General features: G+C 36.3%; 1 protein-coding gene across 7 annotated transcripts; it reads right to left on the minus strand.

Annotated features, from left to right (window-relative positions):
- Positions 1-9,139: 9,139 nt before the first annotated feature.
- LOC134137921 (regulating synaptic membrane exocytosis protein 1) lies at positions 9,140-201,383 on the minus strand. Of its 7 annotated transcripts, XM_062571073.1 has the most exons (33): positions 201,043-201,383; positions 197,775-198,637; positions 165,071-165,138; positions 164,194-164,304; positions 160,924-161,023; positions 158,554-158,677; positions 152,189-152,245; positions 151,737-151,783; positions 150,752-150,864; positions 149,614-149,744; positions 149,114-149,285; positions 148,781-148,937; positions 147,515-147,586; positions 141,341-141,497; positions 140,124-140,249; positions 135,834-135,896; positions 131,329-131,406; positions 130,872-130,985; positions 130,320-130,409; positions 123,857-123,940; positions 117,460-117,537; positions 115,158-115,229; positions 109,535-109,717; positions 108,009-108,121; positions 102,330-102,359; positions 93,625-93,737; positions 83,904-84,070; positions 52,605-52,837; positions 18,331-18,472; positions 13,866-13,978; positions 10,965-11,066; positions 9,716-9,855; positions 9,140-9,358 (listed from the first exon to the last, which is right to left on the minus strand). In XM_062571073.1, exons 1-33 carry the CDS (start codon positions 201,381-201,383, stop codon positions 9,140-9,142), a joined length of 4,773 nt encoding a protein of 1,590 aa, XP_062427057.1. The 7 variants fall into 7 exon arrangements, with proteins under 7 accessions (XP_062427057.1, XP_062427058.1, XP_062427059.1 ...); XM_062571074.1 differs by lacking the exons at positions 102,330-102,359; positions 109,535-109,717; positions 115,158-115,229; ... (7 more) ...; positions 197,775-198,637; positions 201,043-201,383 and adding an exon at positions 173,864-173,915; XM_062571075.1 differs by lacking the exons at positions 52,605-52,837; positions 83,904-84,070; positions 93,625-93,737; ... (7 more) ...; positions 197,775-198,637; positions 201,043-201,383 and adding an exon at positions 173,864-173,915.
- Between the last annotated feature and the right edge of the window lie 25,295 nt (positions 201,384-226,678).

Genomic DNA, 226,678 nt, shown 5'->3' on the forward strand with positions numbered 1-226,678 from the left:
AACATACTTAGTGCAATATATTGATTTACGTGAGTTCATAATCAACTGCTGAATCAGAGGTAAGAGCAGACTGCTAAATATAAACGATCTAATTTTTGCATTATGAATTTTCCTTCCTAACTTTTCATCTCGGAATGAGTTTTGACTGTTTGGCGAGCTGTTACATGCACACACAGCCAGCAAGCGGGCAGCATTGCTACATCTGCAGACACACATTCAACACATGCAAACCCCCCCCCCCCACACACACCAAACACTGCTCCGTTTTTCCACAGAAGAGTGCTTAACACGGTTTTTTTTTCCCCCACACACAAACATTAAAGCTGAAAACTTTGCGATCGGAAAGAGGCCAAGCCCAGGGAGCCCGAGCTGGGCCCAGAGGCAGCGGCGGCTGCTGTAGGCGGCTCCCCGCAGCCCGCGGTGCGGGGGCGCCCTCCGCCGCCGGCCCCGAGCGGCGGCCCCGGGCGGCGGCGGCGGCCCCGGGCGGTGGCGGCGGCGGCCCCGGGCGGTGGCGGCGGCGGCCCCGGGCGGCGGCGGCGGCCCCCGGCGGCGGCAGCGGCGGCCCCGGGCGGCGGCGGCGGTCCTTGGCGCCCCGCAGCGGGGGCCGGGCGAATTGCTCTCCCCGAGTCACTTATTTCAAGGGTTTTCGCCCTTTTTCGCTGTCTGCAGAGCGCATGAGAGCAGCCCCGCGCGCAGCCAGAGGTTTCCAGCGGGGGCGCTGGGTGCCGCGGCAGAAATGCGTGTGCACGGCGCACGTCGGGGCCAAAGAAGAGCCCTCCCGGCACCGCGGTCCCTCATGGCAGTCAGGTCCCTGGCGACACGCAGGTCCCTGGCAGCACCAGCACACAGTGCAGCACGGGCACGGCCCATGGTTTTGAACCTAGCTGCCACTCGAACACAGCTTCCTTCCCCATCTGAACCATCACCGAGCTTCGGGTCCAAGCTGCTCTCTGACCGCTTTTTGGGAATTCCCAGCTTTTCAGAAAACATACCCCCCCGGTCTTATTTGTTAGGATATGCACTCTTAAAAATAAATAAAGAAAAATAAGCGCCAGGCAGAATACATGATTCCTCTGTTCATTGGTATGCCACCTCAAGCAGATGTGCCACCAGTGACTGTCGCCTCTGCCGTGGCCACGCTCATCACTGCCTCCGTAGAAAATGTGGCAATGTGGCTCTTTGCCTTTGTGCAACTGCAGCTATTGGCTGGCCTGCTGTTCTGTTTGGGGTTTCTTTTCACTGAAGGAGACTCTCTATACTGCACGTATCATTCACCTTTTGTCACAAAGTCACCCTCAGTTTGGTGTCACTGAAATCAGGGGCAGAATCTCCACATCGCTCAGTGCAGAAGGATCACATCCCAAGCCTGTAAGAGATGCACAGTGTGCATGAGATCTGCAAAGAGAGGGGAAAAGGGTGGTCTTAAAAGCATCGTGTACACATTAAAGAGCAGCCCGAGAGAGGTAAGGTATTGAAAAACTCTTCTCAGCTTTTTTTCTATTCACTGTCAATCACTGGAGGAATGTAAATGTTATCAAATCCAACAGGTACTCCCTGGAGACCAAAGATACAGCTCTGAGCTGGTATCAGGCAAATAAGTGGTGGAAGAACAAGGCAAAGATTAGTGCTGCAGAGAGATATGGCCTAAAGAATAAAAGAAGGTTAAGCCCTGAAGAGTCCCTCACTACCATGGAAACACCTCTCTCCTCCTCACTTACATTTTGGGATTTGTTTTATGGAATATTTGAATGACATAACAGAAACTTAACAAAGAAGCCTGCATATATAGAGAAGCTGAAGGATTATATAGATAGTACAGCAGAGACTTCGCATGTGGCTGTAACTGAATTATGTTTCAAGCTTTTTAATAAAAGAAAACACAACTGCTTTCTTGCCTTATTTTTCTGTGCACACAATGAATGAAAAAAAGCCTGAAGTTTTGTTTTTTTAACATTAATTATTTAGGAGTTCTTGTCTTTCCCACCAAAGGACTTTGGAGTCAAATGAGCTGCTGGCATAACTAGAGCAGAGAGTTCAAGCTGGGCAACTCAGACTTGAGTCTAGGTACCAAACTACACAAAACTTTGTGTTTCACAGTTTGCAGAAACTATGACTAGGTAATGGCAAGAGCAAGAAATCACAGTGTTTCTTAAATTTGGTGGGAGACCAGATATTTCAACTCCTTTTCAAATCTTCAGGCCTTTTCCATACATGATAAAAAGAAGCAGACGTCATCAAGCTAGTCTTAAGCTACTATGAGAAGCTTGTTGATACAGTTCCCAGTAATGGTAGTCAGTGTGTGCCATCTGAGGCTAGGTACAGAGCAGCTCTAAAGTTATTTGTGCCATCAACTTCGTTTTCCACTGCCTGTTAACTCCTAGAGAGCCACCCATCAGGAAGGAAAACTGTCCATCTTGTTACCTTTTTAAAAAGCCTTGTTTATATTTTGGCACCAGACATTCCATTTCCAGTACTAAATTAATAGAGATGGGCCAGATCTTCAGACCTTTCCTTCAGGAAGAAATTCACTGGCATCTATGAGGCTTTAAGGAGCTGACTAAATTCCCACCGCCACTATGCTTCTTTTTTTCCAGTCAAAAATGTAGGAGCTAAGGAACTATGCTTTGTTTTTTTTCTCCCATCTCTCACCCTTTTCTCCCTGAAGTGAACTGCCATTTCCTTCCATTTCCCATCCTGTGCTCCCAAGGCTCTTGCCCTGCCCTCTGTGAGTGCCTGCATTTTTGACTCATTGATTTGCCCATGACAGAGCACCTGACTTTCCCATCCTAGCTGATGCTTCATGGTGCAATGTCCCCTTTTTCACAACATGCTTTTTTTGAGCTTACAGTTAAATATACACTCTAAGTCCCTTTGGAGTTAAGCTGCCACTTCGTGCATATGACCATCTCCAAGAAGAAAAGCATGGATGATCTATATGTACAAACTGCTCCACTAAAAAAAAAAAAAAAAAAAAAAGAAAAAAGCTTACAAATGTTCAAAAGCTCTGCAGCATTGACTGCTATGGAATCCAATCCATCTAAGCTGTAGCATATGAAGGACATTTGTTGACTCTTGCTAAATCCAGACTTCCTCTCTTCCAGTGGCAGCTATATTCTCAGTCCTTCAAAATTGTAAGAGTCTTCCACAAGTCATAAGAATGGTTTTGAAGTACTGCCTTTTATTTCACTCACCATCATCAGCTTCTTTTGGGTTGCCTGTTCATTGCCGAGCATTCAGGATTTGCTCGCTTAGTCTCAGACTATCTCTCTCTGAAAGAAATAGAGTACTTTCTAAAATTGGCAAGTCAATTCTTACACCATCTCTTGATTCCTTTTTGCTGAACCTTTAACAAACACCAGCTCAAAGAATAGATAATGCTGCTGCCAGCTTCTAACAGACTTCACTTGGTAGCTAAATTTTTAGGAAAGATTTCTCTCCTGACAATTCCCCCTCCAACACACACACATTATTAAACTAACAATTTGTCTATTTTGTCTTTACACGTTAGTGTAATAGTGCTGTATTTGCATTGCAGGCACTGTTTCTGCAGTATGAAAATGTAGATATTAAAACTGATTTCCTTTCTTTTTTAAGACTATACCATAACATTTTATTAAAGTTCTGATTTACAATACTTGCTGCATTTACAAATCTTAATATTTGAGGGTTAAATTATTTGACAAGATTTCTTTAAATACCTAGGACAGTCTTACTAACCCTTGTGTGAGTATGTGGGCTTGTTCTAAATGGGATTATTCTGTCTTCTGTAATTAGTACTGTAGCATGTACATGAGCAGCTATAATCTGTGGAGATCTGCTGTAAAGAAACAGTCTAGGCAAGTCAGAGCAGGCAACACTGACTAGGGACAACATGGGGATATTAGAAATACAGAGGTGATAGTGTTGCTATACTTACTGGTGAGCATAAGCCTGGGACAAAACACATATTTTCTGTTTAAAACACTCTTTTATGTGGGGATTTTACAAACAGAAGAAGACCACAGTGTTCTGCTTAGGTGTGTGGCTGCAGTTGAAATTTAGTGACAAGTTTCTGCATGGAAAACATTGTTTTCTGATACTTTGCAGTGTAAGAAAGACCTTAGTGTGCAGGACAAGATGCAATATTGCTATGCCTGTCTAGTATTTGAAGTCTTCACAGATGCTTTTCCCACATTTATGCTCTGCCCTTTCCACCTTTATGTCTGAAATAGGGGATTGCACCTATCTGCATTTTATTCATCAGAAAATGCAGGTACAAAGAGAATGATACCTAGGTTCTCAAAGTCAGTCTGAAGCGTACGACCATAGATGAGGAGGAAATGGGAAAAAAAAAGACTCTAAATCTTGACCTAAATGAATTTCTGCAGACAGAAAAAATACATGGCAGATGTGGATATCACACAGCCTTTCACTACGTACCCAGTGTTTTACAAAGTGAACTCTTACTGATTTGTAACTACATTTTGTCAGGGCTCTGAAACTGTAGACTTGTTAAAGAAAGGCAATCAGAATGAATAATTCTGAGCTGTCTTAAGGAACATTATAATAGTAACTGCTGTTCATCGCTTTCTAAAAGTAAGTTGTTCAGAGTCTGCTAAGCCCTCAGTGGGCTCCCTTCTAGCATGCTAATAGCTGAACCCTCCTGGACACTCAGCTCTTGAGCATGCTTTTCTTGTACTAGAAAAAGACATAACTACAGGTATATAAAATTTGACTCACCTGAATTGCTGCATCACACTGCAGTCTACAGATTGTTACTTTTCACATTTTTCCCTTAGTTACTCCCAGTGCTGAATGTTAGACATTTTGACTGAACAAGGCAGATGTCTAAGATTTAATGTTCTGATGAGTGACTATGGCTGGAAATTATACCACCTGATAGGAAGTACCTAACTTAGGGGCGTTCAGTGCACCAGGCTGTGCATTCAGGAGCCAAACCCTAGAAAGCGTCAAAGCTGTTCCCCTCCTATCTCTGGCACTGCAGGTAGGAAGAATGTGGATCACAAAACACAGAAAAACATTTGATTGATATGATATTTCTGCCACACTGACATCTTTCATAGCCAGAGCAATTAACTACCAGCATATGTGGTCATCCACTGGGAAAATACAAACACAACCTATGTATTATTTCCTTTTTTTCTTTTTGTCTTCTAGAGAGAAGTGGTAGGGCTGGGAGGGAGGTTTTGACTGAGAATGTTGTTAGGCTTCATATATGTTACTGGAGCTTTAATCACTCAAGACAGCTGGAATACACATTGCTTGAGTTGAGAAACCACATCCTTTAACAACGATCTACTTTGCTGCCAGTTGCTTTCTACTATGTTTGCAGAATTACAGTAGGGTAACGTGGGATGAGTGGTTGGAGCCTTTTAACAGGAAACGCTGCATAGCTTTCTGGCCTGACTTGCTTCACTTAAGGCAAGACAAAAGTATTGAGGTCCATAACCCTTTTCGCCAGAGTTAAACACGCTGTAGATGATAGAGTAGTGACTACACAGGAGTGGGCAGAAAACAGCCGCAGGTACAGCAGAAGACTTCGTAAAAGGAAGTTATAGGCTATTAGTAAAATGTTGGTGTATGCAGAACATTTCTCAGCAGCTGCTGAAGAACAGAGCCACTCTGAACTTTTCTTCATCTTGGTTAGCATGCATATATAGTATATGATATCTGAGCTGAATGTGACTTTCAGGACAGTAAATGGCCAGTGAAAACAGGCAAGGACAGAGCATGTATAATTTATCTGGGAATTATAAAGGACGGAGGTCATGTAGGTCTTGTTGTTCTACATACTCTCAGCAATTCTAATACATCTGTACTACAGTGGTCTAGGCCAAAAGCTTTTTCTCCTCCCACAAGAGAGACACTAAGTTTGCATTTCAATATAAAATTTAGTGCATTTACTCATCACAAGGAAAAGAAATGCCTGTTTACATCTCAGGAGTTATGAGTTTAGTATCTTTCCTTCTTCCTTTGCATATTATTTATAATGCAAGTACAGAGTTCTCAAGGGAAAACCACAAGGGAAGTAAAAGTTGATTTATCTTTGTATTATAATCCCAACACTCAGCAATGAGCTCTTAAAAGGCAACAGTCCCTGGAAAAGCAGAGCAGCACACACAGCTTATCTGTCCTAGCACAATCTACTGCTTCTTTCCTGAAGTCTTTGCATATGTGATCCCTGTTGATCAGAAACACCATAAATAAAATAGTTCAACATTGATGATACATCTCCTGTGGCCTATGGGGGATTGGAAATGCTAAACTGTATTTATTGCTCAGGATCAGAAAGGAAAAGATATCGCAGTTTTGGACACAATATCCAAACCTATGAGATTTATGAAATTGAGGGCTTTTGCAACACTATGATGAATTCTATATTTGAACAGAGCACTCCCATCACACAGAAGCAGAAATGTAACATGCCTTTTGTTCAGAGATTTACCATTTTTAATTATTCATTTTTTTTTCAATAGCTTAACCATGTATTCGGTTAAATAAAGTAATTAACAAAAGTGTTCAAAGTGAGGCAATATTGTCTTTAGGTTATTTTTAAATTGTGTTCAGGTATCTGTGGGACATGGAAAACTAAAATTGAACAAAGTACATAATCTTTGTTTCTCTAATAATAAAATTTAGTGCCAAATTCTGCTCTCGGGTTAATTGTTATAAAGCATTATCCATAATGACATTATACAGCATTGGCATATTTCTAGATTTAAACAAGTGCAAAAGATCAGAAAATGTTCTTATGTCTTGCAAGCTCAGCACACACCAAATACAGACCCGGTGCCTAGTTCCAACTCATACTGCTCAGCTGACCTACAGTAAGCAGATGCAGCATCACTCAAACCAAAATTTGCTGGTTTGATTTCCCCAGCATGTAATTTGGCTAGCTGACTTCAGTTTGTCTGATTCAATGAATGAGAGCACAATTTGGCTTCTTTCTCGGTGCAAAGGAAACCAACCAAACATGGCTTTCACCAGGCCTTAGTTTTTGGCCCCAGACTTCAACATACACTATTACATCAATCAAAAGAACCACAGAAATCACTTATCATTTTACTGTTCCTTAACACATTTCACACAGTCCTGCAGTGAGCAGAATCACAGATGAACCTCAGAACATACAGAGAGCACAACTACTACACTGGACATGAAAAGGAAATTTTATTAAACATGTTTACATAACATGAGTTGGAAGTTCATTTAAAAGCACAGGGGAGTGTTAAGACAAGTGGTCAAAATAGAAAGATACTATCGAATTATAACTAGTGGGGTTTTGGCCACTAAGACAGAACGGAATCTAGTAGTAGTGCACCAATGCTTGAGTTCTTCCTGCTCAGCAGGTCGAGCAGTAATCAATCTGCGCCCTATGGAAAGATGGGCAGAGTAATTCCAACGTGTTGAATAATAATAAATAGTTCACTTGGTGCAGGCAGTATGTCTATCAATTAAAATCTAGTGTGTACACAATTTCTACGTGTGTTACAGCCCCACAGTAGGAATCTACACCAAAATATTTATTAGAAGGAATTTGGTCCGTACTACATCACGTTTTCCATAGGGTAAAAAATAAAGTCCATCTATAGACATTTAGCACCAGACTCACAGATCTAGCCTGGCTAAAACCTGCAAAATGTCTATAAGAAAAATGGATGGCTTAGATTTCTTGGTTACTTCAGTATAGTAATTACGAGCAAACTGTACAAGTACATGCAACATACAAGCTGGTCTATGTGGAACTAACATACATTATTAAATAACCTTTTTCATTTCTTTTTACAAAACGTGCATGCAGCTTTGAACAGTTCCAAGTCATGCTGCTCTATTTGTGTGATCACAAAATTGAATGGCCTGTAAAAGGAGGGGAAACATATCAATGCACCTGCAGAGTCTGCAGTTTTTAGCACATTTACAGAAAATCACAAGGGATTTCAAGGCCAAGAACTCAAATGAATAAAAAGCAAATTGAAATTTGACTTTTTTTTTCTCCAAAAAGTAAGATATCTTGCGTTAAAAAATCAAGCCTTGTGCTTGCATCAATCTCAAAGAAATGTAAACTAAAATTTGATAAAAACATCAGTAAGTGCAGAATATTTCAACTGGAATTTCCAGTGAAACATTGAACAACTCATACCATGCTCTATCCAGGGCAGACAAGTGTGTCTGAAGTGACACACCTCAGAGAAGCCTGGGTACAGCTGAAAGTGTCATATGCTCGATCCATTCCTGGTCAACCTTTTGGGAAGTCAAATATACATTTATACACAGAAATGTAAATATTTCCTCTCCATTTCTAGGAGGAAAATTTCATTACCAGTAACATATTCAATGTCAAAATTATGACTAAAGCTGTTTTTTACCAGTCCCCAGCATTAGTTGCAGAATTCTTCAAAATTCTTCCATGCAAAACATCATAAACATAAAAGTTATTATACATAATGCAAACATATCTGCTTTTTACAAAGAAAAAGTGGCACTGTGATGATTATTTATTTTTAAGAATGTAACTTTGATTAGTCATTTGCTCTGGGTTTCCACATGAAAGACTTTGAAGTACCAGAACTGAGAAAAAAATTTGAACTTGCTGGAATAAAATTGTGGCTGCTGAACACTTTAAGCAATGCTTACAGAGATATACTTCAGCCCTTTTTTTTTGGTTTAGAAAAAGAAAGGAAGGGTTTCTGTTAACATTGTGATGACTTCTACAAAACTAACAATCACATGGCAAAAAAACTAGTGGAAGTAACAAGTACAGAAAAACTGCTGAAACACCAGGAAGATAACACTGCTTGAGGGCTCTGTCAGAATGTGAAAAATACAACATTGTTAACAGAGTGAGAGCTTCCAGTTTGACTAATTTTTGACTTGATTTGAATCCAAAGGTCCCTCTCTCTTTTTTGGGGATCATTATAAGCATCAGTGACAGTTGCTGATAGATTGACTGTATGTATGTGATACACCTTTGTTCTGTCAATTTAAGCCATCTTTTAACAAACAACTCGGACACATTTTTTGATAACTACTACAAGCGGAAACAGAAGTGGTTGTCTCTCTCCAACAGTGTTTTTGATCATGTGAATATCTGGTTCCAATTGTCATCCTGGGTGATGTTTTCCTTAGACAGCACCTGCTACTATGATCTAATGCAGGGAGGCCCAGTTGAACTCTCCAGAGATGACTGGGAAGCCCTGCGTGTCAGGGGAGTCAGGGTTGGATCCACTAGCGATGAAGGCGGAAATAATTTGTACCAGCCTATTACCACGCTGGACAGATCAAGTTCCTCCAGAAGGATCTGAGCAACTCCCATGAAGCATTTGTGATCCATTCGGCCATAATCTCCCCAAACTATTACCTGTAAAAACAGAAACGCAGGTTCAGAACTGTCCCCAAACCTCCGCTCTTATGTTCACTCCTGCTGTGTATTATGTGTATTGTAAGGAAAATATTATTCTTAAGAGTGAATGATTGCTCCTTCCTGTGGGAAAACCTAATGGCAGGACTGGAGCAAGAGTCAACAAAAGAGAAATGTTTAATATAGCCAGACATTTCACAGGTCTGAAACCACAAGCCACAAGGATGTGTTTGCTGGAATTCACAAAATTAAATGCTAAGTGAGCTGGAATGGCGTTACTCTTATTGCTTAAACTTAAGTAAACATGTACATGCTTTACCAAATGATAGCCTAAAATGGGATTAAGAAGCAACTGACCTGAAGGACTTTACCCTGTGGACTTTCATCAAAAACCAGTGTCTGTTGGTACAAAGGATCAAGGGTCTTCCGTGCAATTCTTGTCTTCTTCTTAGCTATGCATGCTCCATTTTCCAATAAATACACTTTGACATACGGAGCTGCAAACAGAACATCATGAATTTTATGTTTGGACATAAAAACTTCTACATTGCACTTCTGAGCTGGAGGACAAATGCCATAAAAGGAAGTTGAGTGGAAAGAAAATGACACACACTATCTTCACTATATAATCTGAATGCAATTACATTCATTAAATAAATGACACAGAACATAAAAAATCAGCTTGATTTTTATAAACTTTGAATTTAATGATCCAAGATGTTACTAATAACAATTCTGTTTCATGTCTGTCAATTTAAAAACACTTTCCTCTGCCAGGAATTAGTTGTCACTGTTAGTTACTCTGAAATCTCTATGCATGTCTAGGGGTCAGAAATATATCAAAAAACCCCAGGAAACTCTGATATTTCATTGAAAGAAATGTTAAAACTAAGGCATTCAGGTAACAAGGACATTTATTGCTCTTTCATTTTCAGCTCCTAAGGAGGTTATAAAGTACCATTTTAGCAAAATGCACTCTGAAAACAATTGTTCCAAATGTTTTGGTAAGCAGTGGCTGTGGTGGAAATTAGAAATCTCTTCCAATAAAGATTTTTGTAAAGAACTACAGTTTCAAAATAATTTGCTTATAAAATGATACAATATGAAATCTGATTCATTATAAAAGTTATTGGCATGGGCACTGGCACAACCTGCTATCTTGAAGCACTATTGTACCACAGAAGAGCATGGCATGTGGCTCTATCACCTTGTTTGCTCAAACTGCTTTCATCTGTTTCCATCTTTTATTTCAACATGGAAAAAATGCAAAGGATTTCATCAGCAAAGCCTCTCTGAGAGATAAGATTTGCCTAGGATATGCAGAAATACTTCTACAAACATTGCTTCCAGAAAGCATATTAAGTTGAGGAAAATCACTCCTTGAAATGTTGCATGTAATTAATAGATACAAGTCGTTAGAAGTGAACATAGATATAAAGGATATATCCATGCATGCCCCTATTGCTGAAAAACAAACCAAACAAATGCCAATGTAGTGATAGCTAATGAAGAGCTCAGGGGTCTCCAATCACCAGTTCATCAGCATATTTCATATTCTTGTTTTTACAGTCATATATTGTCTGGGGTTTGCAGTCATTTCTCTTACCTGGGGTTGACTTGGAGCCAGGTTTTTGTGTGAGGCCCCGGGCTCTAATGACTTCTACTTCTAATTGGCCCTTTTTATCCACCATTCCAATCTGAATATCACCTGAGAGGGAGAAGAAAGAAACTCACATTTAGAGAAAAAGTATGGTCTGGGGGATCAGGTATAAGAAACAGAAAGACTAGTTGGCTGTTCATCTGCTAGGTGATGCTGTGCTTATCACTTCTCCTCCTTATTCCTTATGTTTCTCCATCTTTAAAACAGGAATAAAAGATGCATACTTAGGAAGCACTGTGCGTTCTTGGTGAACAGCTTATACCATAGCTCTGTATTGATTTTCTGATCCAGGGAGGGAAGGAAGCTTTACAGCAGTGCTATGGTATCACCATCAACCTTCTAATTTTGCATAGGTGAATTATCTAGCAACTTCCTACCTAGGACTGCCATCCTTGTGGGCCAGTCCCTGACAGGCCCTGCCCTGAGAGGGGTCCCACTCTCAGGGAGCCTAAAAGCCCAAGTTTAGATTCAGAAATCCCCATAGCTGGAAGTTTCTGCCTCCAAGCTGAGATGCAGGAGCTGACAGTGTGAATGCTCCTCATCTGATGCAACAGGAGAGACAACAGGAGAAACAGGCCAACTTTGTAAACCTCAGTAGTTACAGCTGTCTGATGAGATCCCCAGTGTAAGGCAGACAGATCAAACAGACAAGGCACATGGTCATAGCCCAGCTTCACAGAACGACATGCTGCCCTCCAGGAGCTCATAAGGAGGTCTTTACCTCCAAAGGTCTCTTAACAAGTGTAGGGGTGATGATTTTTCCTGTTTTTATCAATATTTCACATCCATTCTAGTGGCAATAAAGTCACCCAATATGTTCAAAAAATCAGCTGCTTTCTCACACAGACTATTGAGCAGCCAAGCGGCTATCTGAGTTCTGACAAGTGACATTTCCAGTTACAGCTGCAGGAAAGGAAAACTTAATCTGGGAGCAAGCACTCTTCTGATCTAGGCTAATAAAATGCAAATGAAGAGAGAATGCCTTAATGATGGGCTGATGCTCAAAACATCAGATCTCTTTAGCTTCATATATAATGGAATCAGCTGGATAGGTATCTAATAGGCCACTGAGACGCAAAAATGCACAGCATGACATGTACAGCTGTATGACACTTGTGCAAATATATCCATGACACACCTGACTTTGATTTTTTATATTATATATTTTATATGCCAACCCTGAATTGCAATAAAAGTGCAGTAATAGGCAGTCCTGAACTGCAGAATTTAGGGCATCCAGATTTATAAACACCACCTTTTGACATTAACTGGTGATGAGATTTTCATGTGCTTGTCCAACAGTATATTGTAGCAATATTTATACCTTGGTACTTGAGGTGTGACAGAGCAGCAAGGAAGATTATTTTATCTAGCAAACTTTGCTTGAATAAACAGAGTTCTGTGTGGCACTAAAAATAGTTCCCAGGAAAATTCCAACGAGCCATTTTAAGAGCCTGTCTCAATGTTGCATATCCGAATAAAACCCTGCTACAGGCAGCCAGCAGGGGGAGCAATAATACAAACATTTTCAGATCATCCCCGACTAAAGGATGCCACGCGGAAGAGAGGAAAACTGTGAAGAAGCACTACTGAGTGCTTTTGGGGGGGCCAAAACCTTGCTTGAGCCTTTAGTAAGAAAACAGCTCTAAGAAGTGGAACTAAATATATTACTCAAGTAATCTGCAGGAAAATATTTACACAAGAAATAAGATTAAAGTAAGAAAATAGATGGAAAAAATCTAGATCCTTGTATGTGTGGATAATCCATACTGAATGAGACATTTAATTTTTATTGGGTGAATAATGTCATAAATATCTTATCTTTCAAAACAAAACATGGTATGCATTTATAAAATTTGGTGCTTAATAATGTCATGTAGCAGCTATTTGTGCTTTATGGAGTACTCAAATCATTCTCAAGAAAATTTCCTTTTCATTCTGCTCATGAGTTGAGAGGGAAACACTCTTTTCTGTGATTTTTATTTCTATCTTTCTTTCCTTCCTCAGAAGCATCTCAGTGGCCCTTTTTTCATCTGATCTGAGACAACTTTACTGAAGCACTGGCCATTTACGATTTCCAACACGGTTATGGTTAACCATGGTATGGTTAAAGTAGCAAAAAATGACATGAGCTCCACACTTGGCACCCTACACATGTACCATTTGAAGCATATCTATGAATTGCTTACATATTTATCAGACTTTTCCAAAAATACTTACACAGTGCTATGCCGCTGCACAGCTTATACCCTATTCGAAGCCGGTGTACAGTTAATGCTACTATAAGGAAATCCAGACTGGTTTGGAATACAGAAGAAATCACAGATCACCCCAGGCAGCTGCTGTGGGGAAGGATTTTCTCTCTTTCCTTATAAACACTGGCTTTATCACAACTGATTTTGAGGCACTGCAAATGTGGGCTGAAATTTCAAATTCTAGGGTTACTTTGGGATGAACTAAGCTTGGGCAAATACAGCATTTGGCAAGAAACTGTCACATCCAATATAATCTGTGGCAAATAAGTATAAACTTTGAACTGCTGAGATTTGGCAGTATGCTAAGATTGGAGAAACCACAATAATTGTGAGTAGAAGGGAAAGTGTAACCCCGATTTCAAAATGCAAGTGAGATTAGCAGGCCCCTCACATATGGATCAAATACTGTTTTTCACCTCAGTTTGGATGCCAGTGTGCCAGGAATATTAGCGATTGGGGAGAGGACATTCATGTTTCAGGTGAAGGAAGCCACTGTGTAAAAGTCTTTTGGCTGCCTGGCCAGTTTGGCAGTGTGTATTATGCTTTAGTTAATGACTATTACTCATCTAACAGGGGAATGTATTATTCTTACCCATGGCAGGGGTTGCTAGTGTTTGTCGGCCTACTAACTGTGCGGGTCCAAGTCCATCGAGGAAATCACTAAATTGACTGTCAGCGCCCAGCCGTACTCCAGGGAATATTAAGCTGAAGCAAAATAAAAGCTGGTTAAGCATAAGTACAGTAATAATTCCTTTTGTCCTGCAGTATTTTCTCTAAAGTTACTTCTTATACAGTACAAGCAGCTCAGGATATGTAACCATAAACAAGCTATCTCCTGTGGACCCCAAAGAAGTATAGTGAAATTTCCACATATGGAACCAAAGTACTGCATGCAAACACTTCTTGCCAAGGAGTTCTGCAAGAAGTGCTGAAGAGGCTGACAGGTGAATAAACTGTGAGTGGCCTTATGAGAAAACAGGAAAAACTCACAAGATTTAATAAACTTACTGAGCTCAAAACACAAGACTATATTCTGCTTGAATACGCAGGCCATGCAAACATTTTATGAGATGCTTTTGGTATTTTATGTTGGTTCTTCAATTCAGCCGATTCAAAAAATATCAGTTTTAGAATTGTTATGTATTTGTTATGATTTCTGCATATTTTCCTCACTGCAGTTTTATATGGATAGCCAATTGTGACTTCCTGAAATTACACACACAAATAGACAATTTATCTCGGTTAGGATTTTCTGATGATCTTCACTATGGGAACACTATGAAACATATTTGAAATTCTAGCAGACAATTGAAAAAGGTAGTATGCTGCGTATTTATGTACGATAACTTGATTTTTGTCTTCTACTAGGTTTTCCAGTTATTGTTCTTCATTTAGTCCAAGTTTAGCCAAAATAGGATTTCAGTATTTCAGTATCTTTGTATGTTTGAAGAGCTCTGTTTCAACTGGTATTCATCTCAAAGAGGTAAGCTGGAATCCAGAAATGATTCCAGATCCTCAGCAATCAATGGAGGATCAAATTGAGCCCCTCCAATATTTATTCACATTAACAGGCAGGTTTATTTATAGTAACTTTACTTTTGACTATGAAATATGGGCCCATCAAAAATGACAATGAGATCTCTTTGCCTGTTCATTTTCTTCACCTTTCTTCCAGATTCTTCCTTTACTCTCACCAAGCAGATTTGTCCACATCCTCTTCCTTTTCTAAGTTCTTAGTCCCTATTTCTTTTTAAAAGTATTTCTGTTTGCTTTTGTCCATTCAGGGCTCTGCATTTTCGCTTTCCCTTTCTGCCTATGCTCAGGACAGCAGGACAGTGCTGCTGTCAGCCATTCCACTAGAAGAAACAGCAAAGGTCTGCAACATGATTCAAAAGATTCCAGCCTTTCTGGCAAAGTAAATATGTCACAAGAAAGAGTATCTTTTTCTTTCTCTCCATTTCATTTATAAGGATGAATGTTATAAAAGACCAAATCCAAATTCCCAATATCCCATTATTGGAGAAATGCTGACTGCGCCTCACTCTTAACACTGACATTTCTTCATTCTTGAATGCTTGATTTGCCTTGTAATACTGTCTTCTCTTCTATGTGTACATCCAAACCTCATCTTCATCAGTTAGGATATACATGGAAAACTCATGTATACATTAAATCTGATTGTTGTAGCTATTTAATAAAGCAGTAAACAGGCAAACAGTGCTACTGTCGATTAAATCTAAGGGTAATGCCCTACGGGTAATGTCGCTAGGCAAAATATTCTGGTAGACAGATCTTGACGCCAATCAAGTCTCACCAAACAAGTAGAGGCCAGTTTGTCTTTCAGGACACAAACTGAACTGTAATACATTAGCAGAACAAACATATGCTTCTTCAAGCTGCTTTCTTCATGTCAATGTTACCTGTCTACCATAATGTCAGGAGTGAACAGCCCATGAAATACTACTCAGCCAGCTCAAATGAAGTTCTCACTGATTTTGTTGGGAACCTCACAGGATACAGGAGTAACCAGGCAAATAGCTTTGCTATTCGAATGTAGGGTAAGTGTGGATACAAGGTGCTATTAAAAGCAGATTCATGGTCACATTAAAAGTAACATCTAAAATTAAATTACTACATTTCTAAAGTTTCTAAATAGGCCCAGAGGATGGAGGGAGGGAAGGAGAAGATTTTAGGACCAGTTGCTGCAGTGTTTGTACCTCTGATTATGTAGTAATGTAGCTGTGCATCTTTACCTCCACCTTGCAGTTGCATCCAGCTCTCATCCTAAGTATAAGCCAGTGAAGCACTTGGAGGAAGTGATTATATATTAGCAGCTTGTTTTATTGGTTGTCTTTCTTACAAGCATCTATGCTTTATACATCCTTCATTCACTATGGACTAAATCCAGAGCTGCTGTAAATGTACACTGATCTACCGAACTGCAAGCTTGCCAAGCACCTGACATTAAATCTTGAGCAAAATCTTAGAATCATAGGCAAATGAAAGCCCTCAGAAAACTCTTCTAAAACACAAAGTACACTACCATGATGAACATATTCCTCTTGCTTGAGTTGTTACCTTTCTAACTGTGGCTTTCTATCCCATTCAAGGAATGTTCTTCTTCAGTGCAGAAAGATACATAAACTGTTTACTCTTTAACCCAGGAAGTTTTGTTACATGCTATCTGCTTTCTTAGGCCCATCCTCTTGGGGTTCCCATCATATTCGCTGTTAGACAGTGGTCTGCTTTTCATATCACTGGCCTTACTGTTTCTTTGCTCTTGCCAGGAACTGAAAGAGGGATGTGGAGCTCAGGGACAGTGATTAATTGGATTTGGAGCCAGAAACTACGTGAGGTATACTGAAGGCCAGGGATTAACCAGAAGAGATGGGAACTCTATCAGACCAAAAGTCTGGGACAGAAACATAATCAAAAGTTAGGGAATGTGTGCCAAAAGTATGGATTTGAAAGGCAAGACAAATGTGGTCAGTTGATAAGAAATCTGTCATATGAAAGAACTGAGAGAGGAATGGCGGCTTGTCAGAGGTAGAACAGGCACTGGGACAGTGGAGACGGGAAGTAGGCATAGGAGTTAAGAGGCAGAAACAAGGTGTAAGATACAGGAGCCACTAGCTTATGACAGTTCATTTTAACTTGAATGTGGATCCTCTTTCTAAGGATTCTTTCCAAACTAAGTCCCACTGTACATGCCCAGCCTGCTACAGGCGGTGATAAGAAACAAGCACCTTGTTTACCTCCAGGCTTGCTCTCTTCATTGCCTTGCCCAGAGGCTGGTTCTCAAGTCAACAATTTAAGTCTCTGCTTTGCAGTTCCTGCCCTCCAGATTCCTGCTAGGACCTGGCTGGTCTGGCCTTGCCAAATGTGCTCGCATGCTCTGAGGGTGGAGCATGGGATTAGGTTGTTCCCCAGAAAGGGCCTTCATCTTCAGTGCCGGGCTCCCACTTCTCCAGTATTGCTGACTGGGGAAACGGGCCAGTCTCCAGCAAGATCCAGTTTATTGGGGCCCCACCATGGTGACACAGAGACCAGCGTAGAAAGAGGAAGGATGCCAGGGTGTGGTGCAGAAAATGCCCTATTGTCTGATGATGGAGAAACTGCACCACTATAGAGGTCCTTGCCATCATCATGGCTGCTCCGGCTCTGCATGCCTCATAGCCCTTACAATCCAAAATCCACTAACAATCGTGGCAACAAGGTGGGCATACAGAAAGATGATGCCAGGTAAATCTCAATCTCTCTTTTTTTTCTGGTCTACAGAGTAATTTGCCTGTCTCCTGTTTCCACTTTTGTAGGTAGCAATCTTCTCACTTCTAAGAATTCTCTAGTGACCACAATACATTTGCAAACAAGGCAGAGTCCCACTAAGATCTGTGAGGAGGCTGGAATATTCATGCACATTTTGGTGCCAAATCTGCTTTTGCTCGCCTTTCCTACATACTTAGTCATGTCAGCAGTGAATTAAAACAGCTGCCCCATTACCCACAGTTGTGTGTCTGATTTTAGCTGATGGTGCAGTTGGATGCTGGTTTAAGAATTCTCAGTAAGAGAACTGGACTAACTCCAAGCTAAACTTTCTTTATATACAGTATTACTGAACAGAGTTTCATATCACTGGGGTTTACATACAACATCTGAAGTTTAACTCTGAATTAATCCAAACATAATCCAAAGGGAAACTACCCCTATGTTTTCCTCTGAATAATGTGTTCTGAATTTACTTCTTTCTCGGTGAACAAAATAGCTCAGTGGATGGCAGGCAAAATATGAATCTCTAAGAAGTGTTCTCTCAATTTCAAATTTCAATAAATTATCTACATGCCTAATAGTCTAATGCCTAATAGTCTACATGTCTAATAGATTAGTTTTGTAAATGTTTTGTCAAAAGGAAGAACTTGTACACAGAGCTATCCCCTTGTTCAAAGCAACCAAGTCTGGGACTTCTATTCACAGACCAAGTTTTCTTACTAATATTTCAGCAGATTTCTTACAAAGACAAGAAACTTTTCCAATATTATTCATATTTTTAAGACACTTACTTGCCCTCAGAGCTATAACTGTTTATGCTGCCATCAGTGGATTCCCGACTTGGCTGTCGAACCATACGACTTCTCATCTCTGCTGCCATTCCTGTCTCTGTGCTTCTCTGTATCGTGCTCTTTAGCTTTTTGTTGCCAGCCTCTGAAAGGAGAGAAAGAGAAGTGGTGGTTATAATGACAGTCTAGCACAAAACCTTTCCTTATAGCTGGAATATAGCTGTATATTCTGGTCAAAGAATGAATGCCTCTTCTTCATCTGCAAACTTGGTGGTGGTTTCTCTTTAAAAGAAGACTTCAGCTGGAAGATCTTTGCGTAAACTGTTAGAAATTAGGTATGTTATTATTATCGTTTATACAGTCAGAATATAGACAGGATAGCTGTGATAGTGTTTGTTAACCACATACTTGATGTCTCTAGCCATCTTGTTAACTCAGCTGGGTGACCACAAATACAGTTAACTTACAACTCTCCCAGGAAAAAAGAGAAAAAACTCCCTTCATGCATTCAACAGAAAAATATTAAGTACTAAAATACTCAGCATCAAAAATAAAAGATGTGTTTTGATCTAGCAAAACATTACTTTTCACCTCTTAAATTCTCTGAAGTAAACTGTGAACTTTATGTAACTTCTGATTTTAGCATTTTCTAAGCTGACTTAACTCTCTGAGGATCCATTTAGAAGATAATGGCCTTCACCAAATCTAGGCTTGCAACTGAATGTTATAAAGTAGTGTAATTCTTGTGAGGTTATTTAACGACTTGATCCATTTGGAAAAGTTTCCATCACACATTCTTTAAAATGAAAGTTGAGTTCCACTTGGAAAATTTCAAGTTACATTTGAGCAAGGAGAGGTTCCAGCTCCTTCCAGGTATAGTTCTGAGCTCAAGGTGCAGTGGCTGATTTAAAAAGGATTTGGTTGTAGCACTGGAGAAAAGCTCTTTGCTTCTAAATGATACTGATCACTCTGAAAAATGTTTAACTGAAATATTTCTAGCATAGTGTAATGTAATCATGTGTGTTGACTTCAAACTCAGTGTCCTGTTTGTTTTCATTCAACTGATAACATTATTCTTTTTCAGGAAGTATCAGATTTGACAAAGTTTCACATAAATGCATGCAAAACCATTCTTCGGTGTTTCTCCCACTCATTTAGATGCTCTTTCATTCACTGTCACCAAAGTCTCTACCTCCCTTTCACAGCTGGCTTAGGGAAATACCCCCCAAAATAAATGCCTCCTCCACCTCCACCTGCTGTGGAGGCTGAATTGCTCTGAAAACTTTTCTACTTTTCTGTTTTACACAGATATACTTGAGGCTATGACAAATCTTGATCTCTCTTCATATTAAAGCCAGGGATTTGGTAGCGCGTGTTGGCTGCCCATGGCCGATGATATTTAAAATTGCTGTGGAGAAGAGCTGGCCTGCCCTCTTTGGGTCTGCACAGCTGGAAGAGAGCAGGAAGAAATCGCACAGGAGAAATCAGCTCTCCTTCTCCATGGGTTATCACAATAATGTCTTTGGAGCTATCAGAGAGAGAGAAAACATTACCAAAACCAAAAAAGAAATAATTTGTATATTGGGCTAAGAAGAGACACAGCCACCGCGAAAGCAGCTGTGGTTTTCCTTTTAGGCCTTCTGGAATGAGAATTATATATCCAGCAGCGGAGACTCAAATTTCTCTAAATGGAAGAAATCAGCTAGGTCCAGGCTGTCCTGGACATAGCTGTTTTCTTCCATTCAGAGACAGTAGTAGTTTCTTCACTCTCTCCTGAGGCCAGCAGCCCTGAGTTTTTGCTGTGGGCAACTGAAACTCATCCAAATTCCTGGTTTTACAGTTAGTAGAAACATACTATTCAAGATTTCTAAGTATGTAGCAGACTAAGCTACACTCCTAGACAGCGTAGATGGTTGTGGAAGGTATTTGCTGCAACTTAGGTGACTGTAATGCAGAAATCAGAGCATTATATTTTGAAACTCTTAACTTTTAGAATAGATGATGTGTCCAGCACATCAACCTTGAAATGTTCGCTGAGCATCAAAAATGAATGATAAGGCAGACCAAGAAGTATAACCCACATGCGGAGCCCTGTGACAACACGCAGGTCTCATACATTTGGTAGCTACACATTGGATACTCATGTTCATTTGTGCCTCTCTCTGTCTTGCTGGGACCTGTCCGAAAATGCCTGCTTGTTTCTATCTGTTCACAAAAAGGGTTAGATTATGTATTTCACCTCCTTCATCCTTTTCTGGAGCCAGTCAGATCAGGCAGCATGACCAGAAAGCTAAAATACAGTAGAGCCTGAAATGTAGCAGCTGAACAGGGTTGCCTTGAGGACTGTGAGTGTTCCCGCATCAGGAAACAGGAGAGAAGAGACACCGAAGGTGGCTACAAGCCCATTACGAGCTTGGCATAAACTGGGGAAAGGGAATCTGTCCCGGGCCACCTGGACAATGCTCGTGGGAGTGGAGACTTAGTGATCAGAGCCAGGTTGTTGGGAAAGCATAATTTAAAAATATATTCAGAAAAAAAAATCACTGTAAAAAATATCCACTGACTAAATTACAGAAGTGAATATTTCAGGTTTGAGACAAAGTTGGGATTACAAATTACGAGTACATTGTTATGACAGAGTAAGTTAATATTACTGTGGGTAGCATTAGTGTTGCTGCTTGAACATACTTCTCTTCACCAAAGATTTTAAATGTACAGACAGTGAAGTAGGAAACCAGGTGCATAGCCATGTGCAAGTCTAAAATCTTATTATTTTATAAATACCAAATTTTCTTGTTCAGGATACTTTACAAGTCACTGTTCTCTGTCTTACTGTACTGGATTCCACTCCTTTTTTTTTTTCTCTTTATTTTTTTTTCAGGTTGAAGATAAAAAGAATTCTTTTGCTTCCTCTTGTAACTGTTAACAATATTCACAATATTTCCTGGAAATATCCACAATGTTCACTGGGAAAACTACACAGCCTCCTTGCATATTTTATTTTATAACGACAGTCTTAACATCCTTAATAAAATCAGAAATATAACATAAAAGTAACCCAAGACAGAATGGCAAAATGTAGAATGAGTTTTATGGCATAAATAGAATTGCCTTTACCCATGACTAAGAAACACACATTTCACAGGTTTTTCAAGTGTTACATTGGTCACTTATGCACATCATATTTTTTAAATCCACTTATAGCACAAAAAGGAAAGAGAACAGTTTATCTTATTGGTATATTCTTAAATGCTTCTCAGCAAAATCTAGTTCTGCAAGAGGGGTGGTTAGGTTACAGCTAAGTTAGAAACTGGTCTTTGTTACTTCTTAAGCCCCTCTGGTACTGGTACAAGTAGTTCTGGTGTACAACTTCCAGTCATACCTTGACTGCACAGTGAAATGAGGGATCTAGATGATTCCCAGTCTTTCTCCAGTTCTTTATAATGCCTGTCTGCTTAACACTTTCATTTTCATCTTAAATTATTTTAAATCTAGTACTTGTTTTTGTACCTTTGAAACCCTGCCCCTATACAAACACAGATTCATAAAAATATTGAAGTTCAATAACTATGCTATGATATACGGAGAAGATTTTCATCTGTTGTCTGGATATGTACTGGAGACTGCTTGCTCCAGCTGCTGATTTTTATTAGTGTTTGATATGTACAATTAAATTTTATAATACATTACAGATATTTGCCTACACTATGTAAATTACACTATACTCATCATGCAGACTGAAGATAAACTGGCTCTGTAATGAATACCATTTAGGGGCAAAATTTACTCCAGAATGGCCTGTACGCTTCTTATTGTCTAAAGTTTTCTGTGTGCAGAAATGCAGATGTGCATAAATTGCATCTAAACACAGTTTAACAGCTACAATCTAAAGAAAAGCTATTACAGAGCGATTGTGATAGAACATTTTGGCAGGTTTAGTAACATGCAAAAGGATCATAAAGTAACCATCTGCAGCTATAAAATATGCTTAGCTTGTATGCTTTTTGCAGTTCATCAATAGCCTTATTGTAACACCCATACTACAACACACCAATGAATATACGTATTTTCCTCTTTCACTCCACCTGTTATAAAAATAACCTATCTAGTGATTCCTCTGTTGATCTGACAAGAAATTTGTTCCTGTCCCTGGTTTTCTCAGACAAGAATAAATTAATGAAAATCCTGATCTAAGTAACGATGAAAAGCAAAAAGTAAGTTTCTTAGTACATTCGCTATCTGAAATTTGCACAAAATATCAACACAATTGATATGTCACAATTTCTGTATTTTCAAATCACCTCAAAGTATATTAACAGGAGCAAAACACTGCTGTTGGAAGCAGCATTATACTGGTGAGAACAAATCAGTCATGGTATCTATAGAATTACGATGAGCTATTAGAAATACAATACATCAAGGCTAACATTATCTTGTTAAAGGCATCCAGTCCAGAGAGCAATCTCTGGGTTCCAGCACAAAGAGCCCCAAACGACTCATATGCACATTGCTCTGGGTCCATGACTGCCCCCAAAGAAGGCATCGCCATTGGTCTGGGCTTCCTCTGGGCCCCCAGACATAACCACTATATTTTGCAGTTGTTTCAGTTCAGAGAGTGTGAAATAACAGGAGGGGCTGTGTCACAGCCTGGTGGAGTAAAGCTTTTGTCGTGTGATGCCAATGCTATGTATTTCATGGGACAGGGCTGCAGGCATGAGGGCATATGCCAGGACCCAAGCTTGGTGGCTTAGTCAATAGGACTATGTTAGTGAACTGCGTAGGGCAGAAAAAGCCAAACCTGTTACGGCCTTATGCATACTGAGTGAGCCATAACCAGAATCATACCTGAGGGCAAGTAGTTGGTTCACATTAAAAAAAGATCTGGGGAGCAAATTTACACACATGCAGCACCTGTGCCTGACTTGGGTATAAGGCATGGAGAATTCATGAATGGTTCAAAAGAACGCCAAGGAAGACAAAGCACAGACCATTGCTAAATCCATGAAAAAAAAAGGCGATAATAAGGTACTAATGCTTGTGTCCTTGCATGACTATAATTGATCCACTTTATCTAGTGTGCTCATGCATGCAGAGAAGCAAGCTGGGAAACAAGGACTACAGCTCCCAGCCAGCTCTGACTGAAATCTGGCAGCACTGTGACCATGCTGTCGCTTCACACACTGACTGTGTGAGACATCAGCAAGACTATGCCAACTGGTATATGAAGAGTCACCCTCAATTCAAAGAAGAGCGAAGCGGCGCACTCCCTTGGGGCCATTTCTGCTGTGTTACTACTGACTTTGCAGCCTCTGATCTGGCTGGCTGGAGAGCTGCTGAGTTAGAAGTTCTGCAGCATCCTCCTCACTCTGCATGTCACACATCTGAATAACAACAGATCGTACTTGCACATGAATCAACAAAGCGCCCCTTGGCTTGTAGTTCTAAACAGAGAGCGAAAGAAGTGAAGAAATAGTTTAAATGACATTTGTTCCTTTTATATGTGTACACCTTTCAGTTAGGCACAGCTGAAGGTTGATCTCAAAGCTTGAAACTACATAGTGACTACGTACAGAAGATAAACAGTAAAAAAAGATGACATTTAAATATAAATGATCCCTAAACATTTTTTCCTACAACAGTCTAGAGTATTTTCTATTTTGCCTATTGTGGCATTCTTTCTTGATTCATATAATATTGTTTATAGAGAGACAGCTGAAATATTCCAGTAAATGGCTTTCACATGTTTCCTCCAATAGTATGTATCTCACAATATATTCAAAGAAAGCAGAATACCGTTTATATTCTGTAGAGTTTGATCCTGAGGCTTAAAATCCAAATATAAAGCAGCATGTCTTTTTCCTATTTCTGTTTACTGAAACATATACACGAGCAAAATTTATACTATTATACAAAACCAATAAATTAATAAAGTTTTAAAGAAACCTTCTGGAAAGAATGCTAACCTTTCTTAGGTGGGATAAATTATCAGGAGTTTGAAAAAAAATTACATTTCATAACAATATTAGCAAATTCACACTTTCAGCTGGCAAACAAGTTTCATTCCCAACAAATATCTTCAAGAAATACAGAAAAGACAATGCAATTAATCCATTAATATACACAATATTTTATCTTAGGTATTTGTATACAAACGAAGGAATAAAACCCACCAAACCTAACAAAAGGAGGTTTGACTGAAATGCTGTTAACAGTTATATCAGTGCTTAGATTTTCTTTACTGAGCTGTTTGCAAAACGTATGGCATTTTAGTCAGTGCATTGCAGAATCTCAGCCTTTGGTTGCATTATTTTCGCAAAGGCAAACTTGCAAACTCAAACTCTTAACAGTTTAAACTTAGATTTCAAAGTGAAGTAACTTTAGTTACCCAGCAGCTCTTACTGACTTCCACCATGCTGAAGTAGTACTTGGTGAACAGATGACAAAAACTGTTCAAGCTCCATGTTTAAAATAGAAAAGTAAATAAGTACTGAAAATAAGGCCACTATTTAATACCTGATAATGCACTTGTGGTCTCAAAACAGTAGGCAATTACCTTTCCAGATCTTGTGTCCTTAACAAAACATGATCTTGGTCATACTTGACTGGAAAAAAAATTGTAAAAACAAGCATGTGGTTTAATTTGATTTTCCTGACATATACAGTTTTCTCATGTCAGAGAAAAGAGCTGTGTCTATCAGATACATGTATCTTAATGAAAAGCACGGAAACCTGCTCAGAAGTTCACTTAGGGCTTCTTAAAATACTAATACTTTTTGTCTCAAGGTTTTTAAATTAATAGTTTTGGCCACGTACTTGTTATGAGGTGAAATGAGCCACTGTCTGTCAGGCAAAATGAGGCAATCAGTGATGATATATGGTAATGAGTTTTTACTGCTGGGATTGCACTAAACAGTCTTTATAAACATACAGAAATAACACCACCCTAATTTTCTTATTCACACACATGGAACGAGCTGTATAAATTTAGAATATGCAAATGAAACTGGTAATAATCCTACATGCCCAGTTCTTCAACTCTTAAAGCCTATTTCCACGAAATTCAATTAGGAACACAACAAAGTCATGTTTTCCACAAATTATTTCCTACATAAACAGTTTATAAAATTTCAAGCACTCATTTTCTCATATACTCATTGGGTTTGTTAGAATGGGGGAAAAAGTGACACAGAATGAAATGAGAAGCTCATGAAAGCTATTTGCACTTCAACATTAACATTTTTTAGGGCAAAACAGTGTTACAATATTACATTGCTTATTGCTGGCTAACTCTTAAAAGAAAACTGGCATGTGGCCTAGAGATAACGTTCGTCCGCTTAAAGGGTGCTGGGACACAGCTGTTGGATGGGGGGGGGGGCAGAAAACTGGAATACAGAGGAAAGTAGAAGAGATTCTTCAGATAAGCCAAAAACAAGTTTTATTTCTTTAAGGATATAAATATATTTAAATAACCGTCTGAAGTCCTGAAGTCGTTTTTGTATATGGAGAGTCATAACAATTATAGTAGATTTCTTTCAGACTGTTTTTTAAATAAGGATAGAAGCAAGAATGTAAAACATACAATGATTTCAAATCAAAATTAGTACCAAGTCACTCAGTAAAAAGCTCAAACAAGCCTTCAGGAAAGTGCTCTATCTTCCTTAGCTCCCAGGACTGCAAAAACTGCTGAACATACTTTAGATATACATAATTCACAGTTACAAAGCAGCATTTGTAATCAGAAATGTAAAATAACAGTATGATTACTAAAGGAGGATGTTTTAAGAAATCACCAATAAGACTATTTTTAATACATCGCTAATAAGACAATTTATTGTTTCTCTGTTTTTTCAAAATTTCCTGAAAACTATGTGATGTACATATTGGAAACCAAAAGTCTAAATCTTTTAATAATATATATACATATATATATATACACATATATATATATATACACACACAAACTGTATGTTGAAAAACTGGCAAAAATACTGCGTGCCAAAGTATCTTCTAGGAAAAAAATACTATGTTACCTTTGTACATTTGTAAAGTTTTTGAGTAATAATTCAGTGCTAATTTAACAGAATAGAACAGGAATCAGAATGTGTTACAGCTTAAACAACATTTCTGTTCTTACTCAGAACTTCCATTCTGCTAATTGCTTGGAATATTGTGTAGCTCTTCCATAGTTTGATTTGTTTAAACTGCAACTTTAAGCTTTTCTAGTCATATTTAATCACTACCAACATCTCCAGTTTGCTAAGACATTTCCCTTTAAAAATGTTTCTGATCTGCCTTTAGAAATCATTTCTAGTATATCAGATCAAGAGTATCAAATTGTTAAAGTTTTTTTTTTCTCAGTGGCTGCAGGTTTGCAAAGTTAAAACTACAGATTAACACACACTGCTAAAGCAAACTAATACAAAGGCTCAGCACGCTAACACACAGAAAATACAGGCTTACCTCTTTGGTTTAAGCAAAATTAAACATCGGCTATGATATAATCCTTAGCAAGCAGTCAGCGCCTAACGAAGCTTCACCTTTGCTTAAACGTCTTGAGCTGTTTCTGGGTAGAATAATCTCAGGCTTCCTCCTTTGCCTCCCTCTCTTTCTCTTTTAACCGCTTGGCACCGTAGCTCTGGGAGGAATGATCAAGTTGCTTCAGCCACCAGTTCCTTTTACAACCGTGATTACATTATAGGGCCTTGGAGTGAGAAAGTACTGAACTACCTGCCAGCTAATATTTCATAGTGCATTGCTGAAAGGTTCAAAAATTCAGTCAGCAGTGTATTTTCTCGGGATGTGTAAGAACAGAAGAGCACAAAACATTCTTGGCAACTTTGCTCGATGCATTTTTTCTAATATAGTTGTTCAGAACTAGATGAGTAGAGGCAGATAAACCCAGAAACATATTTCTCTATCATGTTGAATTTGACTCATTCTGCAGGAATTTGAGTATAAATCCACCCGAGAGATTGCAAAACTGAGAAAGCATCATCAATACTCATTTACAGTTACATTGCAAGAAGTCTTGATGATGTTATTGTCTTAAAATGCCTGTGTGTATTTCAAGAATAGACTTTAAGTATGGAAATACTCCTTCCATCTTTAAACTTAATTTTGAGGACTTTGTTCTAGGATTGTTTCCCTGTCAAGTTACTCAGTTTCCCTCACTAAATTCTACACGTGCAGTATGTTTTCCTCTGGCAATTGGTTCTTTTTAAGAACCAAATAATCTAACCCACTTCAGAAAAGCTTGGTGAAGCATTATAAGGTTCCTCTCACTCCCTTTTACAAAGTAAAAGGACATAGCCAACTTAATGTCTTCTTAAAGGAAGAATTTGTCTTTGATTTCATCACTGGTTATATGTACTGAATTAGGATATTAGGCCGATTAAAGACAGCAGAGGGAAAGGAAGTGAGTCAGCATTTGTCAAGCGAAAGGAAGACAAATTAGTTCAACACAAATTATAATGGGAAATAAACGAAAAAGAAACACATATGCAATAGATTTCTCTCTTATGGATGTTCAGTTCGGAATGTAGTACAGTTCTGAAGATTTAAAATATTGTAAAATTATTACTGAGAAAAATGCCATAAATTATACTGTGACCTTCACTTAATACACATATAACAAGACTTTTGATTTCAAATGATCTGTAGGTGACTAAGAGATTTAGAATCCTCTGCAATAGGGATGTGGTACATCTCAAGTCATGCCTATGCAGAAACTCCTAGGTATTTTCATTGAATAGGCACAAAAGTTTCCTATAAATTGCAATGGTTAAAGTAGTTTTTATTTTCTTGCTCTGGAGTACACATACAAAAATGATATTCCGAACACCATAGAGAAAGGGTTTTTCACCAGCTTTGTTAAAAATACACAGTCACATCATTCATAATTGAGGTATTAAAAAAAATAGGAAAATACAATTAAATGGACAGAAGTCATCTTCCAAAAACTAGTCCTATTTCTGGGAGTGAAATGTTATATTGCTAGCAGCCAATGCACACACATCACCTTTGCAAGAGACATGCCGTCAGCATGTGTATGGAAAGCACCCGGGCAAGGCTGCTGCCTGGCAGCAGTTTAATATGAAGCCAGCTACTTCTGCCAAGGGTGCAGCGGGTTCCCCCCACTCAGGTGCTTTCTCTAAGCTGCACACCTAGTGAAAACTTAACAAAGGTTCACTAAAACCCACGAAGGGAAGGCTTTCATGCCAGATGCCCCCGCTCTCATCACAGCCTTTCCTCCTTTATGTTCCTGCTCCTTGTCCCAGGAAAAATCACTCCCTATATTTCTTACTGGCATTACCATGAAAGTTTTCCAGGATTACAGCTGTTTGACCTGTTCTTCTGGATCAGTAACCGAAAGGCTCACCAAAGGCTTGGCTTGTTCCTTCACCACTACAGGAAGAGGGAATTCAAGCTCATCTGCTTCTTGAAATATTAGACTCAGACTCTCAATATGCTAAATTTTTGAGGGCAGTCTCCAAAGTATTGAACCTGAAAAGTACTTCCTTTAAACTTTCTACGTTCCTAAACACAAGTCTACATACTGTTTTTGCAATGTTGTCTGCACAGCTATCCTATCGTATCACCAATGATCACATGGAAGTTTCACCTATAGTAAAATATAGCAATGCTCTTCTTCATCCGAAGTATCTACTTTCAGGTTTATTCTGCTTTTGAATTTCTATTGCATTACCTCTGAGTGCTGTTTGAAATATAAATATATAAATTCCCAAGCAAACTCTGTTGTGATGATAGGAAGAAATAACCCCTCACTTTTAAGGTAAGCTGAGGTAGTAGATGCCAGAAGAAGGGCTGAAAAGCCAGAGAGGCTCCTATTTGGTTGGCTAGAGCTCCAATCTGTTCAGTGTCAGAGTTTGTGCAAAGTTTATCTTTTAATCAGGATTTATCTTAGCAGTAGTTAAGACAGGCAAGTAGTGAGAGAGACTGTTACTGAATATTTCACTTTTAAGACAGCTGCTTCTGGCATTATGTTCAAACCGCTTAACATGAGTTACAATAGTCAGTACGTAAAAACACCTACAGACTTGGGCAATGGGTCTGTGCTAGATAAACACTGCATAACTGGAAGATATAATTGTTCCCTTTGTGTTTATATTATTGAAAGTGGACGACTGTACACAAAGACTCAGCTTAGAGACAGACCGTTCAGCCAAAGTTCTCAAACAGATGCTCCAGAGTAACTCTGCTAAGAAATTGTAATCTTTACCTCCAGTACTGCTGGTTTATGTCAGTTATCAAGTATGCACTGAAAAAAACTCTACTGACAAGATGCTGCATTCAGAAATCAGCACGCAGAATTACCACAGCAACAGTACTGCTTGGATTGCAATGAAAGGTAGCGCAAAATCCGCCAGAAGGATTTTTTTTTTAACACCGTTCCTTTTGCCATTAAAACAGATTTCAGGTTATTTTTATAGTTTCATATGGCTGCCCATTTCTCATTCTTCTCAGTTCTACTTTCTGGGTTGCAAACCTTGTTTACTAGGAAGCACTGCCTTTATTTAAGGCAAAGGAGAAGAGACAACAGCCAATAAAAAGAGAAAACTTACACAAACAGAAGAGAAGCTCCATGTCTTCTCCGGTAAATTATGCTAAATTTTCATTATAATGCAAGATTTCTTTATTGAGACCATTGGCTTGTGTGATAATACATTTCTATGTATAATTCATCTGTTACAAATATGATAAAATCTAAGAAAAACGTAAGGATGAGAATTAGCAATACACTATAAATGAATACTTGAGAGTATCTGAATTACAGCCAACAAATTTAAGCAGACTGTTTACCAAATTTTAAAGTCCTTTCAAAAACAGGCAGAATGAGTTGGAAAAAGAAAACGAAATGGTGCTTATATTGCCTATTTTTATAGAAAAATAACCATCCTCAACAATCTCCAGCTATTTATGAAATGAAAATGCTTCCAAAGCTCTATACCAATAAAAAAGACAGGTTTACTTGAACTGCAATTTTTCAATGCGATGGTGCAGGCATATTAGTAAGTTCAATGATTAAATATACATTTGTTGGACTACTGTGACATTTGCAAATGTTGCTCTACATATGCTAATACATACCTGACATTACAGTACAAAATGAAGCCATTTCCGATACTTTCTAACTATTTATCAGGCCATTTTCATCTTTCTATGTTATGTAAAAGCAGAAGCTGAGATTCAGGACTAATTTTTATTGCTATTTGGACATACAGGGCACTGACAAACATATCACAAAGGAAGAGATGGAAAATCAGTAAACTGGAAATCAAAGCTGCGTATGAATATCAGTACCAAGGAAAATGAGAAGAGGTAGCAGAAAATCAAACAGCTGCACATGGGTGGAAACTTGCAAATCAGTATCATCCAAAAAACCAAAAAAGAATCTATTCAGCTTGAACTACAGATTTCAAAGCCTGAATTTACTTCTCTGTAGCATACAGAAAGATGGTTCCCAAATGTTCATTGCACAAAATGAAAATATAATAAGTCAACCTTATTTTCTTGGTGCTAGGCTTATTATTGATTAAACAGAACCTTTTCTTTACAACAATTTTTGTCTATATCCTGTCTTAGAGTAACTCAAACCAAGTAGTTCTACATCCTTCCAGGGATTTCAATATATATTGGCTTGTGGATGAAGATCATAAAATACAAAAGTAAAACAAACTTGCCTTTCATAGCAGGATTACACCATGGTGCTTGAGTCTTGCAGAGTTAATGGTCTGAAGGTCAGGGTCATTGGAGCAGATGCGCTAATCTCTTATTATCTGTATATTATACAAATTATTTCAAATAGCTTTTATTTTTTCTTGGAAATGACAGATGAAGCTCTATTTGCTGCTCAGGATTACTATCGTCATTAATGAGAGTGCTTCTTTTGGGGTGTTTTCATACTCTGAGAGGTTAGCCAGTATTGAACATCAGACAGTTATAAATATAGCAATGTCCAGCAAACCACTAGGCAAAAATATGATCTATAAATTCTATGAAGATAACACATCATCAGAATAAGCATTAAACGTAACTGATGAACAGGAAACAAAGCTTGAGATTGCTATATACTATATGAATCAAAATCATGTAAGGTAGAATATTAGACTAGAACAAGATCTTGCTCTGTCATTAACAGATACTGTTTAAGGAAACATTCACATTTTTTATTATAGTTTCTACGATATATTACATTTTAGAACTCTGTGAGTACAAAAGAATCTAATGTGATGGAAATTTGTAGAGGAAACAACAAACAATTAAATATGTATAAACCCTAGCTCATTTACATAAAAATGACATTACTATAAACAAAGAATAAATAAAGATAGGATGAACATAATAACATTAACTAGCTGGCAGGTAGCTTCTAAAAAAACAAAAGATCAACAGCTTGCAGATAAGGTCAGGAATCACAAAAGAGAAAGTCTGGGAAGTCCTTAGTAGGTTAAATGACATAGTTACTGCAGACTAAGAAATAATAGAAGAGCTATTTTGAAAAAGCTTAACTAACATACATAGTTAAATAGCCTTCTGAATAATAATGATTACACTCAATTAAATACACCATGTTTAGAGTCAGAACAATATCAAAACCAGCATGTTAGGTACTAAAAAGGGGGAATATTTTTAAAAAGGATAATCTAGTTACAGGATTTAACCTGTGCATTAGTGCTACAACTGAATAGTGTGCTGACTTCCATTTTGAAGAAATACGCATGAACATAATCTCCAGTTTCTACCAAAGTGAGTTTTGTGGATTTCATTGGGGAGCCAATGGCACTATACAATGACTCATATCTAAAGATTATTTTACTTTAAAATTCTTTCATAAAAGTACCTGATTGATACAGTTTCCAAGAGAAGGTATAGTCACAATATCTCTGTATTCCCAGCTTTAAATATGTGTATTTAATATTTTAACTAAAATAACATTTTAGTGAAGTCAGAAACTTCAATTTCAAATATGGGCACAAGTAAAATCATGTTTTCTTTGGCAGGAATTTTTAAGCCAATGCAATCACTCTAACCCTTGACGTGACAGCACTAGCTCCTTCTCTCAAGATTCCAGTATGTGTGAGCCAAGCTGAGAACACAGGAAGATGCACAGCAAAGAACAAAGCTTTTTCAAGCACTTGAACTTTTCTATCTGTTTTCTGTCATTTTTAGAGGAACTTAGGGCTTCGCAGGTTCATTGACTGCATCAAACTGAACAAGAAAGCATGGGTAATTTGAAACAAATATGAAGTGCACGGTCCTACTAAAACCTTTCCTTCCCTTTAAATCCAGAAGAAAAAAGTATTTTTTATGTCTTACATAAGGATTCATAAAAGCATGCAGAACTTTCTTCAAAGCCCCAGTTCATCTTGTATGGATCTCCATGGCACTATTCCCTGAGGAATATATATGTGTGTGTGTGTGTGTGTGTGTGTGTGTGTGTGTGTGTGTGTGTGAGTGTGAGAGAGAGAGAGAGAGAGAGATAAATCCACAGTCAGCGTGAAATTCTAGTCTGATTTTCTCCAGAATTTACAGAAGGAAAAGAAAACGTTAGGCATCTTCCTATTCAGCAAGGTAGGTTATCATAGTATATTCAGGTATTTCTCAAAGATAACTTCTGACAGCAGTAAAGTATTGTGGGAAATACTGGCAATCTAAATACAAAGATCTTGTTACAGATAGTTCACCACCGTACTATCAAGTACAATGACAGACGTCACCATGCTACTTTCTGAAGTATAAAACATTAACGGCAGGAATGATCTAGAGAATGTAAATAAGAATATTTAAACTTCCAGGGCCACCCAGTGATGGTTGAATCTATTTCTAATTAATTTAGAACTAATGAGCTCCTATGCTCTTCTTCACAGTTCAGTTGAGTTCACCAGATCAAAAGATATTAGGGATCTTTCTACAGTTAAGTCCTGACTCAAATTGGTAGTGAACATATCTCGTATATCACTAAAATATGGCAAGTAATCAGATATGAATACAGTTACTTGCTCATTAACAGTAATTTACTACTGTGGATAATAGTTCATTCTTTTATTCTATTCTATTATTGATTCTATAACTTATTCTATATTACTTCTATCAATATAATCTATTATATTAAAGTATGCTCTTCCTGACAGAGTAAGTCCTTCCTGGTAAATAGACACATTCTCACGAGGAGGATACAAGAAATTAAAACACTAGAAGCAGCCAAGGATGTGCACAAGTCACATTACATATCCGCAGCACAGTTAAGTTCTATGATAACATATTGCAGGTGTTAAGCATTGTATTGTTTTTAGCCATAGAGTCCCATTTCAATAAGGTTGACACTGTCCTAGTTTGAGTTATAAACATGTTTAATACATACGTGATATTCAGATAAATTCTAAGGTATGGACATTTAAGGTCTTATGGCATCTTTACTTTGAACAATATCTCTAAATAAAGATTACGTGCACACACACCACATGCTCACACACATACATGCACACTGTGCGCACTCTGGGTTATTTTCAGGCACATGATAACATTTCAGTAAGATTACTGTATCTCTTATAATGTGCTCTTGAGTCCTTTAGAATAAAACAATTCCAAATATTTTTTAACCACAGGTATTTAGGAAGTTGGCTCTTCTGCTGAACTTCTGTGAACTGCAGAAGGACTGCAAGACCTTCAGTAGGTCACTTCCAGCACAGGAGTTAGCACCCCAGTAAAATGGGGCAATGCCACTTACCATTCCTTCGTGAAATGCTGTGAAGTCTATGATTGCCATCACTATAAAGAACAAAGAATCATGACTACTAGTAAAGGGTTCTGAGAGGAACGATAAAAACTGGTATACAAAATAAGCACATATAAAATATATTGCAGTAGAAAGTGAAATTCAAAAGTATGTTTACAGTGTCCATGGCAGTCTTTGCTCCAGTTCGAACTCTCAGAGCAATTTATTCCTTAAAAATAAACATATCCCACCAAACAGGAGAACTTCTTATGCATAACCAGAAACTGCCTGTGCATGTAACATTCTAAATAGCTTAAGTATGGCAAGAAGCTTCCTGTAATTAATAAAGGCATGCTGAGATGCATACCATCACAATCTCATCAGTCTCATTTTTCAGTTTTACTAATTCATTCCATTCTCAGTTCCTTTAAAAAACGCTGATTATCCTACTTTTTTATTATTCTCTACTCTATATTCTTAAGTATTGCTGACATTGTAGTGATATGTACTACATGAACACATAAAAAGATGAAAGAAAGCCATGAGATGTCAAGTCTGTCACTCCACATTGACATCATTCAGACGTGCTTTTGGGACAAATCATTGATCCAGTTGGAGATATGGGTTGCATCACTGTTTCTCTCATTCACTTTCAATTCATCAAAGATTCCTGTTGTCCAAATATTTTTGCTCTTTTAGCAATAGATTATTAGCAATTATACATGGAAAGCAATATTAATACAATACTAAAAAAGGATAGTTCAAATATAAGCATTAAAACATGGAAAAGTTAGCCCCTCTCCAGCAAAACTATGATAACCATATTTACTACTTCTTATATGCAGCACCAAACACACAGCAGCACTAGATGAATAACAGCACAGTGGTGGCTGTAATTATCTCAGATTGCCCTTCAGATTGCCCTAGATGAAAAGCATCATCAAATTCCCAGCCTGTAGAAACAGGCAGTATTGTTGCTTAGTGTCACATAATAGAGAAAACCTCATATTTTTGTTAGTGGTACTCTACAAAAAAAAGCGTTATTGGTGAAATTACCTAAATTTTCATCAGAAACAAAATATCACAGGAAAATGCTATTATTATATATTCCACTTGATGAATGATAATGTATGAAAGTGTTGGATCATGACAGTTCTGCTGATAACATTTCCTAGTGAAAGCTACAACAGAATTGCATTTCACCCATTACTTCCATCCACACAATTATTCAATTTAGTCTGAGTGGCAAGATTTATACCAAGCACAATACAAAGACATTTGCTCATCAGAATAAATAAGATACTTGAGATGATCAGCAGATGAAAAAACATCTCCAGTTGTTTCTTCTGATTTAATCACATTTAAAATAATTAAGCAACTGTCTTCTTAAAGGCTTCTCATGGTAATACTTCTCATCTGAAGCTAATCGTTTCACTAGCCTGTACTGAAATATATTAATGGCTCCCTTCATGCAAACAATCATGCAAACAAGGTATAAAATAGACACTGTGCACATATGTGATTCTTGATTAGTATTCATGCAGAGGCCTAGAAAAGTTTGACTTTATGAGTCTACAGACCCTGTATCCAAGCTAGTTATTCCAGACTCCTTCTGGAGCTGATGAGGAGAAGCAGACTTTTAAAGATGTGGTTCATTTTTAGTATTTTAGACATTTATTTGATGATGAATGAGCCACAGTCAAAAGGGCTCATTTCTCACTGCTGGCTAGAAAGCAAGCTCACAGTGATGGAAGGACAGCTACTTCACACACTATACTTGCTTAGATTAATCCCATGTTTTGGTATTACTGCTCCTGGTTTGCACCTGTGAAGAATGAAACCTCTCTAGTTGTCATTAGCAGTGTTCCTGCTCTCTATTCCACAATCTGTCTCCAGCTCAAGAAGAAAAGGCTGCACCAGGTAAGTGTATTGTAAAGGCATTATCTGCGAGACATGGACACATGGGACTGGCCACAGAGGGAAATAGTGTCTGGAAGTTAGAACTCAATCCTTTCTAGATACAGCCTCAGATTTTACCCCAGAGAATAGTAAAACCCATAAAAATACAGTCTCTTATCTTGGTTCAATACTAGTTTAATAATTGTTTTAAAATGTAGTACAGTGGTAAAATATATTGTTTTAAAAGCAACTGTTTCTTTCAAAAATGGATGAACAAATATGACTCAACTTTGGCAACAGGTTTCAGCACTCTTCAATGAATGTCTGTTACTTCCAGTGCCGCAAACAATGTGGCTTAACAAAGGTCAGCAAGAGTGGGAATTTGTATCTAAAATAATTAGACTTGAATTTAAGCTGTGCATAAGTAGTTTTGTTCAGCTCAGTTGAGCAGGTCATTTACATTTGGTAAAATTTCCTAAGTGACCTTTCATATTTCGAGGTAAAATCTGTGGGAGCTATATTATTAACAACTTCAGTCTATGCATTATTCACTGCATTCAGGAACATGTCCTTATAAAAATGTCACTAGTTAATATTCAGGAAAAAGGCTATCTGGGCCCAAAGAAAAGGAAGGGCCATAAGGCCATCTCAGATGAGCGTGACTGGCTCACTAGTGCCACCTAAAGGATATTCAATACACAGTTACTAATGCACACATTCCATTTTTCCTGGAAACATAGCAAGTAAAGAAATGAAGGCAGCTGGCACACTCAACTGAGTGACACTGTGTGAGTGAAACAATCTACACCATTAAATCTTCAGTCACCAGTATCTGCAGAGGAAGATTTTCTCTGGGCCACAATGAAATTGTATCCCCCCTAAATTCAGTAAGCTTTAAGGGACATTGCTATAGTCTGTTCCAATCTGGAGGTGGTCACTGGGAAAAGGTCATTCTTCTGAATATTGGGGAAATGCAGTCAGATGTTTAAAAACATATGCTCCAGAATAAGCACAAGGCAGTTCAATGGGCCTGGGGTTTTGGCCACTGGCAAGCTTTGGCACAGCAAATGGTGGGAGGCCCACTAGATGAGCCTGAACCTTGGATAAGAATGAGACTTTGGGAACCTAACAAAACTCTTGCTGTCCTACCTGCTGAGACATAAACCTTTCTGTCCCTTGGAATAGAGAACAGAATAAAGGTATGGAAAATATGAATATTGCCTGAAGAAAAATAGGTAAAACTGTATTTAAAACTATTTAAGTGCAATCAAAGTGTGGACTGTCACTCAATTTTGCCTCAATGTCTTATGTCACCTTCTCTGTCACTTCTTCTCCTGGATCTTCCAGTCAATGACAGTGGCTCATTTATTAAGAACTGAGTATAGACCTAGCCCTATAATGAGTGCATAAATATATTAAGGTTGCCAATTCCAACTGATACTAGAGATGATTGTTCTCTTGCTGTAATGAGGCTGTTGCCAGAGCTGTAAATTTTTTGACATCAAGGGAGAGGTAAGTGCAATACAAATGCAACTCAGTTCTGTCACTTCCAGCTCTGGGAATGGCTGTGACATGGAAGGCCATTATCTAAGTCCTTAGCAGACCATATTTCTTCTGTCTTCCACATCATTCTCTGTGTAAGTCTGTTTTCTGGTCAGCTTATGCATTTTTGAACCCCACAGGGCTTAAAACTGCACCTATTTTTTATGTATATGTGTTGTGTCTCACTTTCCACTGAAGAGATACGGGGCATTGCTACATCTATCATTTTTCAGCACTTCTTTCCTGATGTGTCTTGTTCTTCTGTTTCATTCTGTGCTGAAAAATTAGCACTAATAGCACACAAGTTTTTGACCAAAAAAAAAAAAAAAAAAAAAAAAAAACAAAAACAAAGCACCCTGAGACTCCAGAGAAAGAATTTGGTTCCTAGATTAATCAGATCCTCTGGGCAACCTTTGTTAAGTCACCCTTTCATAGCACTGTGGAGCATGTGGAATACATCTACCTAGGCACAAGAACCAAACTCTTAATATGGCTGGCAAATTTCCTGGCAAAATATTTTCCTTTAAATTACTCTTTTCCACTAAATTTTAACAGAAGTTTCTGTTATTACAAATAGTCCTGCCCCACTATGCATACCCATCAGTTTGTTTTCATTGTCCCTTGAACATCTTCCCTCCTTAAAATTTCAGTCACTCTAGAGTCTGAATTGAAGAAACCAAATGAGTCTTGTCAAAGAAATCCCTCCCCATAACCATGATCTCTTGAAGAGAGCTGCACAGGAGAGAAGATGGATAGTAGGATAATTTTCAAAGGGAAAGTGATAGGTAAAATTGATTTACTTTCATATATAAATCCTAGGTCACTGTATCACATTAGTTATAGATATCTAATTCAGTGTCTCAGTCTGGCCACGCTCTGAGACAGAACACTTTGCACCATCAAATCTAATCAAACAGTGGAGCTATAAATAAACTCACAAGCCATCAACAGCAATGTGAAAGCAAAACCAATCAAAACAGTGGCACTGAGATTCCTCCCTGGAGGAGATCTTCTTATATTTTAACTTGCTTTATAAAAGGAAGTCTATCTTTATAAAAGGAACCTGCATTAAGATAATTTGACAATCTGGCAAGTTCTGTCCTGAGACCAGATAAAATATTCAAAATAAATGGATTCCCAAGACACTGACTTTTACTCCAAAGACACAAAAGCTTCCATAAAACATCTTCCAATACTGTTTCACACAGTATTTGTTTAAAAACAAAACAAGTTACCTGTTTATCCCAACTTCCAAAAACAGAAGTTGGGCTTCTGTTTTGGGTACCCAGCCTATCTTGTCCACCCATATCTTTCATAATTCACAAATCACAAAAACAACGTAAAGTAGAAAGACTTCTAGCCTTGGCATTTACCTGCCCTGGGTGCTTATGTTTGACCACACTTGGGAGTTTTACGTCATGAGGAAACTGGAGTGGAGGCGGTAGTGCTGCTCAGAGGAGAGGAAAGGTGGTTTCTCTTCTTTCCTGACAATGTGAAGAGGCATTATTTCACATTGCCCTCTCATTCAGATCATTCTGCCTTGGTTTCTTTCCCTAGTAATATCAAATCTTGCATTTTTCTTAACTTAGAATGCTGCAAAAATGGCAGGGTAATTCTAACTTGTCAAAATTTCATCATACGTGGAATTTCTACTGGAATTGCCAGATATTTACAGCTTCCCAAAAGAAAACCACCTCATTTCTAAGGTTTCATTTCTTCTATAACAATGATGTTAAGGGTATCAGACATCAGAAACTCAGTATTTTTGTAATATGAAAAAATGACTGTGCATTTGTAAATAAAATAAATCATGTATGAGTGTCTGTCAATGAGTATCAAGGACTCTTATAGCTACTGAGTGATTTCAGAGCAATCCTCAGATTACTCAGAAAAACTTAGGAGGACAAATACAAAACAGATCATTGAAAAAAATTGCTGTAGTTTACTTTTTCTATTCTTTGAATGTCTCATTATAGGTCTATTGCACTGCACTTCTTAAATATTTGTAGACTCCAGGCTGAAAATCTAAATAGATTGTTACACTTTAGCTAAATGAACCACAAGTTAATATAAAGATGAACCTGTCTTTCAATAGAGGTCTGAAGAAATAAAGAGAGGCAACATGTACTCTATACTGAGGTCTAAGCAAGTAATTCTACTCAGGTCTGTTCAACAGGAAGCAGTAATTCAACTTCAATACTGCATAGTATTTTCATTGCTTACTTAGAGCAAGCTAGACAAATAATCCATATATGTAGCATCTATCACTGCAAGAGAAATCAATACAAATTTAAAGAAAGTTAATATTGAACTATTGGTGTCCCCTAGAAGTAGCATGACCACTACATTCCAAAACTGACACATCTATCAAACTAAAGAGAAGCTGGCACCACATTCAAAACCCTGATGAAAATGTGAATATATCTCACAGTTGACAAAAATATTTGCATTTTGACAATGTGCTAACAACTGAGTCATAGATACCAAGATTTCTAAGTTCCAGGGCTTTATGTTTTCTTTGCCTTCTCTTGGCAATCTGAAGAAAATTTACCAGGTGCCACAAACTGGCTAATTTAATGGGGTAGCTAAAAATTACTGAAAGTGTAATTTAAGCACTTCTTGAAATATTCATACATACACAGAGGAAAAGAGAAAAATGTGAGTATAAAAATAATAAAGCCTATTCAAATATAATCCTCTGTTAAATTCTTACCAGAAAATCTGATGATTTTCTTAAAAAGAAATCACACCTGCTATTTTATAATGGAAAAGGCATTCATATGCATAGAAAGCAGTCATTTCCATAGGATAATCCCCATTGCTCACAACCAGGGTTTACACATAAAAGCGCAAGTGTACTCCAGCGGATGGGGCGGTGAATGACAGTGAAAATCTGAGCTTTGTTCTGAAGTAACACAGTTTCACTGACTGCCTCAACTCTTTTTTTCACCTTTGTATATCACACTGGTTGGTACAAAGAAAGTTTGCATGTAAATGAGTTCTGGACTAGCAAGTTTTATGATGTGCTCATTTTCATCTCTTCTCTCTTTGTTCTATTTTAAGACTTGCCAAACTAGTTATTACTGATGCTGGTTTAATTTATGTGCTATCTAAAGCACAGAGGATACTCTGGGCAATAACTGTCCCAGGACACAATCAGAGATCAAATTCCTTTGTCACACATAGTTTATATTAGACTGTTTCTCCTTTTCTTCTCGGCAGCAAAGTCAACAGCATATTTGGCTGGCCAGTAGCCCTGGCTAGGGGATACACCGAGAGCCCAACGCATGCGGGCATGAGGCTGGTTCTCTCAGGTCTCTGACTGCCTCTCTTCATCACCTGTCCTTTACCATCTTGCTGAGGTGCTGTTATCTGGGTCTCAGCCAGCTGAACCCAAACTCCTTTCCTAATCTGTGAAAACCAACGGAGGAGGGTACAGGCTTTTAGCACTGCACCTTGGGTGTGCTCAGAGACAGACTGCGCAGGGTGGCTGCTGCCCAGAGGCTTCGCTGTTTGTACGCAGAGCTCCTGCGTGGAGAGACAACGCTGCTATATTGCTCTTCCCCTGTACCAGCTTGGCTCCCCAGAGCTGGGTGAAAATTGTCAACTAAAATTTTTTTTCCAGCAAAACAACAGGAAAGACAGGAAAAAGAAGGAGATTCAGCAACAGCACAATGTTTTGTGAATGAACATCTGTTCTATCTGCTGGTGCCAGATTTTTGTTTTAAAAATTCACTTATATTTATTCATATTTATTTAAGGAAATAATCAATTCGAATTGTGTCCTTTCAAGTTGAACATCAGAAGCTCTCAGACTTAATGATTTGCTGAAAATCTTAAAAATTATTTTAAAAAGATCCTATGAAAATGATTTTTGTAATAATCTTACCGAGTTCCAAGTATTTCATTATTTATGATTTGAAATTCATAGTATCTCAGAGCTGTTATCTGTGATTACTCTGTTGCATAGAATTCTATTAATTACTTTACAGATATGTAGATTATGTATAAATACATTAACATTATTAGCAGCAATAAAAGCAGCAAATAATATGATACTTGAACATCCTTTAGAAAACATCTGCTGATGTTTTGCTTTGTCCTAGATTATGCTTATTGATTTTGATGTGGGTTCTGTTGCTGCTATTCCTACTTCTAGACAAAAAAAAAAAAAAAAAAAAAAAATTAAAATTGCCTCAAAGGTCTCTTCATATTCACAGTTTTAAAAGTCTTTGAATAAGAGATTAAAATATACAGAGTCTTTGAATCTAATACTTCTTTCCTTTCAGCCCAATGCACTTTTTTTGAAGTGCATCTTAGCATCAAATGTACAATTAACTCTTCCTATATCAAATGTTTAAGATTTTTAAAAGTCACTTCTATTTTCTAAAAAATCCAGAACTAAATTATTTCTTAGCCTACATGGTTGCAGAGATATGAACACATATTTGTATTTAAATCTTAGCACTCTCAGAGTTTTGGTCACAGACCACAGAAAAGTGTTTCACTTTTTTTTACAGCTATAGTACATTATTGTACAATTTGTAAAATGATGCCTTAATTATTCACAGAATCACAGAATGATTGAGGTTGCCAGGAACCGCTGAGACTGTTGAGTCCAATCTCCCACTCAAAGCAGGGTCACCGAGAGCAGGTTGCCCAGGACGATGTCCAGACAAGTTTTGATTATCTCTAAGGATGGAGATAAAACGTCTCTGGGTAAGCTGTTTTAGTGTTTGACCACTCTTAGAGTAAAAATGTTTTTTCTTATGCTTAAATGAAAATTTCTGTATTTCAGTTTGTGCCCACTGTGTCTTGTCCACTGAGAATAGTCTGGCTCTGCCTTCTTCACTCTCCCCCACCAGGCAGTTATACACACTGGTAAGACTGATAAGATAACTGAACCTTCCCTTCTGCAGGCTAAACAGTCCCAGGGTCCCAGCTCTCTCAGGCTCTCTTCGTATGTGAGATGCTCCAATCCCTTCACTATCTTTGTGGCCTTTTGCTGGACTTGCTCCAGTATGTCCATGTCTTTTACTGGGGAGCTCACCATGGGACCAGCAATCCAGATGAAGCCTCACCAGTGCTGAGTAGAGGAGAAGGATCAGGTCCTCCTCCTGTAGACGGTAAGTTAAAAAAGAAAAAGAAAGTATCTCTTTGTATTCATAATAACTTATTAAAAAGTAGGTTAGGGTAAAGGTATCTGAACTAGTATGCTGCAATCAGAGAATAAGCTATGCCCATATTTAGATGCAGAGTCCCACTTTGCCCTTGACTGAAGCAAGTAAGCAAAATGTTAAAGAGGATATGTAAAAGAAAAGACTGCAAAGAAAATTTCAGTTGTGTGTTTGCAAGGAGGAATTAAGAATATTTTTAAAACATTTTAAAAAATTATTGCAAATTCAGTTACATGAGAAAAATAATACCATAAATGGTCTGTAAGAAATACCATACTATATTGGACAGATTTCAAAATTGCTCTTTCTCCCAAATATTTTGATCTATTTTCTACAACTCTGGCTTATATTTAGTAAGAGTAGCAGGGAAATGGCCATCATTGAGAGTCTGCAAAATTCAACAAAATGTAGTGACTTTAAGAGAGTCTTGAGCACCCGTTTGAGTGGAGGATCCTACGTGACTGTACCAGCCACTTCTTCCCAATCTCCACTTAGACAGTAGGAACATTCTTGTGAAGGAAATACTGCAGATCTATCCACTTCTATTCCTCCTGGTTTTAAACTAGACAGCCTTAGCTCTCAGATGAATGCCTTCAAACTGAATGAGTTGTTTCATGCTGGACAAGGCATTTCATTCAAACCAAAATCAAACTTTATTCTAGTTGATAGAAGGACTATTTTGGAAAGAAAGAAAAAGATTAATTTCAGGTCTATCACTACTGATCCAGATCATATGATTTTATGTAGGAGTGGTTTATTTTCCTGTGAGACAGGAATTTATCCCTGTGCCACAGAGCATGAGTACGTTTCCTCTGGAGGACTGCAGGTACTCTAAACCTTTTTACAAAATCCCACAGTTCCAGAAAGTTACATATTGCAAACATGATAGAGTAAAAATTAGGTGAGGAGTGATAAAATTCAAGTTTAAGGATGACATTCTGTTATAGATACACATTTACATATAAATGTCTAATCCGAAGAGAGATTTTTTCCCCCTATTGACTGTACTTTGGAATTGCTTTATTTCCTTTTTTCTGACATAATTTTGATAATGTTTTAACTTAGTGTTTATACTTGCACTAAAATTTGTGAACTAAGTGGGAATCTGATGAAAAAGCAAACGATAATTCTCTTTAAACAAAGCTAAGAATTATCATAGGCCTTTCGATAAAATATTTAATAAATACCATTTTAAAGACTGATTCACCATTTTAATATAGAATAGAAACATACCTGCACTTTTATTAAATACATTTGATACATTATGAAATTATATTTCTGCAACACGTGTATCACAGATTAGCTAAAATCAAGATCACACTTTCCTGAAGCCCATACTACTTATGTGCTGGAAACAGCCAAAAGCACAGTTAATAGAGTTCAATTACTGTAGTAATATCTCTTCTAAAAATCTAGGGAGAAAGTGCAAATAAACAGAACAGCAAATGAATACTTCTGATTACAAGTTAACCAACTGCATACAGGAGCCAAAGCCAAAATTTATATTTCAGGAAAAAGGAAAAGAACCACATGTAACACTAATTCAACAGAGCGGCTGGACTTTGTTTGAAAATACTAGCCCTTATTAGGAAATCTTTTGGAAGATGAGTAACTGGAACTGAATTATGTTTCTATTAAGGGTAGTGAATTCCTCAGCTAGACGGCAACAGTAAATAAAAGAGAACATGCTTACATTCACTCAATAGTTTCAAAGAAGTAAGTATCACTACTAGAACAAAGAGTTCCTCTGACAAAAACATTCAGGTCTTTTTTCTTTGTTTTTAGTATTATTCTTCATCTGTTGTTTCCCTCTTCCTGTCGCAGAAACATTTGGGTGCACAAAGGATCAGAATGAAATGTTTGCTACTTCCAAAGGGCTGTTGGGTGCTACCGGGTTGTTGTGTTTCGAGCCCAGCTTTTGTCACTGTCCCTAAGGCACCAGCACCAGCATTGCTAGAAACTTTTTTTTTAAGATTGGCTGAAAAGAAAAATCCATGTCAGTGTTGGTCTCCCCTCACTCTTCCTTTCTGTGGAACAGAGTAAACATCTTCACAGATCATCGCAATTATTCTAAGCAAATTTTAATGGCCTGTTCTGAGAAAATTAGCAACCATGACAGAAAGACTCTGAATGAGACAATATTAAACAGCAAGAAAAATCTGGGCTGACGGCTAAGGTGCAGACAAGAGGAACACTACACTTCTGTCAGGTAGCTGAGAGTTACTTTACAAGTACAAACAGTCTAACGTTGAGGAAAAGAAAGGCAAAGTGTGTCATCTTAGATAATTAAATGGAGATATCTGTAGGTAAGGAAGCTTGTATGTAAATGCTAAGCATTCTTGCAGAGATAAACAGCCAGGGCAAACAAATACTTTGGAAATGCTCCTCCAAAACACAACGAATAAACAAGTGAATTACAAAAGAAAAACTAACCCTGTGGAGTAACTGCATAGCCGTAAGACCCATACTAATTCTGATTTCTAAGAAGATTTTCTGGATCTACTTCACTGTCAGAAAAATTGAGATCCTGTAGCATTTTATCTAGATGAACCAGATAGTAATAAAAAATCAAATACAACATAAGAAAATAAATCCTTTTAAAACTTAGACAGGATATTTTGCTAGCTAGCAGTACAAAAAAAATGGCCTATTTCATCCTTAGCATGCTAAATGCCTTGGGAAGCTTAAGATACCTTTCTATTCTGTTAGAAACTTTATTCTAATTTCTAGACAAAGCCAAAAGTTATTCACGATCAATTTGTACCCATTTGTTCTTATACCACAGATACTGACAACGTTGCCCTTCAGATTCAAACACTCTCCTTTTTGATGTTTACGCTCATTGAATTTTTACAGAACAAGCATATCCCTGTTCAACCTTCATTTTTATAGGCTGAACAAATCAAGCAATAAATAATCCTTCAAGGTCTCTATTCCCACAGTCAGCCAGCATTCATTTTCTTGAATACGAGTGACCAGTATTCCAGATGAGCTGTCAACTGTGCTCCATACAATGATGCTAAAATTTCCTTAGCTCTCTGCAAAATACTTTGCCTGATTCATCTAGGATAGTATTTGCTTTTTTTCATGGCCATATCTTACTGCTAGCTTATATTCATCCTGTGATTTTTATTATATCCATGTTTTCCTCTGATCCTTCCAGATGACACGCTCCCAAATTACACCTGGAAATCCTCATTAGTCATGCTGAAAGGAATGATCTTGCGATCTATATTACTACAATTTATCCTAGTTCTATTATTCTGATCCTCAGGTTCATCAACCCTTCCTTTACATCTCCTGGGAGTGATATACTTTCCAACTCAGTGTCAGCAGCACATTCTAGCAGCATGCCTACTGCCTCTCATTAAAATACTAACAAGATCTGCCTACAATTTTTGTTTTAGGAACTCAACCTGTAAACATTATATTTTGTTTTACTACAACCAGCTTCTGCCTCCCTTTTAACCAACATCTTCCATGATATACAGCTTTCCTTATTAATCTGCATATTCTCCATCCAATCTAATAATAATACATGATTTACTGAAGTCCAGGTAAAGTATATCAATTGAACTTTTTTGTGTACCGATTAGATTTCTTATAAAATAAATGTATTTTTATAATAAGCACAATTTATTTCACTACAATGATGAAAAAGTAAACTCAGACGTTGTGAGGTCAAAAGAAGTAAATTCTCAGAACTGTATTCTGGTCATTTTTTACAGTTGAGACTTGATCAATCAGAAAGAAATGTGAAAAAAAAAAAAAGACGACTGACCACTAAAAGAAAAGGTCATTGTGACCCTTCTAAAAAAGTAGCAAAATTATTTCCCTGAGCTGATGAAAAGAAGCAATAACTTTTTGGAGGAAGACAACAAACAAACTACCCCTCTTTCTCCACAAAGCTCCCACCCTCAGCATATTTTACTTCTGACACATCATCTGCCTTATCTTTCTCTACTGATATCTAGACCTGTAGGAAATCTCTTGTTATCTTATAAAACCACTACAAAGATGGACAGAATATTATCCTTGCTGGCATGACTGAACAAATATTGCAAAAATGAAAGACTGGGATTTTTTTCTTTCAGCATATACTCTGTAGTTGAGACAGGAAGACTGCTATGCTCTGCTTAATTTCCATGTTTCTGAGACAGTGTTATTTTTATCACAGCATAACGTTGCTTGTTAACAGACAGTAAATAGTCTGTCAGTGAGCCATCATATTCTGCATCGCTAGAGGACGCTTTCTTTGTGTAATGGATGGGGCTGTCTTTCCAAAATGTTGCCTAAGCTACAATCATCCAACAAAGTCACGAGACAAGGAATTCTTAAGATTGTTCTCAAAAAATGAAATGTGAGACAGTCAACCAGCCTAAGCAAAAGTTTTCTTAAAGCTATAATGAGAACACAAAAATATCACTGCTATAATCTACTATACTGAGGAGAACATGATTATTAGGATTTGACTACTTGCTGACAATTTCCTCATTTAGATAATAGTTTCTTTTCTAAAATTGGGAATTTTGATTTAATTCAAGAGAACACACAGAAAGCCAGTGTTTTACTGTCTGTTTTCAGTTTGTGAAAATACTTGATTTCAGCTCCACCTTGTAGTACACAGTCTCTGTCTGAAACATTTATGACTATGGCTTGATTTCTGGTTGCTGAAGTTAAAACTCACAAATAGGAGAGAGCCAATTAATAACTTTGATTCTTATGTAGAAATAGCTCATCGTGGTTCATATCATATATAGAGCAAGGTATTTCCATTTGAAAAAAAAAAAACACTCAGTATCAACTCAACATAAGACTGGAGAGGGTGACCAGGTCGTTGAGTACAGTGTCTTGACTTTGCATTCCCTGTATCACCCAAACCCTTTCACAATGGCCATCTTAAAACCAGTTTAGGTGCCTACTTCAACTATGCTCATGTAAAGGCTGTTTGGAAACCTCACTTCTTTAATGGTTAAGGACATCTGGTATTTAGCGTATATGAGCTCTGTTCTTCTGTTACAGTCAAAATGCCTCTTCTCCCTCTCTAGTCCCATGGAGAGAAGAGTAATTCCTTGTAGTCTCCCCTCTCTTGTTCCTTGCCCCAGTATAGAGAAAAAATAGATATCATTTGTTAGACTAAACAAATATTAAGAGCTTCCTCCCATATGAGACGTTTCCCATTCTTTTAACCTCCGTATTCTCCTTCTCTGCATTTCTGTCACCTTCACCTGTTTGCAACTGGAGTAATGGGACCAGGACACAATGTCCCAGGCAAAGTCTCACCACAGCGTCTTGCATGTTATCATTAATGCTTATCAAGCAATGCAAGTGGAAAGCTAGCCAGAACACTGATGTTAACGGTGTTCAGCACCTTGGAAAATAAAATCAATCTCAAAGGGCTCATATTTTGAAGAAACAGAGCCCATGTCTCAGAAAGCTCACCAGTCACATCGCTGGCAGTTTTATTCTTATTTCTCTCAGAACTGCCATTTTCAGTCTTTCTATCTATACTGGTTATCATGTTCTGATGCCTTAACTAAGCAAACACTCCTAAACTGTTTTGTAATTCCTTTTGAATTCCTTTCTCACTATTTTTGACTCAAACTTGATCTCTATTACAAGTGACTGAAGAGTCAAAAACCTCTAAAACCCTCAACAAAGCAACGAACACAGGCATCCATCCTCCCAATTTGCCTTAGAGAGAAAAACCTGTCTTCCTTCCCCAGTAGGCAACTATTTCAGGTTGAATATGTCGCAGAAATGTGACAGTATGTTAATCCACGGTGCAAGATGGGCAGTTACGGTGGCAAAATGTTTGCAAAATACTTTAAGTATTTAAAAAGGAAAAAGGGTGCTCTTAACAGCAGATGACCTTTCTGAGCCCCTTTCTGGTGATCTTCATACCAGTAGGGCCCTGCACGATTACTTCTTCATTTACGGTATAAATTCTGTAATACTCATCTGTGAGATTCTTCTAAAAGTAGTAGTTTCTATCTATTGCAAAACACACCAAGAACCCCAAACCAAAATGCAGTATGATCAACATGCCCCTAAGTCACTGTTTGGAAAGAAAATTATAATATAAAATGTCCATAGGAAAAGAGAGAACTGTGTCACAAATCAAGACAATAGATGTGGATGTCATTTTTAATTTCTCAATGCACTGTGAATTCTATCCAGAATTAGTGAATATAAATAAAATTCTTATAATTTAGTTGCTGTAATTATTTGAAAAATCTGCAGTTAAAGGTTTATAAAAATTCAACAAGCAAAGACATAAAGCTGGGCAAGCTGTATTATAAATAAAGTATTACAAAATACAGCAGGGCCTGTTTTTATGGTATTTTGTTTGTTTGTTTAGCTATGATAGCATAAGCAGATCTGGAATACGGCCAGCAGATTGCAAGTTTTTTTCAACAAACTAAAAAATGTACCCTATTTGTGGGCATGGTGAGCAAACCATATGAAGTAAAAATTTCATTATTTTAATGTACCATTACAAAAAGCGTTATGAAATCTGTAGGAATTGAAAGGAAGGTGAAATAGAAGTATATACTTTTCTTTGCAGATTTATGGAAAATTGAAGAATGATCTTTCACTAACAATCCTATAAGGTATAAACTTTGCAAATAATGTTTTCCAACAGCATGGAACAAGAAGGGATACTTGCATAAAATAAGATGATCATGGATCCATCTAAATCTAATATGCAAGTGTATCTGCCACGTTTATGCACAGAGGTTCATGTGTGTATATCTGCATATACATGCATGCACAGGCTCACACACACACACACACACACACACACGCTTCTCTTTCCATTTAAAGAAAAAAGATTCCTGACCAATAACTACCTAGCAGCTATTTCATACAAACCATTTCTATACTTACATAAGATTAAATATACAATACACTATAAGCAAGAATTTTCTGTAAAAAGTGGCATTCAGCCCTTACTGATCATTTTTTTCAAATGAAAAATGGAATGAAAAGTTTGAAAGATGAAAGTTGATTTACCAGTTTGGAGTTTACTAGTAAACTGCAATATTCAATTTATGTGTTCCTCCAAAACATGAAACCACAGATTTTCAACAAATATCAAACCTTTTATTTCTAGTCTTCTGTTTTAACTGAGTTCTCAGAAACAAATGTGTATGTAAATCATGAATATTTTTTTCAGATATGAAAGTCTCAAAAAATATTGTTTCTTTTTAAGTTGCCTGAGCAATTCAGGAAAAGTAATGGAGCCTACTCATACATTTCTGCATTTTTTTTATACTTCTTTAAAACGCATGCTCCATGTCAACAGCATACCTTCAGCTACTGAAGATCTGTAGTAGAAAAATATCTGACACCACTTTTGTGGAGGTCTGTACACTCGCCTACCAGTTTTAGTACTTCAATATGTGGTTATTAGAACTGATTTTCATATCATTAATCTTAAGGGTCTACTTTATAGCATATCGGGAAAACACTTTTTTTTTATTGTGAACACTGGCGGTAGTATTCAGTTAGCTAGGCACCGCACATTAAAATAAATCAGAATCGTTTTTAGATTCCTCTTCCCCTCATGTACCCTCTAACCTCTAGCCCAGTAGCAGCTTTTTAAATCTAAGTCATGATCCTGAGTTTGTTTCAAGTGCTATTTAAACCACCTGAAAACAAAATTCCCACGGAAGTAAAGATCTGTGCCTTGAACAATATTTCATACATTAGCCTTACAATCCAGGACAGATGGGTAAAGCATTTAGACAGAAGCAAAACTATGTTACTCTGGAGTTATTTACCTCACAAGGCCTCTCTGGCCAAAAAGCCTTTTACCTTTCATCTTTGAAGGAAAGTGTTTCCCAGATTTAGGATATGATTATTTTGTCTCCAACACTGAGTTTTCTTTGGAAAAAAAACAATTATCAAGTCTTATGTATATGTTAACCTAAAAAATGCATTAATTTGACCCACTGATCTCTGACATATAATTAAATGCAAAAATATTGGCTGGTAAAATATGCCACATCCTATTTGCTTTCATTATACCACATTTAGTACTGTTTGCCTGAGCCAATGGAAGGCAAACTAAAAATCACTCTCAACTCTGTTTTACAAAATTGAATAATACGTAATCATACTTCTTGTATTTGATTTGGTGTTTGCACTACATTATTACTTTAGGGTAAGGTGCTCCATTCTTTCCAAAATTCCTATTGCTTTGAAAATTGAACCCAGTAAAATTGAGAAGCAGTGTTATCTTTATGTGAAAAATGGGACATCCGAACTTTAAATAGATAATGTCAAGATATGTTCAGAAGTCATAGTTTAGATTTTAAGTTAATTACTATCTTCTCTGAGGAGTAAAACCAAAGGTTCATGAAATGCAAGTTATCCTAAATCGAGTAGTTTCCTGCGCCTTCCCCTTAATCATACAGCCCTAATTCCTGGTCAGAGCTCAACTACTGAGTAGGATGGAGCAGAGATTTGTTCTGGTACAATGATTCGTATTTCAATGTGATTTAGGAGCTAAAAGGAATGCCAGATCAAATCATAAGAATGTTCTGTAAAATAGTTAAAATATTTTGTTCTATACTCAGTGGAGTAAAATGTCAATCTAAAATACTTGCTCTACTATAACATCACTTTTTAGTAGTTAAGAATCTGTTACTGATTCTGATGCATCTGAGATAAAAACTTACTGTATATAACTTTCTATATTCTTGTTTCTACATTCAGGCAGAATCTAACGATCCTACTGCATTACTGAGCAACAAAATATTAGTTTCAGTTCTGGGCTTCCAATAGGCCTACTACTTATCTCATTCAGGCCAGCTGCATGATTAAGTGCTTTCTCGCTTAAAATTCATAACTGATTAGTGTAGAAAAGTATCAAAATCTATTTACCAAACCCGACTGAACTTTACATTTTGAAAGAACCACTCCTATAGCTCATCTGGCAAAAAAAGAAAAACAAGAAAAAAGGGTGAGATATTTTATGATACGAATAAACAATATCATTACTTACCTCAGTTTAGATTATCCTTACTATGAGAATGGAGTGCTGCAATATGATTGCACTCGATGCTAGGCTGAAGCTTTTTTTTTCTTTTCTTTTCTTTTTTCCCCATCTCTTTCTTTTAGTAAGAAAGAACCCTTACGGTCAGATCCTGCTCCAACTGAAGATGAGAACAAAAGTCTTCACTGGAGTTCAGTAGGAGGAGGATACACACTTTAAAACATATTTTCTTTTGTGTCTGTCTGTATGAGCTTTTTTTTCCTTCAGGCCACTAAGATATGATGCTTTTAAGATTTCTGAAGTAGTAATAAAGAGCCGGAACTCTTATGCTCCTCATGAAACATCATGCTGTAGTCTAACTTAGCTGAATTCATTGATCCTATTTTGCCAGTGCTGTTTTCAAATAAAATATTGGGCTTACTCAACTAAAAAATCAAAAATAGTTTCTTAAAATATAGTTTTTGGTATTGCAGGTATAATACTTTATATAAATTACATAACTGACATTCATTTGCTCAGATTTCAAATCCCCTATTTGCACTCAACTATCCTGCTAAAAGAAATTTCATATAAATAAAAGACTACTCTTAGCCAAACCATTAGCCACTGTTGATACCCACATGTACCTCCTCGTGTTTCTTTGCCTACTATAAAACAAAACTTTTAAGAGAGAAACACATTTTTTTATTGTTCAGAACCAGGAAGTTGTGACGGTACATATTGTAAAAGATGTTTGTATATGATTTGTTGTAGATAGCTAATGATCAGACAAAATTAGTATCTCAAAAATCCTTTCAGAGCTGGAAAAGCTTCTCCTGAGAAGACTATATCCAGATCATGTAACACAGATGCCACAGATGAAATAATGATAAACCGTGCTTGGCGAGTCCTGTTTCCAATCAGCACGTGCCTCACTCACCTGTCTGGCTAAGCTGAGATGTGCTCCTGCTCCTGCGAGACACTATGGCAACCACTTTGGCACTAAGGCTGGAACGTCTCTTCTTCCCACCTGTTCCCACTGTACCGACAGCCGTGTCCGACTGACTCCCGTCATTGTGCTCCAGCTTGTACATCTCGCCGCTCACGCTTGTGCTCTTAGTGATCCTCCCGGATGTCCCCATCCGTCTGCCTTGCATTTTAGGGGTAAACGTACTACAGCCACAAAGTAAAAATAAACGTGTTAATTTGCTTGTGTAATAGTTTCCAAAACAAAAAGCTTCTCATTAGTAAATTAATTTTAAGTCTTGACACATTTTCATTTATTTGATTCACAAATATATGGTTAATTTGATGTTCCTCAGACCATACCTTCCCACCATCACAATTTATTCTTCATTTTCTTCGGGGGGAGAAGGAGAGGAGAGGGGAGAGAAAAGAACACTTCCCTGAAATTTTTTTAAGTTACTGAAACAAAGAAACATGACATTTAAAGCCACCTGGAACCCTCCTGCATGTATCTATTGACTATAGACAGCAATAGAACAGTAATTGTATTGCCAGAGAAAATGAATATGGGTCAACCACATCTAGGTTAATATATGTATCTTGTAGTTGTTGTTCATAAAAGCCTTAAGACCCAACAGATAAGAAATTATCATCTTCTATGTTTTCATACTTCACAGGAAGAAGAGAGAAAATAATCAGTAGTATTTTCTACACTTTTGCTCTCTCACTTTTTTAAAAGTAAATGTAACAGTCCTAGTATGCAAGAAAAGTAATTTTCAGGAAAAAACAATTAACAACCCAAGCGAACTTCCATTAACTGACAGGGAGACAAACTGCTCTGTCAGTTCTCTTTCATTTTCCTTAGCTATCTCATTGCATTTGAATGTTTCTATATGAATTGCATTTCTGGTCCTGCACGTTGCACTGAATGAAATATTCAGAAACACCTTCTAGAGAACAATCTCATATAGGCGCAGGACACGCTAATATACAGTCCTGAGAGCACTAAGACCAAGTGGTACCATAGCTCTTATGGCGATACTAAGTTAGCTATCACTCTGCAGAGACCTAGAAATTTAAAATGTAGCCTGACTCACTTCAGATGTAGTCATTAAATCAGTTTCAGGGATTTTAAAAAGTAACTCTATATTTTGAAGTCAAATGTAAAGTCTATTTGTTGGAGGACAGTCATTTTAGAAACCTCAATTCTCTTCCCAGTAGATGTCATGACCTCACCTCCCATCACCCTAAAAAAAAGAAAGAGTGTGTAGGCCTGGGCTACAGTTTCAGAGAGCCAGGAAATTTTGCCAGTGAGGAAGGAAGGATTCTACAGAAAGAGGAACTGGCGTGTGGTGAGGACCTTACGTTCTATGGATCTGGACCCTGTTACAGCTTAAATCAGCCCTGTCCAAAGACAGATCCTAGGGAAGCATGAAATGTTATATATCTAAATTGTATTTTACTTACAGTTACCAAGATTTAGTAATGTGCAACTATATGTAAGAGAAATAATAGCCAATATTCTTACAAGAAGCAGTAGGAAAAGTAACATCTTTGAATTAATGACACTCAAAAGAAAGATAATTATCTTTCTCTGTACAGGTATTTATCTGTGTTCAGCACTTAGTATCTCCTCCTATTAACTCCAGATAAAAAATACTGTTTTGCAAACACAACAACATGCTGTGCTGCATTGCAGTACTCACAGATACATTTTAGAGGACCACCTGAGGCACACTGAGCTTAAAATGGGCTTGTTATTTGTTGTACATCTCGGCCAACACACACTCCCTCACATGCAGATGTGTGCGCGCACGCACACACACACACACACACATCACACACACACACACACACATATTCAAGGTAAAAATGCGTTAGAATATTTTCCACTTTCAAAATAAGAGAGATTTCTTCCTGAAAGCCTGTAAGAAGTTATAAAACTCAACAGATCAGATATGAATGGAAAGAATAACACCACATTTTAGGCAAATATTAAAATGAATGTGTGTTATTAAAAAGGACATTTTTGCCTGCAAACTCTTCTCTCATGGGTAGTTCCTTGGCCTGTACTAGTAAGAGTTTGTAGAGCTCCAATGTTCTTGACTTAATGAAAAATACATTTTCTAAAATACTTTAATTCTGTGCCCACAATTTTAAATTCAGAGGGTGCAAACAGAAGAATTAAATACTTTAGCACATGAGGGTTCCTAACACTCCTATTTTGCCTCAATTCTACGTATAATATCTGCATTATATGAAATTTTCTCATTAGTGACTGCATATTCGCAAAAGCTAAGTCATAGCTTTCTTCCTTTCCAGTCCATAGCTTGTATTGAAGTAACAAATAAAATAAAAACACTGCTTTATATATCTGAAAGTAGACTTCTCCATGGCAAACTTCAGTCTGACTGGCTGAAAAAATGTGCGATGCAGAAACAAAAGGTTTGGACATGCAACGTTTCTGAAAAGAGCGTCTGTCAGAAGCATATCTGCTATGGTTGAAAACACTGTGCATTGCAAAAACCACAGCCCGAGGTTACTAGATCATTATTAGATGACTGATGGGAACACATAAATTGCTCAGATGTGGATCAAACACTTAACTCATTTCCTTCAAGATATTGGTGATGCAATATATAATAGAAACACTTCTCATGAATCTCTTTCTTGTATGTTATTTTATATAAAATCTGTTTATTAACATTTGTTATTAGTGAAATTTACTGTATATAAATTATTTACTGTATCTATTATTATTTACTGTATATGGGTAGGAATCCTACCCATCCATGGTGTTCAGCTTCTCATACACCTCAAACAGCACCTGGGGAGGAAGACAGCACATGCTAATGCTGATATCGAGGTGTGCGAAGGAGGCATGGCTAACCAGCATGCCAAATGAAGCAGGTAACTGGAGTTCCTGTTTCAGGCTTTCATTCACTGGGCACTAACATTGTTTCTCTCCCCAGTCCAGCTACTAATTTTGACAAAATCTTAGGAAGATCTCTGTGGTCTCTACATTTCTTCACAATGGACAGCTAATGAAAAGCTATCAAACAAGATTTTCTTGGGGGAAATAAATAATCTTTTCTTGACTTTAATAAAAATTGTCTGTAATACAGTACACATGCTTACTTCACAGGCTTCATATACTACTGCCTTTTAAAGTAGTAATGGTCACTAAATAATAAGGTTTTTGTTGTTTATAGAATGACATAAACTCAACTTTACAAAATACCTAAACTAGCAGTTGCTTTTGTTTCAAGTATACACATATTTCTTTTTTTCCCTTTCCACAAACATTGTACATGAAGGAAATATGAGTCATGACTGCACAACATCTAAGAACAAAGTAGTCATTATTCCTCAAATAGCAAATTGATTTAAAAGCAGTGATGAATGTCACAAAATTTTCGCTGAAGTGCCTGCTAAAAATGATGAATAAAATAATTTTTCTGCGATTTAAGAAGAGTTAGGGAAATTCAGCTTTTCAAAGTTCATTGGAAAGATGAGAATTCTTAAGTTAAATCTCATCCATTAAATATTTTAATACTGCGTGGGGCCATTTTGAAACACTTCAATCACCTTTTTAAAGTAAGTGAATATTAGTCCAGCTGCTGTAGCCAGGTAGCATATTCACAGAATGAAGGCTCAGGATAAGCATCTGAGCACTGCATAAGTTGTTCTTTACCTGGGCTCTGACTTGACAGAAAGGCTCTCTCCTATTCTAGCTAGAAAATACTAGACAAGCTTAAACAAATATTGTTCAGCTTGTTCCCAGACTGAACAGGCTGAAAAATTACTGCAGGCGGTGTTCACTCCAATTCTTTTCTAAATAACAGCAGATGCAACTCTTCCTGGATATTTAACCTATTAGAAAACAAAAATCTCCTTAGTAATGGATTTCAGGAGATTTGGGGCTATCAGTGGGACAATTACTGTTTTCGAGCATCTCCTACCCATGCTGCAGTGACAGTTGTTCACATTAACACTTGGTTCAAATCCTCTAAAACAGGTTCTCAGAGTATTTGTAACCTGTCTGGAGCACATATTTATATGTCAGCAGCAGACACTGAAGCAGAGCGTGAAGAAACTTGGTTCTCTGAACAGAAAATATCTTTAATCCAGACTTGCAAGGTTTGCTTTTTCTAGTTCTTCTTCACTTCTCTAATAAGGTCATCAACTACCTCTTAAGAACTTAACTGAAATGAGTAATATGTTACTAACATACCATCACTGTTTATTGAAAAAGTATACATAATATATATTTTTATATATACATATGTTTAAACATACTGTCCTACATGGTGTCAGATACTGGTCTATAATTCTACCACAGGATTCTGACTACAGTCAGAAAATCATAGAACATTTTCTCTTTAAAGAGAAGTGATGTAACTACCTTTTATACTTATCCAGAATGAAAATACAGATAAAATATACAATGTTATAATACTGCCTGAATAAGCGATCAACCGGCAGCAATGGTTCAAAGTGGTATGAACCAATCCAGGTATTCAAATGGAGTTTTAGCTTCATAATTCAATACACTAGAGCTTGCCAATGGCACTCCTACACCCTTCAGGTTCTGAATGACAGGTCCCTTCGCCTCCCCCGGTGAGAGGACGAGACCCCACCATACCCATGCTCATAGGCATGGGCATTCATTGCTTTGCTTCCCTGGAGGAGGTGGCATTTTGCTATTCCCAGCAGAATAGCCAGTGGTGAAAACTGGAGGGGAAAGAATCACAGAGGCCTCATTTTGTGGGGGCCTACTTCCTACTTTGATTAGACATGGGTAAGTCCTTTCCACTAGGGCTCAGACTAAATTTCAGTGACTATTTCTGTGGTGCAGATGATGCCTCATGTTCAAAGCATTTGGTAGTCATTTTGTTCCCATTTTGACCCATGGAGTTCTTATCAGTTCTGTAACTCTGAATTTATGAATCACTACCTTTCCAATAAAGAGGGAGAAAATTGCAAATACTTCTGTTGACCTGTATTTTGTTGGCATACGAATTTATAGAACATTATTATTTACAGCAATAAAGATTAAGGGACAGCAAAATCTGGCATGGAATTAAAGAAATATTTGTTCATTACACTACTGACTATACTGAATTTCAAGTGTTTGTAAATATAATAGAGACTAATGCTAAGCTATTTTTATGACAAACCTTGCTTTTCTGTGCAATGAAGCTCCTATTGTTGATGCGCTAATCTTACATTTATTAATCTTGCATTTTCTAATGAGAGTTTAGGAGTTGAGTGATATCCACCATATGAGAAATAAGAGCTGATAATTCAATAAACAGGAAGAAAATCCTATTTTTTCATGTATTAAGTTCCTAATTCAAGGGTTGTAAATACTTTCTGATTAATTGGTAAATGATTTTTTTGAAGAACTACATTCATCTAAGTTTTTCATTCTTTGTGAAAAATAGAGGGACTTAGAAATTCACCTAAAAAAAAGGGGGGGGGGGGGATTGGGGAATGTGGAATTCAGATTAACCTTGTGCTTGTTCTTACCATACAAATATCAAGTGCTGCTTTCCTTGACTTAATTAAATAAGTTCTAGTACGAACAAAACAGCTATTAGTTTTCTAGACCAGAGCTTAAAGGGATAGGACTAGAATTCTGAATGTCAAATCCTTCAGCTATCCACTTCTCATAACTAAGTAAACAGGGGAAAAGATTAAGCTTCCTTTGCATCCATCTAATCTCTGAGCTAGTTTATACTTTGTCATTAATTCTGACAGTTCCAAAAGATCTGGCATTTAAAATTCAGTTGCCTTACACCATCTGATTGGATATATTTAGAACACAACATTTTTCCATTGCATTACTGGCTACCACTTGGAGAAATAGCTCTTTGCTCAAACTGTTACCTTTGTCAATACATTTAGAGTTTAATTTATGAAGCAAAAGACCTGCATGAATTCATATATTTCCTTTTGCATTTAACTTTTCTGATAATGGTATACCTAAAATCTTATTCTATTCTACAGGATTTGCTGGCATTATTGATGCATTAATTTATATATAGACATAGATTTTTGCAGGCCTCTGGCCAAAATTGATATATTGTTATGTTATGAATTCAATTCAAATCAAGTTATCACTATATGATATATAAATAAATTGAGTTTTCAATAACAGGGCAACTGAGACTATCATCTCTATTAATATTCTCTATTTCTAAATCAACTACTTCATCTACATTTTTCTTTAAAATTATTGCAGCATCTTTAGCAAGCCTTTCAATGACTTTTTCAGCAAAAATATTTGATGTTATTTTTAATTATTGGCACAGTAACATCATTAATGTGTATATTAACAACGGTTATACACAACCATTTGTGTATATTAACAATGGTTATACACAACCATTTGTATATATTTTGTACATCTTTTTTATGGACAGAACTTGTATTTCAAAAATACTAGAATGAGAGCATGTATTTGTATTTAAATGTTAGCTCATCCTAAACAGATTATGTTCACTGACAGCTCCCTCTTTTTTACCAGGGGTCATTTTCAGTTTTCAAACTGCTGATTCTGTGTACTTCTGGGCCATGCACGATATGTTAAGACAAATGAATCAAGTCACCAGCAGTTGTTTCTCAGTGCAAATGTTCTAACTTTGTTCCAAATGTTTTACTGGCATCTTACAAATTCTTTGCTTATTAGTAGAATTAAAAAGGCTTACATGAAAATTATATGTATGTAGAGGATATTATATATCAATTTTATCTTTTCCTGCTAAAGCAAATATTTTTATCTGGATCTGCTATACATGTTGCAACAAGCTTAACATTTCAAAGTAGTCAAGCTTCAAAAATATTTAATACTAAAAAAGAATTTTCTTTCATCGAAGTAAACCACTAGAGCAAACCTCCCTCTGACCTGGCAGGAGAGGAACTGGAGCTGTCCTTCAGCACCGCGCTCAGGTTCTGCCCCCCATCACAGTGCATCCCCTGGGACTAAACTGCTTGTTTGACCAAGGTGGGGGGAGACGGAAGCTATTTTTTTCTGCATTAATCTATGCAGTTGAAATGGAGCTTCTCTAAAATGATATCAGTACTACACAAGGCAAAATGAAAGCTATATTTATATTTCAGCAGTCAGTGCTGTGTAAGAAAAGAGCACTTTTAGTTTTGTCAGTTATTGCATATACCTGAAAGTTTACTTCACTGTGGGAATGAACTATTATGATAAAAACACTTACTGAAAGAGTAGTAAGAGCTAGAAGCTTCCATAATTAACCCTGAGGTAAATTCCATAAAATAAACACAGTAAAAGAACAGTATGGGTTATACTTGCTTAAAATATGCACTGTAGTGTACACAACTATATAAAACAGAAACAAAGCCAGTCAATTATACATATTAAATCAATGTATAGCTGTCTGAATATAAATACCTATCATATATATTCAGAATGCACAAAAAGATACTGCAAAAATAATATGAATTAAAAATATAGTATATAGTTATTAGTTTAGCATTTCTCACTATATCAGTACATAGTATATATCACCTGAAAAACAAAGGTAGCACGACACAGGAAGTTAGAACAAACTTTATCCATAAACTCACCTATATAATATCTGGAGTATATCCTTTTAGAGAAAAAAATCTTAAATGATTAACCATTGCTAAAATTATAATATTTCCTTCATTCTCTTAGACTCACTGATGAATTATAAAGAAATACTTTAGGTGTTTATGCTCATGATCACTCATTTTTACTCCATCCGTTCTTCCAATAAAGCAAGCCATGAGTAAATAAATAATCCCTTGTATTCCTTGCAGTACAGATGATATTTTAACATAAGTTCTTTTCACACAGCTGCAGTTACTTGAATCTTTAGACAGAATCTCTGGCCTCGCCAGCATGAGCCAGTAAGCTTCCTGTCTCTTCTGCTGAATGCAGACTCACGAACTACTTCATAGCCCCTTTGGCACCCTTTTGCAATGAGGCAACTCATGAATACTAATAACCTTCTAAACATTTAATAGTTGTGGACCAAAGGGAAGATGAGCACTCCTTTATAATGAGGAACATTACAGTTCTAAAAATAAACTAAATCTTGTTATTAGTAGCATATCATGTTTAAATAATAAATCCAAACTTTAAATTACCTATCGACAAATTGGTCTGTCAGTCGCAGAATATTTAGCTACATTGCATTTGCTGTAAGATTAATGACAGTACAATTTATGATATTTCATAAATTAATTGAAACATGGTACTTTACAAACCAAAGGACAAACACACCTTATTAAAATTCTCTCTAGCAAGTCAAGGGATTTTTTTATGCCACAAGGAGGTTAGTTCAATGAAATAATAATTTTGTACAGTCTGAACAGTCTGCACTTTGTACAATTGCAGTTACATATTGAACTAGCATGCACATTGATTACGCATCAAATCCATGATATAGCTATTAGAATCTGAAAGTACTTGCTTCTCCTGGAAAGTCACCAAATACAGTCCTAAATACAGCCACTCTTGTAGATCGTACCTGTTTACAATTTCTGTATATTGTCAAGAAGTGCCTTCCAGGAACACAGATATTTCACCTGGATTTTCGAAATCCCTGCCCCATTGTGTTCAATGGGAAAACTCTCACTTATGTTAGGACTATGGAAACTTTCCCCACAGATGTATCCTATGGGAGTGTAACTGGTTAACAGTTAACTGGTTAATAAGATCAGCTTATTTCTAGGTTAGAATGCAGCATCAGAATCAGTTGTTTGAAAATGCCTTTCTCGGTAATACACTAACCAGTGAACTGTGCAAATTTCACAGCTCTGATAGACTTGTTAAAACTAATGTTTCTCAATGAAATGGAGGAATAATAATTCAGAAAGTAATTCCAAAATTAACAAAAATGAGCAAATTGTAGCTATTTTGCAAGACTATTTTTGCAAGTTATTTTTTATTCTTTGAAACAAGCATTGAAATTGTCTGTTCATGTAGGAGTGTCTTAACCATGGCTGTGAGGGTGTGCACACCCATGGTACCACTGACCTTAGGCCAACTAAGCATACAAATAATAAATGGAAACCAACAGAAAAGCAGCAGAAAAGCAGGGATTCTACACAGGGTTAAGTACTGCTAATGCTGACACTAACAGGCCAATGAAATCAAGGTGCAAACAGATCAATTGACTCAAACTAGACTGCAGATAGCCATATACATATTTTTATATCTATATGAAGAATGTATGTATTGTGGTGTGTGGGATGCATGTGTGCGCCTAATACAAAAATGTGTTGGTTTTCAGTCAATTAGCAAACATATAATGCAATTTATTAGAACATTAATAATAGCTATCAGAAGCTAGAATTCAGATTCTAGTTGCTGATCCCACAGATAAATTATTTGGTAAGAAAAATGTGCTGTTTTGCTGTTTCCATATTGCCTACATAAAGGAACCCTCAATGAATGTTCTGGCACTAAACTGAAATCCCAACTAGAGAGTTCAGGAGTTCCTGAGAGGAAAGTTAGGTCTTGGAAGAAAGGCCAATAAGCCGGCTCTCGCTGCCAGGTAATATTAAAAGATATCTCGAAAGACAAGCTGAATGCCATTTAGTTATCTATGCAATTTAGTTATCTATCCAAATACTTCACATATACATAACTGATGACGTAACTCAACTAATGAATTACACTGATCAAAACTAACAAAGCAATAGCCATAATAAATTACCTGAAAACAAATCAGGGGCAGAAATATGCTCAGATCAACAATTTCCTGAATAATTGGTTACCAAATAAAATCGCACTCAGAAAGCATTCTCTCTGTGGACAGTGAGTGAACAAAAATAAAATTCACTAAATCAGGACACTGGCTGGTAAGACATTTCAGAGAAAAATGTTTGAAACTTTTATTGCAATGTTCAGAATAAATTTATGCTCACTATTAAAATGGAGGAAAGTTTCTTCAGTATCAAGAGATCCGAAATAATCAGTTTTTCTTTCTTTTTAAAACTTTAAGCAACAGCATATTATTCTCCCTGTTATAATATGCTATACCACTTTTCCCTCTCTAACGCATGAGGTATTGAAGTACCTGTGACCTCACTGCTCTTCTTTTAAGAAGGCTATGCCTTTGCTATCACGTATATTATTCTCTGTTCCTTAACAAAAAGCAAACTGTAGCAATAACTGTGCAGAAAATAATAACAAAATAAGGAATGCGGTAGGACAATTGGAAAGGCAAAAGGAAACAGTAGAAGGACAAGACTAATGGACAACAAATAAAGGATATTTTAATAAGATAAACAGAACCAAGATGAAGGTAAAGCAGGTGAGAATACTTTGATGTCACAAGCCATGGCAAAAGCTGGTTTCCCATATTTCCTCATTCTAAAAATGACACGAACTGCCTTTAAAAAATGTTCTTATACTGAAAGGCTATGCATTATATTTTATCATAATCAACTGCAATAATTAAATGAAAAACCAATTAAAATAAAAAATATTTTTCAGTCTTTCCAATGATTAAGAAAGGCAGCTGGTAATGTGACAGTTTCTTTGAAAGAGGAAGCATAATTAGATAATTAAAAATACACAAGCAGCGCCTCATACTAGATTTTCCATGTGCAGATGTTCTGAAGGGATTAAAGGCTTCCTCTCCCTCTTTCCCTCCCTGACAGACACATAAAGCAGTTTATAATAATGAGAGATTTTAAAAAATCATTATCTTTAGATAATGAATATTTAGAACATTAATTGCTCTGGCTTCACCTTGGTTTTATGCATAAATGACCTTCGAACCAGATGTTTCCAACTGTAATTAACTGTTTAGGGGGTAGAAAGGATACATTACTATACTTTTAGATAGTTTAGCTTAACTATTTTTATGTGACTTACCTCCATGTCCATCATTTGGAATAATTAATCTCCATACACGTTGAACATTTTTGTCTCTTTAATGAAATTGAGAAATATGGTAGCTAATGAAACAATTTTGATGTCTGTTTTTGAGCTGCAGTGATTTGTGGATAATCATAAACAAAACAGGATTGCTGATTTACTTCAGATAATACGGTGGATCCTTACATTGTACAGATATTAGAGATCGTAGAGATTTTAAGTCCAAAATACAGGTGAATTATCCTGTTGCTTGCTTAGCTGATAGCAACATCTATCATTCAAGTTTATCCGAAAATATGGTCAATTAATTATAACTTTGACAAATATCAACAATTTGGGCAGGATCTTTTTGTGCTTGGTTTCATCTATTTATTCTAGCTGAAATATAGTGAAAAAAATGTCTGGTCATTTTGAAGCAGCTAAGAACCACCCCCTGCTACTGTACAGCAGCATAATAAACAAATAAAGTACTTGTGGCAGTGCATGACTGAAAGATGCCGGGGAGGTGGCCCTTCTATCAGGAACACATTGACAGTTCTTTTGAATAACTACGGAAACTTATTAAATTAACATACTTCAAAACAAAACAAAACAAAATAAAACAAAACAAAAACCTCTCAGATGTTCAGACACTTGGAAGAGATTAACAGTTAAAATATCAGAAGAGTTTTTATTACATACCCATATCGCACTCACTCACAGTTCCTATTGCTAATCAGATTGTACATTCCCTGAACATTACAATTTCAGCTCAAGGATAGAGATAGAAAGTCAATATTTTCCAGTAATTGCTTCTCTTGACTACTGTGCATTTGGGAAACTTGGCAGAAGCTGGCCTATCAAAGATGCAAAAAAAAATTTGCATCTTCTTTGATGGAAATCAGACAAAACTCAAGACAAAGTCACCTGATTAGAGTGCAAAAGAGAATGGAGTTGGACAATAACCTCTGGAAGGAAGGAAACTGATACATGGTGAGACCGAAGTAAGGGAGGAATAAGAAAAATTGGTAATACATTTTTTTCACAGCTTCTTTTAGAGACAAAAGAAGAATCTTTGAGACTGAATACGAGCCTTTCCTCTATATCATCACGTATTTTTATTATTTTATGACCCTGTCACGAGATGATTAAAGTATCTTTTGTAGATAGAAGAGAGACACTGAGGGATCAGTACTAAAAGGGCTCCTAATTCTAGATGCTCAGTTTAAGTTAACTGAATTTCCAGTGAGCGTATTATACAGTATCTAGCCCTCTGTATGTGCCAACCAGTTGCATGACTTCAGCTTCAACAGTGACTGACTACAAACTGGATGTCAAAGTCTCTGGTAGGACACTTGGGGGAACAAAACAACCTATGCAAGCATGTAGCAGCAGCCTCCAAGAGGACAAACCTGAGACAACATCAGCTACCCCAAGGGTATTAACAGAACTGTTCAGTTCTCGGTCGCTAAATAACACAGCCTTGAGAGCGGACTGGAGCCAGTTTCTGGGTATAACAACGAGAACTGAGAACATATATGTAAAATTATATACGATGAAAACTCAGAGGAGGTAATAAGAAACTACAAAAAACAGTGCCAGCTCCTGCAAGTACAGAACTACAGAGGAACAGAAGGAGAGGAATTGGTCTAGTGTGACCGGACCCCACGCAAGGCACTGTACCTGCCCAGTGCTGCTGCTTATCTGCAGCAAGGCCCCTCACCTCTGTACCAAAAGCATGCTGCTTTTTTCACATGCTCTTGCTGGCTTAAGTAAACTAGAATCTTAAAGAACCAGGTGTGTATATGTGTTTTCTGCTGCAAATTTCCACATGATGAGGGGTTTGAATGCACAGCATGAAGCCAGTGATCACTGATGAATACTTGTTTGAAGTGACATGTCCATCATCACATAAAAGCTCTGGGACAAAAGCCTGGAGAGATTCTAGTTTCCCAGAGCAAAAATTAGCTAGCTGAGTCAACAATTCCCCCCTCTTTCACTAAACATGTTCTAGCTTCTGTAACAAAGAGAATTAGAGCTTTAAACATGACAATCTCCTCACATGCACAGTCTTCATTCATCCCTGGGATAGACCCATACTGTGCACTGATGGATAAAATGTCTGCAGAGAAATGTGACAAGATAATTAATTATGTCTACACACAAAAAGGCCAGCTTTGCACATACATTTGAATTCAATGCTTTATGTCATTAAAACAGTCACATGAAAACAGAATGGACACGTAAGCACTGATGGAATATTTTAGTCATGTATTCAAGCAACAATCCTGCTGTCTTCCAGTCACTTTCTCATTATATATTTTTTTAAAAAAATGTATGCCAGTCTAATAGCCATAGGATGCTTCTTAAAGAGTGATCAACTGTAAAAACTTATCAATTAAAAAATACAGTTTTTCGTTCTGTTTCCAGGTGAAGTATTGCAGACTCAGGGGTTTTGGTGATTTTACATTTATCCTGACAGCTCTTTAAGTCAATTTGCTGGTTATTCTTCTGTTTCTGGTCATTATTGGTTTCAGTCAGTGCACTGAATTGCTTAGTCAATCAAACTTTGTTACAGTTATAATTTTCAGTTATAATTTCCATGAGCCAGCAATGTGCCCTTGTGGCCAAGAAAGCCAATGGTCTCCTGGGGTGCATTAGGAAGAGTGTTGCCAGCAGGTCGAGGGAGGTGATCCTGCCCCTCTACTCAGCCCTGGGGAGGCCTCATCTCGAGTCCTGTGTCCAATTCTGGGCTCCTCAGTACGAGAGAGACATGGAGCTAAAGGAGAGAGGCCAGCGTAGGGCTATAAGGATGGTCAGAGTGCTGGAGCATCTGCCCTATGAGGAACGGCTGTGAGAGCTGGGCCTCTTCAGCCTGGGGAAGAGAAGACTGAGGGGGGATCTTCTCAATGTGTACACGTACCTTAAGAAGCGGGGCGGAATCAGAACACTGGGATCATAAGTTTCCTATAAATAAAGTACCTCTGAAGTCCAAAGCCATACAGCTGCCCTTACTAGCACCGTGCCCAACCGCAGGAGCCGTGAAAGGCAGGATGCCTGGCCTGGGCATGGCAAGTTGCTGACACAAATTCATATATTGGGGTAAGGCTGTTACATAGGAGCAGCTGCGGGTACACTATGTTATTATACCATGCAGGCACCCTAAAAAAGGAAGCAATCTGCAAACTACAGAGACCTACTTAAGGCCACTATGACAGCAAACCCAGGGGAATATCCGGATGCTGGGATATGTACAGGCAATACGCAGCACGATGGTACCCCAGTGTCAGAGTGGGAAAAATCCCTTCCTTCTGCTCCATCTATTTCTGTTTTTCATTTCTTATGTTCTGCTGAGGGAAGCTGTCCTTCTGCAGTTCAGACATCATACTCCCCTCAGCTATATTCTTTTAATTTTCTTAACAAATTCTGACCAGTTTGCAATGTGATAGCTTCTTTCCTGCTAACAGAAGGCAGGAAGAATTTTACATAGTTTTACCTAAATATAACCCTATCAAAAATATACATCCTTTAAACTGATAGCCAGAAAGTAGAAGAGTTTACTGCATATATATCTATGTACGCATACATAAAGTCATTCACACAGACAATATTCCAGACATGCTTCTATACAAAAACTGGGAAAGAAGTACATGTACAATCCTTCTCAGACAGTCAGGGATGCAGATGAGACAAACACTGACCATTGCTGGAAAGAACGCTAGAGAGCTTTTATCCTTATGATTTTATCTAAAGGTCTTAACCAGGCTTCCTACTGCATAAATGTTCTTTCGTTTGAAGAATGAACACTATTATTATCCCGGAGCTTTGACAAGTAGACACGCCTCCATTTCTCAGATATGATCACAGCTAAAATGCACAGTTGTCCACATCTGGAAGCTCTAGTCATGCTAAAACCCTACTAGGAAATCTGCATTAGTTAGAAGCTGCGTTTTGTACTATATTAAAATTGTGTGTATTTTTCAACATGATTTGGCTCAGACTGAATGAACTTACATTTATATTTCTCTGTTTTAAACCACTCCATTTTAAGCAAAATAGCAGCATTCCACTGCTACTCAACATTCAGTTTCACTGAAGACTGATAACTTTTCCATCAGCTTGACTTTTTGATGTGTGTAAAAAATTGAAGAGCATTTTGATTGTTAAAAAGATTTCTGTTCTGACAGGTTATACCACTAGAAATGTCAAGTAAAGGTCTCTCACTATCAGTTTCTGAGCCACAGAAACTAGTCAAACTCAGCTTTAAAATGAAAAGATGAACTGGTGTGCTTTTGAAATTCAGATTCACAACACTACCCCTATACTCTTGTTTTCCAGAGCATAATCTTCCAAATAATCATTAAAAGTGTATTAATACTTGTAAATTTTGCCTACAGCAAATAGATCACTATCTTAAGCACAGTCTGGTTTTAGAGAGTTTCAAATGCTATTTATCACATTCTCCTCTGAAGGTCAAATTATTTTTTTGGCTCATAAACTTCCAACTCAGAAAGATTTAAAAAATTACAGTGAACTGTATTTTTAACTCATAATGAATTTTCTGAATTTTTAACCTTATTTCCTGTGCTTATGCAATCTTTCATTTCTGCCACTTGTTCCCCAGGTGACTCATGGAGGTGAGTTTCAACCAGAATGGTTACAGAGGAAAGGAGTTAAAGATAAAAAGTTTTTACAAGTTTTATGAAGTTTGATAAGTACTTCAAGAGATAAGAGATACCTAAAAAAGGTCCCTTTCTGAAGAAAGGTTGCTACAGTTATAGCAGCAATAGTTATCTATTCTTTTTGGTCTGCCAGCTGGCCAGTCAGCACAAGCATAGTTCAAAACCCCCCACAACGGATATTACTCCTTATCTTGTTTTAAGAGACATGGAAAACTACCAGGGACACACTGGGTAGGGGAGGAATCACGGGAGGTCCAGTGGAGGAGTGAGGTGGTTGCAGAGAAGGCTGCTCCAGGACGCAACACTTCGTCAATTAACCTGTTCAAAACTTCTTATATACATGGTCTTTTCATTAGGATAAATATAAAGGTGAACTGAATTTATTTTTTCAGTCAGTCCTCCATGTTTTGGTTAACACATGTACATGTTTGGTGAGTACAGCACTAACACAAATGTACCAGGGACACAAACACCTACTTATGTATATAACATCCTCTGCAAATGGGGGTACTAAATGTGGAAAGCCTACATCAAAAAAATGAATCTAGTATCCACTATTGATGGTCCTGATGTCACTTCATTTTATTTTTGCAATATGAGTTTTATCAGCAACTGTGGACTGGGTAAGTGCAGTCAATGACTTTAAAGTATACTACACTTACAAAACAGTGATTCTTACAGTGCTGCCCCACATGCCACCCTTTGTTTCATTAATACTGAGAGACTCTTTGGATGGAATAAATGCTAACACCAGTCACATAGTAAAATGTTAATTTAAACATCCTACTTTTAAATAAAGATTTTGTAATGGAAAATTCCAAGGTGAAAAGGAATCTTCTGAAAATGTGGCAGACATATGGCACGAATCTCATGAGGCCTTTTATTATTTTATTTTTAATGGCAGGAGGCATGGAAAGTCTTCAGTCTGTCAGCTGCACTGGCTAGATTCAGGATGCTATGGCATGCCATTTGAGCTATGAGACTATGTTCATAGTAATATCAACTAATTCATCTCACTCAGTATTAAACACAAAACTATAAATCACTGAAGTAACTGCTCCATAAATGTTGCTTATTACATTAAATAAAAAATGAGTCTCTACTCAGTGATCCTAAATGTCTTGTTTACAGTAGAAACCTTGACTACAAAGAAACAGTCCTACACAGGCAAATTGTCAGCAATATAATTAGTATTGTAAATACAACAGTCATGCTGGTATCTATAACAGTCTTTCTCACACTGAACTGGAATTCTATTACTCTTTTAGGCATGCTTTACAGAAGTTAAAACAGTTAATATTTTAGTTCTAATACTGACTTCAATAGTTTGTATTTATAAATGACAAATAAAGATTTAGTTAAAAATATATTTGGGAAATGAGAACAGATAGTCAGTACTGACTTGTGCTCAATTAATTTCTTATTACAAGTGCTGAAAGAATCTTAACTCCCGAAGTTAATGGAAATGGAAAGCTCCCGACAATTCAACACAAGCATTCAACACAATGCAGAAGTCCCACCAGCCAGAATTGAAAGTACAAACAAACGTTAAACATCCTGATTCAGCAGAACAGTTGCCATGTGCTTCAGTTTATCCCATTCCAGCAAAGCATGAATGGCAAAGCATAGGATATGCACTTTGCTGAACCTCTGTCCCAGTCACTAACCATAACCCTTCCTTGGTTATGTGGGAGTTCTCACACATCCTTCAAAGCAACACCTTGGTCTTTCTTGCACATGTAAGCTGTGTCTCGTTAGCCTTCCCCAAATTATTAGTGGTCACTCATTGTTGCTTGTTGCTATTGTGCAACAACAAAAAGCTGTTAACCACCTTCCTATTTATTCTCCGCTCCCCCCAAAACTGTGAAGCTTGTTGGCATTAAGATATGTTTAAAGATTCAACTTGCTGAAAACTCTAAACCTCAAATAGTTATCTTAGTACAAATGTCAGCCTGACAAACGCACCAAAGAGAACTTCCAAGGAAGAATTAGATCACTATGTTTGGCTGGCTACCGCCACATGATGTTCGTCTTCAATATTCAGAGTGACTATTTAAACACTCTGAGATCCGAGGTCACCAGGGCAGCACAATTCAAGGGAAAGCAATCTGAGCTCTGTAATACTCTCCTGAGCTAAAAATTCCTTTCCTCCCATGAAGGAAGAGGTGGTCTCAATACGAGGTAACGCTGGGCTGTTCTGACAGAGCTGGTCCAAACGTCCCCACTCGTACAGTATCATGGTTTTGATGACTCCTTGAGCTAGAGCTCCAGATGTCTGAGCTCTCTCTGCAAAACTCTTTCCTTCTTTACTTTAAACTCCAAGGGCCTACGAAGTTAAACAAGAATCTCTAAGAAAAAGAATTATTTTTTCCGCTCTATTAGAATCTATGGGTCATAAACAGAGTATGACCTTGCACTTGTGTGGGAGTTAGCTGAGTAAAGGCGATAAGCTATAATGAATTCTCTCTTAAATTGCTTTTATTTTTTTTTATATGAAAAAAAAATGGGGGAGGGAATCTCCTGCTCAACATTTCCAAAGAAGAAGGAATATTAGCAATAGAATTTTCTTAAAGACAAAGCACTTTAAGGTAATTCTTTCTCTCTCTCTCTTGTAAAAACACATGAAAATACTCCACTGGTCAAAGCTGAAAAAATGGACAACAGGAGGTTCCAGCAACAGAAATCTATTCAGCAAATTTGATCAAATAGGCACTGAACATTGTCCTCACCAGCAGGACATATGGGGGGAGGGTCAACAGGACATAACAGGGGTCAACAAAAGAAACATATAAGTTTTATCTGGCTTTGAAGAATTCAGTTCTGTTCACTATATTATTTAGTGCGAAATTACACACAATTTAAAACTTTGGCCTTTGAAAGCCATCTAGTACTAGGAGACTAACAGATAATAGCATAATAAAATGCAGTTGCTAAACATTTAAGTTAGCAAACAGATATTAATTCCTTAGAAGCTTAGAGATTTTATGTCCTCACAAATGATGTATGCTATCCCACTTTCAGCTTACTGAGCTGTAACTCAGAACCTAAAGGTTAATCTTGTAGGTGTATGAAGTATGACATTTGAAAGTTAATTTTGAACTTTAATACCTATTAAAATCTATAAGATTTAAATATTTAAATCAGAAGGAAAGGCCACTTATTTCTGATTATTTTTGTTATTTGTGCATTTAAGTAGGAAATAAATATATTACTACATCATAAATATATGAATTACTTTAACCAGTATAATTCAGTTCTAATGAATCATATTTTTCTCTTAGAAGGGAGGGATTCCTGTTTTCATAAAAGATGATGAAGTGTTCAATATATATGTGAAGTGCAGTTTAGTCATCTAAAAGTTGCATCTGAAAATTATAGGATCTACAAATTGTCATGAAGAAGAATACTCAGGTCTTCAGTCAAGGTAAATTTACAGAGATATAGTTTTAGAAATAAATTAGGAAAAATCATCATTTTGAACATTAAAAATCAAGCAGAATAAAAAAAGTCAGAAGAGAGGATAACTTCATTATAAACTCTACAAATCCGTATCAGTTTGTATCATGAACAGAAATGAGCATTGTTTCAATGAGAGTGCCTTTGCACAGGGGCTTTCAAAGTTGGTAAAAAGTCATACTAATGTATGAATTCTGATCCATGATTCTGACAGATTACAACTGCAGCCATCTGTAAAAATGCAAGTACTTAGCTATGCAGGCTTTAAAGCACATATAATATGAAAATGCTTTAGAAATGTGACTATATATGATAATGATGACTTAAAATTTCCAAGCAGAAAGGCTGATTTGATATATATGTGAACATAGATGCAGCATAATGCATTATTTCTATTACTGCTGTGGTTCTAGAAGTGTGGCTTCAGAAGTCTGGGACACTGTTTTCCACAATCATATTTTGAAATGCTGTGCATGGTTGAATTCCACCACAAAAGCAAGAAACTCACTTCTGAAAATGTAGATTTAAGGACCAGATTTTCTATTTGTTACAGACTGGTATTGCCACACCACAGTTTGCGAAGTTGTGGAGATCTGTAATAACTGAGATGTTGCAACATCTAAATACAAGATGAATTTTTTATGTTTCCAACTATGACATTCTGCAGGCTCTCAAAAACCTCAAAAGAGGAACCTCCACACTTCCACATGCATGAGAACCTGGTCCTTTGCCAGACAAGGAAATAGGGTTGAGAGCATTTTGCATAACTAGAAGGATATTCTCTTTTATACAGAATACCAGTATAGAGAGCTATAGAAATCGGGACCACCCAATTTCGTTTGGTATATCCATTCTAAGATCCATCCCTCTCATGCTAAACTACAGAAGCTGCAGTATTTCACTGAAAATTTATATAGTTCAGTCCTTCTTTCTGCAAGTAACATGAACTCCCCTTGAAACAGGTTTGTACAAGGAAGATGGTATCAAGCCTATGTAAGGTACAAAAGATTCTGCAATATCGAACACATTTTCAGAATCCTGTCTAAGGCTTAGATGCTTAGTATGGTACAGTGAACATCCCATACAAAACTAGTTTGAATGTGCCTGTGAGTTTTTTTTTCTTTTCCCAGATGATTTGCTTTTGTTGATGAATAAATAGCAGTGTTCTTTTGCTGTAGCTTCTGCTGATTCTGTCTCTAAGTATTTATAATAAACATTAAAAGATTTTACCTTTCAATATTTTCTATATCAGTGAAAAATATTAACTACACTGTACACTGCAACACAAATTCAATATTCATATTTTTAATTACTTTTGTGATTAACATTAAACAAATGAGTGAGTCTCTTTTTTTCAATACAGTACAGCAACTCATTGACTGAAATACATTAAAAGCCTTTGGTAGATTATGTTTTCCTTGACTGTCATGACATGAAGTTAAATTTTACTGAGCTGGCCATGTGATGCAGTACTGCTGCATATCAACTGAATTACTGAACCAACAAGGATGGATGCAGCCCCAATCTAAATGGAGGGTGCGGGAAGGAAGGAACAGCTTTACTGCACAGCTCATATGAAATATGCTCATGGTGGTACAAGTTTGCACTACAGGGAAGGCAGACAGGAGGTCAGAAGACCCTTCAGACTCTCTCCACTTCATTCTCCCTCATCACTGTAAATTATGTCAAACTAGCTCCAATGTGGGAGGATCAAAAATCAATAGGAGAAAATCTGTTTCCAAACCAGGGAGTTCTTTGTGGCTACATCTCCTTGAGATATCTTTTGCAAAACAACACTGCTGTCTCGTCCTCAATGAGATGGCAAACCTCTAGTTCCTCCATCTGGCTCCAGGTTCAAGACTCTGAGCATTTTGTGTAAAAGAATAGCATAAAAAGGAGTGTAAAATGAAACTCTGAACAGAAACAAGCATCTACATGTACAAACGTTAAAAATAAGAGGGGGCTACAAGCACACAGAAGCTAGTCAGCACTCACTACGTCCTAAGGGAATTCAAGCAGAACATCCCTGTGTCAGTCTAGAAGAGGGGAAAGGAGAGGTCTCAATTTGAATCACTGGGCAAAACAGATATTTTGTCTGTCTTTGATTTTACAAGCTCTTCTCTCTACAAGTTTGAAGAAACTGGCTGCACAGTAACTGACAGAAGGTACAACAGGATGAAAGGGACAGGTGATCCTACTCAATGCTAAGGAGTCTCCTGCAATTACACAAAGCCAGAGACTGTTGACTCAAAAAGTGGGAGTCTCCAGAACTGTCACAGTAAACAGGAAAGTCCTCAAAAGCATTGAAAAGAAAATTCCACTTAAATTGCCTCATTTCCAGTCAATTCCTGTCATAAGAGTACCATCAGCAGAAGTAACATTAGATTAGTTTCTTAGAGACTAACACAGATACAGCAGTGGTTATTTCTAACGCCTGCTGACAAGCTGGAAGAATTGCTGGAGTTGGACCAGAAGTGTGAGTCCATCAGTTTCATAGCCACATTCACAAGGCATCAATTTCTGTGCATCCTCAGCATGGTCAGACTGAAATTTAGTAAGTTCATTCCTTTTGAAAGAAAAGAATGAACAGGAGATTCATTAAGCATGGGACATTTCATTTTCAGTACAAAAATTTTAGGATCTTTGGAAACTACAATTATAATCGCCAACTAATTGGATTCCATTTTAATAACATTAAGAGACTATAGAGAAAGGGCCTTGAAGGGACCACGAAGTGGTCCATGTTGGTAATGGCTAATTCTTCAAAGATGCTCAGTATCTGTGGAGAATGTACACTGAAGGAGATGCTAGGAAATGAGGAATCCATCCAGGTGTAGCTATGGCTCCAAAGGCATGGCTTCTGACATGATGGTAGTGACCATTTTTGGTCATGACCATTTCTGCCAGTTGCTAAGCAACTGCTACAACCAAATGTTATAACTATGAAAAAAGTAAATGGAATCGTTTATATGTTGATTAGGGCACAATTAACAACACTGTATAAGATACTGGTGAGACTTCATCTATACTTCTTCTGGTAACAAAAACTCAAAGGAGGTTTAATTCCAGTTAGAACCTGCCAGAGAAGGGTTGCTAGGATGACCAGTAAAATGGGAAGTATATAATATTCAACTGACTAAAAGAACATTTAGTTTAATCAATAAGCTACAACTGCTTGCTATGATACATCAGGGAATAAATAGCAGGGAGCAAAAAAACCTATTTAAATAAGACACCAATATTGGCAGAAGGGCAAATGTGAACAAAACATAACTCTTTGGGAATAAATTCAGGCAGTAATTAAAATAAATTTTCAGAGCATCAAAGGAATAGAGATCTGGAAAAACCTAAGAGAAGCAGGAAAGATCAAAAACAATTAATTAAGTTCAAGATGGAGCTGGAAAATATATTAATGTGCAATACTTCTTTGTGACAGGATGGGTTATATTCAATGGCCCTAGAGAGGTCCCTTCCAGTCCAAAGGATTATTTGTATTTTCAAAGTAAATGTATGCATAAATGTGCTCATGCACACTTAGAGAAGTAAAGCAAAAAGCACAGGGTTCAAGATCAGCCTCCTAAACTGGTTATGAATCAACAGTTTCTCTCTCTCTCTCTCTCTCTCTCTCTGTATGTGTGTTTGTGTGCGTGTGCCACCTGTGCGCATGCATGCGTGAAGGTCTGAACGTGAAACAAGCCATAAAGAAACCCCAAGGAAGAGGTGAATCATAGAATCATATCATAGAATCATCAGTAAGGTTGGAAGGGACCTCTGGAGATCATCTAGTCCAACCTCCCTGCTCAAGCAGGGTCACCTAGAGCATGTTAGACAGGGTTGCATCTAGGCAGGCCTTGAAGATCTCCAGAGAAGGAGACTCCACCACCTCTCTGGGCAACCTGTGCTAGTTCTCTGTCACTCTCACAGGGAAGAAATTCCCCTTCACGGTCAGGAGGAACTTCGTGTGCTTCAGTTTCTGCCCATTGCCTCTTGTCCTGTCACACGGGACAACTGAAAAGAGTTTGTCCCCATCCCCTTGACACCCTCCCTTCAGGTACTTATACACGTTGATAAGATCCCCCCTCAGTCTTCTCTTCCCCAGGCTGAAGAGGCCCAGCTCTCGCAGCAGTTCCTCATAGGGCAGGTGCTCCAGCCCTCTGATCATCCTCGTAGCCCCATGCTGGACTCTCTCCAGTAGCTCCATGTCTCTCTTGTCCTGAGGAACCCAGAACTGGACACAGGACTCCAGATGAGGCCTCCCCAGGGCTGAGGAGAGGGGCAGGATCACCTCCCTCAGCCTACTGGCAACACTCTTCCTAATGTACCCCAGGAGACCACTGACTTTCTTGGCCACAAGGGCACATTGCTGGCTCATAGTCAACTTGTCATCCACGAGCACTCCCAGGTCCTTCTCTGAGGAATGCTAAAAGCTAGCATGCCATGATAACAGAGGATTATTTTGATGAATGCAAACTGAGTTGCAAAGTATGCATGACTGATATAAAGGGTCAGCATCTACAAGAAATGATACGCAAATGAGAGAAAGACCTCTGGCTTTGAACACAGATGAAATAATTTTTCATTCGTGTCATGTGTTATTTCATACTTTTAAACTGTCACCTATTTTTAATTCTAAATCTAAATATTTTCCTTCCATTTAGCTTCCATTTCAAGATGCAGAATATCCACCTACTCAACATATTGTTCATAAGAACAGACTTGCTGAGGCTGAAAGGGACCTCTGAAGATTGTTTAGTCCAAACCCTCCTCCTCAGAGCAAGGCCAGTTAGAATAGAGAGGTTGTGGAGTCTCCATCCTTGTCCCTGACCATGTCCACTCAGGTTTTGACTATCTCCAAGGACAGAGACTGCCAACCCTTCCAGGCAAACTGTTCCAGTGCTCAGTCAGTAAAAACGCTTTTTCTTAAATACAGAAATTTCCACTTGAATGTAATTTGTGCCCACTGTGTCCTGCCACAGGGCACCTCTGAGAAGAGTCTGGCTCTGTCTTTTTTACTCCTCTACACCAGGTCCAGCTCTAATAGCCTTTCCAATATGAAAGATGCTCCAGTCCTTTAATCATCTTAGTAGCCTTTCACTGGACTCACTCTAGTAGCTCTATGTCTCTCTTGTACTGGAGGGCCCAGCATTGAACACAGTATTTCAGATATAGCCCCACCAGGGCTGAGTAGAGGGGGAAGGATCACCTCCCTTGATATGCTGGCAAAACTCTTCCTAATGCAGCTTAGGATGCCTTAGGAAAGCTTGGCTTTCTTTTCCATAAGAGCATATTGCTGGCTCATGGTCAACTTGTCCACCAGGACATCAGGGCCTTTCCTGCAAAGCTGATCACTATGAGCCTAGTCCCCAGCCAGTACTAGTGCACGAGCCCTCTGCAGCGGCAGGATTTTGCATATTCCTTTGCTGACCTCCTTCATGAGGTCCCTGTTTGCCCATTGCTCCAGCCTGTTGCGATCCCTCTGAGTGGCAGCACAAGTCTGACCTACCAACCATTCTCAGTTTTATATTGTCTGTAAACTTGCTGAGGCTGCATTCTGTCCTATTGTTCAGGTATTAATGAAGATGTTAAACAGTATTGGCTGTAGTAAAGATCCCTGGTTAGTCTACTGGTGACTGGCCTCCAGCTGGACTTTGTGCACTGATCACAACCCTCTTAGCCAGGCAGTTCAGTTAGTTTTCATTCCACCTCACTGTCAACTTATCTAGCCTGTACTTCTTCATTTTGTCTATGAGAAAGTTACAGTGTTGAAATCAGTATGTCCACTGTCCTCCTCTCACCAACCAAACCAGTCATCTCATAGATAGCTATTGGGTTGCGCAGGCACGATCTCTTTCATAGATCCATTCTGATTACTCTCAGTCACCCTATTTTCTTTAGGATGTTTGGAAATGGTTTCCAAGAGGATTTGCTCCATCTGTTTCTCAGGGATCAAGGTGAAGCTGACCAGCTGGTAGTTCCCTTGATAGTCCTTTTGTTCTTCTTGAAGACAGGGGTGACATTTGCTTTCTTCCAAGTTTCAAGAACCTCTGCCGAATACCATGACCTCTCAAAGACTGTTGAGTAGCCTCACAATGACATTGGCCAGCACCAGCTCCCTCACTACTCATGGATGCATCCTGTCAGATCCCATGGATTTGTGTATTTCCGATTTGTTTACACATTTCCTAACCTGATTGTCCTTTGCTAAGAGCAAATAATCCTTGCTCCAGACCTTCCCACTGGTCTCAGGGGCCTGGCATTCCTGAGAAAAAATCTTGTCAGCAGAGACAGAGGCCAAGGCACTGAGTACTTCAACATTCTCTACACCCTTTGTCACCAGGTCCCCCGCCCCATTCAGCAATGGGCCCACTTTTCCATCATTTTCCTTTTGCTGCTGACAGAAGCCTTTCCTGTAGTCTTTGACATCCCTTGTCATATTCAATTTCAGGTTGGCTTCAGCTTTCCTAACTCCATCTCTTCACACTCAGACAGTGTCTCTAGGTTCCTTTTGACTGACTGACCTGGCTTCCATCTCTTTTATGCTTCCTTTTTGTATTTGAGATTATTCAGGAGCAACTTGTTATCTGCCCTAGCCTTCAAATTCTCAATCGTTTCTTTCCTGTTCGTAAGTATGAAGCTCAGAAGAGTGTCTCCCCTTGCCAACTTCTTAACCACCTTTGTGAGGAAGTTGTCATCAATGCACTACAGAAACTTCCCGCATTGCTTGTGCCCTTCTGTGCTGCCCTATGCAGTAGATAAAGGTTTGTTCAAGTTCACCATGAACAACAGAGCCTGTGAACATTCTTGCATTTGCCTGAAGAAGGCCTCATCTACTTTTTGGTCAGATGGTCTGTAGCAGATACGCACACTGTTGTGGGTCTGCCCTCTAATCCTGATTCACAAGCTCTCAACTGGCTCATCATCCCTCTCTAGATGTAGAGCTCCAAGCAGTGCCCCTGCTCTCATATAAAGGGCAGATTCTCCCTGCTCTCCTGGTCTGTTCTTCCTTCCATTGCAGCACTTCAATTACGTGAGCTATCCCACCATGTCTCTGTGATTCTGATGAGACTGTAGCCCCACAACTGCACACAGAATTCCTCCTGTTTGTTCCTCGTGTTGTATGCATTAGTGCACAGGCATTTCAGAGAGCTACCGGGCTGTGCTTATGTCTCAGAAAAGGTCTGAGAGCTTTCTCCATCTTGCTGTGCAATTGGCACTTCATTATTTGTGTGCATGCTCTTGGAGAAGACCTCTTTTGTTGATTATGAGGTCCCTCCTGTCCATATCACCTGGCACTCTTTGCCTATCAACCCAATCTCCCCCTTCCTCACTTGATTTTGTGTACTCATCTCCCTCCCTCATTATTCCTGGTTTAACATTGTAATGTACTACAGCTAAAGTTCAAGTGTACTGAAGGAATAACAGCTACACATAAGCTACAAAGCCTGCTCTGAAATTGATGATAAACAGGTTTGTCAGGGGGCATCTCATAGTATGAACCAAAATAGCTCTTTTCCTTTCAGTAATATACTGGGAACATACCCGAATCCCAAGAAGCATACATACCTTTGTGCTACAAGCCATTCAATGGCATGGCTGTATATGAAATAAATCAGGATTTAAGTCCACTGTTAGAATTTACTGTATTATTCTCTTTTCTTAATAAACCCCTTTAAAATATTCTTATTACATTTAAACATTCAATTAAGCAATGCATGTACAATAAGATCAAAACACGGTACATACATAATTATATTATTGTGTATCACACATTGGTTAAGATACCAAACAATGTTTACTGAAGTGCTTTTCAATTGTAAAATGAGGAATAACAGTGACAGTTCTAATACAGGGATAATTTGTTCCAAATTCCGATACACTGAGAGAAATTTGCCTTAAAAGTATTTATCTAGCCTTTCACATACTTGGCAGATTTTGTTTAATCAGATTTAAGCAAAACATCTTATGGAAGCCAAATGGCTAACTCCTCAAAAAATGGAGACCTTGGACTCAGTTCCTGCAAGTCTCCACCATAAACGACAGTTGCCTACTTGGCATCACTGAGAAGTCCATCTTCAAGGTATTTTTGCATAAACAGGCCCCTATTGAAAAATGTTGCAATGAGAGCAGGCATAATTTTAATTGAGGTCAGCAAAAGTTCTTTCTCTGATCAAGGCTATATGGTGTTGATTAATTATCACCTGTTTAACATGAATTCTTACTTATCAATTATCTTATTTACATTAAACCTTGAAAAATTCCTTTCTGTTTCACCTAGGATGAGAGAAATGTTCTTGAGTCATACAAAGGAGAGTCTGTGAATTATTAAAGATTATGACTGATGAAAGCAAAATTCTGTAAGAAAGACCGTTAACCTGACTTCAATGATGAAACACAAACTGACTCCAAATACTACAACATGCCAAAAATAGAAATCTGGGTCTGATTTAAGTGAATATTCTCAGAACATCTGATATTTGCCTGGACTTCCACCAGAAAGCATGACAGTTAAGCAAAATTCCCAGTACAGTAACAAGAATGATGTTCAAAATAATTTTGTAACTAGACAAATTTACTCATGCATAGCTGTTTGTTAAAACACCCACCTGAAAATGCTAATCAAATTAGAAATGAAGAAGCTATTTTATATACCTATATGTAGAACTTTCATCAATCATAATTCCCTCTTGTAACCTATTAGAAATGTTAATCAACAAAATCTCCAGACTGAAGATTAACTAATGGAATTTGCCATGCATGCTATGTCACAGCTTTCTGACAGGTAATTCAATTACAAATATACTGTGGAAATTAGATTATCCTGATTGCTTAGAAGGTTTAGACAGAGTCTTGCAGTTGATTAAAGGAAAGGGAAGATTTGCTTTCATTCTCCCAGTGTTACTAACTTGTTCAGCATATTCAAGTTTCCTAATGCTACAAAACTTTACATTTAGACTTTGAACCAAAGAATGGATAGCATGTTATCTATCTATTCAAATAAGATGCACAGTATTTTTGTGTTGTTATGCTTCAATTTGTTTTATCTTTATTATATAGACAATATTTTGTTCTGTAAATAATGCATATTGTGAAATACACAATGTAATTTGAATGTAGTGTAACTTAGGAAGTTATACTTGAAAATTAAATATTTCTGAACCAATGCAAATTATTGCACATTTACAGTTAATGCATATACTTTAAAGCCATAAGATAAAGATGTGGTTCTAGGCTTTAAAATCTTTACGGATTTCAAAAAGAAATAACTATTTATAAATATAGGATAATATAGAATACATTGCCTGAAATGAAAGAATACAAAACCTTCAAAATTAAAGAGAGAGATATTGATTCTGCCTGGATTCATCAGTCCATGAAAAAAGGATTAGCAACCTTTCTTAAGGATATTTCCTCCCCTAGGATTTGGGAGGAAAGGTTAGGCAGCTGTTTATCCTGGCAGGACTGGCAGTGAAGTCAGTGGATATAAATTGCATTCACTAAGACCAGCAACCGCCGCCCTTCTGACATCCAGGATTAATGATACCTTGCACAGAATTACAAGAAAACTGTTGCTGTTTTGTTAGTGACAGCCTAAACAAGACAGTATGTTGTACTTCTATATGCCCAGAATCTCAACTTATATCCCTTTTGCAGGATGCATTAATTTGAGGGATAAACAGGTTACATTAACTAAGAACAAATAAAACTACTGCCTTAAAATCAGCTAGCCCACTTCATGTTCAGAAATTGACACCACAACCCTTTACAGCGGTATGTAACCAATATTTTTCAGTTCACATAGCGATGTTAAAGGGCTGCAGTTTACTTCAGGTTACTAATCTGATGGCTGGAGTAATTAATCTCCAACCACATTTCTCCATTTAAACTAGTTAACTCAACTTGCTGGTGATTATCCCTAGGCTTCATTCTCCTCTACTCAGTGTCAAGAGAGGGTGATACAGAGCAGGATCCTTGTGTATTCTGAATTTGTGTATTTTTCTCTTGACTACAGAGGGCACCAAAGGATACTAGCTGAATGAGTTAGCTAAGGGAAATGGCTAAAACTGGGCCACCTGCTTTAAGTTTCTACATGCTTACAAGTTCTTCATAGTTCTCATCTCCAAAAGATACAAAAGTAGGTGCATGAAAAAAGGCAGTTTAAGTAAGTTTCTGTGTTTAAACTTAACATTACACTCAAACACTTGCCATGGCCATTGGGCTGATGCACTTGCATATGAAGATGATTGTGGAAATGTGGTTTCAGTAAGGTAGAAGACAGGAAGTATAAAAATGCTTTTTTCCTTGCTTCTCCTGCTCTAACCTTAACATGTGGCATGACTGATCTATGTTAACATCAGGTTATTTGGAGACAAAAATAAAATTAAGCTTCAAATTACTCAAACTTTTAACTTCAAATCAGTATTTACTTGAACTTGAGGAAACATTAGTAACTAAAAGAAAGAATCAATTTCACTTTATTTCTGATGTCTAAAATTAAAGTAACCTATCTTAGGTTACTTAGGGTTCCTTCAAAAATTAATGTAAAAAGAGAACAATTTTGCCAATTTTTGACATCTATCTGAAAAGATCAGATTCATTAATGGGATAAATTTATCAAAGTGATTAAATCCAGTCCATCCCTATAATTTTCATGACCTTAAAGTTTTGCTCCATTGCATTTAATCATTGAAACAAGCTAACTGTAAAGACAGTATACTAGGCATCTTCCACTGATTTTAACAGAACTTTTGGGGGAGAATAAACATGCCCAGCATAGAAGAAAAACAATCACAATCATGACTGACTTTCAAAAACTATTATTTTCTTCCTCATATTTGTTCATCTGTTCCCAAGGTGCTCTCTCTGCAAGAGATTGGATCAGAACAGGGATTTGACTCTAGGTTTCCCTGCTTCCAGCCTAGCATGACATTATTGATTCTCCTGTGGTTAAGACCCTTCTGATATTTGTGATCAGACATTCTGAACCCAGTGAACCTTCCTGATAAAGTTTTCTCAACAGAGACATATTTATGGGAAAAAAATGCTCTTTTGTTCAATATAAGAAGATACTGCAACAGTGTCTAGTTGAGGAAATTCAGTGTCTCAAAAATATGGCCAGTTTTGGAATTATTAAAGTTCTCTGTAAGAGACAAGCACTAAGAAGTTATATTCCAATGAAATATAGCATTAAAATTATTTTAAATCATGTGTTTAAAACTTTAACATATATAACTTTAAACAAATTTATAGTTCTACCGCAATGTTTTGCTGGATTATAGATTACATTATTAATGCAAGTCTCATGTTATGATTTCATCCATTTGAAAAGTGATTTTGAACATATTTGTGACTTTAACAACAAAATGAGATGGGGCTAGATCACATATAGAGGCTACTTTCTGAGTCCCCCTAACATCCCTTCCTACAGAGGAAGTAGACCAAACTGTACCTTGCAGTTGAACTTCTCTGTTGGCAAGTCTGTTCAGAAATGATATGAAGTACCAAATCCAGACTTTATCGTACTCAATTTCTACATCAAGATAATATTTTTTAGAGTTCTTAATCCATCCCCTGTCTTGTAACACTTACTTAAAATCAAATTTGCGAGAGCTCAGATGCCAGTGGATGTGTTCATAAACTACTAACTCAATCCTACATCTATTCAAGCTGGTGGGAGTTTTGACACTGACTTAAATCAAGACAGAACTCCATCTGTATATCTCAGGAAGGACTAAACTGAGAAGTATATTATTATCAAGGAAGAAGGAGATATTCGACCATTGATAATATAAACTTCTTCAATTCAACTACTTTCGAAGCAGAGATATTAAAGATTACTATATAAATATTTGTTTCAATGCTAGTGAATTATGATGTGTGTAGGTAGACAGATAGATACACAGACAGAAAGAACAACAGAGTTGTCTTACAACAGAAAATTCTTAGAGGGCAAATACAGTAAGATTTCTGCTCTACTACTTTTTTGGCATATAGTTTACATTGATTCATGGCTAGTGATGAGATGATAGTGTGTTCACAAATTCCACTTGCCATAAACATATTAATTTGCTCTCTCTTTATGGCAATTTTTGCTTTCTGTTTTAGAAGCACAGGCACAAAAAGTACTGTCATCTTATGTTAGCAACAGATACATTTCATAAGCTCTTATGTTGCTGCAGTCATCTAATTTCCATCATTTCTAGTTGTATTTTGGCACTTAAACAAGAAAAAGGTGTGTGATATAATTCAAACTGTTTTGAGAACTCACCTGATCCTGCCCCGAGGGTGTTCAGATTGCTCTGACATAAAACTTGTGCTGCTGAGGCGTGAGGCACTGCTGGTTCGGGAAATGGCTGACACATCACTGACATCGCTATCTGATGATTTGGCAGAGACGTTATCACAACTTCTGTACTGATCTGTTTGTATGTTATACTAAAGATCAAGAAAAGAAAGGGTGAGGAGTCTCATCATGATATAAAGTATAAATTGAGACAACAAGTGACCTAAGTATGACAAATCTCTCTAACTGCTTTTAGATCCAACAAAATTTTATGAAATTCAAAGAAACACTTATATTACTATCTTTGTCTACTGAAGAAATGAGAAATGGTATTTTTGGAACAAAACAGATGATACCTGAAATAAACCACAGTATTCGAATGCACTGCTGGTTCTTCAGTACATTGTAATTATAATAATGATACATTCATGAGGTGGATGCACACCTTCTCAAGCACATGCTTACTATCTACCTGATTATACATTTTTCCCTATTTCTTCAAATATTAAAAATATACTATGAAATACCTGTACACAGTCAGGATGGAATAAAAACTGCATATGGGTCTGAATGAAATCTACTGCTATGTGAGTTTGGCATTTAGGGTTGATTCCAAAACCTAAGTTCTATCAGGAGAAAAAAAAAAAAAAAAAAAAAAAAAAGTACATTTTCTATTTCCAGACATCTTTTGTAACATGATACTACAGAACTAGTCTGGTAGAAAGCCAAATCAGCAAAAATAGTATTTGTTTTCAGGGAGAGCAAATCTTGCTGGGTTTATATGTGAACGAGCAGAAGACCAGCAGTAGGAATAGGTGGTTGGGCTGGACATCACTACCTTTTTGTTAGCAGCAGAAGCTTTGATTGGTTAAACTGATTGCAACTGCACACCATCTATCACATACTACTCACACAGTTGTGTTAGCTACATTAGCAGTAAGAATATGTATAAAAAGGGACTTCAGCCCTAGTAATGTCACACTTACCTAAATCTTCAATCATACAGATAAGGATCAAATCATAGTCAGGTTTCCCAAAATAAAATCACTATCATTAAAGAGAAAGGGACCTATAACTAAAAAGTGACTTAAATAGTGGTATGCTTTTCCAGTGCATATTATGTGAAAACTACTAACAAGTGCTAACATTAGTCAGTTTTGGACACAACAACTCTAGGGAGTCCATTTTCCAGATCTGTGCTCTGTAAAACTGCAAGTCATAAAAGCTTATTTATGAATTATACACAAAGGTGTGACAGTTCATGAAATAGCCCCAGCTGAACTGGGTTGCAGGCTCAGTCAGTCAGCAAGTGTCATGATTTAACTTTAAAAGCCTGGTAAACATGAGCTGAGGTTTGTGCAGATGAATGCATCAGAGCTCCTGTCCTCAAGTCATGTTTATCTTCCTTTGCCTCAGCAGCTCCTCACAGCTTTCCACAACACACTTGCGAACCTCTTGCTAAACCACCCAAAGCAAGATGAGGAAGCTAATTGGAATAAGGAAGTGGAGCAAATAAAGAAGATCCTAAGGACTGATTTTACATATGGGATTCCTTGCGAAAAATCAAAACACTTGTAATGTTTAGCTTCTCAGTATGTGTTTCAGTGTCACTCTCAGCTTCTGCACAGCCAAGATTCAGAACACAAATCAACTTATGAATAAAACCTGTGGGTTTGGCCTGAAGAGTGTGTCCTGCAGAAACTCTTAGCAATACTACGTGAGGGGTTTGCATAGGCTGACTGAATAACAACCGCTGAGAAGAAAAAAAAAAAAAAAAAAAAAAAAAAAAAAAAAAAAAAAGCCTCTGGCTCACTAAAGGTAGATTTTCAACCTCAAATAGTAACTGAAACTCAGCAGCATGATTCCAGAATACCACACCACGTTGGAACTCAAATAAAATATCTAAGATGCATTGACAAGGATATATATGCAGTAGAAATCTGATTTAATAAAGTAGGCGACACAGAGGATTCAGGAATGCCAATATTTAAAAATAGTTTCAACTCCAGTGAGGATTTATTTGAAGATTCTCTTTCCAAGTGACTCTGTGTGACTTAGCTGAATATAAATTACCAATAGGGTTAAGGTGAAATTATGCTGACCATCTTTTGAAAATAACTCATAGGATCTTTTAAATATTTTCACTGCTTGCCCTCTTCCAGACTGCAAAATGCCTCTCTCCAAAACTAAAATACAAAACACATCAATTCTTATCAGCTCTATTTCATCATAATGTAACATTTTCATCTCTATAGATATCACGTTTTCCTTCCAAAGTGTATACTTAAAAAAAATTCTGAGTAAAAGTTATAAAAACTTCTTTTATGGCTTAACATACATGTTCAGAGTCTTGAAAACCAAATGGTTAGTCTTTTCTAGTTTACATTAAAGAGTTCCAATTCTGAGCCAGCATTGCTATTTTATGCAAAATTCTCATGGACTTCCTAAAGGAATCCGTAAAATCTTCCTAAAATGAAACATTTAAAAATCTGAAAAGCCTGTAAAAACAGGAGTGTTCTAGTTTTCCATTACTTTAAACAGAACTTGATCAATCTGCAAAGGAAATCTTGACTGTATTAAAATAAATAGGAAAAATTCTATTGATTTCAGTGGAAAGGCATGTTACTCTATGTATTTATTTAAACTGCATTTAGAAATGATTTCTCTATAGTAAAGTTTTAAAAATATTGCAAATATAAAAATGAAGTCTCTCTGAAATACATGGCTTGTTATACATGGTAACAGAATAAGTGTTCCAGAAATGTCTCCATGCCTTATTTGCATTTGCTGGAGACAATCCGACTTCCCCTCTCCATCATGATGACGTCTATTTACTTTTCTTCCTCACCAGAAAGTTTACATTCTCATTGTGGCCTTAATAAGTCTGTATATAGCTGTTAGGTGGCGATGTATCATCTGTGCAAGCTGAAACCTTGCCCCCTATTCAGCAGAGAGCGGGGGCACAGTGCATACAGTGAATCTGAAGCGCTAACAGAAGATTCACACAGTCCCTGGGCAGAAATGACCTCCTAGCTCAGAAGACTGGTCTCTGCTCCATCAGTGAGCGACCATAACCAGCTGCACTTCACTCCTTCCTCTCTTCTTAGTGTTGAGGGACGTACAGGCTGCTGGCCTTTCTCCCATGCAAATCTGAATTTGGCCTTTTGTTTAACATTTAATATTCAAACACAAGAATAACACAAGTTGAACACAACGGATTATACATACATATGTATACATGTCACTTGGGGAATGGGAGAACCTCCTGGTTCACTCTTGCTATACCTGATCCATTTGTCCTGGGCCACTTACATGGGCTGGGAAGCACGAGGAAGAGAAATAAAAAGCAATAAATAAAAAAAGGGGAAAAAAAAAAAAAAAAAAAGCAAGCTTACTGGTTAAGAGACTTGCCTGGGAGCGATAAGGTCCCAGCTTGTGTGTCAGTGATTATTTAGGAACTCAGCCTCATAGAATGACTGTTTAGTATTAAATATGTAACCATTTGCTGCAATGGGGTTTGAGCCCAGGTGTCCTCTCTCTTAATTGAGCACCTAATCGCTAGGCTATGTAGTTGTCATCCTACCTAGTCAAACACAGTCTACACAAGGTGTTGGTAGACAGAATATTTTATAGTGAGTTGGGAGATGAAAAATGAACTAAATACAAGTCTTCTACTTCTTGCCTTGCAATTTCAACCACAGAGTTATTGTAAAAAACATACAGTTTCCCCTCTTACTGAGATTTGCATAAAATGGTTGAGCTTTTATTATCCCCTTACATCCTATTCTCAGGACTGTGATTCCTGAGAGAGACCCTTTCCCTTCAGAGAAATTGGGATTAACACAGAAAGTGGTGCTGATGGCAGATAATGCTGAGTGCTATAACATTTACATTTTAGTTGTTACTGTTATGGATTTTGCCCTTTCTTCTCAAAGCAGATGTTTCTACTGAATTTCTCATCCGCTATAGGAAGCGCACAACTTTTATGAACCTCTGCCTCTTCTCACTACAATCTGATAATCAAACAATACCCTCAGCTAACAGTCTCTTCCTCAGCACATTACCCCAAGACTTACAGGAAGACTGTGAGAAGGAAGAAAAAAAACTAGACTTTTTCTGTATCTTTCTCTCTCTCTTTCTTACAGATTCTCCCATGGAAGAGTAGAGACTATGTGAGAATTTTGAAGTCAGCTGAGATAGCCAGTTTGCTCTGTTCCTAGTGAACTTTTCTTCATAGAAAATTCATACAAGTCACCTGCGTGACTGCCAATCAAATATCTTTTAAAAATTCCTTTGAAAGATTATTTTATTTTCCTTACTGAAATTCTAATAACATGGTCGGGAGGTGGGGGGGGGGGGGGGGAAGATGAACAAAATGAAAGTAATTTTGAAATTTACTTTTTTTTTTCCTTCAGTAGAGACAGAAGTAAATAGTACTCTTCCCCACACCACTGCTCATTACAAAAAGAATATTTTACTGTTGTAATACACCTGAACTTATAATTCAGAAAAAGATTGTTATAGTCTAAAAGAGATCCACTTATTTGATATGTGCATTAAAGTAATACCTAATGGTTTCCAATTGGGATCAAAGGTAATATGATACAGTCCCACTCATCTGGAATCCTACTACTCTTCAGTATAACACCACATGTTTTAAAAATATAAACATATAGTAACAGTTTTTCATATCTTTTTACACTTGCATATAACACAAAAATAATTTTGAAGCTTCAAGATCGAGCAAATTTTCAGAGCAATCACTTCTCTCAACGCTATGTCTAAAGCAGTTAAAGCTTATATAGCATTTCCATTCCAAAGTGTACTATTTTTCATATGAAGAGAGCTTCTAAGGTTTACTAGAGAGTTCTGTTTTTCAAACATTATTAGTAGCTAGCTTGAAAAGCCCAAACAGTCTGCATTGTCTGTCTGCTTCCGTATTGCAGACATTTTTTCAATATAACTATCTCAAATGTAAACAGTTAAAATGCAGTTCTTCCATTCACTTTACCACCTATGGAGCCTCTTACTCTTCCTCCATGCCAACAAAAGGAGAAAAATGGGCTATGATGAACTCCAGACATGTTAATGTCAATGGAAAGAGCATAGATGCAAATAAAAAGACTCTGTGTCATGGACACTCTTACAGTTCTTCAATAACTAACAAAGTTAGAAATTTAGTGATTATAAGGCACGTTTTAGTAGTCATTTAATAAACTACTATAATTATGTTATATATTAATAAGCATTTACACTTCTGCATTTCTCTTTCCACCCCTGTGGAGGATACAATAGTTCAGAGCTTTGAAAACTGAAGGAATGTCTCCCTCTTCGACTACAGAAAAAGCCTCAGGCAACTAATCTCTAGTAAGTGTATGCCTCATTATGTGCTTAAAATGAGGAAAAGTAAATCCAGACCAGAAGCATTAAGGGCTAACAGAGGGATTTAAGCAAGACTTGAGATCATACCTATCTTTTGAGGCACCTTACTCTAAAAAGGAATTTTGCCAAAACATGCTGAACCATCCATGAAGCACCTTGAGTTTCATAACTTTTCAATGACTCTAGCAGAGGGTTCCCCTGAAGGCTGCATGGATTCATGGCCCCGCTGTCAGCATCCTGCTGCTTCCACACCCCCATCCATGACACCTGCCAGCATTAGGGGCTGTGTCTTAGGAGCAGCTCATGTGATGGTCCAGAGAACTGTAAGTAGCAGTGCTTCTAGGTAACTCTTCCCAGGACTGTATCCAGTCCAAGTACTGTGATCACTCAGCCTCCAGGTAGCTAACGGCTAACAGTAAGAATAAGCAAGTCAAACCACAGAAAGGCTGTAAGCAAAGCCCAGCCCAGGAATCAAATGAATGGATCTTACTGAATTTTGTGAAACTGTATCAGTACGAGACAGACTGTAATATTGACACGCTACTTATTAACTATTTTCTCTTGAAGGCAGAGGAAAGGGGATGAAAAGAAAATATCTGAGAGCTCTCCTAGAAAATCCCTTTCTGTACACAGTCCTAAGTATCACAAAAGCCCAGCATCACATAAAACTGTGATAATCAAAGCTTCCTATCATCTTCAGTCTCCTATCCAGCCTACCCCTGTAGGCTTTAACTATCAAATTAAACTTGCATAGAATGCCATTAAATTAATGCCATCATTGTACTTCACTTCCTTTTAAGCTAAATACTTTCAAACCATACACAGTTAACTGCTAGTGCATTCAACTGTAGAGTGATGCCATTTTAAGTACTACAGTGCTCTGATCAAGAAGTCTCTTAAATAAACAGTCCTAAAAGACAGGTGTTGCGCATTCTCTGGAAAACTGGACCAATTGTATCATTGTGTTTGTGCTCATGGTATCTGTAACAAAAGCCTACTGAATTTTGAATTACAATCCTAACTAAGATATTCTTTCACCTATATCTCTGCAAATCCAGAATCATGCTACCAAAGTGTTTTGATTCTCCCAGACACAGAAGCAGCACATACATGTGTCATGGATACTATCCACTATAGCCTTACCAATATAAAGAAAGGAGAAGAGAAAGTTACTTTAAGTTCTTTAAACACTTTCAGCAAAACCACATAGAGCTTTTTTAATTTTGCTTTTTAGAACTGAACTGTTTCATATAAATTATGGAGCTCTTCCAGTGGAACTGAAGGAAGTAAGTATTTGAGGTCATATCTGCAAGGATCTCAAAACATTTAGCAGAAGAGTCATCAAGACCTATACCAATGCTCTACAGCAGACAGTTACCCAGTCTGTTCATGGAGAAACAACCAAGAACTATTTAAAAATGTTTACACGCTAATCTGCACAGTGTATGCTTGAAAAACATGCATACACCATCCATGTCAGCTGACTGACATGAGAGGCAAAAGGAGTATTGTCTTTATGCATGGCATAGTTTCTCAAATACACTGAAGCACTAAGCAAGCATTGCTACTTGAGGAAGGAAGTGTTTCAGTTAAAAAGTGACAACCTATGCTTGCAACCATGATGAACAATTTCTTAATAGTTACCGGTTTTTTCACTACTCTAAAATGTCCATTAAACCACCATATATTTTGTCTTTTTCGTTAAAAAAAAAAGTCTTGCTCCTGACACTTTCAAAGATTTTTCACATATTTTGGGACCAGAAGTTAGGCATAGTCCTTAAAAGTCAGACTCATTGGCTCTACTGCATCACCTAATATGACTTACTAGATTTTCCTCAGAACTGCTTAATCTGAATGTCTGCTCTATTTTCTTGATGCTTTCAGCATTTTCTGAATTTAAAGAAAGGCAGTAGCACTAAGAAGCTGATTGCTTGGTTTAACAATATAGTCATCATAGTGATATGAAGCAAAAAGTTACATCACTGAATATTGGACAGAGTGCTAGTATGTGCTAATTTGTTCTTATTACCTAAAAATTATTATAGATAGATATAAAATAGATATATCTAATCATATAGATATAAAATTTATTATAGATTGGATTATCCTATCCAGACAAAAAGTAATAAAACCCAAGAACTCCACTTGGAGTAAGGACCACACTATTATCATGTACAAAAATACCTGAAAAGTTAGGGTTTAAAATCCAGTACAAGTAATTCATTCTCCTTAATATTATTTTATCATGGAAAGCAGTACACATCAGTCGGAACACCGAGTACCCAGAATGTGTTTTCCTCACTACAATGGACAGAGAATTTGCTTCCTTAAAGTTGTGGTGACACATTTTTTAAAATTTCTGAATCAACAATACTTTCAGACTTCTTTACATTTGGAAAAGACTTCTTTACATTTAGTACTGAGATTTCAAGCCGAATTTCATTTCCACATACGGCTAGAACCTAAAGACAGTGCTAGAAAATTCCAGACACTAGAGGATAAGGAAAACTGGTAGCATTGCAGATTGATGTTTTCCAACAACCACCTTACTGTATATCAGATTCATAATAGCTCTAGTTTAAAAAAATCCTTGAGGAGAAGCAATCACGCTTACAACAAATATTAAAGATAATCAGAATTAAAAATATGTTTCATAATGGAAAGTATAGTTTATGAACTTTTGAATCAACATTTAAACATGGTTAATTCAAATAAATCTGGCCTTAAACCATGGATCTGGCCTCAAACTATCAGGTTGATTTTTGTTCATCCTGGCCAAAGTCCTCATATTACACACTACTTTTCTCACTAGCAAACTTTATCAAACTCATTCTTACAGTGTTTTTAAAATGTTAACTGGTTGGGAGCGCGGCACAGACACATTGCATAAAGCCACCCTCATGTCTTGAGTTGACAGAGTGAATGCCGTAGGAAATCCCATATCAAATGAGCTATTTTAATTGTACAAATTCTGACTTCTTATAGATTACCCCATTGCAAATTTCCATTCCATCCTTTCTTTTATAGCACTGATATCTGGCAGTTTGGCAACTGAGAGCCTAAAGCATGGTTTCCATTATTCCTCTTCCCTCTAAGCACTGTTTTATTCAAGTTCTACACTCACAGAAGTGGTTTCAGAAAGAGACATCCTTATTAAAGTTCCATCAAAGGCAAAATTAATCAAAGCTGTAATTTTCTCTCAACAACGGCTATTCTGAGACCTTATTTTTAAGGCATACTGTTGTTAAACGTGTCCTTCCTTTTTTTATGGTACACTTTTACATTTATACTGCCATCCCGTGGTCCCTTGTTGTAAACATGCTACTATGCTGCAATTCTCAATGGCAGTGAAGGAACAGAACAGCAGCAACGTTGCCAGCGGCCCAGAATTATGGATGGTTTCATCTTTGCCCTTTATTTAGATTGCACAAACAGCGCTGCATCTCTAAGAAGGAAACAAAAAGCATAGCTAAACGTCTTCCCTTGTGAGTTCTGCAAGCAATCCCCCTCAGCTGGGCCTCAATTACCCCCAGTTTTGCTAAAGTCAAAATGTCTTTAGCAGCTACACAGAAGATACAGCTCTAGCCCATCACAGGCACACTTGTAGGAGGCAATCCACATCCATGAGATATTTTCAACAATTTTCTCAGAAGCCTGGACAATTTTAAAGATACAAAGATGTGGAATAGCATTTTAGCATTTCATAGAACAAACATACGGTTGCTTTATATAACTTCATTAACGCGGTTTCATATACACATAATTATTAGAGGAAAACTTCGTATTTTCTTTAGAAACTTGAGTAGTTAGTATATGTTTCCAGAAAGGAAGTATTTCATCTGTGACAATATTGCATGCAAAAATACTATACAAATATGAGAACAGGCCCATGATATCAGCTCTAACTCTGTGCAGGTGTCTATACTGCAGGCAAAAGTGAAGATCTAGAGAAAAATAAAAGAGTAGGGCCAACATACAACAATACTTCCATGGTTCACTTTTCCAGCCTCCAGTGATTTGCAGGCCATAAACTTACAAAGCTAGACATGATATGAATTTGTTTAACTACTGTTGATGGATTTTTCTTCCCTGAGATAGGTTTGAAGTGTTCTGCTTTTTGCAGATTCATTTTAGATAACATCAAAGACTAAGTCTACTGTACTTCATATGGGGCTAAAAAGGACTTTGAAAAGCTATTACTCAAAGATACTTCTGTCAGGTTTTATACACAGCATTCTTAAGGGTTATGTGTAATATTTTAAAGAATCATGTTTATTCCTTCAATTTCCAAAACAAAATATCATTTTCATACTACTAACTTTACCTTGGTATATTGCTCACGCTCATGTTCTTGACTAGAACCAGACCCTGATGTCTGATTATAGCGGTGCACTTTCATTTTCATCTGTCTCGTGCGCTCCTCCACTACTAAGCTTGCTGCAAAAACACATAATGAAAATCAATTAAAAGTAGTGAAAATTTTTTTGAAAAATAAATGATTTAGCAACATTTTTTTAGCAACTTATTTCCATCTCAACAAAACAAAGAAATGTACAAACATGTAGAACAAGCAGGGTGTAAACACACAACGAAGGAATACTAATGTCAAGAAATAAACCATTTTCATTGTCAAGAGTCTTTACCTGAAAATGGGCAGACATCTCAATTTCCTATACATAATCAGGCTGGTGCAATAGACATGAAAAGAGCAAAAGAATTTAGGTGATAAGCTGAATTATAAACCCATTAAGCCCTCTGGATGCAGGGGACGTAAATCCATGGTCACCTAACCATGCATTTGCTTAACTGTAGAAAACATTACAGTAGCATTCTAAGGGTTAATACATTAAACATGTAGAAAATTTTCCTTTTAAAATAATTAACTCCTACTGCTATCTTAAAACATGAATGCTTACCAAAGCTAAAATTATTTTAAAGAGGAATAACTTCTCCATTTAATTAGATAGTAAAAAATGTAAAAAAATAGAAGAAAGTCTCTAATAATTTTGATTACAAAAAGTCCTTTAAAAACACTTCTTTGCTCTCTAACATTCACTCATATTCTAAAGAAATTGTATGTTCCTGTATTTCCAGTTTCCCTATTATAATGTTTGCTTAAAAATTTCTAATTCTAAACTTTCAAGAATGGTGCCATAAAGAGCATCTTCTTTACTTTGAATAAATTATGACAATTATTATGACAATTAAAACTGGCTGTGCTTGCCACAGGAAGATAACCTTAAATTAAAGGAAAGATATATGAAAGACCCTGCACATATGTGAAAGTATTTCCTCATTTATTCCTTTACTTTTGTTCAATATTTGCTGGGTTCTTTTCTGAAAAGCTTTCCTAAAACAAGTTAATCTTTGTAGTAGTACATAATTCTCAGAGAGAACTGTATATTGTGCCTGTATATTTTTAAACTTGAGAACTGTATATTTTTAAACTTGGTAGTACTATAAACGTAAAGCAACTCCAGTAAAATCAAAACTTTGAAAACTGGTACTCTGTAACATGTATAGAACTTGACCCAAATATACATCAGCCAGTAACAACTCTAAATTACAGGAATACTCATTGTGTGAAGCAGTTTTTACAGGTTATAACATTCTAAAAGAACAACTTCTTTCACTTAGATTTTTTTGTGTGGTTACAAATTCAAAGCTGATATTTATGTTATTTTATGCTATTCCCTTTAAACCTTTGCAAAATATTTTTCTGCTTTTGGGTCAACCATGGATTTAGATGACTCTCTCCAAAATGATTAATTTTAGAAGTCAATAGTTTTATAGTCATTCCCCCGATCAGTGACAAGAGAAAGACATTAATTAAAAAAAACGCTAGGATCAATTTGCAATCAAAACCAGAAAATTTCAAATACCGGAAAAATAAATACTCTATCATGTGTTTATAGATCTGTACTGGGGATTAAGAGGTACTAAAGTTATCGTGTATGGGTTTTATGCTGCTAGTTAACTGTAGGATTCTTTATTTACTTTTTGTTTCTACTTTGCAAGTACAAAGATACACAAAGAAAGCAGTACACATAGGGTCAGATATTTTAAACTCTGTGATACTGCCCAAACCATGATTGTGCACACATCTCCTGTAATGTGTTCATGAAAATCACAGAATGTCTGTGCACTGGTTGAGTATGAAAAAATATATCAGGACATCACTTTGAAATATATGTTGTTTTCATGTCCTACTTACACATTTCTTGTTTAAAATAGGAAAATTAAATATAGCAAATTACATTAAAATTCTGCTACAGGTACAAATTTAAGGCAAGAAATAAAGGTATCATAGTAATCTTTACTCTCCCACACTGCAGAGGGTATTCTGCACATGCAGAATGCCATACTGGGCCCAGTGACTATTCCAGATGACCAATTATGTCGGTAAACGTGTACCTTAATTGCAATGAGTCCAGTTCCACCATCAGATATGCAGGCACAGCTCCAATTACTTCAATGGAAGTTGCATGGAGGTATCTGAAGGCAAAATTGATCACTTTAGGTGAAATTTTTAAAGATGGCCTCTTATTTTATGGACAGATATGAAAGGATTAAGATATGTCAATTAGTGACTGAAATCAAAAATTTAGATATCTTAATCCTATCATATATGCGTGGAATAGACAGAGGATGTAAGATAAGAGGGAATATTGAGACCCCTTTAAAAATTTGGCCCTATATGTGTACTGTGCACATGTTATAATTACCCTGAAAATAACCCTTTCATTGTGTGACTTTTAGGTGTTATACTCTATAAATCGTCCATTATACTAAATAATTTGTATGAAAGAATGCTACTCTAATACTTATGATAGTTGATAAAGAATATTCTATTATATAATAGAAGACATTATTTCAGTGATTATGCAAAAAACCTGTTGCAGTCAAGGTTGGGTAAATATTCAACCTTAACTCAGTAATTTTGATTTTGTTGTGTTTTAATCTTTAACCTGAACTCCACACTTATGTCCTGTTTCACATTATTAAATATTGTTATATAAAGTAACATGAGAATAACTAATGAGGACTGTAAAGAAAATCTAAATCCCCTAATGGAGAAATTTGGTTTTTATGCATGGAGTAAAATGTATTTAGCTCACCAATTAGCTCTTAATGTATTTCTAAGAAAGCAATTATCTGAAATGTAAGTCTGTTCTCTTAGAAAATACAACCGTGTTCTTTTTTACTTTGTTTACCATGCACATCTGAGCATCTGCTACATCTAACCGAATTCTACGATGGAAAATCTAGTCAGCTTGAAAAGCAGCCTGGTCTGCTCTCTACATGTTAATCACAAGAAGCAGAAACAATCTAAGACAGGAGCAAATGCACATTACCAGAAGCTCTAACAACCATAGGCAACATCACCATGCAATCACATTCATTTCTTCGAACACAGCTAGTTACTACAGGTAATGCAAATTTGACATAAACAATACTTCAAGAACATAAACTGCCTCTGAGAAAAATGTGGGTCTGCCTTCTAAGACATGAGTATTTAAAGAGTGTTTTTCCTGGGGCTCTTGAGAGGTAGGACTACACAGTAATTTACATACTGAAGCACTGGAATCCCAAGACCTCTGAACTCCACACTGGTACTGGTATGAGTAAAAGAATAATTTGACATGTACATAAAGGAAGAGGGTGTTTTTACTCATAAAATAATCTCAAAAACTTGAAAGTATTTCTTGTTAAAAACTAAGGACAGTGCTTGATGCATGTTTTTGCTCTATGGAAAGCACTTCTCATGTTTTATTATCAGTCTATGAAATATATGACCTCCTTTGACTTGCAAATCCATAATAGATTACTAATAGGAGGCAGGGAATAAACTAAAAAAAAATGGTTACATCTCTCTCGTTTGCAGCCTACAACCTCAGAGAAAATGAGGTCAAGACAATAGCTACATTTTCTTAAAGGAGATGGCCATTTCTTAGTTTTTCTAAAAGATTATCTTTTTAGTAAAATTTTATATCCTTTTTAATATGTCAGTGCTATGATAAGGATTTTAGAGTTACACGTGATAGCATTAGCTAGTTCAAACTAGAAATGAAACTGTAGTAATTATGAGTTTTTAAGTCTTCTAAGGTCTGAAAGATGGAGTACACAATACATTATTTGCAAATTTTTTTAAATTGTATGGTGCTATAAACACCTAGACATTATACTATCAGCTTAATGTATAAAATATTTATATGTGGGTTCATCTAAATAAGACTGTATTACAGGCTGAACTATTAAAGAACAGCAAATACGCTACAACTGCCTTTCTAGCTCTAATTTTTAAATCCAAAGTTACTTGCCTAGACATCTCTTTCACATTACAACATTCATGAAAGACAGTGACAGTCTACATTCTGTAGACTTCAGTACACATCGAATCTTGACAATAAATAACATTTAAAAAGAACTCACGTAAACATTTGAAAGAAGAGATTTAAATTATTTGAGCACTAAAACTACTTCCTGTATAGCAATGTGACCATCTTGATTCTTGACCACCCCCAAATTCAAAGTCAAACAACCCAACACTGAACTGCTGGACATACTACACATGTACCACCAGTGAAATGTAATTATATCTGAAATGGAGATTTGCTGCTATCGAGCAAACAACAAAGCAAGAGATCAGAAGTGAAATTTTGGCAAAGCATATCAAGATAAGCCTTTATACTTAAGAAAAATAAATTCTTAAATGTCATATAAAGGAAACAGATAGGGAGTTGTAGGCCATTAAAAAACTCCTAGAAACTCAAAGATACTCAGTTTATCTAAGTCAAAAAGATTCAGTTATTTTAGGAAGACTATCATTCCAAGCATACAGCTGTTGAAAAAGATCTGGGGAGATGTCATGAGAATTATATGAGCTCCAGAGAGCTGTCTTGCAGAAACATTTAGAAGGCGATTAAAAAGAGAACAGATATGTGACTTGATTGTGGTCCATAATCATTTATATTTGGGAAGATTTCTGAGAGTAAAAGGCTCTGTAATCTAGCAGATACAGATACAATAATATCCAACAGCTAGAAAGAAGTTAGAGAGAAGTCAGACAAATAATATGATCTATGTTTAAGAAGTCAGGTAGTTAAGCACTGCAACAATTTTCCATCACTTGCAGCCATTACATTAAGTGAAAATACATTTCTAGAAAGGCAGTCTTGCTCAAACACAAGTATCAGTTTAATGCTACAACCACAAGTGACAATACTTGGGCAGTGATTAAAACAGATAATCTCAGTCTTCTTTTCTAACCTATACAAAATCTACGAACATTTTAGTACTGGTTATATCATTTCCTGTAAAGGCAATGTCTGCAACAAAGACAGATTTTGCTCTTGAGCATATTTCTGCACAAGGTGGAGAAAACAGAAAGGAGGTGTGGGCAAACTGTACAGTTTGGAAGTCCTCCAAGTCTTACCTGCACTATTAACTGCTGGAGTAGCTAGGTAAAAAGAAGAAATTGGCACCAAGATTTCAGAGGGCTGTAACCCTTACTGGTAGATATCACGCATTCTTTATGCTGCAAACTAAGTGAAAAAGTCTGAAAGTCAAAAATGACAGAAAGATTTGCAAACACATGGAAGCTACTGAAAAGTAAGTTGAAATGAAATTTTATTTCACAGTAACAACATATCAGGGCATTCCTATACTGCCCTGGCTGTTTTTATGATGGCTTAATTCACTACCTAAGAACACTGCTAACTCCATTGCATCTTTAAAGACCCATGCTTTAACAGTGAAATGGATTTCATTTGATCTTCCAGGATATACTTGGAAATTCAGGACTTTCACAGGTGCTATAACAAATACGGGATTACTGGCAACAGTTAATGAAATTTACTGCCAGGACTGTGAGGCTACAGATACGTCAATTAGCAAGAGACCGTGACTCTACTCTGTGCGCTTTCCTCCCCGTTTGTGCACAGCCACGGGAACAGCAGGTTCTGCAAGTTCTTCCTCATCACAGAAGCCGGTACACAGAGATCTGACCTGCTCTTCACTCTGCATTCACACCAAGAAGAAAAGGTGAACCAATAACAAACAGCTTCAACGAGGTGCAGAAGCACGTGCAGCTAGCCTTTCCGCACTGCACACGCCAGGAGCGGTATCTCTCTACACTGCTTAGACGTTCTGTGGGTTGAAATCAGGAAAAAAAGCGGTATTTGTTTTTAAGAAAGGTGAGAAGTGGAAACTGTAGAAGAAACTAGGCAGAACCAACGTCCAGAACAAAAGCAGGGGAACAAAACAGCAGTGAGAGCTGGATGGGAGAAATACCCACTGCAGTGGGTAAGGGAAGTGAGTGAGAGAGAAGGGGAGTATTCATGGAAGAACTGACTGTGTAACAGAGAGGAGAAAACAAAGAATGGTTTGGGACCCAGACAAAGTGTTTAGAAATAATACAGGAGAGTCTCCAAGTTACTTCTTTGCAGCCTTCAGGCTAAATTTTGCAATGTGCACACAAAAAGCATCCTTGTGGTATGTTTCATTACTTTAAAAATTCACAACGAACTAAAACGTGAAATTTAAAAAACACCCCAAAATTTGAAATAATGAGCAGATTTGAGATCATGAGCAGATGAGTTTTCTCTCAATCTAGGGTCAGTAATACTGAAAAAAAAAATCAATCTATTCCTAACACACAGACTGTGTTAATCACTTCTCTGCATATGTAACTTTTAAAAGTACGTATCAGCTGGATTTGGATGTGAGGTTGACGTGCTCTGAAGCTGACCCTGTAGCCTGGATTCCTGGACCTCATCAGAATGTGTTGTGGCTCCCTTTATGCTTATGCGCATCGGTTTCATTTCCATGGGAGTTGATATGACTCTAGGTGTCCTCTCAGAATAGAACTGAGGCATGACCAAAACACAGGTTCAATCTGTCAAGCTGGGAAATAAGTTTGGGTCCCCGAGTATACACAGAGGCATAGCGTCCACTTCGAGTTTAACAACTTACTCCTGAAGGAAGATATGCTAATATATATATATGTATATATATATATATATTTATATATATGAACTAGCAGCTGCTGCACTCAGTTTGCACTTTTTCCTCTAGCAGTTCCAGGGAACAACCAAACAGAAGCTTCTATTTAAAAGAAAACATCAAGAAAGCACATACTTTTTAGAATCTGAAAGATTTAACCTACTAACTTTGGCAGCAGTCCAAGTCAGTTTGGCACTTCAGTAATCTGAAGATCTTACAGTGACCCTTCCCACTGATTAAGTGGAACAGATACTTAACTCACGTATTTGTCTGGTTGGAATGTTCTTCACATCTGTGGCATACTATCTCCCGCATAGTTATTTCTGTTCTCATAAAATGTCCAGTGACATCCCCCATACCCTCTGTCTCCCGCTTATCCATTCTTTCTATCTGGTGAAATCAAGAGGTGACTGTGGGTTACTAGTGTCAATCAGTTGAGCTGCAAGTTATTCCTGGTCCCCCAGAACTGCCAATGCTTCACCATCTCCTTCTTCTGCTCAATTCTTCTGCCTCCAAGCTACAGCTGCATTCAGCCCTAATCCTGCCTGGGAAATCCCATGAGCCACAGGAATCTATGTGCAGAAAGATCCCATCACCTTCCATCAACTTCCAGAATCTGTTCAAGTCCCCCTAGATGTGGTGGAAACAAGCTCTTTTACAAAGCTAGAGTAATATAGGTATGTTCTCTGCCTAAAATCAATTGTTTTTAACAAAGAAACATCCACTGCTGTCTAAATCACAGAGTGAGGTCTCAGAACTTGAACCCCCCCCAGTAAACTGGAATGATTGTTTGTACTGTTCTGTTTGAGAGAAATATAAAGACAGAAGCAAAGAGATAGTCTCTAAAATAATTTGTAAAATCAATCATTCTTAGTGCTAATAATGTAAAATAATCCATAACAGTGAATATCTGATTTCAATACTATTTTTTTCATTTAATATTTTTCAGATCGTGATGAAAACACTGTTGACAGGGATGTTGGTGTTCTTAGCTAATAAAACAGCTATGCATTTTAGCTAAGAAATTATGAACGAATCAGTGAGATCCACCCTTTCACAAAGAAGCTGTAGCAGATATTCTGATTCAAATCCATGATACAAATTGGCTTTGGTCCACCAAGGCTTGGATTCAGACCAGAATTTCCCCAGATTGGAATGATTCAAAACTGACATTCAGTAAAGGTTCATCTGCACTATTAATGTTTATGTGGTACAGTATTTTGTTATTAACATTAAATAGGATTGTTTTTCTTTCCCACCTCAAGTTTCATCCTGACTTTGGGATAACTCTAAATTCCAGAAAAAAATAAAATAAAAACAGGACTTATCTGCAATGTTGCCTTGATAGGGACAAGACAGACTGTACTATTCACTTCCTGGAACAGACTTAAAGAGATATCATCAGAGCTCACTGATTGACAGGTATCAGCACAGACCATGGAGAATTCACAGGAGATCAGATCTATACCTATGAGAATTTTATGCCTATCTGCAGAAACCTGCCTTAGATCATGCTTAGCTTTCTGAGTGGATTAAGGGTTTGTCATGAAAATAAAACACAGGTCATGTTGAACTAACTTTTCTTCAGAACGTCACTGCATATAATGGATAGTGTCTGGCCAGCATCACTTTTAACCCCAGGTGTCAACCTATGAAACAGCCTTCACAGAGGTCTGGTTGCATTATTACCGTTATTTTAGAAGCAGATATGCAGACCTCAAGAAGAGCTTAGGTAAACTCTCAGTCTTTGAATAAACTTTAACCCAAACTAGCAGGTTCTGAGCCGTGTAAAATTCCATGACTACTCCTGTTAAATCCATCAGATAGCATTTCCATAGGAAAATTAGACGTCATAAGAGAAACCACTTTCTGATTCTGAAGCGGGATATCAGATAGTACATAGATAATTGAGAAAGAACCTTATCAGGTTAACACTGTTAACTAAATATAACATACTGACATGGAATATATTGAGCCCATATTAACAGTTGCCAAATATTTGTAAAAAATTACATAAATATTTACCTTTTGTGGAAGAGTTAAAATTCTCTTGTTCTTCAATGAATTAAATGCACGGAATGATGGAAACAGAAAAAGAAATCAGCAAATTTAAAGTTAGATAAAGAAATGTGTTACATGTGACAATGGCATGTACAGTAGGCATACTACAGCATATGTAAAAGTAATGCAGAAAATTAAAATGATAAACCATGACAAATAATAAAGCCTATGACTTCTTCTTTAAAATTAACAGGTACAATGAAGTCACTAAGATCCAGATTGTGGATTCTTTAAGTATTCTGCTACAGCAGTATTGTCAAACCCAAATTTATGAATGAAATAAAATCATAAAATTAAGTATCTTTCTAATTTCTGAATCATATAGCCCTATTTTATGTTTTGAAGCCTTTTTCTGCAACAACGTGTTTTACATATTTACTTTCTGATTTACTACTAACTGATAATTAAATTACTTGACTACTGAAAATGTCTTTAAGAAAAACATAAAACATTATAAGACTTGAATTAATTTGCAAGAGTTTGCAGTGTTGAGAGAAAAATACTCTTCAGTGTGAGCAAAGATTCCACAAGCTGCCTCAGAATATGTAGTGCCACCTAATAATTTCAAAATAAAACCAGAAATATGAAGACAAAATAAAAACAATACTAAAAGACTAAAATCTAAAATTGAAAGGACTTATTCTTTTCCTTTGGCACCTCAAATTTTATACTGGTTGATTTGTGAAAAGGCTTTAAATGAAAGGGTCTGATCTTTTACCATTACTCAAGCAAAATTCACACTGGCTGCAATGAGACTTCAATGATCAAAAACATATACATAAAACTGTTTTTCTCTAACTATTCATATTTTAGGTTCTTAAGTTGGTCAATGATGAAAAGATATTTGCAGCTCAATTTAAGAACACAGTTTTTCATAGGAAATTTCTGATTCTGGTTTGTTAAAAGGAAACTGAACATCACCACACTTCATTCCTCTATGTTGTGACTGCCTTTAGAGATTTGTATATATATTTTCATACATACATATTATATATGCAAACTTTACAAAAGTAATCATCATTCAGTATTAGCAGTCTTAAGAGCAGCTTTCCCTCACGAAACAGCAACACAGACATACACACACACACGCACTTCAACCTGGATACCAGTTATGTACAAGGCTTGTGCACTTTTTTCTAACACGAGTTAAGATACTGCAACACTTAATGCAGGTATAATTCTCTCTTTCTCTGGTCACACTTCCACTTCTTTAAAGGCCACTGCATAAGGCTTATTGCTACTTATGTCAGCGTAAACAGATACAAAAACTCTACTTCAGTCATGTTTACAGATACTCTTTAGATGTAAATAGGCTGCTGATTATCACAATCCTTATTGCCATTACAGGACTTCTGAAACATGCAAACACAATCTTGAGCCTATGAAATACAACTGTCCTGCAAAGAGTCAAATAAAAGTCAACACAAAGAGAATGATGTTTGGCCCGGATTCACTCTGAAAGGTCATTTCTAGAAGAACCACCATCATACATTTATCCCACTGGTTCATAAATTTCAATAGCACATAATATAACTTTTCTTATTCACTTGCCTGACATCTGTCCTAATATTACCTACAGCAACCAACAAGTAGTGTATAAAATGCTACAGATCTTCAGTCTGTATTCATTTGCTTGATCAGTAAGATGATTAATTCCTATACAGAAAGTGCATAGACCCACCCTAAAATTCTATTCAAGGAAGAATTCCTGTGAAGCTCCGTAGTTGCTATGACAGAGAATGAACTGTGTAAAGATTGCAGAAATATGCTTTATGCAAAAGTACCATTGAAAAAAATGCATGCAGCTACACAACAAAGTTGTTAGATAAACGGCACAAAAACCAAAGCTAATGCAGAATTCCTGTCTTAACTTTCATACATGATTTGCAAACTTCCATTCAAACGTTATGGAAATAATAAACACTGATGTAAATCTCTTACAATTTGGCACAAAATGACAGATTGAGAACATGGCATTATCCTTACCATGGCTAAGAATTTCACTGCTTTAGTCACTGAGTGAAAACATCTTATTATTATGTCCTTTTATAAAATTGTCAGGGAAAAAAAAAGAAATAAAAAATGCTTCTTAAGTAGAAAAGGTACAGTAATGACTACTGAATTGTGACTTACTGAAAGCAAAGGCACGCAGTCACGTCTATATAGACCAATTTTCATAATCAAGCATCTCATGACCTTATCCTGATATAAGATCTCTCTCTTGGAGTCTGGGGAATACTGCTGACGAGGTTGCACTGGAAACAGGTACAGCCATATCTTGCTTGAATATCATTATAATTAAAATAAAAATCCCATTGCTTAAAATAAGCTTACAGTCTTAACTCTAACTACTTTAAAAAGTCTTTAGGTATTGGCCTTACTAAAAATATTATCTAATTTTTTACAACTCTTCCAAGTGAAAATACCTAGCATTTATTTTTTTCTTCCAAACTAGCCCAGGCAACTATCCCCTTTAGAGCACAGTCTCCAATAACTTTTTTGTTTATTTTTTAATTATGCTATTCTGAGGTTTAGTATAAAGGTTAAAATGGACTTTCTCCTATGCATTTATGGTTCTTCTCAGTTCCTGACCAGTAGTACCTTCCCACTCTCTGTGATGGAATGGGGACCAATACTTTGCTTTTCTCCGTAAGATTTTCCCCTATGATATATATATTTTTTTTTTTATAAAATATGTCTACTGATAATGATTTCTTAAAACTACCTTGTTTTCTCACAAGTTAAGTTTACATCAGCCTCAAACTGTTGACTATAGCAGCAACTAATCAGACATGACTCGATACAGAGAACAGAGAATGAAACAAACTTTTTTTTTTTTTTTTTTTTGGTTAGTTCTAAACTTGACAATGACAACATGGAACATCTAAGATACAAAGTCAGTCCTAGAAGAAGCCTTATATTAGCATGGATATTATCATTTATAAGAGAAGATTTGAGTGTTACAGTATCACCCTTTCTCGAGATAAAACTACTACCAGCCTCTTGCTCCTTCATTAACTCTCATTCTTTCATAAAGAGTTAATTTCGTTAATAAATTTCATTAATAGATTCTTCTATGCCTCCTATATATGCAAACAACACAGGAAAAAGACATTCTTGCTTTAAAGAAATTCAATCTTTTTACAACAATTACTGTGATCTGTAAAACAGATTTAGATTCACAGATGTATATATTCAGATGTGTATTGGTCCCTTTTGACACAACAGAATTTGTATAGAGCATAAAACCTAAAGAATTATTCTAATATCAAAATGATAACTCACAGTATATTACACAGAATTTCCTCAAAAAACAGGATGTGCCTTGAAACACAGGATATGTCATAAACATTTTTTTTGTTTTTTTACATGAGGGAAATGAAAAGAATTTTGAAATGCTACTCCCTATAACGTCTGTAGGTTGCACTAGATTTTAGCATTATGTATATCCACAGTCTGTGAATTTCAATCATTAAGAATTCCAAACACAGTTAATGGAAAATTATCCACTGACTTCAACATTCTTTGGATTCAATCCCACGTTAGGGTCAAATGTCTTCTAGTCACTCCATTTGACCATGATATTCAGTTGCCAAGGATTAAAGAGATGAAATAAATGTCAAAATTTGATACATTAATTCAGAGCAAATATTACCATTTTACAGCCTCACTGAATTTACTTTCTTACAGAAGCTTGAGGTTTATTCATACTATCATAGGTATTTCAGTATTTACAACAACAATTAAATAGTATCGTTTTATGAAATTCTATTAAATTTAGTCCTTATTTGCAAATACAGTCTCAGCTTGGAAAAAAAAAAAAAAAGTTAAACATGGATAAAATCAGAAAATCTCTCTTTCAAAAGGACAAGTCATTCACCTAGACAAAACCAAAGAAGTAGAGAAGAAAATCTCTTTAGCCTTGGATTGCATTTGCAGTAATCCAGCGATATTGACATAGGGGGTATAACACATAACAGTGAAATAAAGGGTATGCAGCATCCTCCTTGCACATTTTATACATGTCACAAGCATATCAATTGTAGATGTAAATACGTATTCAATGAAAACAGCATTACTTCAGGGATGTTCATGGTATTAACAACATTCTAAAACTTACAACAGTTTTAGCCTTCTATTTCTTTCTTTTTTCTTTTTTTTTTTTTTTGTTATTTTTATAATTATAACCCACCTCCACTCATTTTCATGGCACTTTATTTGCAGTACACTGGTTACCAAAAACAGGAGAAAGAGGATAGATGAATACCCAAAGCAAAGCCAAATTAAAATTAAATTAAAAGCTAATTCATCACGATATATATTCTACCAAGTTCTGGAATTGCAAAAGAAATATGAAATAAACATGAAATTCATCTCTCATGTTTCCCCGAAAAACTCCTAACTTACTAATCTGTAAAAATAGAAGCTGTAAATATAGTCTGTTATTAGTTTATAACCCACGGAGTTCTTCATTCATTAGGAAACAAAACTAGAACACTCAAATACAAAGTTGAAACTGAGTAAGAGTCACTTGTATTTGTATAGCAATCATTCCCAATAAACATGTATTAAACAAGAAACCATTTTAGATATAATATTAATTGAAAGTGTAGTGTGCCATCACAGCTCAAAGCCACAAAACTGATGTTAGTTGATTGTACGTCAATGTAAACCATTGCTCATCATATAAAAAAGTTATGGTAATCTAACTTTATAAAAAGGTCACGATCAGGAACATTATGTATTCAAGAAAGGGGTCCATCAACTGTTGTAGAAGCACTACTATATATTAACATTAGAAACATTCCTTTCATTTCCATGTCGAAGAAAACCTTGTAGTATACGGCAGTCTGAGTTGTTGCTTGTAGTCAACGAGAAAGCATTGAAGACAGAAAAAAAACCTAAATGTACACTTATTACCCACGGCAAATTAAAATTAATTTTACAGCCAGTTCATGTTACCATAATAGCTCATACTCTACATGGAGTTTATTGCTAGAAAAGGAAAGAGCAATATTCATACTCATTAGATATTTGTATGCAAAAAAACATCTTCCACAACCACTAGGCCTATGTTGTGCTTTCCAAAAAACACTAGCTCTCTTTTCACGACTAGTTTGTTTTTGCGAATGTAATAGCAGATAACCTGTGCTTTTACATTTCTCCTGCTGACTGTTTTCATTCTTTACTCACTGTACCAATGTCTCACTCCAGAGGGGGAAAAAAAAGATATTTATTTATTATTTATTTATGTTAGCAATGCACAGCAATTAATATAAATCACAAAATAAGAAATGCATAACACCTTTGTTGTCCAAATTTTGTCTTGATTTCTTCAGCTGAACACAAATTAAACGTGTTCATGGAAAAACGTGAACGGAAACTATAATGACTTCAATAGAAATTTTAAAGTAGACAGACAAAAAAGGGTACTAGAAAACTAAGGCAATTATATCATGTGTAATAATCTGCTAGTCAACTCTGTAGGACTTTCCAGATTAGAAATATGCTTTCATTCTCTTCTATTGCTTTATAGGTAGAAATAGAGCACTGAATACGTAGTTACAAAAGCAGACTTTAAGTAAAGCAAAGAAAGGTAAGAAATCAAAGAGTTTGAGCTGTGATAAGCTCATTATTTGATACCTTGCTCTATACTGCCACTTCTTACTGGAACTTGGGGTAGCTGCCTTCCCCTGCGACTGCTGAAGGATGTGTCTGCAGGAGGAGACTGTGTGGGACTTCCTTGTTGATGTATTCTGCAGATGAAATGAAGATAAAAAATAAAATAACCCAAATGAAGACAGTTTATACGTTCCAAACACATATTCAATTGCATATATAGAAGATGCATATATAGGAGATGAGTTTTAAGTAGTAAGTTTCTGGTGTGTGCCATATGCACATACTCAGGTCTGGATACCTAGAGAATTTATATGGCTTTATCTTTAGTTTCTCTAACTACCTTCAACTCAGGAGAAACAGTTTCAGTCTTTCTTTTTCTTTCTCTATTTTTTTTCTTTGAGAAAGTACTAGTCAAAACCCACTGAACTGTAAGTAGTTTTCTAAGAATCATTTGTGTTTATAACCCACGATTCTAAGAGTATGATTGTTTTGCTCCACTGGTATAAGGACAGCATGAAATGACACTGTTCTGTTATTAACATTTGTATTTCCTTTGTGCTGATGCAATAGTTGTATGTGGCTACAGAGAATTGTACTGCAAGCATCTAATGCCATGGGATAACACATTTTCCTCCAAATTAAAACAAAAAAAGAAAATCTTTATTAACGTTGGTATTGTTTGTGTGCGAGTGTGTGTTTGTGTGTGAGTGTGTGTGTGTGTGCATACGCAGTATAAAATGTAAAGTGCGAAGAGCAATGTATAAGATTTTTAATATTCCCACCTAAATAAATAATTTAAACACATTAACTTTGGCAGAATTTTAGCTACTATTATTTCAGAGCCCCTTGGTTTCTTACAGATACCTGGAGTATCTGAGTTTAATGCATCACACGTCCTTGGAACGCTCCTAAGTTGGCAAGGCAGAGGCCACTTCTAACAACTAGGGAAAAGGCAGGCGAGAAGCTCACAGGCAGAGCTTACCTTTAAACTTCCTTGCCAGTTACAGTAATGTCACACTCATCACAGCAGATAGGCACTGTTTGGCTACTACACTAAAGCTCCAAGTGGATAATTTGCCATCCATTTGCAATTTTAAGCAAAACATTTGCACGAGTTCAAAATACCGTTAGTGTTCATAATATGTAGATCTTTGACTTTATCTATGACTTTGACTATGACTTTCACTCAGCCTGTGGGATGAGAGTTAGCTGTGTGAACAGCATGTTATTTCCTGCACAGTGTTTAAGCAAAATGCATTGATAATTTTCATATGGATACAAAACAAAACACCACAATGGAAGGACAAAACACAGCCAAATTTTTACTCTTACACTGCATAACTATTTAAATTCAGCAGTAAAAAGTACCGTCTGGATGGTGAAGCTAGGTGGAGTAAAGGATGTGGGAGAAGTGTAGATACCATGAAGAGAGGATAATCTATAGTGCCAGAATGAGTGAACGCGCCATGTATGCTCAGGAAAGTACAACACCACACTGACACCTGGGAGGCAGGACACGAAAGCTGGGCTGTACATGTAATAGCAACCTTGTCAGAAGTGGAGAAGGTGGCGCCGACCCTCCGGGCGCTAGGTGATGTACAGAGCATAATGGTCTGATACTAGAGTGCTCACTCGACCTCGAGCGAGTGTGATGTTTTCCCCTAATGACTGGCTGTTCAGTCGTTCGTGGGGTTGGAAGTCCCCTTCTAGAAAGACATGCTTGCAGACCCCTAAAACATCAGGGCCAAAAAGAAACTGTTCAGTTGTTAGCTCCAGGCACACTTCCCCACGCTCCCCTCCACCAAAGGACAGACCACGATCCCAGCTGCAGGACCAGAGCTCACATTTCAGACTAAAGTTATTAATTTAGACTAAATATCTGTTTTCAAAATGACAAACTGCAGAACACTCACAACTGCACATACACATGACCCTAATTGTGGAGTTGATACACTGCACTGAGTACTGCAGTCAGCCAAAAACTCCAGCTGCATCTTGAACACAGCAAACATGGGCTAACACACATCACAGAAAAGTTCTACCAGAGTAGGCTATGAATATCTAGTTTTAATACAACATATTTCTGTTTTCAAGGTACATATTTTATTTTTATTAAGAAAAATAACTAGCTTCCAATTAATGTCCTAAAAAAGGACAATGTACGCATTCCCTTGGTTTCCTTAGGAGCTTGAAATAAGGTATGTATTTCAGTATCTTTCTGCAGTGATCCCTAAAATTGAAGAGTTTTGAAGGATCACTAACGAAAAGATCATTAGCATATGCAGTAAAATGACTTTGTTAGGATAATAAATTATAATTATTAGTAGCTTAATAATCACACATATTGCACGTATAAGATAACCTGAAACATTACAGGTTTAGAGAGTGATAAGGTAAATCTAGCACTCAGTGTTAGAGCTTTGGTTTCCTTCCAGGTATAGCAAAGAGCAATGCACTTCCCAGATTTTCTAGGTGTGAGCTTCCTTTGGTGTTTTTTGAAACATACCGAAAAGATTTTCCATTTATTTTTTCATAATTGAAAACTTCCTCACTTCTTTGAATTCTTAATTCTCTACTTCATAGAATTTAAATAAGAATTAGCTGAAACAGGTGCTCTCTCTTTTGTACTTAGTCATACAGTTGGTTCAGTTAAGATGTCATTCTCAAAATAGCTGTCTTCTCACTTTGCCCTCAACGGAACGGAAACTACAAGCAAGACTGCCACACTTCAGTAATTTTATTCATTGTAGATCAGGCCTCATTTCTTTAGACAAGGACTAAGCCAGTGCCAAATTTGAAAATAACATCTTTTGAGAAGGTGACGAGTGACACAAGATGCCTGTCATCTTGAACTTTGGCCTTTGGTGGTATTCTAGACAGGAAACCACTCTAATCATAACCACAATCGGACTGTTTTTATGACATTCTTAAAGGATTGCAATAAATTGCTTGGATGCTCTAGTTACATATTTCCATCCTCTGGATTTCTTTTAAGCTTAGCATTAATTCCAGGCTGGCCCTGAGGACACCTGGAACATTCTTGCAGAGATTGATTCACCTGGTTGCAAGAGAAACCAAAGGTAAGGAAGATAAACTGAGTTCTGAAAATGCCTGTTTCTCTGCATTGACTTAAAGGGAATCCACGCTATTGCACACAATCTGCCTTTAAACATCTAATGTAATGCAATATAGACCCCACTCTGTTTGTTTTCACAGTGGAAATATGCCCAAATTTAACATGGTCGCCATGGGCTCAGTTCCAATCTGTTTCATTTTAGAGGCTCCCCATCCTGGAACTTATGTAGGAGCCCAATAAAGCATTAGGAGAACTTGTGCTTCTGTTACAGAACAGGCACCCGACCTGAGACTCAGAAACTTGCTTCTGTTCTTTCAATGATACCGTCTTTACAGATCTGTCTCCTTCTATTGGAGGAAAATAGAGGATCTGCCTAATTAAAATGAAAATAAATCAGACTCAAGACTCGCATTAGCTGGGGGTTTAGATGGATACAAAAACGCTTGGACTGAAAATGATGACTAGCGCTAAAAGGAAAGCGCAAAAAAAAATAGAATGCAATTAAGGATTTACTGGGTTAGAAGAAAGATCAGTCGCTGAAAAGGAAAATCCTGCAAACAGCTGGTCAGGAGAATAAGACAAAAAGGAACAAGTATCAGAGACAAAAAGCTGGTATATGACCAGGGAACTGAGACAGAAGTGCGGTATATTAGGAGAGGAATGAGACGTGATGAGCAATGAGACTGCAACCAGCATGTATGTGTGTATGCTATCTCCAGGCACGGCTGGTCCTCATGGAGGAAGATAACTCTGCAAGCAGCTACTCTATTACCCCAACTGGCAACCATCTGTTAGGGAATCTAAATGTTCCAATCCCGCCTTCCCACAAGAAAACAAATTCCCTTCTCTTCAGACTCATGTCTAACTGCCATGTATTAAATGAAACATGCTGCTGCATATGGTACTATGAGAAAAACTAGAACTAAGCGATCACCATTGACCCAGCACACATTTGGCAGAGCGTCCTAAGGAAAATATAGCAGGTACTGCACAGTTAAATGCTGTATCATAATGCTGTGATAAAACCTGACACACAGTCTCAACTCTGGCATTTCTGGAATGAGCAGTTAGGGATAAAAGAAAAAAAAAAAATCAAGAGTGGTATGAACGCATTTTTCACCACAGCTTTGTAGTCTCATTCATACAAACACAAAAAAGTCAGATGTTCTTGTAAGCAGTTCTACCACTCCAGAAAAGGTTACAGTCCCATTTTGAAGGCTTTCCGTGTAATTATTAAGAGAACTCTTAACCTCTGTAAACTACTCTGAAAGGATTTGCTTTCTTCCATTTAGGTAAATTTCCTAAGATATCACAATACCTACAAACTTAACCTTACATATCATGCTGAAGGGCTTTATAAAGAAGCTGGTAGTATGCTGGTTCTTATTCTCAAGAATCAGCTTAACTTGACAAGATCCATGAACTGGAAAATAGGGGCCAAATCTAAGACAAAAATGGGTATCTGGGGAAGAACTAGTATTGAGTTTTATTTGCCCTTTGACTGGCCTGTTAACAAAACCGCTTGGTATTAATGCAATATTAACTTGATTAAATACTGAACTAGAGCACTTGGATTTGTTTAGACGTTTTTTTTGTCTAACATCCATCAGTGAATCATTTATGAATTTATAGAAAGCAGAAGCCTACACCACACGCTACAAAGGAGTAAAAGGAAAAAGCACAATTCACTCTCTCCGATGCTGCTGTTGCACTGGGTCCATCGCTTTTAAAATCATTAGAAATCAGAGAGTTCTCTCTTCTGCTGTCAGTCTGCTGACTGACTATTTTTTTCTAGTTTTCCTAAACACCTGTCAAAAGACTTCTCACTGTGTAAAAAATAACACACTTAGTGCTAAGTAGTGACTACTAGTCACTATCTGGTGACTAATCAATGAAAAAAGGGAAGAGTTTATCAAAGCACAGCACATGAAGTCCAGTCCATTCCTTAGTCCAATTGAAGACTTCTTTAGTACCAGCTTTCAAACCCTTAAATTCCACAGAAATTCTGCATATAAGACACCATATGCAGTATTTCACAGTTGCCTCCATAGTCACTTTTTCTCACATACATGAAGAAATGCTCAAACGTATGTTATATTTTGAGTTAAAATTGTAAGAAGCTTGGAAATGTCCAGAAAAAAAAAAAGAAAAGAAAAGAAACAAACAGATCTAGGGTGGCCATTTCAAGCAGAGAAACACATTGCCTAAGCCTCAAATAGCCCATTTTTCCTAAATATAACTACGCGCTTATCCTTAGAGGTAGCGCCCATGTGCTGCTAATGTATTCAGCATAACACTTCACAATCACAGTCCCTGAAAATCAGTCCCTAACCATCTGCAATATTTGAAATTCCAAGTATCGCAAAATTATGATTCACACTCCCCATATAAGATTAATATAAAACCACAAGATTCAGTGAAGTACATGGTTTTTGATTTAGGCATGGATGACAATTTTAGAAGATACCCTCAGGTTGTACAACGCCATTTCAGTTTGAAATGTAAGCATACATACAGATATACCAACTTCTCCAGATGAAGGTCTTGTGGGATTTTCTTTTGGACTCTGTTAGTCTCTCTCATTCTCTTCTCTTTGTCTTTTTGCCACCATTTTCTCTTTTAAACTTTCTTACTTATCTTTTATAATCCCATATTTTCTATTTATGGCCTCCTTATTTTTTCTTCCCCATTTACTTTCTATCCTCCTCTCATATTATCTTCCTTCTCAGCTTCTTTCCAGCTTTTTTGTCATTCAGCACGAATGATTATCAACAACTGTGAGACTCCTGTAGCCTCAATTCCACTGGAAGTCAGGGAAGCAGTAGCTCCCTTTACTGTTCAGAAATTAGGGGAAAAAATGGGGGGAAAAAAACCTAGCTTTAATGAACTCAATGGCTAAACTCCTCTTGCTTTAAAAGCAGCAAGGATTTAATCCATAATTTAGGTAATGTCTCTGGTCTAACTTGAAATAGTAACTCTGCTGTTGTGACAACAAATTCTTCGAAAATAAGAAAAATATAACCATCGACTTTAGGTTAGGAACTGACAATCTGGAACGTGAAGCAGAAAAATGAAATAAAAGATCTAGAGTTTTGCTGCATTCTGTGCATTTTCTCTGAAAATAAAATGTTGTTCATGGAAGCTTTTCAAACTCACAAGGTAAACAGATGTGCACTTCTGTTACTCAAAACCCACATAAATCTGTTTCTGGCAAGAGCAGAATCTCACCCCTTACCACTCTTCACATTTAAGCTGACACAAACTTTAGAACATAACTAGATCTAATCATGATTCAGTACCTCTCTCTCCTCTGTTTTTTCCACTTTTTCTATAGAATTTGAGTATGTGACCCTAAAATACTGTAGAATCAAAGCCGAAAATTACAATCATAATAAATGTACAGAAAGATTCAATGAAAACAGAAATTAAGTCCCAGCATTGATTTTAACTTTATGTAGCAACAGATTACAAGATTTTCTATAGTTACTGAAATGTAGATCTTACAATTTATATACTATAAAGTGAAATTAGTATCTTTGGAAAAAAAAAGTCTTTCCCCAGGTAAAATGCGTATTTGAAACTGTCATTTTTGTGCAAGTATGAGATCAGTCATTCTGTAGCTTTTACATTATGTTAGTACACTATGCCATGCCATTTGTTTGTAATTTAATCACAGACCTCTTGAATTATTAGTCTGTTTAAATCTGTTACTTTTCTTATCCTCGACGTTGTTATAAAAGACAAAGATTCTATAAAGAAATTTAATAGCAAAGCACAAGAAATGTTTAATTCCATATCAATGAAATATACTACATATTCTGCTCCAAATTTCATCTTACAGAGATCAAATAGTGGCAATGGGTCTTCGATTATATGCAACAAGGGAGAAAGCCGTAAAATTTTGTATGTATGGCAACATAGCAAGCAGTGGTAATAATACAGATACAGACTACATAATATTGTAAGTTAGGACAATATAGCTTTTGGAAGTTACACATGTTCTGCTTTAACAGTGCTAATAGATGTATACTCAAAACACTGGAATCAGTTTGATTATGAGAGACGTTTACTGCGTATTATACCATCAGTCCTACCTTTCTGTTTCAGTTGCGGAGCCTTTCCTAGTTTGTTTTTGGCTGCTATATCTTTCCACTTTTCTGGACAGCCTGTGAAATGAGATGTCAGAAAAGAAATAAACAAAGAGGAAAAAGAATACAAAAGACATGAAGATTATATGAAGATTACATATTTAATAATGTATTGTAAAGGTAATGACAGAGATGGCTGACGGATGACAAAGTGACAACTGTCCTCCTGAACGGGCTGGTGAACTGGGGGTTTAAAGTGCCTTGATCAGCTTTGAGCCTGATGGTGTGAAGGCTGCGAGGTACCAAAACAGGGAACATAACATTAACCCTGACTGAACATGCAACTAGTTCCCATTTAAAAATCTGCATTTGGTTAGAAAGAGTGCCTTTCTCACAGGCCTTTTAGCCCTGTTGACAGCACCAAAACCAAATGCAGAGTAGGCAGGAAGAAAAAACTGTTGCAGCAAGGATCAACAAATAATATAATTAAAAATTTTCTTTTTTCGTTAATCTAGATGAGAGGTCAGTCAATCACCTCTCAAATAGCAGGTTTTCCTTTCAAGGGCCACATTTTGATAAGGCATTAGTTACCTTTGTGATATAAGTATTTACTTTGGGAGTAAATACTAACAACAAACAATAATACAAGTCAATGAGTTTGAGAAGGACAGTAACGCTTGCTTCGTCTTTATGATCCAGGACTATACATATATTATGAGAAATCTCTGCAACAGTCTTCTGTATTATAAAATTCATCTTACTATTCATGGTAATGTGGGTATTTACAAATTTGGACTTACAAGTTGAAACCTCTGATAATCATCAACATACATCAGTCTTTTAGAATAAAAAGTGCATAAGTTATTTCAAGAGCAGACAAAAATGGGAATGACAATTATTCGCAGCTAAACCAGAAATGCTGACAAACCTTAACTTGCATGTAACACAGAAAGGATGACAAAAAAAATATATAAGAATCTTGCACTGATATAATCAATGTCATATACTAAGATAGAAAAGAATTATTGAGGGTAAAACAAATAGATAAAAAAATAAAAAGAACATTTTAAGACTACATTTTAAAACTTGGTGGTTATGAGGAGAAACCCAGTGTCTGAGCTGGAAGATACCTAAACAGCTGTTATACCAAATTATGCCCAAGGAATACAATCACAGTGGATTTTCATGATTCATTTTCATGATTTTGTACAGTACTTGAGCAGCATTATATTGTAACACAGTATGCCTCACAAAAAAGAAAAAAATACAAAATAGTAAAGAAAAATAAAAAAAGATCGCAGGAATAGAGTTCACTATTACAGGGTTTCCAGTTCTTAAAAGAATACATTTTATTACAATAAAGATTATCTCAGATTACAAATTAAAACTTCCTTGGTTCTCCTCAGACTCTTTTCTCCAGTAGCTTTTGTGTTTATTGTCATGGTCTTTTTTTTCTTCACCAGGACATATACAAGGTGCATACATAAGGAAATTCACACTAAATGCTGCCACTTTTACTTAAACCCTAAAGTCAGCAAATCATTCAAACTCATGCACAGATGCACTGAATGCAGCACGATCACTAAAATGATACTCTGTCAACATTTTCACCTTCTATTTGCTTTGTTAGGGGACTTATTTTCCCCTTATGTCTTTATATCACTTGCTTAGACTGTGGCATTGACAGCAATGGAAAAACAGAGCGCAGAGTGACAGCTTTCCTGCGTTCTGTTCCCTCGAAAGGACTGGGCAGAGAAAAGCTGAGGGTAAGAAACGCTGCTCTGTGAAAAGTGGTAAAGTAATACATAGCCCTGGTGAGCGGAACATAGTTAGTTCTCTGCTCTCTGCCCCGCCACTGACAGCAGCACATCTCAGAAATATGTTTAAAGTCACTATTTCCTTCCTGCTTCCTCCTTCTTGCTCAGATGATGCTGTAACTCATGCTATATATCTCCACAGCATACTACAGCACACTCAGTCCTGGCTCAGCACTAGCACACTCTGGGCCCCAGTGTGTATATATTCCCAAGCAGGCATTCTTTCTTGTCCATACAAAATGTACAAAGTGTGCACCGGGGATAAGGAGGACTCTCATGGCGTATGAAAATTTAGCTTTTAAATGTACTTAATAGAGGATTCAATATTATGTATGAACAATACATGCATACCAGGTACTTATACATAAAGAAAACAAAAAGCCAAATATGTAAAAAATATTAGGCAGAACATATCAAGCAGCTACTCATAGCATTTAAGTATAACCAATACCTCATTTACTTGGAACCAAAATTTGAGTAAATAAGGATACCTCTGTGCTGCTCCAGGTTTAGCACTTAGGTGGTCTACACTGTCCTGTTTTGGAATGCAAGACTCCAGCGTCCTTGTTCTTCACAAAATTTGGAAACATGGATGTGAATTTGGACAAAATGAGCAGAAACAGAGAGATGGTCACATGCAGTGAAGGTGGAGACATGCAGTCAAATATATTAAACAGAAGCATAGGGCACTATCTGCTGAGCAAGACTATGATCCTCATTTCCCCTTTTGTTGATTTAATTGATACACTTTAAGGGAATTTGAAATTCTGAGGTATCACTTTAACAATATATGGTGCAATAAAGTAAAAAATGAAAGGCACGAGACATTAAAAAAAAAACCCTTGTATATTCTATATGTTGAATGGCAGCACTGTAGCCTACAATTATCCCTCCCAAAATTAATCCAGAATGTTTGTTCATTAGCCTAATATATTAACCTATATCCAACATCTTCCCCTTAAGGTTTCAAAAATATGTATTTTGCCATTGTATTGTCAAATTCTCCCCAAAACTCAATCAAATTTCACACATAGATGAAAATTCTATATTCTATTGCAAACTGTTCTGCTACACTGATAAATAAGATAACAATCCATATCAATACATAACAATCCAATATCAAAAGCAGAAAAAAAATTGTCAGTACTATTAATTTTTAAAACATTAAAATGATATTCAGTATATTTCTTAACTTCTATAGTATTATTAATTATGTTGAAGCAGTTTACGAACTTCAGAACTTGTTCATAGCTTCCAATTTGCCACAAATATTATTAGCTTGTTGGTTACCAAGTGGAGCATCTGGTACAAAATAAAACCTTTACATTAATGTAAGATTTTTTAAAACACACCGGTTACTAAGCAAATTCATAGTTTACTAACAACCTAGAGTATATAGCAAATTTGCATCTATAATTTTAGTATGGTGAGCAAATGTCAACATTTCTTTTAAGGTCATAAACGTAAAAGCTAAACAACCACTGAAAAAGGTGAACAGTACGAGTCATAATACAATAGAAAGTGCTGATTCTGCCCTACAGCCATATTCTTAACATTTGACAATGTCTCACAAAAATAATTTTCTTGACATGAATGCTTGGAATTTATTATCATTGGAATACCTCTTACGAAACTGGGAAAAGTATTTCTCGTTTTGGACATAATCCTACAGATGGATAACTTCCCCATCTGAGTAACTTCATGAAACACTGCAGGAGCTGTAGCATTTGTGAAAGCTACTGTCCCACTTACTCCATCTCACATGTGGGCGGGATTGGTATTTGGGGTAAAAGGAATTAGAGATAAACACAAGAGGTCTCTGCAAGAAACTCTTTGAAATAGATAAGCTTACCTAGTAAGTACAGCATTTAGAATAAATACTGTATCTATTCTGAGGCCAACAAGATGGCTGGGCAAAGTAAAATTTAGCAGGCATGCTTTCAGAAATTTCAGAAATTAAGCAGAATCACAGAGCACAGAAAAAACAAACCTGTGTTTTGTGAAATGAATGCTATAGTATTTAGAGATTTCATCAAGAGATGAAAAATAATCAAAGCTGTATTCTATTTCTTGCTACATTTACATTTCCAAAGCAAGCCTTCCTTCAAAAAATCTATAATATACCACTATATATACACCACTATTTTTTTCAGAAAGAGATTATCAAATGTTTCTTTACGGCAATAAAAGAACGGGGACAAAGAGAGTCTTTACATTTATATTGATTTTCTCTTTCTAATGTAGGGGGATATGGCTGCATAGTGGGATCTTCCCACATTTGTATGTAGAAGCATAACTTGCAAGTGTCAGCCACCCAGGGGATTTTGTGGGACTGCTCAAGCCACTGAAGCTTTTTTTTTTTTTTTTTTTTTTTTTTTTTTTTTCCTTCTCTAAATCTGGTGAAGGCTGCGTCTCTGTATAGCTTGCACAGAGAATTTGATACCATGGAATGTGTTGGAGAGAAAACTTCAGTCTATATACCGATGCTCACTTATGTCTCCTGCCACTTCTAGACAAGACCTTGTACTCCACAGTGAGAGGGTACAGTAAACATGTGGTCTCCTACCCTCTCCTAACTTCTTCATTCCTGAAAACTCCCCCACTAGGCTTTCTTCCTAAGCACAAAGTAAAGAAGGTCAAGAATTCCTACACCCATAAATTTGCATCTAGTGGGGAAACAAGCACACTGAATTCTGCAACAAAAAGGGATAATACAGTCCATATATTCAAAAATGGGTGTAAAATATTCTTTGCTAGTGAAAAAATGTTCCAACTGACACTCAGGGTACCTATAGGCTTTGATGCCACTACAGCCTCGCACATTACATTGATATGTTTGTAAAGGATGATGACCCCATCATTTCCTATCTTTTTAAAAAGTAGACATCACAAAGGCCATAAATTTCCTGGAAAACTGCAGCTGCAGTTTGTCTTGTCATACTTCTACACATCTTATCACATTTGGGTAGTCTTTAATCTGAGCATGGATATTTTTAATTTCTGATCTTTTCATAAAACTTACTAACTTGTTTTTGATTTAAGTAATGGAGAAAAAAATCAACTCATCTTGATGTATTTTGTAACAGTGAGTTATATTTGTAGCATGTTCCTGGTAAGTGTGTCTCGCTTATCTGTGACCTTAGTGTATTTCCTACGGATGCATTTTGTACTAAATCAGAGATCAAGAAGGCGTTCCAATATTCAGACAGGCTATTCACACTCGGTGAAGACTCATGTGCTTCAAAACAGTTACTACTGTTGAGTGAAAACAAAAATCTATAAGCAGAAATGTGTTAATATTTCCATCAAAGTTAAAAATTAATATTCATAAGCGTTCTGTAAAACTGAATCCAAAATTTTAATTACCTATTATTGACTATTATTGACTCCTGTAAAAGAGACTTCAGTGGTTTTTAGTGGGTTTGTTTACTTATTTAGTCTTAGGATACCACAAATATCACGTTCAATATTCCCCGACTTTTCGTGAAGATTTCTGAAAGGCTGTATTCGTGCGGCACGTGAGCTGAGTGGTCACAACTACTCTGAAACCTTGCTCACTCCTCATAGTCACATGAAGCAACTCTGTCTCCCTAACACAAATCTCACAGTGTTGCTGGGAAGACAGGAAAGACAGAATCTACCAGCTAAATTAGTCTGCCATTCGCCTGTACGTGGCACTCCTCCAGTTCTCTTCAAGAAAGTATCGGTCGGCTACTCGCTCCACAGCTGGCTTCAAAATCATTCTTACACAAGCATGTGACCATGGAAAGCTACTTCTCCTTAACTGAAAGTACATACATACAATAGCCAATTTTAAAACAGCTTATTTCATCTAGTCTTGATTGTATGCTGAAATTGCATAAAGAATTCTCAAAAAGCACAGTCTGAATACAATTCCAACCTACCACTAAGTGCTCAACTTTCATTCTCATTATGATTTCTCCATTTCACAGTTCTTCAGCTACCAGTAAGTCTTACACTTTAGACAGGCTTTGTAATTCTAATTTCTAGTATTAAAAAAAAAAAAAAAAACCCCAAAAAACAAAGTGGTAAAATAAAACCAAAAACTATTCTTTAAAATATCTGAAAGAAATAAATGATACTAATCAAACATTTGTCAATCCTTAAACACTGAAATATAACCCATTTCTTCATTTTGTCAAGGTATACTGAGTCACTTTTTCTGATATGGCAGGTGAGTGATTTCCAGAATAACAATAATCTTGTGAAGATTTTTAGTACAAATTATGCTACGATTATGAAAAAATAGAATACTGCAAATATTTAATTTAAATGATCAAAATTAAAAATAATGCACAAGTAAATGTACTCAGGGACACTTCTTCTCGATTCCACCCTGTATACAAATCGGGCCAATTTGTAAGATAATTCTGGAATGTATCCAAATGAGGAGTGAGATGACATCTGTCAAAGTCAATTAATCTGTGAAAATATGATTTAAAAGTGGTGACCAGAAGTTAGCTAGTTGTCCCAATCTATCCTTCAGATATGCATTCCCTGCCACCCACTACATCAGTTGTTAATTTGATAAAAATATATCTTAAAAGCATAAATGTCAGAACTGAGTTGTTCTTACCAACTGTCAGCATTGCCTGTCAAATAAAGGTATGGGGAATAATCAGAATGAATGTAAACTAAAAAATAAATAAATAAATAAAATAAAGAGTAAGTTTTAGAAAGGTAAAGCACCTTTGATGCCCTTGCTGATATTCTATACACCAGGCGGGCAATCTAGCTTTCAAAGTGAGTTGTGCTAATTCATCTGCTAATGGGCCGTATAGAAGAACCACACTTTCTCAGGAGCTGTACTGGAACAGTGCGTGCTGGGAACGCCCAGTCCCACCACCCTGTACCATGTGACCCATCCTAGTGATAGAAGAAAACATGTAAAATTGAAATCCTCCTCAGAGGAAGGTCAACTTGCAGAGGAGGTTCAAAGTCTAAGTCATTAGTCAAGCTCTACAATGCTCACCTTCCTTTAATTAATTCTTTTCTCTCTGGAAGAAGAAAGTCAAACTGCTCCAGGGTAGCTACACAAAACTGCACGTTTTACACTTCTCTTTTTTTTTTCTATTGGACACACAATGTGAAGAACCCCACGTTCCTGTAGCTCCCTTTAATCAGGCAAAAGGAGCATGAAACAAGGAAATTGCAAATAGCCAGCACAATGAGGGGAGCCTCAGCTGCTTCAAGCTTCTTCACTGTGTCACTGCTTTCAGCAACTAGATTACCCACCAGACTTCCAAACACAGCATCCCTTCTAATCCTTTGGATTTTTGCAAGAGCTGCAGAGGTACAGATTTCGCTAAGAAAGTCAGACTGCCATTCTTCTTTGGCTCAAAATCTTACTCATAACAGTTACTAACCCTACAGATGCTTTACAGTCATGGGTGTGCTAACATGTATTAGATTTTTTCAATCTTTGATACTCTCACCAAACTTCAACTGACAGTGAAAGAATTACAGCTCTACCAGAATTATAGCATTCAGATGAAATCCTCATTTCACTGATATATATGGTATAAATACCAATCACTTCAAAGACAACAACATTTTAACATCAGGTCTGATCCACTGAAGTCAAAGACAGTCTTTCCACAGATTTCAAAAATGGGAAGCAAAGCTACTGAAAAATCTCTACATTTTCCAAAGTACATTTCTGAACAGTAAACAGCTGTCCTATCAAAGGGCTCAGGATCAGTGATGGTAAAATGCAGCATCTGTAAGAATTATCTGCAAAAGCCTGTAAGATTTTTGAAATAATGTTTCACAAACTTAATTTTTTAATTTATAATGCTGGCTTACACCTGGAAAAAGAGAAATGATATCTAACTACAGTTATAGGTTACATACACTCTCCACCTTATATTAGTGGAAAATAGCCAGCATCGAGCAAGCAAGACAGATTGCAGTATAAATGTAACTACTGTGGGTAGTCTTAAGGAAAAATAAAGACCAGCATTACAGTAACCGAAAAAAAATTATCCATATACATGTCCTACTGTTTTAAGACCAACTTCATAAGAGTTTCATGTAAATAATCCATACTTCTATAATCACCTTTATCCTGTCATTTATTATAACAAAAAATACTTGAAGGGCAAATTTTGAATTTAAATAGAATTATCACCTATCTGCTTTGATTTAAAAAATGGATATAGCTATAAAGAAAGACATAGAAAATTGCTACTACCAACTGGCCACCAAAATTGATCTGAGTAGGAAGTTCATGACAAAAAGATTAAAAAAAGATGGCTGCTTCTATTCATTGTAGTTGGTAATTCAGCATAAAAATATATTTAAGGCACTGGCTTTTTAAAGCAAAACCTACCTTGTTAGGAAAACCTGTTCCATGAAGACCATCCTAATTTAGGACAGAACTCAATAACAGTATTGATTTTTACATACACCAATTAATGCGTATTACAGATAGTTCTAACATATCAGATAATTTTCTCTAGAAACAATGTGTTAAAAAAGAACAACAACTAAAATAAAAATCTAGACAAAAAGAGGCTCTACAACAGATATTTATCATATTATAAAGCACCACAGTGAAAATGCCACGAACATTTACAGAAGCAGGTAAAAACAGACTGAAGAACACTGACATAGATGTTGCTCTGTTGTACTAGACATCTTATTTCATGGCTTGTCACTGTTTAGACAAACAGAATATTTGAACAGACATTAATTTCTAGGTGCTTTATAACAGTCCAACAAAATGCAGAGATGATTTCTAAGCTGCTGTTTTATTTTGGGCTTCTGGAAGTTAGAAGTCTCTCTATGTTTTTAAATTTCAGTATACTCCTCTGAGAGTGCAAGATGCAGTAAGCCACTTTTCAGCTGGGAGGAGTTGACCAGTACCTGTCATCCTCCGGAGATGCATGCTGGATATGAATCCTGGGACTAGTAGGTCGTCTCCTCTCTAGGGAGGGGGACCATCTACCCCTGTTTGCCCGTTCAATAAAACAGGAAAAAAATAGGATATTTAGTTTGCGATAAAATTAAAATATATGGGATTTGGGACTGGAAAAATACCCCCAAAAGTAAGGAAATGAATAACATGTCATTTAATAATTTTTCTTTCTAACAGTTTTCTAATTCCCAGGTGTACTGTTCTTATGTCTGCTTACTGCAGAAACATTACAGATGAAAGAAATAGAATGTGCGCCCAAATAAGCAGAATTTAGACTGATTTACATCTGTCTCATAATGTACCATAAGTTTTCCAATATTCTCAAATGACAGATTTAGAAGTCTGTCGCTCACAAAGAAAGTTGTAATTCCAAACTAGAGGAGCTTTTCAGAGACTGCGTGATGATCGCTTTCTGGCGACTACTGGCTGACATCCTAGTTTTTCCTAGCTTTTTACATTGAAAAAAAATTTTCAGTAAAAATGTCGGAGTACAAGAATTAGGAGGAAAATTGTAAAGCATGAAGTGACCCTTTTTTCCCTAATACCATGACAAGAGTCATCTTCCGCTCTCTCCATCAGTTTCTAACGCTCCCTTACTCCGACTGTAATACGTGGGCCTGAACAGCCTCTCAAGCACTGCAGAGCTGCTAATATGAAGAAGCTTTGTACATTTTAAAAGCTATACTTCTGATTATATGCTATATCACGAAACAGCCTGTCTCCAGCTTTTCTATCTTCATGTACTGCTCCCTTGGAAGTTTGTCTAGCAGTAGACCCTTTGCGTCCATTCAAGTATTCTCTTAACCGAATACTCCGGTAGAAACTGGAGCTCAAACTTTAAAGACACAATATGACAGTCCTGATTACTTCCTTAAAAAAAAATTCTTTCACAGGACCAGGAAGATTAAAAGATCAAGGTGGAGATTTTTCACAGGAATATTACTCAATAAGCATTGCTACTCTCTTAAATAACTTGAAATGCTAATGCTAATGTTTAATTTGCTGTGTTAATTTAATGAAGTGAGCAATACTGTATTCACTTTTTATTAAACACTATCATTTTTACAGACTGCAGAAGTAAATTAATTAGCCACAACTAAGCTACCCCTGTTTCTGTACAAGAATTGATTTTTTTTTTTCATTTTAAAATATATACTGAAGGTGCATGTAGCCAAATTTTGTTCATTTCTGTGTATCCTTGAAGTGCATGCCATTAGGTTACATGTTATATAAGTAAATTAAATGAAAAAGATCTGAACTGGGAAGGAACATTGGTGTATTACACATTTTTCTCTTTAAAAAGCTCATTTAATTTAGAATGATAAATAATATATTACAGTCAAGCATTGCTTGTTTTGTGGTGATGTTATATGATTGTAAAGTGTGACTGTAAGTACAACAATTTATAACTCCAAAATATACTATTTAATTGACAAAATCAGCAAAACAAACTACATAAACTCTGTATCTAACTTAATATTAACTATCTAATATTTCACTTTTTGAGGAATTTTTTCCAGTCCACGTAAAAAGGAAAAAGGGGTTCATTTACGGAACATGCAAATAACAAAGGTTTCAAGGAGATTAGCGTCACTTGAACATTTAGGACTATATTTCAGAAGATTTGAAACGAAACATGTTGTTAGTAGTTAGTTTCTTTTTCTCTCCAAAGCAAGAGTTAAAGAAAATGTTAATGCATCAGTGCACTCAGTCAAAGCCCTTAATATGCTGATATCTACTATAAATATTAAATAGTATTTGATAGAATTAACTAGGTCATGCAGTATGAACATTGAGAACATGCTCTCTTTCACTGAATTTTGAATGATCATGAACCACGTTACAATGCAGACAAACATGCAACAACCTATCCTTTTACGTGGTTGGACAGAAAAGAAAAACACAACACATTGCACATCTAACACAAACAGATATTTTCCTGTGCATTATTTTAAATATAAATAGTGAGAATCAGCAGAACCTTTAAAAGCATGCAGTATAAACAGCTAATGTTTCATAGTCGCTAGAAAACGTTAAAAATCATACTGAAACAATAAAAGCCTGGAGCAGGATAGGACTTAACAGGATAGGACTCAGCTGGATCAAATGACTGCTTCAGATTCTCTATCATCTAGTTATGAATGGGTAATAGGTAACTTTTTGGCTTCGTCTATTTGTTAGGTGGCAGTGACTGGCTGGCAGAAAAAGTCCTGAATGATTTTTGCAACATTTTGATTCCTATTGCAGCCAATCAGCTCAGAATAAATCTAACATAGTGGGGCTGCGTTTTGCCGGTGTACTGAGTGTGCTCTATATACACTGATTTCTCTGACGTGCTCTTCAGTTTCCTCTGCTCATAACTCCACTAATTAAAACTCTGAAGACCAAAGCTTATAAATATGACTAATTTGCACTATCCATTTTGTGCTGCTACGACACACCATATTTGCTTGCAGTACAAGAAACTTAAAGTAAATAAAAATAACATCACGTATTATTAAATAACTGTCATTGGTTAACATCTTGACTATTACCAGCTCATCTAGGGAAGATGATACCATGAGGAGAAATCACTGAATATCCTGAATTTGTTCAGGATAATGCACTTAAATCCCATACCTGTGTGAGCTCCTGAGCTGAAGCTGCTGACTGCGCACAAATTTCTCTATTCTACAGACATGACACTCAACTTACAAGGAAGAAAAGTGGAAATTTTGAGGCACAGTGAAGAGGACAGATCAAGAATGAAAATGTGTGGCAGCACAAAAGCATTTTCAATGGCATTAGGGGTATTTTAGACTATTTTATAACCTATGTTTTGCACATTATCACAGAAACTTCAACAAGACTTTTTTCTTTTTTTTTTCTTTTTCTTTTTTCTTTTTTTTTTTTCTTTTCTTTTTTTTTTTTTTTTTGACCAAAGCACCTAGGAATAAATAGGAGGGGAAAAAAAAAAGAAAAAAAAAAAAAGACAGGCACAGTGTAAACATATATACCCATATTAAATAAAGGCTAGATCTTTCTGGATATCCTAGCACACTGTGCCAAATACATGAAGAATTAACTTCTGTAGCAAACTATTCCACCTACCAAAGTACTTAGGCCTGCATCAGGGCAAGGTCAGTTTGCCAGTCCAGTTATACTAGCAGACTTTCCTTTTTCACACGATGTAGCTTACAACAGGCGAAAAAGAATTTCTTTTCTAATTTGTTTTTAGTGCAAGTAAAAAGGCTTATACATTCCAAGCTAATACATATACTGCTAAAAGCATTTTTCTGCTGGTAATACAATGACTTTTACTGGCACAGCAGTGTCTTAAAAATAACAATTGCTCCAATCATTCCAAATGACAAGAAAAATGTTATACAGAATTCAAAGATCAGAAGACTTTTTTCTAATAAAGCATTAATGCAGAGAAATGGTGTTGTAGTATCAGTCGGTTACACAGAGCTAATACAATTTATTAAAGAAGTAGACTGCTCTAACCTGTGGTGTCACTTACAATCTATTTTGTACTTTCTGAGACAGAAGGTTGCGGGGGACGGAGTAGAATGAACTTCCACAGGTATGAGTATACTGATCTTTTCATGTACTACTTACGTCTTCATTTTGTTGAAGAAAATATGTAATGTCACATTGGAATTCTATTTTTTATATTTTAAGGCCTAAAAGCCCACATTTTTAAATAAAATTTACAATTCTATTCTAGGGAAAAAAAAATCATCTTAATGAAAAGACCCTAAACCTTCAACATATGTGTCTTACCTATACTGATAAAAAAGTGGTGCTGTACACATTGTACTTCACAAACCCACGTATGATGTCTCCTTGCTACAAGCATGATCAACGACAGAACTTTGTCTAATCTCTTCCTACAGCATTTCCAGTAACAAAGTCTAGGCAACCTTCCCGTATCACCTATTCCAGTTTTGAATTATACTCGCTTTCAGAAGTATTTTCTGATGTTTAACAGGAACTTATCTTACTCAAATTTAAGTCCATTATTCCTGTCTTGTCCAGCACAGGCAAAAAATACTTTTTGCATGTCTTGGACTTAATTCTTTGTTCTTCAAACTAAAAGACACTTTTCTGTCTTTTAGGGACTGTTTAAGTCATTATACAAGTCATATTTTACAATTACAAACTATCATTTCATTGAATACTCAGCTTGACAGATGACATCTTGAAATGAAACTACAAAGCATGTACTACTTACGTCCATACACTATTAAACAGCTGCTTGTATATGAGTGCAGCTGTATACATCTACACACACAGTTACTAATCTGCTGCTAAATCTAGAACAGTATTTTGGATTTCATTGTGACTTGCCTTACTTGCATCAGATTTTTTGGTTCACTTATCTCTTGTTAAAGTATTCAACAGTAGAGGATGAAACCTTCTAAAAGTATTTCTCCCCCCAAAAAAAATTTTGATATTTTTTGTGTGTTTAACATCTTGATCCAAAAATTGGGTGCATTGCAATAATGACATCTGTGTCCAAAGGAAAGAAATGCATGTCACTATTCCCCTAGCAGAACCACACAGGTACACATTATTTGCAACAAAATCATCACGGAAATTTTGAACATAAATATCATAAAAAAGAACTTTTTGTTACCCTCATAAAGGGCTCAAAGCCAAAAGCAACCATTCAATCACCCTCTGGGAGTTCTCAAAGCACAGACAGAAAAATTTCATAGTGACACACTATTTTTCTGGATCATGCTCACAGATGTTTCAGCAAAACCTAATGTTTAGTGGTGTTAGAAACCACTAACAGACTTTTTTTTTTTTTTTTTAATGAGATGCTCACAAAAAATGCTGCCGATTCTATTCGGTGCCTAGTAGATAAAAGTTGTTGGAGATGAATCATAAAAATGTGGTAGATCTAGTTAGCAACAATGACAAATTTAGTTTCAATTATAATATTTTAAAGAAATATTTTACAATTACAAACTATCATTTCATTGAATACTCAGCTTGACAGATGACATCTTGAAATGAAACTACAAAGCATGTACTACTTACGTCCATACACTATTAAACAGCTGCTTGTATATGAGTGCTGCTGTATACATCTACACACACAGTTACTAATCTGCTGCTAAATCTAGAGCAGTATTTTGGATTTCATTGTGACTTGCCTTACTTGCATCAGATTTTTTGGTAACTACCTATATGTTAGTTATGATATCTCAGGATAGATCTTAAAAAGGAATAAATTAGTGTAGATCTAGTTGAAATACTATCAGTAGAAGACGTAGTCACTCCTGTATAACTGCACAATTTTGAGAATACTAAAACTCCAAATCAGGGAGCAGTGGGAAAGGGGACAGAAGAAAAGGGAAATTCCACATACCATCAAAAGAAGAGAAAATTTATCTAAAAGGCAAAAGTAATTTCTTGCTGCTTTTATTTATAGGACCTCTTCCCGACAATTGAAGTGAGGCAACTGATTAACAACTAGATTGTGGGTTGACTGATAAAATCATCTTCATATTATTAGCTGCCATACTAATGAAATATAAATTGTACAGATGAAATTAAACTTCCACCACAGTCAATAGGAATCTGTTATTGCCTTTGGTGAAGCCAGAATTTCACCTTAAAATGGAATAATTCTTAGCCAAAAATGCTGAAGGCACTGAAAAATTCCTTTGTGGAACAATCTCACCTATCCAAGACACCATTAGTATTTAGTTCACTTAAGATTTTGAACCAAGCTATTATAAATATGAAAAATTAATGAAGTATCCACAATACACCTGCAGAACTTAAGGAATTAATCATTATTTAATTTAAATTATAGAACATGTCTTCCTAAGACTTAGGTGAACCTCAATATCATGTCACAGAGTGAAAAATTTAAAGCACTGATCACCTTGTTACTTAAATAGATGCAAAAGCAGATGCTACAGATTAGATAAAGAAGGCAATGAAGTTTGGTTGGCTGATTTGTAGAAAATACATCGCTATACATCTACAGTTCTGTTTTGAAATACGAGAATCTTGTCGTATAATTTGTAGATTATGTCACTGCCTTATGAGCAGTCCACAAAACAGGCAAGAAATAAATGTTATACTTCTTAGCAATGATGAAGAAGATTAACAATCAAGTGGTGCTTCTTCAGAATACTGCACTTAACACTGCAATGCTATTATCAGCATACTGAGGACTTTTGTAAGCAATGACACCAGCTTGAACTAAAACAAGGAAAGAAGCCAGAAGCAGTTATAAACTCCAACACACAACTTACATGACATACATGAATATAGGAGAAAAAACATCTACAAATACCAAAGCAGACATGAACGTACAGATATGTACAGTACTCATGTGAAGAAAAACAAAACTGATAGAGATCACCAGCACAGATGACAAGAAATCCATAAGTCTTTATTTTATACCTTTCTCGTTCTGGTGAATGCAAACTAGTATCTGGTCTCAAGCAGTTGGTACTAGCACTCCTAGCCCTGTCAAGGGAGGGCTGCAGTTCACTAGTGCCAGTGCATTGCATCCAATGGTAGAAGAGAAAGAAAAAGAAAACAAAGAAGGGAATACAATGTTAGATATTAACTCATAAAATAATGCTCTCTTTACAGAAAATGTAGAATCACAATGATTTAATTAAGAAAAACATAAAAAGAGCTGACTGGATGACAGTGCAAAGATTTGCTTAGAAAGTAAAGCCAAACAAAAGACTGCTAGAAACTATTTGTTAAAAATTCTTGAAATGTTTAAAACTAAAAGAATCGAAACAATACCCACTAGTAAGAAAGCGGAATGAGAAATACCAAACAATAACTCTAAACCCTTAAAACAGTAGCAAACTTTAAGCCAACATAAAAGGATGTGAAACACTATATATTACGTAAGAGCAGTTTACAGTGAAACTATTTTATTCTGCAAAGTCATATTAGATACTAAACAGGAGGGGGAATTAACCCTCAGTTTCTTACCTAACCAGTAGGTCATCTCCAAATTTCAGTATTCGTGAATTAAGGCAATCACGAAGAAGTGAGATATCCTGTCTAATCACTGACTTGGTCTTAGCACATGCAGGCAGAGTTGAGCTTTGTAAATTAAAACCATTTAAACAAAATGAAAATAAATCTGACATATAACCAAAATCATATACATAAAGAAAAGAATGTAACAAAGAAAAGTCTAACCTATAATGTTAATAGTGATATTTTAGTATACTTAATGATGAAGAAAATTCTACCTAATATAAAGTGTTTGTCTTTTATATGTAAAGGTTAATTTAGACATTTACAGCAAGTTATTTTAGAATTATATCCTTATCTCTCCATTATCAAAACTATAAGAAACATGAATTTTTATAAGGCATTTACATCTATTTACTTTTTTTAAAAGTCAACTAACTACTTAAAGGGGACTCTAAGTACTTCTTACCTGTATATGTTCCAATGAATACCATTTTCTAGTAAAGGCATCTTGGGTGGTAGTGTTTTATAGTGCCTAACAGAATTTCTTGAATGTGGCAGAATAGAAAACAAAACAGAACAGAACAAAAACATACCAAAAATAAAAATACAGATAAAGGTAAGGCAAGACTGATCAGAAATTAAAATAAATGCATGATATTCTACCAAGCTGAAGAGCTTGATGAGCAGATTTCTCAATATATGATTTTCTCAGTTCAGCTATGGTGACAGCCATTTGGGGGGCATATTTATGTATTTACGTTTTTTTTTAAGTATAGAAAATCAATGACATTATTAGCACAGATCAGGTTTTTTCCTTGTAATAAAAGTAATTAAATTCCTTTAACAGAGATTTTTAATTACAATATACAAGTTGTTGTGAAATATTAGGTTGATATTAAACTTACTGTTTATTTCTGTCAGTAATGCTTTATTTAGACTTACTGACACATTAACTTCTCCAGTTGCTAAGCATGAAAAGCTTGTTAAAACATCTATATGTACATATATATATATATATATATATATATATATATATATATATATAGTGTCCCAAAGTCAATTATAGATGCATTAGCAGCTGGCACTTTAGAATGCTAAAATCATTTGGAAATGATATATCAGCTTCAAAAACCTCACAGTAATTAAATGCTATTAGTAATCACAAACTAATTTAAAACAACTCTTATGTCAGCCATCACAGCAGAGCTCAAGGGTGTTATATGACAACTCTCTAACATTATATGATTACCTAGAGTACATATTATTTTAGAACAGGGGATATAGATTGCTTTATCCAGTTCTGCCCAAGTGAATAAAGGAGAAAGGTAGACTGCCACCATCTGCCTTTATATTATAACCAGGAGCATTTCATCACTTAAGGGTTAATAACCAAGTTCCAGCAATTTTCCACATACCCTACCTGGACAGAACTGTGGTGGTCTTAGAAAAAGGACTAGCAGTTTTGAGGGTTTTGCCAGCTTCAAAAACAGTCCTTCTCAATAGGATTGATTCCTACTGACACTTAGACCTAGGTAGAGCAGACCAACACTATAAACCTGGCCATGTCATCCAGAGATGAAACAATCCCCTTTCTAGAAACCCTAATATTTGAAAAACCTTAAGGGATTTAACTGAGGAGCTTTGACCACTTGTAGTATGGTCATTACTGCTAAAGTCATTGAAGTTGGGGAAAAAAGGACTGAATGTTCGTGAGATGATTGAGTTCATCCTGGCTTACTGCAGATATTACCAACATCAAGCTCGGGTGTGACTGGAAGCTGCATGTGTACAGCACAAGTATGCATTCCTTTCCACCGTCTCTGCTACAAGGCAATACCCGCCAGCAGATGGACACGATAGACAACTAGGAACAGTGTTATTTAAAACTGGTGAAGCAAATTAACCACATGACTTGACTTGCAGCATCTCAGGTTAATGTGACAGAACCTCAACTTCTCTTTCCCATTTTAAGCTGAAGTTGTCAACTATCCATAAAAAGATTATCCAGGAAGTTGTCTAGAAAACAAGAATAATGCCATATAACGCTATTTCTAACATGAATAAATGTTTGTCAGGCCATTATAAATGAGAAAGCAGAAGAGAGATGCAAAACCAGTATGCAGACCCATTTTTTTGTGAAACGGTTCATGAAACTGTATAGTAAAGGATGGATATTGGTAATTTTGTGGACGCTATTCAAACTTGGATTAGGCTGTGTAAGCTTCACAGACAAGTTTAGAAATTAACCTAGTGTTTTCTGAATACTCACATTCAATATAGTATTGAAAGTATTATTCTATTTTATAGTATCCCATAGTTGTTACTTTTAAGGGAGTGGACCTGGTACTTATTTGAATATAAGAAAATAACAGTAATAATTCAAATGGCAAACTAGAAAGGTAAGCAAGGGCTGCATTGTCTGAATTTAGTGTTTCTCTTGTTCCTCTTACCTAATCTGCCTATGTTCCTCTTACCTATGGCTGCCTATGGCAAATTTTTAGTAGAAATTGGTTAGCAGAACAGACAGGGTAGGAGATTTGTAATGCAATTGGAAATCTACAGTGGGTGAGCAAAGTTCACCAAAAGTTCATCATACAATGTTTAATTCACAGATTAAGTGACAGTTTAAATGATGTCACTGAAGAAGAGGAAAAGGACTGAGCCCATAGCTGGGAGGCGAGGAAACTGTAGAAAATGCATCTGGGAGAAAAAGGCTGTACAAAGGAGGCTGGAAAAATTGCCATTATATGACAGTAAACTGACTGAAAACAACAGGGAGTGAAATAAATGATTAATCATTAATAAAAATGTTGAGGCAAAAGCTTTTTTTTTTAGCTGCAATATGGGAGTGAAACTCTATTGAAATTTAAAATGTAAATTTTAATGCAACAACTGCACTGGTACTCAGCTTCTTTTGGAAGTATTTGTATTTGCAATTTTACTATTATACAGTATAACAGAATTCAACCATAACATCTTCAGTTCTAATTCAGTCAAGAGAATTAAAATAACACAGGGCAAATCAATAGAAACTATTATGTAGGAGAAAATCCTACCAGAGGGAACTGAAAAAAAGTGCATTATATAACATGGTTTTAAGAGTTCTGTGGCTTCAAATATATAACAGTGACCTAAATACCCTTAATAGCACACAGTTCCTGAACCAGAAAAATGGTTAGCTACTTCATTTATACCACTTGCAGATGACATAACATACAAAATCTACTGATTCCAACTGAAAGATCTTTTCTACAAGCTGACACATCTTCCTAGTAAAGTTACCAGATGTGTTAAAAAAAAAAAAAGGCAGGAGAGGGAGGACAGATTAGATTTATTAGACAAGGATATTTCAGTTCCATTTACTTTTACAAAACTGGTAACAGGGAGCTTCAAGCATTGGGGAAGATAATGTAAAAGATTAAAGATAAGCCAAAACTGCAAACATTTTTTTTGCTTGGATCTCATTTTTAGCAGAATTCCAAAATGAAAGAACAAGTAATATGAGACCCCCTCAGATGTGGGGTTCACAAGCAGCCTTTATAAAGCCCTCATAAATCACTGTACTTTCCTCTACAAATGACAAAAGCTAGCATAATATTACGTGTAACAAACAGTAAAGATCTTTGGCCTGTTCTCAGCTGTCCTATGGACATTTTGAGCTAGTGTAGACTTCCTCCATGGCTATACTACACTTTATAGGATTTAAGTTAAATATTTGGAAAGGTCAAGTTTTTTATTATGGCAATAAAGAAGCCCTCAATCTATAAAGATGAGCAGGCAAACACTTTATTTATTATTAATTACTATGATTTCATGCTGATATAATTCCCTAATATCAGACACATGAAATGGGATAAGATGTGTATACTCTATTGAAGAATCAATCCACAAATAGTTATGTAATGCTTTTCAAGTTAAGAAGAGATAAAATATGAGTGTCAGCAGCAATTGTAAGCAGCTCTTTCAAAAGCTTGTTATTTATTTGTTTACTAAGTAGAAATGAATGACTTCATGAGGTCAGGCCTATCAGCTTGATAATTCTGATTCAGAATAAATTACTTTCCATTTAAATTATGAAGTTTCAGGAAGTTCTAATTCTAACTTGTTCTCTGCTTAGATTAGCACAGTTTATTTTGGTCTTAAAAGTTTAATTATTTGACTACAATTAAAAAAAATCTTCTTAAAAATCTGCAAAATAATGCAAGGAGAGAGACCAAAATTAGGTTGTACTACTACAAGGTAGTAAATTGCTCATATTGTACAACACCTACAAACGCATCCAAACATTTTAGACTCTCATTGTAAACCTACGCACAAGCTTAATTTCAGACATAAAGGCTAAACGAAAAGCATAATTTCCACTTTATCTTTTTCTTCAGAGTAAAGTAATAGCCTAGTTGAACTATGCTCTGTCTCTGAATTTTAGGTGCTTGGAGGAGTCTGAGATGTTTTGCACATCAGCCCTGCAGACTGGGATTTGGCAGGTTAATGTACAGAACCTGCAACCAGCTCATCGTTCTTCTGAAACTGTATCTTCAACAACTTGCTGTCAAAGCTCTAAGAAAAGGGGTCTTTGTACATACGCTCTCAGCACTGTGCAAGAAATAAAAATGGAAACAAACATAAAAAACAACAAAATAGGAATGTATAAAACTATAATATAACGGGCATGCACTGGGAGAGCAGGACTTCTGTGACTAGATAGACAATCTACCACAAAACGTAGCTGCAAAATCAGCAGTTCAACTATTTTATTCTTACTATGGAAGTTAACAAAAACATATACTTATTTCAATCTGAATAAAAACTTAAAGAGAAAAAAATGGAAAAGAATAATTGACACCCAAATTACAACACATTAGAAAATTCTTTACTTACTAGGACATAAATACAGCCATGAAAAACAGCTGGGCACGCAAAGTATACAAAACTAACCAGATGTGTTCATGATTACCAAATTCCTGTATTTACCTGATGGTATGTAGGCACTCTGCACTTCTTCCTCGTTTTGCTCTGGGCAGCATAAGAAGCTCACTGCACAGACAGGATGGGTGTGAGTGAAACAGATATAATTATGAAGCATTAGATGACATGAGTTATGCCAATGATATGCAAATGAAAACATAAAAAGAAGCAAGAAGCTTGCACCCAGATAGATAGCCAGATAATGTTCAAACCCAGGCACCACTTCTCAAAGAATGTTAACTAAAAAAAAGCCTGTGACAACTGCATTTGCAGCAAATTCCTTTTGCTTTGGCACCTAATTTTGTGAGTTTTCTCCTTTCAAAATTCAGAAGTACTGTTTCAAAGTTCTTCACGATAAAAGCTCACAGAAATCCACAAACCAGTCACATTTCACTAGTAATCTCCTTTTTCAAGAAGTAATCGCTTATTGGAGAAATGGAGAAATATTTTAGAAAAAGGAAAGCCAGTGTCTTCTGGATTTTTTTTAAGTCATAAAAGCTTACATGAAAATGCAGAGAGGGCTAGTTACTGATTTACTGCAAGCTTGTTTATGTTGTAGCAACTGCAATGCGAAGAGTAAGCAGTTACCCTTTGGGGAAAAAGGAAAATATATGTTCACTGAAAATATTACGTTTAGACAAACATAACTTCTGACTCAAGTCTCTTCACAGTATTACGCAATGCAATATCTAAGGAAACAGAAAATTTGCTAATCGGTTATCAGATTTTTTTTTCTAATTATTTCCGTTTCACAGATCAGCCATCTATTATAATATTACTTTACTGTGACCCAAACACATGCTACAGCCAGCAAGATGGGTAAAATTAATATATAATTTATGTCTATGGTAAATATGACTATGATATGACATATCATTTGAATTTATCTTATAGTTTTATGCACTTTAGCACAACCGCAAAGACAAAATCCTAAAATTCCTAATTATCATAAGAAAGTAAAGCTAAACTTCATGGAAACATGTTATTTTAAAAGCTGGGAATCATATGAAGTACTATGGCGACAGAGAGAAAAAATACAAATATATAAAGGAGCAGTTGTTCTATGTGTTTTAGACCTTAGAACATTATAAAATGACCAACTTAACTGATGCAGCATAGGTAAAATTTATGTAAAGTTCTAAACTTGGAACATTGAAATAATCACTTGTAAGTCACACGTGAGATTTAAGTTTGCATCTGGAACCACTAGCCTTATTTTGATGCAACAAAATTATTAAAGGTGAACTGAATTGTTTTTCTTAAAGTGAAAAATAATAAATCCATTCAAGCTCTCAGAGGACTAACAGAATTTATCTTCAAGTTTCCAAATTACAAATAAATATAATTCATTTTAAGACAAAGTTACCATTTTCTGTAGGTACCTAGAATTTTCTTGCAAGGGCTGAGGAAATTAGCATCAGCACTAAAAACATGCAGTTTCATGGACTACTTCCTTATTAGAGACATTAGCTGCTATGGGAGAAGGAAGATAAAAATCCCAGCAGTCTAAAAGATGGTGGATACAAAGTCCAAGTTAAATCTCAGGATACTTTGTTAATATTCACTCTATCTTTGCTAAACTGAAAAGTATCTACTATAACTGGCCCATGGTAAGCGGTGATGTAAAATACATCCATGAAAGGGATATAAAATAGAAAATCCAGCATGAAAGCACCTAGTTAAAAAATAAAGCAAAAGAACTGACAACTGTAGGGCACTGACAGTATCCATAATAAACTAAGACTATTTTGCATTAAAGATTATTCTTCTAAAAAAAAGTGTTTTGTAACGGGAATGTTTAAGTACTCAGATTAACAGATTTTATTTAGGAATAAAAAGAACAGAAAAGCTTGAAAGAGCTATCTCTTTGAGAATAAGATAATGATACTAAATTCAGAGCAAAGATATACTGCTTTAGCTAGATTTCCTAGTAAAAAGCTTTTCTAGCAGATATATATATATTATTTTCTATAAATATACATACTATATTTTATGTATATGATTTAAGCATATATAAAAAAGGCGAAGTGGACAAATCAGTTTCCCCTGGAAATGTATTATACCAGATGCTTTAGTAAGAGGCTATAATAATTACTTTTATGACAAATTATTCAGAATATTCAGTATTAATTTGGGACCAATAGCAGATCACTGAGAAAATGACCAGAAGTAAGCAGCAACCGCAATTTCTATTCTGGAACTATCATAAAAATCCTATGGGCCTATTCTCATTTTTTAACTAAGTATATGTTAAGTATGTTCAAGAAGGCATTTGTTTATATGAGAGATTCAGTAAATGAATAGCAGACAATGCTGATACTAATACATGATACTGATGGTAATACTGAATAAAGATTTTAAAAAATCCTTGGATGTGAAAGACAATCTTTCTCAACAAGAACTGCTTTGGCCTTCCCTACGAGGCCTTTCCAACGATGCTGGGTTTATTTATTGATAGACAGGCAGTGGAAGCTGTAAGAGCTAAACAGCTTCCACAACTGAAGAAATCTGGGAGAAAGAGAAAAAGCAAAATGGGAAAAATGAGACCACTGCAAAGGAGGGTAACTGGAGCTGGATTTAGATCCTGCAGAGAAGCCACGTATATTCTTCATATCTGAGCTTTAACTTCCGAAAAGTGTTTTCTGAGCAATGAAAAGAAATGAAGATCATTTCTTACTCCACTCTTAACACATTCAAAGCTCATTGCTGCTGAGCTCTGTTCTGATGACTTATCTCCATGACAGCCTCAATGCAAGCCCTGTTCTCCATGCATAATTCATGCACATATCATTTATACATTCTGAGACATTACTGTAAGATAATTTTACATACAGCTCTCTATATTTATTCCTGGTGAGAAAAGTTGCTTTTTAATGTCTCCTCCTCTTCAAGTCTGCTCAATAAACAAACTCTTCGACAAATATTTTCAGGAATACTTTGAATATATTACTACTTACAGATGATAACATGAAACATTCGCAACAAGTGGAAATTACTTGAATTAGCTTAACTATAAATCTGATTTTACTACAGGTAAAAAGCATTTCAATTCACCTCTAAAAGTAAATTCAGTACTACAATCCAACTCAGACAATTCTGTACATACTTCTTGCCTATAAAATAGACACAGAAATTTTAAATAGATCTGAATAACTCATTCATCTCCATATGTGTGTTATCATATTAAAAAACAAAGTAGGCAAGATCATATACAAAACTGAACTAGTTTAACTGTAAAAGCCATCTGCTATTCATTTTCTATGTTGCTTCAAAACTGGTCAAAGAGTTCCAGAGATTTATTTCTTCAACGTGTCTTCACATTACTACAGAAAGCATTTTCTGTATTCAGTTTACTCAATTATTTTTCATTCTTACTCACAACAAATGTTAACTTACTGTATAAAAATCCAAAGTTTTCACTAGGACAACTGATAGTTTATGAATGGTAAAACTGCCATTACAGCATAGCTATTTGATATTTTTGTAAGTAAACAAATGCCCCACATACATTGATAATCTATATGACTGTCACCATTATGTTTCCCACGTATTGAACTGAAATACCTTTTTAACATTTTCTAGGTATAAATTCAAAAGAAATTTTCTTTTGTTCTTCCATTTTATTAAAAGATATTTCTATATAACTGAAAACATGTCTGCTGCTAGAGAACCAATGTTCTTTGAGGAGTGTAGTCACTGCATGTATTCCTGGAAGAAATGCATGTATGCTAAGCATCGAAGACTACAGATTTTTGCTAATTATGAGCACTGTAACTCTCCTTGGGTACTGTACCAAATTCAGCAAAATGTTATATAAGATGTCGTAAGACTGCATATGTAGATGTCCAAAACATATTAGTGTAAGAATACAAACTATGGCACATGCAACTCCCAAGCAGTAGGAAGGCATGCCTGGTATTTTGTTGACCACCAAAACAGACAAGCATGTGTCTGTGTTTTCGTCGCTACCAGGATAGCTATGGCATGTATGTAGATTAATGGATTTCTAGCAAAAACCTCTGGGCTTTCATTCATGAAACAAACAATGGAATATACCCAAGGACAAACACTCAAGAACCATTACTCTAGACACGTGCCATTACCGCCAGCCTAGTGCAAATTTTTACCATGAAGGAGCCACAGATAATTTAATCATGATCATTTTTGACCATTAGGATGATTTCTCTCTCCTTTCCCATTATTATCAGACCGTAGTTTTCTACTGAACATTTGAAAATTAGGCAAAGCGACACAGACACTTCTAAACTTGTTCCCAGATTCAGGCTGACAATGTACCTTTCTTGATCTGACAAATACTGACTATCCATGTCTCTGGATCTGTAATCAACTGGACTTCTGGAGGCATCATGGTGTCTAGTTGGAGAGCGTGATCGTCTCATCTGATGAATTTCATCTAAACTCCTGAAAGGCACACATACATACAAAAATTTCATTTGTCCTGTAAAAAATACACCCTAATGGATTACAGCACAAGTCAGTTGGAGGAAATCTTTAATCAGTAAATTGTTAACATAAGACTTTTTTAAAACAAATCTGGTTCCTGACAAAATTTCCTGCTTAAAGTATAGGGAGCAGTCGCTTCTGCCTTTATCAGAAGTATGTGTGTATTCCAATGCACTGAGGGACTCGGCAAAAGTATTTTTAATGCTTATACTTAAAGAATAACTGAGAAAACATAAAAATTGATAATACTTCACACAAAATCAAACGAAAATTTTATTAATCCCAAGCTAAGTGTCATAGAGAAGAGGAAGAATTCTGTACAACCTTAGGCACCTCTGAGCTCCTTGACAGGAATTTAAAGCTCTCTCCATAAGGAACAAAACAAGAGAAGAAACTACTCATTTCTGACAGGTAGATTCTGCCTTCAGTGTAATAGCTGGCATTGCACGAAGATGCATTAGTTTTACAAAGTGTCAGACTAAGGGATGGTGGAGCTGATTATCAAATATTTCGTGTATTGCACTTACAGAGAGAAAGATACAGACTTTTTTCAGCAAGAGCACATAAATCTGTTTGCAAAAGAAGAGAAATTGCCTCATTCTTTTGACTATAGGAAGAGGAGTAAGTGCCATAGCCTGTTTTATGTACAGCCACAACCCTCTATCTATTGAGGATGCATAACTGAAAAGTGCAACTGCTAGTGATATACAAAAATGCTCAAGTGCCTTCATAGAAGATTAAGCCACTGACTGAAAACATTTCTGAACTTACATTTTTGTCATGGTGCAACAAAGAATGATGAATTACAAGGCAAATACCAGTAAGGAGTTTTTTATAAGGTTATGATGAAGATTTTGTTTCACGGGTGCTCTTGAGTGATTAATGAGAGCATGCTTCAGGTTCAAATACTACATTCTTAAGATACAAAAAAAAAGAAAGCATCATGAAAAAAAAAACAGATAATTGTTGAACATAAGAAAAATCAACAGGAACCAGTGACATATTACACAAACTTCAAACATCAACATTCAATCTTTCATGATGCTTACCTCTGTAATGGCACATTTGGTAAACGTGAACGGGTCCTGCCCTGATCGTTGCCACGGTGAGGAGATACAGATCGTGAACGATGATGTGTTGTTCTTTGCTGTTCTGGCACAGTTAGCGTTGTAGATTTAGTTTCTCTAGAACTAGATCTATAACCTACTGATAAGAGGGCAACAAGAGGAAATTAGAGAATAAAAGTCTGGGTTTGCAAATTCAAATGGTTAGTTCTTCCAGGAATGTTCTGTGAATCTAAATGTTCACATAACTTTCCAATAGTCATTCAGCCATCAAACATCCTGACATATCATGCATGGAGGACAAATTACTAGCACTACCTTTAAATGTCTACCTGTACAGAAGCAAAGAAACTGAGATGACTTTCAGTAGGTACTAGAAGAGTGGGGGAGAAGACTGAACTAGTTTTCTGGCTTGGGAAATAGTACCCAGTGTTGATATTCCTGTGCCTTTTCCATTTAGCATATTGTTTGCCTTGATACACATTTTGAATCGCGTCCTAAACTAGATAATGAACATACAAAAGATGAACTGCTTTCAAACAGGTGCCCATCATCTTTCAGACTTCAATTGCTAACTTCCTGACATCTGACAAGAATCCTATCCTCACTGGCAGAAAATTTGTCACTTCCCAAATTGTTTAGGTTCCAAAATAAGCATTTTGCTACTTCTCTGAATTTGTCTAACTTCAGTTTCCTATATCTGTCCCTGTAACATTTATTCTCTTCAGCTAAAAAAACAGCCTGTATCAGAAATCTTCTCTCTATGCAGGAAAGGACCATGATGGAGTCATTTCTTTATCTTCAATCAGATAAATTAAGTAAGTTGCTCTTTTTAAGCCTCTTGCTATGATGAGCCAAGCTTTTTTTTGGTCTGTATTTTGTACGATTTGTATAATTCTTGTAGTTCTTTTCTGACCTTTTAAGAAATTTGTTACAGCCATCTTAAAAGTATAGACTGGACAGAATCAGTATTGGGCTCGGTCATGTTTACAGTGAAACTCAATAACCCATTTCACTGCAAGTCTGAAGCCTGATCATAAACATCAGAGGCATCCAGGCTTTTTTTTTCCCCAAACTAGGCATCAGTTTACTGATCTATTCTAATAAACATCTAACCTATCTGAACGCATTATCTTAACACTAAACCTGAAGGAAGATATTTTTAAAAAGTGGTAAGTAATCCTAGGATCAGAACATATTCCACCACAGAACAGACTCATCTAAATAATATATAAATGAGAAAGGAGACGTATTAAATTATGCATTTCATAATGCTAGGAACTCTAAGACTGTTTTCTCTGATTATATAACTTACAAAATCACAGGCTGAAGAACTATGGTTATCTTTTCCAGTACTGAGCAAAGGTGAAAATTATCCAAATATAACTGAAAAGCATTTAGGTGTTGCAGTGTCCTACACCAGCCTCCAGTCTTATGCCAATTTTCCAGCAACTTTAGTCTCTAAAAAATAGATCGGCTTCAATAATTTCTTCCTAGCATTTATCGTTACAAGTATGAGATAAAAAAGACAGGTGGGATGTAGACAGTGCTGACGAAAAGGATGACTAGACAGTTTTACTATGGACTTTTTGGTAACCATCAGAACTAGAAAGCATGTGCAGACAGGCCTTTGCAAACGCAGCTATCATTTTGTCTAATTCTTGCTTCTTATACTTGGTACTAGCCAGGGTTGGTGTGAGAGCATGGGACATACCTTTTTTCTTCCATTTGTTGAATCAGGGGGAGGGGGAGGTCAAAAAATCAGGGAACCAGGAAGCATTATGACTTTTGATGGAACATTGAGGGTTGAATCGGGCCCAGAGAAAACTGCTCTTAATAAAAAAACATATCACATAGCTCAGAAACAAACAACATCAGTTACCGTTATGCTGTGTGCACATGTATACTGTTCTCAGACTACACTGCTTTTGACATCAGAAATAATGAATGTGCTTTCATAGTTAAATAAGTGACACTACCCAAGCTTGGGGGGGGCTGGTGTTATCTGAAAAACAGAAGAGGGATGGACAAAAATGCCCTTCTCAGAGAGCTCACCCATAGCTATATACTCAGCAAATGCTTGCCACATGGGTGTTTTTAGTAGCAAAGGCTAGTGAGTGCTGAGTGCAAGACAGGCCTGTGAAAGTTGATGGCATGCATTGAAGTATCTACACAGGGGACTAGCAAAATAAAGGACACCAATGTTTCACAGGTTTTGATGTACTGTGATGCTGAAATATTCTTCTCTCCTGAAAAAGAGTAAAATTAGAAAAAAATAGGAAGCTCTTGCTGACATCAGGACAAGGACTGGGTACAAATTTTGAGGGAAGATTGGGTTTCCCTCAGAAAGATTGCAATGGATATTCTCTCATCTTGAACACTAAGGTTGCTGCTGAAGATGGACCTGTTTTTTTGTTAGAAGAAGACAAAAGACTACAGCAGACAGGAACTGGAAGTGTTCTCTCTCCCAGGATGACTAAATCTGAGCTATATCTGCTAAAAGATACTTCATTTTCTGAACAAGCTTGCTTGAGAGAAAATCCCATCTCTTTGATCAAAAAGAACACTAGTTTACACTTATTTGAAAACCAAAATCAAAACAATCTAAAACGTCTTTCCAAGATTTAAGCAACAAAATACATTTTAGGTTTTTTGAATATAAATTTCATTTTAAAGTATAATTATAGAATATCTCTAATCCATCTAAAGAACTATACTGAGAGTAAACCTATACACCCATACATCTGGTATCCAAAGATAATTTTTTGCTATGTATTTTTCATAGTTAAGTTGTCTGGGAGACAATATCGGACATCTGTGCATCCTGTGTACACAAGACTTACAGAACAGAGAGCAATAGCAAACATCTTTCAGTTTAAATATTAGTTGAAGTATTGTCATTTGGTCAAATTGTATCCATACTTCTACAGTGACTCACAGTGACAGAACAGTAACATTTCCTAATATACTCAAATAAAAAGGCTCTCCAGGGTGAGCAGAGAATTTTTTGCATGGCCAGCGTGATAGCAGCAATAAAGCTTATGGCAGTTTATGCAGAAGTTTCTCAGTTGCTCATGGGAAACTCTCAGGTGTGATATGGAATGGAAGCTGCATGGAGGATGAAAACAGTTCTAGCAAATGCTCTGATAAAGTCTCTGTTATTTCTCAAAAATGGACAATACAGAAAATGACAAGGCATTACTGTCACCCTGCTGCTACAGGAGGAAGGTAAGTACAATACAATCATTTATACAATTATATATTTTATATATTATTGCAATATACAAGATGATAAATGTGGGCAGTAGAATTATATAAATATAAAGAATGTATGTGTGATAGGACAGAAGAAAAATATTTTTTTAAAAATATTCTGTAAAACTGCCATTATTTTTTATGCAGCTGTCTTTGCTTCTGTCTACAAACAGCGATTCTTTGCAGCTGCTGAAAGCTCCATGAAAACAGTCCTCCCTAATACTACTAAATGCTAATGCTGCATTTGCTTTAGTGATTGGTATCAAATTTGAAATTATAGTTAAGAATTTCCAATAAATATGTGAAATTAACCACAAAATTTTCATCATTACTTGTGCACTTACAGTGATGATGAAGCTCAGCTTTTGCATTTGTACACTTTGCAGTTATACATTTGTTTCTTTAGAAAATAATCTCTGTGAAAATTTTGAGATATTAAGAAGGCAAAAAACAGTCTGTTCTGAAAATCTATTCTTCTCTTAAAATAGTCTAACTGTAAGAACATACCTTTGATAAAGGTAGAGCTTCTTATCGTATACAAGCAGCAAGATTGGTAATGTAAGCAAATAAACAGTAAAGAAAGGAGGGGGGCTTTTTAAAAAAAATGCTTTATATTTTTGATTATATACTGGGAACTGAATTTTGATATTCTTATTTCTGATGAGAAGGAATATCTTAATCCTAGACCTATTCTAGTTGAAGTCAACAGAGACTCCGCCAAAATGGTCCAAGTGTGCATGCGGGCTGCGCTGAGATCCGACGTTACGGAGGGACGTGGCTGTGCACCGCTCCCTGATGACGCATGGGAAATCTGGACCTGAGAGCAGCAGTGCACTCTGGTGATGTCCGTGACTTTCAGAGGGATGGGGAGGAGGAGAAGTTTAGATCCTGCAGCACAAGGAACCTCCATACAACTTAGTTGTAACAGAAAAGACTGTTTGGTGGAGAAAATACTAAGAGTACCACTTTGTGCAAATAAAGCTAGCAGGTCACAGTCTTAAAAGATTTAGCAATGTGGTAACTAAGGAAAGATGTTGGATAGAAAGGCAGAAACACAAATCTGATCTTGGTGCCCATGCACGTTTGTGAATCTGTGCCTGAGTCTTGCGCAATGCAGCAGACAATGGGACCAGCAATGTTTTCCAGCTCTAGCTGCAAAATACATTTTCCTATGCTTTCTAGTTTGTCACACATCAGTGATTTATGACCGAAATTTTCTTTGCCCACAGTGTCTAAAGTCCACCTCATTATAGGGATTCAGGCTGCGCAGATAAAGAAGGCACGTACTTGTAAGTGTATCCACTTATCTCATAGGAATCACAAACAGATGGACTCCACCCACATCTGACAAAAAATGTACCCATTAAGCTCCAAAAATACACATTTGTATTTTGTCAGATCAGCTGCCAGAATGCCTCTGACTAAGGTGACTTTAGAAAAAAAAGTTTCCTCAGCAGGCCCTTCTTATTTCTGTTTAGAGACTCTTACATTATAAATTCTTTTGTGACAGATGAAATCAAAGACATACTTGAGCATGCACAATCCTAAGAAATTTCCATAATAATCATAGTTACTTGATATGTATAATAATGAATATAATCGAATGTATTCAGTAGTCATTTTAATTTTGAATATTTCCTTTGTCAGATGGAAAATGGTTTATTTCAAACGGGAAATGGATGTCTTGAGGAACTGGCAGCTGAGAAACGCCTCTGTTCTTAATATGGCATACTGAAATCTTCCAGATAAGTAAGCCTACATGGATATACCAATATCTATATTACCAACTAGAAAAGCAAAATAATAAACAGGAAAAAGTAAATGGAAATATACGATTTGTTTTCATTTGAAATGTTCCCTCTCAGCTGATGGAAAATTTTCAGGATTAACTACCCATTAAGCCAGCTATTGTTACTGGAGAGAATGGAATTAATTCCCCTCTTAGTTACTCAGGTGCAAATGTATTAAAGCAAGGTAAGAATGAAATCACATAAAAGGAAGGGGAATTTGGCTCACTAAATATCAAAATAATACTGCCATAATAAAATAACTATTTTTTTAAATCAATATATAATGAATAAAAAGTCATCAGGTTATTTTAAACACTGATCAATAAAACCGAGAACTTTCTAAATGCCACCAAAATTTAACTGAATAATTCTCATCAGGAAAATTCACAGAAAAACTGATTTAGTATATGGAATAATGTAATTTAATAATGGATTTAGTAATGGAATAATGAATTTCCAGTGAGTTTGGGACAATTGGGAGACATTAATCTGATCTGTGGCAAAGTCTAACGAAATAGAAATATCTGGCATCAAAAATGATCCTCAAAATTTAGTGTCTGTAAAGGGTGCCATACTAAAAGTTAAAATCATAGTCTCCACAAATATGCACTTATGAACATTTAGGGTAATGGCAGTTCATGAAGCTCATGAAAACTCTAAAAGATATAGCCATGCTACATGCATCTTACTCTACAGCCATGCATTTTCAATATAGTCCATGGAAGACTGCATTATATCTAAATTTCAAGCAAAAAGCAAAATAAAAAAATGCTTGCAACAAACACTGAAATCTTTATTCTTATTTTAAAGTTGGAGTTAAATATCTAAATTTTAATAATGCTTAGAACATTATGGAGCAACTTAAACAATTTTGAACCATCTAATGATTCACATATGAAGAATGGTATGTAAAAGAAATATCAATGAAAGAATACTAGAACCTTTTAATTCTCTATAATTTAAAAGGACAAGTACCATGGAATAAACAGTAAAGCTACTTTCTCCACAAGGCACTTTCCAAAATTAGTATCCTTAACAATTTGAAATGTCATAATGAAAAAACAAACAAGCAAAAAAGAAGAAGAAAGCAGGACCATGCTGTTCACCCACGCACCTGGAGGAACAACTCCAATACCATCATCAACATCATAATCTGAGATGTCACTATCACTGATTGGCCGAGATCCTGCACAACAGTAAGGTAAACAAATACCTGAACATCTGGGCATATTGTAAAATGTAAAAATATATTCTTTTAAAGTATTGCTAAAATTCAAAAGATAATCTAAACTGTAAACAATACAGGAGGAGAACTAAACTGCCTTGATTTGCAGTGATGTTTCAGGAGACAGCTGAGCCAACTCAACAGCTTAATACTGCTGCTGCAGCCTCTTCTCCCCTTCTCCTTCCCCTCCTTCCTCACTAATCTTCTACTAGGTCAGCTCAGCTCACTAAACCAGCAAAATGCTAACTCAATATACAGAAAAATGAACACTTTTTCAGTGAGCTGAGTAAGCTGAACCAGCCTGCTGAACTGGAAAGGAGATGTGGTGCAATATAGTGAGAAAGGGGAAGAGGACAGAGCTTTTAGGAAAGTTCAGAAATCTCACAAAAACTAAGCTCTCATTTGCTATCTCTATGTATTCTTATGCGGTCATTATAACCATATCACATTTCTAAAATCTATTCTTGAATGTGCCTCTATTTGCTATGCATTGGCTGGAATTAATGACACTTATATTGAAGAAAAATCAGAAAAATAGCTCTGGATCATACTTAAAAAACAATCCTCTATGACCTATTTATTTCTAAATTACTTTAAGTTAAATGAATAGAGAAGCTAAAATATTCAAATATTTCAAAATATTCATTACTTTAATAAGCATTATACAAACGTGCTATCAGATTCCTGAAAAAATAGCTCTTTTCAAAAACAACCATACCTGCCAAAACACATACAGAACTTCTCTTTACTGCAAAAGCATGCTTCTCATCCATAAGTATATTGGAGATGGAACTACTACATACTGCAAACTGGTTTTAGATCTCACAAGTCCTTCACACTTTTCTCTTTTAAAACAAAAACTTTTAATTACTACCAAAGAATCTGGTAATGATGAACCTCATCTTGTATTTAAGAGGAGAGTTATGCAAATAAATGTTCTAACAATTCTCTTTTGCTAGTGAAAACCAAAACAATTTCAACAGGTTTCACATACATAGAAGCTCTACATCGACATGTCCTAATGTCACAATTTCACATCTCTTTTGTGCCATTGTGACATTATTGTCATGTCAAAAGACTTTGAAATAATATTTTTACCTTGTACATGAAAATTCTAATTTAAAATTTTAAAAGATGAATGGAATTTGGACATACTTTGTAATTTTTTGCTAGAACTTTCTCCGCCATGGACATGTCTTCTTGGCATGAAGGGTGATGGTTGAGGCAGAGGTAGTGAAGATTCATCATGTGTCTGTAGTTTATACCAATGTGGTTCATCATCTAAAAGTGCTGTCTCCAGCTCTATAAGAATCTAGCAGAAAAATTATAAGGTTTAATTTTACTTTTAAGGAATGATAAAATTAAGTAGCATGCCCACATAACAGAAACACATATATAAAATACATACATACATATATGTATATATGTATGTATGTATTCAAAATAAATAAATTATGAACTAATGAGAAATGCAATTCTATATGTCACCTCTCCAAGAAATTCACTTTCTTCTTCTTGTACTCTTGGCTGATCCCATACAGTTATTTCAAGCATTCGTTCTCTAAAATCTCTACGATGCACGTGTGAGTAGAGAAAAGTTTGGTTCCATTTTGGTTCTAGACTTTTCTTTACTGTTTTGGTCCTCCTTTTACTTTTATCGCTGAAACATAAATATTTCTTGTAAAATACATGTAGAAATAAATCACAAAATGCCATCTACTTACTATCACTTACTGTTTTCATTCTTTCTGATCTGATAATGCCTAAAAGAGAAAAGTATTTTTTCTACAGTAGCTCACGTCCATCCAAATATCCACAGAGTTAATCTGATAATGGATTGTAGACCTTGTGTGCAGTTTTTCCTGCATTTAATCTAACTTTAACAAATTATATAAAGGAATTCTTTAATTTGTAAGCATTAATTTTACACTTGATTCAATAATTTACAATGGTCAAATATAAAATAGATTTCTAAACTGAAAAACTACCTTCTATCTGGAAGAAAATACATTTTTACATAGGGATTCCTAGGTCGTCCATCTACTCTTGGTGGCAAATCTGTTGCTTGCAGAACATTTACTATTAACTGATGTCCAACTTTGTCATACCACAGTTTCACCTATAAGAATCAAGTTACCAGAAAATATTAATCAAAATGAGAAAAAAAATGAATGTTCATACTGCATCACATTAACTAGAACCTAAAAATAAGTATTTTCTCAAGAGACAACAAAATATATCTTACTTCAAATCAATATTATTTTGTTAAGCTAGATAGCAAAGATTTGCTATTATACCAAAGACTTTTGTATCTACCAAAGCTGAGTAAAATGGTGGTGCCCCACTGTACTTACACTGTTTACTGTACTCCCTGCAAAATCATTTATTTGCGAGTCCAAGGAAGTGAGTATATGTCTTAGCTCTGTACCATAAAAGTTACATTTCAAATGGGAATCCCAAACTGCAGCAAAGGTTGAGGCATGGCTGAAACCATCTACCCTGATTTGTCATCTTGCAAACCTCCTTATAAAAAGTATATTATACAGCTAAATTATTTCTTAAAAGAATCGTAGCATCATGACATACTCAGAAATTAATATAAGCTACATCCTCAGAAATTAACATAATTGCTAAGTGATTTCAGTCTTTTAGAGACTCTTAAGTATTTACAAATCAAAGGCTCACAATATCTTTAATAAGCACGGCTTCAATTAGCATTACAGAGAACTCCATGATGCACTGTTTATCTAAATTAAAATGCATTACTGACTGAAGAGTATAACATTTACAAGAACACAGCTCTTCAAATGATCCCATAAAGAAGATTAAGTGGTACTAAGCCTGTTATCTGCAGATTACTGGACATGCACAAAATAGTTACTGTTTGCAATGTAGAGGGTACAACGACAACAAGCTACAAGGCACTTTCATGGGCTCTTCATAAATGAAAGTCATATGACAACAACTTTATCTCCAGTATGATTACAGTAATGGTTTGTGAATGTGTTTCAAAAACATTTGAAACCTGTTGGACCTTATCAGAGAATGTGGACAGCCCCTGGACTAATGCTTGAATCAGTCTACTACATTTGCATTATTAACTCAAGAAAAACAAAATATGCTTACAGAAAGCTGCCCTGGTAAAACCTGCGGTGCATCCCTTAGAGCTCCAGGGCTGGTTGGAGATATAACAGAAATAGAAGGCCTTTCCATCTTCTGCGATTCAAAAGAACTTGAACCTAAAAAACACATGAGAAACTCATGAACTTTCCATCTGAAATTTTGAAGTCAATTTGGATAATTTATGAATTGTCTTTTCTTTGAATTGAATAAAGCTTGCATAAACAGTAGGACTCTAGATAAGTAGAATGTTAAACTGGTGTAGGTAAGCTGATAGAAAAGACTGGCTGGCCCCCTTATCCCAGATTAAACCTGTCATTTTCTATTCTGCTCTAAATAACATATTGGAAAGGTGCTTCTCATATAACACTGACACATCAAACAATATGTTTTAACCAAAACATTCTCCACAGACAGAATTATGCATGTGAAATCTTTGATGAATAAGTCCATATTTATTGTGCAGTTTATACTTCCAGTAGCCTCTGGAATGTAATTTCCATTCCCAAGGAGTAGAGATGTAGCAATGTGGAGGAGCAAGACACATGACTGGCGTGGAGGGTATTCCTGCCAAAGTAGTCTAGTTCTCAGCCAGTGCAGCAGAGCCCTCACTAGCGTGGACAAGCTCATTACGGTAAGGTGCAGCACTGCAACAGCATTCAGTGGCCCTGCAGGGCTCTCACACAGTGAATAACTGTTTCGGGGCATAGATTTACCAGTAGACAGTCTTGAAATGCAAAAAGTATACACCTGTATGGCCCTAACAGCATGCGATACAAAAGCAAACAATAAAATCCTGCCAACATTTGAAATCAGTATAGCTTTTAATCAAAAGAATATTGCTTCAAATTTCACACATAAACAGAAAATACATTGAATTTTTTCATATAAAATCCTAGGATCTTTCAAAGTTTCCCAGCACTTAGCTTTCAGAAAATTTGTAGTTGAAATGATTATACTTGATAAAAGACCTTAATTAGTGCGTACTCACTAGACTCTAGTGGGGGATGAGAACTCTCAGGAATCCGTGGAATATCACTAAAACATGAATATACGTATAATAATTAGAAACAACTGAAATGACCTCCTGCTATAACAAATAAAATGGTTATGGGACACTTCTTTCAGAAACACAGATTTGTTTTTGTTCTAATATATCAGGGAATAGAGGGGAAAGAAAGGGGAAATATTTAGACAGTCAACCGGTTTCCACTAGTGTTCATGAAAATTTTAATAATGCCAAACTACTATTTCTTTCTAAATGAGGAACTAGAAGAAGTAACAATGTGAGCACTACAATGTTAATATTGTGGATAGATTCCACAATATTTTTACAAGTAAAACAACAAAGAGCTTTTATGAAAGGAAAAGTAGTAAAAGGGACTATAGCTACTGATGTTCAACTATTTTGGAAAAAAGAAATAAAGAGATAGATTAACTCACTAGTAATTTTTATACAAACGTCTCAACGAGTTCACAGAATGAAAGTGGTGAAAATTTCTTACAATAACAAAGAGAAAAAGCAAGCAACATGAGCAATGTTAAACCAAAAAGAAAAATGCATTTCTTCAAAGGCTAAAAATCACCACACAGCATATTACAAATGAATATGGTCCTTTTTCTGTATACACATACAAGTACCTAGCATAAAGATATATATGTATATTCAAAAATCAAACTGGTTAAGTCCATATACATTGATTGAAATTTTGCCATCAACAAAATTACCCTTCCATCAAAATCTGGATGATATTAGCTCCTGGCTCTATTCTTTTCTCTGCACTGATGGAAAATACATTGCAAAAGTAAGAAATGACTGCTATTGTACAAAAGTTAGTAAACTGTGGCAGGAAAATAGAAACAGAGCTCTTAAATGAGTTACTTAGGAAGATTCTTCATCAAAATAAAATGATATAAACTTAAAACTACAATAATGTTTCTAAACAATATTTACAAGATTTGAAGTATTAAACTGGTCATTTTAAAGGTGTGCAGGCATTTCTCTGTTCAGTGAAACATTAATTTACCGACTTGGAAATCAGTAAAACTAAGGCTCCAAGGTGTATATGACATTGCCAAAAAAAAGAAACAGATGCCTACATCAGAAAAACCGTGTAAGAGTGCCCATCTCTTTGAATTCCACTTCCAAATAAATACAACTGAATTTCAGTAAGAACAGCTACTGACACTGCACAGACACTTTGAAAATCTTAGCCCAGATGCTCAATCAACTAGTCATAAATCTGCACTTCAGGTCCTCTTATTTCTGGTCTGTGTGCTTAAATAAAGCCTATCTGCTCCCCCAGCCAATACCTCACTTCAGCTTCCACCTCATATCACTGAACAAGAATGTGCTTCTCCTTGTCTTGACTTCCTGGTTCAAGAGTAATGTGGTTTTCTCAAATTCATGGAAACATAATGGTATTATTCATTCTCGACATGGCATATTATTGTTTCATGAAGATATATCCAAAAACACAGCAGGTCTGTCGAGTAGATTTTTGTCTTTTAACATTTGCTTTCTTCAGTTCTCATCACTCAAATATTTATTCAAGATATTCAAACTGATTTATCTGTTCACTATGACATTGTTTGTACTTTTTTTCTTGTGCTAGAATATGAACACTCCTCTCCAATATAGCTTTATTTGTATTAATATCATATTTAAGATAAAAGTGTTTAAACAGTTTAAAAAGAAAGTTCAACCTCTAGAGTCAAGTTACATATGCCTGGCTTGCTGGAGAAAGACAATAAAACACATTCATTTCAACTTTTCTTGTATCGTCCATGATACAGTGCAAAAAGCTTTGGGGGAGCACAAAAAGGCGACTAAAACTAAGCCCAGAGAATGATTATGTACATATAAGCACTTAAGAATTGATTCGCTTTTACACTAACGCCCCTTTACACTATTAGACTGATACAGACCAGTCTAATAATAAGAGAATACAAGAATCAGATTCACAGAGTTTACCAGAGAAAAACTCAGTATTACTCTGCAGACAAAGACGCTATACCATGAGAGAACTGGTCAGGATGACAGTATTTTCTCCATTTAAAGCCAGTAATACAAAAGTCTTTTTGTATGATTTTGTACATTCACCAGGCAAAGGTAAGTGACAAAAATAACCTGATCTTTTTAAAGACTATACACATCTGACAGGAAAGAACCAATAGTACAATTTATAATATGTTTTTCTAAATTCTTCATAATTCTTACGCAAAACTCACCGAAACAGAGGAATCTAGAAGATACATTTGCAGACAAAATGCGTGGTTTGCAATAGAAATATTATTTGGCAACTTTCTCACCCACCCCTTTCATCTCCACTGTAGTAGATCACATTCACACTTAACAAATCCCTAAAACTTTGTGCTACAATGGAGAGTATTTTGGTTTTTTATTACTGTTAGGAAATCTTCTCTTCTATATAAGTATGTCCACTACATTTATCTTGTTTAAAATAACACAGAAATGTGAGACATAAAAAGTAGAGAAATCAATTAACTAAGTATGCAATACAATGCCAATCATAAAACTTGTGGTACATTATTCTAACAAGCTCTATCATACACAGTTCTACTTTATAAGTGCTATCAATTTCAAAATTTGCATGAAATAATTTAAAGCTATAGTTGTATCAGTATGTGAATTTCTTATAAATTTAATAATCTAGTTTATATAATCACTTCTTAAATATTATATGCCCACAAGAACAATTATTGGTGTACTGGATTTTGTCAAATGTATGAGTGATCTTTTCTTTTAAATGTTAGCATTCTAATTAAAAAGAAGTTTCTAAAAATAAATTTGTATCTAAAGCATGCAAAGTAGCAAAATGATTCTTATCTAGACTATTATTATTTTGGATTGCAGGAAATGTTCTGACATCATTAATCACAAAACTGCATTTTAGAAGAAATAGCAGAAACCTTACGACTTAAAATATTCAAAATTAGACTAGCCAAAACAATGGTAAAAAGTATGGCGTAGTTAAAGCACTTACTCAAAATGGGAACAAAATTTTACTCTGCTTTCAAAGCAATGGGAATGTCAGAAACCACGCAGTAAAGAAGTGCCTACACTAAACTGTCTCTTAGTCTCTACTTTGAAAGGCAAAGCTAACACTAAGTCTTATTCGATATTACGTAGGAACACCTATTGTCCGACCCTTCCACTCCTCCAGGACTACCTAAATCCGTACCTGGAGCTGCGGTTGAGACCGACTGTTGGGTGCAGACGGGTGGTTCGTGAGCATCCGGAGTCAATCACCGCTTCGTAAAGCACATGCACAGCTCTTTCCAATTTCTCTGAGGACTAGGGAAGCATCATCCTCTACAAGTTCTATTTTCAGAGTTCCTGTCCCCAACACTTGTCCTCCTTTTCCCCAAACCTTCCTTTCTCACCAGGACCTGCAGCTCACTCAACCCGCAGCCGGCACTGGCGATAGCGCGGGAGCAGCTCCCCGGAATTCAGCACTCGCTGCTTTGTCCCGGCTCGAGCCGCTTGCGAGGTCGCGGAGCGCAACCCCTACTACACCAGAGAAACAACTAATTGGCACTGATAATAACATCCGTGGAAATCCAAGCAAAGACAATTATAATCAGTCAAAGAAAACAGAAAAGCAAAAAGCATTTTTTTTTCTTTTAACCTGTGCTAGCTCACATAAGCTCACCGGAAGGCACAAGAGACAGTTAGTTACCACGCCAAATTCCTTCTCTGAGCAGGATGCTGCCACAGGACTTTCTATGTTGTCTTATCTTAACAGCCCCTTGTGTTTTTATGCATATTCATAGGTACTTTCTCCACTCATATTTAGATGTCCAACCCCTTAATTCCACTTTTTATAGGTTACTTACCTACCTTGCGTTGCAATCATTAGCATTGACGTCAATTAGTTCCTATGGTGTTTCTATGGTATTATTGTGGTTATACAGTTTATTGTTATGCCTTCATCTGTTAATAGCACCACATTTTTCACATTTTCTCTAATAAACATCCTACAATTATCCATTACTCATAATTACATTTGCTGATAGACAGAGAAATCCAAATTTACAAGACTAAGCAAACTGTTTAGGCATCAATTTTGTAACTTGCAGTCATCTAATTTGTGCCCTTACAGACAGTCCTCCACTTAAGTCAAACTCTGTCATATTTGGGCTTTTTAGACCTAATATGCTAGGTCTTTTAAAATAAAGGCCATCAAATGTGCTGGTACATTATTTGCATTATTAATACTGAGAGATGAAAACACTTAAATTATGCAGACAAAATATCATTTTTCAGGTCTTTTGGGAATTTGTTTCCTCACAGGAATTTTAGACGTAATGGATTACCACACTCTGCTGCTAGCGATTAGATCAAATTTTGCTGAATCAGCACCTACTGCAGACTCACTGGCTCGAGTGAGACACTTTCATGAATTTGAAATGCCCACATAATTCAGATAACAAGACAGGGAGAAGCTACGAAAAAAAAAGAAGAGGTAACTTATCATCTAAAACAAAAAGTTTTTGATTATATAACCCAATTCACCTACATCATTATTAAAAAAAAAGTCTTTTTTGATAACCCACATAAATATTTCTTCTGTTGTATATGCTGACTTTAATTTTGCTCTTTTTAAATGATAGACAGGTAAATCCCAATCTGATACAAAAAGAAGACTTTGATTCTTTATTATTGAGGAAAGGAGATTTTTTAAATTTCAAAGTTATATGCTCTAGTCCATTTGTGATATTTTTTGCTCTCTCTCTCTCAAAACAAAAGGCTTTAGCCAAGACACAGTTCCACTCAGGAATAAAGATGTTATGTTATGCAAATACTTCCACACCAAGACTCATTTTGTCTCATAAGAAAAGTGCAATCTGATGTGGTCTATTTTTGCCTCTGTCTGGAAAGAAATATGCATGGTCGCTCAAAGCAAAACATTATATTTTTCTAATTTCAGAGTGCACTTCTGCAAACAAAATTCACTGATCAGATTTAGAAATATTCTTTAATATGGAAATCCTTTTCAATCTAAGAAATTAGACTGCACTCTGCATTCGGTGTCTCAGTTTAGCAATTGTAATATTTTCCCTGTTTTGATTTTTTCTTCAAGAATATGCTACTGGAATATCTTCATTTTGTACATCTTTTTTGAAGTTATGTTTATAAATTCATAAATTACAATAATTCCTTTGTTTTAGTAATCAAACTATCTTAAAAGTCTAGGGATACATGACATTTCTTAATGCCTCAATAGTAATAAATATATCTAAAATTCATCTACATAAAATGGCAATGTAGCACTTTCTTTTTGTAAAAATTGTACAAAATATTTTTCAGGTTTTCCTTCAGCTGAGACAGAGTTCAAGACAGGTCTAATGGAAAACATTCTTTTTTTCTGCTGCTTTAAGGACATGAAAATCCAGATTTTTAAAAATCTCCTTATGGCATTTTTTAATTATAAAGTTTTAGGTGTGAATCTGCCATTTTCAGTCAAGAATATCTCCTAATTTATCCGACAAAAGAATGCAAAATTAGGTTTCTACTCCTCCACAGTCTCCATCTGGATGGTAATTCTAGCTTCTCAATAATCAAAATCATTGCATCAAGCTTTCATTTTCCATTAAAAGGTCAAACTTATAACTGAAATTGGTAACGAACGTTAATTTTATTTAAAGACTGTTAACGGTGATCACCACTAAAAAGGCAGAGTTCATCTGCAAAACAGTTACGTTTGCGTAGTACAGACGAAATCGAATCAAAAGCAATGTGAAATAAATGTAGACGATGACTGTTTTAGTTAAAAAAAAGAAATACACTTTACATTTCTAAAACTAAAAAAAATGTCAAAAAAGATTTGAGAGACAGAATAATATTATTTGGATGAACCTACGATGAAAACTGACGAACTGCAGACAGATTTACGCCTTTTTACTTTGTTTCGAAAGTAGCCAGTAGTCACTCCTGGCTGCCCATCGCGTGAGAGGGGGCCAAAACACACGGCGTACGGTTCACGTCGTAACCTGCACCTCGTAGCTCGCAGCGGTCCGAGCAGCGTCGCGCCAGGGACGGGCTGCCCCGGGGGACGCGGAGCGGCGGAGACCGCCGGCGAGGCCACCCGCTCGAGCTTACCAGCTGAAACGGATCTCCCGACTCTTCCGACGCCTATTTGGGAACTCAATGCTAGAAGAACCGCTGCCAATAAACTCAATCTTGGATTTAGTATAAACAAACATTAAGAGTATAAAATTTCACATTATTTTTTTTATTAATATTATGCCCATAAACATAAAAATACCATTATGTTTCCATTTTTGATTCTGATGACAGTATTACTTGAAATTATATATAGTCTTTTCAAATATTTTTTTCTTTTTTCTTTCTAAAAAGTATTGATTTATTTCATATTCTAAAATGCTCAGTGTTTGCTGAAGCTTTCTTCTACTCACTAATACTCATGTAAGTTACTCTGATTTAACAAAGTTAAGAGCCTGACAAATAGGTTTTACTCACTTGTAAGTCCACCTGCTTTTGCCTTTCTTAATTCATCGTAAACAATAAAAAACAATTTTCTTTTGCCATTTGGCAAAAACCTTGTCAGTATTTTGACCATACAGAAATATTAATATATATCACTGTACAGATCCAAGATTGTAATAGGCAGTAAAGAAAATGCAATATACACAATATTAATAACAAAAGATGAATCATTCCATTATTAAAAGATAAAAGCTACTGAACTCACAAATAATCTCTTTAAAAGTTGCATTGGTAGAAGTAATAACTATGCGTAAGGTGCAAGTCTTTAGCTTACCCAATAGGTCTTGAAACAATAATTTCAACTTGAGGTTCTGATTTTGATTCTAAAATAATGTTGTAAACTTCTTCATTTGTAGCTCCAGGCAAGGGTTTACCATTCCATTCTAGAACTTCATCCCCTTGAATTTAAAAACAAGTTTATCTCATTTCCATATTCTTTTACAATGAAGTGCAAAGCATTCATGAAATCAAAAGTAACTAACTTTCATTCCCCAAAACAAAATAAATTAAACTACTGTGTTGAAATAAGGAAAAAGTTTTGAGTCACTATCAGGGCTCCTTTCTCAGAACACTGCTTCGATTAGTAGTGCTTCTTAGTTAAAGAAACTGTCTGCGGAAACATTAAATATTTCAGAAAAAATATAACATCAGTTGTGAAATGAAAGCACAGAGCTTTAAGAGGTCCTTTATTAACTAGTTGAAATAAACTTTGCAAACAGGTTGATCTTCAAAATTGAAAAGTGTGAATATCTAATGTTAAAACTTTTAAAATCTTGCCTTTTTATTACAATTTATACACTGTGCATTTTGATTTCTCTACAAAAAGGACAGCTTTCTTTGCCCACGTCAAATGAACAAAAAATAAAAGCAAAGAATGAGTCAATGTCTCCAGAGGATGTTGGGGGGGGGGATGGAAAACAAAACACAATGTGAAGTTATAAACAACACTCATTTTAAATTTGCCATCTCTAGAATTTAAATAAATATGTACAGTGAATTGTCCTTTGCCATTACTGTAAAGGGGAGGAAGTCTTTAAATATAGTTTCTAACAAAAATTTCAGTATGTAAAATTAATGCAGAGATTATCACATGATGAGAATTAATGCAGACACTATATTACATTCTCATCTCCCATCATATGCAGTGGTCAAACCTCCACAACCACTATCTATTGTCATGAATAATTTTATTTTACATTTCTTTACTGGGAATTATTTCATGTTTATCAGATTCCGTCTGAAACAACCCTGGCTGCTGGCTTTGCTCCTTTCTGAGGAGATAAAAAGCAAGTGATAGAACTTGGGCTTGTTAATAAACTCAGGAAAATGATCACAAAAACTGACGTCCTAGCTGCCAAGACACGCAGCTTAAATTTCTCTTTATGTTCCATGACTGTCATTCCTTCATCTCCATCTGCCTACATTTTGGTATTTTAAGAAAGGACTCTAAAAAGGATCACAGCAGCTTACAAGGCATTTTGGCTTTTGTTAACACATAAGGGTTTGCAGTATACTGCTGACAGACGTTAATGCTTGCTTGTTGAGGTAAGTTTAATTTTCCACTATGAAAGTAAATTTACTGAAAGTAAATGCTAAAATCATCATAAGCATTAAAAGGAACAACTTTTGTAATTCTTATAATTTAACAGCAAAAACCAACAGAGAGATACGCTAAATTCGTAATACAAAAAGATCACGCGGTTTAAACTTAATTTGCACAGCAATGATAGAACAGGTGGACAATAGCTGAGGATCCCCTGGAGCAACCTGCGAGATATCTGCACTGCTATTTGAGAAATCTAAGCAGCTTTTTTACTAAGGAGAGAGTCACAAGTAGAAGAAAACAAGTTAAAAAAATCTGCAATCTGATTAAAGATAAGATCATCATAGTCAAAATGTTAAATCAACAGAACTGGCTCTAACCATGCTTAAAAATAAAAACTTAAGGCTAGACCCAAATGGAGATTTAAGTGCGAGGACGCTCCTGCTCGTTCTAACTAGGTAGCCAGCTGCCATCAGACGTACTTTTTCTTTTGCTGCTCCAGTTCATGGTCTCCTTGACAGCCTTACGTTTTCTTTTTCACCTAAGAGTCTGTCCCTAAGGCTTTTGCTCTGATTTCTCCTTCAGTGACAGGCACAGGAAAACAGGAAAACACCCTACACTGCTGCAGATTCAGGCGAGCTGAGCTACCTGCTCTCAACTCACACTGCGGTAGCCCAGAGTTGCAGGTAACTTTAAGTCAGCCAAGGAGCTGTTAATAATAAGTAAAATAGTAAAACAACAGTAGCAAGTTTGGTTGCTGCAATGACCCATTTTTAAAAATGTTTACATTGTTTATGTTATAGAGCGTGACAAACAGCTGCTGAGATAGCAAGCAAAAATTTCACTGGCGATACTCAATACTGACACTTCAGCACTAACTAACAACGTCTTGTATTTTTTTCAAATATCTAAGGCACTGGAGTTAATAATAAACTAGAAATGTAAGCATTTTTTGCGTTCCATAAGGGCTGGAAAAATATTTTTCTGTATTTACAAAATATCAGCAAATTACATATCACTTGACTGACATTACTATATATTAACAGCTTCTAAAAGCTGTAAGCCAAGACAATACATTTTGTGTGCAATTGGTTTATTTACCTGCTCTGAGATGCCCCACCACATCAGCCAAGCTACCTTTCTTCACTTTGGTAATGAAGGCACCAAGTCGTCCTAATTCTGTCATTTTCCCTCCAACAACCTGGATAATCATAAATTTGTGAGTTTCCAAGCCACAAGCCAGACATCACATCAAGCATAAATCTATAGAGAGATTATTTTTTTGCATTATTTTTAAACTAAACCTAAATTATGCATAATCAAATTTTTATTTTCAATTTGAGATTTCTAAAGGCTTAAAGAAAAAGTTACATGCACAAAAACACCGGTTCTACTTGAAAAGAAGTAAAATTGTGACACAGAGTTAATAAAATTGAATTTTCTTTTCATATGTTTGCCTAATTAATCTGTTACAATACACAAAGTATTGCAAATTGTTGCAAAAAGAGAGTTTCTTGATAGATAATCAAGAACATGTACTTCATGCAGATAGATAGCTGTTTGGCATGCGCACAAGTGTAAATGGCAGGCTCATCTCAAACCACAGGTATGCAAATCCCAAAACGCAATAGGTACACCAATTAAAATTTTAGTAAATACCCTGCTAAGGAACACATGTTATTAATACACAAGAATATCACCACTAACTAAAAGCAGGCCCTCTCATCCAGACACATGACAAGATAAAACAGTAATTTCTGAGGAATGTATTTCTGAGGAAAAATAGAACCGAGGAGAGTATTCTTTGAGGAAAACTGCATGATATGCAGATAGAGAAAACTGAAAAAGGGTGCCCTTGGCAGATTATATATTGATAAAATATAAAATCAAAAATGTAGTCTTTTTGACATGCTTTTTTCTCCAGCCATCTTAATCTTTCTGTCAGTTGTTTTGTTAGGAATGTCCTGGGTAGAATTTTATTATAAAATGTTCCAGTGAGCAGCGGCTCCTCACTCTTCATGCCTGCATCCTGGTAACTACTGGGAGTTTTAATACAGACATGGTATGTACCCAAGAGGATTCAGAAACCTACCTACCACAAGATACCATGCTAAACTTATCAGTGAGTTGTTTACCTACAGCATCATATATACTACACAAAAATGAGACTTAAAAATCAAATAGAAAAATTAGATTGGAGAGCTCCTTCTATATTAAGATCTTTTTCTCATATGTTAGAAAATGTTTGGAGTCAGCAAAATCAGCCATGTGCTACAAGAATTTTCAGTAGAGTGAAGCTGTACTCATCGTCTATGCCTTGCTCCACACTCCCTCACCTTGAAAAGGATAAATGGAGTGTGCTCTCACCCAGGATATGCCTTAACCAAGTTTGCAAAGCTCCTTCGTGGCTTAATTCCAATCATGCTGAGCAGAGTCGACAAGCCACATCTTCTACTTCATATGTGAGTGCTTTAACTACTAGATTACTATCTGCAAGAAGTGGTTGAGTTTGGTGCTATTGCCCCTTGAAGTGCACTCAGTTCTAAGTGGATGGGAATGTTTCGTATTTTCAGCTGTTTCCTTGACTTCTCAGTGGGTGGATGAAGACACTCAAACTGAGCTGAGTCACCTCTGGAGTTTCACATATTTGGAAATACACATGGAAAGACAGAAATTCCTGAATTGAATCCCCCATGACACTTCAGAAATACCTCTCTCTCTCCCTCTCCAAATTTACAAACAATTTAGGGACAAATACCTAAAAGTTGGCAATGTCCAATTTACGCATTTAAATAAAGTGGGCTGAATGTCACTTATAATGTCTTAATTTGAGGTCACTCAATTAACTGAAACTAGCTTTCTTGAAAAAAATTGTAGATTTAATACAATGTCAACTATCTTTTAAAAGGAATTTTGCAAATCTTAACTTAAATATTGAGTCTCATTGCACATGATTTCTGTTTCTGTGTGGCTGTGTAGATTTTAAACCTGACCTTTTAAACATTTCCATATGGATGACATTTATAAATGTGAAATATGATACGACAGCTACTTGACTGAAATGCAAGCAGCAAAGCTAGAAAAGGCAGAACTCCATTAACACATTAAGATTTACATATATGCCTTGAAAACAGGTAGCTGAATAAACATGTACTTTATAATCAAAATGGTTCAGCTTCTTTTGCCATGGATGACTGGAAAAGATGCACAAAAGGATGAAATATATTTACATCAATAATTTATCTGTATAACTTTCAATGATTACTAAGAACAAATTTTTTTAAATTTCCTCAGATAATTGTAAAATGTTTGCATTATTTGAGTTTAAAGACACATTTATAGCTAACACTTGAGAGGCAAACATTGCCTGCAAACCTTGAGAGGTTCTCAATACTTGGCAAGACAGTAGCATGAATTTCATAGTATGTCCACCCAGGTTTATACCTGCTTTTTTCTGCATGCAATATCTGGAACTTGAATTCAAGGGATTTAACAGAAAAATAGAGAATGTACATTTACATAAAATGAAGCGATGAGTGTATATTAAGTGCCCCCCTGTGTAGAGCCCATCAAGCACATCAGTTGCTACAGGTTCCAACTACCAATACTTACTTCTTTGGCTCAAGCTCTAGTGGTCTGTATTAGGCTCTAATGGGCTACAGTGGGGATCTGATTGACCCTAGTTCAATTTTCAAGTGCTGTTAACATTATATATGTAGGAAATAAATACTGTCTTTACCTGAATATGGGGTAAAGGCTTTTCCTGTCCCCTGTTTTACAGTAAACACTTTGTAATATTTCCTGCTGAGATTCAAGCACCATACTGCATCTGCAGTCCAGCTTTAGGTGCCGCTGCCTCCATAGACACAAGGCTGCATCACCCAGCTGTGGTACAGACACAGGGGCTGCTGTCACAAATACACCCAGGATGGGTAGTACCTTGTCCTTGGGCAAAGCAGCAGGTACGCCAAAGCAGCTGCAGGAACTCATTTAAAGCCTGAACATGTATAATATGACTACAAATGTAGAAGCAAAGATGCAGTCCAAGCAGGCTTGGAAATAAAGGGGTATAGTATTGGGGAGAGGCAAGAACTGGTGAGGGGGGAGGGATGAGAAGCTCTAGAAAATTAAGATTGTGCATCAGAATTGATGAGAAAAGGGAGATGAGGGTTACTACCTCCCACTCTCTACTCACATCCAAAGGAATCTATCAATATTGAGGATTACCTCATATTTTGAGGAAATACAGCATGTACAATAGCACGTGGAATACATTTTTGCCAAATGACAGTACAATTAGAAAGGCCTTTGATTTAGTGTTAGGCTTCTACATATTAGGTTTCTTTACCATGTAACTCCTTTAATACTTACTTTTAGCCCCAGTAGTGCACCTGATTCTTTTGGCATGGTTGTTCTCTTGTTAAGAATAACACGTCCAATTAAGCGATCTCCCTCTTTAGAAGGCTGCCATGTTACTGGATGCTATTTGAAAAAACAAGCGGTATAAATAAATTAAAAAAAAATTAAAAAAAAAGTAACCATCTTTCTGTTTTCATATGTACATTTATATAAAAATACAATTTGCTAACTCATCATGCCATGGTAAACACAAACACCCTTTTGATGTATGATGCATCTGAGCTTTCTCTTGTTATATTTGTTGAGTTCTGGCTTCAGTAAATATATAATTAACATGCCCACTGCAAAAACATGTCAACACTAAATCTGCAGGAAATATTATAGAGTAGTTCAAGGCTAATATAATTAAACATTTAAAACATACCTTAGGCAATAAAATTAAATATTTACATTTAAAATTTTATAGCCCTAAAAAGTGCTTTTACAAATTCTACCCTTTAAAATAATAAAAGTGTTATTCAGCTCTTCTATATGGGTTCATTATATAACAAAAGCCAAAATCCTTTTCGATTCAAAGTGAACAGAAAAATTCGTTAATACACTTCGCGCAGCCTCACACGCACAGCTTCCTTTGTGGTGTATAACTGGCACGGTGAAACACAGTAGCACATACACACAAGAATTCATTTTACATTAAAACTCAGGTAATTTTTCCAGTATAAATTTTGATGAAAATCTCTTTCTGATTTTGAGTTCCATGGTCTTTAAGCCAAGCTTTCATCTATTACAAATGGAATAAAGTTCTAATAACAAAATGTCAAAGCTGAATGGAAATAATCAGCAAACATTTTAATTCGTGCATATGAAATTATTTTTCCCTATTTCTTACCGAACTAATAGGGGATGTCTCCCTGCTGTGCCACGTGGCAGGATCCAGCCAGTAATAATCCAAATCACCTGGAAGAATATGAATGGAAAGAAATGTATAATCTCTCAAATAGAGAAAGATGTATGAATGATTACTTCTGCATGCATTAATTTTAACGTACAATAGTTAAATCAAACAAATACACTTGCAGTATGATTCAAACTTAGACATACCAACTTGAAAAATATAGACTGAAAACATAAAAATAAAAATATATAATAACACAAGGATCTCTGTTTCTTCATGAATCAGACATCCAAATCAGCTGGGCACTCCAGTTGTTCTTCGGTTTGCCCAGTCACCTTCCAGGGATGGATCCCAACATACAGCATTCACACTCTTCCTCCTTCCCCATCTCCATCAGAAGCACACAGTGCTACAGCTAATAACACCACTAGAGAGAACACTACACAGAATAAGCACTTAGCTGTAGTTAAGGATAGATGACCCTCAAGAAACTATGGAGGAGTTGATTAATACCGTGCCAATGGAGATTGTGCAGACAGGGAGGGACCGAAGCTGATAAATAATAACAGAACACAGACTACAGGGTTAAATAGCCACATTAAAACAGCAAACAGCACAAACAGCAAATATAAGGTTGTAATCTTTCATTTTGCTGAAGACAAACTTCTACAGTATATACATTGAGAAGAAAACCACAAACGAAGGTGCCTGGAAGCCCTGGGTAGCTGGGACTGAGCAGGGCCAAGGCGCAGCAGTGCCGAGAGCAGAGGCTAGGACACCACTAGGAGCACAGGAACTGAGGGCAGGCTGATGAAAACTCAGTCTAGCTTCGCTTTACAGCTGTGTCCTTTAATGTATTACAGCTGTGGGAGGTTGATTTGTTACCCAAAAAAAATGGCCAACTTCCCTCGTTGCTCTCTGGAAAGAGTGCTGTAGAGGAGTGATATAATTGTGCACTCTGAGAAAGAAAGGGAAGAGCAAAGAATTGGAGGAGGAAGAATTGGGCAGTGCAATATGGACTCAGAAAACTCTCCAGTTTTCAGCAATGGACTCAGTGGTCCAGCAAAAAGCAGTTCTCGTTTACATGAAGAGGCCTACTATACGGGAAACAAAACACCGTTTGCTGGCCTCCATGTTTCACGGCTGTTTGCTAGGCAGTAGAGCAATGCTGGGGCAGCAGCAGAGTCACCCCGAGCATGCAGGAGTGCGGGCTCTAGTGATCAAAAACATTTCTGCTCCTGTCCCCATTGCTCCCTGTTCTCTTTTGCATTCCTCCTTCCCCAGCTTCTGCTTCCATGTCTAAGTATCCCTACAGTCCTTTTTGCATATCCCTGACCACTCAAATCATGCATCCTGACCCAAAAAATTCTTGCCGCAGCCCGATCCCCTCATACGTCTTCTGTCCTTACCCCTACCTACCAATCTTCCCTCTTCTCCAGCTGCCTACTCTCTGTGCCCTTTCTTCCCTGTCCATTTTGATCCTATTGTCCATCATCTGTCTCCTTCTGCTCCTGGCTATAAGTTGTATGTTTTAATCCCTCCTTCCTCTCATCCCTCTTCATGCTAAACTATGCCATGACCAGACCTTATTCCCTGAACATAAATCTTTAGTTTCTTCTTCCTCTACTATCTGTTCTATACATTGTCCACAAATTTTAAGCCTGTTGTCTGCACCTTCTCTGGCCAATGACATGGTCATTTTGCTCTCTTTTCCCAGAAGCTGAGAGCAGGAATTGCACTGCAAACTTTGCTGGACTGAGAGCAAGCACAGATGATATGCTTGGAATGTATAAATGTAACTATCAAATTAAATGCTCAACTGAAAGCAGTAGGTCTATATTTTGGAGAATATTTTAAGAGATGCAAAAATGCCCTTGTATCATGCCAATATCCGGCCAAATTAAAGATTCTGCTCCAGATAATGAGGGCAGCTACTACAAAGGAACTGAAGAGAAAAAAGGGGAGAAAAAAAGTCCCTGAAAAATGACTTATTTTTTAACTTTCTATTTAATTTCTGCATTAGATAGATTACTCGCATGGAAACTTTTGGCTCAATCTATGATAAAAAGTTTTACAATAGAAAGTGTCAGGTAATCTACATCATCTATTAATATAGGATAGAACACACAAATTAAAACATAATGGATAAAATCCACAAATAAGATGTGCATAACCACATTTTTAAAAATGATAATAACAGTAGTTATTATCTACTTTATAGATACTAATATAGATACTACTAATAACTAGTATCTTGATATCTGCAATTAAGCACTCTGCTACAACTATAGTTTTAAAAAAGATTTATCCCTTATCATTCTATGTCACAGTTGCTTCTCTACCTAATATGTCTATTTACGCCATTCTTGCAATGCAGTATCCCAGAACTGAATATGTTTGTTTAACTACACATAATTTTAGTATTATAGAGGTCTAGGAGTAGGTAAATGACATGCAAAAGAGCATTGTTTCAGGATTTAATATTTTCTCAAAAAAAAAAACTATACACAGCCCTCTCTTCCTGTTAAAAATCACTAAAAATAATTAATAAATCAAAAGCAAATTTAAGAGAGTGTAGAAAAAAACACTCTTTTCTAATGACTAAATTACTAATTTATAGGCTGGCACTGCTTTTGAACATGTCTTAAATAATGCCTTAAATTTATAAGCATGTAAACATGAAATAATTAAATGATAGGCTTGTATGAACATAAGATATAGAAACACTGTACCATTATTGTTGAGCATTATTGATATATTTATATAAGACACAGATAGATGTACCTCAACACTATGCATATGATAAAAAAATTGTAGTTATAACTTATGTTTTACTTGGAATTTTCAGAGTGAAATAAGTATACACTTATAAAACCCTGTTTCCCAATGGAATAATTCAAAATGTTGTATCCCGTCAGCAATGAAATACTTTTCTTATTATCATAACATACTGCTGCTCAATCACTGTGCACTGGTACATAAACTGATATAATCATACATCTACTTTACAAGAGACAAATGTGTTGAATATTTCTTGAGAAGTATTTGCTGGTCTTCAACCTAATTTCAAGACAGGGAATAATAATTCTAATATATTCTTGTTGATTTTTTATCAGCAAGATACATGCCCCCAAAATAAAGGGAAAGCAAAAGCCACAACACTGAAACAGTGCTCTCTCTAAAATGCTTCATCTTCATCAGTATTACCCATACCACAAGCTGATGCTGTGATTTTGTGTGAAGTCCTGCCAAGCCGGTAAGTGCTAGAAATGACAGCCTTGTCTCTGTTGCAAAGCTGAAGCTTTTCTTTGCTTAAACGTGCACAGAATATGAGAAATATTGTTATGCTGTATGGCTAGTCACTCTGCTTTCCAAAGAAACTTCAATACTGGAAATTAAATGCCTCAAAATGTTTCTCCAAACCGAGGCTGTATTCAAAGGCCAGCGATATTTGAATTTCAAAATTTTCAAGTATTTCAAATCAACAAATATTTTACTTCATTTCTGATCCTCTATTATCTGAAGATGTAAAAATTTGTTCTCTGAGAACTAGCTCAAGTCCTGATTTTACTAACTTTGATTACACTCTTGAGCTGCAGCTAATACTCTAGATGGATGGATGTAGATCTTTTTTGAGATTTAGAACTTATTTGAATTAATTTGATTGATCTACTGACTTTATTTAATTCCAATTCAATACTGACATTAACTTGTTTTAAATGTATTATCTGAGTTCGTGTTTAGTATTATTAACCCCATTTTAGCTTTGACTTGATCTCTTGAGCTTATTCTTGTTTAGCACATAATGAAATTTGTAAAATGAATAGCAAGTTATTTCTTTCAAAAAGCCTTATGGGCTTATAATTTTGGAAACATGGATACACATCTATCCTTTAGATTTAAAGCCTGACCAGCCCTTAAGAATTAATTGTTCTTAAGAACGAATCTAAGTACTTCCAAATCTGCCATGCTATTGTTCAGACTAACGGAATTTTTCCTTCCTGTGTATTTTTCGGTTTAGTTTGATTCTCTTTGACAGAGAGGTGGTAAAAGGTATTTTAAAAAGCCCACATAGGTAAAATAGTTTTCAGCTCTTTTCTTTTTCCTGTGGAGATTTAAAAATGGTTGGATAAATGTTAGATGTGAGGCAATATTTTCAATTGGGTCTCTTTTGGTATTTTTCCCCTGACAATTTAAAACAGACTCAATTGAATATTTTCTATCTTAATATTTGTTAAAGACTAATTCACAAACAAATTATAATTCAATATCCAAACAGAAAATAAATTCCCCTCAAACTCCAGGGTGTTTCACACACATTGCCAGTAGGTCGGACTTTAGCAAGGAGACAGGCAGGAGGAGAGCTGCAATGCTGTGACACCGCAGCCCAGGCCCTGCGAGTCCCAGGGATGAGATCCCGAGAGCTGCCAGCGCCCTGGAAGCTCCTGCTGCATAGAAGAGAGGTGACTAAAATGGGCCAGGCCCACAGAGACTTCTTTGCACATACGTTTTCTCCCAGTATGGGGAAACGGGAAAGACAGAGGAAGTAACAAACAGGGTTTATAAACATGCTGACTAGAGTAAAGCAACCGGGACCAGGACCCAGTCCTGGGTTCCTGTTATCCATACAGGACCACAGAAGGGGGAAGGAGAAAGACAGTGAGCCATCGTCTTGATTGTCTAATACACACACTCACACACACACACACACACACGGACATGCAGACACGCACAACAAGTCATTCGAGAAATAAACAAGAAAATTTCATAATGAAAACTATGATTTAATTATGATGAAAACTTGGGAAGATCATTAATCTCAAATATTATTACAAAAGAGAAAGACTGAGGATAAAAAAATTGTTGTGAGCTTCAGGATTGATGATTAAAGAGAAATGTATTTCAGCATTAGTATCTACTCCAGAGCACCAAATGATGAAGTTGTGCTTGGTGAGGGTTTTGGTGAACATTTGCCAGACTCCTCCATAGCACTGTATTTGATGGCAATAAGAGATTTTAAACACTTTTTTCTCCTATTCAGAAGAGAATACTGCATGACAAAAGTCTTGGAGTGCATAGTGAGTGATTACAGACACTAAGAAAGCAATCACAAGGAACTTTTTGAGCTTTGCTTCCACCCAATGGAGGGGAAACTGTTAAAAATATGAAAGTGAATAAGCTTTATGGTCCTTAAATAGGAAAGGAGGATGTGCATAGAACTAAAAAAATCTTTAGACTTAAAAAGAAAAAACTCAGAGAAAACAGTGAAGCAGATATGATAGCAAAAGATCTCCAGGAATTATGGGAGTTCTTCAAAAACGCAATACTATGGTCAGCAGCATAACCAGCCTAATACAGAGGAAGAAGTACAGTAAATGACTGACTAACCAAGTCATGAGTGTTTCATGTTCTAGAAGATGTACAAACCATGGAATGTTATTTATAAGCAAATAACTTCTGATGACTGTGATAGAGCACCATTAATCATGCAGGAAAAAATCAGAAAGGTCAACATAAACACTAAATGCAAACATCAAGAGATGCAAAGATTATCAAGAAATCATTCTGTAAAAAGACTATGGAAGTTAAGTCACGACTTTTTGGCTCCATCAGCAAATGATACCAAACAGGCTATGATTCTCTGCCTTTTTTTATTTTAAATGACAGTTCTCATAAAAAGAAGCTTGACTAAAATCTCAGCAAAAAGTTAACAACGTCTGTAGCAAAAAGATTAAATCTTCTTGCCAAAGTAGGAAAAGACGAGGTCAGACTATCTAAATAAATCATACACTTGGCTAATTCACTTCACCCTGGAGTACTTACAGACCCGTCTGCAAGTACTCCAGCATGTAACTCTCCCATTTCCAGGAACAATTATTTCTGAGAATTAGTGGAGTATGGATGAAGCTCCACAGAACTGGAGAAGGGCAAACATTGTACCTATTTTTTAAGGAGAGGGAGAGAAAGAGGAGCTAGAAATTATAGACCAGCCAGCTTACTATCAGTTCCTGGAAAAGAAGTACCTACAAGACATTAAGAAAAGAAGTCATATCTGAAGTCAAATTGTCAGTAACAAATCAAGCTGATTTCATTTTCTACTGCTGCAGTAAGGCTGTAGGTAGGGAAAAAACAGCAGATGCCATAAATCATCAGTTGAATAGGGTTTTTTTTTCATAAGCATATCACGTTAGAGTCAAACAGAAGAAACTGTTTAAATAAAACTACCATAAGGCAGAAAACTATTTTAAAGAGCATATAGGTCATCACAGAAAACAAAGGATGTATTAAGTGGGATCTTCAGTATTTGTCTTGGATATAGTAATAGTCAACACTGGCATTAATGTTCTAGACAATAAACCAGGAAGCATACATATCAAATTTGTAGGTGAACCCATCCTAAACAGGGAAGAAGGCATTTCTAGTCTAAGGAGGGCATGACTGGAATTCAAATCTATCTATCTGCACAAACTGGAAAAAATGAACTGGGAAGAAGAGGGTACAGTTCAGAGTGGGCAAGTAAAAACCTCCACATTCAGAACAGAATAAACAAGTATAGAAGTAGGGAAAGGAAGTCAACCAGGAAGTAGCTACACACACACACACACAAAAGAAAAAAAAAAAAAAAAAAAAAAAGATCATGTGGATTTACCAGACCACAGCAGCAATAGGAGAGGACAGCAGACAAGCCTGGCAGCTGTCTGTAAACCATTCCCCTTGCACTTGAGGAGCCAGTAGGCTTGGCCAGAGGCCAGGTTCAGTGCTTTGTCTACCCACTTACCTGCTAAATACCTCCTCAGATCACATTGGTGGGGACATGGAGGTTTTTTGCTGTTTCTGTTTGCGGGGAGGGTGCTTTAGTCCGCAACATGGTTTGTTTTCTGGGCACCTTGCACCCACATAGCTCCCTAACATGACAGTGACCTTGCTGACAGCTTGGTCTCTCAGGTTCTCTCCTAACAGCACACAGTTTAATTTTCAGAGCTGAACATTTGGTTTTACTGAAGCATAGCCATGAAGGAAGGATATGAATGAGATAAATTTAATGGCCAGTGAGATATAGAAGGTCTGATCTAATAGTCCTTTCTAATTCTAAAGTCTTTTACACAATAAAGTCAAACACTCTCAATAGGACCCAAGACTGGACCAGGGATTGTGGGGCTAGTGTGGTTTCATGACATCTTTTAGCTCCCCTATATCCACACTGTTCCAAAGGCTAGAGATGTCCCCAGTTTAACAGCAGCATCCTGGTGCTACTGTATGCTGTGCCTGCAGCACAGCCTTGAATCTCCTCCACAGTGCTGGGTGTCACAGGTCTGCACTGTTCAATTCGAACACTACTTTACATATTCATCCAAGTTTGCAAGAAGTCTTTGGAAGGCAGTTTAGAGCTGTCTACCATAGTGAGTACCCTGAAGAAGAAATAGGGTTTCACCTTTATGTGGTTCCACACCACTTACTAAGTGGGAGGGTCAGTGCAAGGCTTTGATCTTAACCAAAGACTTTCTCCAGTCTTGTCCTTTAAATTCTTTCTGTTCATGGCTAGGGCTGACCCTTGTCCCTTCAACCGTAGCAACATCTTTCTTTACTAATATTCTCACCTCTCTGCTTTCCTCTAACTCTATTCTGATTGCTGTTCAACCCCATTTTCTCTAATGCACCTCTCCAGATTTTGCCCTCAATATACTCCTTTGCTCTTCTGCTATAAGAAAAGAATTTCACATACAGATTTTTTTCAAAAATGTTTACTAATATTACTATAATCTTAGAGAACATAAAACTTCTTCCATGGTTTTTGCCACCATATAGCCTTGAGGATTCATTCTTTTAGTGAAAAGCTACTTTTCAAAAAGGACTTTTATAAGCAGCATTACCAACTATGTAGATACAAGATTTTAAAGCTCTTTGTTATTCTCAACACACTGCATAATGCCTAAAGAACTTTGCAACCATCAGTCCTTCCTCTTTCCCTTCTTATCCTTAATGATTTAGCTGACAGCCTTATTCCAAATTTGAGGTTTGTTTTGTTTTGTTTTTTGTCCTGAGGAGAGGCCTGATGTCCTTCACTGGTTCCAAAAGTGCAATGCATCACATGGTGATACAGACGCAATATACAAAATAACTGTAACTGTATGGTATTTATTATAACATTATAGCATTATTATAACCACAACTGTATATTATGCTAAACAAATGTATTCTTGTTTTATGTACAAGTTTTCTGTAATATCTTTTCAAAAAGATTATGCAAAATAAAAGTAACAGAAGTATACTCCATCTTAATTTGTTAAGGCTATTAAATCTACTAACCAGAGCACAATTCAGGAAATTCAGGGGATGCAGGACATATCAATTATCTTCTGCCAAACAAATCAGCTAAAAATAATTTACCTGAATAACTATTAGTTTCCTGAAAGGAAATTTCAAAATTCTTTATCTATAACTTCTACAACAGGCAAAATATTTTTAAGGCAATCAGAATTACTTTTAAGAACTACATTTACATTTTGATATATACTTTCAAAATACACCTTTATGTTTGAAAACTCACACCACATATCACTAATGTTTCAAACTGTATCTGACATATGAGCTTTCAAAATATCAACATAACTGAAACAGACACGTACAAGTAAAATGGTTCCTTATTCCCTGCTAAGCTGAACATTTGTTATAGTTAATATTTACATTCAAAGGACCCAACATCTCCACTCAAACTATACAGTTAAATAAATCTGTTTATTTTAAATATATACCTAAAAGCTCAACACCACAAAGCCACTTGTTTACCTGTCCCTGAATGCAACGTATGGAGTAGAAACTGAAGAAACCCAGCAAACATAGCAGCATCAACAACAGAGTGGTTAAAAAAGCACAACTGACATCTAGTATGTTGCTGAATTCCAGTCTGCAACTGTAGCAAATCCGTAAGGCAATCCAAAATCCACTTCTATATGAAGGAGATATAAGAGAAGAAGTCCCTAAGGTCCTTGTGTCCTGATCCTAAGCCAAATTATTCTGCAGCGTCAAATATTCTACACTGGGGACACCAAACAGGGCTATGAGAGCTCTTGTCATCAAAACAAATCTCTGCAGTATAGTGCAAGCATCGAATACTGCATCAGTTCATATATGCTCACTGCAATGCTAAGGAGTTTCAGTCTCTAGGAGCAGCTAATGATTTTAGGCACCCAGAATTAGCAGTCGTCAGGAAAGAAGACAGAAAAAACGCTGCCTCCTCTCTGGATAGAATATGAAAAGAGCTTATTAGCTTTTGAAAGCTCATAGTATGCACAAGCTCAGGTACCTGAGCAATCAATACCATTGCTGCAGTTATTATTTGTATGCAGCACTGTTATGCTGAATATGTTTTAATAAACTGCGTAAACAATTACCAATCATGTAAAGCAATCATGTCTGTTACAAGTTACTTACAACTTCTCAAGCAGTAGATTTGCATCTAGTATACTGAAAATATAATGGCCCACAAACTAATTTGTTATTTCTTACAAATTACGGGATGATTTAACGCTTTTCTTACATAATAAATGTGTGCATGAATATCTCACTTTGCATAAGAAATATATATTCTAAATTAGAAAAAAAATAGAATATGTATACCATTAGATTTGTTAAAGTCAGATGATTAGAGAATTATATCTAATCACATGTGCTGAGGAATTTAATTTAATCATTTCCAAACCCTAGAACAATAAAATTGAGAAACAGTTTTGTTTTCCACTGTGAAAATATGTCTCTCTGCAGTATATTTAGATACTGTGGGACTTTGGAAATAAAAAAGAACCTGAAACTAAAATGAGAGAAAGCAGAACATAAGAAAAAAAGTGTGATGAACTAACCTGTTTAAATTTCCATTCAAAGACAAACAAATAACAGATGAAAAAGAAATGATTAAGCTAATAAGAGTTTACAATTCTTTCATCTTTAATAATAAATAGCCCTTTAATAATAAATAGCCCTATTAGTAATAATGAAAATATATAATCAAGTAGTTTCCTTTTAATTCTTAGTCACATGATCAAAAACAAGGCACTGAATACTGCCTTTCATATACTTTCTCACCTGTCAAACAGTCAACAGCAAAAGCCATGGCTGACATCTCAGGTCATTGCTGACTTTCAGAGTCATCATCAGTAGCAAAGCAGAAAGACAACATAACTGACTGCATCCTCATTTGTTCCCTGAATATGTCCTTGTTAGATGATGATCATTTGAAGGAGAAAGATGTCCAGCTTTGACATATTCCAGCAGAAGGAGAAGATGACCTACACATCTACTGACTATTGAACACAGGCTGCAGTTTCTACTAAAGCTGGAGAACATTTCTTGCAAAGGGAACAAAAGAAAGACTAGGCACAGTGTTTGCACCCTTTTGCCCACTGGCTCTTCTACGCTTTTACTTGTTCTGTCCTACAAGAGCTGGCATCAAGGACTTTGCTTCCTTTTCAAAAGGACATATTTTGCCTGGATTCTCAGTGTTCTCCTTCCCTCACAGCAGGTACTAAACATTCAAGGGAATTTTGCCATGATCCAACTCAACAGATGAAAAATATTTTGTCTCCCAAATTTCTTGACTTTTAGAAGAGGTTTTAAAACGTTCCTGTCATTCCCATATTGTGCGTGTGTTTGTGGGGGGGGGGGTAAAAAAAAAAGAAATTATCTACTTTTCCAAAATAATCATTATTTCATTTAGAAAGGTGGTTTGTGCCCTGTGCCGCTGCTGAAGCACCCACTGCTTCACATTCCCCTATGCACCAGATACATGTAACCTCTCTGTGTTCCTCCAGCCCCACATCAGGCAACACCAATTTTATCCATTGCTAACATATCCATCAGATTTGTCTGCTTCCTAAGTAGCCCTGTGGCAACATTAGAGGACAGATATGCCTCCAAGTATTAGGGGAAAATAAGGGAGCAACAAACAATGTTCTGAGGTCAGAAAAGGCCCTTTGCAGAAAAGAATAGTGCCAACAACTACAGTGTGTACCAAACACTCCTAATGATGGCTTCCATGCCTCCTAGTCATACTCAAAGCCTTTCTGGGTCCCACAAAATCACATCTGACACTTTGGGAAAAACACTGATAGTATATTTTACTGCCAATGTCCTCCGAGGTTAACATGAGATGATATAAAGGACATATCTGACATCCACTATACTGTGCATCTGATGCTCAGACTTTGACAATTATATCAATCTTCTTCATAATCTTTCTGCTAATAACTGCTCTAAATTTTAATCCACATATGACATCTCTGATTTATAAAACTTTATTAGATTATTACAAAAGAATCTCACACAGATATCCAGCTCTACCAGCTGTCAAGTTTTAAGAAGTCTAGCTCCAATCATTAAATGTACAATTCACTTTTACCTTTGGGTGAAAATGTAGCTTTCCTCTAAACCAAAATGTTTGTACTACTTTTTGATGAAAGAAAAAGGCCAGAGAATGGTCCCAAGAATTAATGTAATAATACAGAAACAGGAATTCAAGGATGAAGGCCACATTTTAAGTGGAAGTTTTAGGAAATGAGAGAAAGAATCCATCTTCTTGTCTGTGAATCTCAGACCCAAGTTACAACAGAGTAGAAATTCTAATACAGTTGCAGGGGTATTAGATATAATATTAGGTATTGTTTGAAAAATAATCATATTGTTATCTTGTCCGATTCATATCAGAAGTTGAAGAAAGAACATTTACAGAATTTATCAGCATAAAAATAATTGATAAAGTAATTTTAAGTATCTAACTATAACCTAAAGCACTGCAAATTCAAATTCACACTTATGAACAGTAAAAGGTGCAGCAGACCTATCAGGCTTTTTTAGAGCATCCTTTTTTAAGAAGACAGGGAGCTTCTTCCTCTTCCCTGTTTTTTGTTTGGTTTTTTTAGTTTTTTAAAGGAGGAGGCAGATAATCCAATCAGTAGAGTGCACAGGAAAACTATGCAATGAGGTGATGTGGAGTGGAGCTAACACAAGTTTCAGTTGTTTGGTCTAAGACTAAACACTGACTAATTTGGGTGTGATTACTCAGAATCAAATGCTTGTTTATGCAGTAAAATATCTCAAATCAGAAAAAAAAAAATCTGAAAACAGTATAGTGTGAATTAACCAAGGAGTCCAGTGCTTAAGAAAGCTTGCTTTCTTGAGAACTCTCGTAATTGCTGAGAAAAATCACAGGTTAAGAACTGGGTGGTGAACAGGGCACATTTTTTTGCCTTTTGCCTTTTGGAACATTTGCCCTCAAACACCCACCAAACTTGTTAAAGGTCATCACTGTTCCCTTGAATTCAAACATAAACATATTCTCTTTATATTTTTGTCCAGCTGGCCAAGCAGAAATGATGCAGTCGCATTACAAGGTGACATGCTAAGCCCAGTCTTTTATTTACCTTGGGCTAAATCAGTGTAATGCTGACTACTTCACAGCTTTTAGTTCAAATCTCAGTTCCAGCCAATCAGTTCAAAGTGCAAGTGAAGTAACCTGGCATCTGTCTGACACTTCAGAAGACTTTACTCTGCGATGTATTTCCCATGGGCACTCCCATCAAGTGGCTTACAGCATTATTCCAAAAGGGACTTGAAGGTAGTCTTGCAAAACATCACCTGGCATTTTTTTAGTAGACTAAAAGACTATCTCTGCACAATCAAATAAGACGACCCCCTTCAAGCACAACGAGCTAATAGAAAAACACCTCACTTCTATAAACATTGTTTCCAAGTTCCATGTTTGATTGTTTAATGTTGTGCTATCATCATTGTTTTATTTCTCCATCCTCCACCCTTGATTGACTTGATTGATATTAACTCATCTGAGGAAGATGTTAACAGAGAAGTTGTAACCATTCAGAAGGAGACAACTTCAGAAGACTTACGTTGGGCATTCAGACTCATAGATGTAATGGCTGAGATCTTTGCTATCTGATCTTTGTGGTCCAGTAATTTCACAACACATCTATCTCAGTTACTTCATGTATGAGAAAAAGCCAACATCTAAGCTTCATCACTTTCATGATCGTCCTTGCCTAAAGGTTTCTCTTTTCAGGTCTGAGATCGTCAGCACTGCACTGTCAGATTTACAGACAAATATCTTCTGAGCTTCCTCTAACATCACAGGATGATGAATTGATCTCTATAAGAAAAGAAATTTTGTGAACTATTTTTCTTGGTAACCATGACAATACTTACCAAATTAACTTACAATACCTAAAAAAGATCTGCTGGACACCTTCTTTTTTTCAGTTGTTCAATTGATAACCAAAGCCATATGCTTTCAGCAAATTGGCAACTGGTATGCAGAAACTGACTTTTTAATTTACTTAGCAAAAATATGAAAATATTCTTTTTGTTCCCAAATTCAAGTATTACTTCTACTTGTTGTTCTAAAGTCTTCACAAGTGACACATTTCTGCAAACTCTTACGCCGTAACAAATGGTAAGTGTGAAAGACCCACATAAAAAGTCTCTTCCCTGTTTGATTCAGGGTAAACCGGAATGAAGCACTAGCATGTCTGCAGTACCTTTAGTAGCTATGCTCAAGTAGAGGCCTGAACTCACAGAATTAAATTGCTCAAATCAATTCAATGTTACTACCTGTAGGAAGAGATCATAAGTGCAAAATGTCTGGAACCTGCCCCTCAGTATTGCTACCACAGGAGACGCCAAAGCAAAAGCCCGTATTATTAGGCAGGAGGAGCAATCAACAAACTTGGGTTCCAGAAAAATGGGAGATACAAGCTATCGTGACACTATCATTACAATCTCTGATTTGAGTCACCCACATCATGTTATCAAAATGCCTTAACAAATGTCTTTTTTTTTTCCTAGAAAAAGTTTTACCAATTACAAAACATAATAAAAGTTAATGCATGTTTTCAACTGATTCATGTACAGGTTGTGGTTGAAAGGGTGTACAGCCATGGGTGAAAGTCATCAGACTCTCATTGGTTCATTCTATCACTCTACTTCAGGTCACTTCTGACCTCTTAATTCACATTCCCTTCTTTTTTTACCTTTCCACCTAACTCTTTGGAAACAGCTTACTTCCCAGTTCCTCCTGCCAATCACACTCCTCTTCCCAGCTATAAGAGAATTTAGGAATATGCACACAGCCAGGGCTACCTTGGGTTTCTGAGAGCATGGTGTCTTTTCCACTCAGTCCTGAGAGAACAGTTTACATCTAAAAGAAGGTTGCCAGTCCACTTAAGGCAAGATAGTAAGAGAGAAAGATTACCCTCCTTTCTCAAATATCTCACAGTGATGTCTATATGACAGGAAATAACTTTTATTGAATTACAGTTTTAACTACAGTCAGCTTTCTAAAATTACAGCAGCCCACTGTAATTAAGTAGAAATACTGCTATTTCACAACTAGTAATTAAAATAAGTTTGATCTGGTTAGAACATGTAGAATTGTAACACATCTGTATTTTCTGCAAGGTAGAAAATGTATTTGTTGTATCAATCAGACAACAATTGCTGAAGAATAACAGCATGAAGGTACTGGTATAATAAGCTCTTTGCCAATGTAATTTCAGTGTAAATGCATCTTTAAAAACAGATAAGCTAGAAATAGAGAAAAAAAAAGGGGATTGGGGGAAAAAGTTACTGTAACAAATGGTTATGTTCCCCACTTTCTTCTCACTGCCTGGGCTTCAGCAGCTTCATACTACAACTTAATCAATTTAGCCCATAGGTGTCCAATATCAGGAAAATAATAATGTTCTGGTGCTTGATTCAAACACAGTTTTATGTAACTTTTCTGCTTTGATCCTTTAGATTATGATTCTTTAATGTTACTTTGAAACCATGGAAATCAAACTTCTTTTTTAATGGAAATTTCCATTTAGTAGGCTGACTATGGGAATGGGAATGGGAATGACTAGAAGACATTGAATACCTCGGGACTTAATTAAGCTGCAAGAGTTGACGGCTGAGACAGAAGATATCAGCTCTTGTCAAATCCTACCTGGAAAAAGAAGTATGTAACTGGTAGCTGGCTATACTCAGACTCCTGGCGGAAAGGGTCTGATCATTCCAGCCAAGGACGGGATTATGCCTTATGTTCATTCCTACCTCTTTGGTTCTCTTGGAAAGTTATTCCACTTGTTCTTCTTGAATATTCACTTTGCCAGTAATCAGCTTCCTAGATTTTGCTCATTGTTTCAGCACATAGCTTAAACATTACCAAATCTTTTTGTCCTAGAATTACAGAGTAATTTTGGCTGGGAAGGACATCTGGAGGTTATCTAATCCAATCCCCCATTCACGGCAAGGCCAATTAAATCAGGTTTCTAAGGCAATCTGTCCACTTGCCACTCAAGTTTTAAGTAATTCCAAGGATGGAAATTTCATGACCTCTCTAGGCAACCTCATGGTGAAGTTTTTCCTTCTAGCTAATTGGAATTCCCTTTGTTCCAATTTCTGTCTGCTACCTCTCATCCTACTACTGTACATCTCCAAAAAGAGTTTCTCTCTGGCTTCCCTACAATCTCTTATTGGGTAGTTGAAGATTGAAATCAAAACTCCCCTTAACTCTTCTCCTCCAGGCTGAACAAACCCAGCTCTCTCAGGCTTTTCTTGGAAATGAAATGGTTTCCAGCCCTACAACCATTTTTGTGGCCCTCTGCTGGACTCACTCATCTTGCAATATCTTCCTTGCACTAAGGAGTCAGCACTAGTCTCACAAGTGCCAAGAAGAGGAAGTATCACTCTCCTCAATCTGCTGATTATAATTCTGCTAGTATGGCCCTGTATACAGCTATCCAGTTTTGCCACAAGAACACCCTGCTGATCCCTGTTTAACATGCTGTCCATCAGGACCCCAAGGTACCTGAAAGCAACTGCAAAGTTGCTTTCTAGCCAGTTGGCCACCCTAACTGTACAGGTGCATGGAATTATTCCTCCCCAGGTACAGGACTTAGTATTTCTCTTTGTTCTGCTTTATGAAGACTCCTGTTGACCCATTTTGCCAGTCTGTTAGACATTCTCTAGCTCAGCCATTCAGTGGTTGACATCCTCAATTTGGTGTCCTCCACAGATTTGCTGAGAGTGTAATCTGTGCCACTGTCCAGGCCACTAATAAGACATTACACAGATTGACGTTAGTATTGATCCCTGACGGGTCACCAATAACCAGCCACACTGGTTATTGCACTTTGAACTGCTGATCACCACTTTCTGAGCCCAGCAATCCAGCCGATTTTCCACCCATGTTACCTCCCACTTATCCAATCCCTATCTCTTTGATTAGGCAACAAGGATGTTATGAGAGACACAAGTTAAAAAATATCCAAGGCTCTTTTTTTGTCTATGGATACAATCATCTCAGCACAGAAAGAAATCAGGTTAGTCAGGCATGATCTGGACTTGGTAAAGCCATGCTGAAAGTTCCCAGTCACCTTCTTGTCCTTCATGTGCTCAGACCAGATTTTGAGAAGAATTTGCTCCCTAATCTTCCCCGGGGGAAAGTCAGGCTGCTCAGCTTGTAGCTCCTCAGATTCTTTTTTTTGCCCTTCTTGAAGACAGCTGCGATGTGTTCCTAGTTCCAGTCATCAAGAACCTCCCACAACAGCCATGACCTTCAAAGTCGATAGAAAGAAGCCTCACAATGACATCAGCTGCTCCCTCAACTCCCTCGGAGGCATCCTGTCTAGCTGCATGGATTTGGGATTGTACACCTGGCTTAACTGTGCTGAGGCTGAATCTTCCTCTATTGCGGCTAATACCACAGACTCTGCTACTGGGTTCAGGAACGTGGGAGGCCCGAGGACAATTCCTACCAGTAAAACTGAGGCCAAATAGACATTTAGTACCTCTGCTTTTTCTATGTCTTTGGTTGTGTTACATAGAATTAAATATTGTCCAGAAAATTCACAACCACATATTCTCAAAAGTCTTAAATGCAACCATGTATTCAGAAATTCTAGAAAACAGATCTTGTAAAGTATGATAGGAGGCATGGAGAATGCATCTTGGGATTCTGGGATGTATATATCCAAAGGAACATGTCAGAATCTGTAATCTAAAACTTGTATTGCTTAAATTGCTGAAGACAGACTGTATTTCAGTAACATTCTGTCAAAAGTATCCTGTTAACAAATTTTTGTACGTATTTCAGGATGACTTCTTAATATAAACTGTATTGAGGCAAATTCTGATCTTATTTATACCCCTTCTGATCTGCTGGATTTAAGAAGATTACAAAAATTACAAAAGATTATAAAACCTATAACTGAGGAAAGACTACAACCTATATTGATTAAGTATATTTCTACTAATTTATTTTACTGTTATTGATTAAATATAGGATTTACCAGCCATATTTAAATGTGACTAGAAGAAGAAACAACCTCACTTTTTTTTTTTCAATGAAATTAATTTGAATGTCTCTGTAGTAAGCAAAAAAAATTATTCAGCAAATATATTTTGTTTAAGGTTATTGTAACAAATATATTAAAATCTCTTCAATATCTGTTCCCTTTATTTTCTACTAATGCCAAGTCAAAATACATATTTCATAGAACCATAGACCAATTTAGGTGGAAAAGACCTGTAGAGGTCACCTTGTCCAATCTCCTTCCTCCTCTCCTCAAAGCAGCTTCAAATCTGGGAGAGGTTGTTCTGGGCTTTGTCCAGCCAAGTATTAATCTCCAAGGACAGGGATTTCACAGCCTCCATGGGCAACCTGTTCTAATATATTATAAAATGTGCTAACTATCTAATTAGCACATGGTGCAAAACACCCTAACCATCTCGATCATATGTTAAGATAATGAAATGACACTGTATAAAATATATATAATAATGTTCATATATTCTTACATATTATATATTACACTAATAATATGCAATATTTAAGTAGCCACATATGTAGAAATGGCTTGATTAAGAAAATAAATTTACTTGTTGATCTCCATCCTTACATTTCAAGTATATGTATATATTTATATATTAAAATGGTCATGCTGTCTAAGACCCAATAAACTTGACAAACATGACTGGATCCTTACTGAATTCATATTATTATATGAAAATGTGCTATTTTATATATTAGCTCTAAAAATTTCAGATTTAAATCTAGAAATTAGAGTAGTAGTACTGCATGCGTTGACCACATTTTAAAAGGTCAGCCTCCATTAAGTACCATTTTCTATTATTTTTATATTTTTATTTACCTTCCAAATCAAAAAACCACATACATGAATGCAGGCTTTAACAGTGAGCACACTGTTTGTTTTAGCATTGCCAGAAAATTCGTTCTTAATCCTTATAATAATTTTCTAGGTCAAAGTAAGATTAGGCCCATGATGGCACAGATAACTGATACGCTGACAATTCATCCTAAGTTAATATCATTATTTTTTTTCCCTCAAAAAAAGACTACAGGAGAAAGATACTGATACATTAGAATTTTAATGGAAATATTTCAAAAGTCAAAATGCAGATGGCTCATCTGTTTGTTAAAAATTCTGTTCACCAGCAAATCCTTCAGAAAAGGAATTAACATCTTCCTGAGTGTTTACTTTCACTGGCTTGCAAGAATAGCCATTCCCCAAAACTTCCTTGGCAATAAGATTTAAAACTCAGAAACATGAACCGATTTCTGGGCAGTTTGTCCACGGCAGCCCAACGAGATCTGTGCCTAAGCGTTAGTTAAATTTCTCTTCCCGGCTGGCTGTTATGCCCTCCTGCGAGCAGTCTTCACTTAACCACGGTGAAGATTCCACTACGGGCAAATCCAGATGCCTGCCCCACAGCAGATAGCTATAACCATCTGGGTACACTGATAAAGGTCAGAGTGTTTACTTAAAAACTGGTAGAAATAGCAAATACCAGAAAGTGTTGAGAGTCTGCATCTATTTTAATTTGTATTTGCAAGTTGCTTTTGTGAGGTTCTGTTTATCTGTAGGTACAAGTCACCTTATACTGCAATTTAAATAAAGTCTGAGTCCATAGGGAAAATCAAATTCCTTGGCATCTCAAAGGTTTTTATGTAAATTTATACTGGTTTGCTGTGGGAGAGCTCTGGAACACAACAGCAGATTAGGCCAGACCCAGAATTACTACCTTGAGCGACCAAAGCCTCTTCGTGGAATTGAAAAAATTGGCTGTTCACTGGCCCTCAACTCATGGCACTGATTAGGATTAACTGCCTGGATAGAAGCTCTCGCTCATCTCACAACTCAGGTGAGAATGGTGTGAATAAACTGCATACAGGTTAAAGTGAGTCAGCTTAGTAGCCCTGCATTGCACCGTGCTCCCTGCTCTGCAAAGCTACCTCCACCCATCACCACCACCCAAAGCTGGGGCTTGCCATTCCCACCTGAGACATGGCAGGGGAGCTCAGGCAACCCAAAGCCTATATCCAGCTGTTTTAGAATGGCATTTATTCTCGTGATATCTGCTGATAACACAAAACAGTCTGACTTTCAAATATTTTACAAAGGCACAGAATAGAACAAAAATCCGCAGAATTTTATACTCAGAAAGCATTCTTTCAATAGCTCTATTCACTAGATGATGCCCTGCAAAGTACATGTCATGACATCTTAAATGTTTAATTACAGCAGAGTGTATTAGAGTACACACACAGTTCTAATATCACACAGGCACTCTAATTCATATAAACACGTGTGTATATATTCACAAGCAAGCACACCCCCTGCAAACTGGACCTACTGATGTTACAAAACTGTGCTGGAACCGAGAATATAAAAGCATTCACACACATGATTGTAACCTTTCTTTCTACAGCAGTATACTGAGTCTGCTTCTGAGCCGTTCTTGTGCGGCTCCTGAAGCAGAAAGCGGAGTGTACTCTCATTAAATAGGTGTTTTTACTGAATTAGATCACAGAAAAATTTAGGTGGGAAGGGACCCCAGAGGTCATCTAGTCCAACCCCCTGCTCAAAGCTCAGGCAGCTCCTGCGTTAGATGTGGCTGCTCAGGACTGGGCCAGGTGAGTTCTGAAACTCTCCAGACGTTGACACGCTGCAGCGTCCCTGCACAACCTGTTTCCTTGCTCAATCACTCTCACTTTTCTTTATGTACTATCTCAACAGCCAGTAATGCAAATTATGGCCACTTTCTCCTGCCCACTCTTCATTAATCTATAATGATCTTGTCCACTCCTCATTAATGTATAATGCACTCATAAATTTTATACAGTAAACACTTCCATTATATATAAGTTGTTAAATTATGTCCAGAAGTATTAGGATTGATTACCTGCAGTAAAATTCCACACTATCAAAACTTTCTGACTTGCTCAAAGAAAGTTTACTCAAGGTAAAACACACAAAATATCCCATCATGCTATGGGGGAGTAGGAAAAAAAAATATAGGCCTTCTTAACCAGAAGGATCAGTGAGCTTTTCTAAGCACGGGCATAGACAGTCATCTGTAGGCCTGTACCTCTAAGCCCTCAATAATTCTTTTTAATTTGGCTCACAGTTCTCAGACAAGGATATATTTTTCTTCTCTGCTGTTTTTTCTGAATAAGAAACTATGTAATGAGTGTTACGTTGAGCTATACTTGCTAATGTAATTTCCATGCCTGGAATATATTCCATATACTGTCACCAACACTGACCACACAAGACAATATAAACGTGCACATGGAAACATGCAGACAGAGGTAAGAGCTGAGAAAGGTTTCCACATTAACAGTTCAAATGGGAAGGGGTGTTTGCATTTCCAGACTTTCTCTTTGATAAAAGTGGAATTGTATTGCATAGAGTATGATAGACAAAACAGACATTTGACAGCACCATCTAGCGGCTAATTAAACAAAATTTTAATGATTAAGAACAGGTTGCCTAATGGGTTAAAATGAGCAGAGTATGGCACCTGTTTGTTTTTATAGCAACACTGAAGAAATATTCTTAGCACCTAGCTCTTTTAGTAACATAACATGCAAAAACATTAATCTCCAGAAATAAATATCTCCTACACAGATCTACAACAGCTCTGATATTTAAAGAGAATTCTGTGCACCCAGAAGTCTGTCTTAGCAAAGTGTTTTCCATGGCTCTTCTAAAAAACACTGAGAACTCAGATACTTTTAAAAAACAGGAATAATAACTTGACCAAGTTGCTTTAAATGGAACATTTTTTCATAATTATTTTGAGAATGTTAACTAATTAGAATTCAAGCTCATATTGCAGAGGAAAGAACTACCAAGCTGAGGACTAGATTTCAAAAGCTGGAACTTTAATTCTGGAAATGAGTGTTTGGAATTAAATGATAAAATACACATAAGTGAGTTAAAATTAGATAATATGTTACATATTTCTTTGTCCCTTGCTACATGTCTGAAAATTGTTTGTCTGAAATTACATATAAATCTGAAAGGTAGCCAAGAAATATAACCTTTTTACTTTATTTATTCCTCCACTACATATAGTTCCTAGAGCTAACACAATAGATTAAGTTAGGACCATATGTGAAACCAATGTCTTTTAAGTAATGAAAGTAAAATAAGAAGATGCTTAAATTCTTTATAGAAATGCATTCAGAATTGTAAAATAATTCCACACTACCCTTAGCCCAAATGAAGCCTACAATATACATTAGACTGAAAAAAGCATTTTACTTAATGTTCAAATACTTACAGGATATTATCTATCTTCCCTTCAAAGGCCATATTTGGATTTGGAAGTTTAGATGAGCTATAACGCTGTTGTGTATTCCTCAACTTGGAAAACAGACCAAGTTAGACTTGATCAATATTCTAAATAAAATGTATTATTGGAAGTTGCATCATGGCTGGGAAGTATAATAAAACACTGAAGGCCTAAAAAATATTGCTATAGGTACACATAGCATAGCATTACAGTGTTCACAGAATCACACAGAAACACAGTATCATAAAAAACAACTCCTTCAACTCTCTTTTTTAACATTTAGGGCAGACTGGGTGTCTGTATAGGGAAGTTATGAACTTATTAATGGTTATCCTCGCAGCAGACAGGTCCCAGGTGTCTACTATGTGCATTAACCAATATATAATTGCCCTTAAATTCTGCATATCCTGCTTGCAGAGTCTCTGTGCGCAGAGTAAAAGATGCTCAACCAAAATGGCCTGCTGAAAAGAGGGTAATAGGATGATACATAGCTATGATGTTTTCGCAGTCTGTTCTGAATGTGATGCTTTTGTTCAGAGGCTGGAGTAGAGGGTTGTTTGCTTTTGGGGCCTTTTACTCGTATACACCATTAGCGAATTATGTACATTTTAGCTTGAATAAGCAAGGGGAACATTTCCTAAATATAAGCATTAGTAGAAAAGACTGAAACAACATTCAAACTGAAAATAAAACTAGGAAACTTTGTCCTGTGAAAGAAGGGCTGAATGAGATGTTGTAGGATGTACAGACGTTTGGTCAAATATGTGTTTTCAAGATGAAGCTTTAACAATGTGGGGCAGCCAAAGCAAAACACCTATCTCCCTTTGAAACTAAAACCTTAGAGTAGTCCTGTACTTAGAAGCCAGGAAGCAAAGTGATCAGCAAAGCACTATTTTAAGGGCTTTAAAATTGTGGGAGGGAACAAAAAGAAAAAGTACTGAGACCAGGAATCTACACTCAGTTGAATCCTAACGCAGTAGGCAACCTAGAGTTACCCATAATAGAATGCAAGAGTTGGGAGGATATTTGATAGTTATCTAGATTTCTTCTGTACGCTGATAAATGGAAGAAAAGGGTACCTACTAACAGTATGTTCTCACAGTAAATAGGCATACCATTTTATTACATGATAGTAATTTGGAGCCCCCATCATGGACCCAAATCCCACTGAGTTAGGACACTGTACAAATGCAAAACAAACCCCAGACCCTTATCTACTGAACCTGCAACAGGCGTGCAAGACAAGGTAAAACAGGTAGACAAAGCAGTAGTCAAACAGCGGCTACATTTATACCAGTGTACTAAATGTGCCTTCATTGTTATATTGTTAGAATAGCCCCTGGCACAGTTTTGGCCTGGGTCAATTAGCTCTCTCATTTATTTCCAGGCAGGAGACAGGCCAGCAATCAATCCTCTAGGTAGCTTCCATGCAGCCTTTCTCTTTCGATAAATACAAGAGCTTCATCATGTGGAAATGTGCCTTCTTTTGTTACTTGGCCAAAGACATTAAAAGATGGCTATTTTATTAGTACATTAAATATGGCAAATAAGACCATATAAACAGTGCACATATTTGAACACTTATCTGACAGGTTACTGAGTTTGGCATCATTGGTTAAATGGAGAAAAGAATCATCTTCCTGGATTGCGAAGATTATATATAGTACAATAGGAAAAAGGAAGGAAGGAAGGACACGTTAGAGCGATGCAAAGATAGGAAAACAGGTTTTAGAGAGAGGTTCAGAGTGGACTGGAACAGGATGAGACTATCCATATTTAGTCAGAGGTAAACCAGACATCTTCATAAATATTAGCCTTCTACCTAACACACTACAGGTTTTTCCTAGTGGCCATTCATGAGCACACTGACTTTAGAAAGCTCAGCAAATGCACCAGTCCATCTATCCAAGGCATACTGAAAGAAACTGGATTGCTTCCTGTGTATTACAGCAATGAAGTATATTATTCTAAGCAAAAAACACACCAAAAGTACCAAAAAAAAAAAACCTTAACACAAAATACTAACCAATAATAGCAGTCAAGTTTAGTCCCTATGTTTGGACTCAATACTCATTTATGATGATCAGAATCCCTGTAACTAAGAGAAGCAAACAGATGCTTTTTGCAAAAAGTAACAGAATTTGATGCTTGTTTGTGCTTTGTTAACTCTAAAATTAACTCCTCTTGTTTTCTGAGACACACAAAGCAGATCTGATTCATGCCTTCTCTGTTAAGCAGCTCCTTCCCTACATAGCCTTTGAACAGAAAAATGATTCCCAGATCTGCATGTGGAAAAATAAAGGACTGTACTACCAGGGATCCATTACAGTCAAGTTATATATTATGTATTAAAAGAAAAGTGTTTGCATTATACTATAATAAGCCAATAATTAATTTATCTCTTTGTTTCACGGGATTTTTTTTCTGCCCAAGAGAGGGAGGCTCCTCCATACAGAAAGAAAAAAGAAAACTTTTAATTCCGTTCTCAAGACCTACTCCCTTCCTTCAGCACACTGCATAGACCATCCACAGTTATACAGCTTTGCTAATTAACACAGTCTGGTTCTCTTTCAAAGCTTGCCTTTTCCTCTAAGCTCTCAGATGAAAAGAATAACAGTAGATTCTGAGTAGCTGTTCAAATATCTTTTTATTGTATATACAAAAATATACGCATATAGAAAATAAACAATAGACTTTTGTATAGTATGCAGTGGGGAAAAGGATCACCTTCTGGCTATAACCCCATGTTGGGTTTCAAGCCAAGTTTCAGCTCTAGTTCATCCCATAACTGCATTTTTAAAAGTGCTCAACAGTTATAATTAGGGCCAAACTATTCAAAAGATTTTGGCTCTCTTTTAGGCTCTTGAAAAGTGTTGCAGAGCCAATTGCTCCCAGTGTTTATCTAGCACCTATTTCCAATGCATTCTGCATGCAAACTGACTACTGAGAATTTTTGAAAATTCATCTTTCATGTAGAAACCTGGAGAAGTCCTTAGCTTCTCTACAGGTCCAGATCCTTCTACGGCTGCTGAAATTAAAGCTACCCTGCTTGGAGGTGTTTAGTCTTTCTGATGATACAATCCTAATTCCTCCAGGCCTTAGTTCCCCTGTATGCAATGACAATAATAATGTAACTACTAGACATGTTAGGACAATTTCATTACCATTTTATGAATTAGATGCACAGGAGAGTGTTCAGCAACAAAGAACAACCAAATAATAAAATGCTTAATATGTCAAAAATGAAGCAACACAGAAGATAGAGTATTTTAATTACAAAGAAACACAATGTCTTGCCAACTTGCAACGTTGTTATAAAAAACCCAAGACTGAACAGTACATCCTTTTCTTCTGTGTCTCTTGATAAAACAAAATGCACATTTTTTCCCTTTGAAAAAACAGACTGTTTCTGCAAAAGGTTTGTGGAAACTGGAATGGATATCAAACGTCATTACTTAAAGGATGGCAAAAGGATAACCTACAGTTAGAAGTACTGTGAAATTAGCCCCAAATTTCACCATGTTGGCCCAGAGCCTGCCATAGGAATGACAGCAGCATTTCTAAAACGGAACAGTTCCAGGGTGGTCTACAAAGAAAACAATTTTGTTCTCAGGCAGCCTCTATTTGAACTAAATAAGAAATTATGGTTACCACTGTTCTTAACAACTTACCTCTCCAGGGAAATAGAGAAGCAGTCATTCTCTCTCTCTACAGCTGCCTCTTTCCTGTTCAAAGTCCAGTCATGTCTCCCAGCCTTTTTTCTTTTTGTTTTCTTTTTCTTTTCCTTTTCCTTTTTTTTTCCTTTTCTAGACTATTCAACCCCAGTCCTTTCCATCTCTTCTTATACTTCACATTTTATAGATCTCTAATCATTCTCACTGCTCTTCTCTGGACTCCCTCCAATGAGTTCACAACCTTCTTAAGATTAAGCAGCCAAAATACTTTATTAGGACTTCACAGGAGAATTGTGTCACATATCTTTCCTGAAACTGGCATTTACATGGTTTTATATGTCAGTAAAATGTTGGGTATTCTCTGCAAGTGCGTGACTTTTTTCCCACTCGTGTTCAGCCCATTTCATTTGTGTATGAATGTATGCACTTTACATAATTGTACTACTACAAATGTACACCACTTCTTACACTAATTAATTAGTCTAACACTAGTTTGGACAGTAGCTGTGAATAGCAGCTGTGAATATTGATAGCACTAGCAAGGGTTAACACCGAGTAAAATTCTGAAACTATAGCTACTCCATTTTCATTAAGAGCTGAACTAGAGGTAGATCTAAATTATTCCCCAAGGACTAGAACATAAATTGGAATTTCTAAGAACTGAAATACCATTTCTGAGGAGACTGCCATTTTACACTAAGTAAAATCTCAGCTCAGTCACACTTCTTAACAAATCTATCTCTTTTTAAAACTTCATGACCAACTCTCCAAGCTAACAGATGTTAAAATATGCCAACAGATGTTACACTACAACTCGACTTGCCTACACCACAGGTTTAAAATACATAAGTGAAAACAGTTAGTTAAAAACACTTCAAAAGAGCCTCTTTTTCTCTATTGCCTTTTACTGACGTTTTATTTCACTGCATTTATACACTATGCCATGTACATATGTTCTTCTATCCCACGGGTTATTTTTACTGCCAATAATGTTAAATCACTAGAAAAATCATTGCAGCAGGAATTTAATTTATGCTTTCCTTCTTATGGGAGAACTTCCCCCTTCCCCCCCCAAATCCCTAATGCAGAATTTAGAAGACCTCGGTGGGAAGATTAGACCTGCCATACCTGCTCCTCTGTGAACCTGAGGGAGCGCAGCCACAGCTGCCTGCGAACGATGCAGTCGCTTTCCCCTTCCGTCTTTCCACTCCTCTCTCCTTGCCTTTAATCCTTCTGTCTCACACATGCACCAACACTTAGCCCCAGAAGAGACTGCAGCAAAATTTTTGCCCATAACACTTTCTGACCAGAAGAGTAACGCTGTAAGAATTAAACTAATCTAGGTCACTGTTCCTTCTGGTATCATAAGAAAGGCAGTATGAGTGAAACATCCACATCTACTCTTCACTAAAAGAAACCAGAATGTAGTGTCAGTATTTTTTTTTAAACATGCTTCCAACTCTGCCATGACCTCTCCTCTTCCAGTAAAATCCATCTGCAAGTACACAAAGTGAGTCTTACTCTGCTTTTTACCGTTTTGTGGACAATACATGAGTATCAGGTGTATTTTCAAACATAAAATGTGCAAATAAAATACATGTTTAGGTAGTTACAAGTAAAAAGAATGCAAAACATAAAACCATTATCATACCTCTGTATGCAAAGTTATATAAGCAATTTTCAAGGTCTACTCAAATTTGGAGCATGATTTTATTTTTCTGATGAAAGAGATCTAGAGTATCTCCTGAATCTATCATGGGACAGAAGAAGTTAAGTGCACCCTTGTCTGGACACAAATCTATTAGTTCCATACAAAGTCTTGTTTTTAAAGAAAATAGTCAAAACTTAGTCCTGATCTAAACTAGATTTGGTTCTTCATTGGATGGCAGTAGGCAGAAGCTGTCTCAGTTTTATAATGAGAGGGTCTGGATTTCATTTATAATGATCTGGTCTATGTTATTCTAGCAGGAGCCTTTGAAGCGAGTATAAATGTAATTCATGCCTTCTAAGTGGACTTTTGCATTCCCATGACAGTCTTGTCACTGGAAACTCAGTCCCCAGAAAGTTCAACTATTACAGATTTTAGAATAGCTAGTCCTATAGCCAGTAATAATAACAGGATAAAAATGGTTAATCTGCAATCACTAATAATGTCCTTTAAAAGGTGCATATTTTTTTAAAAGAAAATTTGGGATGACCTTTTTAGACACTGCCTAACAATTCTTTCTCTAGATTTACTTCAACACAGAAACACCTCAAAATAAATTTTTGAGTCCTCTACCAAAGAGAAAAAAATCCTATGAGACAAAATGGCTGATGAAACTCTAGAGTTTAGAGGGCTATAAGCAGTTAGGGTACTTTTGCAAGCAGAAGTCTCATTTACTGCACATTTCAAAACGTTTATATTTCATTTCTATAACACCTGATTTCGTAATAAATAAGTCTTTGCCCACCTTGATAGAACTACAAACAAGCATTTTGGGCAGTCTTGGTACATGCATATGGATTTGCATGTTTCCCCAATAATATGTTGTTTTTCACTTGTACTTTTTTTGTGATTTTCCAATGGCAAAATGTTTTTAATTTCCATACTCCACGTCTAAAAACTGATGGAGCATAAACATCTGCTCAAAGATGACAAAAATAAAATAGAAATGTTTGCCAAAAATTATGTTTTATTTTCTGTTTGCATGTTTTTCATAAAAATTGGGGGCAGTCACTCCTCTCAAATCTCAAGCAGCACAGCTCTTAACAGATCCCCTGATATTAATGCGAGCCTAAAGACAGCTTTTCTAGCAAATGCAAATGTTCAAATGTAACTTTTGCACAATTTTGAAGATATCTTGGAATACAAATGTCTTGAGAAATTTAATAAATATTAAACTACTGGATTCAGTTTTGAAAATTTCTATATTGATCCATAATGTTATTACATGTTAAAGTATTTTGATGTGATCATCTCAAAACTGAATTTGAGTTTTACCTCAGTATGGCAGAAAATGTAGTGGAAGAAAAAATGTAGTGTAAGAACCACTCTTAAGTCATTTTAAATTATAAGAAAAGAAATAATGGTAATTTCCTGAATTTTGTAGCCTAGCATTAAATGAACTAACTGTATCACAAACATTGATCATTCACCCAATCAATTCATATTACAAACTTCAGGATAAAAGATCTCTCATGAGTATCCTGTACACTTAAACACGATTTGCTTCAACCACAGCTACAACCTGGAAAATTGCAAAAATCAGTATTTCTGTCAGTAGAAAGTACACAGCTAATGATTCACATCCCAAGAGTCACTATCTGAGCTACAAAGAGGGCTTTTATAACAGCGAGTAAGGATCCAGCATTCAATTTATTGATTATCAATTTATCTAATTTCAGACAAATTGCCCTCTCAAGGTGACTCCCTATCTTCACTGACTGCAGGTGAACCTGCTCACTTATTTTCAAGCTTCGTAATTTAAACATGCAGCAATTTGTAAGGTTTTCTTATTGATTTAGAATTGGAAATAAAGGTGGGCAACCACATATGTACTATGATGCAAAAACATACGTATTTACTTTATATATAATTTTTGGCTATGGATTTTCAATACAGTTTTACACACTCTAACTTCACCTTATATTCCCATGGAGTCTCATTTTCTTTTTAACACCTATGTAAATTGTTTTCTGTATAGTAATTCTATTTTAGCTGCTTATATATATTCATATAGAATAGAAGCTAGTATGAAAGGCTATTACAATTAAAATTTATGCACGCATTTAGTAAATGCCAATATGAAACAATCAGCCTTTGAGTAACAAACATGTATTTTGAGATCTTGGGTTTTATTGGCAAGGCTGTTCAAGTTAAAAATTTTACTTGCAATAATTCTATTTTTCTAGCTCCATTTACATTACTTTGGCACCAGATTTCTGACTGAGCATTATTTAGATAAGAGAGTGGATGGAGAGTAGATGGATTCCAGACCCTCCTGGGCTTATAAAGCAAAGCTCTTCAACTAAGGACCTATGCGGTATTGCATATGCAAAGCACTAAAGTAATGACGAGTGAAATTCTGCTTGTAATGATACTTTTTAGTTGCAAAGAATAGGATTATGATCTCAATTGTACAAGAGATTTTTTAAATTTTTTTAATATCATAGCCTTTTCTCTGATATTTTTTATTTTAAGGAAAGTTTTTCTTAGGTAATGAAAATTCCTGCCTTTCCATCTATTCTTATAAAAATAGAGCAGATTCATCTTTTTGTTTCCTGCTGCTCTAGTTATGAAAATAACTAGATTCTCTAATACCAAAATATGTTTCTTCTGCTTCTTCATTTGCATTCACATTGTCTAGTTCTTTTTTTCTGTACTGTAAGCCCAGCTTCAAAGACCTTCCACTTCTTTCTTCCACAGCAAAGATTGTAACAATCTGACCAAGACAAAGCAAAAAAAACAAAAAAAAACAAAAAAAACAAAACAAAAAAAAACAAAACAAAAAAAAAAACAAAAAAACAAAACAAACCAAACAAACAAAAAACCAAACACAGCTACATCTCATAGCTATTAAATGAGTAAATATACTTCTGGAATTAATTATTGCATACCCACAAGCTTACACACACACACACACACACACACAGGTGTGTGTACATAAAAAATATCTGATTAAAAACACTGTCTTAGATTCCTGACAAGTAGAGATAAGGTAGCAAGGAAGGCAGTAACAATGTTAACCACTTATTGAGTTGGTAGTGATCAACTCCTATTTGCAAGGTTTATTCAAATACCGTAGGGTAGCGTATAGCCCCATATGATACAGACCTAGGTCTCCATTGTCTACAGGGGAGGCCTAAATATCTACCTCAGATGTAAACAACAAGGGCTTGATTCAGCTATCTGTAACGTATGTATCTAGTGTCATTTGAGATTCTCAAGGGTAGCTGCAGAGAACTAGAAGAAATGGCAAAGGATTTAGCCATGCCTTTTGGAGCAGCAGGCAGGATTTTCTAAGGAACTTCACATGACAATATTCAAATGCCTTTATTAAGGCAACCAAGTCAAACTCAGATGCGATTCAAGACCCAGAGACTTTTTTAAGTCCTTTCACGGAAGCATTTACAGCTACACTAGGTATGCATGCTCCCACTACGATCAGGGGAGATCTTGTTGATACAGTCAGTGGAGCCTGTGTCACAGCTGAACTTCTCACACAAAGGTACTCTTCATCCGGGCCACCAAAACATAGTGGTAACATCTGTGCAGGGCTGGCAGATATGACAGAGGATACGTAGGAGACCTGTGCCATTCTCTAGCAGCTGTTAGAGGTGAAACAGCATGATCTAGGCATCTAGAAGTTAATTTAAGCTTCTGAAATAGGCTTCCTCTGTACCAGTGAATAAAGTAATTCATCCCACCTCTTTTAAACACTTTTATGATGGAAGGTGTTATCAGGATATTCATAGTATGTATCTAACTTATGGATTCACAACTGAGTGTAAAAAGTCCAACTTTTAATACTTTAAGAAATGCAACAAGAAATCAGTCAAAAACAAAGAGATCTAAGTTGCAAGTCTAAAAGCAACTCCTGAAAGATTTTATTTAGAAAGCACCATTGCAGAACAGACTCATCTGTGCCAATAACACTACTATATCAACATACTGGTATCAGTATATCAGCATCTATCATTTTTAGCCTGCACTTTATTTTCACATAAATGAATTTCCAGTTTACAATAATACCCCTCACTGAATATGGGAAATACGCTGTAATAAGCAACCTTTTAAACTGATGCACATAGATGAAAGCAAATAGCACAGATGGAAAGTAAATGCTGTGTTAAAGACCACGAATACCAGCAGAAGAAAGTAAGGGAAATTTACTGAAATCTTAATCTCAGCATAAAACATTGCCACAAAGTAGGGGAAAAGATGCATTCTTTTAGAATGATAGAATCATTGAGATTGGAAGAGACTGATGAAGATCCCTTGTCCAACCTGCTGGTCAGAGCATGGTCAACTACAGCAGGTTGCTCAGGGTCTTTTCCATTCAGGTTTTGAGTGTCTCCAAGGATGGAGACTCCACAACTTCTCTTGGCAAACTGTTCCAGTGTTTGACCACCATCACAGTAGAAAAGGCTTTTTTTATGTTTAGGTGGACTAGGGAACAAGATTGCAGGGGTATGGCTGTCATCTCTCCTCAAAAATGAGCAGAAAAGCAAGTTTCTATATTGTGAACTTTGGAAATGTTTGTACTTTTAAAGTTACACAGGCACCTATTCAAAGTCAGACAGAAACTGTGCAACCAGATGGGATTGGGATTAAATGTTTCTTTTTATATGCCTATGTGAAAGTTTAGGAGAAACAGGAGACCAGAACATCAGGCAAAGACAGACAAACAGAATAGCATATCTGAATCAAAGACATATCACTACCAGGAATAAAATACAGACCACCTATTGACATTTTGACTGTGAAAATCTGAAGAAAACTTTCAAGTTATAAGCATAAATAATTAAACTAAAGAGCAAAAAGCTCCTTCCAAAGACACAAAAAGCATTCAGCACACTGCAATGATATTTAAAGACAAGTTACTGTTATGATACATTTAGTACTCCATCACAGTATTTTCTGATTATGCCCATTATATCTGTTTACTATTAATGAGTTTGACTAATTTCTTGAACAAGAAAGAAGACAAGCTTTCTTAAAAGCATACAGTGTGCTATACTTAGTCTTTACTGCTGAGTGTTACCATGAGTAGATGAAGATAAACTGAAATAATGGAATGCCAAAGTATTTGTTAGCTCAGGAGTAAATTCACACAGGTAACAGGTTGCCCTGTTCTCATTTCTCTCCTATATAACATTCTCCCCCGCATTCACAATCATTGTCAATGATGAACTTTGCCAGATCTTTGATATTTTATTCAAAGTAATAAAATATTGCATACTTTAAGACTGGGGTGGCAATAAGTTTATGCTTTATAATGGTGTTCTCAGATTATTTTAGAACTCATTTTCAACTTTAATTTATTCACAGAAAATATTCTGCATACGGATAGAAGAATGAAGCTATGACCAAAGCAGAACAGATGTTATCAAGGGAATAAACTAGAACCCTTAAACTCTATCAGTCGCAGGTGAAAGAGGGAAGAGAATGAAAATGAAACTCATCAGCTAATGCTATCTATAACCACCTCATTTAAGAATGCAAAATGAAACATATTGCAAATGAAATGTAAACAGCTATAAGTCACTTCTCAATTAAAAAAATAAGGGGAAAAACAATGGTGTACAATCAAAAAAGAGGCAAAAGAGAAAATACAGATGAAAATTTTTTCCCAAACCATAGCCATGTGCAAAATATACATAAAGGTCCTTACCTTTTTCACTGACACTTTCACTTTCTATCTCCACATCTTCACAGCTAGTATATTCTGGTGTTGATGCCCCTTCTTCCTCTGAGCTACTAACTGACATCTGCCTTTTCTTTCCGCCTCTTTTTGCTCTATGAGGCTTTGGAGGGGATGGCCGCACTGATTCCGACTGGTCAGAACTAAGGGAATCATTCCTTAGCATGGTCTCCATTTTCTCCCGCTTTGCTTTTCGCATGAGAATAGCAGAGCTAGGATCAAGTCGACTCTGTTTTTTAAAGGAATCGTGGTTCTTGTATTCTACGTGTTCTATAGGAACTGGACTATGCCTGGGAGTTGGTGGACTATGATTAGTTAATTGTTTAGAAACAGAAATTCTTACATCACCTGTTCTGTCTATAGAGTATGACCTCTGAGTTTCCACAAGAGATTTTCTGTCCTGAGTTCCCTGTAATTGTGAGCGTTTTCCTAATTTATTCTCAGGGACCTCCGCTTCCTCCATTTCTGTATGTGGCAAAGCCACGTCACTGTGTCTTCTTTCGTGCCGTGCTTTAGAAACTTTAGCATGCATGCGCATCTGCTGTTCCTCAGGATGTGGTTTTACAGGATATCTTGCCAGATTGGGGTCACTCCTGTATCGAGTATGATATTCATCTTCCTTCCTTTGTTTTTCATCATCAGGCACTTCACCTTCCTCAAGCTTTTCAGGCAACTCTTGTGACTTCCCTTTCTCCAGTCTTCTACTTTCGTGTCTTTCTTTACGTTCCCTGTCATCAGCTGGTCCCTCTTTTTGAAGTGAGGATTTTGGCACACGCTTACGCTCACTCTTTAAAACTTTGCCATTCTGATCTGAAACCAATAACGTCTTCTTCCTACCATGAAAAGGAGTACAATAATTTGAGGAATTTAATGCAAAATAAAGATACTTGTGTAAACTGTTGTGGTAATTAGATTATAAAACAGGGAAAAGCTATGGCAAAACGTACAGAAAGGTACTGGATCTATTAACATGAACTGAATATACTAATCTTTTCAACAGTATAGCTATTTCCAATTATAGAGTGAACTCCATAAAAACCTAAATTATAGAAAGGCCAAATAATAAAATCACAAATAATATTAACAACTACAAATGCAGACAAAAAATTTTTATCCATGCAATTGGCCAAAGAATCAAATGCATCTTTCTAATAACTGCAGCCATATGACAGAATGCTGGAGTACGTCTATTCCATTTTTCTGGCAGCAGTCTGGAGACACTGGACTTAGGTCTAACCTCATATACACAATTCATTTCAAGCATCCTAACACTATAAATATCACCAGATGGAATATCTCTCACATTGACATTACAAATAGAATCACCATGGATATCAAAAAATGCAAAAGATAGAATATATTCAGAGGCAATAATGTTTGATCTAGTTTCATTCATCTTATTAAAACCGTGAAAAGAAGTACCCATTTCATAAGCATATAAAGAAGCCAAACTGACTCTTTGAGTTAAATTAATACCATTCCTTTCTCTGGTAATGGAAGAGGATGAAAAACATAATTCATTTCTCTATACAACCAAAGTACAAAATAATGAATAATGAAGCTGCTTGAAAATCATGATCTCTCATCATTCATCTTCTGCTTTGGAAGAGTAAGCAAGCCAAACAATCATAAAATCTCGTTGGAGAACTGGTTTTTTTCCCTCTAATCTTCCCAATGGTCCTTTTGTATACCAATTCACATTCGAATCCATCTGTTTTGAAGAAGACTGAACACAGCTATACTTATTTATTAATATATTTATTTTAGATGAAACTGCACCAGTACCTTGTATCGTGTCACAGAATCTTTCCTACCTTAGCTGTTACATATTCAGATTACATATACCTTTTTCACATACGCATCCTAATAGACAGGCAAAGGTGGGCATGATCCACTTAAGACATCTATCTTCTTTTCCTCTATCCCCTTTTCCTCCTGAGTTATTTGCAATACATAGGATCTGAGCTTACCATAGATGTTCTCCATTCAGAACCTTTGGACTTCATTTGAAAGCCTCAGTAACAAATAGAAAACATTGCTATTGTATAATTAATATAACCACCTAAATTTTGAACAGTAAAGCAGAATTGAAAGAATTTTGGTGCCCTGAAAGTCTCATTCAGCTGGTGATGACAGATTTGAGGGTCTTCCTAGTGTTGAGGACAAATGTCAACAGAATCAGGAAGGACATTGTTTGTTGGTTTATGTCATACATTTACATAACACAAACCTGAGTTTTGTTCCTGTTAAACCAAGACGGACCTCATCCACACAGCAAGTTACTAGACAACACTCATCTAATTTCAGCTTTGATAGATATGAAAAAAATCATCAGTTATTGTGATCAAGGGAGAATCTTCTATGGCAGATTCAATTTTGTTGCCTGAGATTCCTCCTTTAGATTGCTCTGTCATCTGCCAGTCAGCAGCCAAAAGAACAGCGCTGATTCATCACATTATCCTCTGCTGATTTGTTCTTCTTCATCCAGTTCATTTCAGTGAATACAGCTCAGGTATTTATTCATTCTTTGAGTTTTAATATACTACTTTGCTTAATAATAATATAACCATTGATAAGCAATAGATGAGGTAGCAAATGTAGGAACATCTCACAGAACTCCACAGATTTTTTTTTAATTTAGTACATTATTTCATTAAGTTAAATGTTTGTTTTTTGTTCAATAATTTAAAAACACCTGCTACATTTAAAGTTTTATTAAAAAGTAACCTATAATTCTGCATTGAAAGTATAGGCCAAAATTGAAATTGAAGCACAGGAAGTTCTGCCTGAATGTGAGGGGAAATTTCTTCCCTGTGAGAGTGACGGAGCCCTGGCACAGGTTGCCCAGAGAGGTTGTGGAGTCTCCTTCTCCGGAGATCTTCAAGGCCCGCCTGGATGCAACCCTGTCTACCATGCTCTAGGTGACCCTGTTGAGCAGGAAGGTTGGACTAGACGATCTCCAGAGGTCCCTTCCAATCTTACTGATTCTATGATTCTATGAAAATGCATTGAAGTATATGGAAATACCCTTAGAATACAGCTATTTCTCTTTTTTCAATTTCTGTTACACAGAAAGAAATATATGCTTCAGACAATGTATTTCCTAGTGAACACTTATCAATTCCAGGTCAGGTTCTTACATGGTTCTAAGTACATATGGGCACAGCTGAAAGCCCTAGGTAATATTAATGATCTAAAACTTGTAATTCCTTGGCTCTGTCAAGACAGAAAGTATTACCTCTCTCTTGGGGGTTCACTTCTAGACCTTGATGAAGCTTGCTTTTGGTCCAGGCCCATAGCTGGTAGTGATACTTCTGCTCCTTTCCTCCTATCAGACTGCACACTGGAAGAAGAGATCTCCTGTGATGAGGCAGTTGCTGTACTTAAGGGAGTCTGTGATCTTGATCGTTCTTGAAGTCTTGCTTTCTTTTCTCTAGGTGTGTCAGAACCTCCTCCAGTTGCAGTATCACTCAGTGCTCCGTCCTGGCTGGGTGATGGCTGTGGTCCACTTCCAAAAAACCATGCTCCAGATTTTGTTAGGATTTCTTGTTGCTTTCGACATAAATTGCATACCCACATAACCTAGTTGAAGATAAGAAGAGTCAGTGCAGCTGTCCCTCAGACTCTAAAACACATGCTTATTCTACCACAGACCAGATAGGATCTCTTTTCCTCTGCACTGGTGAAGTTTGTGCTCATGACAGTGCTCAGAACATGCTGCTGGAAGTGCTAACTGCACTGGCGAGAGCCAAGCATCCTACAGGCACATGCTATGCGAGCTTCTCCAAAACGTGCTGTCAATATGCATCAACCCTACCTGTAGCATCCCCGCACCCCACCCCTAGCTGTCTGCCGAGTAAACAGTGACAATAGCCAACATTTGCTGCTGGTGTTCGGGTAGCTGGGGTCTTGTTTTGTTTTCTTTGGTGTGAGTCACTGGTGGGACAGGCCTACCAAACTGCGATGGGACTCTAGTGTGGCAGACCTCTGGGCAACCAACTCCCAACCTCAAATCACTCCCCAGCTACAGATGATCAATACAGTATTTCTCTTTAGTTAAGCATTCTCATATAACATAAAGCATACAAAATTATCCTTCAAATAAATTCATCATTTACTGTGTGTATTTTTAGCTACATCCATAACTACTTACCAGAGATGTAAGACCTAAAGAAATCTACTAATACAGAACTAAATGGAGCAATGAATAGAATGTAAAAGCACTGTATTTTGTACTACTAGACAATGATCATATACCATCTCTCTTGTTTATAGTTACAGATAATAAATAAATAAGTAAATAACCATGTGTCCTTGGCAATCACAATCAAGCCGTGCACATAAAGGGTGCTTCTTAGGATCCTTTTCTTAATTCCAGATACACTGCTAAACAGCAACAGGCACAATAAAGCCAGACTCTACATTTTAAGTCTATCTACAATACAGGACAGTCTTATGTACAGGAGCAAGTAACAAGAGAAAAAGTAAGACGTTAATCAGGAAACTAAAGTGTATGAATGTTAAAAAATTGAGGTGAAGACAAAAGAAGTTTCTGAGACAGAAGAAAAAAGAAGGACAAAATACCTGAAGAAAATAAAAATGCCAGAGATGTGAAGAGATATGAAGAAAAAAAGGCAGAAATTTAACTGAAAATAAGAAAGAGAATCTATGAGCTTAAGGTGGATAGGAGTAAAAGAACAGGTAAAATTCTGAAGTAAGTAGATCAGTAGGATGACAAATGTCGGAATGAAAAATATGTTTAAGTTATTATCTCTAGTTAAACAAAAGAATGATACAACATTGGTAAAATGATACAACACTTACAATGATAAGGAACTGAAAAAATCACTACAGGAAAGAAACTGCGACTGAACAAGGCTCTCTTAGGGAGCTCTCTAATTCTCTGGAAGGGAGGAATGCATGCCCTAGAAGGTAACATGAAAATTTGCAGGCATTTTGCATATTCAGGATAATTCAGATTTATTTAAGATGCCCTAGAATAGACCAGCTGTTTAGTTCTGAAGAATACCTAAGAACTTCCAGTACCATTTCTGCAGTCTGACCATATCACACCGTGAAAATATCAAACTCTCTTCTTTCTGTATCTGAATTGTGCCTTTATCACAATAAGACTGTTATATTCTTTCTATATAAGATAACAAAATAGCAACTAAAATGCTTTAATTCATTCACAAAAAAATCTAATCAAAAACTACAATTATTCCAGCAGTGGCACAAACATGTCTTACATTAAAAATAGACAGATAAGCCTCAATAGGATAATAGGAACAGCAACTTCTTCAAAAAAGAATGATAGTCCTTTTGAAAAAATCCCTTAATTCTAAAATATCGTATTTCTTCCATCTAATTTATATCTCAAAACAGAGATTCAGTCTATCAGTCAAACAGAATATCATTATTATTTTATATATATAAAAATCAAATCGATTTTTAGTCTATCTGGTCTTATTATTATATGTATTTCAAATACCAAGAAGACTAAAAGGAAGAAAAAAAATCCTTAAAAAATATCTTGAAAACGCTAGCACAATTTTTAGCTCATTAGACAGTGCATGCGTGCATGAACATATGTTTGTATATAAAATCTATCTCAACGCTATAAACCAAAGCCATTAAACAAAAATATGCCATTGCCTATACTTTACCTGCTTACAGAAATGTTAAAAACAAGTTTTATTAAAAATTACATGAACTGGAGTTTGTTTAAAGGAAGGAATGAATACAACAGTAAAATGGAAATACATGTATGCATGCACATTTCAATTAGTAAAGATGGTGATAGATTTTATTCACAATTATTTAATGTATTTGATCATTTAAAGTATATACAAAGTATAAAGTATATAATAAACATAAAAAAGCTAATTTGAACAATCACCTTTGTTACTATAATTACTTTTTGTGGAAAAGATTACGAAATTCAAACAAATATGAATAGATAATGTACAAATAGACACAGATAAATACAGAATACAAAAAGAAGAAATACTAGACATGGAAATACAAAAATATTTTTCCACAGCTGTCTTTAAACACTACCGTTTGGACACAAAATACATACCAGTCACCACAGAATACACATGTAGGAAAACTGCATTATACTCACATAGAAGCTACGCTACCATCCCTGTTTAGGATTCTCTTCAGGACTTAATAAATGCTATGTTTGCCTTGAGCTACATTCAGTCCAAAAGGAAAAATGATAAAAGCCTTTCTTTAAGAGGAAAAAACACCCCAAAACTTGAGATGACATAACCATTTCAGTAATAAAACTGTATATTGAAAAACATTTTTAGAGAAGTATGTGGAGCAAGCAATCTAGCAGCATGCGGGAATTATATCCTGATTGAATATACTGGGATGTGGTCCAAACTAATCTAAACTAAAGCAGGTCTGTGTAATAACTTATCTTAACAATCCACAGATGTTAGGCAACCAAACAAACACTCTGATGAAGGATTACAGTGCTCTAATGTGGCTTCTGGACCTCCATGTGATGCATCAGTAAAATGAAGTGTGTTAGACAATTTTACTCTGGCCTGTCACTTCAAAAATGATTTCTGTTTACTTTTTTCTGGATAGTGAGTTCTGATGCAGCACTATAGTAAGTCATTCAGGACACCCATAGTCTGGTTTTTGATGCTGGGTTTGTTCCTGGTTTATTGGACCCTTGCATAAATCAATGCATATTTGTACATGAAGCTATTAAAGAAAACCACTAATGGGATACTCCTCATCCAAAGAGTTCATATGCACAACTCCAGAAAAAAATGCGCATTTTCACAGCATAGCAAGGGGTTCTAGGCTTTACTGCTACATAACAAAAACAAAAGTTGCACATACAGGACTTTCCAGAGGTGGGTCAACAATGCCCACACAGATTCACGTAGAAAACATTACAGGCTGCGTGAAAACATGCTAGCATGCTTGCCTTCGTGTGGAATATGGTGTATTTCATTCACGGAAAAAATATTCCTCAAACTTACTCTTACAGGTACTGTTGAATGCGATCCACAATGAGTAGGAACAGTTTTCCTGTACTAACACAACATGAAATTCCAACTTGAAAGATCCCATAGTAAATAATATATACAACCATACACAGAGAAAATGAGCATTTTCAGTTACAAAAAATAAGAACACTTCTTTAAGATTATATATTTACAAACTATACTTTAGAATGTAGAAAAAGTATTCTTTGAATTCTAACTTGATGATTTCCTTCCGAACATGCAGTGGAATGCTGAACTCACGTCACAGGGAAAACAAACTTTATACCAAATTTGTTTGACACATGCCAGGCAAAATTCTCACTGAGGTCTGTGCAATTTCCACAGATACTCTATATACAAGCCCAGATTCTTAGGTGATTCTTCATGGTTTTGAGTCTGGGAATGACAAACTCACAATATGCTGACTCCCATGCATCCTGCTTCATCTACATACAGGAAATTAGGTTTACCAACAGTGTTAAAAGTGCAGGCCACAAGCTACTCCTTACTGAACCTTCATTCTATCATTATGATTTTTTTTTTTTCTTCTAACGGGTATGTATGCAATTTCCTATTAGTTTATTGCTTTTGCTCATGTTCCTTTAGCCCAGTTCTATGTACTTCTAGAAGACTTTAGTTACTTCAAGCAGACCCAGTCAGGCAGACCCTCTTCTCTGCTTGAGGCCCCATTAACTTTAGTGGAGCTCCGTCACCTCCTACAAGCCGTCTCTTGAAAGTCAGACATTATCAGTTTTCTCTTATGAAACTTTTGATTCATAGAACCAAGTTAGACCAAAGGTCACTTAATTTTTCTGAAATATCATATATATATCAAAACATGGAATTAGTACACGGCATTACAAAATGAACTATATAACATAACCCTAGTTAAAGTTTCATGACTGCTTCACTCTGTGAAAATCTGAATAAAAGCAGTGGCAAATCTATTTGAATCCCTGCATTCACAACAAATCCAAAATCTAAATAAGCAAAACAGCTAAATCAATTCCCTTTGTTATTAAAATGTCCTTGTGAATACACGATTTCATTAAACACATTTTTCAAAACTGTACAGGCAGTTGAGTCCATCCAGTGGCTTCTGAGCAACAAAAGGGAAGGTCTTCTCACCACCTCCCTCCTCTAATGCTCCTTTCCCCATCCTGGTTTGTCCTCTCCCTTCCTCTTGCTTTCTCTTCCTTGCTTCGAGGTACACAGTACTGTGTGTACCTTTGCAAGGTTGGCAAGGTTTTTCTCACAGTATTTCTCTAACAATACCACATGCATCCTTGTATGTACCACCTCTCTGGATTATCAGGTCATCCTAGGAGCCACTTGAACTCAGAAATGTAATAGAAATTGAATTGTGATTTTTTGTTGAGTTCATTTTATGTCACATCCATTTTTATCATGAATAGTGAAACCACGTGGCCAAGAACAAGCAGGCAAATGGGGAGAAGAGCAAGCATTTTCCATGGCACTGGCTTATCGTCTGTTGTAGAACTACATCTTAAAGCCCTATCAATACCAGTACATGAAGTTTGGACAGATACTTTTTGAGCACTGAAGCCAAATGACATGAAATAATCTGTACCTACACTAGGATCTCTGCTGTATTTCAAAATCAGGTAGCTGCATCCAAACTGCCTCCTGGGAACAGGCCTTGGAGCACTCCAACTCCCAGGCCACCAGGAAGACTTGATGAGACTCAAGTGCTAGGCAAAATCTTGCCAGATAACCTTCAGATTAGTAATTTACTGGTCATCTTACTAGTTTAGACATTCTAACATTTAGGAACAATCCCAGATTTGTTTAATTTGCTTGTACAGAAGTAGCCTAGGAATCTAGTTCCTGCTTTTGCTGAAGCCTCTCCTAAAGCACAAAGGGTTTAAAAGGACAATAAAATTCTCTAGGTGAATTGAAGCCATATGCTGAAGACAAAAAACAGAGCTAGCTGACTGCTTTGCCAACACTGGTATTCAACAGACAGAAGGGACTCGGCCATTTCAGGATTGTGACATAAAGCATCATCTTAGCATTCCTTGTTCTTCTATTCCTGCATGGAGCTGATTTTCTTCAGAACCTAGGTTTTCAGCTTGATATTTTTACCCCGATTTAGTAAAAATATGAAATTTATGTGAACAGTAGGTTGGCCCCTTTCTCTCCTGACATCCTCCAATAATGTTTTAATCCACTGGACAACTTCAATAAAATTTTATATAAGCACAGAAGTTTTCAAGATATTATGTTTTTATATGTTTCATGAAATAGGCAGCTCTGTAAAACTCCTATAAATATTTCATTAGTGCAATCCTTTCAGGATCACAGAATCTGTGTAGCAATTCAACTTCAAGACATGTTCATAAGGAAAGAGGCCCTCCTGCTCATAGAGCTACTTGTCATCCTAAACTTTGTGTTGTCATTTAAATGTTTGCACTGACAACATTCATGAGGTAGCTTTAAAAGCCCACCATATTAGAATTTTTCCCTTGTATCAGAGATATCATTTCATACTCTTTTTCCGCTTGTCTTTCATAGTTAAATAACTGAAATGTTAACTTTCCAGCTCAAACTCTCTGTGCATGATTAAGGATGACAAGGAGACTCTTAAATTTCTATGTCTACATATAGATGCCTATAAGCATGCCAGGTATTTAACTTCCCATTACTGTCAACTGATGTCTAGTCAATAAAGTCAACAGAATCTAAAGAGAATCCACTCATTCTGAAGTACAGACATCAAAATAAAACGAAATCATCTTCCTAATCAGAGGCTAGCACCATTAAAAATATGTCAGCATACCCCACCTGGCTGCCAATGCCACTTAAAAATGGCACAAGCCTGCCAGAAGACCTCTGTCACATCTGCCAGTCATATGCATCTCATACCAAATGGCATCAAGAATGGCAGGAGAGATCGACTTTTAAGCAACTGAATCCTACATTGATCTTACAAAACTTATTCCTGGACTATATTTATAAGCGCACAATTACAAACTACCAATCCTGACATGCATAAAATGTGTAGTGGAGTATTAATTCAAAGAGTTAACATCAAAAGTTTTTAAGACAGTTTTGTTGACATTGCTGCTAGCAACAGCATTACTAATCATTTTAAGATAAAATTAGAACAGAAAACAACTGACTTTCTACACATGCCTTGCTGACAAAATTTCTCAGATACAGGTGCCAATCTTTCTGAATGCTCTCAACAACTACCACAAAAATTAGACATTCTCAAAAGTAATCCGGCAGCAAACTGAGTACTAAAATGATAATTTATTTCAGGCAACCGTAAAGTTATCATGGTAGATAATATCTCTAAAATAGCCCACATCCAGGTACAAGTCAGTATCAAAATGTACTTCTCTGAGAACACTGCAGAATCTCTAGTTTTTGCAGTTCAAGTGAGGAAGAAACCAACATAACTACTGGAGAATTAATAATTTTTGTCTAAAAATTCATATCAGCAGATATACCTGCAGTAGTTTAAAAATTTTTCTCCCTATAAGTATTTCTTTATCTACAAGCAAATTAATTAACACATTTCACTAAGCACATACTACAAAAATTGCATTGATTGACGTTCTTAAAATTGTGATTCTACAAAGCAAGACTACAGCTTGGACAAATCTGTGAATTCATGACCTCAGCTTTTTGTGTTCAGGATGACTGTTTTTAGGTCTGTTCCTATAAACTAATAATTTTGAGGGAGATGGTAGAGACTATCATACCAGGAAAAGGGGAGAAGGATAAAAGGAAAGTTTTGTCTCTTAATTTGGCTGGTTAAAATTGAAAGACACTAAGGAAGTAGTACTTAATAGTTTAGACTGATTTGTTCTGGGCTTGAGAATTTCATTTTTAGAAATAGTACAAAGCCTCGAAAAATTTTATGGAGGATCAGACAGTACAGGCTTTATTCATTCACAGGTCATCATGATAAGGCTTACACCACTTCTCTTGATACTGCTCAATAGTCCTAAACATCCCAATAGTTTGATTCATCCATTAGCCCTATAGTTAGCCTTATGCCACTTAATTTTTTCCATTTTTTCCATATTGCTATACTCCTTCCCCCATTACTCATCTTGTCCATAATACCTACTTTGATTCTTGGTATTTTTACTTCCTCAGAAAATGTAGAATTAATTCCCAACAATAATCACTGCTTCAGAAAGCTCTGTTTCTGCTTTCACATTTTCCTCATAAATCAATTCTTCAATTTTTTTTCAGTTTTGTTTCTCTTGCCTGAACTTCCTTCCATTTTTTTAATATCTTTCTGGTAATGTAGTATCTGCAAATTGCTAGTCATGCTTTCCACAATATCAGTCTCCATTTTCCACAGACCATTAGACTACACTCGAAATCATTATCTCATAGGTCCTTTTTGTTCCTTCATCTAACCATGCAAAACAACAAAAAAAGTCTAATTATATGAACATTTGGCTGCCTTGATGAGCCACAGAGGCATCAACTACATTCCTTCTAATCACTTCATGGTTTCCATAGTTACTGATACACATGGAATATCAACAAAAATACTTTTAAAATGACAGAAGTCTAATAAAATAAGATAAATGTTATGAAACAGCCTACAGGTAGTACTGCTATCAAATTTTAGCTGTCTTTCAAAAAAAGATTCCCACAAGAAGATTTCTGCTCCATTTATCATCTTATATCATTACAAATTGTAAAATATACCCACAGAACCAGCTTGTCTTTAACAGTGTATAAGTGTGTTTATCTTTTCTGCAGAAGCTTATACTTAAATATTATTTATGTTCCAATACTGTTCTTTCGTACAACTGTGTCAAAAAAACTAATAGACAGACAAGAGAGCATTTTTAATAGACTAAAAAATAATTCATGAAGAAAGAAATTGGAAATGTGCAGATGCAGAGAAGTGCTGAAGAAGATGACTCAAAATGCAAACACAGAAAAATAGTACAGTGGAATTCCTGAGGTAGAAGATAAAATCTTGGAAGAAACACTAAGTGGGTCAAGTGAAGGAGGTTATAAGAGACTTGTTCTCAAAGAAACTCAAAGAAACCATAATGTTCCCTAGAAAGTTTGTAGAGTCTCCATCCTTGGATATATTAAAAACCCAACTGGACATCGACTTAGGTAGCCTATTTCTAGTTGGCATGCTCTGAGCAGGGAGTTGGACTAGATGATCTCTAGAGGTCCCTCTAAGCTCAGCTATTCTGTGATTCTATATGAATGAAGCACTGAGAAATCTAAATCAACACAATGGATTTTTAGCTACATTAACTATTACTACACTTGTAATTCTTCACTGCTAAGTCTGCTTCTTTGTTGCCTGTCTACATAGACTTCTACTTTAAAGCAAAATCCAAACAGTTACAAGCTGGAGAGACACTGTACTCACACAGCAGTGAATAAGCTGATGTATTTACTTCCAGTAGTGTATAACAGTCTAAAAACAAAGCTACTTCCCTCACCTATCCTGGAGCTAAAGATTACCACCACCATATATCTTGGTGCACTGACTGAGTGTTTGAAAGCCTCCCATATGAGTGAGTGAGAACCAGGTCTTTTTAAATTTATCATACACAGTCTCTGGTGATTTCAGTAATTGGTTTGTTTATTTTGTGTCTAAATAAGGTGTGAAAAACTGAAGGTGTTCCCTCTAGATTTACCAGAAATGTCTGCCTAGACTTAAACTAGGAATTCCCAATCTGTGAAATGTACATTGCTAGTGAGCAACTCAGAAGACCATAGTGGCCTCAACAGCTGCTGAGAGCATGGGGTGACAAGGAGGCCTGTTCTGGGTGGCTCTTGACTGCAGGGACAATTCCAGAGAAAAAATCAGTGGACACAAGAGATAAGCGAGGTTTGCAGAAACTGCTTGGAAGAAACAGTGGAGCTGAAAGTGACTGAGCACTATGCAGACAGGATGTAAAAATCCCAGGATTGTGAGGAGGAGGGTAGTTATAAGCTGTGAATGTAGGGATAGGAAGCAACAGAGGAAGGCTGGCAGGTCAGGAGTTGAGTTCCCCAGTGGGAACATCTCATGAGTTGAGTGGATAGCAGAGTGACAACTCTGTTAGGACAAAGATCCTTTCTGATGACACAAAAACTAGATGTCCAGGTAGCATAAGGAAGCATATGCAGTGCATATATATCCAGTTAAACAAATATTCAAAGCACTCTGGCTGGAGAAAGAGGGAGCAAATTTTTGTCACACTGCAGAATAATTTTGTTGCAGTGATCTCCGCTGTTCAGCTTGATTGAGGCCTTCTGCTACCATCTCGATTGATTATCTCTCCATATGCTGTCTCGCAGGCAATCAAGGCGGATGATTACCAACTCTGCTTACCCAGAATTTTCTTCTGTTCCCCACCAACTCATACGCTGGGAAATTCTAGCTGCTGAGTTTTTCATGCAGCTCCATGTCCTTGGTTGCACATGAAACCTAGATAAGTCTCTCAGAACCTTATAACCAAATTGTGAAATCAGACGTCTAGCTTTCATATGATTCAGTGAGGGAGAGGATGGCACTAAAGGTATGCTTCCTTCTGCACCCAGCAGCCCAGCACACAGCCCAGTCCAGCTCTGCACTGCTGCCAGGGACGGTGAGGACCCCTGTCACTGCCCCTCCAAGACTGAGAGTCGAACAAAGACATTGTAATCCTCCCAACCTGATTTATTACAAGTACTCTTAATATCACATACAGATACAATGCTAAACACAATCCAAATAAACCTAGAAATGTAAGCTTAAATAAATTAAATAATGGTAATATTTTACCAGTTTGACTCTTTATGTTTTAACATTCTTAAGCAAGTGCAAACATGTTCCTACTGAAACAGCAAAATCATATTATATGACTGCACATTGTTTATGCAGTTGGTGTATTCAGTCTTCAGAATTAATATATAAAAAATAATATATAAAAAATATATACAGAATTTTGCAAGTGTGGGGGATGGTAAGTATTAGATGGCATCTAATTATAAAAGAATATTTTGCAGCAGTTAGTACTGCTCAGTAAGGGTTTTCGACATAACGCAAAACAGGATTATGCCCCAATCATAGATGAACAAATTCATGATGTAGCTTCATTCATATAATTACAAATACTTATGCTTTTTATGTTATTTGCTAGGTGTAAACTAGTATCTGTAAATGCATGAAGTGTTATATGACAGAAGGCATGTTTTCACAACTTTGTTATGATCACTATAGCTTCTTAAATATTTGCAACAGCTATTTTGAAAACAAACATACGCTTTCTTTTTGTGTGGCATTCTGCCTTATACAGATCAGCAGTCTGATCTCCACTTCTGAAAAAGCTGACTCTACTGACAAATCACAGCGTACCATATGAGCTGGCTAAGTGGTTTATTTGCAGTTATGCCCTTACTGCAAGGATGACAAAGACTTTTTTTTTTTTTTTTATTTCATCTTTGTTGATCCTACCTTCCGGGATGTCCATGGTCCTTTCTCTTAATTCTCCCACCTCTGGCTCCAGGTGCAGAATCTGAGGCTAAGTTGATTAAGTCTGTGCTATCTAGCTTGTGCACAAAGGAACCTCAGTAAATCTGGGATGGAAGATTTGAGGAAGGGGAAGAGAGAATATCAGTGTTCTACAACAAAATTGAGTGGATAAGATTTTTTTTAAAATGGGGAAAGCCATATATTTTTGGTAAGGAAAAGTGTAGATTTTTAGGATAGTAAGGATTGCAGGATGACTGAGAAAGGGGTAAACAACTGTGAGACTGAACATGGAAGACTCAGAAGATAAGAAAAAGGGAAACAGGGCAGGAAAATGCAGTAGGAATTTCATGCCAGTTTAGGAATATTTTAAATTTTTGAACTGATCTAAACAATGCACTGTTGACAGCCAATCCACAGATCATGACTGGTAACAATTTCAGAAGTTTGCTGTCCTGATTTTACAATACCATTGGCAGATCACACAGGGAAAGAGGGGAGTTTCAATAAGGTAAGAAGATGTAAAGCAGTGCAGAGCAGTACATTTGGGAAATTCAAACAGTGATGATATTTCATTATCTAATGTGGCTACTGTTACAAAAACAGGTTCAAGAATTGAGATCAGAACTTTGCCAGACAATTAGACAACCATTCTGATCTTCTGCACTTACCTGTACATTCACAGATATCTAATGAGGCTTTGTATTTCCTAAATAAATAAAAGACATTGTGTAGTGATGGCTTACTTATAGCCTTAGATATGGGGGGAAGAAGTCACAATTAAGTACATCCAGCCCCTTCAGCATCAGAAAAACTGGGTTGTGTATTCCATGGTGGTACAAATATGAGCCCTTAGTCCAAATTTATATATTGGCGAAGATGTTCTAAGATCAAACATACAGTCCAGATGTAACTATATAACAGAAACAGGCAGTCTTTTGAGCCAGGTAACTAATCTGTAAATGTTAGTTTTCTGTGCACAACTAAAAGAATTTTAATGGGCAGCTAGATTCCTCTTAAATGCTGACTCCCCAGGCACTTGCACCTTGCACAGTGGAAAGAGCTATGGCCTGAATACTCGAGGAGGGAACGTCCTCGTACATGCTTGGTAGAAGGCAGCCTTCCTTCACAGCTTCCAGAGCCACTGAGGTGGAGCTACTACTGCCTGAACTTGGATTCAGATCTATTTAACTACCGGGTTGTAGAGACATACACTTCGCTCTTCTTCCTATGTAAAACCAAAATCATCTTTCCTACATCTTGTGTGTTTAATGTTAAGAATTCAGTCACATTCACATAATTGAACATTAAACACAAACCACGAGGTTTGTAGGAAGCAGGAGTATTTCTTATCAGCTGACCATGAAACATAACTGAAAAAAACAGCTTTCAGATATTCCCAGCCCTTTGCTGGATCCAAAAAGCTTGACCCTTTTTTTCCAGCTGAAAAGACCATTTTAACCATCCATTTTCAGTACTCCATTGTGCACAATACCTTTCCTCCTAGTCCTGATTTGACCTATGTATGCTCTCCTGGATTTACTTTAGAACATTTTTTAATAATTCAGATTACATAACTTATCGACCAACGTCAGCCTAACCAAATAAAAAATCCAAAACACACATAATAGACAAATCAGACAATTTCACCCTCATTCACAGACATGGGTTTTTATTTAGGGCTTTCTAGAAGATTTTATTCTGTTAGTATCTATTGTTTCTAAAATGCAAGTTTAACCATTCATTTATATTTCTCACTAGTTTACAATTAACTTCAACTTTGTATTGATATACTTTAATCAGGTCAATAGAGTATATATTAATAAGGTTAGTACTGTTTTACTCTAGTTGTCTCAGTAAGTTTTAGTGATTATACTAAAACCATGCGTTTATCCCAGCTTAAATACAACTGGTTTACTGGAGGTCAGACCCTTCTGGCCCTGTGCTCTTTAATAACTTTCTCCTAACCACTTCTGCTCTTTACTGTCTCTAGACAGAGAATACAGGGAAAGAAGGGAAGATCTGTGGGATGAGATGGGTAGAACAAAGAAAAGCCAAGGGGATAGGGACACATAGGTGCAAAGGTTCAAAGTAGGCTGAAGAGGAAGATAAATCTAAAAAGACAAGAATAAATGGAAGAGAAAATTTCAGAGAGAGACAATATAGAGAAAAAGTGAGACAAACATTAAAAGGACAAATTAAAAGGAAGCAAGTTTGTTGAAGAAGCAACAAAATGGGGTTGCCATGTTGTCACGCTTCAAAGGTTAAGTTATTTAAAACAGAGATGATGCATGGACAAATAAAACTTATTTCAAAGGGAATGGATCTTCCTTTCCTCAGATCTAAAATGATATTTTCTTTGATGTTTAGAAGTTTCATTCTACAGTTTTTCAAATGCTTTTGTTCTGGTTTTAGAAAAGTCAGAAGACAAGGAATACATACTGGGGGGTGGGGGTTTTCTTTCTCTTTTAAGACATATGCATTTCTGGCAAGCCTTATGTCTGTTCATGCAAAATCAATCAACATTGACATTACGAACCTACTCACATGCATGTGCACTAAAACAAGCCATCTACAAAAACAGCTTACTAAGATTCTTACTACACAGTAGGAAATAGTGGCAGGTTGAAAGTAAGAAACTGGAGCTCTGATGGAAAACACAGCATTTCAAGCTGATTCTGTAATAATCACTCAGGATTACTATCTTTTATTTGCAAAGCCTTTAGTTCTTTTTGTCCTGCCTATCTTAAGTAAACAAGAACTATTTTGAAGTTCCACGTTCAACAAATAGAAGAAACCTTTTCTTACTTTACACAAGACTATTTCTAGCCTTTGATTTTTACCTAAGTCTTGTTCTTCTTCCTTTTTGAAGCATTTGTTGCTTCGATCCTATCTGAATGTCAAGCTCTTTGCATAGAAGTTGGACTATTGCAGCAATTTTTTCTTATGATTTTAATGGCTGTCTTTCAAACTAAATTAATGCAGAAAAGACCTTTTTTCTTTCAGTTTCTAAATCTGCATATATTTACTTATCCTCCATAAGAAATACTACTATATATAGGCATGTAATCATTTTGCTTGAAATTGTTGCTGAGACTATGCTATGTCACTTGTGTGCAAGCACAAGAGATTTTTCTTTTTGAAACATTTATAGTATTTGCCATACTTAGTCACCCCAAAGAGTACAAGGCAGAAGCCTGAAAGTTGCTACATACTGTACTAATGTTGAATATTATTCTCTTTCCTCATTGTTTAAAGTACATGAATCACTGCACTTGTTTAATAGAATACTGTATGACATTTAAAGTGGAAAAGGAAATTACTGGGCAGCTAAAGTTAGCTATCCAAGAAAGTTCATAGACCTAGAGGAAAAAAGACTAACAGAATACATGCCTTTCAGCTATTCAGTAAGATAAACTGCTAAGAAATAGTAATTATGGTTAAAGTATTTGCTGGGCAGGCTACATACTTAAAAGGACAGAAAATTAAAACCAAAAATAGAAGCAAGGAGGAAAAGGCAATCTCTCAACTCATAGCAATTGTCCTATCTACATTTATAACACAGATGCAGCCAAAAAAAAAAAGAGTTCTTGGTGGCATATGTATAATAAAATGCAGATTGCTATCTCTAAAAGTTGAGAACAAAATGAAAAATGAACACAATAACAAACCCTATATCACTGATGGTATAAAGTATTATCTCCCTTTAAAAAAAGGATTAAATGAGGATTTCAAGAGGACAACTTTCCAAAGCAAATTTGCAAACATTTACACTCTTTACACTGAAAATGAGCTATTATTTAGTGCATCAAATCAAACAGTTAAATCTAGTAAATTCACTAAAAAAAGCAGTAGCTATACATAAAGCTAAAAGCTAGGACTCTACAGCATCTAGTCTGACACTGGTTGCCTATGTTTCCACAACCAAACAGAGCCCTTAATCAATACAGTTAACAGAGCCAGAGAAAAATTCAGAGCAGATTCGGTCTAATTCAGCGCAATCTGTCACTCGGGGGACACTGACGACATCTCCGATAGGTATAACAAAAGCTTAGATGCAGCTCGCATATAATGTTGGTTTTTCACCTGGAACTGCTTCCCACCCAGGCTGCCAGGTAAGTGCGGTGATGTAAGCTCTTTCAGACACCCCAGCAGACTCCACTTCAACAGTCCACACAAGGGACAAAGAGGGCAGGTACCTCCTTTAATGTGAGCAACAGGCTCAACTGAGCCCTAGCTGAATTATCAGAAAAGCATATACACAGGTTATGTTCCATTTTCACAAAACTGATCAATATATATATATATATATATATTTGCTATAGGACTCTGCTTTTATGGGCATGGTAATTACAAATGTAATAAATCACAAAGAAAAAGCATTTAATTCCAAGGTTCTCTGTTAAAGTGTTACATAAAATTTATTTGATGCTCAGTATACTGGAATTGCCCGATATGTGATTAAATTTCAGGACTAAGGAACTTATAACTCTTTGGAAATCTCAGTCTGTATTTAAACATGATTATGCTTTACCTCCTGCTTAAGGAAATACAGGTTATATTCTCTGCATATAGTCACTTATCTCTAACCAGTCATTAAGCAACCAGTAACAAATATTTTATATCATTTTATAAAACAGTTGGGAGAGATGGTTAATTCATCTTCGTAGGAAGAAATTGAAGAAATTGTAAATGGGTCCACACATTAAAGGAACAAAAAAAAAAAAAAAAAAAAAAAAAAAAAAAGGAAAAAAGTTGCAGAAACTCTATGTATCTGCTTGCTTAATATACACAGTTTTACCCTCAGCCTCATGCATTATATTTAATAAAATCATATACCTAAGGTGTATCCGTGACAAACTGTCATAAGCCCTCACTAACCGCAGAATAGAAGATATATAGATGGCAGTATCCATCTGCTAAGTAGAAGCATGTAAGGCTCCAGGATGTAAAAGATATAAAAGATGTAAAAACATAGATGGAAGTCTCCTTTATGTAAGACATAGCTTGGCTAAAAATACACTGAATTTTAATCCTGGATGAGGATTAAGGTTATTTATTATGAAAAAAGACAGAGAGAGCAGATTACATCTAGTCCTAATAATTATTTTGTTCTCCAGAAATTTTTTCTATTTGTCAGTTTCTCATAATGCTTAATAGGTCATAAATCTTATTAAATCTTTTTAGTATTTTTTAAGCTAACACTGAAAATCTGTGTATCTTTCAGCAGAACAGCCCCATAATTCAGATGCTAAATTTAGTTAAGTTTATTGACTCTATATCATTTTGTAACAACTAACAACAAAGAATTGTAACTCTACAGCATTCATAACTATAGAAATATTAAATGTATAATAAAGTCATACTTGGTCCAAAAATCTATATCGGTTTAAAATCCCACCACTCTAAAGGATCTTACATGAATCAAGGTATAATGATTCAAACTGAAAGATATAAATTCCAAGAAGAAAATAAACTGATTAAGAAAATCTGTTAGGGGAGTGAGGGGCATGTTCTGGGCTGTCGGATCAACTCGAGTTTAAATGAAATTCTCGTGTGCTCAGAAGAGGGAGGCATGCTGTTTCTGTAACGACCATGAACACCCTAAATCACCCAAAGCTGAACAGGGCATTCAGGCAGTTAAGTCAGCAAAACTTTTTTACAGAAGCATGGGCCAGGAGACTAGAATCAGGAGAAATCTTCTAGTAACTTGTTAATGAAAGCATGTTAAAAATTGCATCCTTATACAAGAGGACTGTTCTCAAATACCATTGTCTGGCACGATTTCAACTATATTGCTTCACAGCAGTAAGAAACTAGTATATCTAGAAAATGGCCTGCTACTGGAAAAAGATGAAGGTGCACTGGTCAGCTAAAAAAACTTCTCCATCAGGCAGTGCTGGAGGACCAATAATTCTGACCAAGCTCTTTGGACATCACAAGAAGCTCTGCTGGTGTACAATATCCCCCCAGCTACCCCACTGAATAACAAATTCCTCCAAGTGCCTGAGTCTAAATGAAGGCTAGGTATTTTTGTGGCCTGGGTCTTCTGCATATTTGATATTCAGATCTGCCTCCATCCTGTCTTTTTTAAAAAAGGGAGAGCAACAGTGTCTCCAGTCTCTCAGGCTAAATTCCATTAGAATATCAACTGGAATAGATACCAAGTTTCATATCTTCTGGGTGAAACAGACTAAAATTCAGAAGATTTGAAATGTTTGCCTGCACAGTTTGTCTTTGCAAAGTAAGCCCTTCCCTTTAGCCCTGTTCTGCATCCAGTAACTTTCAGTGGCTTCCATGAAACCACTTCTGCACCATCTTCCCTTGGAGTTTTTTCCTATAATCCCTGTAGCTTGGCTGTAGCTCCTCATGCTCTACTTATATGTTGAGGTCTTCTTGGGACATGCTGTCTGCTTGACTGCATGCCCCTGGACATTCCCCACCTGTGCTCACTCAGTTTTCCCTTCGACATACACCACCAGACTTTTTTCGCATCCTACCTGAAGGTGCGGGTGACCAAATACAAAAGCAACTTCCCTGAGCTTGCCAGAGCTGCCATGTTGCATATGCAGTCCTCCACTCACACATACACATATGAATTTCAGATACACTTCAGTAAAACATTCAAGGGATAGCTCAAGATTATGCACATCTATGATTCCAACTGCCACGTGTTTCCTGCCACATGATTATCAGGCTGCCTCTGACATGAACAAAGGTTGGGTTAATATTAGGATCTGACACAGTACAAGTATACACATTACACGGTTGCTAACAGATGTCACTTTTACTGAATTTCTGTTGTCAAAGCATTGCACAACACTGATTCACTTCCAATTATTAGACTCACTGTACAGATGTACAGCGGGAAAGTGGGTTATAGCCACATTCACCCCATCCTCACTCAGCTAGAAGACACTGGCTTCCACGTGCTCCTCCACCTAACCTTTCAGATTATTAATTCCAAACAGTTACAAGTCTTTCTAATGAAACAAAATTATTCCCTAACATTTTGATATAATAAATATATATAAGTATGATTTCAGAAGAGCTAGGCACAGACAAATTAGAAGTTACCTATACCATTTGCAATCTCTGGATGAGCCATCTCTACTTCAAACTCCTTGTTTTTGTACTCTAAGATGACTTCTTTGAAGACTGAGATTCAGACTGAAAAAACATAACATGCAGCACAATGGAAATAAGTATTATACTAACAGATACTTAAAAACTTTTGGTTTTTAAAGCTCATATGTTGAATATAAGCATATTCTTGTGCAATATCACAAACATGGGATGCTTCTAAATCTCTTTTATTAACATAGTATATTTACTCAGTAGTTCTCTATTTCATCGCAAAGAGAAAATTTCTATATTTGTAGTATATGGTATATAGTGTTTTAGAAATCTCTACTGATACTTTTCATTTTTGTAGTGCCAACAACACATTATTCCATCATGGAAATGAAGCTAACAAAACCACCATAAATACATAATACCTTGTGAAGAACATTGTTGGATTAATTTGAAATGGAATAGGGCAAAATAAAGTCAGAAATAATACTAACTGCAAATTGAATAGAGACAATGAAAAAGCCAGTGCAATTTTGTGCTATATGATGCTGGAAAGGTAAGAGTCTCTCATTAAGGGTAATGAGATTGGATTTGCCTTGTTATCAAAGGTAGTAATAAATGCAAAGGAACTCATAATGAATCAAAGGACTTGAAAAAGTAGTATCTTGGGAAAAATTAAGAAAATTAAATGTACATATGTTGAATGACAGCAAGAATTACAGCAAAAACAGTTTCAAATAAGTATGGTGACGACTTAGTTGAAACTGCAGCTTGCTATATATAGTTTTGTGCAGATTTAAGGCTGAATTTTGCTTTGGTTCCTTCCTGTTGCTTTCTGCCTCTAGCTCTGGAAGAGAAGACGCAGATCTACTGTGTGACCATGCTTTGACAATTATCATACATACAGACAGACATTCTGGCAAAGTAGAAGTCAGCACACTTAACAGCTAAGCTAAGTATGATGAACATCTACAAGAGTAAAGATGAGCGTCAGCTGGTATGAAAGAGAACTGAGTGACTTGGCCATATTCCCAAACAATTGTTCATACACCTCTGGAGTCCAAAACCATCTACACAGATTTACTGTCAGCATCTAACCAACCCTACCCCCCAAAATAACAGAAGATATGAGCCTTAAGTATTTACGGTATAAGCCTTAAATATTTATTATAATATAAGCCTTAGCATTTACTGAGAGAGTTAGCAATGAGTTAGCAATAACAGTTTATTTCTAAAAGGTCCTGTTACAGAAGAAATCCCCCAATAAAGAAATATCCAATTTGAATTTAAGAATTTAATTGTATACATGACTATCATTATAGCTATCTACAGATCTTTTTTATGTGTATGAACACAATCCCATGTATCATTTTAGCATATAATTTTTTAAATTAACTGATTCTTTGGTCATCATTTTATAAAATTATATAAATATTTTTGACTAACAAAGAATGATCAGAATTGTGCCTGATTCAAACTGTTTATACTGCTTCCTTTTAACTTAGACCAGATAAGCATATATTATCATATTAAATATGTATGGTCATACATGTTCGGTTTCACTGCTGGACTGCACTGAAGAGGAAGAGATTGGAACCTATTCAGCCGCAGTGTTATGAGTCATGAGACTTTAGTGTGAACAATTACTTATGGGTGCATACTCATTATTTTGCTATAAAAAGGTTCAAATTACAAAATACTAATTGGTTTTAGTTTCAGCTAACTATGTAGGCAGTAGTTAACACCTATATTTTATAACTTCCTGAGATCTTCCAAATCTCGTTCCGTGCTTATAGCATAGTATTGATTAATTTAAGGTACATGAGCACATGACTTCTTAGTATTGCACTTCACTGATAATATTTTCTACTTCCTTATTGCTCTTTTTTCTTAAAGTGCAATACACTTACTTATTTACAATAAGCTTCATCTTAGATTTACATTGTTAGAATTTATTTTGTTTACTATCCTCTTCCATATACATTTGCAGTTGATGTAAATATGGAAAATAATTGCCCTTACACAAGATCCTTATCCTACCTCTTTACTTACAGAGATTTAGAGGATAAATTAATACATTTTTAACAGATAAACAAATAAATATCTTTCTACATTGTTACCTGTTTGAAAGGTAACAGAGCTGCATCTCACCCCCCTAGTATCATCTGTCCTTAGTACTTTCAAATTTCCATAGATCAATCAATGCAACAACTGCTTATTTAAGCTAATAGTATTTATTAGTTGATAAAGTGAAAAAATGAATTAAAAGGAAAAGATCTCCTGAAGCAGAATATATTGGACATTCTTTTAAAAAAACAAGTTACAAAATCTTTTTTTAGTCTCAGGTTAAAGATTAGTATTTTAAAGGAACAGTGTTCAAAAAGAGAAGAGAATACTATTTTATACTTTTTAAAATTTCACTGTTCTCTGTTCAAATGAAAACACTCTATAATAAACACGAACACCAAAAAAATGAAAGAAATTGATGGCATCCTCTCAGAAGGCAAAAGTAGATAATTTTATGGTTGTAGATTGAGCAAAACAATGAATGGTCCATCTACTGTGATCAGGTATCTGTACCATTTCTGTTTAATACCATTAAAAGGCTGATAGCTTTTATTTTAACTCTGATTAAACTTTTCTTGCATATTCAGCATATGTGATTTTGTTTTAAATAAAACTGAAAAAGTACACATCTAGCTTTTACTGAAAAAAGTGAGGTCTTGCACATTATGCCTGTTTAAGCAGATCTAGCTTTAAAAGTGTGGAATGTCAGAACTTAATTTTGCTAATATCTTTTACTGTGAAGACACATCTTTAAATATCAAGCAGAATAATGAATTTAAAAATACTATAAAATCAGAAAAAAAAAAAAAAAAAAAAGAATTTCAACTTTAGCCATCCTAACTTCTTTGGTGAGACTGATACAAGAAATCAGATAGGAGGGTGCTCCTCTTCGCTTCAGTGGTGAGAGTACCATGTTCCTATCTGGGAAAGCAAGCTTTAATCAGCATGGAGTTCAACACCAATCTCCCATGTCTAAGAAAATGTCATCATCGCTAGGCTGCAAAGCATTCCTGGGAGAAATCACTCTATAGCTCTCCTGTCAGTGCTACTCTGCTTTCTATCACCAACTTAATTGGACCAAACAGAATGTGAATTTGTTAGTGGTAAAAATACTATTTTAAAGGAAAACAAAAAGCTTAATCTGGTAGCTTTATTTTTTTTTTCTTTCTCTCTGAACACTGAGCTAAAAAATACTTTTCAGTGCTTTTTGTATGATTCTATAAAATTCTGGAATTCATTTGTCAAAAGTGGTAAGTCACAGAAGCTAAAGAGAATTCTCCAGCAGAAGCTAAGGAGAATATGCACAGACTACTTTTGACAGGCTTGTAGGATGTGAAGTTACTATGGGGAAACAGGTAACAAAAATAACATTAAAGATCCCTGCTTCTTTTATTTTTCATCATGCATGTTAAAAGATACATGAACATTCCCAGTTGTAAGGAGCAAGTTCTTTGAGCACACTGTATTTTTTGGAAAGACAAATGAGCATATAAATAATGACTATTTAACTGATTTAATTATCTTTAATGATTTAAAGATCTGAAAGCTCAATAAGGTTGTTCATAAGAGGTTTATTCTGCCCTGTACTTCCTCTGTTAGAAGATGTTATATTTATATGGATATGCATGTATCCTCAATATATACATAAGAATACACAAGAATATATACATGTTTATGTATACATATATATACACACACGTACATATATATATATATACACACACAAACCACATATAGAGATATCTACAATGCATATGAGATTATACAAGAAGGAATAAAGCTCTCAGAAGAAGCTTTATTGACCTTTGAAATTTTATCAATACAGCTTTTTTTTTAAGACAAGTTATAGCAAGGGGAGTAATTATTACACTCTGAGGTGTTGCTGAAATTTTCTTAACTAAAAAGAAAAAAGTATTCTCATATTTTTTAACTTGAATTGGTTAACTTGAAACAAATGTACTTAACTACAAAAAATAAATTAACAGATGACCATTAATAATCCTGCAAGGATTTGAGAAGGTTGTTCTTATTTAGGCTCCATTATACTTCATGGATTTTCCAATATTGTTTAAGTGGGGTTTCCAGTGACCACTCTGTTATTTAGCATGCATGCTAGCAGCAAAGGGAGCCACAAAAGACTGAGGAGCCGTCTGTCATGGGTTAAGGAAGAAGGTTGCAGTGGCAATATGTTTCCTTGGTCATCAGTAGCAGAATCACATGTGAAATAAATAGTTTAAATGTTTGGCTAGCAGGAAGGCTAAACCTGAATAAACCACAGCAGCACAAGTGGGTGGTTTCTGAATTTATGTTAATCTAAAGCTATAGAAAATAAAAATAAAAATAAAATAAAATAAAAATAAAAATAAAAATAAAAACAGCTTTCTAGTGATTCCTCCACAATCAAAGCACTAGATGAAGAATCTTTGATCAGGTTAATTTCAGAGCCTAGGTATACTGAGCATTAGCTACCTGTTTTTTGTATACAAGAAGGAACTAATCATATACTCAGCTGGACACTGAACAAAGGTATTAAAGTGAACAGCTGTTTCAACAAACTTGGTGAAGAGCAAGCTGTTTTTGAAGATTTATTTTAAAAATTATAACACTGACATTTGTTCAACAGTGAACTAACTTCACAGAAAGGAGAAGAATTCTACATCTTTTTTGAAGTAGATTTCTTTAGCTTCTTATAAGACTCCTTTATCTTTTTTCTTCTTTTACCACTGAAAGTAGCACTTTTAGGGAGGGACCATTGAAAAGCAGTGTTTTTTTCCCGATGCATATGAAAACTAAATCTTTTAGGAAACAAATTATGTTGAATGCTACAGAGAGATAACTTATCTGCTATCACTTTGCAATTTTCCATGTAATTTTACCTTCTTTTGAGGAAAAATTTTTGGTGCTACTGTTGTGTTAGTCAGAACTTACTTACATAAATTAGCCTGTTAATGGACAATTTGACGTAAGACCTCTGTGAAAGCAAATGTGAAAAAACATTCTTGACAATCCAGAAATTTTGTTCTGACAGTATTAAAAACTTCTGGTAAAACCATTAGTACACATCTGAATTGCATAGCATACGCATCCAAGTTGTTAAGGTTTAAATTAGCAAGCCATTATGTAAACAAATTTTAAATATAACTTAAAGGAACTAAACGACAAACTCCCTGTAGACACAGCTGACATACAATTAGAGAAATGTTTCCAAGGTGTCTGTCTTTCAGAGTATAAATCAGTGACATAATAATAAAATGAAAATAATTTTAGTCAAAACTAGATCAGAAATGTCAGTCCTGAGTATCTCAGCACTGACAGTTGACATTATTTTCCACGATCACATAGCACAAAGTTCAGTTAAATCACTTTTTATCTATTATGTATTTCACATCCTGATTTCCTCTCAATCATCCTTTATATATGTAAATAGAAAAATGAGTCATCAAACTGCTCTGTTCTGCACACCAATATTTCTGGAAAAAAAATGTAGAATGGTAATACAACTATTTTTAAGGATCATCATTTGCTCCCATCTATTTTCACTTTTAATTTCGTCAGAAATTGCAATCTTAATGTAATGATTGTCTATGAGATGGTAGGCTGATTTCTAGAGAAAAATATGTGGCTTACACTGAGGCATTAATCTTCCACCTAATTCTTTCTGACAGTCTTGTATGAATTTCACATGGTTCAAAACATCCACCTCAACTCACAAAACACTTTAATTTTGATTTGAAGAAACTGTATTTTCTCATTCAAGATTACTTTTGTACTCCGAAGTGTATCTCTGTTTCCTTAAGAAGAGGGAAACAAGAGTTGCACATCTTCATGCACTAGGTGTTTATAAAGGAAATTTATCTTTCCGCACTGTGTAAGCAAATATTAGGAAAAAAAATTTTACAGGAACAATTCGAAGTCATGTTTTATTATCAGATGTCTTTTGCTATACAAGGTTCTAGCACAACTACATTAAAGAAAAGAACAAGCAGTGGTAGCTACAGTTTTGGGAGGACTGCATCAAGTTTCTGTCCATTCCTTGCCAAACTGCAGAGGAACTACAGCCAGACATATTGCCCATTTCTCCACTGCCCTGCTCACACTGCAAATTCACATTAGAGAGAAGGGTGAATAAAAAGGAAACAAGTAAATTAACAAACCTATCACTATGAACAGGTTGCCATAATAACATTAACACTGTTTCTGAATACTAAAGTAATATGAATGAAGACGACACTTGTATTTTTTCCATACACCATACAATCACCAAATATTTTCAGTAAACACTACCACTGCTGACATTATTACTGACAGTATGAACACAGTGAACACTCTCACTGAATGACTAAATTTAAGCCTGAATTTAGTAACTAAATGAATGGTCCTCTCATCAGAAAATGTTCCCACTAAATGTAGTTTGTCTGCAATTGTGTGACGAAAGAGTTGACTTGGGTGAAAAACACAAAAAGCTAACCAAAGTACATGCAAGAACTTAAAATACATATTTAGTAATGCCTTTTGACATATTCAAATAAGAATCATTAAAAGGTATGTGCCTCATTTACCACTAGTATGTATCAGCTACTGTCAATCAATTTTGTAAGTGCACTGTAATCACAAAATTCTTGTAATAAAACCAGGATGCATACTGACTCCCACTACAAGGATTTAATATTTTGGGATGTCATCTATTAATTTAAGTAGGGAGAAAAAACAGTATATATTAATTTCTGGTCTCTATTTTTTAAGCACTCCTTAAAATATATTTGGTATTTACTTTAAAAGTTAAAAAATGGCTCCAGAAGCTTTCCCTAAATTCATCTATACCACATTTTTTAAAAAAATATCTTAGCTAAGAGTAACAGCTGGAAGGGACCTCTAAAGGGATCACACACATCCCCCTGCAGTCACGAGCAAACACATCATATAAATCCTTTCTTAAACTTGCCTTTAGAACTTTACTGAGTTCTTTTTTTCCTTCCTATGAGTCATAGTAAAGATTTTCCCAAAGCTTTCTGCTACCGACTGCAAAAATCTTTTCCTAGCCAAAAGCATTTGTGGCCAATTTACATGCATTTGGTCTTACTTATTCACTGTCTTCTAGTTTAATGGTTATTTTTACTGCTTATTAAAACTTACTGTATCTCTAGATATCAGTTACAATTTCTATAGCTTTTGCCTCTCTCTAGTCTGCTCTCATATGATGAACTGTTCATTCTTTGATCATCCTTTGTATGACTTTGTACTTGTCACAGTTTGAATTTATCTTT

Source organism: Rhea pennata, chromosome 3 (genome assembly GCF_028389875.1).
Source record: "Rhea pennata isolate bPtePen1 chromosome 3, bPtePen1.pri, whole genome shotgun sequence".
NCBI classification, from domain to species: Eukaryota; Metazoa; Chordata; class Aves; order Rheiformes; family Rheidae; genus Rhea; species Rhea pennata.

What these genes read in the sequence shown, in the direction of transcription:
- LOC134137921 (XM_062571073.1), bottom strand. Translation starts at nt 201,383, where the DNA reads ATGTGGGTATGCAATTTATGTCGAAAGCAACAAGAAATCCTAACAAAA. An exon ending in CCTTCTCCACTTCTGACAAG is followed by an intron (nt 108,122 to 109,534) that starts GTTGCTATTACA and finishes TTTCATCTGCAG; the next exon opens with AATACATCAACAAGGAAGTC. An exon ending in AGCGTGAGCAATATACCAAG is followed by an intron (nt 84,071 to 93,624) that starts GTAAAGTTAGTA and finishes CTTGATCTTTAG; the next exon opens with TATAACATACAAACAGATCA.